This window comes from Armigeres subalbatus, chromosome 3, assembly GCF_024139115.2.
Source record: "Armigeres subalbatus isolate Guangzhou_Male chromosome 3, GZ_Asu_2, whole genome shotgun sequence".
In the NCBI taxonomy this organism is placed as follows: Eukaryota; Metazoa; Arthropoda; class Insecta; order Diptera; family Culicidae; genus Armigeres; species Armigeres subalbatus.
Genome location: NC_085141.1, coordinates 297688588 through 297976945, shown reverse-complemented (window position 1 = coordinate 297976945; position 288358 = coordinate 297688588). Strand labels below are relative to the sequence as shown.

At 41.7% G+C, this 288358-nt stretch overlaps 1 protein-coding gene across 1 annotated transcript; it reads right to left on the bottom strand.

Moving 5' to 3' along the window:
* Positions 1–82949: 82949 nt before the first annotated feature.
* Positions 82950–211545, bottom strand: LOC134220452 (muscarinic acetylcholine receptor DM1). The gene is made up of 5 exons (XM_062699511.1): positions 211526–211545; positions 150626–151590; positions 98367–98544; positions 84147–84283; positions 82950–83899 (listed from the first exon to the last, which is right to left on the bottom strand). The coding sequence occupies exons 2-5, from the start codon at positions 151519–151521 to the stop codon at positions 83095–83097; spliced, it is 2016 nt and encodes a 671-aa protein (XP_062555495.1). The 5' UTR covers positions 151522–151590; positions 211526–211545; the 3' UTR covers positions 82950–83094.
* Between the last annotated feature and the right edge of the window lie 76813 nt (positions 211546–288358).

Genomic DNA, 288358 nt, shown 5'->3' with positions numbered 1-288358 from the left:
CTCAAGCAATTGCGAACCTGCGCCGCGCCTGCCTACGGGCAAGGAGGCGGATGCAGCGAGCACGCACAGAAGAGGAGCGTGTTGAACGACGGGTGGCGTTCGTGGCTGCTAGAGCCGCTCTGAAGACTGAGATTAGATCAAGCAAAAAAGCCTGCTTCGAGGGCCTGTGTCAAAGTGCCAACGCGAATCCATGGGGTGACGCCTATAGGGTCGTAATAAGCCCAGAACACACGCGGGGCGATGGCCCCTACAGAGCGGTCTCCAGAGATGCTGGAGAGGATCATCGCGGGGCTCTTCCCACGTCACGACCCAAGCCCCTGGCCTCCCTTCGTGGAGCTGCCAGGAGCCAGGGTGGCCGACGAGGGAAGAGTAACTGTGGCGAAACTTGCGGGGATTGCACAGTCCCTTAGTGTAGGTAAGGCGCCAGGACCGGATGGTATTCCGAACCTGGCCATTAAAGCGGCCATTGCCGAGGCTCCCGAGATGTTCAGATCTGTCATTCAGAGATGCCTGGACGAGGGAGTCTTTTTTTTTTTTCCAAGTTCGTTTATTTGGTAGGCTCAGGCGTGTATAACACTTTACGGAGCCATATTTCTTTGTGATATATACAATCAATGTCATTTTTTTTAGTTAGTAAGAGAGGGATAGGAGCCAGCGTACTCGTGGTGACTCGAGGCGAGGGAGTCTTCCCTGAAGCATGGAAAAGGCAGAGCTTGGTCCTATTGCCAAAGGCGGGAAAACCACCGGGGGATCCGTCGGCATATAGACCAATATGCCTGCTTGATACGGCGGGGAAGGTGCTCGAGAAGATCATCCTCAACAGGTTGTTGATACGCACGGAGGGTGCGGATGGTCTATCGAGTAACCAGTTTGGCTTCCGAAAGGGTAAGTCGATCGTAGACGCTATCTTGTCGGTTACCAAATCCGCGGAGATAGCTATCCAGCGTAAGAGGAGGGGAGTTCGCTATTATGCAGTAGTGACTCTCGACGTGAGGAATGCTTTCAATAGTGCCAGTTGGGCAGCTATTGCAGATGCGCTCCTGCGTCTTGGAATTCCCGAGTACCTATACAAGATTCTCGGAAGCTACTTCCAGAATCGAGTACTGGTATACGACACGGAGGCGGGTCGGAAGTGCGTTGACATAACCTCAGGGGTTCCGCAAGGCTCCATACTGGGTCCGGTGTTATGGAACGTCATGTACGACGGTGTCTTGAGGTTGAAGTTCCCGGTGGGCGTGGTAATCGTCGGCTTCGCTGACGATATTACGCTGGAGGTCTACGGCGAATCGATCGAAGAGGTGGAGTTGACTGCAGCCCACTCGATCGCAATTGTGGAGGAGTGGATGTTAGAACTGGCTCACCACAAGACTGAGGTGGTTGTTGTTAACAACCGAAAGTCGGAGCAGCAAGCGGTGATAAGGGCAGGCAACTGCACGATCACCTCTGAACGCTCAATCAAACTCTTGGGGGTAATAATCGACGATAAGCTCACCTTTGGTAGCCACGTCAATTACGCCTGCAAGCGTGCCTCCACAGCTATAGTGGCATTGTCCCGGATGATGTCCAATAGCTCTGCGGTTTATGCCAGCAAGCGCAAGCTTCTGGCTAGCGTTGCTCTGTCCATACTGAGGTATGGGGGCCAGCTTGGGGCACGGCCCTGCGTATTAACTGCTACAGAACGAAGTTAGAAAGTACGTATAGGCTCATGTGCCTAAGAGTTGCGAGCGCGTACCGTACCGTGTCGCACGATGCACTCTGCGTCATCACCGGTATGATGCCTATTGACATCGTTATCGGTGAAGACATAGAGTGCTTTGAAATGCGCGGCACGAGAGGCATCCGCAGGACTGTCAGGTTGGCCTCAATGGTCAAATGGCAGCGTGCGTGGGACAGTTCCACTAAGGGTAGATGGACACATATGTTGATACCGGAGATAGGTACGTGGGTCAAGAGGCGCCATGGGGAAATCACTTTCCACCTGACCCAGGTCCTTACAGGCCATGGTTGCTTCAGACAGTACCTACACCGGTTCGGACACTCGGCCTCGCCCGAGTGTCCGGTGTGCGTTGGTTTAGAGGAAACGGCGGAACACGTGTTGCTCGTGTGCCCGCGTTTTCGCACAATGCGTGACCACATGCTTGCCACATGTGGTCTGGACACTACCGGACAACCTAGTTCGGAGGATGTGTAAAGACGAAGTTGGCTGGAACGCCGTTTTATCGGCTATCGTCCAAATCGTCTCGGAGCTACACAGAAGGTGGCGCGTGGACTCGAGGGATGGCTAGTTCAGGCGCAAATAAGAGGTGGTCCAAGAGTTCGGAGTCGGCTTCATGGGTCATACCGGTGCCCTGTGGTCGAACTCGACCCTTTTATCGAACAAGTGGCCGCGTGAAAAACAACATGGTATCGTCGCTTTCGCGGCGTCGGTCAACCGGGCGGGTTCCGAGCCCGAGGACGGAAAGTGGTCCTCGTCAAGGCTGGGGCAGGCGTAGGCACCGCGTCGGCAAGTCCCTCTGTGTGCTGGCGAATAGGCCCTATCGCAGAAAGGTCAATTTGGGGTGCACGCGGCATCATCATTCTTGATACCAGTCGTGCAGAGGGAAGCAGGCGCGAAGTCGACCCTGCCCAACTTCCGAGGACATAGGGCGTGGTAAGGCCACCTGGAAAGCCGGCAATGCGCTGGCACGATACCATGGTGTTCTTCTAAAAAACCGAGTCACGATGTTCGATGCTGCAAGGACAAGCAGCTAACCTCGAGGGTGCGTTATGCACTGGCCCCCCTTTGAAGCATTACTTTCTGGTTGTACCGAAGGGACGATGGGCTTGGCGGCAATGGAAACGGTTTAGCTGGTCGGGGATGCAGTCCTGCCTCCCTCATTGGAGGTGGCCCCCAACCCAGCACTTCCTGGTCAACCCAGGATGTCTGTTGAGCAGATTCCCCCTCCATTGTTTAGGAAGAAAAACAAAAACACACACACACACAGACATCACCTCAATTCGTCGAACTGAGTCGATTGGTATATAACACTATGGGTCTCCGGGCCTTCTATAAAAAGTTTGTTTTTGGAGCGATCATATAGCCTTTACCGTATACTTAGTATACGAGAAAGGCAAAAATTCTCTTGACTGCTACTGACGCCATCCATGAGCACAAAGTTTTGCAGCGTCTCTCTCTATCGCGCGCTTGTGATTCTGCCTCCGATTGCAACTGTCTGCCGTAGCCAAGCTATTGTTATGTTTGGGACTATGATGAAAACTTGTATGTGTGTGTGTGTGTGCTTCATCTTCTATCCCTCGCTCAACCTGACGCTTTGGTTAAGTAGTACTACGAATAATTTGATCAAATTTCATGCTCCGTACGTAATGGTGTCCTTTTTATTATGGATACTAGTACTGTAAAAAGGAATCACTTCTGGAGCAAATAGTGTCTTCAGGAAGTGTGGGGGAAAAGGATGTAGCTATACACGCAAAAAAAAGCGTTCCCGAATTCGTGAACCTGCAAAAATACACCGTGATTTAATTCATGAGATTGGGAAAACTAGTCACGTTTTCCAGAACGTTCCAGAAAACGTGACAGTATTCCCGAATCCGTGACTTTTGTTCATGAAAAAATACACCGTGAACTCGTTAGTTCACGAATTCATGAACGCTTTTTTTTGCGTGTAGCTATCCACAACAAGTACAGCAGAACATCACTAGGACGCCAATAGAAGGTCGGGAAGAGCCACCGTTGCTAACTAAAGCTTGAAGCGGATACCTGGGACTCCCACAATATCCGCGGCAATAGCAGCAAAATTGATTATTTTCTGAACCACAATTTCTGTTGAAGAAGGTTGAGCCGAGATAATTTTCTTCAAAATGTAAATCATAATTGCTCTGTATTTAGTTTTCAATTATAAAAAGCATTTAATAATAGAGAAGTAGGGAGCTGGAACATGCTCACCAAATTTAAGCCAATTTTTGTTCATCTCCAACACTAAACACGCCAGAGCAACTCGTGCATTATCTTCGCCATACTGATCTCCTCATTCCTCATCTGACTCGGAAAGATTACTACATTGTTTGACGGTAGCGTCGGTTTATCCGTTCCAGCCTTGTTATGATCTTTGCCACTAGCGTCAAGAACCGTAAAGCGGAAAAGGAAATAGAACAGCAACACAATAAGCTTCTGATTGTGGGGCGGTAGTAGTAGGGGAAGGTGGGTAGACTTGATCCCCGGGGAGACTTGATCACCCCCTGTTTTATCGAGAACTAAAATAGTTTTGTCCTAGCGTATTTTTTAGTATAGATCCTCTAGACAAATGACCTTTATGTGGTGAGTTATTTTTTGGATTGACAACCTTATTTATTCTGCAGGACGGTTTGTATGTTTTGTCGTATAAGATGCTACAGTGGAGGCGATATAACATGTACGTATATTTCCTCCACTGGGAGCTAAAATCTTAAATAAGAATCTTGCGAGAAAATTCCACTTGGTGCTAAGGACGCCAACATCAGCCTTTCGATGATTTGCCAAACGCTATCCATGCGAATCAATTTTTGCAGTGTTTCCGTCCTACGCGAGCTTGCGATTATGCTGCAGAAAGTAACTATCTGTTGTCGCCAAGCAATTATGATTTACATTTTGAAAAAAAAAATGTCTCGGCTCAACCTTCTTCAACAGAAATTGTGGTTCTGAAAATAATCAATTTTTCTCCAAAAATGCACATTTCGAATCATTAACAGAAACCACTCAATAGTTTGGATTCGCAAGATAATTGTGGCTTGAAAGTTGTTTTCACTGGTGATTGCCAAACGATGGTACTTCAGATGCCACCACTACAGAAGTGTATTCCAACCAGGTGGGTGGCAGGACGGCATGTTTTTGCAGCCAACATCTCAGTGTAAAATTCTTGATAGTATGTGTTTTGTTTACAAACATCACATTTGATTCTCATTAGGATACAAAACTGTCAGTGGGATACGGTCGCGCAATGTTGGCTCCAAAACAAACCTATTGTGTGAGATAGGGATGCCACCGGGCTGATTCCAACTCAGCTGCCACGACTGTAACATTTGGTTGGGGTTCAGCCAAAACGCATCAAGCGCCAACGAAACATTACCAATTTTTCTGCCCAAACTTTCGTTTAGCAGATTTAATTGATCACAAATCATATCGAATATCCCTCAATCCAATAAATAAATGAGGATATCCTATTGCAAATGTACCCTTGAATTGATATGAAACGATTTTCGTTGTCTTTGTACGAACAAAATATCACAAGTCAGTCAAAAAGCCGCTTGGTGCGTTTTGGCTGAACCCCGACCATTTATACATCGGTTATTTGAACACTGTTAGTGTTTCGATATTTATTGAAAATTATTCAGTTCTCTTCAGGACCACCATTCTATACAAGGGAGATTGAGTTCAAAGTGCAAATTAATCACTTGACGACGGCAGAAAGTTGCCGTCAGAAGCAGAATCACGAGCACATGTAGGAAGGAAACGTTGCAAAAATACAATCGCAAAATATATTTTTTTGCAATTCCAAATCATAATATCTGGTTTGCAGTTCGACTTTGAGTGATAAAACAAAATGGGTGCTTGAATGAACATTATGCAACTCAAATGGGTTTCATAATATTCGTTATAACACTCATTTGGGTCCTATAATGAAAAACCAACATCAGAACAGTAGTTACATGACTACATTTTGCTGAATTAGTTTGGGTGAGTGTTCACTGTTCAAGTATTCTCTGCGTCGCGTAATAAATGAAATAGTTTGATGGACATGTCGCGTCGTTTGAGTGATTCCAATTCAAAAAGTTGCTGGAACGATTAAAGCCGAAGAGTTTCGTCCCATCAACATATTGCACGCAGGAGAGAAAATTTTAGAACTTGTTGTGAAAGGCCAGCTACTTATGTATTTAAATAGTAATAACTTGTTAATACCGGAACAATCGAGATACCGGGAGGGTCACTCCTGCGAAACCGCTTTGAACCTTGTATTAGCTAAATGGAAAGAAAGCATAGAGCGTAAAGATACGATTGTTGCTGTGTTCTTGGATCAGAAACGCGCTTTTGAGACAATTTCTAGGCCCTTATTGTTGAAAACTATAGAGCGCTTTGGAATTTCGGGTTCTGCATACAATTGGTTTAAAAGCTATTTGTCTGACAGAACTCAATGGACTGCTTTTATTGATTCTGTACCTAATCCCGTGGAGAACACCCTCGGAGTGCCACAGGGAAGTGTATTGGGGCCCCTTTTCTTTATCATGTACATAAATGACATGCGACGGGTTTTACGTTTTTGTGATATAAACTTATTCGCAGATGATACTGTGTTATTCATTGCAGCTAGAGACTTAGAAGATGCGATTGAACGCTTGAATGAAGACTTGCATTCTTTAAGTAGATGGTTGAAGTACAAACAGTTGAAATTGAATATTAGTAAAACAAAGTATATGATTATTTCGCGAAATCGTTCAATTGATAATGTTTCGGTGAAAATTGATGACGAGACACTTGATCGCGTACGGGAAATTAAATATCTTGGCGTGATTATTGATGATAAATTGAAATTTGACCAACATATTGACAATGTCATCAAGAAAATAGCCAAGAAGTATGGAATCCTCTGTCGACTGAAAAACGAATTAAATATAGCCAGTAAAATACAGTTGTACAAATCAATCATCTCTACTGACTTGGACTTTTGCCCTTCCATTGTGTTTTTAGCAAATCAAACACAAATATCGAGATTGCAGCGCTTACAGAATAAGATTATGCGTTTGATATTAAGATGTAACAGATTCACTTCCTCAACTTTTTTGTTGGATGCATTGCAGTGGCTCTCGGTGAAGCAAAGAATTGTGTATTTAACAATGGTGTACATTTTTAAAGTAGTAAATGGTTTGCTGTTTCGATATTTGTTTGATCGAATTGAAAGAGGATGTGACATTCATAGATATAACACTAGAAACGCGGAAGATGTAAGAACACCCAACTTTTTACATGGAGTTTCACCAAATTTTTTGTTTTTTAAAGCTATAAATGATTTCAATTCGATGCCTACACATATCAAACGTGCAACGACATTATCTCAATTCAAGAGACTTAGTGTTTCACACGTAAAAACAGTATTTTAAGCAGCTACTTAGTTGACTTTTTAAAAATCATTAATTATTGTAACTTGACGAAGTTTGACCTACGGATATTTTGTTTGGATAATTGTGTTTTTCAATTATTGAGGCACTAATAAACTATTTTGTTCGCCTCGACGATGATGATGGATTTTATATTTATTGACGTAATTGTAATTTGACCTTTTCTTGTGTAGTCTACAAAAGTTTAGGTCTCGCGCGCGTAAAGCAGATATGAATGATTTTTAAATTTATGTACAGACTTGCGCTTTTTCAGCTGTTTCAATGATTCTGCGGATTAGTAATATGCTATATAGTAGAGTTTGGTTTCCGCGGTTGGTACCGAAACTTTTGATATCGACGGAGCGGTAACACAAGTTTTGATTTTGTTGACGACGACATAGTTTATTGGATTATCATTGATGTTTTCGAGTGGCCAACGTTACTTGTAACAACATGAAACGCGATTCTTGGTGGAACTTTTGAAATTTGTGCGAGAGGTATCACAAGTTTTTCATTTTTATGAACTCGAAGCATCACTACTGATACTTATGAGAATCTGTAGATGAAATAAACAGTTTTTTACATTTAATATTTTTGCTGGATAGTAATAGAAAGTTATGAAATTTATATCTGTGATGGTAATCAGATCGTTTTTGTTTTGTTTTGCAAATCTGATTAATTGTTGGAAAATTAAATTCAATTAATTATCATAAAGATAAATCGTTTAGCTCAAACCTTTGTAGGGGTATGTGGCGGGATCATCATCATCAATTGTTGATTCAGTGTTATCTGTTTAGATGTAGACTAAATAAATGAAATGAAATGAAATTAATTCAAGAAGTTTTGGATAAACAAATTGCTTATAATTCTACACAGCATGGAAGTTGTCGTTTCCAATATCAATACCTATAATCAAACTCCATAGATTCAAAATTTAGAAGCTAAATGTTAATACGTTACGTTCATACAAGTCCTAGTCCAAGTCCAAGTCCTACAAAGCAAGACCATGCTGAGGGTGGCTGGGTTCGATTCCCGGTGCCGGTCTAGGTAATTTTCGGATTGGAAATTGTCTCGACTTCCCTGGGCATAAAAGTATCATTGTTGTTAGCCTCATGATATACGAATGCAAAAATGGTAACCTGGCTTAGAAACCTCGCAGTTAATAACTGTGGAAGTGCTTAATGAACACTAAGCTGCGAGGCGGCTCTATCCCAGTGTGGGGATGTAATGCCAATAAGAAGAAGAAGAAGAAGAAGATACAAGTCCTACGTCTACTCGCGATTATGTTATAAATATTACCCATTGCTCTTTTTTTCGAAAATAAAATTAAATAATCAGCACGAGAATCGAACATAAGCCCGCTGAGTGGGAGCCTGTCAGCTGTCTTCGTTTCTTGAAAGTGGGATGATCGAAGTGTATCAGGTTAAGCGATTTTTACTATCACAGATAGAAATATGTTGTGATTTTAAATGTATTTTCATGCACATATTTGGAGCATGCAAATAAACGTAACATTCAATCGATCTCACTGTTATTTTAAATTGAAATAAATTTAAACTGTGCTTGCTTGTAAAAGTCAATCAAATTAAATTGAATATCGAATGTATATTCGTTTGATAGAGCTAGCTGCAATTACACGTCGTTGAATTTTCAAATTTATTTGCTGTGCACATAAGTGTTTAGAATCGACAGCTTGAGCGCTAGTTGCGGCACACCGGGTGCTAAGTTAATGTTCCAAGACATGTAATTTTAACATTCAGTTTATGTCATATGCTTTTGTATGTTTTTATTAGAATAAGTGACCGTAATTTTTTGGTATGTACATACACGTAATCTCACGATCAACTCACTTTGTAGCCCTTTTCACTCACATTTGCTTTTGCGTGGAAGAAGCCAAAAGTGAGTATAAAGCTAAAAATCTGTTGCGTAATTTGCCTTTGATCCCGTGTTGAATTTTAACCTTACACTAGGTTTTAACTTAAGTTTATGATATTTTTACTAACCTGGGACTAAGGTGAAAACAACTCAAATTTGGCTTCTTCCACTGTAGCATGTATAACATTATCCAAATAATTGTGAGAGACACTTGAAGACCAGATCATCCATTTACATTTTAATATTCCTACGAACAAACATGTGGTAACAATTCGTAGAAGACCACACTAGCAGTCAATTGCCCCGCAGAGACAATTCTCACGCAAAGAAAACGCATATGCATCGGATGCATAAATCAGTTCGATGTCACCAAACACTTTATGCAATAATGGCTATTTGCCTAGCTCAAATTACAATGCGACCCAAGCGCACCGTCGTACTGTTACCAAGGCGCACCAAATTTGCCTTCTCCTTTAATTCTTTTCTACCACATTAAAATTGATTTCAAGTGCCTCCCGTAGGTGAGCTGTAGCTTAAGATCCGATCAATAAAGACATTCTGAGTTCAACTTTCAAACTGAACGCGTCATTCTTACGGAAAGAACTCCAGTGCAATATAAACCACATGATGTAAAGTAAAACATCTCATACCACGGACCAGCCCCATTGGGTCGATGCAGCTCTCTTTGTTTTTAATATCATTCATAAGGGATCAACAGAACGCACTTCCGGTGGGGGAAAGGTCATTTGGCCGAATATACCATTTGGCCGAACAGGCCATTAGGCCGTAAGTCATTAGGCCGAAAGCGTCATTTGGCCGAAAGGGTCATTGGGCCGAAAGTGTCATTCGACTGAAAGGGTCATTTGGCCGAAAGAGTCGTTTGGCCGAAAGAGTCGTTTGGCCGAATAGAGCATTTGGCCGAAAGGGTCATTTGGCCGAATAGGAAATGTGACCGAATAGATCATTTGGCCGAATAGTCCATTTGAAAAGTGAGAAATTAGGAATGAGGAGAGAGGCGTCTCACTCCTCACTCTTCATTTTTCTCTTCTCATTGTAAAAAGTGAGAAGCGCGAAATGAGTAGTGAGACGTCTCACTACCCACTTCGCACTACTCACTTTTTACAGTGAGAAGTGAGAAATAAGGAGTAACAAGAGAGATGTCTCACTTCTCACTTCCCATTTCTGACTTCTCACTGTGAAAAGTGAGTGGTGCGAAGTGGTTAGTGAGACGTCTCACAACTCATTTTGCGCTTCTCACTTTTTACAGTGAGAAGAGAAAAATGAAGAGTGAGAAGTGAAACGTCTCTCTTTTCATTCCCAGTTTCTCACTTTTCAAATGAACTATTCGGCTGAATGACCTATTCGCCCAAATGTCCTATTCGGCCAAATGTCCTATTCGGCCAAAAGTCCTATTCAGCCAAATGACCCTACCAAAGGGAAGGGGTCATTCGGCCGAAAGCCATTTAGTAGGCCGAAAGTCATTTGGTCAAATGGGTCATTTGGCCGAACGGGTCGTTTGGCCGAAATTGTCAAGGTGTTTTCAAAAGTGTTGCAGATCCATGTTGATATATTAACGCATGATGCCCAGTTCTTCGACATTTTTATGAATTTAATATTTCCGAAAACCTCCTGGAGCTTGCACCTGGCATGTGTTCATAGTCACCCCGGAAATTACAAAATTGTTAGAAAATCTAACAGTCGTCTTTAAATATACGCAATACGTTATCAATTAGTATGTTGCGCTCGATTATGGCGGCGTGAATTCCTCTCAATTTGTCATTCAAGACGTTGAAGACATTGGAACTCACGTATGCCTTGATTCAACTAATATTTTTGATGTCTATAAACAAATGAATCATTTGTTTGAAAAACAGCGTATATTATATACATTTTGCATAATTCCGAGAAAACAACAAAGAATTGTTTTTGAAACAAATTGGCATCGAATCTTCCGATACCTTCGGTACAGATCAATAGTGTTATGCAAAACCCAACACCTTGGGGTACTTTCAGTTCGAAAACTGGAAACAGTACTCAGAGTCGTAGCGTGGATACCCGGCGCCCTTGGCTAAATATTTTTAGGGCGCCCCTCTTTTACTAAGAAAAAAAAATGCAATATTCTATATTCAATCAACATTTTGAATCTCATCGAAAAGAAAGATTAAAAAATTTGGTGGATTTGAGATGCTTCCGATAGCAAGCAGTGCTCGGTTGTATGCCTTAAACAAGTTTTGAAATTTTGGGTCATTGTTTTAGTATTTGCAAAACATGTAAGTACGGAATCTTAAAAATGTCCAGAACGGACTGGAAGATGCATTTAAATTGCTGAAAGTTTTTTGTCTATAATTCCTTTCAGCTCATACTGTCCACAACGACTATTTCTTATATTCAACCTTCCCCGTCAAAAATTGTATCTCATTTTATTGCCTCAGTCAATTCTTTCATTCGTTCAAGGTCAACTTTCCCAAATAAGACATATTTTTGAAGCCTCTAACTGTTTAGAAAATCGAAAACAAAATCTGCAAAAGTGCTACATGTGTGAAATGGCCAAAAAGATTGGCTTTGGTTCAAAATCGAAAGAATGTTGAGCTAAGCTTGAAAAACAGATTTTTTCCAATTCCTTTTCTAAATTTTCAAAATAGTTAAAATTCACTCATATGAATTAGCTGAGGAAGTTGTGCTTAAATAAATTAAATAATCTATTGAGCTCCCACTCTCTGAACTCTGAATGGACCGATGGAAGGTGCAAATCACTATTGGATCTATTCGGATCAAGAAAAATCCAACTTTTGAATGGGTTTGTCGGTAGTTTGGAGGTACGGTTGTACTTAGTTAGGTCAATAAAATCCAACTATAAAGTGGTCGGATTCACCATTGGAAACAAGAAAAGCTTCGTGGTAAAGTGAGGTGGCGAATGCTTTGATTGCACGTGCTGCTTATAGGTATTGCCAATCACAATCTATAAAACTTTGAGAAAAAATAACCGAACTAGTTATTTTGGCAAAGTACATTATCACTGCCTGTCGCATATTAGACAGTTTCGCATTTTCCCCACTGGTGACAGAAGAAGTATTCAAAAATGAAAATAATCCAATCCATAACTTTCAAATAACTTTTTGGATATGAAATTTTTATTTTTTTTCTTGGTCCCTTAATAACGGCTTTAGAAGTCTTCGTACCATAAATCTTCAGAAGTAAATGGAGTAGTACAAACTCGTTTAATGACAAGCCGTAATTGACCTTTCCCTTTCGAAAATTTTTATTCGCTCGATCGATTCTTTATTTTATTTAAGGTGAACTTCCTCGAAGACCCCATAGTTTTGACGCCTCTATGTATTTTTAAAATTCAAATCAAAAAATTGAAAAGATGCTGTTTTTTTAAGGTTGGCCTAACATTTGCCCGACTTTCAACGAATGATGAATTTTTCAGGCTGGTTCAGACGCGCAACCCTTTTTTTGGTTTTTGTCAGGGTTTGCAGAAATCGCTCTCAATAGATAACGAACAACGATAAAAGAGAGGCAAAAACTGTTCCGAATCATAACAAGCCATGATAACAAATTTATCAAACTTGGATACAAGTGCGAAAAAACAGAATCGGATGGGCAGCCCCCACAGAAAAATGGTGATTTTCGCTTTGTTTTCGCTCCTTTCGTGTTGGTTACTGCAAAGCTGTGTAAAGCAAGTTGAAATGCATCATCAGAGCCAGTGCTCCCCACATTTGGAGCTTTCTAAAAAAAATTATCATGGGGTATAACATCCCGAATCAATTCTCTATCATGACAGCTTGCGAAAAAAGTTTCTCGCGGAATGCTACATATCGTATATTGCTCTTTTCACAATTGTTTAGCTTTCTGTGATAATCCTTCTCACCCCATTTTCGAACTTCGCACTGTCAATCGCTTTGAGATGATGATGAAAACAAACTATTTTCATTGTTGACTATCGAATTTGCTGACTGTCAAATGCAAGGCCAATCAAAAAAAGGTATTTCAAAATAGATATTGTATGGAAGAAATCGAAAACAAAAACCGAAAAAGTGCTGCTCGTGTGAACCGGCCTAGAAAATTCTCCCAATATTCTTTCAAAGTCGCGGGCAAATGATAGGCCAATCTTGCTTTAATTTTTTAAAATACTTAGAGGCGTCAAAAACATAGGTTCTTTGGGAAAGTTCATCTGAAATAAAATAAAGAATCGATTGAGCGAATAAAAATTATTGACGAGAAAGGTCAATTCTTGATTTCGGCGCCCCCCTGAAAGCTGGCGCCCTTGGCGGGGGCCAACCTGGCCAACCACACGCTACGGCGCTGACAGTACTTTATAATTGCTTTTCAAAGTGCGTGTACATATGTAGTTTCTCAAACAAACGAAAAAAAAATCAAACATTCTTTTCGTTTTTTTTTGCGAGATTAGGTTTTTTTGGATGAGAATTCAGAATATATTCAGAATATATTACAGTTCCTCAAACAAACGGTTCAAATGTCAAGTTCTAATCATCTAGGGTAAGACACCCATAAATCACCCTCACCCCTGTTCTATTATATTTCATCTATTTTGAAATCTTCATTTCTTAAAAACTAGTTCTAGTATCAAATTAATTATGAAACTACTTGAACTTTTACTGTTATCAACAACTATAAAGATTTTAAAATAGGTGGGCAAAAACTGGAGGTGAGGGTGATTTCTGGGTGCCTTACCCTATATCTTTTCCGTATTAATAATCGTATTTACTTTACAATTTACTGAATGGATGGAAGGTCCCGAAAAACTGTATTATATTTGTGATGGCACACAATGGTACGTCTAAGTTTGGAAGATGATATTAGCATTTCCATATCATCATTTTAATATCTTGATCTTCTCATGATAATTTACTCCAAAATATTGATATTGTCATCTGATCTTTTATCTCTTATATCAATCATGTCCAAATCTCATTTTGCTGTCTTATCAACATTTGATATTAATGAGCTATTTTCGTCTACTCGGGTAGTGGTCCTGCGGAATCCTAAAATCCTTCATTGTAAGGCCTTAAGTAACGATAAAATTCCGAAAGTCAGCCAAATATCCACTAGCTAAAGCTATTGACGCAATATATATATTATCCAAAAGCATCGGCCACTTCTCGGCGATTGGACACGGGCAGTATTCCTTTGAAGATTGAGGTGGACTGGAGTAGATCTCCGCTTTCCTTTGAAGAAATTAAACAATTCTTCAAATGTCAGCAGCTCTTTTTATGCTCCTGATGTGGTGGCTCAGCGTTCGTAGTGTTTCTCCTTGTATACTTCTTATGAACTGCAAGCTCCAACCCGATTGGCTTGAAATACGATAAATAAATTTTCCAGTAAGAAAATATACTTTTTCATAAAAAATACTTGAAAATTTGCAAAATTTTAATTTAAATTTATTATCGTTTTTAACACAATAAATAAAAAAAATGCTTGAAAAATTTATAGAATGCAATTAAAATTCAAAGAACTTAGAAATGCGAAAAGTTTTGCTTTTTTCCCATCCCATCACAGGTTTTTATTTTCATAAACTTTATCATTCTTATTTATTTATGTTTACCATGTTCATTATGTTGTACTGAGATTTTAAGAAACTTTAATCAACATCCCATATCAGTATCAATTAATTTCGAAAAAAAAAAACATATTAGAGCAATGTCTCCGGTTGTGGAACGGCTCTGATTGTGGACCTCCCTGGATAACTTTTTACACTTTTGACACACACGCACAATATCTTTTTAAGTTTTGTAATTTTCCAAGTGCAAATAATCTAAACACAAATTGGAAAAAAAAGGTATGTGTTATGCTTTGTCATTTAGCACACTAACTTTATTCTGTGATGCGAAAACAAATTCCAATGAAATGTTTGTGTCGTGTAAATTTACCGAGCCAAAAAAATTGTCTATCAATCCGGTTAGTGGGCCACTCAATGTATTTAAATAAAGAACGCTGCAAACTCCATCCATTGCAATGGTTGCGATCACCCCGTGCATCGAAATGCACTGATATGAGAATCAGCTATTTTACATGCAAGCATGTAAACGTGAACGTTTGATCAATTGCAAGTGGGTGAAGAAAATTGTACTTTGTAATTTTTAAATGAAAATTGTTAACCATGTTTCAATAAATTTTAGATCTGATGATGGCTGAAAAGCAGTAGGCCGAAACGTTATGCAAAATTATGCAAAGTGTGTGTTTAGTTTTCACCGAAAAATATCAACAAATTAACGACATAAGACAAGTTCGTACAATTCCATTCAATTCCATCATTTCATAATACCTTTAACAGATACGTATTCTGACCTCAACAGTTAGGCCGTCTTTAGTGTCTCGTACTAAGTCAAGTGAGGTACGAGACACTGAAGAAGGCCTTACTGTTGAGGTCGAAATACTTATCTGTCAAAGGTACAATCAAGTGTTGGAAATAAATGGAATTGTACGAACAAATTTTATTCAGAAAACACCTACCTACCAGTTCATCGTTTCACTCTACTTAGGCTGTCGAACCCAAACACCACGCCATCGCACTCTGCTGATCCCACAAATTATTTAGCTACGGTTATCGAACAATCAAAATGTGTGCTAAGGGCGACCTCCGAACTTTGTGTCAAGCAATAAATTAGGTAAATAAAACCACCGTCGGAGAAAGGTGACCAACAAGCAATTAATAACCATTTCCATCGATGACGGCTCCACCGGTTACCGCGTGGTAGCAAAATAAATACATCTCCCGGTGCCGCCGGTTGTAACTTAATGGAAAGCAACAACCATCGCGCATGGTTATTACGGATTGTGGCGATGTATTGTACTATCGACCATTACCGGGGACAAATAAATCCTTTCGCTTGGCAGAAATTATCATGTAATTCAGTCAAGCGTGGGTGATCGAATCGAATGGACTTAACCTCGTTCGGCTGCAACGTGGTCAGTCAGTAAAACGTCGAATTTCTATATTCAGGACTAAAGTCAACCATGTCAGACAACGGTAACTCAATGGACTTGTAGTTGGTGTTGTGATCTTCGTTATCCCTTCACGTGTTGTGATGCTTTGACCATTGCTGGTTGTGATTCCCAAAGTGCAATTTGTGTGTTTGTTCGAAGCGTGATAATCTGGTTGAAGTTTATTCTAACTTACATATCTAAATCATACACTTCTCCGTCGCTGCCGACACGATGGGATGTGGTCCTTCCAACTCGGCGGTGGTGGCATCCGTAGAAAGTGATGGAGCAGCCAACGGTTCGAAACACGCATACCGTAAGTGGAATGGCATGTTGCGATTGAGGAAGATTTGTCGCAAATTAATCGATTCATCGTTGTGATAATCGATTATTTTGAATCGATTTCGTCCCAACAATTAATCGATTCAATAATTGAGAAGATTCGAGAGTAATCGATTAGTTACTAAGAAAACGCTTCATAATATGTTTCCTAATAACAAACATGAAATTATATGTTCAAATCAATGTACATTATATAACAAGTTAAAATTCGTTTGATTTGTTTTAAATTTACGATGAATGTAATGTACATATGCATCAGATATCATGCTCTACTAAGTGCATGAATTGCAATAGGAGTTCATACATATCGTTCGTACTATTGAGGATTATTTTTCATTAGCATACGGGTTTAGGCTGAAGGGTCGGAAAACTAATGTGAAAATTTTAATTTTTTCAGCAATTTTTTTCAGAAATTTGAATTAAAAAGTAAGCTCGAAAAATTTTTCATCAACATAAAAACCGGAAAAAACTATGCTCTTACTCGTGAAATCTTTTTCTGGAGATTCTGAAGTAATTGCTTGTAAAATTATTTGTAATAAGGTACCCCGGGGCAAGTGAAAATACGGGGTAAGTGGGTACTATGGCTGCCGATTAATCGGTGAACGTTTTTAATGGTAACAATGTTCTAGAAAGATGAAGCAGAATTATCAACGAATTCGCCTGACACAAAAAAATTTGGAATCAAAACCCTTTGCGGCACCATACTAATGGTATTGTTTAATCAGGACTTTAAACTACCGGCAAAATCTATTACTTTTATTTTAATTCAATGGATTTCCAACAAAATAGTCGTTTCTAAATTCATCATTGATGTGGGCAGTGAATATTTTGTGCAATTAAATAATTGTGTGACATCAAAAACGATTTAAAAGTTTTGATTAAAGCCAAAATCTGCCATTTTCACTTTCCCTTGATTTTTAACATACATGGGGCAAGTGGGACATATTTGAACTACATTTTAGATAGAGCCATTTTACCTGTTTTTAGATTGTTGTCTAGTGAAAAATAACTTCGACACTCATATATCATATGGATCTGAATCAAATGCAGTTGATATCGTTGGTTTAGTTGTTAAGAAGTAGTGTACAGTTGATTTACCAAATGTGTATCTTACTTTCTGAAAATTATATCCCTCATTGAAAAGAGCAATGGTTAATGGTTATAACTATGCAATATTTTCCGTTTACAGTACAAACAATCTATTTATTCTACAAAAGATCAATAGGTTTTGTCTTGTGTTTTGTTATTTTTAAACTTCGCATCAGATTAACAGATTTTTAGATAAATAAAGTGCTTAAGACATCAATTGGCCATTTCGTTCTATTACACATTTACAACACCGCCTTAATAAAAACGTTCCTGTTGAAGTTCTCATTTATGTAATAATTTGTGTTAAACAGAGAAACATTCATTCGAAAAGTGAACAAAGATTTGCTTATCTCTTCCATCTAACACATTTGGTACGAAAGTAAGCTAATGTAAAGCCAGACAAGACAATTAAACAGTAAACCAGATGTTGTCTCGTTTTTATATCTGCTAACATTGTTATCCCTTTCTTTTGCCAAAAACAAAAGTCTGACAAGCAATAAACCTCCATCCATGATTTGAAATACTACGATTCAGAAATTACATGAACATTACACACTAACTTTTTCTATTTCGAACTCGGCAAAATTGGGCACCGCTGTAGCTCAGTAAATTTCAAAACAGAACTTCGGCAGAAAATTTCGTTTATTACTGATTCTCAGCAAAATATTTGCTGTATCTCGGCAACTGAAACGTCACTTTTACTGAGATCTCGGCAAAAATTATGTTTACTGAAACTCGGCGGTGCCCACCTCGGGAAAATAAACAAAAAATGCTGAGATCTCGGCGAAAAAAATTAAGTGTGTATGTCTACATTCTTCAAATTAGTTTCGTTCGACAGTATAGAGCAGAATAGGTCCCACTTGCCCCGTTTGAAGGGGTAAGTGGGTCCCACAGGTAAATTTATTTATGTCACTACTAATATTTTTGTAACTGAATAAATGGCTTACAACACGTCTACACTTCAACAACGGAAGCATATAATGATGTATCCGTGGTTAATGTCCTGAAATACTCTGTTTTCTAAGTATGCGTTAATGATTTTGCTGAACTAGCGTTTTTTTAGGTCCCACTTGCCCCGGGGTACCTTACTTTCTGTTTGCAAATGCAACTATGTATGTAACAGTCACATCAACCTTTCATGTAGAAATGTTCTTTATAAAAAAAATATGGGCCCGCTTGGCTAATCTTTTGTATTTTTAAAACCCTTTTTTGTGCTTGACTCTGATGCGAGGCGTCTTAAGATGATTACTTTGAAAGGACGCCATTTTTTGAACCGATTCTTCTAATTTTTGGTAGTTTGGTTAAACTCGCCGAAATCTGTCTTTTAGGTACACACTCGCTTGAAAAATCTTTTGAATAATCGCTTCAGTCTAATTTGATAAAACAAAACTTACGTTGTTTATGCTTTGGGTTCATATTGACCCCAAATTCAAATAGTTATAACATTCTTAAAACTAGATCAAATTTGGTTGTTTTGGGATGTTTCGAAAGATAATTCAATCATTTTTCTGTTATCTAAGATTGAGCATACATGGGCTCGCAAGGCTACTGGATACCCAAAAAGGAATGTATAAAATCCGTAATTTTGTATGCTTATGTTACTAGCATCTAAAGAACCTTACCATTTTACGGACATTCATCATGGAATCCAAAACTAATTAATGTACTCGCGTTTTCAAGGGCACAACACTCCATACGGAAGCAACGCACGACTGTCATTTTTATTATTTCAGCTTTGCTGCGTCGCAGCATGCGTGGAATAATAAAAATGACAATTGTCCGTGGCTTCCGTTTTGAATGGGGTGCCTTTGAAAACGCGAGGCTCTCAGTTTTGGATTCCGTGAAGATTGTCCTTAAATTGTACTTTTTCAAGAATGTTGTGCAGGAAGGCGTATGCTTTGACATGAGGCGTGGATTAGTTTGGATTTTGGCCGCTAGGTGGTGGTTTGTATGAAATAATCATTTCAGATTATGTACACAGAAAAAATAAAGTACCTAAAAAAAAGTTTAAAGAATTCAATTTTGAGTTCGAAGTTCAATCTAGGAACTTTTTTCAAATGGGTGTAATTGATTCTGACCTTGATTTTTACAACGGCGATTGTACTCTTTACTCGAACTATTTTTATGAACTTATCTGCCCTTCAGGATGAATAGATTCTGATCTATCTGGTAGTAACATCATAGACATGAAATATCCTAAATTGAGATAGGACGCTAAACAGACCTGAAACGACGGCCGTCTGAAGAGACAGGTGGTTTGCGCAGGCCCAATAAGCCGCAGGCCCAATAAGTTGCCGATTATATAATACGAATCGATATAATCGACAACTACCTAGGTGACGAATAAAGGATCACGATTGGAAGCTTGGAACATGGAACTGCAAGTCGCTAGGCTTCGCAGGTTGCGACAGGATAATCTACGATGAATTACATCCCCGCAACTTCGACGTCGTAGCGCTGCAGGAAATCTGCTGGGCATGGCAGAAAGTGTGGAAAAACGGGCATCGAGCGGCTATCTACTACCAAAGCTGTGGCACCACCGACGAGCTGGGAACCGGCTTCATAGTGACGACGAGAATGAAGCATTCTATGCACAGCTGGAGCAGACATACGATGGATGTCCACTGCGGGATGTCAAAATCGTCATCGGTGACCTGAACGTTCAGGTAGGAAGGGAGGAAATGTATAGACCGGTCATCTGACCAGATAGTCTGCATACCGTATCGAACGACAACTGCCAACGATGCATAAACGGAATGGTAGTCCGAAGCGTGGCGTGGAACAGACAAAACTTGATTTTTCGGAGGAAAAAGCGCCAGCAGGAAGATCGAGACCGTGAAGAGACGGAGCAACTGTACCTCGCTAATAACGCACGAAAGTTCTATGAGAAATTAAACCGTTCACGTAAGGGCCACATACCACAGCCCGATATATGTAAGGACATAAACGGGAACCTTCTTACAAACGAGCGTGAGGTGATCCAAAGGTGGCGGCAGCACTACGAAGAGCACCTGAATGGCGATGTGGCAGACAACGGTAGCAGTGTGGTAATGAACCTAGAAGCACGCGCGCAGGACATGCGACTTCCGACTCCAAATCTCCCTCCGCTTATGTGAATAGGGGCAGTGCAGCGATCCAACGATAGAATCGCGGCGACTAGCTGTTGCCGTCGCGGCGACGAATTCGCTTAGGTCTGGGGGAATCTTTGCTCTGGATTCACCCTTATCAAATAACGCGTGCGAACGTCGGATATTCAGCATACTGGAATGAGCGGTGCGTGGAGGCGCGAGGTACATCGTAGGTTAGTGCCACACTGCCACTACGACATTTAGATTGCTCAAATGTAAGATCAGGGTTCGTACTTCGTTTCAATGAGATGAAATTTTGGATCGCAGGAGAATCCTTTTTCGTAGTTTGTGGTGAAAAACATCTTCCAACTCACCCCTCTTTTCTCTAGAGCGAACATGGAAGACAAACGAAAATCGTGCTTACTTGATTAGGGGAACTGACTCCGGCGGGTCATCCGAGGTGTTTCCCGAGCTGAACTCCAGAGACTGCGGTCAACGGATGACTGACATCGGAGAATGACAGCGAATAATAAAGCCGAGTCATCGAGCATTGCAGAGTGTACACCCGATGCTGTTTTAAACACGGATTTTTTTTACACGGCCGTGTAAAAAAAATCCCATACAAAATTTTTGCAAAGTTGCTCCATTTTGCATGATTCGTCGAGAAATCATAAAACTTTTTTTACACGGATTTTCGAATTTTGAACTGAAAACTTTTTTTACACGGGACGCATCCCCCGTGTAAAAAAGAATCGGGTGTATTCGGTACTTATTCTAGTGAATTCTACAATATTTCCTAGAAATAATACAAGTGCAACTTATACCTTGAGTGGAGGTATTCCTTCCCCGCTTGAACACCGGTAGTGTGAGTAACTTTGTTCTTAACCTAAACTTTTTGCTAATAAATAATCTTGCAGTTTAAAGCTGCACTATACCCAAAATTATCAGTGCTGCTAAGAATCCGGTGAAAGAAGTGCCCTCCCTCTCGTTCGTCGTCACACAACTTCACGCACAATGGATCCGGATAAGACGGGAGGCTGTGTAAACTGCTCACGCCCCGTCACATTCGATAATTTTATGCAGTGCGACCAATGCGATAGCTGGTTGCACATGCATTACGTAGGTGTAACGGAGTCGGTGTCAGAGAGACCCTGGACGTGTCGTAATTGTCTTCCAACGAGTATCAACACAAGATCCACCAATAAGTCTGCCAGGACTACTAAGACTACAAAATCTTGAGGAAGAACGCGCAATTCAACAACGCGCAGCTGAGGCTGAGAAAAGAGCCATCGAGCTGGAGAAGAAACTTTTACAAGAAAAGTACACCCTATTGGAGGAGCAGCTAGAAGACGACATGGACAGCATCAGCAACCGGAGTCGAGTAAGTCAAGGGGCAAAGAAACAACAAGTGACTCTATGGGTGGATCAACAATCGCCGGATAATGCGTTGGGAGAAAAAGCTGCCGGAAGACCCTTGGAGCAAGGAGAACTGTTCAATCGTTACAACTCTACAACGAGGTGTCAAGAAGCAGCCCATTCGTCGAAAGACAACGTCAAGCAGCCTACAATGCCTCTTAGTGCATCACACGGGATGCAGTTCAAGGGAACAGATCAACTACAAAATTAAGGGAATCAGCAGCAAAATACCGGCGCGATTCCCAAAATGTTTCCGAAACAACATGCCATTGAACGTGGCCGAGTTACAGCCAGTAATCGTATCCGCCCTGCATCTCCCCCACGAAGCCTGTGTGATCACTTGGAAGCTACTGATGGAGTTGGTAGACAAACTACCAGCACACACCAAGATGCAATGGGCGGATCACATGCAGCAGCATCCTGTCGTTAATCTGAAAACCTTCAGTGACTTTATGCATGGAGTGGTTACAGCGGTCAGCCGAGTAACGATGTACGTGTACGTGGGCCATATCAACAGCCACACTTTCAATGAGGTTGAAGGTCGAAATGAGCGTGTTTGTGGTTGCTGCAGAAAGTCTGGGCATCGTGTAGCAGAATGTGCAATTTTCAAGTCATACACGGTGGACGATCGGTGGAAGTTCGCGCAAACTAACGGTCTATGTCGGAGCTGTTTGCATGCGCACGGTAGACGGAACTGTAGAAGTGCAACACAATGCGTTTTCGAAGGATGTCAATTCCGCCACCACCCGTTACTGCATTCAAATCGTTCCAGCGGTCAGCCTACATCAGGGGTCGTACACTTATTACGTAAGCAATTTTTCTGGGTTTTTCGACCCCGCTCCCCCTATGTAAGATTTTTTCCATACAATTGATTTTTTATTTATATGGAGCATAAGATGTTGACCGACCCCCCCTCCCCCCATAAGCGCTTACGTAACATGTGTACGGCCCATCAGGGGTGTCAACGGTGCAGTATCATACTCATCGGGAATATACACAATGCCTACTTTTTCGTATTCTTCCCGTCATCGTCTCAGGCCGTCGAGGTGCAATCAAAACCTTGGCATTCTTAGACGATGGTTCAGATCTATCACTGCAGTGCACTGATAGAGAGTAGTCTGATGGAGCAGCTAGGAATTGATGGATGGACGAAACCATTGTGCATCAAATGGACGGGGAACGTGACAAGAGCTGAGTCGGAGTCAAAACAAATTCAAGTTTTGATCAGAGGGTCGAACAGTACGTTCAATTTTCTCTCAATGACGTTCGCCCCGTTAAAGAACTTACGCTGCCAGAGAGTCAAAGTCTTGACTACGAAGATCTAGCACAACGTTACCGTTATCTACGAGGTCTGCCGATCACCAGTTATGAGAAAGTCGCACCACGACTGTTGATCGGAATCAATAATGTAAACCTCACGGTGCCGCCACAAGTAAAAGAAGGGAAGAAAGGTGAGCCCATCGGCGGTAAAGGTAAGCAAACCGCCCACAACCTAAACTTCCATGCATGCGACTGCGACCAAGAACTATCCAACCTCGTGCGAGACTACTTCACCATGGAGGATGCAGGTGTGAAGCCAAGAGTATTATGGAACAGACGACTATACGCGTCGGAGAAAGGTTCGAGACAGGCCTGTTGTGGAAGCAAAGAAGACATAGAATTTCCGAATAGCTACAACATGGCAACCAAACGAGTGTCTGGAGCGCAAGATGAGTCGAGACCCTTTGTTAGCAGCAAACCTGAAGTATCAGATTACGGAGTACTTGCATAAAGGCTATGCGCATTGGGCAACGAAAGACGAGCTAGACCAGGTGGACCCCAAACGCGTCTGGTATTTGCCGCTGAGTGTAGTCGTAAATCCCGGTAAAGTTCGTCTAGTATGGGATGCAGCCGCCAAAGTTGATGGCATTCCACTAAATTCTATGCTGCTAAAAGGACCAGACCAGCTCACGTAGCTTCCAACAGTGTTATCTCGTTTTCGGCAGTATTGGGTGGGAGTCTCTGCAGACATAAAAGAGATGTTTCATTAGTTGCTGATACGAGATCGAGATCGCCATGCCTAGCGCTTCGTATTCCGTAATGATCCGGCGGAGCGGATGGAAATTTACGTCATGGATGTAGCAACCTTCGGAGCCACATGTTCGCCAGCCTCAGCGCAATATGTAAAGAACATCAACGCTGCTGATTTTGCCTATGAGTTTCTATGAGCGGTAGAAGGTATTCTCGAAAACCATTATGTAGATGACTTCCTCGACAATTTTGAAAGCGAAGAAGAGGCGGTACTTGTGTCTCAACAAGTGAGAATCATTCACCAACATGGAGGTTTCCATCTGAGAAACTGGCTTTTGAATAGTGGTAAAGTCACTTGTCATAAGACGAATTTGTACAATCCCATTGAATTCCACCACTTAATTGTATCTTGACAGATACGTATTTCGAACTTCAATGGGATTGTACAAACTCGTCTTATGACAAGTGAAGACATTCCACTAAAAAGCTCAAAATAATTTTCTTAACGAAGTGATAAAGTGTTGAGTGAACTGAATGAGGAAGAGACGGTGGAAAGCAAGAATCTCTACTTAAGTACGACGGAGGGAGCGATCGTGTGCTGGGATTTCTGGTTGAAGACGAACTTTGTTTTTCTATAAATATGAAAGCCGAAGTGCAGGAGGTTATTAACAGCGGTGATCGGCCAACTAAGCAGCAGATGCTGAAATGCTTGATGGGCATATTTGATCCGTTGGAACTCCTCAGTGTGTTTCTTGTGCACGGCAAAATACTTCTTCAGGATGCGTGGCGTGCAGGACTGTAATGGGACGAAAAGGTGCCGGAATGTATATTCAACCGATGGATCATATGGACTGGGCTATTCAACAAGATTAGTGACATATGAATCCCTCGTTGTTACTTACCACGAGCAATCAAGGACACATATTATCAACTACAACTTCACATCTTCGTAGACGCGAGTGAAGCTGCATTTTTCTGCTGTGGATTACTTTAGGATAGTCAACAATGAAGGTAGAGCTGAATGTACTATAGTCGCTGCCAAAACGAAGGTTGCGCCACTCAAGCCACTCTCAATCCCTCGCTTGGAGCTACAAGCGGCAGTTCTGAAAAGTCGCCTATTGTCCTTTGTACAGGAGGGTCACAATGTCGAAGTGAGAAGAAGATTCAGCAACCGGGATGGCCTGGTTGCGAGCCGATCATCGCCGGTACAAACAATATGTTGCGTGTCGCGTATAGGAGAACTACTGTCAACAACGGACGTAGCAGAATAGCTGCGGATGCAGCGACGAAATGGAGAAATAATCCCTGGCCCAAAGCAACCGACGAGTGGTTCAGAGGCCCGGATTTCCTTCGTCAACCAGAAGAAGAATGGCCGAAACAATCCGATGAACGTATTCAGCCCGAAGAGGAATTAAGAACTTGTTTCGTCATCCAAAGAATAACAGCTCCAGCTACACAAGTGGATTTCTCTCGTTTTTCGAAGTGGCGCCGGTTTTTGGGAGCAGTTGCCTATGCTCACCGATTCGTAGACAATTGCTGGCGTAAATGTCAAGGAGAGGAATTGAAGTTATCGTATTTGAGACAAGAGGAATTGAAGAAAGCTAAGAACACACTTTTGAAAATGGTGCAGTGGGAGCAATATCCTGATGAGATGAACTTGTTATCGAGGACGGGAACAGAAGGCCTGAATGAATTACACAACGGAGTGCCTTGTATCAGCTAACACCAATAGCATATGAGAATGGAGTTTTGCGAGTCGGTGGAAGAACAGAAGCGGCGCCTCATAGTACGTTTGACGCTAGGTTTCCAGTAATCCTCCCGAGAAAACATCCAATAACCTGTATGATCGTGAAAGATTTTCACCGCACCTTTCGCTATGGAAATTCGGAAACGGTTTCAAATTAAATTCGTCAATTCTACTACATCGCTCGGTTGAGGACGGTGGTGAAGCAAATACCAGCAGGGTGCCAATGGTGCAAGGTGGCGAAGGCAACACCAAAGGTGCCGAAGATGTCGGCGCTCCCTGTAGCTCGACTTTCGTCATTTACTCGGCCGTTTACGTACATTGGGATAGACCTGTTTGGACCATTGTTCGTGAAAGAAGGAAGAAGCAATGCAAAACTTTAGATACGCTTGTTCACATGCCTGACTACTCGCGCCGTCCATATAGAGGTTGCTTACAGTTTATCAACGACATCCTGTGTGAAGTGCATTCGTCGTTTCGTCAGCCGTCGTGGCTCTCCGGCGGAGATTTATACCGATAATGGCACCAATTTCCAGGGTGCAGAGAACGTGTTGAAGAAAGAATGGTGCGGTCGATCAAGACAGCCATGTAAGCTGCGTACAACAATGAGCGGAAACTGGACGACGAAGGTTTGGAGACTTTGGTCGTTGAAGCAGAAGGCATCGTGAACAGTCGACCGCTTACGTACCTGCCGCCGAGGAAGCAGAAGCTCTTACCCCGAACCACTTCCTGATAGGAAGCTCAAGAGGCGTACGACAACCTACAGTGGCCTTCAGTGATCCAGCTTCTGCGGTAAGAAATTCCTGGAACCACACCCAACACCAATTGGATGTGTTCTGGAAACGCTGGTTACGGGAATACCACCCATGCTGGAATGGCTGGATCCGAGGACGGGTGAAGCAGGTGATGACCGGGAAGGATTGGAGAGTTCGTCAAGCCGTGGTGCAAACTGCGAGGCTTTGAGAAGGTCAGTATCGAAATTTGCTGTATTAGAGGTTGAAACGGGGTGTAAAACATGGACCGATGCGATGGGCAGTGTTACGGGAGGGAGGATGTTGCCGCTGGGCGCACTGACTCCGGCGGGTCATCCGAGGTGTTTCCCGAGCTGAACTCCAGAGACAACGGTCAACGGGTGACGGACATCGGAGAATGACAGCGAATAATAAAGCCGAGTCATCGAGCATTGCAGAGTGTATACCGATTTCTAAACCTACCTAAACTAAATTCGTTCTTAAATCTATTGAAGTTTGTTGCTGAATTCTAGTGAATTCTACCATATTTCCTAGAAATAATACAAAACCTTGAAACCTTGAATAGAGGTATTACATGCACGCCGATAGTGTGAGTAACTTTGTTCTTAACCTAAACTTGTTGCTAATAAATAATCTTGCAGTTTAAAGCTGCACTATACCCAAAATTATCAGTGCTGCTAAGAACCCGGTGGAAGAAGTGCCCTCCCTCTCGTTCGTCGTCACACTAAGCATAGACTGATATTTATTAACTATAATGATTTGGATGGGTGTTCCTACCTCATGCAACAGTTAAACAATATAGCTAGCTGATGCCATATTAAAATTAGAAAAAATCTCAATCTCACATTTCAAAAAAAGGGGTGATATTTCGTTGCCGGAAAACTCATGAGGCAAAACGCCTTTTAGCCGGCAGGTCTTAGGGAAAAAAGCACCATGCGTTGGCGAATCAGTATTCTGGTATGGAAAGTGCGTGGAGACGCGTAATACATTGTAGGCCCGAGCAGCACGAGTCAGACAAAAATGGTTGAAGAAACTTTATTGTGACTGAATCTGGTCACATATGAGTTATAGTAACCTATGTGAAACATGTGTGCTGCTAGGGGGTTAGTTCCACTAGGGCGTTTTGGTTCGCCTAAATGATTGATGTTTCATCAAAATTGGAAAATTTCGGTTTTTCCTACATTCCTTTCTATTATTTTGACACTTTTTTCGTCTAACCTACATAATTTTACGTGTAGTTCTGTTTAGGCTATCTCAAACATGGTAGTGAATAGGGAAAGAGGCCCCAAAACGCCCCCTCCGGGGCAAAACGACTTTCGGGTATTCACTTATATTTACCATGTTTGAGATAGCCTTAATAAAACTAGACGTGAAATTATGTACGTTAGGCGAAAAAAGTGTCAAAATAATAGATAGGAATGTAGGAAAAACTGAAATTTTCCACATTTTGATGAAACATCTAACATTTCGGCGAGGCAAAACGCCCTAGTGGAACTATCCTACAATGTACTCGCGTCTCCACGCACTATCCATACCAGAATGCTGATGTGCCGACGCATGGTGCTTTGTTCCCTAGGAGCTGCCAGCTAAAAGGCGTTTTGCCTCATGAGTTTTCCGGCAACGAAATATCACCACTTTTTTGAAATGTGAATATTATCAATATGATTGAGATTTTTTCTAATTTTAATACGGCATCAGCTAGCTTTATTGTTTAACTGTTGTCTAAGGTAGAAACACCCATGAAAAGCGTTATAGCTAAGGCACAAAAGCAGTCTATGCTTAGCTAGGGCATATTTCCCCTCCTTCCCCTACCCAAAAGTCGTTTTGCCCCGGGGGCAACGGGATTCGAATCTCATCTCAAACATCATCAAAAATAGCCGTGAGATACGGTCGCTATATCAGCCCCTCCACCAAACCCTCGTCAGTCGCCAGATCCGCAGCCCATACGGTGGCGTTTGGGGTACGCGCCTTACCGTCACGGCTGCCTGATGACGACTGACAACTTGTTCTTCTCGGAGGCATTCCTCCAACGTTACCCGGATTAATGGCAACCGAACAATGCAACGATCATTGAATACACGACATGGACAAACGGACAGAATGGACTCACGATGAGATGGACTGGCAACGAAAACAATAATGGTAATGGAAATCTAAAAATAGATTCTGTGTGGATTCTGTAGAGCAGAATACCACAGTAGATCTCGGCACAATAGCGGTCAAGTAACACAGAGTGCCTAAATAAATAAAGGAATATAAAAAAATACGGTCACTATATTGGTCCGGAGTGTACAGGAGTTGTTTGTTACATTAAGGCTACTCTTTTTGCAATAAGTGACGGCATGAAAAGGATGGAAGAAGTGAGAAAACGCGAAATACAACTTTTCGCGGCACTGGGAGTAAGGGAAAATGGTTATCTCTCATCAGACCTTTTATCTTTCCCGCAAAACGATTTCTCGGCGAAAATCTGCGTGAGTAAGCATTCCCTGCTCGAGAATTACGATCCCTGCGTAAGACAAATGTGGGAAATTTCGGATTTTTCTATTTTCCTATCTATTATTATGTTATTATGATACTTTTTTCATTAATCGATAATGTAGGTCATTTTAAGCTACGAGGCAAAATATGTCCTCAATTTAATATCCTCACCAACGATAAATATGTTTAAAAGTTTTGCATTCGGCACCACTTGGCTTTTATCAGCAACCTAGCAAACAAAGTTCTTGAATTCAGGGTGGAAGGATTAAAATCATCAAAAAACAAAAATTCCCGTGTCTGAAACTCGCTTTATGCATATGCTATGCACAACATGTGACAGATTTAGTTCGAAAAATGTATTGGAGGGTGACAATGTTAGGATCTTTCAACTCACCCGTAAGATTTTCGTTCGAACAATGTTTACAAACAACCATGCGTTCACCGTTTATTGCTCCTCTGCAAGTGTGCCATGTTGCACTACTTCTAGTGCGTTATGCCCCAGGCCCATTTGTTGAACAAATTTTAAATGCTTCGGGAAGTGAAACAAACCTCGTTATTTTCAGTAGGAAATCATTTTGATAAACAGTGTTGTCCTACACTCAGTGCAAAAAATCTGCTCTTTGATTTTATTCCATCTAAACGATTTTATAGTCTTAACTAAGTAAGTGAAACTAAAAAAGGGATATGAGAATTTTCTAAATGTCATGTCAAACTGTCAAAAAATGCACGCCAGAGCCAAGAGCCACAGGAGCGCGCGCGCTGAAAATACACTCCAGTGAAAACACTCCAGTGTATTTTCAGTATGTGTGCTCCTGTAACTCTGGCGTGCATTTTTTTGTCAGTTTGACATGATATTTAGAAAATTTTATTACCCCTCTATTAGTTGAACTTACTTGATTGAGACTATGAAATCGTTTAGATGGAGTAAACTCAAAGAGCAGCATTTTTTAACCTGAGTGTAGGACAACACTGTTGATAAATATCGTGTTTTTTAATTTTGTGTCTCTACGTTACAAACATTCGGTTTTTGGTTGATAAAGAATAAATCATCGAAATAGTTTAAAACATCATACTCATTCGTGAACGCAAAAATGCTCAAGTGCATTCATTGTGTTTTGATGATTTTATGAAAATTCTATTCATCCGATTTTTCCATTGGAAATTATTAAATATTTGATTATAAGTTGCTAATTTTCTGCGTAAAATTTTTGACTTCCTAGCCGGTCATTTGTTTTGAACATTTTTAGAACGGTCTAACATTTCTACCATTCCCATCAATTTAGCTCCTTCCGAGGCATTTGAGATCCCCCTGGACGACGAGCATCCCGAAAGTCTCATCAAGAAACATCCACCACTGAGACTGAAACGATTGGAGGAACATCCGACCACTCCGCCAAGTATCGAAGATCTGGAGGAAAAGCTGGCCACTGCTGAAATTCGGCGACAACAGGTAAATTTTCGGATTTATGATTTCGACGATTTATTATCCTTTCAATGAACCGTAGTTCCTAGCTAGCCGGGTTCAGAAGACAACAACCCTTGACAAAACCGGTGACGATGAAAATGACGACCTGAATGCCATCAAAGAAGGGGAGGAACCAGGCGAAGGTGCAAAAACTGGAGACATTATTGAAAGTGATGTTACTGAAACAGATGTGAACAAGAATGAAGAAAATGCATAGTGTGATGTGTTGGAATAAATATAAAACAATAGATAAGCCACTGTGATTTATGGATTTTCTGAATAAATGAAACTTCTTTTTTATTAAACATACATTTATTAATCTTTTCACTTTCATTATATACTTTTAATTGTTTATATATAGATCATTTGAACCTAATTTTTCACTTTTCATAATAATCAATAATCAATAATAATTATAATACTTTTTTGGCATACCCGTATAATACTTTTATAAAATAAACGTTTTTTCCACATTGTATCATATTTCTATCCCCATCTTAACTTTGCGTACATGCGTACACTTCCGCCGCTTTTCTCTCGTCCCTCACAAAAAATGCTATGATGCTTTCCTTTGTTTCGTCCTCACGGGCTGCTGCCGACTACACGTATATATAATAACACCTTTCCTCCTAAGTACGTTCGATTTCTTTGCCATTTATTTATTTTATAGGAAAAATTCTCTCGTTCGAAAAGGAAAAAGATTCGTCCACAAATACTATATTGATAATCTCAATTCTCTTTTGTTTGTTTGTTCATTTAGGATAACCGGCTGAGCTGGCTTGTTAGGCTTGTTCCGCTCACTCACTTCGAACCCCATGGCAAAGTATGTTCCTGTGGGGTACCAGTCTCCTGGCGACCCTCGAATTCCAATCCGGTCTTATGCTTCGAGTAATGCGTAATGTGCGAGCGATCGACTGTTTACTGGAGTTTCTATCAAAATGACAGCGAGCGAAGGGTAACAACCATATAAATATTTTGCCGCTCAGTACTGGAGTGATTCTACTATGTACGGTTGGTGGCTTTTCATATTCTTAATGGGGATGTTTTTGGGAGGGGGTTAGGTATGCGATTTTTTCCTGACTGTAAAAAAGTCAGATTTGATTTGCCGGAAAGTTTTTTGATATCTATAAACATCCATCTAAATATATTCGCTGGTGAGTGAGTACCTATTTATGCATGCGTGAGTAGAGGAAATGTGTGGATCTTGCGAGAGTGAGACATTCGAGATATAGTGGATCTGCAATCTGCATGTGTCCTATATGTGCTTATGGAATTGGTTAATGGTTGATCCTATATTTTGTTTTTTGATACTATTCGAGTTGAAATGTTTGATTCTTTTTTATTATTATTATTTTTCTTTAACTTGGTGGAGATACAGAGAAGTTCTTTTACTGGAGTTTATTATTTTTGATTGCTTGATAACTGAAGATTTATTTTCATTTTAATCGTTGAGAATCATAGATTATGAATCGAGTGAGATGTCTTTATAAACCTTAGGTAAGTTCGTCTACGTGAGACAAGGTGACCTTTGATTAAAGTTATTTGTGTAAAAAGTTGCTAAATAATGTTTTAGTGGTACGTTTATCCAGCAAATTTTGCCGTGTTTAATTTATACAACCTGTGCTGAGAAATTCATCATTGGCATTACATCCTCTACTGGGACATTGCCGCCTCGCAGCTTAGTGTTCATTGAGCACTTCCATAATTATTAACTGCGAGGTTTCTAAGTCATTTCTGCATTTGTATATCATGAGGCTAACACGATGATACTTTTATGCCCAGAGAAGTCGAGACAATTTCCAAACCGAAAATTACCTAGACCGGCACCAGAAATAAGTCAGCCACCCTCAGCATGGTCTTGCTTTATAGCCGCGCGTCTTACCGAGTTTTGCTCCTGTACTTGCCATACAAGATACATACTCATGCAATGGCTGGCATAGAAAAGCTTTCAAATAATAACTGAGGAAGTGGTAATAGAATACTAAGTCAAAAAACTGGCTCCAAAAAACTGGTTCCAGTTCGAATATAGAGCCATCCAACAAGAAGAAGAAGAAGCAGTAAACGGAAGTTTAAATTACAATCTAATAAAAACCCAAGAAACATTTGCTGGATCTTACCATCTCACTAAGCCAAAAAGTCGCAATACGAGTTGCTCAATGGTACAAGCCTTTACGAGTAACACTTTTGAGCTGTAACGTTTCAATTTTAGTTTCCTCGTCTGGAGGACGAGGAACTAGAATAAGCCGGTCAAAGAATAAGTCAGAGCTCTTGAGAAGCAACCATAGGAAGTCGTCATAATTCCCACAAATGTAGCAACTCCAGTTCTGGATCTGGTATAAGTAGTATGTAATAGTACAGATTTTTTATTTGAAATGAATATTCAGCTCTTTGTGCTTTGATTCATTTAAAAAAACATCCAGAAGGTTAGTGTGCCAATCGGACAGTGTTGTAATGTTGATGTATGAAATTATTTATTTTAAAGCAAATCTACTACTTCGATCCTTAAAATTGTCTTCTGTTGGGTCGGGGATTATAGTTCTGAAACCATGGGATATCATATGAAATTTATGATCAGAGATCGTATATCAATGTCAAAATAAATCCTAGGGAATTAAAAAAAAAATCTTGTGGGTTTCAGTAGAATATTTCTTGAAAATTCAGAAAAAAAAACTTCTCCGGGAAATTCTAGAGTTTTTTTCTGGAAAACCCCTCGGATTTAAAAAAAAAAACTTCCTTGGCAAATGAAATTATTAAGCAAAGTTAAACGAATTCACGCCGCCACAGGCTGAAACAGCTTTCAGCATGGTGTCAAAAACGTCGCCGCCAAAGACACTTCAAACGAACGAATAACTTCTACACTTTGTTGAGTACACAATATCGAGTATTTATTTTCAATACGAGATGCCTCGAGAGGACGATATGTTTCTGCATTTTTTATTGATCCTACCATCACCAAATCGCCACAGTACAAGTCCCCGAGCAACACACATATTGCACATCGATCACAGTAACTTAAATTGGCGAGAACTAGTGAAGGAGAGCAGAGAATCAATAACTGAAGTGTGGGACTAGCTTTCTATTTTTAATTAGCATGTTTCGAGATTCACAAATCGCATAACAGCGCTAAAAAAAATATGGTAACAAAAAAAAGCAATTGTATAAATGCGACCCCATTAATGCTAGACACCGAAAAACATCTACATCCCGAAAAATTGCCATTCCTATTTGAAAAATTGGCATTTACTTAACCAGCACGCAAGTTTTTCTTTCAACTCTGTAACTATCTTCTTTGTTTCGAGTTTGTCGAAAAAACTAGACGACTTCTCAACGACTAAACATTTCAATGTGATTTACTTCAATTTTTTTTTTGGAATTTAGGAAAACAGTTGAGAACCTTTCGATAAAATTCTTGAAGCTCCTCAAATATAAATTGTGTAAAGATCTGATTTTTAGAGCTGTTGCAGCAGCATATCCAACTTGGTCGAACTTCTTACACTTGGAAGTACGCAGCTGCATCATTCGATCCACCACATTATTCAAAAATATATGGGAGGATGCTCGTTCTATAAGAAAGGGCACATACTAGCGTGTTCCAATTGCAGAGAGATCAACCTTCTGAACTCGCGTAATCTATTCAACAGACTAAGACCGCTTGAAGAGTCCATCGTCGGCGACACCTAGGCAGGTTTTCGTGAGGGCCGATCAACGACAGGTCAAATGTTTAACCTGTGGAAGACCCTTGATAAATTCCAGGCTTACTATTTGCAGACTCATCATCTGTTCATTTCAAAGCAGTGTACGATGCAGTGAAGAGACATTTTCAAGTATTGAAAAGGGAAACCTTTTGAATTTCGGCAGAATTTGCACGAAAAATTGTTCCAATTTTCTATAGGAAAAAGTTTATTGGAATATTCACGAAAAAAACAATTGATTTTCTGTTGAATATTGTTCAAAATTTACACAGAAATGCTTCGAAATATCCACGGGAAACTCTCTGTAATTATCACGAGAAATTCTCCGGAATTTTATTCAGAGTTTCTGCAGGAGATTGTTCAAAATGTGGATATCAAAAAAAAATTGGATTTCCACGGAAAATGGCGCGGAATTTCTATGCAAATTTTTAATTTTTATTCTCAAGTTCCTCTAAAATTCTTCAGAATTTTTTCATAAAATTTTTAAATTTTGGCGCGAAACTTTTCGGTATTTGAATGGTTTTTTTTTATATTTTGAAGGTATTTCTTCGGATTTTCACGGGAAGTCCTTTGTATTGTGCATATATGCATATATGATCATAAACTCTTCGGCAATTCCATGGGAAACTAATAAAAAGGAGGAAAGGTCGTTTGGCTAAAAATCATTCGACTTAAAGCCATTTGGCCAGATAACAGTCGAAAGTCATCTAGCCGAATTTCGTTTGGTCGGAATGTACGAAATTGTTATCAGCCATTCATTTGACCAAAGAAGTTTGTCCTAACAGATCGTTTGGCCGAATAAGTCATCTTGCCAAAAATGTCGTTCGGCTGAAATGGTCGTTTGACTGAAAATGTCATTTTCCCGAACGGGTCCTACGACCGAAAATGTAATTATCTGGTTGAAAATGTCAACCCGGCCAAATGACATTTTCGATAAAATAGCTTTTCTGTCAATCGACCATTTCGGCCTTATCGGCCAAAGTATCATTGGGATTCGGCCAAATGATAAATTTGGAACACCTTTTGTAGCCTCCGACTAAATGGTCCTTACCGTCGTTCGGCCGAAAGTCATTCGGCGTAAAGCCATTTGTTCGAATGTCACCTGGCGGTAAGCCGAAGGTAATCTAGCCGAATTTCATTTGGCTGAATTGAACGTTTGTCCGAAACGGTTATTATGTCGACAATGCTCAGGCCGAAAATGTACAGCAGAAAGGTACATTCAGCCAAGCAGGTAGTTTGATCGAATGAATTGTTTGTCCTAACAGGTCATTTGGCTGAAAATGCCGCTTAGCCGAATTGATCGTTTGACCGAAATGGTCGTTTGATCCTACAGATCATTTGGTTCAAAAGATCAATTGGTAGAAATAGTCTTTTGGCAAGGAGAGCCATTTGGCTCAAAAATCTCCATTCTGCCAAACATCCATTCGGGCAAACGGCATTTTCGGCTAAATGACCTATTCGGCTGAACGACTTCTTGGGAAAAATGACCAACCAGAGGACCTGTTCGGCGGAACGACATTTTTGGCTGTACGCCCCTTTTTATCAAATGAAATTTACAGCCAAAAAACTTCATGCTAGATGGGCTTCGGCCAAACGGTTTGTACAGTCGTGGTGGCCTTCGGACAAATGGCTTTCTTTCAACCGGAAATTCTTTGGATCTTAACAAGAAATTCTTCGGAAATTTCACTATAAGTTTGCCCCAGATTTTAAGAGTCCCTCCATTTTAGACCTCATTTGAATGACCGCTAACACTGTACTGTAAGGGGTCACGTACTGTTTTCCAATGCTGTCCACCTGGCAATAACCGTGTCGCTTAACCAAACCTAACCACGAATTTGTCCAATGGTCTGATTATTAAATTAATTAAATTAAAACTTTTACCATCCTGCGCTAATTACCAACCTTACCCATTTTTTACAGCTTTCCCCACAAATCGAGGACAATTTGATCAAATTATCCTTTAAATCACCGGTTCTCAACCTTTCTTTTATTTAAGGTACCCCTATTTTTAGCGGGCTTGGTAGTCATATGGCTACTGCTTCTGCCTCATAAGCAGGAGGTCGTGGGTTCAATCCCAGGTCCGTTCCATTCTCCTACTTTGTATCTTTCTCTATATTTCTCATGTTCTAGCAATCGCTGGAAATGGACTTCCATACCGTTTCCATCTCAATTCCTATGCCTTCAACTTGAATATTCTAAGAGTAATCTGCTAGAATTGGAAATGAACTATAAAACGCGTTTCCAAACGTCCAATTAGAAATTCCATCAGTTGCTTTCTCCTTCTATCACATTGGCAGCTCGTTAACCAAGACGGACCTTTGCCTCTCGAACCTAACCCAAAAATTTCAACAAATTCCGCATGAACTCGTGGCAAGTGCAGAGGAATATTCGGCTTGCATTGGTCGAGTGATTGCGTCATCATTTCCTCCCCCTTCCCTACATTGACTTGCATTCTGACGTGGCAGGCGTCAGTATGACCTAACAAACTAGATCACCAGTACTTGTACATTGAAGATGTGAGCTAATCCCAAGCAAACATCTGTTGGTTCCCTGTGCAAGAACAGCTGATCTGGTCATAATGGAGTAGCAACTACGAGCAGTCAATCAAGCTCAAAGCTCAAGCTATTTAAGGTACCCCCTATTTTAATAAGCGTAATTCATAAGATTATCTTGAAAGAGTGCTTTCGAACCTATTGAAAAGAGACTTTTGAGCATCTTGAAATGACGTTTCTGAACCTTTTGAAAGTAGGCTTCTAAGCTTCTTGAAAGAAGAATTCCGAGCCACTCGAAAGGAAGTTTCCAAGCCTCTTGAAAGTGGGCTTCCGAGACTCTAGAAAGGAAGCTTCCATTGGCTCCTTTTGAACAGAGGCTTCGGAGCCATTCGTGAGGTTTGGCTAAAAAAAATTCTGAGCCTCTTGAACGGAGGTTTCTGAGCCTCTTAAAGGGGGAATTCAAAGCCTTCCGAGCCTCTTGAAATGAGGCTTCAAGCTTGTTACTCTCTTGGAAAAGAGGAATCAGAGCTCTCGAATGAGTGCTTTGTATCTTTTTGAAAGGGGGCTTCCGAATCTCTTGAAAGTGGGCTTCTGAGCCTCTTGAAAGGAGGCTTTGACTATCTTAAAATACGTTGCTGAGCCGTTTGAAAGTAAGCTTCCAAGTTTCTTGAAAGAATTCCGAGCCACTCGGAAGAAAGTTTCCTAGCCATTTGAAAAGGGGCTTCCTACTCTCCTGAAAGGGACTTCCGACACTTTTGAAAAGACGCTTCCGAACCAATTGAAAAGGGGCTGGCTAAACGAAGAATTTCGAGCCCGTCCAAAAGGGGGGGGGGATAAAAGAGTACTTTCGAACCTATTGAAAAGAGACTTTCGAGCCTCTTGAAATTACGTTGCTGAGCCTTTGAAAAGTAGGCTTCCAAGCTTCTCAAAGGAAGAATTCCGAGCCCTCGAAAGAAAGTTTCCAAGCCAACTTTCCTGAAAGGGGCTTCCGACACTTTTCAAAAGAGGCTTCCGAACCACTTGAAAAGGGGCTGGCTAAAGGAAGAATTCCGAGCTCCTCCGAAGGAGGTGGTTTCCAAGCCTCTTAAAGTAATATAATTTTGTATATCTTTTTCGCCCATTGGGCATCACTGAGCTGATCATATCTTCCACTACTGTTCTAATTCGATTAGAACAGCGTAATTTTTTTATTTCCATTATTTACATTCGTAAATTTCATACGCTTACACATCAGATTGTATGTAATTAAGAGTGGCGACATGTGCCGCATTTGGCAGGTCTCCTGCTCGTTTGGAACAGGGTTTTATATGGGAATGACAGATGAATTTTGTTCCAATTCTGACAGTGTCGCCACTCTTAAATACATACACTCTGTTACACATGTTGGTGCTGTCATCGTGCTTTGATTGATTCACTTTTACTTTATCGGCATCGTAAAAGTGAACATAGCAGTTGCTCCGCTGTCGCAGCCTGGTTATCCATCTACTACATTTACGTCCGTTTGTATAAAGCCATGATTCAGTTGTTATTGTTCGATTATTTTTTAGATGAATTAACATCTGAGGAGGGTCATATGTCGCAGTTACTGGTTGACGGTTGAGCGTAGTGGACGGGCGTCCCCCATAGCCACCCCATCCGCTAAACACGTTTTTCAGTGACGGTTGATGAGGGAGCTGGGAATCGAACCCATGACCGTCCGCGAACATGTAGCCAAGTTTTTATTTCTTTTGGAAAAAAGCTTTTATGCCTCAAGGCTTCTGAACCTTCAAATTCAATGTTTTAGATAGGGACTATATTCTTAACATATTTCATTATTTTGATTCGATCAAGAAGATTGCTTTTGAAGTTTTTTTGATATTTTGTCCCACGGTCCTTCATACACTGCAGTGCACTGTGTTGGCTGCGGTGGACATGATTCGATATGTTTTGATCTACTGCTTTCTATGCATACTTTGTACAATACAAAGTCTTGCAATATAAATTTATACAATTATAAAAACTTTCGTAATACGTTTTTTTATGAATCTGAAAAAAAGGACGATCCATCAACAACTGAGCCATTTCCAAATTTCTATTTCATAAATAAGACTTCCATCTATGAAATGGTGTGATTTCACCATGTATCAAACATGTCATTTGATAGATATGAGCAGATATGGGTAAGCACTTCCTCTGGGGGTCCAAAATCTGACATTTGCCCTACCTCAGTCAGCGCGAAAAAAGTGTAAGAAGTTGAAAGGACTGAAGGTACATCGAAAGAACGCTTTTCGTCGGTAGATAAGTTCGAGGTCAGAGGCTGACCGGACAAAGAAGCCCAGGTGAATGATGGGCAGTGTGAATTTGAAGCAAGGATGTTAACGATCATTCAGTAATTTGCGTTCGATCATTTAGTAGTTTGTCAATAACACATTCCAGAAGCTGAATTTCAAAACATGTTGTATGGTGGACTTCTAGTGCGAGAAGTGGATAAATATTTAAAGAAACATATTGAGAATTACTCGTAGAGATGGGCCAAACGGATCACTTCGCTGAACGGATTAGATCTGGGTCATTCAGTCTAATGATCCGGATCTTACACACGGATCGGATCCCTGGTACAAAACGTTAGGAAAATGCAACATGTTTAAACGGTGTCATTCAGGACCACACTTTTGACCCGTACAGCCAATAATGTCACCTGTCTCTGGCTCACAAGCATAAATAACATGTCAAAAGATCCTACAATGAACTTGTTTTTCTACAAATAATTTGCTGAACCGGTGAACCGCACAAAGCATCGGCGAATCAGCATTCTGGTATGGACAGTGCGTGGAGGCGCGTGGTACATTGTAGGTTTGTCCCACTATAGAGCTAGAACGTTTTTCCTCGCTGAAATATTAGATGTTTCATCAAAATGAGGAAAATTTCGGTTTTTCCTACCTTCCAGTCTATTATTTTGACACTTTTTTCGCCTACCCTACAGCGTATTGGGGATCCCTCTTCCCCTAGAGAATATAATTTATTGAGTCTTTCACGCTTCTGAAAGCCTCCCCACAGCCAACTTCCTGAAATCTTCCGTAACCACCTCAGAGAGTAGACGTGGTTACCAACGAATCTAGGGATTTAGACCAGTTTACTTCTGGAACTAAGTACCTGTTCAATGAAGTTTCTGTCTAATTTAACACTGTTTGCCTTCAATTCACGATTCTTATTATCAGGCAGAAGCTATGAACTGGATAACAAAACATGTTATGAACATGATTGATATAAAAAATAGAAAAACGGGCAACAATACCAACAATTTTCACCGAAATGTCATTCAAACAATGATCACTTCTCACAAATTGCATTATCTGTTATCCAGATGATATTTCAGTGTAAAATATTAATATTGTTATCTGATATTTTATTTCTTATATAACGAACTTTCTTATATAAAGAACTGTTTTAGATGTATTTTGAACAACATTAAGTCAATATTGTCACAATATTTATTAAAAGTAAGCATTATCCGATTCTAAGGTCCATATTTTGCATAGTTTGTTCGATGATAGTTTGCTGAGAATATTTGTCGATGCCGCAAATGTCGTGACCGTACATCAAAGCTCGGTGTTGATAATAGCTGCGGGGAGTCTCATTAATTGAAATCCGCGAAAAGCACATAGCAGTTCCTGGCAACCAACGCCATGTAGCAACGATTCACGGCTGCCGCCGGAGTCCCACTGGTGCAAAGTTCACCTCCCTCAGGTTGGGAAAACATTGGAGGCAGAACTTCCTTTGTTCTACCCAATTATTCCCTCCACTGCTAAGAATGAATCACAGAGCTCACCTTGAGCTTGTTTCAGACGCTACACTTGTCGCACTTAGGCACCTGAAGATATAATAAAAATCATGAACTAGAATGCTTGATCTATAAAGGAAAGAAGAAACATTTATCAAGAGTGAAACCATTGCTAAAATCGTCGAGTCCAGAATAGTGCACCACTAAACGAAGATTTTCGCACAAAATCGTGCCCCCAGACTATACCAGGTCGTTCTGGAAAATGATGGATGTAATAAAACCAAGCCCCGATCTACTCTACCGATGTCCCCCTAGACAACAATAGTTTTGCAGATCGCTTGATAACCTCTGCTGAAATAGGGCTATTCATCATCAGTTCAAAAGAGGCTGTAGTCAATGAACATGCAATCCACCTTCATTAAGGTCTCAACGAATTCTCGATAAAGTGGGAAATTTCAGCTGTCGACAATTAATTGCATATTATTCGGCAACTCGGCCGTACGAAAACCATTTTTTTTTTGGTAAATATCTTGGCTGTGCATATGCACAGCATATGTTTCGAAATGGACAAATTGATATGAAATTTGCGAAAAAGAATCCACGTGTCTTGGAGGGACTCGAACCCTCAACCTCCTACTCTCTAGATAGGCGTGATAACCCCTACACAACAAGACCACTTAAAGGTCACGTTTGCGGAAAAGCCATCAGAATCCGAGTACCAACCTCCACCGCGGTTAGCTCTCTTTTTTGCAAATTGAATATCTTTCGGATGCTTGATTTGTCCAATCTCCACATGTGCTTTACTATTGTATATCCACAGCCAAGCGAGTACACATTGTTTATTAAACGAGAGGATCGCACTCCATGCCCCCCAGCTGTCGAACTTTCGGCTGATTATATTTTAACTTTTGAGATCATGAAGGCTCCAGGGTTTGACAACATCTTGAACTTAGAATCTAAACACGTTAGTGTCCAGTTCTTGAATCTTCTTGCGCTGGTTTTTAACCAATTGCTCCTATTTGGCTACTTTTCCCCGTCCTGGTTGCAAGATCAGCAGCAAAAAATCTACTCTATTGGTGTGGGAATTGAGGTTTTTGTTTGAGGTTTTACTACAGATGGGAGATAGTTGTTCCGTTCCACAGTTTCAATGTGATGCTATGCAAAAACACCGTTTGTACAATGAATGGAAGCTTTGGAAAGGAGCACTCGGCTGCTATTTTGAAGCTTACAATATTGTGGACCTACGAAAGAAGTTTGCAAAGCTGTTGCATTTGCTTGGTCCACAACTTCAGCGAACCTCTTATGCAACGTACACACCAGTCAAGCAGTTGGACGAACATTGACTCCGCCCCCAAGAAAACGCATCGGTTGCTGCTTTGTTTGAACGTGTGTGAAGTTGTTCGAACAACCATTTGACAGTTGGAGGCTCGGTTGGAAAAAATTAAAACGGTTTGATTTTGGTTTGAGTTGTCGGGGGTGGAGTCAAGGTTCGCCGAACATGTTTGAGCATTTGTAGTGAAGTTGAACAAACTCCCATATATTTTTTGATGGTTGGTGCTCGAGTTGGTGCTTCGGTCGTTCGTGTGTGATATTGTTGGTCGAATAAATTGATTGTTCGTGTCGCTGTTGGTGAAACTTGACGAATGTTTGAATAAACGAGAGGTGGAGTCAATGTTGGTCAAACTGCTTGACCGTGTGTACGTTCCATTAGACCGGGGAATTTTTCAATGGTATCTCTGGAACGACAATAGTATGATGTGGCCATTAATGCATTAGATGGTTTTTCAAACTATGTCGGCAAGATTGTCTTAAACGACATAAGCTCAAGCAGATAAATCAGAAATATGGAAAGAAGTTTGCCGATTTTATGCTTCGCTTACACCAGCAGGCATCAGATTGTGGGTTTGACAAATACTCGAACGAGATCAAGGATGTTCTGATGGTAATCTTTTTGACGGATGCAGTAATCGAAGGATGTGCATCGATGGAGTTATGACGCCGGATTTTGCAACAGGATCGTTCTCTTACTGAAATTGAGTCTCTATGGGGTAGCTTTGGAGAGTAACGAACGCAAGTGGAAGACTTAAACGTAAAGCCAAAGGAGTTTCAACAGGGGTCAAAAGGCTTTTAAAACCACCACATCAGATAAAAGTCACCATCATCGTATACAGCCGGCTGCATGACGCGATTCGAAGAGGCCCAAATATCAGCATTCGTTCAGGCCGAAAATCAATCTAGCACCTAATTGCGGCCGTCGTGATCATATCTCATCTAACGGAAGGTGCCCGGCACGGAACGTCGTGTGTCATTGATGCAAAGTTAACAGACATTACGAAGCGTGTTGCGGACTGCGGATCTTAAAGAAGAAGGCCTCGAATGACCAGTGTCGCATACGAGCAGTAGAAGAGGAGAAAACTGTTTAGCAGAATGCTGAAAGACGTATTATGCGTTTTATACTGGTAATGATTCCAATGTTCTTTTACGCGAGGTGGGTGGATTAGGTTTGGATCTTCTGGTTGATTCGGGATCCGATGGCAACCTGATTCCGGATACAGTTTTGTCGGTGCACAAAGGGTAGCTCACGAATTCCAAAATGCTGCGCAAGTGATTCGCCATTGCTCATCGTTGGTACAGACCTTAAGGTTGGGAATAGATAGGTTTCTTCAGAGTTTTATATCGTAGCAGGTGGTCAACGGTTTTTACTTGGAGATAGCACCTCTAAACAATTAGGCATTCTGAAAGTTGGGTGAGATGCCTACCAAGGCTCGAGTGAAGTTAAACCATTTTCCAAGATAAAAGAGGTATAGATTCACTTTGATCGCAATGTGATGCCTTTATTCCATCATATCCGACGAGTTCCAATCCCTTTTGAACACACAGTTCAGCTCGGCATTTTTGATTCTTTTGCTGAGTTCCGCACATCCGAGCTCTCGGTTTGTGACTTTCTGCTGATATCTCAGCTGAAAAAGCAATTTGTTTACTGCGGAACTCAAAGGAGCCGCCGTAATCATACGTCAATTCAGCCGTTATTTCAGCTAATGAACTTACTTTAACCGAGATTTGCACAGCCGAGATCGGTACAAAATTTTAAGTGTGAAGATGCTGTAAATTGTAAATTGGAGCAATTACTGCTATAGGATATCATCAAGATAAAGAAAAGACAAGCTTCTTGGGTTTCCCCACTGGTTGCCGTTGGGAAGAGGAACGGCGAGCCAAGAATTTGTATGGAACTCGTCATGTGGCGGTTCTACGCGAGAGACATCCGATGCCTATCGTTGATGAACATTTAGCCAGACTGGGCAAACGGCGATACTGGAGTAAACTGGACATGATGCTTTCCTGCAAGTTGAACTGGCGCCGGAGTCACGGGATGTCACCGTATTCATCAGGAACAAGGGGCTGTTTAGGTTCAAAAGACTTCCTTTTGGTCTCGTTACTGCACCCGAGATGTTCCAAAAGGTAATGGACCAAATATTGGCGGGATGTAAAGAAACGTCATGGTCCCTAGACGATGTTATGATCAAACGTGCCACACGAGAGGAACACGATGAGCGGCTGAAAGAGGTATGATGCTCATATTAACGATTAGAACGTTTAGAAGAGCGTAGAGTCAAACCGGACTGGGATAAATGCGCATCCGAGGCAACAAATGTTGAGTTTTGGGACAAAATATCACCAGATGGAATCGCTCCAACGGATGATAAGGTAGTTGTTATCCAATCGTTTCAACAATTGTAAAATGTAGCTGAAGTAAGAAGCTTTTTGGAGCTTGCAAACTACCTAAAACAAATTTATATATTTTCTCAGGAGCTGGGACAGGATTGGAGACATGTTTTGTGCCAATACATTCTGTCTTATCATGCTACACCTATTCCAGGTAAATCACAGTCGGAGTTGATGTTCAGTCTAAGAATATACTCTAAGCTTCCACAACTTCCTAGCAGCTCTCATGCTGACGAAGAACTACGATCGAATGCAGGAAGAAAAGCGTAGAATAGCAACCGATAGATCCATTTGGTTAGACGAAAAACATATTTAAGAGGCGTTGCGAAATTTCGGAGCACCACGCATTGGGGGTTTGGTTTTTAGGCTACACAATTTCTAAGTTATGTTGGATTGTATGTTTCCAATTAACTGTTGCTCCAACCTAAAAAATATTAGAACAAAATATAAATAAACTTGATATTTTTCGTCATTTGGCAACATTTTTTAAAATTCACATCTCACTTGATTCACAATCTGCTGACAGAAAAACCATTCGGGGAAACACGTTTAGTTTAATCAAATCTATATTGACCGCAGGGTTCCACAAATTGGTATGAACTAGTGACGTCTATCCGTGATTTCTTTATCCAACAATATAAATTCTACCTAAAGTTACAAAATGTGGTCTTGTGTTTCTCGTACCTCTCCATTTCAGCTCCATTGAACGGTTGCCCCTCTCCACTTCCCATCACACACACGAAATTCTTTTTGTCCCTGTAAATATCAAAACCTAATCATTACACAACGTAAATATGAACGTCATTTTTTGCTTTTTGTTACGTTGTTCAATTTTCTTTATGAATGGTCAAATCCGCTGTATGTTTTTTCACAGAAAGACTTATTCCACTTTCATTAGTTTCGTTTCATACTCGGTGTGTGTGTATTTCTAAAAATATTTGATTCCTTCCAACTTTTTGCCGTGATGAATATCAATTAGAGTTAGTTTTGTCACTGGTCGCTTTTTCACTATAGTACCACGATAAGTATACAAATTGTTGTGAAAAATATTGGTATATTCCATAAAACCGTCTCCGTTTATGCGACCTCAGCTTGATTCTGTTGTTTCAATTAGTGTTGCTTCGCCACACACAGTGTTGCATCTAGTTATCGATCCCTTTCAATATGATACATCAAAATGTGCGTTATTTTGGTTGTATGTTTTTTTTTATTGGTTACTTGCTATACGTTAACACTTATATATGATTCAATATACAATTCTATTCTTTTTTTAAGTCATGTCTTGGATTAGTGGGTTGTTAGTTTGCATTTGCTATTGGGTTTCAGTGTATTGGTTTCGGGTTCGTTTGTTTGTTTCCACTATGTTGCTGACATGATATCATGGAAATAATAGGATCGTGTAAGTACCAATGAAATTGAAAGCTACTTCGAGTTCCTTTTTTTATTTTGAAACATCAATATTTAGGAAAAAAAAATCCAAGATTATATTCCAATTTGTTTCAAACAAATACAACTGCGATCAGTGCCATTCACGAGTAATCAAGACAAAAAATTACACCAATTTTTTGCTCAAAACGTTTGTATTCACGAAAAAGAGGTTTAACTCCAAAATAATTTCAAAAACTGTTGTTTTTCCATGTCGTTCAATTAAATCACTAAGACAGCTAAACTAAAATATGCTTTGGTTTCGTACGATTTTCAATTTCTGCTAGTTAATCATTACTTACAGCTGTTGACTTACATTTAGTTAGATGCGATTTTCATTTTACATTTGCCCTCTATTTTTATGTTAGAAAACTACTTTGCTTTTAGAAGATATCTTTTTGTGTTTTTTGACTAGTAGCAGTCACACTTACATCGGTACATGTACGATAAAGAATATCTGTCTTCTTCGTGGATAAATTACAATGATTCCATTTAACGAAATACTTCTTAACATCAACTCATTTATTCTTCCTCACAATTTGTATATAAAACTCTTTTTAACAAATCTATGAGAACAATTAATCGGTACACGTTTTGCGAATTTTGTTTGTTTCTATTCGTACCTCTAGCGATTTCTTAGGTTTGTTCGTTAGGTTATCCTAATATAGTTTTCAATTACGATTACAGTTATAAGTAGTTTTATTTTAATTACTCATATTATTGTCTGCAGAATAATAAATAATCCACTTACATAATCTGCTCTTCTTACGATAGATATCTGCTTATTTCGACTATAAACATAATTATTCCAGTTCTGTGCCGGCTCATTGCCATTTTTTTCACAACGGACAGCTTAACAAGAAAATCTATTTCAAATCAACTTTCTGGTCATATATTTCAAACGAGTAATCTTTCCTGTTCTCTGAAAATGAACCTCAGCTGCAGATTCAATAAATTTCCAATTCACGAGCAAAAATGAGCGTTGCGTTTTGCGTTATGAATCGTTACCGGCACGCGTTACCGGGGTAACCACATATAAAGTACCGTTTAAGCGGTGTAACTTGTGCGTAGCTTTGTTATAGCGAATTTCACACAACTTTGCCGTTAGAGAGCGCTTGCATGCAAGTCCGTACACACTGAGTAAGTTTGCCACGTAAAACGGTAAAAAGGGAACGTCTGCACCGCAGCATCGGAAATCGCGTACCGTCAACTGGGACGAATTTAAACCTAATTCCCATTATACATTGCATAAAATGAAATCGAATCAATTTTGATCATTCCTTATCTTACTATTACACGTTCAAGCAATCGCCTTCTGGTTAGTTGTTGTGTTGGATTTGCTTGCTCTAAGTTCCTCTAATGCTGTAGATTACTATAATGTTTCAATTCCACATTCTCCCACATAACGTTTTCTTATCCGGACGCAAATAGCCCATCACTGTACATAAACTCCGAAATTTTGGGCCGATAGTTTCTCCATTCTCGACTTGGCTTAGGGTACATTTGACTACTCAGTTTGATTCAGTTATATTTTCAAAGTTTCGCTACTATCCTACAGAGAGAGAAAGATTAAATTTTGAGAGATTTCTTGAATCTGTTTTTGTTTCTCTACAAGTCTAACCTATTTCACCCAGTGATTGCGCATTTATGTTTCAGCAAAATCCTATTCGTTACAGGGTCGAACCACCTTTTCCTGGTTGCCGCTCTTGATTTTGTTTCGACTGGGGAAGCTAAATGCAGTGAGCAATGTTTCAAATGTGTATTTTTGTCCGTTCGATCCGTTTCGTTTCGTTTTTACAGCCGGCTTCTTCGGTTTGGCTCCTAAATTCTACAACAGAGCACAGACTAGAGGATTTAGGATCTATGTGATTGCATTTGGAGTTGGTACAGAGTTGTTTAGATTTGATTGAATTAGCAACGCATAAAAGACAACAAGCAAAGCAGTATTTAACAAATAACACGAATAAAAAATCGTTCTTTGAACAACATAAACTACTATAAATTCAATCGATGTCATGTTAGGTTAGGCTAACCAGGTGGTATCCATTGGGATGACATGTCCTCTTTTCATACAATGTTCCCCTGTCCTCCTTTCAGCCAAAAATGTCTTCCTTTTGATGGAAGGACCTTACTCATTTATTATATTACACAAACAGCTTCCGCAAAAAAAAATCTTCTTATCTTAAGAGTGACTGGGCCTTGTGGCTTCTTACCTTATCCTACCAGTATAAAGTAAGTAAAGTAAACAAAATGCCATAGAATTTAGTTTAGTTCTAGAGAAATCTGATTTTATTATTTCGTTTGGTATTGATGAGTTTCAAAACTGAAATAAAACGACAATCCGCAGAATTCCGAAATAAATTTCAACCATCTCCCCAATTGGACGGCTGGATAATAATGGCTCCGAATTGGCAATTTTAAATTAGTTAGACTATTTTTAAATTGGTTTCTGCAGCTTTGGGGAAGCAAAACCAATAAAGCACCACGCTTTGACCCTATGTTGCCATCCATAAAAGCCTTTAAGCACGGAACGGAAGTACATCTCAGTGCAAATCCATTGGTCAAAAAGTGGATAAAAATATGGTTCAGAATCCCACTTCATTTGTTTTAGTTTTTATTCTTTCCATTTTGTAGTGCATAATGGTATAATTTTCTTGGTATAATTCTCGCATGACACTTAAAAAGTGACGAACTCTTAATTGCTTTCTCTCGCAATGAATAACAAAAAGGATAACCGTGGCGTTGTCAACTGGAATGGGCGATAAGCAAAGCTGAATTATACTAACAAATACGTTCAACCTAACTTCACTATTATGCGTTTTACAGCAGTTTACCTAGAACCTGCGCTAGTAAATTCAATGTAATAATTATTTTTATGAAATATAAGATAACCCCCAAGTTACCATCAAGCATTGAATTATGACATAATCCATTACATATCACCATACAAAATGCTAATTGCTAATCAGTTTTAGCGATGCAAAGATGCATTTATTTATCAACTGTCAGGAAAAGATACACTGGATCAGCAACACTTCAACATGTCAACGCAATGAAACTTTATTTCGGTCGTAAATATTCCTCTTTTAATCAACTTTTAGGGATGTATTATTTACAAGCATTTAGGCTTTCTGCGAGCGTATACGTAAAGGGACATTTTACTCACACTTTTGCACAGTTTGTTTGCAACCACGGCAAAATCAAATGGTATTATTCGCAAGCACCAACCGTGCTTTCGCGTTAATTAGTAATGTCAGCGAGACCCTAATGATTACTTGGGAATGGCTTACCTAGTTACCTACCCCCTATGAACCCTTACATAATTAGTTTACGACCACGTAACTTTTCTAACAGAAATTTTAGTGTCTACCATCAACAATTTAAATAAGGAAAGAAACAACTTCCAAAACCAATGTGTACCCATTGAAAAAGTTTTTTTCCTTTATTTATGTGAAGTTTTAAATAAAAAATATTGAAAAAGTTCAATTTAAGCTACTACTTTCATTGGAGATTATAAAAAAAAACTCTTTCCCAAAAATTGCATTTCTTTTTGCATTGTCGCAACAAACAATAATACATCATCCTGCTACAATAAGATACTACGTTGTATTTCAGCAAAATCTTGTTTTATTACAGATAGATATTTAGTGTATATGTTATTATAGATAGAAAACGCAAAATACTCTTCTGAATTCAACCACTGATCAAATTGATCTCACATAAAAATTGGTTCTTCTGATAAGTTAGTCCAAAACTGTCATTTCAAATGAAATTATACCAGTAAAAACATGAGCGCAGCAAAGATATTAAACTCAAACAGGTACAACACTTTCTGTTATATAGATGACGTCACAATTATTCCAATAATTGTGTTGTTGATTTCTAACATTTGTTTCACTTGTTGACTGATTTTGTAATGGCCTTGAGACCCAATTTTTTAGTATGATTGCGAACAGTGTTACATAAGTTTGTTCGAATCATACCGCAAAGCTTACCTTTTTGAGTTTGTAAGGTTATATCACTAGCAAAATTGTTTAAAAATGTTTCTGACTAGTAAACGCAAGTAAATTGATAGTCACCTATCCTGATTACATTTCTCTTGTTGATTATATGTTCCTGACACTATCGTATATATCATATATGAAAGTATCAATAAATCCTATGGACAGCTTTCAGATTGCTTAACCGAGGAATTAGGGTCAGTTGTCGTAAATCTTTTTCACGCATAGATGTTTCCATGTATTTTCCAATGCGCAAGATTCAAAGATTCTCGGGACGAAAAATTAAAATCACACCGCTTTTCAAATGGGGACCACAATTTGATAAATGCGGTGTAAAAGAATTATAATACACATGTTGAAAAGGTAGAATACTTCTAACATAAAACATAAAGTTTTAATAGTCTGAGCTTTTAGTTTTTACAAAATACTTTTGAATCTTATTAAAAATAAACTGAATAAAAATCTTCTACCGTGGAGGACCGAAATCCATCCACTTGGTGAGATATCAATAAATTTGAGGGGGATTTAAAGGAATTAATTTATGAATCATTTATATTATCTTGATCTTATACTTGACAGTATTCAGTGAAGTTCGCTTATTGGGATTTTGACGTAGAATTACGTCCTTTGGTAAGATAGGGGGGTCATTCCAAAGTTTCAAATTTGGGACCGTCACGAAAAGTAGAAGCCAATAAGTAAAAGCCAATAATTCAGCCGTTTTCAACGGATTCTGGAGATTTTGGTATGAATCGATCAGTAATCAGAAACTCTCTAAGATTTCATACAATTATTTTAAACAATTGGTTATATGCATTTCACTATTGAAAAAATCAATTTCGTCAGGCAGTGTTGAAACTTCACTTTTTCACCAAATTGCCTACATTTTGGCTATTACCAATCCGGCATGAATATGCATAAAATGTTGATGACCGAAATTTGAATCATTTTGGAGGCCTTTCAATGTTTTTCCAAACAAAGCTTCTGAAGAGTCAAACCCTGTACTGGAATTTCTCATTTTCAATTCGAGATGCCACGCAAAGGATGAAAGGCATGCTACAAAAATCTCACCATTTTTTATTCCGTGACATCCCTAGTAACATTTTGGTTTTATGCTGGTTTTATCACACTCTTGTAGAGTAAATTATGAACCTCAAGAGCGTTATAAAATCCACACATTATAAACGACACTTTCATTTGGGTGCCTGAGATGGGAAAAAGTACTTTGCTTTTGGTCTTACGAGGTCCACGGCATTTTGCAGTACTAGGCAGAGCATCCACGGAGGCAAGTTTTTGATTTTAGGGGTAAAACTTCTAAGATGGTTTTTCTTTGAAACTTGGTGGTTCGATGTATCGGAAGTATTTTTATTTTTGGAAGTTACCAAAAAGAGGGTCCTTAGAGTAAAATCAGCAGTGTTTCAAATCGTTCGGAGCCGTCAGTTTGAATATGAATCTGGAATATAAATTTTCTCAGCAGCTGTTCAAGATTCATTTTTTATACCAGTCAACTGTCAAAAAAATAAACTGGTATTTTTCATTTGTTTTGGTGTATGGATGCGTTATTTTATCCACTTTCAATTACGGCCCCTTTGTTGGCAGCAACAAAATGATTTCATTTATTTAAAAAATTAAAAACATAAATGGAACACTGGTGGGGAAAACAGCGAGTTTGATCTATTTTGCTCCAGATAGAAACTAGAATAGCGGTCAAAAATTGAAAATGAAACTAAATTACTACTGATTTTACTCTTACGTTCAAAAATATATCGATATTTTGTTTCGTTTTGTTTCCATGCAGCATACGATATGAAACAAGTTTGATAATGTATACCATTGATGAAAAGTTATTAACTTTTTAGCTGCGAAGAAGCAAACTGTCAAAATTTGTATGGATAATGCAGAGATACTTTGTAGTAAAGTGTCAAAAATGTTTAAAATTAGTATTAGCACTACGTGTTTCGCTAAAAAAAAGCTTAGGTAGGACAATCCTAAGACATTGCATGAGAGTAGAATCACTTCCATCCGTTACCACAGATGTACCTAGGGGGACCAGTCACTATCTCTTAGATGGAAACAAAGCACTCTCCAACAGTTGAGATCCATCCTGGACACGTCCTTGCAAAGGCTAAGGAACGGTAAAGATGTTTTTCGTTAGTTAAATTTCATTTCGATATCGACTCAATTTCGATTCGTTTTCATTTCAATTTCAATACGATTTCGATTCGATTTTGATTCGATTCAAATTCGACAACTATTCGATAATGACTTCAACTCCATTTCTGTTCGGATGGATCTCCTTTCAATATCAATTCAATTAACTTAGTTAACTTAGTGGTAATCGGGTACGAGTCACCTAAGGCAATTGCGGATCAATCACACTCACCCATATTTCTAGATTGCTTTGAAAATAGGTCGTATGTGCAAAAAAGAGGCTCTCTTTGTTCACGCTCTCTTTCGCTTGTACATAAGCTAGTTTTGCATATTTTGCCACATTTTCACTTCAGAACGCTAGACAAAACTATAATCTTTAGATATCTGCCAAGAAATCTGAAGTAAACTTTATTATAGATCTGTAATAATCGAAAGAGAATGGAGGCAAAGAGAGACTCTCTTTTGCACATACGACCTATTCTCAAAGCACTCTAGATTTATTCTATTTATTCTTTTTTCTCAAGCACGTGCTTTCTGTTGTAGCCCACAGTATGATAGTGTGTTTGTTTACCAGCCGATGATTGCTACAACGACTCAAATTTATATCGTATGGCTATTGCGTCTAAGTGTAGTAGCACTCGGCTTTGTCCCGCACATTCAAAGGACAATATGTGACGGATCGTCGTCAGGTTCCCACCGGTAGTCAGTGGATATTTTAGCATATTTCATATCTATCTCAAATGAAAAAAAAGTGCAACATTCCTTCAAGGATTCCGATGAGAACCCTTTAGTGATTCCGACGGAAATGTTCCAGAGATTCCGACGAGAATATCCAGAGATTTCGACGGGAATCCTCGAAGCACACCGAAGAGAACCTCCAGGGATTCCGAAGGCAATCTACCAAGGATTCCGACAGGAATGTTCCAGGGAGTCCTCGGGACGTCAACGAAAGTCTTCAAGGGATTCCGACGGGAATATTTCAGGAACTCAAACGGGAACATTGCAGGGATTCCGACGGGAATGTTCCAGGGATTCCAATACGAATCTTCTAGGGATCCTCCATCCTCCAGGAATTCCCACGGGTATATACCAGGAGTTTGAACAGGAATGTTCCATGAATTCCGGCGGGAATGTTCCAGAAAATCAGACGAAAATGTTTCAGGGATTCCAATGAAAATCTTCGAGAGATTCCAAATGGAATTCTCCAGGAATTCCGACGGGAAAGTTCCAGGAGTTCCAACGGGAATGTTCCAGAGATTCCGTTGGAATTCCTCCATGAATTCTAACGTGAATGTTTCAGGGATGTCATAGCAAATTGTAGAAGGATTCCAAAGTAATCTGTCGAGGGAACCCGAAGCAAATCGTCGGGAGAGACTTCGAATTAATCCTCCAAGGATTCCGAAAAGAATCCTCCAACGATTCCGAAGGGAATCCTCCAATGATGTTTCGAAGCAAATCGTCAAGGGATTCCGAAGTAATTCGTCGAGGGAGCTCGAACAAAATCTTCGAGGAACCCCGAAGCAAACCGTCGATGTATTCTAAAGCAAATGCCCGAATGATTCCTAAGCAAATCGTCAACGAACTCCGAAGCAAATCAACGAGAGATTCTGAAGCAAATCCCCTCCATAGATTATGAAGGGTACCCTCCACAGATTCCCAAGGGTATCCCTCAACGAAACCAAAAGGAATCCAGTGTGAATTCTTTTGATTTCTAGTTGGAATGCTTCGATGATTCTGAAATGAATTCTTCAGAGATTCCAATGAGAGTTCTCCTCAGAATCTGTTGGTAATTCCTCTCGGGTTCTGACGAGAATCCTTCTCGGATGCTGATGGTAATTGTGGAGATTATCATGCTGCTAGGCAAGCGGAAGTCTGCTGGATAACTATCTCTGCTGCTGACAAAGTACCACGATTGCTTTGATTAATATTTTGGTGGCTTTCAGTGGTTGTTCATATCAAGCTAACTTTGATGCTTTTAAATTAATTAGATATCTCCTTTTTATAATTAACACCAAGTTTAATTTCACTGACACACAAGAATCTTTCTCAGAAAAGAGAAACAAGCTCATTTGTCTTCCACTCGTTTAATTATGATAGGGAGATAACACTTTTGACTTTATTTTTATTTTCAATAATTCATTATGCTTTATGTTAAAAATTGATATCACTGCGAACTAACTTTTCAAATCCTATGAGGGGCTAATTTTGTTTTATAGGGAGGGCTAAGCCACCCCTTATTTACGCCAATGATTAGATTTCTATTTAATATAAATCAGGGGTGACATTGCGCATCTCGAATCGAATCACTCGATTCGTAAGTTTTTCGATTCGTTTCGAAAAAATTGCGGCATTATGTATTTCGTTCGACTTCATTCAGTCGCAGTACAAGATTTCGAATGGTGTTGTACTAGTTCAATCGAGTATGTTCTGTCAAACGGAATGTAAACAGAGAGAATAAGAGATAGCTGTCTCCGTGTTTAGTATGCCGCCTGCAGGAGAGACAACCTTCAGCGCATGGCGAATGTGAGTAAACAGAGAGAATAAGAGTAATTTCATCTGCGTGTAGTATGTTGCCTGTTGGATAGGCATCCTTCATGGCATGAATTGACAGTTAATTTATAAACAAGCAAATTGTGCTCGATGACTTTAAAAAGCAATATTATTTATTGAGCAGTTGCAACCGATTAAAACAATATGCCGATACGACATGTTTTGTAAATTGAGATATTGTTACGACACAAATTATAAGTTTTATGTTTATTCGAATTTATGCCACAGATCCAATTTTGAGCTAAATAATTTAAAGCTAAAGGATTCGATAATAAATTACTTTGATGTTTCTATGTGTTTTAGTTAAATGCACTTGAGTCATCTCATGCGCGTTTTTTTTATTTAACTCATTTATTTTTACGTAGATTGTGGAATAAACACGTTTTTACGCAGATTTTCCTCATGGATTTTTCACGCGGTTTATCGAAATCGTCAAGAAATACGTGAAAACTTGGAAAAAACGATTTTAGTTGAAGTCGTTTTTACGCGGATTTCGGGATAATTAGAAATTGCATATTGTCAGGGAACTGTAAAAGTAGGTATATTTATGACATTGTTTTCCTCAAGAAACAATAATAAAACATTTATTCTCTTCTCGTAGAGAAATAATAACAAATTATAATTAAAAACTTTCAGCAAGAAATGCCTCTCGAACAACATTCGAAAGCTAAAAAGGTGACGAGTGTTTTTCATTCGACTTGAGTCGTTTTTCAGTGTGCTATCGAGCATCCATAATGCCAAAACATCTCGTTATTCTTGTACCTCCTCGAGCATACTCGAACGATGAGTCGTTTTCGAGATCGAATCGAAACCCGTAATGCCAAACATGTTTGACTCGATAGAATTACGTTCGAATCGAGATGCACAATGCCACCCCAGATTTCCATTCGATATCAATTCAATATTGATTCGACTTTGATTCGATTAGGAATCAATTTCATCTAGATTTCGATTTGATTTTCAACCGATTTTAAATTTATATCCATTCAATTTTTATTCAATTTTGTTTAAATTTCGTTTTGATTTCGGACCATTTTCAATTTCTATTAGATTTTATTTTATTTCAATTCCTTTTTATAAATGTTCAGCTCCTTTAGTAGACTGTCTTCACCTGTCATAAGACGAGCTCAGAGTAATATTCCATTTAATTCCATCACGTTTAGACAAGGATGTAATCCATGATACCGATACCGAGTCATAGAACATCGACTCATGAAGGTTTGACATGATCAGAACACATCGAGATAGAGAGATATCGAGATAAGGAGGTTATCGAGTTGTCGAAAGCAAAAAAAGTACGTGGATTGAAGGGAGCGAGTAAACCATCGACATTGGGAGAGATATGGTACACCGAGATGTGATTTCGTTTTTTATTCGATATCAATTTGATCTCGATTCGATTTCTTTGCTATTTCAATTCGGTTTCAATTTGTATTCGAACTAATTTTAACTTTATTTCGATTTCTTTCAATTTAATTAATTCATTTAATTTGTATTCAAATATATTCAATTTCAATTCAATTCGATATGATTTTATTTTAATTTAGATTGGGGTTCTATTGCGACTTCCGGCCCCGAATCTCCAGGAAATCCAGGAGGAGATCGGCCGGCTGAAAAACAACAAAGCCCCTGGAGTTGACCAACTACCAGGAGAGCTGTTTAAACACGGTGTTGAAGCACTGGCTAGAGCGCTGCATTGGGTGATTACCAAGGTTTGGGAGGATGAGATTCTGCCGCAGGAGTGGATGGAAGGTGTCGTGTGTCCCATCTACAAAAAGGGCGATAAGCTGGATTGTAGCAACTACCGCGCAATTACATTGCTGAACGCCGCCTACAAGGTACTCTCCCAAATTTTATGCCGTCGACTAACACCAATTGCAAGAGAGTTCGTGGGGCAGTACCAGGCGGGATTTATGGGTGAACGCTCTACCACAGACCAGGTGTTTGCCATACGTCAGGTATTGCAGAAATGCCGCGAATACAACGTGCCCACACATCATCTATTTATCGACTTCAAAGCCGCATATGATACAATCGATCGGGACCAGCTATGGCAGCTAATGCACGAAAACGGATTTCCGGATAAACTGATACGGTTGATCAAGGCGACGATGGATCGGGTGATGTGCGTAGTTCGAGTTTCAGGGCATTCTCGAGTCCCTTCGAAACCCGTAGAGGGTTACGGCAAGGTGATGGTCTTTCGTGTCTGCTATTCAACATCGCTTTGGAGGGAGTAATACGAAGGGCAGGGATTGACACGAGTGGTACGATTTTCACGAAGTCCGTCCAGTTATTTGGTTTCGCCGACGACATTGATATCATGGCACGTAACTTTGAGAGGATGGAGGAAGCCTACATCAGACTGAAAAGCGAAGCTAAACGGATTGGACTAGTCATCAACACGTCGAAGACGAAGTACATGATAGGAAGAGGCTCAAGAGAGGTAAATGTGAGCCACCCACCACGAGTTTCTATCGGTGGTGACGAAATCGAGGTGGTTGAAGAATTCGTGTACTTGGGCTCACTGGTGACCGCCGATAACGATACCAGCAGAGAAATTCGGAGACGCATAGTGTCTGGAAATCGTACGTACTTTGGACTCCGCAAGAAGCTTCGATCGAATAGAGTTCGCCGCCGTACCAAACTGACTATCTACAAAACGCTTATAAGACCGGTAGTTCTCTACGGACACGAGACCTGGACGATGCTCGTGGAGGACCAAAGCGCACTGGGAGTTTTCGAAAGGAAAGTGTTGCGTACCATCTATGGTGGGTTGCAGATGTCGGACGCTACGTGGAGGTGACGCGTGAACCGCGAGTTGCATCAGCTGTTGGGAGAACCATCCATCGTTCACACCGCGAAAATCGGAAGACTGCGGTGGGCAGGGCACGTAGCCAGAATGTCGGACAGAAATTCGATGAATATGGTTTTCGACAACGATCCGACAGGAACAAGAAGGCGAGGTGCACAGCGAGCAAAATGGATCGATCAAGTGGAGGATGATTTGCGAACCCTCCGCAGACTGCGTGGTTGGCGAAGTGCAGCCATGGACCGAGCTGAATGGAGAAGACTTTTATGTGCAGCACCACAGGCCACTCCGGCCTTAGTCTGGTAGTTAATAAAAACGTATCGAACGTTGTGTGTTGGATGTCAGAGCGATAGTAGTCGAGATACATGCGATGCTTCAACTTAGGCCTTTGACGCCTGCGTGTACAACAAGAGTAAAGACCATGAAAGAGTAGTGAAAGTCCAACTGATGTCTACTAAATCAAAGGTGGCACCGTTGAATACATGTTTCCTCCCAAAACTGGACCTTTGTGAAGTGCTGTTGATAGCAGAACTCTACAAGAAGGTTCGTGCGTTGTTCTGGTTCGATTCCACCTGATGTGAACTGTATTGCATTCATGCTTTACCGAAGGTGTGGAATACGGTCGTATAGCAAACCGTGTCACAAAAACCCAGTTCATAGCTTATCTATTACAGTGGCAACATTTCTGGAAAAGACACCCCGGTAGACACCCCGGTCCAAAGAATTAATCCAATATTCTGTTGATAGAGTTCAGAGTTATTGGAATGCTAGCCACTTTCAAGAACGACGTCCAGCAAGTTCCTTGGAACAGATTCGTAAACCCATGTTCTAGATGGGAGTCCGGCGACAGAGTTAACAATAGTTCGACGAGTTTCGAAGGAAGTTTTTGCTCTCCACCAAAAACGCTTGCCTCGGAAGCTCTTGCACGGCCAAGGCGATGTCCATGACATGAAATATTCGCTGGATCTACCAACATACCATCGGAGCGATGACACCCCGAATTTGGCCAGTTGGCGGTTGGAATCTGGCACGTCATATTGTGCATCAATGAATGCAGTGTTTTCGGTCTTCTCCCCTATTCAGCTGTTCATGGAAGAGCTTCCAGCACCATGAGTAACAACATCCAGACGGTTCCCAGAAAATCTTAAGGACTGTCTTAGCCCTTTGGCCAGCACCACTCAAACCATCTGTCAAGCTGTATGCTGCAATTATTGTTTGTCTCTGCACCAAGGTGGTGCATTCAGAGCTGATGATAGTTTTTACAGCTGAGTGCTTTCTTCAAGCCTCTCGCCAATTCGTTACCCGGGGAGAAAAATACCAAAACATATTTTCCGATAATGGCACCAACTTCGTTGTTGTTGAAGAGCGCAGATCATCGCGATGAAATGGCAATTAGGAAAGTATTATTTTGCTTTTCAGTCCACCCAATTCCCCACACTTTGGATAAATATGGGAAGTGACTGCAGTGATGCCAGATTTGAAGACATGTCTTCAATTTGAAGACTTTTGAATCTCTGTGAAGACATTTATTTCGTGAAGACATTTTGAAGACTTTTCAAAATATTTGAAGACTTATCTACTTATTTGAAGATTCTTGAAGACAATCAGCGAGACAAAACAAAGCGAATAGAAAATACAATTTTATTACTTACTTATAAGTTCTACTATGTATAGATTAGGCCGATACAAATATTCAAAAACTATTTTGTCTCCCCCCCCCTCGAATTTTTTGGTCAGAAAGTAATATTTTGAGGGGGCTTTCTTCTTCTTCTTATTGGCATTACATCCCCCACTGGGACATTGCCACCTCGCAGCTTAGTATTCATTAAGCACTTCCACAGTTATTAACTGCGAGGTTTCTAAGCCAAGTTACCATTTCTGCATTCGTATATCGTGAGGCTAACACGATGATACTTTTATGCCCAGGGAAGTCGAGACAATTTCCAATCTGAAAATTGCCTAGACCGGCACCGGGAGTCGAACCCAGCCACCCTCAGCATGGTCTTGCTTTGTAGCCGCCCGTCTTACCGCACGGCTAAGAAGGGCCCCTGATTTTGAGGGGGCAATAAAATAAAATTAGGATAATTTTGAGGGTTTTCAAAACATTCTTTAACAAATCCTAGGAGTTTTTTGATTTTTTTTTTTTCATTTTAATATTTATCTTTTATTATCCTCCCCCTTGACCCTTCGGAGACCAGTAGGACAAAATGTCAATTAAATACTTGTATCGGCCTTGTATAAATATAACAAAAGTTATGATAGGCTTTGTCTGGGGCTGAGAAGCTCAAACATAAAAATACATTCACACCGGCCGGTTGTTAACTGCAACGCATCTTAGTCCTTAACTTTAAGTTGTGCGCTGGTAAACAAAATTCCCAATGGCAGCGTTCGTTTGAATTTTACTTGGCGGTGGCGGCGTTTTTCACGTGTCTGTAAAAAGGTATTTCGATCATTATATCGGAATGGAATGACCGATTTAATTTATGGCAGACGGAATTCTCCTATGATTTGATTTAATCCATTCAACCGTTGGACTGGAAACAGTTTTTTCTAAATTCCTTCTGAATTCATCTGATCTTTTCGGCATTTCCATGTGACATTCCTCTGAATATCATTCGGGAAACTCTGAAAATTATTGTGGAATTTCCCATGGTTTTTTAAAATAATTTTTAGTGAAAATTTAAATGATTTTTTCGTGTAAAATAGGGAGAATTTCCGATGGAAATCAGAGAATTGAAATCGAGAAATCAGTACAAATAATCGTGGAAATTAATAATAATTCCCGTAAAGAAGAAATAAAGGAAATCTCCAAAACGGGAAATTTGGCACGAACATTTCAAAAGGACGTAACAGATTTTGTAAACAAGAGCTTCTTCGCTGGTGGGCTAATTGGACTGGTGAGCACGCGCACAGATTTTGTTTTCATCGGGCAATGCTTCCGCAGTGTGCCCTTGAAATAGAGGGATGAGTAAACGTCAGCAGGCTCTTCTTCCATGAACTCCTCCGAAAGTTCTGACAGAAATTCTTCCGAAAGTTCTCCCAGGAATTCCTGCGGAAGCTCCTCTAGGGATCCCTTCCGAAGCTTCTCCATGAATTCCTTCGGAAGTTTGTTTAGGAACTCCTCTGGAAAAATTTCCAGAAGATGCTCCAAGAATACCTCCGGAAGCATACTATGATTTTTTTTCTGGTAATTCCTGCAGCAATATCTTAAGATGCTCCTTCAAGATTCCTCCGGAAGTTTCTTCATATTTTTTTTCAGGAATTCCATCGGAAATTCCTTCAGAAATTCATCAGGAAAATCCTTCAGGAATTCCTCCAGAAAATCCATCCGGAATTAATCCTGAAGTTCCTACAGAAATTCCTTCTCAAGTTCCTCCAAGAATTTCTCCTGAAAATCCTCCAGCAATTCCTTCTGAAGTTCCTTCAGAAATTTCGCCGGAAGTTCCTCCAAAAAATCTTTTGGATGTTCCAACAGAAATTCTAATTTCTTCAGCAGTCTTCCAGAAGTAAATAGAAGTTCCATCCAGGAGAAATTCGAATTCGTAATAATAAGCTCCATCAGGAGTTTATCCGGAAGCTGCTCCAGAAATTTAACCAGAAGATCCATCTGAAAATTTTGTGGATGTTTCATCAAGTACTTAAGTACACGGTAAATTTTGAATCCCTCCAACGATTTTTTCTAAAAAGAAATTTGGTAAAATTCCACGTGGAAATTCAATTAAAAAATCCGATGGAATTCTGATCAAAAACTCAGTAGAAAATCCAGGGGAAACTCGTTAAACACTGTCTTGTGAAAATTTTACAGGATATTCTCTTGAATTCTAACAATTTGAATGTAAAAAAATAAACATTATTCCACATCAGTAAAGCAAGGAGAAGATTCAATTTACAAACCTATTGGATTTAGAAATTTCTCGCTGATAATCATAATTTTAATATTAAAGACATTTGAAGACATTTTTAAACGTCTGTGAAGACATCTGAAAATATCATCTGGCATCCCTGAGTGACTGTTCGCTCATTTAAAAACCATTTTCTCAAAGTCATGGGTGAATTATTTCCATCAGTAGAGGATTTCTGGTGCATGTGGGGGGATATCTAAACTAATGTCCCAATGACAGAAGACCATAATGATTTGGAGCCCTTGACATCAGCTGACTTTCTAATTAGAGCTTCGTTGTATGTGTTACCGAAACAGAATCCGATGAACCGGATCGTTATCAATCAATAAAAAAATGCTTAAATTCTGAAAGCTTCGGCATAGGAAGTATTTGAGTGAACTGCAAGGAAGGACACAACGTTGGAAGCATCCAATTAAAATCGAAGAAGGAATGTTGATCGTTATACGTGACGGAATCGTACCTCCGATAACGTGGAAAATGTTGGTTTGCTTACCCATTACCAAACTCCACAGAAAAGCAGTGAATCATTTCCTTTCCTAGTTTTTTTTCCGAAGATTATCTTTTTTTATTTCAGAAATATCACAAATTTCTGTGTGGATGACGATTTTGAAGTATAGTTCAACAAACCACCAGTCACTTTATCCCTGCAATCGAGACTGCAATTCTTCGTGCAATATGGAAGTTGTGTTAAGGTCACTCTTCACGGAATCCAGCTTTCAAAGTGCTCGCGTTGTCGGGGGCATACCACTCGATACGGAGGCGGCGCACAACTGTCATTTTGATTTAGCTTTGCTGCATCGCATCATGCGTGAAAAAATAAAAATGACAGTTGTGCGTTGCTTCCGTATCGAGTGGTGTGCCCCTGAAAACGCGAGCACTTTGAAACTTGGATTCTATGAGGAGTGACCTTAAGCTTAAGGAACGGCGCTGATACAGGGTTACGAATGGAAGTCGGAGAATATCACAATTGTTGGGCAGAGAGATAACAATGACCTCACCCATATGGTTCTACAGTGGTGATTAAAACCAGCTGAGATAAGGAGAAAAACTTTTCCTAATAAATGTGATATCAATGTTTTGAAATATTTGAAAATTAACAAATAAAAGCATGATTACGCGCTCCAACATCGATTGAATTTAAGTCAATTTAAAATCAATAAAAAAAAACAATATAACAAATCAATGAGCACACAAAGCATACACCAACATGAATACTAACAATTGAGAAACAGTTTGTATAGATGGAAGGCGATTGAATTTATGAGTACGATACGAAGTAATGTGTGTTAGGCCGTGAAACAACCAATCGCCTTTTTTATTAGATGAGTCCTACAAATAAAAATGAAACGCCATAAACTCAGCCATATAGAATCAGTTTTAGGTTTGGAAAGGAAACAATTAGGCGAAATTCCTAACACCTGTGAATCGGTTTCACGGTGAACCGATCTCCGCCTTAGCAGATATTCTATGATTAGTCCATTTTATGTATTCTCTCTACAACGTGGAAATATTTCTCTTGGGTTAGGTTCGATTTTGCTAGGATTTGCTCTAATAAGTACACTAATAAATGATATTCTTTTTGTCCGCACGGCACACTCACTTACCTTAAGGTCAACTAGTCTAGCACTATCTTATATTTGGTTTCTTGAATAAGACTAGAAATTATCGTTAATCTCACTTTTGAGTTTCACATTGTTTTTCCTTTAGTTTTGATCGTTTAGAGGTGGGTTGTGTTTGCTTGTTTATCTGGAACTGGAATTCGAACTGGAAATGTGCTAGAAATAAAGCTTTTACAATCACACACAGCATACTGATATGCAAATTACAGACAAATTATGGATACCAGATGATAGTGCATAATATGACTTATCACTAATCATCTCACGGAAACTAATCCAATTTCTCCGGAATTTCTGGCTGATTTCCAGTGAATTGGGCAATGACCGGGGACTCCCCTTAAGGTTGTAAAACGTGAGAGGCATTTTTTCCCTAGTGCAACGATGAGACGACGCTCCACACTGAGATATGAATATCCGAGAAGTAAATAACACATGGCATCATTGAGTAACGCCGAGCGAGGGTCGATAATTCCACTGAAAGGCATAATTTCGGCGAACATGTTTTCCCGCATCCGAAAAGTTGCCAACAACGGAACCGGGATTTCAATGTAATCAGCCCGAGCGATCCCTTCCTGTCGACGTCGTCGTGTCGGTTTATTCACACTTGGACTCTATGGTTGAAGCATTCGAAAAATGTCTGTCATGGATTGCGAACAATGAATGCCTTCTGGATTGGTTTAAAGTTCAGACACGTGTCGGAAATCAATAAAACGTGAAGATATTTTCTCGCCCTTAGCGGAGGACGGTAATAGTTTGCGAAGCAATTATAACTTCGGTGCGAATAACCTGCCGGAGAAGAATAAAAACTAATCTCACTCTATATTCTCATCGCATCGCTCTTGGCAAGTCCTGGTCCACGTATAAATGGCAGGCATTAATCTTAATTAACCACGTGATGGAACTAAACCGTGGTGGTCGCCATCAGGGATGCCAGCATCAGGAAAAAGTATGACTTGTTTTTGGTTTCTCAGATGTTGTTCCACAATAGTCTGACATACGTTAATTAATACATCTGGTGTGGATAGCGGGCAACACTGTCCACTATCAAGAAGAAAGTCTACCCAGGATGGGTAAAACCCCTTCTTCGCGTCTCTTGATGACGGAACGCTTCAGGTCAATTCCAAAGTTTCCTGCCGGCGCGGCGACACGGACTGAGACACTGGTAAAGGACTAAAGGCAACCACGCGAGAAGCAATTCTTCGGCATGCCACAGCCAGATTCGGTATGGAGCTCGATCGGAAGGAAACCCCTCCCTGGGAACAGGCAGTAATTCAATTAAGCTTTCCTACATGAGAACATGTCACGCAAAACACAATACGAAGTTTAATCAATATCGTACTAAGACAGTGCGTATTTTTATTATCCACAGGGTTACATGGCAAGTGGTCAATGTCCAGACATCGTTGCGTCGGTTGTTGTACCCTACTTTGTTGAAATGTTACACATTGATCGTGTTGTATTTTTTCTAAACTCACTGGAATGTGGTTTCTTAATTGGTTACCAACTTTTCACACAATATTTCTCCACTTTTTTCACATACACTGCGTTGCGCAAATCGAAATGAACAAAGAAACGATTCGAACGATCCGTTCGTGAGTTAAACCGTGACAAACGAATTCTGAATTCCGAAAGCCCATTTTCCTCAAGACTGCCTACGCCAGAAAGATTATTCCTATACATACATACTTGAAATTTCATTCAATTTCCCGTTGAAATTTCGAAAAGCTTTCCGTAAAACTAAGAAGAAATTCGAATTGAAATGTCTAAGGATTTCCCGTTTCTATCCGAAGAATTTCTCGATAAAATGGAATTTTTGAACGGAGAAGAGTCGTTTGGAAGAAAGCCATTTGGCCGTAGGCCACAATGCCGAAAGTTATTTGACCGAAAATGTCATTTGGCCGAATGCGACATACTGTCGGAAGGGACATTCGACCAAACTAGACCGAGAATACCTCTGCATCCCCACAACACCACGGAAAGGAAGTATTGTTAATTGAGAAGGGTAGTTAAACTGAATCATAGATCGAGGATTCATCAATGAAAGTGATGTAATGCATCCACATTTTTTTTTTCAAATACAAACAAGCTTCTTGTTGTAAGGCAGGAGTGATAGTTACTAGACTACCGAGCTCGTCATTCAGCAGAACCAATAATTTGGCCGCAAAAGATGTTTGTCATATCAGGTCATTTGGCTAAAAATAAAGTTTTGCCGAAATAGTCGTTTGGCTGAAAATGTCGTCTGTCCCAATAGGTCATTTGGCCGAAAATGCCAATAACTATCGGCTTAACGTGTTTTTAAGCCAAGTGGCATTCCAACAAATGACTTTTCGCCGAATGACTTTTGGCCAAATGACGGGAAGGATCATTTGGCCGAATTTGTCATTTGTCCGAACAAATTATGAGACCAAAACCCATATGGCTGAAAATGTCATTTAGGGAAAATCCATTTAATAACACAACGCAAAAAAACGAGAAATTTCAATCGTTTTCTATTAGCATCGATTTCCCAGATTCGAACAAAACAACAAAGCACGTAATATTTGTATGTCCCCGCTTTGATACATAATGGAGCGGACTTTCTGATGCTTGCATCGGAGACACCGTACTGGAGAACATCATCTAAATAATGTGAAAACGTATCGAAAACTGGAATGCAGTTTCAGCCTCGGCATCACATATCGCAGCTATACTACAGCGGAACATTGACCTCCCGGAAGGTGGCCGATGTGCTTCGAACATTTAGGGCTTCTAATCAAGCACAAATATAGGAGCCAATGGGCCAAATATGGCGTTGACCGCCGAAAAGAGGCAGCATCACAAATTCTTATAGGCAAATCAATAGAAGTTTTTTTTATAAAGGAAATCCCAAATCAATTACAAAAAAAAACAAGCCTCTATCTATACAAGTGTTAGTTTAACTCTAACTTAATCTATTTGTACAACAATGGATGAATTATTTCATTGGTTTAATCACCGTTACTCAGTATGGAGTCGTTTTGTTGATTTTTCTCGGTGAACAAAAACTAAACACAATTATTTTAGCGTGACGTTTCGGTCTACTGCTTTGCCTCGACCATCTTCAGACGCCTTTTTTATTTTAAAAATTCAAAAAATTAAACAAAGAAAAATAAACATAAATTAGATTAAAATAACTTGGAACAAAACTTCACATTTAAACCAGAGTCTATTATATAGAGTTGCGCAAAGAGGATATTCTTACTCTTATTCTGTATGATGCTCTTGTTATTATGTTGTAAACTTTCATTTTTGTTCAACCCTTTAAGTGACTTCACGGGAGTGATCACTTCTAAACCTTTTTAATTCGATAACCAAAGTCACCTACAGCGCGCAAACACGTGAGTTTTTTGTTGCAACTTTATTGGGGGGTGTATTGAAGTTTTTTGAAGCTGTTTCTAGAACAAATCTAATAAATTTCAATTCATGAGTTTTAATTCGCCATAATAATCATCAGGCGATAACAATATTTCCGCCTTACCAACAAGCATTTGTTAACTTTGCTCGATAGATAGACGGTTTGACAGTTCAATAGGTAGATTTGGCTTCACTCATTGCGCAACTCTATATATAATAGACTCTGATTTAAACAAAACACTTTTTTCCACCATAACTCACATATCGATCACCGCAGCGATTACCACCTCGTTTTCTGCTGGGCGATCACTTACCACTGGCAACGACTCTAAACAATGGATGAAGTTATAATTAAACTAACGCTTGAATAGAGACCACTTATGTTGAGGATCACTTTTGAATTCATTTACTCACATGGAATATTAAAGTTGATAATTTCATTTTTTCACTTGTTCATGATATACACCATGAAATAAATGAGTTCACGGTTTATTGCTGGCGCCAAATGTAAAGTCGTTAGCCAAACAACCATGTGCAAGACAGGGTATTGACTTGGCTCCAAAGGTTGGTATTCGAAATGATGACTTTTTACCTTTCGCTAAAATATTGCGAGAAGATAGAAAAATTCGAACGAAGGTCCGACGGTCAACCGTCGGAAAGCTGTTCCGCAAACGTCAAATCACTTGATGCACGGAAAATAATGTTGGTTGATTTTTTCGGTGTGAATGTTGATTATTGAAATCAAAGAAAATATGTAACTTTAAACGAGTGTTACTTGCCGCTATATGTTTTCAATAAGTTTTATGGTACTTTCAAGGCATTTCGGAACGTATTTATGCGTTTTTGAAACATTTTAGACTTCTCGAATATTCTTGATATCAAGGAATATCCACACTTTTCGCACAGCGCATGTCATTTGATGTTTCCGACACTCAGTCTCCTTCTTCTTCTTCTGTGCTCCGCAAAATTAGAAGTTTTCTCTGTTCTCGCAATAATCCAATATATGACAAAAGGTCGGAATGACAAAAGGTCGAAAAGACAAAACGTCGACAGGGACAGAAGGTCAAAAGGACAAAAGCTCAAAAGGGACAAAAGGTCAAAAGGGACGAAAGGTCGAAAAGGAAAACAGAATAAAAGGGACGAAAGGTCGATCAAGAATAAGTTTACAACAAGTTAGGTGTACTACAAAGAAATTTGTGAAATGTATTTAACAAGCAAAAGTAATACACTCATCTCATCAATCAAAGTTGAAGAATGAGCAATGTTCAAAGGAAGAGTAATTACTATGAAGCAATATCACCGACAAACTGACGTGAATCTAAAAAAAACAACAAACCGAAAATGTGAAACGGTCAATTCGAATATCGAGTGATCGCTTTTGTCAAATTGATTGTGGCTTTTTGCGAAAGGTGGTTAAGCCAAGAAGAAGAAGGTGCAATCTGCAAGAAAATTCAACAGCTGTTCGATGAAAACATTACACACTCTCAAAATATTTCACTTGATGGCTTTCGACCTTTTGTCCTGTTCGTCGTTTTGTCCTTCCGACCTTTGTCTTTCGACCTTTTGCTTTTCGATATTTCGTCCTTTCGACCTTTTGTATTTCGACCTTTTGTCTATCGACCTAACACGAAATAATCAATTTCGCGTAATTTCCAGCAACGAAGATCTGAAATCTTGTGCCATGATCTGAGTATCTTATGTCGAATTCGTTTTTAAACCTGGGTCAGTGCCAACCCGAACCCTGAATAAAAAACATTTTCAGTTCCATCTGTCATTGGATATGTTGGTGTGCGTAGCATCGTGTTTGTTTTGACTCGAAACATATGATCCAGCTGATCGCGGACATCCAGTGCACTGGCAGTGAGTTGGCCTTGACTAATCAGATCATGATAAATAAATAAATATGTTCAAGTGCGTGAACTGATTTTTGCGGATAGTGGAATTTACTTTTGGGCGGATATAAATAGGGGAACTGCTCCTGGAATTCATCTCATCAAAAGCAAAGCAATGGAAAGGAATTTGGATTGTTTATTATTTTTGTGATTTTTTTCAGCAGTGAGCACGCATGGTGACAAAAAGAGGCGACGAAATTGGTGCTTTATTTCTCTGTTTCCCGATGAGATGAATATATTTATGTACAGTGAGATGGAGATCGGAAAAGTTCCCCTATTTAATTATATTCAATAATCCTGTGCACATTTTTATACCAAAAATTCCGTATAGAATTCATGTAAAAGAGATTTTCTATTTTACAAAAAATCATCTATTTCTACAAAAGTTTTTTTTGGAGAACACTCAGAAGCATGAAATAAAAATTCTCCAGGGTTCGCCAATTTTTTTTGCTCGCTACCTCTCCTGATAAAGGTAGCCTCACACCTCGGGAAAATTTTCCGCCGGATTTCGGGCCCCGTGCATTTTAAATTTCCAGAATCTCCAGGAGGAATTGCTCAAGGTACTTCCGGGGGAATTTATGTACGAAACTTGCGGAGCAATTCCTGAAGGAAACTTCGAGTAAGTTCCTGTATTCCAGAAGGATTCCCTGAAGGAATTATTGTAGAAATTTCCAAATTAATTCTTGAAGCAATTTCCAGAGAAAATCCTGGAACAGTATAAAGATGTTCCTAGAAGAATTTCTAAAGGAATTCATCTCGAAAGGATCCCTTGGAAAACATATGGAGGAATGCTTCATAATTCAAGAAAGAATTACTGAAAGAATGTCTGAAGTAATTTCCGGCTGAATTCCCGAAGAAAATTCTGAATCGCACGAAAGAGTTTTTGGAAGAATTTCAAAAGAAATTCTGCATGAGAAATAATTCTATTCGGTATTCCTCAATTATATTTTTCTGACAATTCCTAGCGGATTTTGTGAACGGGTTTCAAGGGGAATTCCCAAACTACATAATTCCATCCACCGACCTACTTTAGGACACAAAATGTGAGGAAAACCTGAATGAACTTATGAATACATAACTTCCCTAACAATTATTTTTAAAACTGAATCTAGACAACAGTACTGGATTAATTTCATTTTAAACTACAATTACAAATATCACAAAATTCCCAAAAAAAGAGATTTCGCATTTCATTTTAATAAACAGACGGTTTCGTTTCTCCCTTCTGCTTGTTTATTCCGACCAGTCCCACCCACCCACGTGGTTTTGACAGTTGAAGTACATTTGTATTGGTGAACCTGGTGCGAAACCGTGAAACAACACAGTGCGAACCCGACAGCTTTGGGGTTGGAACTAGTGCGAACCTAGTTCCAACCTGAGCGAATAAAAAAACACTTTGACAGCACTTAGGTTGGAACTGGTTCCAACCTAGGTTGGAACTTTTTAAAAACGAATTCGACATTAAACCTCGACACGTTCACTTCGTTCTGGTCTGTAGAAGAGGCAAGAGCGTTTCAAGTTTGGTCCCGCGGCGTGATTGTTAAGTTCAGGTATAAACTAGTTAAAACGTAAAGAAACCTTTGAGTTAGATTTTATTATTGTCTTTATTAGCGACACAAGACGAGGTCCGTCACATTTTCCTTTTGGTCAGCGACCGTTTTCGAACCCGGCGGAACACGTGGCCTGCCGGGGAGGGCAGCATATGTTATTTTCCCCGCCCTAGGCGGGGCAAAAGCTAACGTCCGGAAAAGCGAAAGAAGTATATATGGAAGAAGAATATATGAAATGAAATGAAGAAAGCAGTTGTTTTTGAATGATTTCACTAATTTCTGAGCTGCTTTTTAATAAATGATTACATTGAAGCTAGAAAGTGTTTGAATCGAATGAAAGAAGTCTGATGAAGTAGAAGTAGAAGATTTTTCCACGTTTCGATCGTTTTTCAATTTAGATACATTTGGCGCCGAATCCCAACCTGCGACAGCTTTTCAATCGAACGTGGTCGTTCAAAGTGTTTTGGGGTTGAGTTCCGGTTATGTTAAAGACCATCATTCCTGTGGAGTTTATTCTAGCTGTAGGCAAGCGGGAGCCTCTGAAACACCTTATGCCACTGTTGGTTCACTACGTGTGACTGACGATACATTTCCCGATTGCTTTGATTGCTAATGATGTAGCTGTCAGTTCTGGTTCGCATTAAGCCTACTTCGATGGTTTAGGAGTTATTGGATATTTGCTATATAGTAAACAACAAGTGTTATTTCGCTGCCACACATTTCCCCCTTTCTCAGGTATTTTTAATAAAAAAAAACAGGTGTTTTGTTCATTGCATTTGTTCTTCTTTGTAGCACCACTTGCGCTTATAAAAAAATAAACCATACTAAGTCGTACTGAGCTTTTTTAATGCGAGCACCACTCGCGCTTGATCATCGCGAACATCAGCAACACTAAGTCGTACTGAGCTTTTTTATGCGAGCACCACTCGCGCTCTTTACGAACATCAGCAACACTAAGTCGCACTGAGCACATTATGCGAGCACCACTCGCGCTCATTCAAAAAATAAACCATAGTAAGTCGTACTGAGCTTTTTTATGCGAGCACCACTCGCGCTCTTTACGAACATCAGCAACACTAAGTCGCACTGAGCACTTTATGCGAGCACCACTCGCGCTCATTTAAAAATTTATCAATACTTAGTCGTACTGAGCTGTTTTATGCGAGCACCACTCGCGCTCTTTACGAACATCAGCAACACTAAGTCGCACTGAGCACTTTATGCGAGCACCACTCGCGCTCATTTAAAAATTTATCAATACTTAGTCGTACTGAGCTTTTTTATGCGAGCACCACTCGCGCTCTTTACGAACATCAGCAACACTAAGTCGCACTGAGCACTTTATGCGAGCACCACTCGCGCTCATTTAAAAATTTATCAATACTAAGTCGTACTGAGCTTTTTTATGCGAGCACCACTCGCGCTCTTTACGAACATCAGCAACACTAAGTCGCACTGAGCACTTTATGCGAGCACCACTCGCGCTCATTTAAAAATTTATCAATACTAAGTCGTACTGAGCTTTTTTATGCGAGCATCACTCGCGCTCTTTACGAACATCAGCAACACTAAGTCGCACTGAGCACTTTATGCGAGCACCACTCGCGCTCATTTAAAAACTATCATTACTAAGTCGGGCTGAGCTTTTTTATGCGAGCACCATTCGCGCTCTTTACGAACATCAGCAGCACTAAGTCGCACTGAGCACTTTAATTGAACCCACATATTGAAGATGATAATTAATCGACACACTTTGTTAATACTGGTATCAAAATTGATACCACTACAAGAAAGAGTTAATTTAGTTGGTCGGGGTTATGTTGATCCGCGACAAGTGCCAGAACCATTTACTTTATTCTATGCACAAAATAGTGTATGGCGATTCTAATTATAATGATTTCTTGATTCAGTAATCGAATATTCTCACATAAGAAGATATCCTTTTTTATTATATCTATGTTTGTGTTATGTTTTACAATGAAAACTGCTTGATACGGTTTAGCTGAACTTTGGCCAGCTCAGGCCTGCCTTTTTTTAAAGATAAATCTGGAAAAGCAATTTTGAGGGTTAGTCGAGGAATTAATTTCGTCTATTTCGTTGCATGAAGTGGATTCAAAACACCGTTCAAATCTAGGCCCATCTAATGGACAAATATAGAAACCGTAACAAACACCCCAATTATTATCAGTGGCGCCCTTCAATGCATCTTAACACCTAAAGCATAACCCCGTGATTAAGATGTAGAAATAAATCAAACCAAGGAGAGGGGTACATCGCAAGGATTTATTCGCACTTCAATACAAACAGGTTAAATTGAAAAAATTCTAAACTTTTCAGCCTTTCATCGACTCACAGTTTTAACGGCTATGAAATTTACCGGCGATTCCAGATATGCCGATACGGTCCGGTTTTAAATTCAATGTACAATCTTAAATATGTACTCACCCTTAATACCCTTTTTGTGCGAACACATCACTTCCGCATTAGATAAACAACACAATTGCTCCCGCTTGCTTAAAACCAGATTCTAAGAGTAGTTTTTTTTTTAATCCAGCAGAATCGCCAAATGTGAAGTTTATTCTAGCTGTAGGCAAGCGGGAGCCTCTGAAACACCTTATGCCACTGATGGTTCACTACGTGTGACTGACGATACATTTCCCGATTGCTTTGATTGCTAATGATGTAGCTGTCAGTTCTGGTTCGCATTAAGCCTACTTAGATGGTTTAGGAGTTATTGGATATTTGCTATATAGTAAACAACAAGTGCTATTTCGCTGCCACACAATTCCGAATACCGATTTTTTTTTATTTGAACGACTTTCAGTCGTGAAGCCCTCATGCTCCCCTGCCAGCGAACTCTTTTCTTTCCCATCCTTTTGGGAAAACTTGAACCCTGCTCTTAAGGGTCTGACAGGTCGGGCAACCTTTCTTCTTCTTCTTCTTCTTGGCATTACATCCCCACACTGGGACAGAGCCGCCTCGCAGCTTAGTGTTCATTAAGCATTTCCACAGTTATTAACTGCGAGGTTTCTAAGCCAGGTCACTATTTTTGCATTCGTATATCATGAGGCTAACATGATGATACTTTTATGCCCAGGGAAGTCGAGACAATTTCCAATCCGAAAATTGCCTAGACCGGCACCGGGAATCGAACCCAGTCACCCTCAGCATGGTCTTGCTTTGTAGCCACGCGTCTTACCGCACGGCTAAGGAGGGCAACCTTGAATCACGGTAAATAGTCTCCTGCGCGAGTGGTGCTTAAGCCATTTTTGCTCGTTACTGGGAAACACAAAAAGTTTCTATGGTGACAAAAACGAAGATGCCACTTTCGAACTCTAGAGAGAAAACGATAAGCCCTTTTTCGAAGTAAATGAGTGAAAGGTAAAAATAAAGTGTGAAACCATAATTCAAGACAAAATTTTCAAAACGACTTATCTGCTTTTGTAAACAAAGATTCAAACGAAGATTTAACGAATCTGATAGCTCTCGCACGCAAACCAACACCATCAACAGGTAGCGGAAACCTTCACCTACCTATCGTTTTGAAAATGTTGTCTTGAATTGGTAAAATCAAGTACCTGAATAAACAGAAGTTGTTTGACACCAAAGAATCTATAACAAAAGGTTGAAAAGACAAAAAGTCGAAACGACAAAAGGTCGAAAGAACAAAACGTCGAAAGGGGCTTACTTCAAGCAGAAGCAACTTACAAAGAAGAAATTATTACTATGAAACAATACAATGAATATTGAGACATTTATGTTAGAGATGAAAAATATCGTAGATTGAAGAAATGAATAAAACTTTTAGTAAGCGAGATTCAATCTCTCCGTTTCAGTTTCTTGTCTATTTCGACCTTTTGTCCCGTTCGACGGTTTGTCCTTTCGACTTTTTGTTCTGTTGGACGTTTTGTCCTTTGGATGTAATGTCCCTTTCGACCTTTTGTATTTCGAACTTTTGTCTTTCGACCTTTCGTATTTCGACCTTTTGTCCCGAAACCTTTCTTTTCAAGTCCGCTTAGGTGAACAGTACAGTACACACGGAAAAAATAAACTACCCAATAGTGAGTTCAATTCACCCAACCTCGAACATCCGTACGGGAAGCCAAATTGAGTAAATGGTACCCAACGGAAAATGTACTTACCCAGCTGAAGGTTCAATTCACTCATTTTCGACCTCAGGCAATAAACTCAAAGTTGGCTTCCCGTATTAAAGTGACATCGTTGGATTGTTTCGCTCTTTTGTTTTTGACAACAGAAGAAAGAGTAGATGAAGGAGAAGAGAAAAAATAACTCAAAAGTACGCTTAAGGTGAGTTACGGCGGCGTCCAAAAATGGCAGCCACAATGGCCGTGCTATCTCTCACCTCGCGTTTTTGCTCGCACAAATGTGAACATTTAGGCGGTTAGCACATCTGGAAACCATTTTTTCATGTATGCTGCAAGTGAGCAAAAGTGAAAAACTACTTTTTGCTTTTGTCTGTCGTTTACTTTTCAAGTTATGTGCCCTCAAAAGTGCTATGTAGATTTGAAATTGGGCTCCAACGCGATTCACCTTAAAAAACTCAACGCTCGGTACTTTTTTTCTTCCGTGCAGGATGGGATAATTACTCCAGTGTCCTAATTACTGCAGTGTATGCTAGTGAGTGGGCTTCACCGGTCGCGGTTGTTTTAAAGAAAGATCAAAACATAAGACTCGTTATGGATTGTATACGGAAGAAATAAAGTACCCAATAGTTAGTTTAATTCACCCAACCTCGAACATCCGTACGGGAAGCCAAAATTGAGTAAGTAGGGTCGAAGTAGTTTGCCTTTACTTCCATGTTAAAAAAGTACCCAACGGAAAATTTATTTACCCAAATGTAAGTTTAATTTACTTAATTTCGACCTCAGGTAATAATCCTTTGGGAATTCCTTTAAGGTCACTCCTGACGGAATCCAAGTTCCAAAGTGCTCGCGTTTTCGGGGGCACACCAGTCGATTCAGAGGCGGCGCACAACTGTCATTTTTGTTGATTTAGATTTGCTGCGTCGCAGCATGCGTGAAATAATAAAAATGACAGTTGTGAGTTGCTTCCGTATCAAGTGGTGTGCCTCCGAAAACGCGAGCACTTTTAAACTTGGATTCCGTCAGGAGTGACCTTAAGAATTTTTTAGAAAATACCCATAGGAAATCCTTCATGAATTTCCATCGGAATACCTACGGACACTGTTATAGGAATATATCCGGAAGTCTCTTTAGGAGAAATCCTTCGGAATTTGATTTTAATTCCATCGAGAATTTCTTTTAAGAATTTCTAATGGAAATTCTTCCAGTAATTCCTTAAAGAATTTCTTCGGAAACTCTAAGAAGCTCTTTTTGGTATCCTTTCGAAATTTCCCTCTGGAATTTATGAAGAACTTTCTCCAGGAATTCTTTCTGAATTTCCTATAGGAATTCCCTCGGACATTCCTCCGGAAATTCCTTTAGCAACTCTTCCAGAAATTCCGGTAGAACATCGAAAATTTCTTTAAAAATTCCTTTAAGAATTATTTCGGGAATATCTTCAGAAATTCTTTTGGGAAATTTAACACTCAAATACCCTAGGAAATTTATTCGGAAATTCCTCCAAATTAGAATTCTTCCCGGAATTATTCCTGTATCAATTTTGTATGGTTTATTGAAGGAATTTCCTAAGAACCTCCTGGAGGAATTTCAGAAAAAAAATACCTCTTGGAGGAATTTTCGACTCAATTCTTGAAGGAATAACCGAAAGAGAACCTGAAAAGATTTTCTAACGGAATTTTTAAATGAATTTCAAAGAGGTGAACCAGTCAAGGGTTGAAAATCTCTATAATAAATTTTGTTTGACTATTATCGGCTCTTTCTGTCTTATAAAGCAGCTAAAACGTTGTTGCGTCTATTTTCCGACATTTTGGTGTATATTTCACTTTCTTCAGCGATTTAGAGGTTTTGTTGGGTATGTTTGTGCCCTGTATGACAACAGAGCTAATAAACTATAGAGGAAGACTGTCGCTGTCGTCACTGGCGAAACATCTTTTTCTGGTGGTGAAAGGGTGCTAAATGTCAACAAAGAAAAACTCAGTACGTTTTGACAGATATGTACCCAACATGTTTGGGAACGAGCAGGGAATCAATATTCGAGCAACGCCCAACAATATACCCTTTGTCGTCGAAAAGGAAAGCTCAGAAAGGAAACCTCAGCGACAACCGTCCTCTATAGTTTAATACCTCTATTTGTATGACATGACGTTGTCAATTAACAATGACGTTCCACTAAGGTTCACACGCCTATTTTTTTTTTTTGCACTCCACTGTGGCTTCTGAAATGCTTATTGATGTTGGTCAAGCTATTTCCCACCTACACTTTCAATAAAAGCTTCTCTGAATTTTCGCCCGCGCACTAGTGATGTCGTATCTATCAGTTTAATTGACAACATTTAATGGATTTTCCGAACAAATGGCTGTTAGTATTTACACAGAAATTCCTATATTTCTACAGGAATTTATTTGAAAGTCCGGAAAGTAGTAAAACAAACTCAATTTTGGCTCTAAAACCAAAACTACATGCCAAGAAAAACTCGCGGGTATGGCGCGCCGCCGACACCTTCACCGGCGTCGGCGTACGTCAATTAGTATCGGTGGCGGCGGCGTGGTGCGGCGGCGCATAGGTCTAGTCTCCATAAACATAAACATAATACCGAACAGCTACCCTTTGTCATTCATTACCCGAAGATTTGTTTGCTGCGTTATCGGGTAGAAGATTTTTTGTCCTCCCGCTTTTTCGCAGCTTTTGCTATGTATCAACGAAATGGAGGAAGCTCATGTTAATCAACACCATTAAAGGATTGTATGTTTCCAACAGGTAAGTAAATGTAAATAACACGCAAGAGCTTTAATTTATTTATATACATTCTCTCATTAATTTGCACTATGAGCGAGCGATTGAAAATCTTTGGATTCAATTGCGCATCGAGATCTACGAAGCCTAGTTTTAAGTGACTTTTTGAATATCAAATCACAAATAGATCGTTACGGTCCTATTCCGTATTAAACTAAGAGAAAACTGTAGTTGGTTGTTGTGGCGATGAGCATTTCAATTTCAAATAATATATTTTCTTAGATAAATTTCCGTCATTTTACAACGCCTATTACAATAGGGGAGACTGGGTAGACTTGATCCCCTTTTCTGATTTCCTATGTATCACAGCCAAAAATAAATAAACATACGCAATTTCCACACAGACTCTCTAAGAAATAGAGTATTTAACTTTACTGATGTGTGACAGTCCTTAAATTATTGTTGTTATTGATACACAATCGATTTTTTGGAATGCTGTCAAAAATCGACTTTGAAAATATTCGGGGGAAATTGATCCTTCTCATAAAACTTGCTTTGATAAAATTAGAAAGGTGCCCTCAGATTTTTTAAATATTTTCCCTTCAAAATACGCGGAATTATCGAATTGCTGTGCGTATACATGAACGATTTTAGTTATTGAATTTGACAGCACATGCTATTTTAAAATTTGGGGAGACTTGATCCCCTTTCTATGAGATCTACGCAATAAATATTTTTTTCTGCCAACCCTTCATCAAATCCGTCAAATCTACAAAAAATTAGAAGCCTAAGAACAAATTTATATTTTTTGGAATTTTTTCGCCAAATTTTTGTATGGGTAACTAACAGGGGATCAAGTGTCCCCATATTGAGGCAATAACTTCAAATCCAAATATCCTAAAACTTTGATGGAATGTTGACATTTTCATCAGTACAGATCATTAAGCATATTTACGGCGTTGTGCTGTGAAAAAACGAAAGCATTTGGTCATTGTTATGAAAAATTGTTCAAATTTTGCGTGGCCAATAAAAAAATCTTTAGGCAGGTCAAAACATACAAACCGCCCTGCCGAATAAATAAGGTTGTCAATCCAAACAATAGCTCACCACATAAAGGTCATTTGTCTAGAGGATCTATACTAAAAAATACGCTAGAACAAAACTACTTTAGTTCTCGATAAAACAGGGGGTGATCAAGTCTCCCCGGGGATCAAGTCTACCCACCTTCCCCTACTCAAGTTAAATGACAATTCAACAAAGTCATTTAGTGTGTATTGAAGCCACTCTGGTTTAAATTATAAATAAATAAAGGGTGGCTACCCTAGTAACATTTTGGTTTTATACTGGTTTTATCACACTCTTGTAGAGCAAATTATGGTTTTCAAGAGCGTTATAAAACTTAAAATGTTACTTGGGTAGTTTACATATGGTTCAATGAAAATAAATTTAATGATTTCAACAAAAAATCTACATTTCTGACAACACTTGCCGACACGGTGATGCCAGGGGCTGAAAAACACACCAGGAACAAAGCGAGAATGAAGAAGAAAAATAAGAAGCCAGTTGGCACATCTCATCTCAGTTCATACCGTACACCGAATGCTGTGGGCGGAATGGAATGGCAAATACAGATCACGATCCATCCAAAACTGGTACCTACCTATGGTATATAAGCACCCCACAGTCAATTTTCGGGTCTCTTATTTTCTGGGAAACACAGTTGGAAACAAACAAAAGTTTTTAATCCAAAGTGATCGGTTAGAGTTTAGGTTGCAATTTAGTGATACCGTTTTGGTGAATATATCACCCTAAAATTCTAAATTGAAAGTAAATTCCACCACTTTACTCGCGAAGTGCTTTTAGCGGCCACTTTGTGGCAGCTGGTCCTCCTTATCGCCAACGTGAGGCCAGCAAGTGATGCGAGAGGTCATTATCCAGTTCGGACGTTATATTCGACACGTGGTTGAAGCTAGTGGGCTGGATAGGTAAGGTGTCAGAACCGCGAGTTTAAGAAAATCCCTCTCAGAAATCCATCTGCGTCAAAAATCCTTTCACGGCTGTTCGGCCACATTGAGAGTTGACGTAAAGTCAATGTCAACCTCTCTCCACGAACAGCCTAGATAGCCGTGTGGTATCGGCATCTGGTTATCTGGCTAAGAATAACATTACGGATTGCCTGTTCCAGTGGTAAAAGTCCACCATACAGGTGACCCCTAATTCTTGGTGTGATGCGGCTTTATGCTTACTGTGCCTACGAATGAATGGTTAGGGGGGTCTAATAAAAACCTAACCGCAAACGGAGCCTGTGAAGCACCAGGGCCCCCTTCACAGTATTTTAGCCCTCGCTGCGCTAACCGGAGCTATGGCGTAGTTGACTTTTTACTTCTCCGAGATAATCGGCTACTCTTATTCAACCTCATCGTGAGGTTAAATAAGAGTAGGGTTATGAATATGTGTTTTAATTAGTTTTCAACAAATTGTCACCTATATGGATTCGCATTATGCATTTTTTTTTTACAATGTACTTTGTGTTTGTCACCTATATGGATTCGTATTATGCGTTTTTCAAAGTGTAATCTGTGTTTCGTCTTTGATGTTTGGCTTCAGCTACTCTTGTTTAATCTCAACTTGAGGTTGAATAAGGATTATAGAGGGGCAGCAGGGACTATGTCCAAGGGCTTGACGACCCCTCCCCATGGCCACTGCGAGTTAAGGGGCCTGCCTAGGATGTGGTGGGGTTTGACAGTGGGCTCTGTTAAACCTCTACAAAAAGCTGCATGTGTCCATAAGCAGGCCCTATCAAACCCAGTCAACACATGAACGTATATGGTGTCGTGTAGGATGCTGAAGTGCAGGCGATAGAGGTACTTTTCCACACAACATCTATGTATATCGTCTCCAATTTAGCATCTTGTATTGCACCATGTGCGATTTTATGTAGACTGGGAAGCGACCGTGTGCCGCTCAAAGCGCACAAGCCCAACACGAGTGCCAACCGGCACATCAGGATTAATACCAGTGAGATCCTGATTACGGTATACTGGTCAAGGCAAGTGACACACACGCGCGCGCGAAAGTAATGCAAAATAAACGACATGTAAAATGAACGTAAATTTACATTCTTAAGAGCCCCGCACATAGCATACGTTTGCGTTGCGTTTGACACATTTCCCATGGGAAAACTGTCAGACGCAACGCAAACGTATCCTATGTGCGGGGCTCTTTACTTAACGTCAAATAGAGATAAAATAAGGGTTGCTGAATAACATTAGCTTTCCGATTACTATCAATTATTTTCAATCCCGTTTCTTTTTTGCTTTTCTTACGTTAATGAAATGATAACGCGGGCGCCTAATCCGAAATTCAAATGAACAATCGCTCACTTTGAGCGATTGATTGTTTATTCTCGCGAAGAATGAACAATTGAACAAATTAAGTTTCATAGGTCACATCACTTTCCATGGTGAATCCCGATCTATGTTACTGATTACCCCACTCAACTAACCCTACTTCCTTCCCGTGGTAAATGTGGAGATGCAGAGGTATTCTCGGTCTCTAGTATTTAGCAATAATTATCACACCCACCCTTCCTTTCCCAACTGACTGTAAGGACTTGGCCGGCGCCGTTATTGATCAATATTTGCGAGCTGCTGAAACGTGCACTTCGAGAATAGTTGGTAAATCCCAACCACTATTTACTTGGATCGTAGTGCAATTTGCACCAGTTCTGATCAATCATGGAGTAGCAACCATTGATATGTACAGTCAGTCTAAGCTAAGCTAAGCTAACTTGAGGTTGAATAAGGTTTATGAAAATGTTTTTTTTTACTTAGTTTTTTTCAACAAATTGTTACCTATATGGATTCGTTTATGCGTTTTTTTTACAATGTACTTTGTGTATGTTACCTTTATGGATTCGCATTATGCGTTTTTTCGCAGTGTACTCAGTGTCTCGTCCTTGACGTTCGGCTTCGGCTACTCTTGTTCAATCTCAACGTGAGGTTAAATAAGAGTGGGGTTATGAATATGTATTTTACTTAGTTTTCAACAAATTGTCACCTATATGGATTCGCATTATGCGATTTTTACAATGTACTTTGTGATTGTCACCTATATGGATTCGCATTATGCGTTTTTCTCAGTGCACTCTGTGTTTCGTTAGTTAGTTCATTGTTACGTCCTCTGTGTTTTTGTGACACCTCTCTTTAGTCCCTAGCTGAATGCGTGTGAGTCTACATAATTGGCTTTCCTATAAATGCTTCCATTCTCCTTTCCAACTTCACTTCCTTTTCCTTTCTCCTTTTCACTTCCTTTTCCGTCAGGTAAATGATGAGAAAGGCCAGTGAAGACGATGGCACAAATCTCCCAAATTGAGGGGAACGTGCCTCCTGAGCCGACGTTCTGATACCTGATACCCTAAAATTCTAAATTGAAAGTAAATTCCACCTCTTTACTCGCGAAGTGCTTTTAGCGGCCACTTTGTGTTCTCGGCCACGCGAGTTTAAGAAAATCCCTCTCAGAAATCCATCTGCGTCAAAAACCCTTCATTCAGTATGGTAGCCTATTTACGTTTTGGCTAGATTTAGCAAGCTGCCATTGTAGCAAGGAAGTGCTACAATGGTACTATAATAGTGGAGTTCCATCCAATAGAGAAATTATGGACGATAATTAAGCAGGTGACACTGGCCAAATGAAGAATTGGTGGAAACAGCTAGCCAAAATCATGACTAAAGAAGGTGTACGCCGGCTGACAAGCGGCATCAACAGAAAAGGGCGAGTCTCTCTTTGAAATAACGATGCATGATTTAATTCAGTTATTTATATGGAATAAAATAATATAAACTTTGTTCCATTTTTAGAAAGTTTTTCGATTGAACGGAAAGTTTGAAAAAAAAAACCAAACATTTAAAAGTGGCCCATTTCTAAATGATCTGATCTACTATTACTATTAAATTTGAATTTCAAAATTAGTTGTTATAGCTCCTATATTTAGTGGATCATCAAGTAAGAGCCTACAAATATATACCCGTGGAACTACATCCGTGTTTTGGTGTAGATATTCAATATTTTAGTTTTTCAATTTGGTAACTTAGATTTCTAACAATTAGTATTTTCTGCCATATAATCCACCGTTATGCAAGCCTGAAAAGCTGAATAACGTAATTTCAATCTAGAGCCAGAACACGCACCGTTGAACTCTTCAAAAAAAGATAAAAATAAATCCAAAAGGTAGCCGTTGGTTCTCGGCTCATTCATCCTTAGAAGCAAAAATGGGACGACTCTAATCCAACTTCAAAGCTATCTTGCTTTTGTTAAAAAATATGTATATACATTTGTTCAGTGGTTCTCGTCAATAATACAAATATTTTATTTCAGTTTTGATGGCTTATTCATCTAAAAATAGCATTTCCAAACTCATTGATATAAAGTCGATTCGCAGAAATACCCTCAATATCTCTTTCACACATCGTATTTCAATCAAAACAAAAATTGTCAACCGAATAGTCTGCACGTAAGCGTATTACATTTGTCCCATCTTTGCAGGGTTTCCTATTCATATGGGACGGATATGCGATTACAAGCCGTAGTAGTCCCCTTCGAAAAGCGACACGACAACGGCAGGAAATCGCCAAGATCCACTTCAATCGAAAAGCACACGAAAATATATCCGTTTCTTTACACCCGAAATTCAACAAAAGCTCCCGAGCCACAGAAAAAACAGAGACGGGAGATTCTGGTGTTTTCCGGAGAAAAAGAAAAACTACCACTTTAACCATTCTACTTTTTTTTATTGCTGCTCGTGTGTCTACCGGTCAGAAAAATAATTCCGTTTTACGCCCCCTCGTCCAGACGGCGATGGTCCGGCATTGTTATGAGCATAGTGAATAAAAATTTCCTTTCTGGTAAAGCAAAATCCGGCGCAATAGTCGATGGTTTCCATATTATATTTTTTGAATGGAAACATTCAAATCGAATTGGATATTCATCCAATCAAAGCCAAAAAAATGAAAATCATATGATTTCGGTTCTCATTTTTAAATGTTTCGACTCCAGCTTTGCACAAAATTGCATGAAACTGCGGCCGAATAGTAAATCCATTTTTATAAAATAATATAAACAAATTTCAAAACGTTTTGCGGAATTTTCACAGTGCTCGCACCATGTGATGTTACTAATCCGGAAATGAAGAAAAGTGTTTGAATATAATCCCCAACGGGATATGCGATGCACCACAATGGGTTCGTGCTGGAACAACTATCTTCTTTAGAAAATGGTTCCATTAATTAAGGAAATAAAGAACGAGTGTGCTCCATCCTAGTCGATTCCATTTCCCTTAATTAGGATTAATGGGTATCACTGACCATCTGTGCCATCGTCCTGCGGTGGCTCGTTCATGGGGCCGGAATTTCAAGCACGTTGCATCGTTAAGGCTAGCCGCACTTCAGCTACGCCATCATCATCGTCCGACCACGTGCATCGGATGGGTGTCATTTTCGTGAGACAATTAGCGTCTCACTGTCAACGTAATTGGTGCAGCGCTGCTGCACCGAAGAATCAAATTGGCTCACCACCCACCAGTGCCATTCATATTTTTCATTCAATATTCAATATTGATTGACAGTTGGCTGTCAACAACAGATTTCATTTTGGTAGGAACATGCACCCTGCACCATCAGCGCGAAGTGTAGAGCCGCTGCCGAAGCATTCGTATGTATCATTTTGCAATATTACCCTTGTCCAGACCCCTCTCAGGAAAACTGATTAGTTGTGTACACTGAAATATTCATTCATTAGAATAACCACGGGTAATTAATGAACCAAAACAATGAAAATTGCGTAATTGATGGAACACTGAATTGCATAATAAACCAGCAATGCTGAATTGCGATTGATCCGTAACAAACAAGCAAACAAACCCACCGCTGCGTTTTTCTCAATCTTCACAGGAAGAATCAAAATTCCTCATGACTAAACCTAGTTATACAAAATCCATCCCACCTTTAGTCAAAACCTTAATTATAAACCCCCCTCGTCATGGCCTCACGGTTCCGAGTGTGCCACTTGCACGTCAGTATCCGCACGTAGGTCCGCCGAAAGGAGGCGTTGCACAGGGCGTAGCACACCGGGTTGATGGTCGAGTTGATGTAGCACAGAGCATAGAAGAAATCCCACAACTCCTGCGGTATGCACCGAGTGCAGGCCGTCAGGGGTTTCAACAGCACCAAAATGTTGTACGGAGTCCACGTGATGATAAAACTCAGCAAAATGGCGGACAGAGTCTTGGCGGCTTTCGTCTCCTGACGCTTCTCCTGTGATTTCTTTTTCTTCTTCACCTGTCGGGCCGTTTGCAGCATGTTCGCCTGATGAATCTGCTGCTGTTTCGACAACGGCTTCGGAATTATTTTGGTCGTCAGCGGCAACCGAATGTCCGTCGTAGCCGTCGACTGTCTCCGTCCCACCGGGATAATGTAGTCCGAGTCTCGCGACGGAAGTGGCCTCCGCGGCGGAACTGTCATCGACATCGGTACATCGTCCTGGATCATTTTGATCGAAGGTGCCCGCTCGTCACCAGATCCACCCTCCGGTGGCAAGCGTATCAGTATCGTATATACAGAGTCCTGGCTTACCGAGCGAGAACCTAATCGATTGCTATTCGGTAGTGAGCGTGAATCTCTTGGTCCGTGCATGTCTTGTAGGTGGGACATGGGAGGCAACGTCGGTCGCATCGGTGTCGGCGAAATGTCCGGAATCATACTGACCACGTTGCCGCGGCCTGTGGTCCCGTATGGATCGCGGATCACGTTCAACGATGTACATCTACGGTTCGATGCAGAAAGGATCAGATTAGTACACTGTGCTTAATTGATGGTCATCATCGGGACATCAAAACAAAGATCAACAACCATAGAAACAGAAACAAAAAACTTAACAACAAACACTGAAAAAACATTGTCGAATTATCGAATAAAGAAACAGATTTTAGTCCCGCACGGGGTCGGGACGGGTGGTCTACCTGGTAACCGAGCTTGGTAAGGGAGTTTCTATGGATACAGGTGTTGCATACCCTAGATCCGAAGGCTCCTCGGCGTCGTACCCATAATCGTCGGAGTCCTCTCGGCCCGAGTGCCACCACGCGATGCACCACTCCTTGATGCCGCCGAAGAACGTCGTCGGCTTTTTCGGTAGGCCGTTGTTGGTTAACTGGGGAGAGAAACAATCGAACGATTAAATCAATGCTAATATTTGGCTTTACAGTAAAATGTTCAATATTGCACTTTTTTTACAGTTAATGTTCAACAATGCACGTTTCGTCTATTACTCCGTAGATCTTATGAGGGCGTCGCCAAGTCGGGAGCATCTTGCTAAGTAAGTTCTGCATCAACATTTCCTTCCCTATCCCTAGTTACGGTAAAGATAGGCGTGGCTGGGAGTAGTAATCCTCATGCTTTTATATTTTTTGCCTTAGATTGAAATCAAGGATAACTTCCCATCTAGATTTCTTATAGCAATCTGGTTGAGGATTTCCAAAGAAACAATAGTATCACTAGTATCCAATCTACGAAGTACACCGTAATAACGCTAACGCTAACAGTGCACGTTTCGTCTATTACATCTATTTCGTGTTGTTCTTGTTTCGTATTGAGCCCTCCTTAGCCGTGCGGTAAGACGCGCGGCTACAAAGCAAGACCATGCTGAGGGTGGCTGGGTTCAATTCCCGGTGCCGGTCTAGGCAATTTTCGGATTGGAAATTGTCTTTACTTCCTTGGGCATAAAAGTATCATCGTGCTAGCCTCATGATATACGAATGCAAGAATGGTAACCTGGCTTAGAAACCTCGCAGTTAATAACTGTGGAAGTGCTTAATGAACATTAAGCTGCGAGGTGGCTCTGTCCCAGTGAGGGGATGTAATGCCAATACGAAGAAGAAGAAAATGTTTCGTATTGGACGCGGATTCCAGATCCGGGATATTTTGTTCTGTGCGGTGTGTCGGTAAGCAAACTAAACATTTCGTGGTTGTCCATGTTTCGTATTGGACGAGATATCAAGAGACGGGGTATTTTGACCTTTGACCTTTTGACACAGATTCCCCCCGGAGGTTCCTCCAGGAATTTCTCCGGAAATTCCTCCAGAAATTCCTCCGGAAGTTCCTCCGAAAGTTCTAATAGGAGTTCCTCCGGAAGATCCTCCAGAAATTCCTCCGAAGGAATTCCTGGAGCAGTACCTCTGGAAACTCTATCATGATTTCCACCAAAAATTTGTCCAGTATTTCACTAATATAACTATGGATAACTGGCATTAGGTGAATTCCTATATACTCCGTTTGATTAAGGTTTTTACTATTTCCATGCCATGTCTTGAAAGCATCAGTAAAAAAAAATCTTAACGATCTTTCCCATAAGTGGCAATGTGCGGAAACCACAAACCAATACGGTGTACAAGCAGCTACACATACATGCTGAACCATCTGTAGTAGACCTCCACGAGTACTTCCGGCGCTTCTTCGACATCGAGAGCATGGGTGGTGCCAGCCGTGAGAGGTGTTGAAGAACAACGTGCGAGAAATATCTTGGAAACGACCACACGACGGTTGAACGACAAAAAGAACGAGACAGGTGCTCTGGAAGCACGATTACGTGGAGTTTCCAGATAGCTGGCCGATGGCAGAACGACGCTTCAAGTACATCGAAAATCGTTTAGCCTAGAACCCACAGCTTTACGAAAGTGTGCGTCAACAAATGGCGGAATTCAAAGGCAAAGGCTACATTCACGAAGCGATAGTGGTAGAAATGGAGGAGTTTGACCTGCGGCGTACATGGTTCCTGCCGATTGGAGTCGTCGTAAACGAGAAAAAAAAACCTGGAAAGGTTCGAGTTATCTGGGATGCAGCAGCGAAAGTAGAGGGCATCTCGCTGAATTCAATGCTGCTCAAAGGACCGGATCTTCTGACACCGTTACTTTCTGTGATGTTTCCTTATCGGGAGCGTCAAATCGCAGTGTCCGCAAATATTAAGGAGATGTTCCTACAAATCTCAATTAGGAAAGAGGACCGCAGTGCTCTACTGTTTCAGTACCGAGATTCCCCAGACCTACCGATGAGTACCATGGTATCGGATGTCGCAATTTTCGGAGCAGCCTGCTCCCCTGCGCACTCGCAGTTCATCAAGAACCTAAACGCTACAGAGCAGGAAGCAGAGTTCCCACGAGGTGCGGCCGCAGTGAAGAAGCGGCATTTGTTTGTTTGTTTGTTTATTGTCGTCAATCATGTTTGTAGACCGTTTGATACAGATTTAGTTTTATAATATAGTTCTCCGTTACTTAAAATTACTAAACACTTTTATCCGATATGAAAATTATACACACCAAGCATTTACTGAGTACGCAAGTATTGTTTCAAATTAGTCTTAGATGTATTGAAATCAATAGCATTCCAATGTTTATTATAAGCAGCCATCATTTGATTTATGGGTCCGAATTTCGCATAGTTTGTACGATGACTACTACAGGCAAAAAAAGTTCGATTTCGCAAAGGTCTTTGTGGGATATAAAAATTTAATTTAGATAATATTGCCTCTGAGTCGACCTTGTTCGAGATAACATCATTAATGAAAGATAGCATCGCATATTCCCGTCGTTCCTTCAATATTTGTATACTAATTAGCATGCATCGTGCTTTATAAGACGGGAGGACATGCGTAGTGCATATAATAAAAATTGCTTTCGTACCGACTCAATTCTTGTGTCATGCGTGACTGTGTAAGGTGACCAAACAATGCTGCAATATTCAAGTATCGATCTGACATTCAATATATAATGTTTTTATAGTGTATGGATCGTGGAAGTTGTAGCCAAACCTTTTTATGAATCCTAACATATTATTAGCTTTGTTTATAATAGTATTATAATGGTCAATGAACGTAAGCTTAGAGTCTATAATTATGCCAAGATCCCTAACTCTATCACATCTTGTTACCTTTTGGCTACCTAAAGTGATTGTCATATTTGGAATACTTCGTTTTCTGCTTATAGTAATTAAGTTGCATTTCTTTATATTGAGCTGTAACAAACTTTTTATACACCAGTTATGAAATATCTGGATCTCGTGTTTGAATGTGTTCATGTCTTCAGCGTCTTTGATCTCAATAAAAAGTTTCATATCGTCAGCGTAAATCAATACTTTTAGATGTTTTAGAATGAAGGACAAGTCGTTTACAAACAAAATAAACAATAGCGGACCAAAATGAGAGCCTTACGGGACTCCCGATGTGGTATGAATAGCTACAGATTGCTTTCCTTTGAACCTAACTATTTGATTGCGACTGGTCAGATATGCTTCAAGCCATTTAAGGTGTCCAGGCTGGATTCCCATTTTTTGCAGTTTAAAGAGAAGCATTGGTATATCAACTCTATCGAACGCTTTACTAAAATCCGTATATAAAACTTCAACGTGATTTCCTCTGTCCATGGCTTCAAGAGAATAATTCACAAATTCCAGTAAGTTCGTAGCTGTCGACCGACCTTTAAAGAATCCGTGCTGGCTTGTAGTGATCCTATTTTTCATTTGGTTGAATATTTTCTCATTGACAATTGCTTCGAGTAATTTTGGAATGGTGGAGAGAAGAGCGATTCCGCGGTAATTGCGGATGTCGGATTTTTTGCCAGACTTGAAAATCGGCACCAGAAAGGAAGTTTTCCACGGTTTAGGAAATTCTCCAGATTTTAATGACATATTGAAAAGCCAAAACAAAGGAGCAGTGAGCTCAGCTGCCATAGTTTTTAAAAATACCGGAGGAAACACCATCTGGACCGGTACTCTTTGTTACGTCCAATTGTTTTAACCTCAGGTTTTAACGCGTCCAAGATGTCAAGAACATTAATTTGGTCGACGCTTATATCGTTTGAGAACTCAGGATAGAAATAAAAAAACGCGCGATCACGGTCATCCTCTGAGTGTTCAGAGTAAATTTCACGGAAATACTCAGCAAACAAATTGCAAATCTCATCAGAATTAGTACCCACTTTGCTGTCTATGTACATTATTGAGGGAAAATTGTCAGTCTTTAGTTTGGTGTTTACATATTGGAAAAATATTTTGGGACAAGATTTAATTTCCGCTTCAGTTTTTTGCTTTATACTCATCAATGAATAGCCATATTAAGATGATCGCAAATGTTCAACTAATTATCCATACTACTTGAATTTTTTTTTGTGATTTCTATGCGCTTTTTGCTTTCGATTTTTTAAGTTCTTTATTTGCCTATTGAACCAAATTGGTTCCTTTGTAGAAAAAGAGCGTCTACGTCTTTTAACTGGAACTTCTTCTTTTATTATTTTGAACAATTTACTGTAGAATAAATTAGCAGCATTTTCGATATTATCTTGATTCCTCAAAGTTGTTTGCCAATCAATAATGTTTAATTTATTTCTAATGTTCTCGTAATTAGCTGCTTGATAATCCAGAACTTCCTCAATTTGATAGTCATTAGGTGGGGAAACATCGTGTAAAAACAAAGAGTATTCGCAAAATGTTTTCATTATCAATATCTGGTATGAAATCTACATTGCGTTGGTTGAAATCACCGAAAATGTGAATTTTTGTTTCAGGAGTTTGGCCTGCTAAAATTTGATCAGCTACAGAAAAAAACTTATCATACAGATCTTTATTGGCTCTGTTTGGAGGAAAGTATACCGAAGCGAAAATATGATTCTCATTTGCCATTTGAACTTTCCCCCACAAGTGCTCGAATTCTTTAAATTTCGTTACTGCAATGATTTCTGAATTATAACTTGTGGAAACTGCCACCAGAACACCACCACCTGATTTCTTTTCGGACCATTCGCAATCTCTGTCATCTCTAAAGACATTATAACTGTTACCAAAAACTTCCTCACTTCTTACACTCATATCCCAGCTTGTCTCGTTTGCTAGAATTATTGAATAAGAGCAGCTCAAAATATTATTTTGTATTTCCTTAATTTTAGAAGCACTTCGCATGCGATTAAAGTTTTGAAAATAGATTGATATTTCTTTTGATGCATGCAAACTTTGCGAAGAACTATTTTGGCTATGATTCAATTGAGCTTGTAACTGATTGTTATTAACACTATTATCCCCAAAAGTTAGTTTTTCATTTCCTTCATTACTATTAGGTACCTCTCCGTTGTGGAAACTTGATTTATTCAGATTATTGCTATTCTCCGAGTGCATCAGTTCCGTAGTTTCATCCACATCAGTATTTTTGCCATCGTCACTTATGCTAAGAATATTACAATTTAAACGTGTACATCCATTGCTTTCCTCTAAGGAGTTCGTCAATTCTGGCAAAAACACTGGCAGACACAGGGCCTCGGCGATGGAGATATTGCGTTGGTTGTTCTTGAATGGTTAGCAGCAAAGTATGGATTTAACACCTCTCCTCTCCGAAAAGCGATGGTTGGGCGGTACGGGTGTTGGCTTGATGGTGGTGGCGGTCGCGAAAAGTGTTCCTTAGCCGCCGCGAGCAGCTCTCTATCGCGCGGAAGTATAGGTGTATGGCTGTTTTTGTTTGTCACTGCGCCACGGTGGGTAGTATGGTGGTGTTGATCAGTCTTATTGTTACAATAATTCCGCTTATGTTTCTGCTTATCACGCGATCTGTCTGTTTTTTTCTGCTTTTGTCGACGAAAGCATGCATCAAACTCCGACCAGTCCCGTTTCCATATCCACCTCCCTTTCCAGCGCCATAGTGGGTCATAATGGACGATTACGTAAACAGTCACGATACAGTGGAAGAAACGATCGAGGTGGCGAAGGAAGTGATCGAGGTGCTCAAGCGAGCGGGATTCCATATCCATAATTGGATGTCAAGTGATCGGAGCGTAGTCGAGAAGTTGGGTGAAGCGAACCAGAAGCCGTTAAAAGACATGTTATCGGAGAAGGACATCGGACTGGAGCAAGTGTTGGGAATGGCGTGGATACAGAGAGAGGATGTCTTCGTGTTTTCACTGCAGTTTGGCGAGAAGGTGCGTATTCTGTTGGCAGACACCAAGATTCCCATGAAACGCCAAATGCTCCGACTTGTCATGAGCATCTACGACCCTCTAGGTTTGGTAGCTTCGTTCGTGGTCCACGGGAAAATTATTATCCAAGATGTGTGGCGGACAAAAACAGATTGGGACAGCTTTATGCCTAAGGAAATCGCTAAGCACTGGACTGAGTGGATAGTGTTGCTGAAGAAGATGGTCGAACTGCGCATTCCAAGGGTGTTATTTTCCTAGATACAACCCGGAAAGCTTCAAAACCCTAGAGCTACATGTTTTCGTAGACGCGAGCGAGCAGGCGATTGCAACATTGGCATATTTCCGAATAAAAGATCAGAGTAGCACTAGTCTCTTCGAAAACAAAGGTTGCACCGCTTCCTCGATACCTCGACCAGAATTGATGGCTGCGGTGTTGGGAGCACGCCTACGGAAAACCATCGCACACTGGGGATTTTCAAAAGCAAAAGGCTCGAAATTCAATTACTCCAGCTGACGCTGCAAAATTTCCAGAAATAAGTGCGATAAATCGATTGCTCGGGGTTTCGTGCTGGTCAGACCACTTTAAAGTGCCTATTTTGCCCAAATTCCCCTAAAAATTACAATATTTCTACTATGCCTTGGACTGACGCTGATATTTTTTCAATAATTATAAGTTTCCTGAAGCAAAAAAGTGTGATGAATCGATTGCGAAGGGTTTCGTGCTGGTCAGACCACTTTGAAGTGCCCATTTTGCCCAAATTCCCTTGATATCACAATATTTCTACTATGCCTCGAACTGACGCTGATATTTTTTCAATAATTATAAGTTTCCTGAAGCGAAAAAGTGCGATAAATCGATTGCGCGGGGTTTCGTGCTGGTCAGACCACTTTAAAGTGCCCATTTTGCCCAAATTCCCCTAAAAATCACAATATTTCTACTATGCCTTGAACTGACGCTGATATTTTTTCAATAATTATAAGTTTCCTGAAGCGAAAAAGTGTGATGAATCGATTGCGAGGGGTTTCGTGCTGGTCAGACCACTTTGAAGTGCCCATTTTGCCCAAATTCCCTTGATATCACAATATTTCTACTATGCCTCGAACTGACGCTGATATTTTTTTAATAATTATAAGTTTTATGAAGGGGAAAAGTGTGATAAATCGATTGCGAGGGGTTTCGTGCTGGTCAGACCACTTTGAAGTGCCCATTTTGCCCAAATTCCCCTAAAAATCACAACATTTCTACTATGCTTCGAACTGACGCTGATATTTTTTAATAATTATAAGTTTCCTGAAGCGAAAAAGTGTGATAAATCGATTGCGAGGGGTTTCGTGCTGGTCCGATCACTTTAAAGTGCCCATTTTGTCCAATTTCCTTGGAATCACAATATTTCTACTATGCCTCGAACTGACGCTGATAGTTTTTCAATAATTATAAGTTTCATGAAGGGAAAAAGTGTGATAAATCAATTGCGAGGGGTTTCGTGCTGATCAGACCACTTTGAAGTGCCCATTTTGCCCCAATTCTCTTGGAATCACAATATTTCTACTATGCCTCGAACTGAAGCTGATATTTCTTCAATAATTATAAGTTTCCTGAAGGGAAAACGTGTGATAAATCGATTATGAAAAAGTACTATAAATCGATTGCGCGGGATTTCGTGCTGGTCAGTCCACTTTAACATGCCCATTTTACCCCAATTCCTCTGAAATAACAATATTTCAATTGTGCATCGAACTGACGCTGATGTATGGAACTCTGAGTCTTCATTCGAGACATGTGTTCTCTTCTAAGACAAGACTGATAAATGCTTAAAAGTAAGGAATGACAGAGAGGGGAAATGCATGTTTCATATCCTACCTTACCGTCAGCCGTAAAAATGCATTCTTCGGAAAAAGAGATCATATCTCCTCTTGCCTTAAACCGAGAAAATGTGAATTTAAAATAAGAATCATATTCTTTCTTGCCTTCCGCCAGGTAAATGCATCCCTCAAAGAAGGGATCATATATCCCCTTGCCTTAAACCGAGCGAATGACTGAATTCAAAGAAAAAAAACCCAGATTGATCCACCCGAGTAGCACAACTCACACTGATTTAGTTGCAGCAACTCAAATGTGACCAAATTTGGTTACATATGAGTTGCTGTAACTTCTCTACAACATGTGTGCTACTTGGGCACCTAGCAGTGATTGCCTTTCTCGTGCATTATTAAACAACCCAATCAAACAATCAAATGCATTATCGAAAAATTCGTTGAAATGCTGAATTATTTGTGACATTAATTTTAAAATATTTAATATTTAGATTTTTTGGAATGCGTAATCGTTATGAAATTCAATAGTGATCAACTACGCTTTATTCTCTGTAACTTGATGTAAGAGAATCGGTTTAGAATTAGTATGTGAATTTACACGCACACACACACATACACACGGACAAACAGACACTTACTCAGTTCGTCGAGCTGAGTCGATTGGTATATAACATTATGGGTCTCTGTTCTCTGAGCTTTCTATAAAAAGTTCGATATTGGAGTGAAATGATAGCATTTCGGTACAACTTTGTTGCACGAGAATAGCAAAAATTATTTTCCCTCTTACCTTCTGTTGGGCAAATGCTTGACTTGCCTTAAGCCAAGCGACTACACGAATTAAAAGAAGGAATCAAATATATCTTATATCTTCTTTTTATTATCTTCCCTTGTCATAAATACATCAATTGAAAGAAGGAATCAAATTGATTAACATTGATTCTAGTTAAAAAAAATTACTTTAGAAGCATTTGAATAAAAGGGATTCATATCTTCCTTTTCCATATGCCGGGAAAATGCATCCTTTGAAGAAAGAATCGCACAAGACAAAGTGTGTTTGAACAATATGTTTCTACCTCCTGAAGAATGTTCTTCATTGAATTTTATTATCTTTTTCGAAACATTTCGTAACATTTTTGTTGAGAAAATATCAGCGTCACTTCAAGGTAAAGGGAAAATATTGTGATTTTCAAGAGAATTGTGCAAAATGGATACTTCAAAGTGGTCTGACCAGCACGAAATCCCACTCAATCGAATAATCGCACTTTTTTCCTTCAGGAAACATATATTTATTAGAGAAATATCAGCGTCAGTTCGAGGAATAGCGGAAATATCGATTTTAAAGGAAATATCAGCAAAATGGGCACTTTAAAGAGGTCTGATCAGCACGATACCACCCGCAATCGATTTAGCGCACTTTTTCTCTTCATGAAACATATATTTATTGAAGAAATATCAGCGTCAGTTTAAGGCATAGTAGAAATATTGTGATTTCAGGGGAATTAGGGCAAAATGGGCACTTGAAAGTGTTCTGACCAGCACGAAACCCCTCGCAATCGATTTATCACAGTTTTTCCCTACAGGAAACTTATAATTATTGAAAAAATATCAGCGTCAGTTCGAGGCACAGTACAAATACCATGATTTCAAGGGAATTAGGGCAAAATGGGCACTTTAAAGTGGTATGACCAGCACGAAACCCCTCGCATTCGATTTATCACACTTTTTCCCTTCATGAAACTTATAATTATTTAAAGAATATCAGCGTCAGTTTGAGGCGTAGCAGAAATATTGTGATTTCAGGGGAAATAGGGCAAAATGGGCACTTCAAAGTGTTCTGACCAGCACGAAACCCCTCGCATTCGATTTATCACACTTTTTCCCTACAGGAAACTTATAATTATTGAAAAAATATCAGCGTCAGTTCGAGGCATAGTAAAAATATTGTGATTTTTAGGGGAATCTGGGCAAAATGGGCACTTTAAAGTGATCTGACCAGCACGAAACGTTTTCCCTACAGGAAACTTATAATTATTGAAAAAATATCAGCGACGGTTCGAGGCACAGTACAAATATTATGATTTCAGGGGAATTAGGGCAAAATGGGCACTTTAAAGTGGTCTGACCAGCACGAAACCCCGCGCAATCGATTTATCGCACTTTTTTCCTTCAGGAAACATCTTCTTTCTGGAAATTTTGCAGCGTCAGCTGGAGTAATTGGATTTCGAGCCTTTTGCTTTTGAAAATCCCCAGTGTGCATCGAGGAAAACCACACGTTGAAAATCCAAAAAACGTTCTTCTGGAGCGATTCGACGAAAGTTTGCTCGTGGATCAAGTCGGAAACGCGTCGTTATCGGCAGTTCGTTGCCTTCAGAGTCGATGAAATATTGAGCAACTCGAGCATCGAGTAATGGCAGTGGATTTCGACGAAGATCAACTTTGCGGATGAAGCCACCAAATGGGGAAAAGGTCCGTCATGCAATGTGGATAGTCGCTGGTTTCAAGGTCCCGAATTTCTCTACGGCAGCAAAGCCGGTTGGTAAATGATTCCTGAAGAAGATACGGATGAAAGCGACAAGGAGCTGCGGGAGGCATACGCCTTCAACCATCATATAAGACAACCGGTGATAGACACTTCAAGGTTTTCGCGATTTGAGAGGATGCTACGCTCGGTGGCACACGTTCACCATTTTGTGAATACCTTGCTAGATCGGCAGACACAGTTGGAGTGACGAGCGTAGAAATACAGATGGCAGGAAGAACGTTATGGTTGGTTGCGCAGTCCGATGCCTTCCCGGAAGAGATTGCGATCCTCAAACAGAACTTGGTGCGGAGCAAGGATCATCAGAAGCAAATCGAAGCATCTAGCCAGCTGGTACAGCAGTCACCGTTTGCTGATGAATACGGAGTGTTGCGGGTAGGCAGTAGAGCAGCAGAAGCACCAATACCCTACGATGCAAAGTACCCTATAATCTTGCCATGAAACAATCGGATTACTGAGCTGTTGTTGGATTTCTACCATCGGAAATACGGCCATGTTAATGATGAAACCGTGGTCAACGAGGTGCGTCAGAAATTCCACTACGAGTGCAAGTTCGACTGGCAAGGAAACACTGTATGTGGTTCCGCGTGTACAAGTCAACACCGGCGTATCCGAAATTGGGACCGCTCCCGGCGGACTGCAACCAGCTGTACGCGCATTTACGTATGTGGGCGTAGACATTTTTGGACCGTATTTAGTGAAAGTCGGTGAGTGCGGTGAAGCGATGGATCTGCCTTTTCACCTGCCTTACGGTCAGAGCTATCCACCTTGAAGTTGTTGCCAGTTTATCAACCGATGCGTGCAAGAAGGCGATCAGAAGGTTCATCGCACGCCGAAGTTCTCCACGAGAAATTTTCTCTGACAACGGCACGAATTTTGTAGGAGCGAGTCGGGAGCTTCAGGAGGAGATCGGCAGGATTCACACCGAGCTGGGTAGCACCTTTACCAACGCCCAAACGCAATGGCGGTTCAACCCACCGGCCGCTCCCCACATGGGAGGCTGTTGGGAGAGGATGGTTCGTGCCGTGAAGTCTGCCCTAGGGAGCGTTCCTACTGTGCGGAAGTTGGACGATGAGTCGTTCGCTACGGTATTAGCGGAGGCGGAAAGTATGGTGAACTCCAGACCGCTTACGTTCATCCCGCTGGAAACGTCCGACCATGAGTCACTGACCCCGAATCACTTCTTACTGCTGAGTTCGAATGGCGTGCGGGAACCTGAGAAGAAGCGCCGCTGGGTGCTGGAATATCTACCAACTATAATACGTCGGACGAAGTGGTTTCGGGATGTGAAGCCGATCGAGGTAGGTGATCTTGTACTCGTAGTTGACGAAAATGTGAGGAACCGGTGGATAGGTAGACGTGTGATCCAGGCTAGTCCTGGGAAAGATGGCGTTACGACCTGTTACGAAGTTGGCTGTGCTGGACGTTGCAGGGTCTGGTGACGCTATGCCGGAAGTCAAGGCGACACGGGGGGGGGGGAGGATGTTCGCCGCAACAGCCCCTCGTATTTAACAGCTCTAATGGTGATCGACGTGAGCTACCATCCATGGGCATGAGATCGCTTGACGGCGATAATGTGTCACACTAGATGATTGGCAAAACGGAGGATCAACAACAAGACGGTGATAATTAAAAGTTAATCTGATTGAATTAGAAATCGTTGTAGTTGAAAATTTGTATTATTATTTCAAGTAAAGTGAATAGAATCCTATATTAAACCTAGATTAAAACTTAAGAACTACTTACAGATTAAAATTTGAGCTTAACAATCTACATTTGTTGTGACTAGTAAAAGTATAGTACGGAGACTTAAATGTAAGTAAAACAGAATTTGTAAACCAACCTATCCTAAAAATAAATGCTCTTTTTTAGCTTTAAGCTGATTACACCTAAATTTTTAGTCGTTGATCATAGCTGGAAGAACTCCAACCGATACTATCACAACAAACTGCCGAATTGGATTTTCTTGGACCAGACTAGGATGCCAGCCACGTAGTCTGTGAAGAGTCCGCAAATAGTCATCCACCTGATCAATCCACCTTGCTCGCTGCGTACCCTGCGCACCTCCGTGGATCGTTGTCGAGAACCATTTCCACCAGGTTATTGTCCGACAATCAGGCTTCGTGCCCAGCTCACAGCAATCTTCCGATTTTCCTCTACGAGCATTGTCCCTGAAACTCGAATTACGCACGTTAACCGATCCATCGTTGGCTTGATCAACCGTATCAGTTTATCCGGTAATCCGTGTTCAGCTTCTATAACTGGTCCCGATCTATTGTATCATATGCGGCTTTGAAGTCGTTTAATAGATGATGTGTGGGCACATTGTATTCGCGGCGTTTCTGCAATATCAAGCATGCGCCCAAGCAGCAAGCGCAACATCTTTCAAATAGCTGTTTGTTCCTAATAAATTGCATTGAAGACACTGGCAATTTTGTTCCTGTTCGGGTGTGCCACTACGACCTGTAATTAGATCTATTGTAGCGTTACCCTCATCCTTAGTGTTCAAGTGTCGATTTATTTCATTAGTATTGATAAGCAATGCAGTATCGGTTTCGATACAGTTGTTGTTTTGTTTTCTCAAGAGCAACATGACAAGGTCTCGCTATTTAGACCTTTCACAGAGAGCAATCCCATTGAAGGCGCGCCCCTTATCAATAGGAAATCAATCTATTCTTGAGAGAACAGAACAGTGATACTGTTTTTGGTCATGCATCGGAGCCCTAGCCACATCCTTGTCTTGCTTCTAGAATATCACCAGTAAAACAATGGAAACCCGGGATTTAGCTCTGTCTACAAGAACATTTCAAGCAAGAGAATTTGTACAGTAATAAGAACTTCCGTGTGTTCCTCTCACTACCATTGTTCACCAGTTCAAGAAGAGTTAGTACGTACAGTCGTCGGTGCTGAATTAATAACACTTCGGTTCATTGCTGTCCCCTGCATGTTCCATATAAGGTACAATGAAGTTACAAATGACTTTATTGTTCATGTAGTGCACTTGTAGCAGTTTCTCCAAATTGAATTGATGGTGTGATGGTTATAGTAGAAAGTTGCAAATCTCAACGTTCGATTCCCAATTGGTTTTTGCGTTTTTATTTTCATTGTAGCCGAAAGATGTTGCAAATAGGCTCCACCTCTTGTGCATATTGTGTCACAAAGGAGTTCCAAATACGACGCGTTGTGCATAACTCAAACCTTTTGTAGATCACACCACAGTTGTTGTTACTTGGGACTTGGGACATACGACACCTTTCATCCACTCCTGCAGCAGAACCTCCTCCTTTCAAAACATGATAATTGCCCAGTGCAGCGCTGTAGCCAGTGCATCACCACCATATTTAAATGGTAGTTGGTCAACCCCAGAGAATTTGTTGGCCGGCCGATCTCCTCCTGGATTTCCTGGAGATCCGGAGCTGGAAAATGCATGTCTTGCGTGCTCAGCAGGTTTCCTGCCACATCGTCATTCAAATGCTCTTCGTAGTGCTGTCGCCACCTTTGGATCACCTCACGCTCGTCCGTAAAAAGATTTCCGTTTATATATCCTTAGACATGTCAGGCAGCGACACGTGAACGGTTCAACTTCTCATAAAACTTCCGTGTGTTACTAGCGCGGTACAGTTGATCCGTCTCATCGCGGTCTCGAACGACGGTCGACAAATGCGTCAGATTGAATTTCGGTGAAATATTACTTCTATCATTGATGCTTTGCCTGTGTCGGGAATGGAACCCCTGTTCTTATCCTAGAAGATTTAAATTTTTTCTTCCATTTATTTATAAAAGCTCAACCACCAACTTTATTTTTATACACTCACACTATAGAATGTTAACGGTAATCATTCTTATTTATGAAGAAGATTTTCAACGGATTTTTCAAGAAATATATTTTAAGGCCCTGTTATTCAACATAAGAACAGAAAATAAATACTTACGCTAGATCGCCGCGAGAGCATCCCGTGGCCGTAGCCCGAGTCCGAGATGACCGCGTTGGTCATGTAAACACTTTCCGCATCCGCTGACGACTCGCTTCGAGGCCTCCGCCAGCCGTCCGGTTCGGCGTTGGTCAGTTGCGCTATCGCACCCGAGTGATTGACCGCCGTGTTTTCATCACTGCAAGCAAGAAAAAAGAGAGAAATTAGTAACGATTCAGTAGATTGTGTGCATGTGGCTTTCCCTAGCCGAAGCGACGATAACTTCCTACGACACGAACAATACGCAATCAAAATCTATTTGGTCAACGAAATTAAATACGGTCATTTTTCAAACTGTTGAATCATGGACAAACAAGCTTTATCACTCCCTGGAACCCAGTTTCATGTGCAACGGCATTCCTCGCCAAAGGGAGAGGACAAAGTATGCGAGTGTATCAGACCAGAGACGTTCCCATCGTTGGGCAGTAAACCGTCCAAATCCGTCACATAAAACAACAAACCAACGTCCCAAGCCCACACTTCTGACGGCGAACAGATAGAAATCTGAAACCAAGATTCATGCTTAAAACCATCCACTCGATGGGTGGGGTTGGAAAGCAAAACAGAACCATCGCTCATACGCCAAGTACAAACGGAAACCGTGACTGGAGATTGTCCACCCACATACAAATACGAATACCGCCGTATTATAGCTGCCAAGCAGCGTGCTGCGCACAGAGTTTCCTCTCACTGAAAACGAACGGAAGGTAAACCAAATGGAAAGAAAATTGGACTTCATATTTTCTCCGTGCACGGGAAAACTGAGAAAAAAGAACACGTTTATTAGATATCAACATCAACGTTCGCTTTCCGGCGATGAAAGCTTACTGGTACGGTTCAGCGAGTACCACGAGGCTGGCGGAAACGGCTGGCGGCGCAGTCATCGACAGAGACAAAGAATTTCAAATTACTTGGAAACCTTCGAGTTGTTTATTATTTTTGCTCATGCGTTCGCCAGCAGCCAGCTCAGCTCAGACTGATCCTCCCGGCGATGATGATGATGATGGAGTGGGGGGCGTACAAACAACATGAAAACACGTGCGACTATGCCACTTGGGATGTACGCGAAGGGTATAGCATTTCTCATCACCCCTTTCTCCGAACATATGGTGTGTACAACCGGCCGTGGTGCCCGGAATTGGAACCATACATACTCGGTCGAGTACAACCCTCTGGGAAAATGATGACGATTCTCATGTTGCTCAATTACGTGGGCTCTAAGAGCTTCTTGCTCGTCCCACTCATCATTGGCTGTTGCTCATTCGCTTGGTGAAGCGCTCGCTCGGTGGGATGCATAGCCATATAGTGTGACGTCACACAGTTATGCTTCAACAATGGAAACTGTGGGAAAAGTTGGATTCTGATCTGGTGTTCAATGTCTGGCGTAGTAACAAGATTACAGGGAGTAAATTCATAATTTAGACAAGTATATTTGCTATACTTTAAGACATTCCACCGAACCAGTTCGAAAAATAATTAAATTGAATCGACTGCTTTGAGCGTGCTTACAGCGGCACACTAGGAGTTAACATTCTGAAATCAGTATGGCGAAAGGCATCTAAGGTTCGATTTCTCAAAATTAAGCACCCTAATCGGAAAAATATTTGGTAGGCGTAGTAGCGGACACCATCCCTCATAACTAGTACCAAATAGTTTTTCATGAAAAGTTCCTAATTTTGAGAAAACCAGCGTTAGATGTCTTTCGCCATACATATACTATAGCGCCTGGATGTGGCTGCGGCGGGTAGAAAATTAGCCACTTCCAATAATTCATTACCAATTAGTTGACTTATGTTACTAGTTTATAATCTAGTGGTATGTCACCGTTACAATCTTTGTTAATATAAAGCGCACATAAAGTTGTGCTCTCCAACGGATTCAAATGATACCATACAGGGAATGGACAAAATAATTAGGATAGGCAAATTTTGGGTAAAATTAGATGTGTTGTAACTATCTTAGTTATCATCCGATTTTGACAATTCAGGTATGCCCGAACTAGAAAATTAATGCAGTTTGACGGTATGTCCATGGAACCGACTATGGCCACCGGATTCCGGAGATATTCCGGGTTTTTCGGAGGTAGGTTCAAAACCGTAAATTTGAGGTGGATATTAGGAGAAGTTGTGATTAAAAACTGAATAATATTAGTAACCACAAACGAAGTAGGCTCTTGCTGATTAGAACCATATACTGAGATTTGGAATCGGACCAGAATCAAGTGAGATATGGCCATTTCTTTATAATCGGTTCCGATCGATACTTATCAAAGGGGTCAGGCCACAACTTCATTCGAATCTCGCTTTTTGATAGATCGTCCACTATGATTTTATTCTAGAAGGCCTCTAATGTGTCTAGAATGAAAAACCAATTGAATAAACGGATCCTGGAGTCGCTGGGATGTCCCCGGGGAATCTGTGAATGGGGACATTTTAGTTTTAGCACCAAAATCAGTCATTCGACTGACCGCTTCCAGGATCTACGGATTGGCCCCAGGGAGCCTGTGGAAGATGTCCCCTTTAATTTTAGCACCAAAACCAGCCATTCGACAGCTCTTCATACATGGTTATCGATCAGAAAGCGAAGTACGAAAATAAAATGGATCATTGACGGCTCTGACCGCTTCCAGGACCTAAGGATTGCCCCCGAGGAACCTGCGGAAGCGGACATTTTAGTTTTTACAACAAAATCAATCATTCGACAGCTCTTCTTTAATATAAGCAAAGTATGAATATAAAATTGATCATTGATGACTCTGACCGCTCTCAGGACCTACAGATTCCCCCCGGAAAACCAGTGGGAAGCAACATTTAAGTTTCAGCACCAAAACCAATAACTCGACGGCTTTTTCTCGTGATTTTTTATTAGAAAGCGAAGTATGAGTATAAATTGGACCATTAATGAATCTGACCGCTTCCAGGACTTACGGATTGCCCCCGGGGAACTGTGGAAGGGAATATTTTAGTTTTAGCACAAAAACTAATCATTGGACGGCTCTTTTTTCATGGATTTCAATCAGAATGTGAAGTATGAACAAGAAATGGACCATTGACGGCTCTGACCGTTTTCTGGACCTACGGACAGCTCACGGGGAACCTGTCTACTTCATACTTCGCTTCCTGATCCAAAGCCATGAAAAAGAGCCGTTGTATGACTAGTTTTGGTGCTAAAACTAAAATGTCCCCTTACACAGGTTTCCTGGGCCAATCTGTAGGTCCAGAAAGCGGTCAGAGCCCCCAATGGTCCCTTTTATATTTATTTCTCGATTCCTAATCGAAACCACTAGAAAAGAGCCGTCGAATGACTGGTTACGATGCTTAAAATAAAATGTCCCCTTACACAGATTCTCCAGGAGCAATCCGTGGGTCTTGGAAGCGGTCAGAGCCGTCAATGGACCATTTTATATTCATACTTCGCTTCCTGATCGAAAATCGAATGACTGGTTTTAGTGCTAAAACTAAAATGTCCTCATTCACAGGTTCCTCGGGGGCAATCAGTAGGTCCTGGAAGCGGTCAGAGCCGTCAATGGTCATTTTTAATTCATATTTCGCTTCCTGGTCGAAATCCATGAAAAAAGAGCCTTCGAATGACTGGGTTTGATGCTAAAACTAAAATGTCCCCTTCCACAGGTTCCTCGGGGCCAATCCGTAGATCCTGGAAGCGGTCAGAGCCGTCAATGGACCATTTTATATTCATACTTCGCTTCCTGATGGAAAACCATGAAAAAAGAGCCGTCGAACGACTGGTTTTGGTGGTAAAACTAAAATGTCCCCTTTCACAGGTTCCCCGGGGCCAATCCGTAGGTCTTGAAAGCGGTCAGAGCCGTCAATGGATTATTTTATATTCATGCTTCGCTTCCTGATCGAAAACCATGAAAAAAGAGCCTTCGAATGACTGGTTTTGGTGCTAAAACTAAAATGTCCCCTTCCACAGGTTCCCCGGGGCCAATCCGTAGATCCTGGAAGCGGTCAGAACAGACAATGGACCATTTTATATTCATACTTCGCTTCCTGATCGAAAACCATGAAAAAAGAGCCGTCGAACGACTGGTTTTGGTGGTAAAACTAAAATGTCCCCTTCCACAGGTTCCCCGGGGCCAGTCCGTAGATCCTGGAAGCGGTCAGAGCCGTCAATGGACCATTTTATATTCATACTTCGCTTCCTGATCGGAAACCATGAAAAAGAGCCGTCGAATGACTGGTTTTGGTGCTAAAACTAAAATGTCCCCTTCCACAGGTTCCCCGGGGCCAATCCGTAGGTCTTGAAAGCGGTCAGAGCCGTCAATGGACCATTTTATATTCATACTTCGCTTCCTGATCGAAAACAATGAAAAAAGAGCCTTCGAACGACTGGTTTTGGTGGTAAAACTGTAATGTTCCCTTCCACAGGTTCCCCCGGGCCAATCCGTAGGTCCTGGAAGCGGTCAGAACCGTCAATTGACCATTTTATATTCATGCTTCGCTTCCTGATCGAAAACCATGAAAAAAGAGCCGTCAAACGACTGGTTTTGGTGGTAAAACTAAAATGTCCCCTTCCACAGGTTCCCCGGGGCCAATCCGTAGGTCTTGAAAGCGGTCAGAGCCGTCAAAGGACCATTTTATATTCACACTTCGCTTCCTAAACGAAAACTATGAAAAAAGAGCCTTCGAACGACAGGTTTTGGTGGTAAAACTAAAATGTTCCCTTCCACAGGTTCCCACGGGCCAATCCGTAGGTCCTGGAAGCGGTCAGAACCGTAAATTGACCATTTTAAATTCATATTTCGCTTCCTGATCGAAAACCATGAAAAAAGAGCTGTCGAACGACTGTTTTTTTGGTAAAACTAAAATACCCCTTCCACAGGATCCCCGGGGCCAATCCGTAGATTCTGGAAGCGGTCAGAGTCGTCAATGGACCATTTTATATTCATGCTTCGCTTCCTGATCGAAAACCATGAAAAAAGAGCCGTCGAATGACTGATTTTGGTGCTGAAACTTAAATGTCCCCATTCACAGGTTCCCCGGGGACATCCCAGCGACTCCAGGATCCGTTTATTCAATTGGTTTTTTATTCTTGACACATTAGAGGCCTTCTAGAATAAAATTATAGTGGACGATCTATCAAAAAGCGAGATTCAAATGAAGTAGTGACCTGACCCCTTTGATAAGTATCGATCGGAACCCATTTTAAATAAATGGCCATGTCTCACTTGATTCTGGTCCGATTCCAAATCTCAATATATGGTTCCAATCAGCAAGAGCCCTACTTTATTTGTGGTTACTAATATTATTCAATTTTTAACCACAATTTCTCCTAATATCCACCTCAAATTTACGGTTTTGAACCTACCTCCGAAAAACCCGGAACATCTCCGGAATCCGGTGGCCATAGTCGATTCCATGAACATACCGTCAAACTGCATTAATTTTCTAGTTCAGGCATGCCTGAATTGTCAAAATCGGATGATAACTAAGGTAGTTACAACACATCTAATTTTACCCAAAATTTGCCTATCCTAATTATTTTGTTCATCCCCTGTATATAAATGGATTTTGTCCATGGTTTCCAATTTTCCAAATTTATTTGATTTACCGAAATTGGTTAATATTCCAATTTGGCCCATTCAACTTATTCATGAAATTTACTTTGTTCTTAGTATATAGCATTTTCCAACATACCAACTTTGTCCCATTAGTCTGTTTAACCCATTGTTTTATTTTTTTTGCAATTCACTAAATTGACCTGTTTTGCTATTTTTCACATGTCTGAGTTTACCAAAATTGATCAACTTACCTAATTTGGCAATTGCACACAATTTTCCCCTTCTTTGGCCATGCGGTATGATACGCGACTATAAAGCAAGACCATTCGATTTCCGGTCCGGTTTACGAAATGTTTGGATTGGAAAATCTCTCGATTTCCCTGGGTATGAAAGTATCATCGTGTTAGCCTCATGATATACGAATGCAAAAATTGTAACTTGGCTTAGAAACACTTAGCACTTAATAACTGTGAAAATTCTGAATGAATACTAAATACAAATACAAATTTACATGAAGTACGAAAGTAAAAGAGATTCGTCCATTGGGAATTCCTTCAGGATACATTACTTCGGAAACTCCTCCAAAAATGTCTTTTTAATTGCTTTCAACAATTCCTTCGAAAACTTTTATATGAATCCATTCAGAAATTCCTTAGGAAACTCCTAATCGATTTCCTTGAGAAAGTGTCCTGTGCTTCATGGAGTCCTGTGATAATTTGTGATGCCTGGAAGAAATTCAAAAGAAGACGATTCCTGAAGAAAGTTCATAAACAATCTTCATAAGTCTGGAAGATTTTCTGATGGAACTCCTGGAGGAATTTCCGAAGGATCTCCTAAAGCAATTTTTAAAGTAATTACTAGAAGAGTGTCCGAAAGAAAACCTGGAAAATTTTTCAAAGGAATATTACATTCGAAATTCCTCCACATTTTTTCAGAAATTCCTGCTGGAAACGTTTTATTCCACCAGGAATACCTTCTAAAATTCATCAAGAGATACCTTCAAAAATCTCCAGTTGAAGGGTAGCATTCCTGAATTAATTCTTAGCAATCAGTTATGAATGTCCCAAATTTCTATATAGAATAATCATAATAATCCGTATCAACTAAAAGTACAAGATAAAAGTCGAAGTTGATAGGACTTGATGCTAGGTGAAAAAGAGGAAAAACTATATTCATGTATTATTTTTGTTGGTGATTGCCGTATTAAGAGTACGAGAGGCTCTTTTTGTTTAGTTTTCACAAATCCATCAAGAATTTGATAAAAAAAAAAATCGTGTAGGAATTTTGAAAAAAAAATGAAAACAATCCGGGAAGAATTTTCAAAGGACTTTTGTAGGAATTTTAGCAATTACGGAAAAAAAATCCTGGATTAATTTCCGTGGCAATTCATGAGAAAAGTAAATAAACACAATTTCTTATGAAATTATTTAAGACATTACCGCAGAAATGCTTGGGGTAATATCTAATAGAATTTCCTAAGAAATTCCTGGGAGAATTTAGAATGGACTGAGAGGAACTTATAAAAGAATTTGATTATGAATTTACCAAGGACCACCTTTAGCACCTTTAAAAAAATCGAAGGAATTTCTGAGAAAAATTCAAAGTGAATTTTCAGATTAATTTGTAACTCCTTAAGCAAATTTCGAAAAAAAATTCCTGGAATAATTCTCGATGGAGCTCTGGGAATAATTTCTGAAGCAATTTTGGGAGAAATTTCCAATGATTTTTCTGGAGGAAATTTAGAAAGAATTTCTGGATTGATTTCATATGGAATTTCTGGATGAATTTCCAAAAAATATTTGTAACAATTTTTCGAAGGGATTCCTGGAAGAATTTCAAAAGAAATTTTTGGATAATAACAAAGTAACTCCTTAAGAAATTTCCCGATGGAACTCCTGGAATGATCTCCGAAAAAAATTCGAGAGAAGTTTTCTATCTCATTCCTGGTAGAACTTGGTATAAATTGGAAGAATTTTTGAAGGAATTTTAAGGCGAATTTTTAAAAGCTGCTGGGGAATTTTCTGAAGGAGTTTCTGGAATGGTTTTTTTTTGCATTTTTTCGGGATATATTCATAAAAAATCTAATGAACTTCTCCCCTGAAAAATCTATTACTTTTTCCAAAATTTGGAAAATATTGTCGGATTTCCCACGGGAACTACTATGAAGTTTCGAGAAATCTTTGGAATTACCAAGAGAAGCTATCATGCCTCATCTTAATTTGGCAGGTTCGTGGCACGATTTTTATGATGTGCAATCCCTTGCACTTGACCCTAAAGAGAGTTTCTTTAAAAAAAGTGTCCTAACCCAGAGCTTCCCAAACTTTTGGGTATGCGACCCACCTAGCAAAATTCTATATGTCTCGCGACCCACCTATGAAAAAATGCATTTTACCAAGTAGTATTAAGCATTAATTGAATCTGAATGTCATCTGTTTCGGCTCCTTCCACATAAAAAATATTCACGTTACCTTACATGTAAAAATGCAAAAAATGAGGAACATGATATTGTTTGTCAAAATGTAAGCGTTTTTATTTTACTTCATTAAGGGGACAGCTTTTAGACATAAATGTTTTCTAAAATAGCATGTGATGAATATATAAAATGAAATGCGGTTTGAACTTGAAATTATGTTCCTGAAAAAAATGATCAAAAGGTTCGGCTTTCGAGCAGCAATTAATATTCTACGCGACCCACCAACAATCCGCTCGCGACCCCCCTGGGGGTCGGGACCCACAGTTTGGGAAACCATGTCCTAACCCATAATCCGGGCAGGAGAGGATCACTAATCAGAAAACGATGTGCTTCCGAAGAACGCTAACTTCGAACAGAGAGTTTATTTCAGAGTCCAAATGTGTTTTATATTACAAGTTATGTGTTGCTACATTTTCGCGTCATTGCGCATATACAAGGTGGTTTAATTTTGCTTACACTGGTTAAACGTGAGGGTATTGATCCGTGTGACAAATATAATTTATTGAGCATGGGAGAGTCGATGTGCTTGCTGTGCACAAGCATTGAAATAAGTAATTTGATCCGAACGCTTTGGGTGAAATTGCTGAGTTAATACAATGTATATGACAAAGCTCTTTAGAATTCCCAAAAAAAAATTTTTTTTATTTCAGCAGAAAATTAGTCACAATTTACACAAGAAACTTCAGAATTTTCACAAAAAAATGTTCGTAACTTCTACAGTAAAATCTCGGGAAGCTCACGAAAAGTTTCTGTTGAGTATTCTTCGAAATTTGCACAGAAAATGATTCATAATTGTAAGAGAGTGCGGCTGGTAGAATGGGTGGTTTACCGTTATTTTTTCTTACCGGCTTTCTCAGTCTATAATAATAAAGACGGCTAGCTTGGCTTGGCCAACGATAAAACAGTGAATTCTTTAGAATTCCCGCGGAAGACTCTAAGGAGTTTTCAAGAAAAATTCTCTGGAATGTTCTCGAGAAATTCTTCGTAAGTTTAACGGAAACTTCTTTAAAATTTCCGCGGAAGATTGTTCAAAATGTAGATTTCAATAAAAAAAAATCTTCGGATTTCAATGGAAAATTGTTCGAAATTATTGGATTTCTACGGGAAATTCTTTTTACAGTAGACGTTAACTTCGATAACTGAAAGTCATTTAACTGCAATGTTTTTAACTGCATTTGGCTTCGAAATTTTGTAACCTCCCTACTTTTTAAGCCGATACCGGCATTTAAGCCAAAACCCATCTAACCATACCCCATTAAACCGAACTGAACGTTTATTCGAAACTGTTATCAGGTCGAAAATGGCTTAACCAAAAAAGTAGTTTGACCGAAAACGACATACAACCGTGATGGTCATTCTTTCGAACTGGTAATTTGGCCGAAAAAAAAAACGTTCAACCGAAAAGAACATTTAACCGAAAATGCCGTTTGGTAGGAAAGGCCTGAAAATATCCTTTCTACAAAACAACCCTTTTGGTCAAACGGCATTTTCTGTAAAATGACCTATTCAGCTAAACGTCATTTTGGCAAAATGTTCAATTCAGCCGAACGACACTTTTCAAAGAAGGTTGCTGAAAGGACATTTTTGGGCCAATGATCTATATCGGAACAGACGACTTTTACATCCGAACGGCATTTTCAGCCAAATTACCTGTTACAAGTTTTTACAAGTCCGGCCAAATTTTCCTTTTGACTGTACATCGCTTTCGACCAAACTACACTTTCGGTCAAACCAGTTTAAACCTGATAACAGTTTCCATGAAACTTTTAGTTTTGCTACATGGTACCTGTCTACGTGTCTTTTGGCCTAAAGTATCGACTTAAAAATTGAGAGGTTACGGAATTTTGTTCAATGGTCAATTGACAAAAAGGTCATTTCGCCAAACAAGTGGCCATTTCTTACCACATTACCCGTTCGGTACGAGGTTCAATCATTGACATTTGGTTGTTTGACCCATTGGACCAAATGACATTTTCGGCCAAATGGCCCATTCTGTCAAAAAACCATTTCGGCTTAATGGCATTTTTGGACAACGATCGTTTCGGCCAGACGACCTGTTAGGGAAAAAGGCTTTTTGGGCCAAATTAGCAGTTCGGCCGTCGGTCGCTTTCGGACAATGGAATTTCCATAGAATTTCTAATCAAAAATAGAAAGAATTTTCCAAAACAAAACAATAAATCCTGAAAATTCCGAGCATTTTTCTGTTGTTTTAAAGTTGGCTATGCCAAACTAGCCGTCTAGTGATGAACTTCTTCCTGCGAAAAAAATCACTCTAATAAAGGATACAAAACTAGAGGTGCCCTCAGACGTTGCAAGCAAATCACTCACAACGAGCATTTTGCTCACAGAAAGTGACATCTGTCAAAACTTTGCATGTCTGACTATACTGAAAGTGATTGTATGCAAATAAATGACAACTCGCAACCAACGCTTGCATTGTGTGACTGCTAAGCGTTAGAAGTTTGCAACTCGCAGAAACGGAATTGTGCAGTGTTGCACTACGAAAATAGGAATGGCCAGAAAACATGTTTTTCGATTTTGTTTATATTTGCATGGGAGTAAATCTGACATTTGCTAAAACTGAAAAGCTGCTACGTGTGACTGAAATTGCGCGTGCTCTCAGAAATAATTCGCTCGCACGAGTGATTTGCTTGCAACGTCTGACGGAGCCTTATCCGTTCTTATTAATCTAGATTGAGAAAGTCAACGTTAAAGAATATTTTTAACCAGACACAATTTTTTGTTTGAATTTCAAAGAATACTCAACAGAAACTCAATAGGAACTTTCCGTCGATTTTCATGTACAAATTTGGAACAACTTCCCGTGAAAACTCCCATGTAAATCCCTAACAATTTTCCTTTGTAAATCCAAAGAGCTCCTCTTAAGAATTCCAAATAATTCTCGAAACTTGAAAGTAGTGAAAAATCTGAAAATAATTTTCAAATTAATATTCAGGAAAAACTTCACGAATTTTCTGGGGAAGTTTATCAAATTTTGGAGGCGAAATTCAAGAGATTCTCCCGTTATTGTCTTGAAAATATCCAAAATGACCAATTCAGCCAAACGACATTTTCAACCGAATGTCCATTTCGGTCAAATGGCTCTTTCGACCAAACGAGTATTTCGGCCAAATGACATATTCACGATTTTTTCGGCCAAATGACATTCTCGGCCAAATAACTGTAGGCTAGATACCCTAGCGAAGTCTGCAAACATAATGAGAGCATATAGAAAACATATCATATAGACATCAAATTGATTCATAATTTGTTATCAGACATGAATCTTCATGATTGATTACAGATTTTGATCTCATTTTGCTATAGATTACTAAACTGAATGATATGACATCAAACTGTGTATTTATTATGTTACCGGAAACCAATATATAAATTAGTTTTCGATTTACTCTCATCGACCGCAGCAATAGCTTTTGATTTGATATCACAGTAAGATTTTTCTGCTATACTTTTTGTTATTTTAACCGTTAAACGACCAAAAAGATATCAAATTGAGTGATGATTTCACAACATTAAAACAAGTTATCGATTTGCTCACCAGCTTTGCTCGGGTAGGCTTCTACCAAATAGTATTTTCGGTTAAACGACATATTCGGCCTAATAACTTTCAACCTTAAGGCTTTCTGCCGAACGTTTCCGTTCAAAAATTCAATTTCAATGAGATTTTTATTTTGGATTTCAACAGGAATTCCTTCGCAATTTTCACGCTTAGTTTTTACGTAGAGCTTTTCGAAATTTTAACAAGATATTGTATGGAATTTTCAAGAATAATTGGTAGCTTCACGAAAAATTCTCTGAGTTTCAACGTGATGTTGTAGAGATCTTTCGTTATGTGTTATGTGCTAAAAATGCGCGTAACATGTTGCTGTTTTAGGGGGTCCCGTAACGTAGTTGGCTACACGTTCGTCTTACAAGCGAATGGTTATGGGTTCGATTCCCAGCTCCACCACCAAACCCTCGTCAGACGCCGGAAGCTTGTTTTGTGAAACGCGCCTCACCGTCACGGTTGCCTGTTGACGAATGACAAAACTGTTCTTCTCGGAGGCATTCTTCCAATTTCATGAATTATGGATATCTAAAAATAGATTATGTATTGTGTGGATTCTGTACAGCATAATACACCACGATAGATCACGGCACAGTAGCGGCCAAGAACACAGAGTGCCTACCAAATAAATATACCCACGAATAAAAAAAAAGTTGCTTTTTTGACGTAGAACTACGTCTGTCTTTTCTATATATTGGGGTACACTTTACAATTGCAAAACACCGAAAAACGTCACGAAAATATGATAGACTTTGATCGTTAATATCTTTTCAATTTTCTTGGACAATTCGATAAAGGGAGAGTCAACGCTTCATACCTTATGTACACTGAAGTTGTTTTTACGCGTTTTTTTACACGAATCGCTTTTTATGCTATTTTTTTCACTCGAATTTTGGGATTTTCGCGGTTTATTCAGACCTATTCTGGGATTTACGCAGTTTTTTACGATGTTTTAATTTACGCGGCCCATATCCTCCGCGTGAAAACCGACTCCAGTGTGCTACAATATTTATGTATGATTCTTTACTTTTGACAACTAAATTTAGCAATCGGTTTCGGTGAATCAGTCGATCTCGTAAGTGCATCGCAAGCTTCTTCTTCCATAACACTACATTCAAACTGGAACTTGGCCTTCTTTTCAACTTAGTAATTAGTATTTCTTTAGTTCATAATTGAAAGCTTTCTTTGCCCGCCATTTCGTTAGTATGTATCCAATACTATGGATACACTATGTCCAGGGTGTCGAGAATGTTTCCCACTTCAAAACATTCCTGATCGGATCGAGAATCGATCTTGCCAGCTCCGGACTCTGTGCCTTTGTTCGCAAAGCCAATCAAAGACCACGCCAAATTAACGCAACTTACAGGCTTTTAGGCGGTGCAGTTCGTTTTTGCTAACATGCACGTGCGTTTTCTCTCGAAATTTTGAATTCCTTCGGTTCGTTTTGGCTGATTCCTTCCAACTCATGTGAAGGAATAATTATTATTATCAAAAAATGTCTTTGTCGGCTCTATTCTGACTCTGACTTCCTCCATAGAATGACCACCAAACGCCGTTGACAGTCCAACTTCACGATGAGCTTTTCTGTAATGAGCCACCGTGGTTTTAGACTGACTTAGTGGCGGATGCTTAGTCTCTGTTCTAGTTTGCGTCGGTGATGGTTGCAGCGGTACGCTATCAGCTAAGGTTGTGCTGAATAATTCTCAAAAAATAGCTATTGGAATCGATAACTTTTCAGGTGAGAAAAGTAGGCGAGTTGTCATCGGCGATATCTTTTCAAATTTGGAATCGATTGATAATAAACACAAACTTATCATTTAAATGTAAACCTAACTAATACCAATTTAATGTCAACAATGAAAACGTATGTTTGGCATTGTATTTTGATGTTATATAGAAAAACAAGTTCAAAAATAAGCATTTACCAATGCTTCGAATCGAGATACAATTATCAAACGATTCTTACTCTCTAGCGAGTTTTCATCAATTGATAATTTGGATATATGATCGCTTGAGAGTGTTGTTCATCCTTGACTATTTGAAAATTTTAATTTTATCATCTTTTCAAATGTTGGTCAAAAAATTAAATACATCACCAGGATTTGTAATGCTCACTCAATCTCAAGATCACAGGATAAACAACAAAATCAGATTCACGCTGAGCTTCAAAAACGATTGCTTTGGTTTCATCGAAAATAAAATTCGAAAACCTGTACACTACATAGGGGAACTGTACCAGTTTTGGCCATGTTCCTAATTTGGCCAGTTTCTCAAAGAACTCAAAAAATAAAGCAAATTTTGAGGGTTGTATTAGGAGATATACTCTCATGCTTCTTCACTGTTGAAACTGTTCGATTTTTTTTGGAAAATATGAATTTTCCAGGGCTGGCCAAATTAGGCACTAAGGTGACCAAAACCGGTACACTTCCTCTACAGCTACATAGTTCTACGTCACTTTTGCGTACAACCCGATTGGGCTGCACCTTTGAGTTTTTCGATGACACCATCCTTGAAATTTGATTGAATTTCTCCAAGTCCCGATTGAAAACAACAAGATCAGTAAACGCTAAGACTAAGAATTTTCCCTAGCAACTCAGAAAAATCTTTTTCTCTTTCGTTCTTCATAAATTTTGACGTTTACTGGCCTGGTTCTTTTCTAATTTCTTTGCAGCGAGAGACAAAGTAGTCCGTGTCTGACAATTTCCACATCTTTTGGTGTAGAATTACGTCGTTGAGAAATTATTTTTTACGGTTTCTAGACTCTCCAGGTTTTCCCGGAGATCAAGTTTCTCGAATTGTTTGAATTATCTAATTCCAAAACCAATTGAAGTAAGGTAACAGAATAAATGTTGGCGTTGGACTCACTCTCTACTCTTTTTACTAAAACGGGTGTAATTTTTTTGATTTAAATAGACCGCGTTACGCTATGATGAAAGATTTAAACGTTAGTAATTATGATCTCAGTGAACGGATTTCCTAATCGACAGATTTTAAGTACGCCTTTCATATTCATGCTGGATATGACCCGAAAAAACTTGTTTCAATAGGGCCAAAAACTGTTTTCGAAGTAAAAAAATGATTGGACGGGAACCTATAAATAAGGGTAATGCATCATTCCATTCCCACGTTCTGATGGATGCAGATGTCAGCGAATGAGCTTCCACTGCCACAACATCGGACCACTTCCAAGGGCTGTCCAAAACGGGCATAGTTTTTTCGAGAATTCGGAAGAAGACTTCCAACAAAATCCTGCCGAAAAGGATTGAGTATCTGCGCTCAACGAACTTTCCAGCCTCCGCGATTCACCGTCGAGCGATTCCAATCCTCCCACACCGTTACACCCGCTCCAGCACCAACAGCTCCATTCTCCAGCGAATGGCCTCCACTCTCTTCTCCCAGATTCCATCGACAGCTGGAGAACGAAACTATCCACCGGAAGAATCAGCTCCGCTTTACTCTCCGAAGCTACTGATGCCGATATTCCCGCAGCTCGCCACTTGGCTGCGTGGTTGCAAAACCCGAATAGATCAGGTCTTCACTCTTGACAAATCATCGAAAAGGGCTGCTAGAGTGGGTTTGCACAACTGGAACGCTTACTCGCTCAAGAACAAAACAATCGAGCTGAAGCATTTCCTTGAGGAGAAGGAAATGGACATGGCGTCCATCAATGAAATACACCTGGAACCGTACTGCCCTTCTACGCATAGTTGTCCCATGTAAGTTTTTGTGGATTTTGACTTTTCACCATAGAGCCTTTTGTCTATTTTGATGTATACTTTTAGAGAACAGATTTCGAACTTTGTTCGGAAAATCATTGAAAACAACATCAAGTCTATTTGTCCCATTGCTTAATTTTCTACGCATAATAGTCTCGCGGTGATTAAATTCGTCATTATGGCGGATTTTGTTATCATATGAAGCAACACATATTGAATAGCATTTTCTGTTTAGATCTTGCAATCTTAGCCTGTTGCACTGGTTTAATGGGGGCAATTTGTAAAATACTCATTTTAAACGACATAATCACTTCAACCACGTGGCAGGTTCACTTCCATAGATAAAGCATGTGGAGACATATGTCAATCGCAGTAATCATTCACGAAATCATGGTTGAGCGTTGCTGATATGCGTAGAAACCATAAAACAAGTGCTCTATTTCTCGGCATAAATGTCCCGCCAAACTATTTTCATGATCGTTGTCGCAAATTCTATTTGTGAGTGAAAAATAATTTCAATGAAATTAAGTCTTCTGAATGGTTCTGTGATGTAATAATCTAATATTGTATTATGGTTATACGCCAGCAATGAAAATAAGTATTCAATTTCAAATGCCATTTTCTCATTTGTCGTTTTTTGAATTTGGTACAAGCATGCGTAGAACGGCAGCGTAGGCGAACGTCAACATTCAGGACTTTCGCATCGTACTTCACTCGACCGGCCGACTAGGGAAGGCGGTGTTGCTTTCGCTTTTCGCTAGTTATAACATAATCTGTCGCCTGATGCCAAGCTTCCAAGAGTCGCAGTTACCACTTCTGTCGGCACAATCGCGCTCATCCCAGCGTACCGCCCATCTATCCCCAAAACTGGCGATGGTTCATCACCCGCCATTTGAAGGGAAATCGCCAAGGTAAAGCGGAGGTATAGTCAGTACATCATCCCCGGCGACCGGAATGCCAAGCATTAAGCCTGAAAAAACATTCGCGTCATTCGAAACATCACCCTCTGGAGCCACGATATGGAGGAAGACACGATCCTGTGCCCGGATTTCCCCGTTCGGCTGAGTCAATCCGAAGTCCATATCGTTTTGGTCGTTTTAATGGTTAAAATAACAAAACGTATAGCAGAAAATCCGACTGTGACATCAAATCGAAAACTATTCCTGCTATCAATGAAAGCAAATTGAAAACTAATTTTGGTATTGGTTCCGATAACAATATAAGTACTAAGTTTGATGTCAGATCATACAATTCAGAAATCTACATCAAAATCTATCAAAATATGTAATAAATCATGATTAATTATGATTTCAATTTGATGTCACAATCAAAATATGTTTTCTATATGCTCTTATTATGTTTTCAAACTTTGCTCGGGTGCCCAGTGGTGAGGACGTGAGCTCCTCGGTAAATTGGCATCAGCAGACACGGCGAAACTATCATCGAGTCGACTAGGGTCGGTTCCAAAAGTGCATCGACGTCAACATGAACTACCGGCGTCATCCGACAACACCGGAAGAAATCGACGAGCAGCTGCACGACATCACAGAAGCGCTGTCCCAGGCCCATGAACTGCACGTTCTAACGGCTCAGCATGTAAACAACAGCCTAACCATTGATGCTTACTAAAGATTTGATCCGTTTACAAGATGTCACTCGCAAGCAGTACCAACATACTGGGCTGCCTGCACTTAAGACACGTTGCAATCGCTTGACAGAGCCATCCACAAAAACCAAAATTAAGGACCAGCTTCGGAGTTGACAATGGGTCTGGGGGCTGAAAATGGGTCATCGCTCTCACCGACAGCCTGGAAGTCGGATAACAAAATCGTTCAAAAAGGTCTCTTATATTTTAGTTTTCTTGCCCTCAGATACATTCAATATATTATATAAGCATTCTAAGTAATTGAAACAGTGACCCATTGTCACCCCCAACGACGGGACCTCAGAAATAGTGATTTCCCAAATAAGATCCGCGTTCTCCCAGACTGCGCTAAGACGTTCTGGAAATTCCAAAAATCAAGCCTCGGCCCATTCCACCTTTGATTTGATAAGACAACTATAGCTCTAAGGATTGGTTGAAGACTCCTGCAGAGAGGGTCGCCGAAATAGGTCGTCACTTTGTTAGCCCACACAATTCTGGACAAAACATCGTCAGTCAACACGATGCAGCCGTTAACGAGCATGAAAAAAAAATCCATCTAGCTCCCAACGATTTATCGAAGGAGTTGAAGATCTCAGCTGTCTAATTGACGGCCTCTATCAAATCACCAAAAAACATGAAGGCCCCAAGCTTTGACAGTATCCTGAATCTCGAACTCAAACACATGATTGCTCCGGATCCTTCCTCTCCAAAGGTTATCGTCCCATCAGCCTTCTCTCAGGGTTATCCAAGCTGTTTGAAAAGGCGATTCACCGTCGGCTACTCGAGTCTGCCGAAAATCATAATATCTTGCACGCGGAACAGTTTGGTTTCCAACGCGGTCGATCTGTTGTACGCCAACTGACCCGAGTTATCAACGCCCTCAGACGGAGCAAGTTCGTCTCTAAAAACTTCGCCTTGACCCTACTCGATGTCGAGAATCTATTCGACAATGTTTGGCAGGATGGCCAGGTGTAGAAATTTAAACGCTGCAATCTGCCCAGCTACCTGGTGAAAATCATCAACAAATATCTGTCGGTGAGTACATTCCGGGTCTCAATCACCTACCACATGCCAGAGCCTCCAGGCAGCATTCTTTCTCTGTTCGCAGATGACACCTCTCTCGTCGTCTACAAAGATAGAACGATCAGAGCGCTAGTGGCAAACTCCAACGAGGCCTGAATCCCCTGACAAAGTACTTCACCAGCTGGAAGATTTGTATTACCGCGGTGAAGAGCCACTTGAAATCCGCTAACCATGTTCCTCCTGAGAATTATAAAATCAACCATAATGCGAAAGTTGAAAACATTTTCTCGAGCGACGGCAGCAGTGGTCAAGCATTTGTTTTGCCGACATCGATTCATCATGAAATCTCTGCACAATCTCAAACTGTTATTTGAACAGTGCTCAAATGGGCTTTCCCTGCTCCAAAAAAGAAAAAGAAAACAGCTCAAAAAGAAAATCGACACCTAAAATTTGCAGGAACACTGAGTAATATAATACTTACTGATGAGTTTTTCGCTGGAGAATAATTTTCAAATTCAGATACAGGGAAACAATTTTAGGAAATGAATGCGTGATATTTTTGGTTTTAATCATTTGCGTTCATGGTGAGGAATTGTGGCATAATTAATTTTTTCCTCATTTACTCAAACGAAAATTTATACAAAAATGAAGGTTATAAACATTGTATTGAGTTTAACTTTAACCAATACAACGCTAACATTAATAGAAAGGCGAAGTTTGAAATTTAAAACATAGGTTATGTGGGGTTTGAGTAAGTTACCATCAGCGTGTGATTATATATTAACACCTCAGCGTCTCAATCGATGAGCAGCAAGCCATGACTCGTCTTCTTCTTGCAGATCTCGGTGGCGTGCACACGGCACACGCATCGACGTAGAACTACTGTAATCGCATTTCGCTCCAGCCATTTGGAGTAACACATTTTGCCGATCCTGCCAGGTTATTTCTTGGACCCTGACGCTTATTTCAAAAGGTGATTTGAATTCAAGTGGCTAATGTGCTAATGTGTTGAAATATTGGATGGATTAAAAAAAATCACAACGTAAGGTGGTTTGTATTGCAACAAAGCGCGTCTGGAAAATGGATTGTGATTTGGCAAATCACAAAGCGCGTCCCGAATACCGCTGGAAAATGGATGTGGTTTGGAAAATCACAAAGCGCGTCTCGAAGATCGCTGGAAAATTAATTGTGGTTTGGAAAATAATAAAGCACATAAGTCTAAAATTTAAGTATGATATCTCATTTAACTATGATACCTCAGCTAAATTCTAGATAAATATCATTTTCTAGGCGGTTGTTCGGAAGTTCAACATCGATATGACGAAGGCCAACTTGATGGTGTTACTATACACGAGGCTGACAGTTTGATCAAATGGAATAAAATGTTAATATTATTGCTGCAATCCAGTGGCGTAGCCACGGGGGGGGTTTTGGGCATAAAACCCCCCCCAAGAGACAAAATTTTTAGAAGAAAATTTTTTTTGGAAGAAAAAAAATGTTCAGAAAACCCCCCCCAGACCAAATTTCTGGCTACGCCACTGCTGCAATCTATTATGTTTCCTGAGAGATCAATATCAAAATACACCATAACAGATCAATATCATGTTTAAGTGCGTGAACTGATTTTTGCGGATAGTGGAATTTACTTTTAGGTGGATATAAACAGGGAAACTGCTCCTGGATTTCATCTCATGACTCCGATATTCATCCCATCAAAAACAAAGCAATGGAAAGGAATTTGGATTGTTTATTATTTTTGGGATTTTTCTCAGCAGTGAGCACAAATGTTGACAAAAAGAGGCGACGAAATTGGTGCTGCATTTCTTTGTTTCCCGTTGAGATGAATATATGTTCAGTGAGATGGAGATCGGAACAGTTCCCCTATTTAATTATATTCAATAATCCTGTGCACATTTTTATACCAAGAATTCCGTATTTTCCGTATTTCCGTAAATTCATCTATTTCTTCTTCGTAAATTCATTCTAGTTCATTCTATTCTAGTGTTCGGAGAACACTCAGAAGCATGTAATAAAAATTCTCCAGGATTCGATTTTTTTTTCCTCGCTACCTCTCTTGATAAAGGTAGCCTCACACCTCGGGAAAATTTTCCGCCGGATTTTGGGCCCCGTGCATTTTCAATTTTCAAGAATCTCCCGGAGGAATGGCTCAAGGTACTTCCGGGGGAATTTATGTACGAAACTTGTGGAGCAATTCCTGAAGGATACTTCGAGTAAGTTCCTGTATTCTATAGAAGGATTTCCTGAAGGAATAATATTGTAGGAATTTCCAAATTAGTTCCTGGAGCAACTTCCAGAGAAAATCCTGGAACAGTATTCAAAGATATTCCTAGAGGAATTTTCAAAGGAATTCATCTCGAAAGGATCCCTTGGAAAAAAATATGGAGGAATTCTTGAAAGATATCGCCAAAAATTCAAGAAAGAATTATTGAAAGAATTTCTGAAGTAATTTCTGGCAGAATTCCCGAAGAAAATTTTGAAACGCACGAAAGAGAAATTCTGCATAAGAAATAATTCTATTTGGTATTCCTCAAATATATTTTTCTGACAATTTTTAGCGGATTTTGTGAACGGGTTTCAAGGAGAATTCCCAAACTACATAATTCCATCCACCGATCTAATTTAGGACATGAGGAAAACTGAATGAACTTATGAATACATAACTTCCCTAACAATTATTTTTGAAACTGAATCTAGTCAACATTACCGGATTAATTTCATTTTAAACTACAATAACAAATATCACAAAATACCTCGAAAAAAGATTTTCAACGCGCATTTTATTTTAATAAACAGATAGTTTCGTTTCTCCCTTCTGCTTGTTTATTCCGCCCAGTCCCACCCATCCACGTGGTTTTGACAGTTGTAGTACAGTTGTATTGGTGAACCCGGTGCGAAACCGTGAAACAACACAGTGCGAACCCGACAGCTTTGGGGTTGGAACTAGTGCGAACCTAGTTCCAACCTGAGCGAATAAAAAAACACTTTGACAGCACTTAGGTTGGAACTGGTTCCAACCTTGGTTGGAACTTTTTAAAAACGAATTCGACATTAGTCTCGCGTCCTATGCAAGGTGATTTTTTTGCCTTTTTTATGAGAGGAGAAGGAGAATGTGGGGTTTGAGTAAGTTACCATCAGCGTGTGATTATACATTAACACCTTAGCGTGTCAATCTGTGAACAGCAAGCCATGCCTCGTCCTCTTCTCGTCAGATCTCGGTGGCGTGCACACGCACCGACGTAGAGCTGCTGTCATCGCATTTCGCTCCAGCCATTTGGAGCCACACAGGTCATATGTGACAAATTATTTTTGCTTCATTGTTTAACACGTACGTCCCCAACCCCCATTTTACGACAAAACTCAAAATTCAAAACCACGCTGCTCAGCCAATTTCTAACGGATTTTCAAGCAATCTTCTGGAATCGATCACAAAATTCCTATAGTTTTAGGATACGAGGTCAATTTTTGTGCAATGGCCATGGTTCCGGAGATATTCCAGGGAGTACTGGGGTTACCTCCCTCCCGGAAAAAATGGTCACTGGCAGATCGACTTCGAAATCCATCGAGCGACATGTCAAACTTCATGATTTTGCAAAACAAGTACACTGGAGTACATTTCAACGACTTTCGATCGAATTGTCCACCCACCGGGTGCTTCCAGGGCCTGGTTCCCTTGGGGAAGTGGCCAATATCCGTCCAATCTTGGAACCCATCTTGCGACATATCAAACTTCATGATTTTGCAAAACAAGTACACTGGAGTACATTTCGGCGACTTTCGATCGAATTGGCCACCCTCCGGGTGCTTCCAGGGCCTGGTTCCCTTGGGGAAATGGCCAATATCCGTCCAATCTTGGAACCCATCTTGCGATATATCAAACTTTATGATTTTGCAAAACAAGTACACTGGAGTACATTTCGGCGACTTTCGATCGAATTGGCCACCCTCCGGGTGCTTCCAGGGCCTGGTTCCCTTGGGGAAGTGGCCAATATCCTTTCAATCTTGGAACCCATCTTGCGACATGTCAATCTTCATGATTTTGCAAAACAAGTACACTGGAGTACATTTCGGCGACTTTCGATCGAATTGGCCACCCTCCGGATGCTTCCAGGGCCTGGTTCCCTTGCGGAAGTGGCCAATATCCGTTCAATCTTGGAACCCATCTTGCGACATGTCAAACTTCATGATTTTGCAAAACAAGCACACTGGAGTACATTTCGGCGACTTTCGATCGATTTGGCCACCCTCCGGGTGCTTCCAGGGCCTGGTTCCCTTGGGGAAATGGCCAATATCCGTCCAATCTTGGAACCCATCTTGCGATATATCAAACTTTATGATTTTGCAAAACAAGTACACTGGAGTACATTTCGGCGACATTCGATCGAATTGGCCACCCTCCGGGTGCTTCCAGGGCCTGGTTCCCTTGGGGAAGTGGCCAATATCCGTTCAATCTTGGAACCCATCCTGCGACATGTCAAGCTTCATGATTTTGCAAAACAAGTACACTGGAGTATATTTCGGCGACTTTCGATCGAATTGGCCACCCTCCGGATGCTTCCAGGGCCTGGTTCCCTTGCGGAAGTGGCCAATATCCGTTTAATCTTGGAACCCATTTTGCGACATATCAAACTTCATGATTTTGCAGAACAAGTACACTGGAGTACATTTCGGCGACATTCGATCGAATTGGCCACCCTCCGGGTGCTTCCAGGGCCTGGTTCCCTTGGGGAAGTGGCCAATATCCGTTCAATCTTGGAACCCATCCTGCGACATGTCAAACTTCATGATTTTGCAAAACAAGTACACTGGAGTACATTTCGGCGACATTCGATCGAATTGGCCACCTTCCGGGTACTTCCAGGTAGACCTGTGCGCTGATTGATATTTTACCGGCGGTGGCGTGATAGATCATTTTCAGGCAGCAGCGGCGGCGTCACGCCGTTAGTGATCAGCGGTGGAGTGGATCGGCGTAAACCAGTTCAAGCGCCAAAATTTCTTCAGAAATTCATCAAGGAATTCTTCCAGAAGTTCCTCCACTAGTTTTTTTTTAAAAAGATCGTCAAGAAATTCCTTTGGACATTCCTCCGTAAGTGCCTCTGGGAAGATACTCCAGAAACTCCTCTTTGATTTCGTCTGGAAGTTCCTTCAGGAATTCCTCCGGAAGCTATTTTAGGAATTCATCTGGAAGTTCCTCCAGGAGTTCCTCCGGAGGTTCCTCCGAGAATTCCTCCGGTAGTTTCTCCATGAATTCTTCCAGAAGTTCCTCCAGGAATTGCTCCGGAAGTTCCTCCAGGAATTCCTCTGGAAACTGGAATTGACCACCAAATTTCTGGAGGATTTTCCGGATTCCTGGAGGAAATTCCTGGTGGAGCATATTGGATAAATCCTGAAGGAACGTCCGGACGAATTCCCGGAGGAACTTCGGCAGGAATTCCTGAAGAAACTTCCGGAAGAATTCCGGTAATAATTTCCGGAGGAATTACTGAAGGAACTTCCAGAGCAATTACTAGAAAAACTTCCGGAGAAAGTACTGGGGAAACTTCCGGAAGAATGAATGTAGGAACTTCTAGAGGAATTACTGGAAGAACTTCCGGAGGAATTCCTGGAGAAACTCCCGGAGGAATAACTGGAACTTCTTGGAGGAACTTCCGGAGGAACTCCTGGAGGAACTTCGGGAGGAATTTCTGAAGGAACTTCGGGAGGAATTCCTGGAGGAAATTCCGGAGGAATTCCTGGAGGAAATTCCGGAGGAATTCCTGGAGGAAATTCTGGAGGAAATTCAGGAGGAATTCCAGGAGGAAATTCCGAAGGAATTCCAGGAGGAAATTCCGGAGGAATTCCAGGAGGAAATTCCGGAGGAATTCTTGGAGGAAATTCCGGAGGAATTCCTGGAGGAAATTCCGGAGGAATTCCTGGAGGAAATTCCGGAGGAATTCCTGGAGGAAATTCCGGAGGAATTCCTGGAGGAAATTCCGGAGGAATTCCTGGAAGAAATTCCGGAGTAATTCCTGAAGGAACTTCCGGAGGAACTCATGGACGAACTTCCGGATGAATTCCTGGAGGAACTTCCGAAAGAATTCCTGGAGGAATTCCTGGAGGAACTTCCGGAGGACCTTAGGAAAGAATTCCTGGAGGAATTTCCGGAGGAATTCCTGGAAAAACTTCCGGAGGAATTCCTGGAGGAACTTCCGGGGGAACTCCTGAAGAAACTTTCGGAGGAAGTCCTGAAGGAACTTCCGGAGGAAGTCCTGGAGGAACTTCCGGAGGAAGTCCTGGAGGAACTTCCGGAGGAAGTCCTGGAGGAACTTCCGGAGGAATTCCTGGAGGAACTTCCGGAGGAATTCCTGGAGGAACTTCCGTAGAAATTCCTGGAGGAACTTCCGTAGGTATTCCTGGAGGAACTTCCGTAGGAATTCCTGGAGGAACTTCCGTAGGAATTCCTGGAGGAACTTCCGTAGGAATTCCTGGAGGAACTTCCGTAGGAATTCCTGGAGGAACTTCCGTAGGAATTCCTGGAGGAACTTCCGTAGGAATTCCTGGAGGAACTTCCGTAGGAATTCCTGGAGGAACTTCCGTAGGAATTCCTGGAGGAACTTCCGTAGGAATTCCTGGAGGAACTTCCGTAGGAATTCCTGGAGGAACTTCCGTAGGAATTCCTGGAGGAATTCTTGGAAAAGCTTCCTAAATGAACTTCCAGACGAAATCCGGGAGGAGTATCTGGAAGAATTTCCCAGAGGCACTTATGGAGAAATATCTGGAGAAATGTCCAAAGGATTTCTTGACTTTTGAAAAAACTCGTAGAGGAACTTCTGGAAGAATTCCTGGAGATACTTCTGAAGAAATTTTGGCGCTTGAAACTGGTTCACGCCGAACCACGCCGCCGCCAATCACCAAAGGCGTGATGGCGCCACACCGCCGCCACTGGCTGCAAATGATCTATCAGGCCACCGCCGGTAAAATCCGATCGAAAACTACCGAAATGGATTCCAGTGTACTTGTTTTGCAAAATCATGAAGTTTGACATGTCGCAAGATGGGTTCCAAGTTTGGACAAATATTGGCCACTTCCCCAAGAGAACCAGGCCCTGGAAGTACCCAAAGAGCGGCCAATTCAATCGTAAATCGCCGAAATGTACTCCAGTGTACTTGATTTTCAAAATCACGAAGTTTGACATGTCGCAAGATGGGTTCCAAGATTGGACGAGGGTGGCCAATTCGATCGAAAATCGCCGAAATTTACTCCATTGTACTTGTTTTGCAAAATCATGAAGTTTGACATGTCGCAGAATGGATTCCAAGATTCAACGAAAATTGGCCACTTCCCCAAGGGAACCAGGCCCTGGAAGCACCCGGAGGGTGGCCAATTCGATTGAAAATTGCCGAAATGTTTTCCAGTGTACTTGTTTTACAAAATCATGAAGTTTGACATGTTGCAAGATCCGTTCCAAGATTGAACGGATATTGGCCACTTCCGCAAGGGAACCAGGCCCTGGAAGTACCCGGAGGGTGGCCAATTCGATCGAAAATCGCCGAAATGCACTCCAGTGTGCTTGTTTTGCAAAATCATGAAGTTTGATATGCCGCAAGATGGGTTCCAAGATTGAACGGATATTGGCCACTTCCTCAAGGGAACCAGGCCCTGGAAGTACCCGGAGGGTAGCCAATTCGATCGAAAATCGCCGAAATTTACTCCATTGTACTTGTTTTGCAAAATCATGAAGTTTGACATGTCGCAAGATGGATTCCAAGATTCAACGAAAATTGGCCACTTCCGTAAGGGAACCAGGCCCTGGAAGTACCCGGAGGGTGGCCAATTCGATCGAAAATCGCCGAAATTTACTCCATTGTACTTGTTTTGCAAAATCATGAAGTTTGACATGTCGCAAGATGGATTCCAAGATTCAACGAAAATTGGCCACTTCCCCACGGTAACCAGGCCCTGGAAGCACCCGGAGGGTGGCCAATTCGATCGAAAATCGCCGAAATGTACTCCAGTGTACTTGTTTTGCAAAATCATGAAGTTTGACATGCCGCACGATGGATTTCGAAGCCGATCTGCAAGTGACCATTTTTTTCGGGAGGGAGGTAACCCCAGTACTCCCCGGAATATCTCCGGAACCATGGCCATTGCACAAAAATTGACCTCGGTTCCTAAAACTATAGGAATTTTGTGATCGATTCCAGAAGATTGCTTGAAAATCCGTTAGAAATTGGCTGAGCTGCATGGTTTTGAATTTTGAGTTTTGTCGTAAAATGGGGGTTGGGGACGTACGTGTTAATGTACAGGTGGAACCACCAAATAGTTTACAATGGTGTTATTCATCAAAAATGTGGAGCTTCAGTTCCGATTTCTAAGTTCCTATACTACAGGGTCCGGCAATTGAACTGCTGCATAATTAAATATTAATAACATAATACAAAATATGTATTGCAAGCTACACACTTAAAATTTTTCGCCGAGGCCGGTAACATATTTTGCTTCTTCACTTGTTTTTAACAGCAATGGAGCACGTTAGAGGTTATTCGTCTGACATAAGGGGTTTGCCGAGACTCGGTTAAACTCCGAATTACCGATCGCTTTGGCAAACTTGATTGCCGAGTTTCAGTAACTTGTGTAAACGTCAAATTTATTCACGAGATATCAGTAAAAATAAACTTTGACGAACGTGTTCGTCAATTTATATTACCGAGAAATAAAATGTCGATTAAGTGTGTAGTTCTACAATACGTCGAACCGTGGGCACGTCGTTATTTTGATACCAGGCGTGTAAAATAATCGAAATTTTTTGGTGAAGTCTACCTTTCTTCATTTGTCATTTCACTTCCAGACACATTCATAGTCGGCTCTGGACTGTCAATATTCGGTTGAATATTAGTTATTGAATATTTATGCACATTTTACAAATTGATAAATTATCTGAAATCTGAACACGTTTCAAATGAGGAAAATAATTTATCACATAGAACTGAATCTGATTTTCGTCCGTGAGGCACTTTCAACGGTAAACATCAACATAAACAATGCTAATTATATTTTTTTCTACACATGGTAAGCACACTCAATGACAGTCGAATGAATGAATTGGTGGAGTAGTCGTCTGACTAAGTCATTCTATGTTTTGAATATTCATGCGATGTTTGTCAAAATTCGGACCGAAGTTGCTTCATGAAGATTAATATTTTAGGCTCTGATTGGAGGTAACCACTTTCCCTTCGATGGGACTCGAACCCACGACCCTCAGTACGCTAGACTGCTTTTAACCAACTAAGCTACGAAGGAACTCTGTTGGCCTACGCAATTTAGCGGCTACTGAATGAGTCCGAGATTTCCAAATCGGAACCATCCAGGACAGTGGCGTAGCCAGAAAATTGACCTGGGGGGGTGGGGGTTCTGAACATTTCTTTTAATTCAATAAAGTTCGAAAAAAAAAAAATTCGAAAAATTTCGTTCCTGGGGGGGGTATGTCCAAAACCACCCCCGTGGCTACGCCACTGATCCAGGGTTCTGATTGATGTCCTTCAATCAGAAAAGGGGTAGCCGCTTTCCACGATGGGAAATCTTAATCGAAGAAAGTTGGCTAGATTGGCCAACTGAGGGTCGTGGGTTCGAGTCCCATCGAAGGGGGAGTGGCTACCTCCAATACATTTTTCAAATCAATATCTTCCCCATAATGTACATATTCACATATGAGTTTACACAACATTATAAAGTAAATTTCATGTTTGTTTTTAAAGTGTTTTGCTCGAAGTGTTCCTTGTTATCTTAATCTGTATTGTTTTACAATTCTGTTTGCGAAAAGTCCCCAGGTTGGACCTGAAGGTCGCTGCTTCAGCCCTCTTCCTTTGCCACGTGCTCTCTAAACACTGGCGTATTTATGACAAGTACAAAGCTTAAGCAATATAAAATTTTGCACAAAAAAAGATGAAAAAAAAATCTTGCCGAATACGAAAGAATGTAATCTCATTTATTCCAATTCATGCGATAATGTTGGCTTAGAAATCCATCTAATCCACTAATTATTAATGTAGTGCATCACTGTTACTATAAGTAATAAGCTTGCAAGTACATACCTATAAGAAGCACGATTGTAGCATCTGTAACACAATCCCTGTTTGTTCAGAAATAGTGTCACCTTCAAGCTATCTGATTTAATCAACGATTTTTTTTTCCGGTGATCGGAGCAATAACTTCTTGACTTACTGTCGAACCGATTGAATACCAAGCACCCTCAGATACCGAATATCAATTTCCAAAATTCATTTCGATGAATTCCAGCAAATGCCAAAAGCCATCTCCACCTCAATCGAGAAAACATTCCCTGCAAGTGGAATCCTTCATGCCAGCCATGTCAGTTGGTACTCGGTAGCAGAAGATACTAGATATGGAATAGAGGTCTCACATTTACAATTATGATCACGTAAATCTTTTTCTGCTTCGTTTCGTTGTTTTCCTTGCCTGGAAGTACATGTAGGGGTAAGGACCGTATCGACAGTATGTTGACTGTTGCGATTCGATACACAGTTCCAAAATAATTAGTTTACCGAGAATTGTAGTTTTAACAAAGTGGCATCGTAAGCTCTTGGTCTTGAGTATTCACAACAAGACAATATGACTTATGGTTAGGTGGATTTTCGTGTCAGGAATTGAACTACAGCCGGGAATTCGTGACACTACTCTACTTTCTGTACGCGTTTAGAGTCCTGGTTGTCGATGACACGACTACGGTGACGACGACGACGACGACGACAGTGGGTAGCTGGGTCACAACTTGAGATTGTCAGGTTACTATTGGCACGAAACTTGAGACGACCGGTTTTCTCTTTTCTGTTATTCCCCCTGGAGGATGGGAGACGCTGTTGATTCTGCTTTTTCGAGCTTCTCAATTTACCCACTGAAGTTCGATTCGGATCGAAGCGTTAGCTAGTAGGAGATTGATTTCAGCGTTGGCTGACTTGGAAATCGCGAGAAAGTGGGACTCACAGGTGGTAGGAACGACGACAGAGAATAAAATGGCAGGTGCAGACAATTCCAATCAGTTTCTCGTGGCAAGTGCCAACTGATGTGTTGAGTGGAGCTGTGCAGCATGCATGTGTAAAAGGCTATATGCTATGTACTGGTTGAGGAGGGTCATGATCAAGGATGTAGTCGGATTTCAAAATAGCCCACGTTCATTGAGGAACAAGAACAAGTAAAGACTAAACTGTTTAACTAAATGCAAATTGTTCATTATATTTATCTATCCACCCTCTTGTGGCTACATTTTCGTATGATTCATGACTCCTAAGGTTACTAGTCAAGTTAATTGAAATTCAGCCGAGGCGTTTGAAATTTAGCTCAAGTGATTTATTAAACAATCCTCTCACTCTTAGGTTGAATATCTTTATTCATCGTTTTCATTAAAGTTCAGAAAACATTACATTGAAACTCTCGATGTTCACGTAGAATGTAAAACCTAAGTCACACCATAAATATCTTAGGAAGGAACTACAACCATTACTCCCCCTTAACCGCATAGTAAATCAACTTCAAGTGTCCCCCAACAGTGCCACGTTCTCTCAAATGGGTATTCACGAGTGCATAATTAGGACAAGCAAATGTTTATACCCCCGTGTCATTGGGTCGTAGGTTTCCGGCCCAATGTCGATTTTGTCGGCTCATAAAAGTGAACGACAACATCGTCGACGATGGAAACGAAATTGGCGATGAATAGACGCTAGCACCAGCCAGCCAGGCAGTAAACACATTTCGAGGGGAGCATCAGCCATTTGAGTACGTCGTCATCGTTGGGAGGCAATTGACAAAAATGATAATGGCTGTAATCCTGAAAGTGAATTTCTAAACTAGATCAGGGCTATCAATCACTCTCGGGTTTCACCCCGTCACGCCCGCCGGTAGCTTGCGATGGAAGCCGATTTCGTTTTGGGATTCATCTCAATGAAATTGTTAGAATGATATTTTGGCACAATACAGTTTTGTGCTGACTGGATCCGGATATTAAAACTTATCCAATATTATTATGAATGATTATGAAAAGAATTTCAAAAGGATCTTTAAAGTACGATTCGTACCAAACTTTGTATTCGTATTGTTAAAAAAAAACTTGTAAAAAGGGAATCGATTTTCATGAAAAAAAAAGTTCATATTGAATCATCAGTAGGCAAACGTTTTCCACAGAAGTTAGAATAAAAATTCTCTTATCGCCATTCGTAGGCCCTGTCACAATATCCCAATTTCCATCGAAACACCAGCCTTTACACATCCCGTCAAATTTTCCCATTTCACTCATAAATGTCATACCACGAGATCTCCCCATCACTGTCACTGGTTACCGTTTCCTATGCTGCTTAGTTGGCTCTGTACCGAGCTCAATTCCACCCGGTATCATAACAATCCCACCAATGGCAACCATTTTTGCAAGTCCACCATCTTCATTCATCATTATTTACGTGACATCTGTGCGGCACTATCATATCATGGTCCCCGAACTCAGAGGGGCAGCATCTTCGGAGGGTCCCGCTCGTTTGGGCTTGGTGAGTTGATTCCGTTTTGCAACCAGTACCTATCTATCCATGACATCGGTGAGGTTGTGCTTATGGCCGGCTTTCATCTTCAGCCAACAACTGTCACTTTTGGATGAGAACGAACCGAACCTTTCCCGATTCTGAGCGCCTTGTTCGTTTGTGCGGGGCTCTGGAGGAATGCGAGAGGTTATTTTGCGTGTTTGTGATTCTACGGAAACACCATGAACCGGAATCAAGGTTTATGATTTGTAGTTTTGCAGCCAATTTCGTCGAAGTTACGGGTCACTGATGCCGTTGTCCAAAACCATTTCAGAAGGAAATGAAATGATCCAAAAACAACTAGATACCTCCTCTGTTTCTGCAAATCAACCATCTTTGCCATAATCGAAGAAGGGTGCAACTTATACACTCCGACGATATTGCATAAAAGACCCAGGATTATACAAATTTGGTGAGATTAAACACATTGAATAATAGGTATAGGCTAGATGTACCAGTTGTGGCTATAGCACCAGTGCACATTGGTCCAGGGAGGAGACAAAGTGGTAATAAGTTTTTCAAGCCGAACATAGCAGAGATAGAAAAAAACTTTGTTCTACAAAGTTGCTCCTAACGATTAGGGGCTTATTGAGGTTTTCATAAAAATTAAGATTGGGCCACATTTGAAAAAAATGAAAAATAAAATTTCATTTGCAGAGATACGGCTATACAATGTTCCGCGAAGTTATAGTTCAGCCAGATTCCAAGAATTTTTCTAAAAAATTATTTCTCTAGCTCTTAGATTGACTGATTTAGAGCAATTTTCCCAAGTTTACTTAGGGTGACCCTTAACAAAAACAGTTTTTTTGCTCTAACTTTTTTGTTTCAAATTTTTCAGCAATGTGATGTTCAGCCCATTTTTTTTTTTTTTTTTTGAGTGTGTGGTCTCTCTTGTTTCGGACAGCAGAACGAACGCGCGATCGGCTGAAGTATTGTGTTCTGCATTGCGCGGCCGGTAATGAAAATTAATCAGTTCAGTGCGTGATCTCTCTTGTTTCGGAGAGCAGAACAGGCGCGGTGGGCCGGAAGTATTGTGTTCTGCATTGCGCGGCCGGTAATGAAAATTAAACAGTTCAGTGCGTGATTTCTCTTGTTTCGGACAGCAGAACGATCGCGCGGTCGGCCGAAATTGTGTTCTGCATTGCGCGACCGGTAATGAAAATTAAACAGTTCAGTGCGTGATTTCTCTTGTTTCGGACAGCAGAACGATCGCGCGGTCGGCCGAAGTATTGTGTTCTGCATTGCGCGGCCGGTAATGAAAATTAAACAGTTCAGTGCGTGCTTTCTCTTGTTTCGGACAGCAGAACGATCGCGCGGTCGGCCGAAGTATTGTGTTCTGCATTGCGCGGCCGGTAATGAAAATTAAACAGTTCAGTGCGTGATTTCTCTTGTTTCGGACAGCAGAACGATCGTGCGGTCGGCCGAAGTATTGTGTTCTGCATTGCGCGGCCGGTAATGAAAATTAAACAGTTCAGTGCGTGATCTCTCTTGTTTCGGACAGCTGAACGATCGCGCGGTCGGCCAAAATATTAGTGTTATTTCCCATCCCATAGATCGCATCACTTACCAAAGTGAATCCAGATAAATTATCCTTAGTAACTAAAACTAAATCCTATCCCAAGACAATCGTGGAGATGCAGAGGTATACTCGGTCTCTAGTAGCAACGAGAGTCGGACTAACAATCCTTCCATTCCAATATGACCGTAAGGACGTGGCCGGCGCCGTTATTGACTTTAAATATTTGAGCTCCCGAAACGTGTACATTGAGAATGGGTAGCTAACCCCAAGCCCCATTCATTGTGTTCTCTGTACAATTTCGCAAGTTCAGTCAATCACGGAGTAGCAACTACGAATTGTGCGGTCATAATGCTCATGCTCATGCTCAATGTGATGTTCAGACCACTTTTTGTGCTTTGCAGGGTGCACCTTTTCATGGGTTTAGCGTTGCCATATCTTATGCCGAAAAGTTATTGAGGTTTTTCTTCGAAAAAAAACGTTTTCTTGTAACGGCTGTATCTATGAATGGCGCAAACATTTTTTCAATCTGTTTTCTTGACCTTATTCTACTACCTTTAGGATTCATTTCAGGGTATTTAAATCGAGGGAATAATTGAAAATAACCCCATTTTATCGCAATGAAAAATTACCGTTTTTTTCCATTTTCAAGCACTAATTTCCTATTTTTAAGTGTTTTGCTTCCATGGCTTACTTCGTGATATGGCAAACGCCACACCATTTGGTTATAGAGCCTGAGCAGAAGCTAATATCTTGAAAACAGCTGTTCTTATGAACTTGATATGAATAAGAGATAACATGACAAAAAATAATAACAAAAATTAATATCCAAAATAAATACTTTAGGCATAACATTATCAGATATTTAAATACAAAACGAAAAATAATTATGTTTTGCCTTTGATATTGTAATAACAACATATGTTATGCCTTGAATATTTTGTATATTACTTTTTGTTATTTCGTATCTTATACATGTGAGTAATTCTCGCTGAGACCGGGCCACTATTTGCACGAGGTCTTTGAAAATGCCCAAATTTATGTTCATTCGAATGCTTTCGGCGAGTTTATTAGGGATCCGAGCTTAATTTTTCAGAAAGATGAACCCCTCGTTAGTTATGGACGAAATCACTTTTATGGACCCCTCGATTTTTGTCAATTCTTGATTCACCAAAACTGTCATAACTCCAACATTTCTCAACCGATTTTAGGGATCAGTATATCGTTGGAAAGAGGAAGAGTGTATCCACAATTTTCAATAATAACAATGGGGCAGCCATATTGAATTTGGTATTGGATTAAAGTTTTGAGCTTTCCAAATAAATTACTGCTGTAGATATGCTCTTCATTTTCAAAATATATTTGGCGTAGAATAGTGTATGAAATCAATAAACTGATGTCGTAGTCTCAGATTGACCATAAAAATAATGTTCTTTCGTCAGATGGGACTTAAAAATAGCAAATTAGTGCTTGAAAATGGAAAAAACGGTAATTTTTCATTGCAATAATATGGGGTTATTTTCAATTATCCCCTCGATTTAAACACCCTGAAATGAAGCCTGAAAGTAGTAGAATAAGGTCGAGAAAACAGATTGAAAAAATGTTTGCGCCATTCATAGATACAGCCGTTAGGAGAAAACGTTTTTTTCGAAGAAAAACCTCAATAACTTTTGATCCGCATGAGATATGGCAACGCTAAGTCCATGAAAAGTTGCGCCCTGCAAAGCACAAAAAGTTGTCTGAACATCACATTGCTGAGAAATTTGAAACAAAAAAGTTAGAGCAAAAAAACAGTTTTTTTAAGGGTCACCCTAATTGCTCTAAATCAGTCAATTTAAGAGCTAGAGAAATATTTTTTTTAGCTAAATTCTTGGAATCTGGCTGAACTATAACTTCGCGGAACACTGTATAGCCGTATCTCTGCAAATGAAAAAGTTTTATTTTAATTTTTTTTCAAATGTGGCCCACCCTAATTTTTATAAAAAACCTCAATAAGCCCCTCACTGTTAAGAGCAACTTTGTAGAACAAAGTATTTTTCTATCTCTGCTATTTTTGGCTTGAAAAACTTATTACCGCTTTGTATGCTACCTGGACCACTGTGCAGTGGTCGCACTAGTGCTTTATATGCCAAATGGCCAATCAAATCACCGCAAACCAAGTTCATATCGCTAAAGCATATTCATATGATACGATAACACCTTTGATTTGAAGCAAAGCATAATTGTAAAAATTGATTTTGCTTAATTTTTGACGTTCTTTCAACCAGTTGTCGCACTAGTGGTCCCAATTTGGCCAATCCCATAAGAAAACAATGGGATTTGCCAAATAAGGAACCAAAATTAAGAATAGTGCCACAACTAGTGCATGCGTTCCTATTATGGATTAATCAATTTTGAGGATAATAACAAATTTAATTGTGGTTTTCACAGCTGTTCTAAGGAGCAGGAAGTGAAACATTTAGCTTGATATATAAAGTCCATCCACATGCTTTTTACTTATTTTTGAAAACATAGTTGTTCTTATGTATGGCGACAATTGGTACACCCTCCCTATCTCAAAATGTTATGTAAAACGCACCAAGCGTGTGTCTTTCGTTTATTTGGAAGGCTCATTTGTCGTGAAGCGTTACGTAGCCGGAATTAGGTTTAACAATACATTTCTTAATTCTTATACATAGTGTTAGTTTTGGGGAACCGAAAGACTCGCGGTTTAGTCGAGATTAGGGAATACAATGATTCAGTAGGAAAGGAAAGGATTTTAGGGTACTTAAGTTATTACAATGCTGATGCTCACAAAGTTGACATTCCTCGCGATGTTTCACATCTGTAACGGGACAAACAAACTTTTTTTGGGAGACAACGACGAGAGGACATACGGAAGGGATTAACGACAGACATTGAAATGTACAATAAGAGGAAGACATTCGTAATGGGGTTCGACAGACAAGGGAATGGGCAGACAATGATTACAGTCTTACATCAGCAACTTTCAAAAATTGGTGGACCAGGGACATGTATTCAAGATCAAGGTCCGACAACACTTCTTTAATAGGCTTTGGTTGTTTTCCTCGGACCTGGAGATGTTCAGTTAGCGCAGATCTGGGGCCACGATGCTCCTCGCACGCCCACACGCCATGATCGATGTCCTGATAATCCTCGCCCCAAACACAGAGATTATATTCCGAGAGCCCCACTCTGAAAAGATGTGTAATTAAAGTGTAGTGATTGGACATTAGACGACACATGGCTCGAATGAAGTCTCGTCCCATACTCAATTTTTTGAACCATGGACGCTTCGCTACCTGCGGGCGAATTGAATACAGCCATCTACCCAACTCCCCATTTGTCCATTTATGTGGAGCGGAATTGTTACATGAAAGGAGAGCAAGTGAGAATTCAATCATCGAAAAGGGACGATCCATATCATCCCTGTCAGCAAAAGCATCACGTAGCTCTTGCCTCACCGGTATCGAATCCGGACAAACTTTCTTTGCGAAGTCGAGTATCCACCGCGACGAGCTTTCGCGATCTTTGTTTACGGACGACGCGTTGCGTATTCTTCTCCCGACGGTCCACAGAGTTTTCATTGAAGTCACGCCCGATAAACCTTCAACAAAAGTCCGCCAATATCCGCGCTTCTTAACTTTGACCAGTTTCTTGAACTGGATCTCGAGCGCAATGTACCGTTTGTGAAGTAAGATCGAACGGTGTTTCCGAAATTCTTTGAGCGTGGCGGATTTCTTGCGATAAAGTTGTGTACACTCGACATCCCACCACGGACTGTGTGATTTCCTACGAACCGAAGCTCCTAGCACTAGCCGACGTTGTGCCTGAAGAGCGCTGTCAAGAATCAACTGGGATAGAAACTCGTACTCTTCTCGCGGGGGAAGTGCTTCTATCGACATTACGCCATCAATGATGGTCTCCGCATATGATCCCCAATCGATGTGCGTTGTGAGGTCATATGAGAGGTCGACAGAAACAGATTGGTTACGTCCATTGGAAATCGAGACTTCGATCGGCAAATGATCACTACCATGGGGATCTTGGACCACCTTCCAAGTACAGTCCAACGATAATGAGCTCGAACAAATAGAAAGATCTAGACGGCTATTTCTTGCTGGAGGAGCCACTCGTGTAACTTCTCCTGTATTCAAAATTGACATATTGAAGTCGTCGCAGAGGTCGTATATCATTGATGAACGGTTGTCGTCGTACAGTTCCCCCCAGCCTGCTCCGTGGGAATTAAAATCTCATAGGAGCAACCGTGGCTCGGGCATAACCGAGCAGATGTGTGAGAGATCTCTACGAGATATCGCGGTGTTTGGAGGAAGATATATCGAGGCGATACTAAGGTCTTTTCCTCGAATAGTCACCTGACATGCGACAGCTTCGGTGCCTGACATCGGACTAAGATCGACTCTACGGAAGGAGTGCTAATTTTTGATCCCTAAAAGTACCCCTCCGTATGGATTTGCCCGATCGCGGCGGATTATGTTGAAATCAGGAAAATGAAGGTTCACATCTGGTGTTGGCCATGTTTCACATAAAGCAAAAGCATCGCATTGTAGTTTGTTAACTAAATATTTCAAAATATCTAATTTTGGAAGAATACTTCGAGAGTTCCACTGTAGAATCGAAATCATATTACCCTTATTGACTAAGTTAGCCATCGAAGGATACAGATGACTCGAGGAGGGGCATTTTTGAAGCCAGCTGCTTCAGAAGAGGAGTCAGAATAGGAAGAACAGTTTTGACCATGTTCTTCACGGGGTCGGAAGAATCAAAGAAGTTGAGGATGAGCTCCACGATGCCAGAAAGTGTGAACATTGGAGCGCTCGGGAGTTCTTCTGCTCGCTCTCTATGCTCTCTGGGATTTTAGATGTTCAAGGAAGCGGTGGAGACTCTCGATCATCCCGATGTGAAACCACAAAAGTTTAACGTTTTTGAGTATTTCCACCCGCTTTGAATTTGTCCATGTTGGGTTGGGGCTCACTTTGCGGCTGTTTTCTTGGCTTTTTCGGGGGTCGCTGGCAAAACTACCTTGATCGTCCAAAGGAAGAGACGAGTAGATGGTGTCAGAAACGAGTGGAGAAGCGGCCTTCCTCAACATTTCTGCGTAACTTTGCCGAGAACGCTGTTGAAGAGACCGCTTCTGGTGGATTCGCTGCTGAATGTACGTTGGGCAAGCTTCAAGAGCATGTGGAGGGCTTTCGTTACAATAGACACATTTCGGTGCCGTCTTACATGCGCCCTCCACATGCTTCTCTCCGCATGATGCACAGCGAGGTTTATTGAAGCAGTACTGAGCGGTGTGGCTCAGCTGCTGGCAATTAACACAATTCATCACCTTAGGTACATACAGCCGAACAGGTAGACGAAGTTTGCCAATCACTACGTAATCAGGCAGTGCAGACCCGGAAAAGGTGACGCAGAAAGAGTCGGACGAGGAATAAATCCGCTTCTCTCCCTCCTGCGACACCGAATACATTTGTTTGAAATCCAGTATCGCAACAGGAGGCAAAGAAACGTTCTTGAAACGACCAAAACCATGTTTCAAATCGTCGCATGTCATACTTCCCTCCGTTACCACCCTCGCGATCTCACACACTGCTGACGGTAAATACACCTTATATTCGAGAGTGAAAAGCTCGCAGGAGGCAATCTCGTTGGCCTGTTTGCGATCACTGATCGTAACGCGAAGCTTACTGGACCCAACCTTGTCAATGGTTGTGATAGATGAAAATCGCTTTTCCAGATCTTTGCTGATCTGGCTGATATTCAAACGTTTGCCTTTGGGTCGAAAGAAAACAACATACGGCCCACTAGAGTCGTAAGGGTAGACCTTGGGATGGGGGCTCGTAGAGGAAATTTTAGCGTTGCTGGTGTCCATTTCGTTTTGGTTTGGAACAACCGAATGCAACGAAACATCTGACATGGAATACGAAGTACCCCCACCAACTTCGCCTTCGCGCATTGCGGATACGAAATGCGCCGCTGCAGCGAGGCACAATCTATTTTAAAACTAAACAATTATCACAAGGACAGAAAAAAAACACACACACACACACACACACACACACACACACACACACACACACACACACACACACACACAAATTAATGAGAGGGGAAGACGAGTTAAAAAAAACTATTCCAATAAGATGGAGAAAAGAGGGGAACAACTAGAGGCAGCTCAAGTAAATACTTGCGTTCACACTGCTGTGTCGCCGGCTAATGGTTCTGGCAGCACACACTGGCTGGATGGACAATCGCCGGGGCGGTGGTGCGGTCGAAGCGAACCACGCTGTTGTTGGTGTTTTTGCCGCAGAAAACACTGCAACTGGGTGGATGGATGGTGGCAGGACGGCAGCGTCTGTGTTGGTGGAGACGCACGATGGATGATGACTGTCGGCGTGGGGCGATGATGCCTGCGCCTGCGATGGACGCCAAAGAAACTGCAAAACTTTGCGTTGTCTTGCAAAAGCAACGAAATGGCTACTTAACTGCTTCAGCTAAGCACCACTTCCAATCAAGCACTATGCTTCAAAACACTTTCGGAAAAAAAACCTCTACCTGTACTTCAGGAAAAAACCAAAAGAGAAGCAGACCGTACGCGGACTTACAACCGTCTCGCTCGGATGCTCGACGTGGAATGATCCTTTGAACTCGGCGTACAAAATCCTGTCGCGTATCCTGTTTAACAGACTGAGACCGCTTGAGAAGTCCTTCGTCGGCGAATACCAGGCAGGTTTTCGTGAGGTCCGATCAACGACGGATCAGATGTTTAGCCTGCGGATGATCCTTGATAAATTCCGAGAGTACAACTTGCAGACTCACCATCTGTTCATTGATTTCAAAGCAGAGTACGATTCAGTGAAGAGAAATGAGCTGTGGCAGATAATGCCCGAACATGGTTTTCCGGCGAAACTGATCAGACTGATACGTGCAACGCTGGATGGCTATATTCGAATTGCAGACGAAGTGTCAACCTCGTTTGTAACCTTAGACGGATTGAAGCAGGGTGATGCACTTTCAAATTTATTGTTCAACATTGCACTCGAAGACGCTATTAGGAGATCTGGCGTGCAGAGGAACGGCACTATCATCACAAGGTCGCATATGTTTCTGGGCTTTGCGGACGACATCGACCTTTTAGGGATCGATCGCAGAGCAGTAGTGGAGGCTTTTGTCCCACTGAAGAGGGAGACGGCGAGGATAGGCTTAATCATTAACTCTACCAAGATAAAGTACATGGTGGCAGGTAGAGATAGAGGAAGACCTAGTGCTTGATGATGATGTGTTCGAAGTTGTTTAAAGAATTTGTTTACCTTGGAATGCTTGTGACATGTGACAATTACGTTTCCCGTGAAGTGAAAAGACGTATTGCTGCTGCGAATAGAGCCTTTTACGGATTACGTAACCAGCTTAGGTCCCGCAACATGCAGACGGAAACGAAATTTGCTCTATACAAAACTCTGATTCTACCAGTAGCCCCGATCTTAGATTCAAAAAAATCTAAATGACACCCAGTATACTAAAGAAAAACGTAAAACCTACTTCAAAAAGCTTCTAATCCGGATGAAATTCCAAATATGGTATTGAGGACTTCTCCCATAACGACCCCGGACATGTTTAAGACGGTAATGCAGAAATGCCTGGAAGAAGGTTACTTTCCAGACAGATGAAAATTACAGAAGCGGGTGCTGTTGCCAAAATCAGGAAAACTGCCCGGGGATCCAACATCGTACAGGCTCATTTGTCCGTTGAACACTCTCGGTAGAACACCCCAGCCCGTAGCATCCAGTATCCTCAGATATACTGAATTTTCAACGCTAGATACACTTGCTCCTCACCTGCTGTATCGTCAGACGCATTTTAGAGATCTGAAACCTCAGCCACATCTCGTTGTTTCAAAGTTGGCGCTTCCGAATTCCTCATAGTAATGCTATATTAATTTCTGAGTTATCGCATTAGGCCGGGACAGAGTTATCGGGAGCCGATTGTCTACGATAATCTGCGTACAGCCTGCCAGACCATCCACACGCAATACACATTCTAATGCCGAAGAAATTTTGAAAAAAAATTGATTTGATGATTTGATTAGCAGCGGATTCACAAGGTGCTCCAGAGATCGGCTGCCTCAAGATGGTTGCAGTTGGTACACCGTATTTACAAAAGGGACAAAGCTCGAGGAGCTTTACGTAAAAGTTAAGAATGTCCAGTGGAAACTCCGAAGAAATCCCGAGTAAATTTCCATGACACATTCCGGAAAATTTCCTGAGGCAATTTCAAAGAATATCGAACAATTTCTTGTGGAAACTTTCAAAATTTTCCTATAAACTTAAATTGGTTTGTCGTGTATGGGTCACACATGTGTGAGGTGAGGGCTGTAACTATATTCAATGGTGGAAAATGAAAAATTAAAATCTTCAAATGACGCGATCTGTAACGCCTTCTCTAATAATCAATTTCCCCACCATTGATCAATCAATCTTTCTTCCTTTTACCGACCAGTTGCATCTCATTGGAGAACAAAACATGTGCAATATGTGCATCCTTCGTTTTCCTCTGGCTTGAACGAATGGTCAAGAAAAAACAATCATTTGGTTTGTCCTGGAAGGTGCTATTTCTCATATGTAAGTTTCTTCTTGTTATATACTTTTGCAAACGCTGACTGTGCTCAGATGGGAAAATAAAATGCAAGAAAAATGAATTTTCTGCAGAATCAGACCATTTGTGTGTGCCGCGAAAACACGTGTAGCTTGCAACACCAGCGCAATGTTCTCTTCCTAGGGCCATTTACGCCATGATATGCGTTTAATAGAAAAATGATGTGCTCATTGTGAAATATACATTTTATGAAGAGCATTATATGTATTACAAAAAAAATCAAAAGTGCGGCACAATTTCATAAGTTTTTCGTAACATCATTCGTGATCAATCCTCTATCGAACACGTGGAATAAAGCCAAGAAAGTTGCATTGTGCCTTTGTAGATGTTCCCTCGTTTATCAGTGACTAGAAGTTCACGTCGGGTGTTGGCAACGCTGAACCTTGCGAAAGGATTATTATTTATTGATGTTCGAATTGCATATGCAGCTGATGGATAGTGAACAAGGGAAATGCTATTCTCAGCAACATAGAATTATTGCAATACAAATGCGATGAAATGTGTGTAACAAATGCATCAAATTACGACATCATTGACATACTGCGAACTTCACATCAATCATTTAAAAGTTGTTAAAAGCTTATTGCAATCAAGCAAATAGAAGTGACACTCGATCAGCGTTGTTAAAATTTATTCTTTTGTCTGTTGTCCTTGTCCTAGTCTGTTTTGAACCTCGAACGAATCTGAAAACCACGTTTTTCTAATAAACAGGCCAGAAAACCTTCTCCATCCGCAATTAAACCAAATCCTGCTAACGCATATACAACTTCCTTATAAAGGGAATAGTTTTTTCCCTCTAACCACAATATAATGAGATTTATAAAGGTCTTTGCGAAGTAAGGATACTTTTACTACTGCGCCATGGCAATTTGTCGAAGAATAATGATCAAAAAAACAAGAGTAACTTTTTGCTTCGGTGAGTAGTCATCATTCCATGTGGAATCGTATACCCTGTTTGTGCCATCTTCTTTATGGGTCGTAACGACGGAAAGAAACATTGTCGGTATATATGAGTGCAATGCAATAGTTCTCCGAGCGGGATTAGTTGGTGGTTAAGGCGTCGGTACTTATTTTCATATTGCGAAAGGAAAAACAAAATGCGGACAAAATAAGTCCGCATTATTTTATCTATTCTCTTTAAGTCGATGTATCAATGAAGTTTGCCATGGCTTCTGAGATGGAGTCTTTATAAGCATTCATCCACTAAATGATTGTAAGTAAAGCATTCCATAAATAAATATGTCTTTATCGTATGTTAGTATCTCATAGTGGGATGTTAGTTACCTCATAGTATAACCTCATGTATAGGTAATAATAACTCTAGGGGCCCTCCTTAGTCATGCGGTAAAATGTGCGGCTACATATCAAGACTATGCTAAGGATGGCTAGGTTCGATTCCCGGCCGGGCAAGAAATTTGTTTGGGTTGGAATTTGTCACGAGAATTTAATAGAGATCATCGTGTGATAAAAGAATGCGAAAATGATATCTTGATTTAGAAACCTTGCAGTTAATAACTGTGGAAGTGCTAAATGAGTACTTAGCTGTGGTACGGCAATTTCCCAGTGGGGGATGTAATGTCAATGAATAAAAAGAACCTTTTCATGTGTACAGAAGCTTGGTGTACCAAGGAGATTGGTAATTGGTGTTACACCCAAAATAAAGTGATAGTAGAGGTCAATTGCAATCCATCAACGAATTATTAGCAAGCACATTACTCTTGTTACTAATCAATCACCACTTGCTTACACGAACATGTCCAGCATCTGTAGCACTTTTTCATAAACACTACTCTTTTGCTTCGACCGCGGTCATTGCTCTGGTTCTATTGTTCTACTTTTTGTGCGAATCACCGCACAAAAGTAGAGCGCAAGAACCAACCGCACCAGACAACGGTCGTAAAGAAACTCTGAAAATTTTCTAGGTTTGTAAAAAATTTGGAATTTTCAATATTTTTACGTTGATTATTAATGGGTTTGAACATTTTTTAGAGAGTTTCCGATTCGATTGATAATAAAATCTCGAAAATCCATAGATAGATAAAGAATCTATTAGCGTTTGAAATCTCGCCTAATTTCGTGGCCATCTCAAATTAGGAAATTTACATTTTACACCCTGTATCCGAGTCTTCCCCTTCCCATCTAACGTCCAAAACGTACTTAATATTAATATTAGGTACTTTTCACTCAAATCGGAAGTTTAGTGTGGGATCCCAAAATTAGGTAAATTTTTCCTGAAGTTAGGTAAAATATAATTAGTTTTGAATGGAAACTAACTAAAAGTTAGATAAATTTTACCTAACATTTGTTAACAAAAGATAACTGAACGTTGGGTTTCCACACTTTACTGCCCTTGTTGAGTAATTTTGCTCTTCATTTTATGACAACAAAGGGATGAGACAGGGAGATGCAAGAGAAAGAAAGTACCTTAAATTAGGTACTTCTTTCTAACCGTGTATGTTTGATATGTCAAACTGAGTAGTACACGGTTAGAAAAAAGTACCTAATTTAAGGTACTTTTTTTCTCTTGCATCTCCCTCACTCTTCCCTTTGTTGTCATAAAAAGAAGAGCGAAACCACTCAACAATGGCATTAAAGTGTGGGAACCCAACGTTGAGTAATCTCATGTTTACAAAAGTTGAGTGAAATTTACCTAACTTTTGATTAGTTTCTATTTAAAATTAAGTAAATTTTACTTAATATTAAATGAATTTTACTTAATTTCAAGAGAAAAGTACTTAATTTTGGGTTCCCGCACTGAACCCCCGATTTGAGTGAAAAGTACCTAATATTAGGTACTTTTTTCTAACCGTGTAGAACGATCTCACCAAAAAAATCTTTGAGAATCCCTCCGAAATGCCTTTTGGGTAACCCTTCAGAATATCCTCAGGAAATGCTTCCTAACTTCCAACTTATTTTTTTATTTTCTTTAGAAAACTCTTCGGAAATTCATTGGGAAAGTCTTCAGAATTTCCTCGTGAAGGTCTTAGAATTTTTTCGGGAAATTTTCTGGAAATTTCTCGGGAAACTCTTTGGAATTTTTTTGGGAAGTTCATCCCAACTCCCTGGAGAAATTCTTCGGGATTTCTTTGGAAAATTTTCCGGAAAACTCTTGAAAATCTTGAAAAAAAAACTCTTGAACACATTCCGAAATGTTTCCCCAGTCATTTCGGAATGTGTTTTTAAATCTGGTCAGAATTTCCTGAAAAACGCTACTGAATTGCCAGGAAATTTTTTTGGAATTCATTTGTAACATTTTCCGATAATTCTTCGGGAAGTTCTTCGAAATTTCTTCAGAATAATCTATGGAACATTGTTGGGAAACTCTTTGAAATTTCGAAAAATTATTGTAAATTTTTTAGGGATACCTACCACCACACATATCACCTCCCTTCAAGAGACTCGGAAGCCTCCATTCAAGAGGCTTGAAAGCCTCCTTTCAAAAGGCTCGGAAGCCTCTTTTCAAGAGGTTCGGAAGCCTTCATTCAAGAGGTTCAGAAGCTTTCTTTCAAGAGGATCGGAAACCTCTTTTCAGGAGGCTCGGAAGCCCCCTTCCAAGAGGCTTGTAAGCCTACTTTCAAGAGGATCGGAAGCCTTCTTTCAAGAGACTCGTAAGCCTCCTTTCAAGAAGCTCGAAATCCTCCTTTCAAGAGGCTCGGAAGCTTCCTTTCAAGAGGCTCGGAAGCTTCCTTTCAAGAGGCTCGGAAGCCTCCTTTCAAGAGGCTCGGAAGCCTCCTTCTAAAAGGTTCGGAAGCCTCCTTTCAAGAGGCTCGGAAATCTACTTCAAAAGGCTCGGAAGCCTCCTCTCAAGAGGCTCGGAAGCTTCCTTCTAAGAGGCTCGGAAGCCTTCTTTCAAGAGGCTCGGAAGCCTCCATTCAAGAGGCTCGGAAACCTCCTTTCAAGAGGCTCGTAAACCTCTTTTCAGGAGGCTCGGAAGCTTCCTTCCAAGAGGCTCGTAAGCCTTATTTCAAGAGGCTTGGAAGCCTTCTTTCAAGAGGCTCGGTAGCCTCCTTTCAAGAGGCTCGGTAGCCTCCTTTCAAGAGGCTCGGAAGCCTCCTTTCAAGAGGCTCGGAAGCCTCCTTTCAAGAGGCTCGGAAGCCTCCTTTCAAGAGGATTGGAAGCCTCCTTTCAAGAGGATTGGAAGCCTCCTTTCAAGAGGCTCGGAAGCCTCCTTTCAAAAGGCCCGGAAGCCTTCTTTCAAGAGGCTCGGAGGCCTCCTTTCGAGAGGCTCGGAGGCCTCCTTTCAAGAGGCTAGGAGGCCGCCTCCTTTCAAGAGGCTAGGAGGCCGCCTCCTTTCAAGAGGCTAGGAGGCCGCCTCCTTTCAAGAGGCTTGGAGGTCTTTTTTCAAGAAGCTCGGAAGCCTCCTTTCAAGAGGCTCGGAAGCCTCCTTTCAAGAGGCTCGGAAGCCTCCTTTCAAGAGGCTCGGAAGCCTCCTTTCAAGAGGCTCAGCCTCCTTTCAAGAGGCACAGGAAGCCTCTTTCAAGAGGCCTGGAAGCCTCCTTTCAAGAGGCTCAGAGCCTCCTTTCAAGATGCTCGAAGCCTCCTTTCAAGAGGCTCAGGAAGCCTCCTTTCAAGAGGCTCAAGCCTCCTTTCAAGAGGCTCGGAAGCCTCCTTTCAAGATGCTCAGAGCCTCCTTTCAAGAGGCTCGGAAGCCTCCTTTCAAGAGGCCTGGAAGCCTGCTTACAAGAGGCTCGAAGCCTCCTTTCAAGAGGCTCAGAGCCTCCTTCAAGAGGCTCAGAGCCTCCTTCAAGAGGCTCAGGCCTTCTTTCAAGAGGCTTGGAAGCCTCCTTTCAAGAGGCCTTGGAAGCCTCCTTTCAAGAGGCCTTGGAAGCCTCCTTTCAAGAGGCCTCGGAAGCCTCCTTTCAAGAGGCTCAGAAGCCTCCTTTCAAGAGGCCTCAGAAGCCTCCTTTCAAGAGGCCTCAGAAGCCTCCTTTCTAGAGGCTCGGAAGCCTCCTTTCAAGAGGCCTCAAGCCTCCTTTCAAGAGGCCTGGAAGCCTCCTTTCAATAGGCTCGGAAGCCTCCTTTCAAGAGGCTCGGAAGCCTTCTTTCAAGAGGCTCGGAAGCCTCCTTTCAAGAGGCTTGGAAACCTCCTTTCAAGAGGCTCGGAAGCCTCCTTTCAAGAGGCTCGGAAGCCTCCTTTCAAGAGACTCGGAAGCCTTCTTTCAAGAAGCTCGGAAGCCTCCTTTCAAGAGGCTCGAAAGCATTTTGGTCGATCTGATGGGTGGTGATGCACAGGTTGATTGAATGAAGTGGGGATGTGTCGCTTTTATTGAATCGCGAGCAGATTTGGTTTTATGTAAGTCTTTGTTTTGATTCGTTATACGAAGTAATAGTTTGTTGATGGATTGAAGAGTGTGATTGATGACAGGTGATTGAGTTCGGAACTTGTTGCCTTATTTTACTTTGTTGTCGAACAAAGCGATGTCTAAATGTAATGAAATGTCAAATCTAAATGTAATGAAATGGAATAATACTGTGATAGAAAATTTCTACTCCCTCGGGAATTAGAAAATCGCAATTGAGAAGCAATATTTCAATTAGATGAGTTTTGTTGATAGCTAGTGTTGCAAAGCTTCGAAAGATTGGAGTATTGTTCGAAAGTTTTTAATCACACACTTTTAGCGCTGTGAAGAATCTTCGCAATATTTAAAAGAGGATTATTAGAAGAATGAGAGACAAAACTACAAAAAAGAATAATCGTCTCTGCATGTCTCGTCTCTGGAGGATTTCAATAAAGAAAGTTTGATTGGTGTAGCTGCATATGGATCAGAGCTCTGAGTCGTGGGATGCCCGCATTCAAGTGTTTCTTCCTCTGCATTGATGGGATGCCCGCAAGAATAAAAATGGTATTATGGATCGGAATGGTCACAATTTTGCGCGGTAAGACGCCCGCACTCGAGAGTTTCTTACTCTGCGTTGGTAGGACGTCCATTAGAAAAATAGTGTTATTGTCACGGCACCTAATCCCAATTTTTTCACTATGGATTTTGACAGGTTTGCCTGTTCGTTATTTTTTTAGAGATAAATTTATCCACCACCCCCCCCCCCCCCCCCGCCCTCCTTAAAGTACCCCAGTACTTATTTATATTGCAATAGTATGCATGCGAATTTGAAAGTTTACGTTTTTACAGAAGAATATGATGCAAAATTTCCATACCACTAAATAGTGCAACATGATACAATCATGAGAAAATAGGTAAAAAAAGTGAACGAACTATAAATTAAAACCATTTTACACTCGATTCCTTGTTTTAAACTTAAGAATGTTCAACTTATTTGCTCAATTCGGCAGAATGCTACCAGCACAATTTACTGTCTGTGCCATTGTTCGTTTTATATCCTTTTCACTCTCGGAATTGTTTATGTTGCACTCGCAATGGTGTCTCAGAAAAGATGTGATAAAAATGAAGTTGCTTGTCATCCCCGTGGTTATTGTGGATAACTTTTGAATGCGTGCGTCTCACCACACAGAATTGTGATCAATCCGATCCACAATAAAACTATTCTTCTTAGGGGGGTTCCACAAACGCAGAAGAAGAAATGTGGACATTCCACGAAGCAGAATTGTGATCAATCCTTCACAATTCTGCTTCGTGGAATGTCCACATTTCTTCTTCTGCGTTTGTGGAACCCCCCTAAGAAGAATAGTTTTATTGTGGATCGGATTGATCACAATTCTGTGTGGTGAGACGCCCGCGTTCAAAAGCTACTTCCTATGCGTTGGTGGGACGCCCGCAAGAAAAATAGTGTTATTATGGATCAGATTGATCACAATTCTGTGTAGTGAGACGCCCGCATTCAAATGTTGCTTCCTCTGCGTTGGTGGGACTTCCGCAAAAAGAATAGTGTTATTATGGATCAAAATGACCATGCTGTGTAGCGGGACGCCCGCATTCAAGTGTTTATTGCTCTGCGTAGGTGAGATTCCCACAAGAATTTTTTTTTATTGTGGATCGGAATGGTCACAATTCTGCGCGGCGAGACGCCCGCACTCGAGAGTATCTTCCTCTGCGTTGGTGGGACGCCTGCAAGAAAAATAGTGTTATTGTAGATCAGATTGATCACAATTATGCGTGGTGGGACGCCCGCATTCGAGTGTTTCTTCTTCTTCTGCGTTGATTGGACGCCCGCGAGAAGAAAACTGTTATTGTGGATCGGAATGATCACAATGCTGTCACAAATATTTCTCTGCGTTGGTGGAATGCCCGCCAGAAGAATAGTGTTATTGTGGAATGGATTGATCATAATTCTGCATGGTGGGACGCCCGCATTTAAGAGTTTCTTTTTCTGCGTTTTTGGGACGCCCCTAAGAAGAATAGTTTAATTGTGGGTAGGAATGATCATAATTCTGTGTGGTGGGACGCCAGCACTAGAGAGTTTCTTCTGCTGCGTTGGTGGGACGCCCGCAAGAACAATAGTGTTATTGTAGATCAGATTGATCACAATTCTTTGTGGTGAGATGCCCACATTCAAAAGTTTCTTCCTATACGTTGGTGAGACGCTCGCAAGAAGAATAGTGGTAATGTGAATCGAAATGATCACAATTATGTGTGGTGGAACATCCGCACTTAAGAGTTTCTTCCTCTATGTTGGTGGGACGCCGTGAGAAAAATGGAGAGAAAAACGCCGTGAGAAAAATGGACACTATTACTCAGTAACATGACAGATCATAGCAGCCATCGTACAAGATACGCATTTGCAGTCAGTCAATCCAAGCTTCCTCACGAGTGCCAGCAGTGCAAACATGATGGGTAATTGATATGAGCGATGCTAAATTGCACCCTAAACTGAAAAGCAGGACAAGTTCCAGTTGGAGTGTAGAGCCATAGAAGAAGAAGGAAATCTGTTGACTAACCGAGCAGGAGTGGTTGTTAGGTGGAAGGAGTACTTTGCCTTATTATTGGATGGACAATAAGACAGAGAGGGCACAACCAGAATATGGATTGAGGATGATGGACAAGCAGTGGAGCCACCAACGCGATAAACAACCAGGGAGTGCAAGATTTTAATTCATTCATTCAAGCTAAACGGAATCGTGAAGATTGTGTGAGTCAAAGTTATATTGCTGTATATGATTCATATAGTTGTTCCTGGAGGAATCAACGAGAGTACTTTAGATGTATTGAGCAAAACCAAATAAACCGACTTGATGCAATGAGCGGACTTAATAAATGTAACATTCTCTGATTGGTTTGCATGCGAGGTTTTATACCTCATGCTTAATGCAATGAATGTTATAAATTTTTGTTTAGGGTGCAGGAACTATACCTATGCGGATACAAACAGTACACTGCTAGTAATTATTTTAAAACTTATCTCACTGGCATCGATACCCGTACATTATGCATATGACTAGATCTGCATCCACACATCCAGATCACATGATTAGCATCACAGTATAACCATAGACAACATGCGCACGTATTCCATTTACATGCATCAGTCCTTTCCACCCGCCGCCGCGCCCTTCCATTAGTATGCCATTGGGTCCCATAATTTTCGTAGAATTTGACCACCCGCAATTCACACACGCAGAGAGCAGTCAGTGCCATCACCGAAGTGCAATCGCAATTCGAACCCACCTACATCAAAAGCTTCCATTGATTCCACTTGAACGTGAAGAATGTGGGCTTGGGTGGGTCGTTCGGTGGAATCTAAATAAGCAGCCAATACACCCACGTGCACCCACATTTGTTTGTAACGAGATGCAATTGCACATGTGCCCTCCCGTGGGTCACGTAGATAATTAAACAAAATTCAATTAAATTTGTACACTCTGTCCGATGATAATAAATTTGCTAGATTGGTTACGTTGCGTTGTTCGCATGGTGGTCGTTTTCGTCGAAAGTTTAATCAATGGCCACTAATATCCTGTCCAAATTTTCATTCTTTTCTGCATAAAAACTGTTTGAAAATGTCCGCCTAATGCGAGTGATGAATTATTTGCATCCGGAACATCTAAATAAGGGAAAATCTGTTGATTGTTTATGCTCAACATTTTGTCAATCTTCGTCAACTGTCTTTCTGTGAACTAGAACTGGCCCCATCTACCAGCAGGAAGTCACACTGCTAATCTTCAGTGAACTTTCACCACAGTATCCCCAAATCGCCCAAAGCACATTTGTATACGGCTGTGTTTGCTCGCCAGATTGTTTATTATTCATGGGAAATTTGTGTGTCCAAGGGATTCCACATGTTGACAATCTTCGGATGGATCCAGCTTCCCTTCGCAACTGTGCTCCAAACAATTGCGGTCGGTCCCTTAGTCGATATCTCAACGTTCGTGTTCCAATTTCAATGACTTAACAAGCAAATTTAAATAAGGTACACCAGAGAGAAGGAATGCACGAGTTTATTTTGGGTGGTTTTGCGTTTTCTTAATGTTGGCCACATTCAATAATTTCTTATTGACATACATAGGATTTTCAAATAAATGTGAAACAAAATCTACAAATAATAAATACAATGAATATAAAAAAAGACTTATTCATTATGGATGGCAATCATGTAGCAAAAGTAGTGAAAATATGATATGATGAGAATTATTTCAATTTGAAGCGTGTTGCCAAAGTCCAAGGCACGATTTTGTAGAATTAGATTCAAAAACACTGCTTAATGTGAATATAAACACTATGCAGGTCAGCTAATTCATATTAACTTTTATGAAATGCTGAAAATTTCCCTGGTATACCCTATCAAAACGCTTCTCGTTCTAGTTTTACCAGCATCGTTCGAATGTCACCATCGACCGCATAATAAAATCGTTGACAAACAGACGTCGTTTCTCTCGTGATGCCTCTAACAATCGCACTGCAAACAACATTTTACTCCACCATGCATTGGGAAGAAACATCGGAAAGAAGGCAAATGTTGTAGCAAACGTACTCGGGTACCCTACCCGGGCCGGGCTAACAACCAACCCACACCGACCGCCATTGAACATGGAAAACCGACGGCGATTGTTTCTCAAAGTTTCACCCATCCATCCATCCATCCGTCCGTTGAGCTGACATGTCGAAGATAAGGACATTCGGGTTGGGCTGACATATCCGCTCTCTCCGGTTTTGGTAGATATATGGAATAAAAAGTTTTCAATGTTGGCAACCCGCGACAATTCAGATATCGAGGAGAAAATGTAAAACGAAGGCCAAGACCGGAACTCTGTGCGGATGTGGCAACGATGACGAGGACTGCACGAGAGGCAATGACAACGGATGCAGTGCGGTTGGGCTTTCCAAGAGAGCATCATATAACTTTTACTCTGCCGCTTGGAAAAAAGGATTAGGAGCTGTGGAGAATTTTCCGCGTATAAGATATGTCAAATCAACCGCTAAGACCTACAGCTGTTTTATTGCACAATGCTCCACAAAATTGTTTAAGGAATTTCAAACACCAAAAGATATGAGCTGGGGCCTTCCTTAAACGTGCGGAAAGATGCGCGGCTACGAAGTAAGACCATGCTGAAGGTAGATGGGTTCGAATCCCGGCCCAGTCTAGGAAATTTTGTAATTTTTGTCGACTTCCATGTTCATAAAAGTATCATCTTGTTAGCCTCGTGATATACGATTGCAAAAATGGTTACTTGGCTTAGTAATCTCGCAGCTAATAACTGTGGAAGTGCTTAATGAACACTATGCTACGAGGCGGCAATGTCCCAGCGGGAGATGAAATGTCAATAAGAACAAGAAGAAGATGAAGTGAAGGTATCGACTGTGATACTTTTGCAAATTTTCAAAAAATTAAACTCTTCTTTCGATAACTCCTTGACCTCAAATTTTAAAACTAAATTAACAAAAACAATTTTATTCGAGAAAAAAACAAGCTAGATTTTTTGCACTTGTAGTATTAATTCAACGAGTCCTACCGCGCAACATTAAAATACAATTCTGCAATTCGTCACATAAATTACTGTTAAAGAAAAACTCAGCGGATAATTTTCTCCTGGCCTCAATTTCCAGCCCACTTGAAACTGAACAATTCAATTTGTTAACGTTTGCTTACCCACGTCGGCATGATCGCTTTTTTACAGCCAAATTAAACCAACATCAGCACTTATTTTTGGAATATGTATTTATTTCGAACAAATTGCCCCCAACATCGCCGTCCAACAAGTAACACAAAACTAAACTTCATAGTTGTTGTAGATGTACAACAAAAGCGCAGCTTCGGGATATAAACGCGATTTTTATCGCATTTTTAACACCGCATCCGCACCCGATCTGGTGTTTTACAGTCGGCAAACAAAAGGGTACAATAAAATGTAACAAGTAGCAAGTGGGAAGCTTGCCCACTATGTAGTAGCCCGCACGTAGTGTAGAATAAATGAAAACAATCGCCCTACCCTTGCCCTAAAGCAATCTCTCACTATCTGACTAAAATAAGCAGCGGAAAAGGCACCCTTTTCAACGTTTGTTTCGAATCGCTTCCGCTCGATTGGACTCCGATAGCAAACGAACTGAATTATTCAAACCACGCGCCCCCTTTCGCCCTCTCATAAACTTAGCACTTACCTCGAATTGGACCGCTTTGAGGAATCCTTCTTCCGATCCCCCGTCAGGTTCTTCAGGTCCTTTTGTCTCTTTTTCGTTTCCCGCCATATCCGGTAGTAGAGGAAGCACATAACCGTCACTGGCACGTAGAAGGCGGCAATAGCCGTCCCGAAGGTGATGTAGTGATTGGTCTCGATGAATTGGATGTAGCACTCCTTCTCCGGCACAGTTCGCTTACCCTCGATGTAGGGCCAACTGTAAATCCACGGAGGCCACAGCAGTAAACTGATGCCCCACGCGGCCCCGATCATGATCGCCGCTCGGGTCGTTGTACGCTTCGCTCGATATGTTAGAGGCCTAGTTACACTAAAGTACCTATCAAAGCTAATGATGAGCAGATTCAGCACGGACGCATTCGACGCCAGATAGTCCAACGCTAACCACGTGTCACATATGTGGGGACCCAGGGGCCAGTAGCCCAGCAGGGTCGTCACCGAGAACAGTGGCATCGATATCAGTCCGATCGCGAAATCCGCAATGGCAAGCGAGAATAAAAAATAGTTGCTGATTGTTTGTAGCTGTTTGTCGATCTTGAACGAGATCATCACCATCACGTTGCCGGCCACCGTCAGGATACTCAGCACCGTGGCGATGATGCCGAGGATGATGATCTGCACCAGCGAGTAGGTGGGTTCGATTTCCGCCATGGATTCCGTCCCGTTGGCACCGCTGCTGCCGGTCGTACTGCCGGCGAATGCCGTCGCCAACGACGTCGACGCCGTCGCTGTCGGCGTAATGTTGAAGAACAGTTCTTCAACGGAGGCCATCGTTCCGGTGCTTCCCGGTATGCTGGGGGCGGCACTGTACCGGGACAGAATGAAACTGTCCACCGTCGTCCTCGTGTCGTAGTAAGCCATCGCTGGTTGGTGGGACACACGCTACCGGTACCGGTGGTGTCGTCGGTGAACGCTGAACGAAACGGTGTTCTGTAAAAAATGTAGATAAGGATTTTTTCAGTTTATTTGGCATTACATACATATTTTTATAAACCAAAATTTGAATATATAATACAACAATTTATGAAACAAAATTATAAATAAAACAAAAAAAAACAAATTTCTGGAAGAAGGAGATTGCTGAAAAATAATCACGGTTCATTACATCGAGCGACCTGCGGTTCATAACATCGAGGAATGTGACCAAATCACATGGTTTTCTGTTTCTTTACTTTTGTTTGTTTACAAATGAAGACTGAAATCAATGGTTATTGCTGGGTATTGACTGCTGGACATGGGAATTAATTACAAGGTTTGGAAAACTCGACAAGCAGATGCACAACATGTGAATGAATATAATTCGAAGATTGTATATAATTTTTTTTGCCTTTATCGTATACTAAGTATACGTAAAGGCTATACGATCACTCCAAAACCAAACTTTTGATAGAAGGCACGGAGACCCATAGTGTTATATACCAATCGACTCAGCTCAACGAATTGAGGTGATGTCTGTTTGTGTGCATGTATGTATGTGTGTGTGTGTGTGTGTGTGTATGTGTGTATGTGTACAAAATTTTGTAGACACACTTTTTGGAACTTAGCATTGGCCAAATCACTCGCAACAAGTTCCATTCGACTGAGAATCCTGTCCCATTGTTTGCTATTGAAAATTGGCCAAATTGGACTATGGGATCAAAAGTTATGGTCAAAATACTAGTTTGTATGCGCAAAACACGCTAAAAAGCACTCACTCATATTTTTTAGTTTTTTTTTACACGAGAAAGGCACCAACACCGCTAGGTGGATTAATCAGGGTTCTATCATTATCCTTCGGAGTGGTTTAAGCCCACGACCCAGAGTTGGGTTTTCGAATGAAATTTTTCACATACTGTACATATGATGTTCAATTTTTCAAAAAATCTATATACATAAAAATGAATTTCTGTCTGTCTGAACCTTATAGACACGGAAACTACTAAACCGATCGGCGTGAAAATTTGTATACAAAGGTTTTTGGAACCGTGGAAGGTTCTTAAGATGGTTCGAGACCCCTCCCCGCTTTGGAAAGGGGGGCTCCCATACGAATGAAACAACGATTTCTTCATAACACGAGATCTAATCAGAGAATAAACCAATTTTAGGCGAAACGAAGTTTGTCGGGTCTGCTAGTTGTAAATAAAAATGAAAGCTTGAAATATTTGAATAATATTTAACATTGAGATTTGAATAGAACACCTTAATATAGAAGAGAACTCGGTTACTACTACAATGTGAGTTAAATTTGAAATGATATCCTGCAGCAGGATAATTAAATAAGGACAAAAATGGCCTTGGCAAAACATTTAATTTCGGTTGAATCTTAAGACCATTTTCATATCCTGGAGCTTTTCTTATGATGCCAAAGCATATTGAATGACCCAGAAATGTATCTCTTCTACGAGGGTCCTGAAAACCGGAATCAGCCCAATAGGGGAAGGAGGGGCAATAATCCCTAGCAAGCAAAGACTGCTTCTATGTCTTAGCTGTAACGATTTTCATGGGTATGTTTACCTCATGCAACAGTTAATTAATATAGCTAGCTGATTGCATTTTTAAATTGTAAAAAATCTCAATCATGTTGGTAATATTAACATTTTAAAAAACAGGTGATATTTCGTTGCCGGAAAACTCATGAGGCAATACGCCTGGCAACTCTTTGGGAACAAAGCACGGCGAATCAGCATTCTGGTATGAACAGTGCGTGGAGACGCGTAATACATTGTAGGTTAGTCCCCTTGAGGCGTTTTGCCTCGCAGAAATGTTAGATGCAGGCTTGTAAATATTCGGCAGCACTTGATGAAGGTGATGTTTAATTATTTCATTTTTTTTATTTTCTTCCTTGAAATCGATCTCACCTTCCCGAAGAGGGAGAAGAGCAAACAATTGAATTCACATCCCCAGTGCGCCACGAATATGAAATTCACCACAGTAAAATGTCACCCAGCAAATGACAAAAAATCACCACCCGTTTAAATGGGCCATTCATATTCATGCAGTAACGCACGAACTAAACAGCTTGTCAGAGCGACTTGTGTTGGGTTGAATGCTAGGTACTGGAATGATTTTTTGGCTGCCCTACAGTCGCACTCACGACGGCGGCGATGATATTGACCAGAGAATATGCTGAGATCCATGATTTTCACTGCATTGACTTTGATTTGACATATTTAAACCCTGGTTAGATGTTTCATCAAAATGTGGAAAATTTTGATTTTTTCAACCTACTTCTTTTCTGTTTAATCTACATAATTTTTTGTCTAGTTTTAATACGACCATGACAAATAAGGTGAATATGAGGGAATACCCAAAAGGCGTTTTGCCCCGGGGGGGGGGGGGGGGTTCATTTTTAGGCCTCTTCCCCTTATGCTATCTTCTGTAGTTCAGCGGTATGACATTTGGCTGCAAAATAGGTAATGGTGAGAACCAATAACAGTTCCACCAGGCTGAGTGTATGTCAAGCCAGAATTGATAGCCTTCTGCTCTACATCCATGAGCTAACCTGCCCTGCTTATCGAAGTCTCACCAACGACATTTGGTGGAATAGGTCATTTGACCGAACATGTAATTTGGCCGAACAGGTTGTTTGGTCGAATAAGTCATTTGACCGAATTGGTAATTGGTGAAAAGTGAGTAGTTCAAAGTGAAAAGTGAGAAGAGTCTCACTTTTCACTGCGTATAGTGAGAAGAGCCAAGTGAGAAGGGAGACGCCTTTCTGCTCACTCATCAATTCAATCTTCTTACACGCTAATCTGAAACAACCCAGTGCCCGGGTCGATTCTACCCGGATTTTTTCGATATTAGCGGTTGTCAAAATCTGGGTATGTCAACAAAATGGATCTGAGTCAGACGAACCCGAAATCTGGGTAAATGGGGACTTAAACATTTTCGGATACAGCAATATGGCGCCGGCGTTGCATTCCGGAGAATATGTTGCAATTTTTCGTTGTATGCAGCAAAAATAAGGTAAGAATGGTTAAATTTATCAAGGCGGAGCATTGTCGGCACAGCCGGCAAATGATATACGTTGGGGGAAACTGTATTTTTTAACATTTTTTATACAATAACAATATTCTGGAGCGAAAAGAGCTGGGTATCGGATACCCAGATTTTTTCACTTGTACTGTTACCCAGATTTGAGTTTAGGTACCCGAACCCAAATTAGAGTAACCACGGTTTTGCTGAATTTGGGTCACTTTGACATAATTCTGGATAGCTCCTGGTTAGCGTGTATTTCTCACTTTCCACAGTGAGAAGTGAGATGTGAGACGTCAAATGACACATTCGGTCGAACGGTGTATTGTTACGGTTTATTTTATCTTACTGTGAATTTGTGAATGTTCTGTGTTTGGGCTTGAAGATAGGCAATTAAATTATAAATACCCTATAGAAAAATATAAAAAATTAAAATAGAAATTCCCTGACACAGACTTTATATTGCTGGAGCCAAATGGCACAAAATAATACAGGGGTCCCAAAAAGGACCGAAATCCTAGACAAAAATCCAGCTATGAATATAACTGCCGTAGACAAAATGCAATGCGTTAACCAAATACACTTGCGGGATTTGACTGATGGACAAAAACCTTCAATGAAATCTCGTCATATCTCGCAATTAGCAACACATTGGACGTTTCTCTCGGGGCACAGAGAGATCGTCAGTTATGTTAATTTATTGATTGTTGTGTTTATTGTTCACTTTTTATGTAATATGGCTCGCCGACGAAAATTTGTAATTCAGGTTTTGAGGACAAGATTTTTCACTTACCTTGTTGTAAGTTAAGTAATTTTAAGTTCTGTCACCAAGTGTGGTGTTTCTTTCCTGTTTTCTGGCATCTGTATGTGATGCTTCAGGATAAAATTTACCGTTACCGTTAGCAATGTTGGAAGTTCCATCATTGTATGGATTGATTTGTTTGAGATTGCATAATTTACGTTAGGTTAGGAAGCAATCGTCCTCCTCAACACCTTTCTTCCAATCAAATTGACGAATATTTTGTGGATGCTTCTAGACCATCCACACAAATTTCCATCCCGTTGGTTGAAGGTTGCGTTACGGTTTATTTTATCTTACTTGTGAATGACACATGTTTCAGTGGATTTGTGAATAATCGAAGACACTTTATCACTTGATAATGTGGTCTTCGGCATAATCCATTCCTGAATGTTCTGTGTTTGGGCCTGAAGATAGGCAATCAAAATTATAAATAGAGAAATTCCCTGATACAGACTTTATGTTGCTGGTACCAAATGGCACAAATTAATTCAGGGTGCCCAAATAGGATCGGAATCCTAAACGAAATCAAGCTCAACTATGAAAACAGCAACCAAATTACTGTGGACAAAAAGCAATACGCTAAATCAAAACATTCGCGGGGTTTGACGGATGGACCAAAATCTAATAAGGAAACCTCATCATATCTCGCAATGGCCAGCACATTGGACTTTTCTCTCGGGGAACAGAGAGATCGTCAGTTATTTGAATTAGTTGATTGTGGTGTTAATTGTTTTTGCCTTTCTCGTATACTAAGTATACGGTAAAGGCTATATGATCGCTCCAAAAACAAACTTTTTATAGAAGGCCCGGAGACCCATAGTGTTATATACCAATCGACTCAGTTCAACGAATTGAGGTGATGTCTGTGTGTGTGTGTGTGTGTGTGTGTGTGTGTGTGTGTGTGTGTGTGTGTGTGTGTGTGTGTGTGTGTGTGTGTGTGTGTGTGTGTGTGTGTGTGTGTGTGTGTGTGTGTGTGTGTGTGTGTGTGTATGTGTGCGCAAAACTACTCAAAAAATGTCACTCATTTTTCGGGCACTTACCCTCAACCGACTTGCTCGCAACAAGTTGCATTCGACGAAAAATCCTGTCCCATTGTTTTCTATTTGAAATTGGCCAGATCGGACTATGGGATCAAAAGTTATGGCCAAAATACAAATTCATACGAAAAAATCGCGTAAAAAATGTCACTCATTTTTCGGGCACTTATCCTCAACCGATTTGCTCGCAACAAATTGCATTCGACGCAGAATCCTGTCCCATTGTTTCTTATTTGAAATTGGCCAGATCGAACTATGGGATCGAAAGTTCTGGCCAAAATACAAATTCATACGTAAAAATCGCGTAAAAAATGTCACTCATTTTTCGGGCACATATCCTTAACCGATTTACTCACAACAAGTTGCATTCGACGTAGAATCCTGTCCTGTTGTTTCCTATTGAAAATTGGCCATATCGGACTATGGGATCGAAAATTATACCATTTTTTTATGGAAAAATCGTTAAAAAAAACTCATTCATTTTTCAGGCACTTTTCCTCAACCGATTTGCTCGCATTAAATTGCATTCGACGCAGAATGTCTCATATTTTCTTATTGAAAATAGGCCAGATCGGACTATGGGCTTAGATGTTATGGTCAAATTACTATTTATTGTGAAAAAGAGTTCGAAAAAGTCTAGCTCACTTTTTTAGCACTTAGACTTCATCTATTCCCCAAGCAACACAAGTTCAACAAATCTGGTTGCAGTAACCATATTGTGACTGAATCCGGTCATATATAAGTTACTGTGATTGATGTGCAATATGTGTGCTTCTCAGGTCGCTCGCAAAAGTTTCATTCGACGCAGAATCTTGTCCCATTGTTTTCTATTGAAAATTGGCTAGATCGGACTATGGGATCGGAAGTTATGACCGAAACACCATTTTTGCCTTTTCATACGAAAAGGCTGTATGTTCGCTCCAAAACCAAACTTTTACAGAAAGCCTGGAGACTCATAGTGTTATATACGTATAAGCTCGACGAACTGCGATGATGTCCCTGTGTGTGTGTGTGCGCACCAAAAGAGCGAAAAGTTTAGCTCACTTTTTTGGAACATATCCTCAACCGATTTAATTCCAACTATAGATAGTAGACTATATAGATGAGCGAAAGCATGGCTGAGTCGATTTTTCTGCCCGTGCACTCGCGCATATGACGTCACAGCCCTTAACGTTTCCATTGAAATCGTGACGTCATGCTCGTTTGGAGACACGTTTGACAGTTCGTTTGGAGACAGAGGATTTATCTTCACTCATCTATATATTCCACTATCTATAATTCCAACAAGTTTCATTCGACGCGGAATCCTGTCGTATTGTTTTCTATTAAAAATTTGGACCATGGGCACAGAAATTATGGCCAAAATATACTATGTGCTATAAACAAAGCGAGTAAAAAAGTCTAGCTGACTTTTGATGGACTTACCCTCAACCGATTTACTCACAAGAAATTGCATTAGACGCGGAATCCTGTTCTATTATTTTCTATTGAAAGTTGGCCAGATTGGACTATTACCTTAGAAATTATGGCCAAAATACTTTTTGCCTTTCTTGTGCAACAAAGTTGTACCGAAAGGCTATAATTTCTTTCCGAAAACGAACTATCGGAAGCTTCCACACTAATACACTTCCCTCCCTCTTCATACGGGAGTTTGGCAGAAAGACGGTCATGAGATTTATATCATAACAAATATTGCCCTCCGCTCGCTTGATGGGAATGACATTCTCGTGTTCTTTTTGTGTAGTTGAAGCTTCGGTTCAATTTACATCCAAAAGTGATATCCTTAAAATATATGACTTGGTAAAATAAAACAGGGGTATGTACGTCAACAAGTTTGGAAAGGAAACAAAAATGTTGAAATTCTTATTGGCATATTGTAGATCAAGCTGAAAACCGCACCGAGGTTTCGCGACAATCGCATTTTCTCGCATTTCCAGATGTTGCAACTGCATCGCGAGTAGTGCGCAACTGTGCCATAGTCGGGTACCACTCGCGATGCAGTGGCAACATCCGGGAATGGGACAAAATATGATTTTCGGGTTTCAACTGGATCTACAATATCTTTGCCATAAATAATCTGATTTTCATAGAACGGACAAAGAAATTTGTCTTTTTTACTCCTAGCTACTAGCTCATCTATTTTCAAGCACACACATTTTACGAAGGTCGAGAAAGGCACCATCACCGCTAGGTGGATTAATCTGGATTTTTTTTTAATAATTTTATGTAATAGTATTCGGCTGAATGACCTGTTTGGCCAATTGATCTTTTCGACCAAATGATCTTTTCGGAAAAATGACTTTTTCGGCCAAATGACTTATTCGGCCAAATAACCTTTCAGCCAAATGACTTTTTCGAACAAATCGTCTATTCGGCCAAATGACCTATTCAACTAAATGACCCTTTCGGCTAAATAGCATTCGGGCCAACGCAAAGCTGCCTCCTTGGCTGCTGCCACGGGTCCGGGTCCTGCGAAACGTGGTCGGCACGGATCACCTACCCCCTAGAACCCCCCTATTAGCAGGTTCAGTGGAATAGAGCGAGAGGCTGGCTGATGCCTCCCACCGGCATCGACAAAACTATTGCCACCTGTTTCAGAAGAGGTGACAACACGGATGAAGTGAGAAGGTTGGTTCTGGAACTTACCGCCACGCAGTTTAGGAGTAATCATATGATATATATAATATATATAATTTTTTATAGAAATTGAGTTAATTTTTAATTTTTGTTTTACACAGTATTTTTACATCTCAAGTGTTTAGCCTCCTGGCCCTTCATCTCTGTATCCGTATTTGGCATCAAGGGAAGTGTTTCATGATATTTGAGAACTATGAAGTAAGAAATGAGAAGTGAGAACCTAGAAGTGGGGAGTGAGACGTATCACTCAATGAGTGAAGTGAGATGTAAGAAGTGAGAAGTTAGACGTCTCACTGTTCAATTTTCAATACTCACTTCTCATGTCTGTCTCCTTACTTCGAAATTCTCACCCTTTATAGGGAGGAAAAAGAAGGGAGAAATGAGGAACGAGAAGGGCGAGGAGAAACGCCTCATGAGAAATCTTTCACATTTTTGCCTTTCTCGTATACAAAGTATACGTAAAGGCTATAGGATCACTTCAAAACCGAACTTTTGATAGAAGGCTCGGAGACCCATTTTTTTTTCTTCCTAAGCAATGGAGGGGGAATCTGCTCAACAGACATCCTGGGTCGTCCAGGAAGTGCGGGGTTAGGAACCACCTCCAACAGCAAACGAGGCAGGCACCACTACATCCCCGACCCGCTAAACCGTTTCCATTGCTGCCAAGCCCATAGTCCCTTCGGTACAACCAGAAAGTAATGCTTCAAAGGGGGGCCAGTGCACAACGCACCCTCGAGGTTAGCTGCATGTCCTTGCAGCACCGAACATCGTGACTCGCTTTTTTAGAAAAAAAAAAAACCATGGTATCGTGCCAGCGCATTGCCGGCTTTCCAGGTGACATTGCCACGCCCTATGTCCTCGGAAGGTGGGAAGGGTCGACTTCGCGCCTGCTTCCCTCTGCACGACTGGTATCAAAAATGATGATGCCGCGTGCACCCCAAATTGACCTCTCTGCGATAGGGCCAATTTGCCAGCACACAGAGGGACTTGCCGACGCGGTGCCTACGCCTGCCCCAGCCTTGACGAGGACTCCTTCCCGTCCACGGGCTCGGAACCCGCCCGGTTGACCGACGCCGCGGAAGCGACGATACCATGTTGTTCTTAACGCGGCCACTTGTTCGATAAAAGGATCGAGTTCGACCACAGAGCATGACCACCAGTATGACCCATGAAGCCGACTCCGATCCCTTGGACCACCTCTTATTTGCGCCTGAACTAGCCATCCTTGAGTCCACGCGCCACCTTCTATGTAGCTCCGAGACGATTTGGGCGATAGCCGATAAAACGGCGTTCCAGCCAACTTCATCTTTACACATCCTCCGAACTAGGTTGTCCGGGGTAGTGTCCAGACCACATGTGGCAAGCATGTGGTCACGCATTGCGCGAAAACGTGGGCACACGAACAACATTTGTTCCGCGGTTTCCTCTAAACCTGCGCAGAACAAACACTTGGGCGAGGCCGGGCAAGCCAGCTGCGTTACCTGCACTGTGATTTTGCAGCACGCTTAAACGCCGGGCATATCGAACGCCCCATGGGGTGCTTGCTGTTCACAGCTTTGCTGGAACAAATCAAACAATTGGGAGGGTTCGTGCAGCATTGTGCCTTATGTCCCTCCAATCCGCAGCGTCGACAGAGATTGCTTCTGTCAGGGCCTTTGCAGTCCCATTGCTTGTGCCCCGGTTCCAGGCACTTGAAGCAAACTTCGGGTTGCTCGTATATGCCCACAGGGCATACCGACCATCCCACCTTGACGCTCCCTAACTTGACTACCTTGGAGGCGTCCGCTGCAGATAGCCGAACCAATGCTACCTGCTTCCCTACCGGACCTTTCCGTAGCCGAACGGCTGCGGTGGGCGTCTCCACTTCGCACTGTCGCCGTAGTGCCGTGACGAGCTCTTCGACTTCGGTGATCTCCAGGTCCAGGTCCAGGTCTTTAACCCTTAGATTCACCTCCGTCGTGAGTGCCCTCACCTTGACCGTCTCGCCTAGGACTTCCTCCGCCAACTTCTTGTAGGCGGCGCCCTTTTGCGAGACGCCCCGCTTCAGCTCCAGGAACATCTCGCCCATCCGGGTACGTCTTAGTTCACCGAGCTTGACGTCACTCCTCATCGCCTTCAAGACGTCCGAGTACTTAGCCTCGTCCGTTTTGATGACTAGGGCATCGCCCCTGGAGCGATTGGCGCCTACCCTAGACTTCTTGCTACCCTCATTCGCCTGAGCCTTCTTTTCGGCCCTTGACGTCTTCGGTTTCCTCTTGTTCTTGACCAGGGTCCAGGAGGCGTCATCCCCCTCTATTTCCCTGGTCTGGTGCGGCTGAGAGCTCTCAGCCTGCCGTAACACCTTACCACCGTCTTTCCTGGGTGGACGGACCTTTCCAGGTCCTTCCTCCCCCGGTTTTGGAGGTACCTGGCCGGGGTTCAGCTTCCCAGCCCCACTACCCTTGTTCGGGGTAGTAACCCTCCGCGTTTTGGAGCGGCCCCCAAGGAGCTCATCCCCTGGAGACTGTCTCCCCCGTTTTTGTGTCTGCTCCGTTGGAGCAGTCACCCCCGACGTGCCCGCAAATACTTCAGCCTCAGTCTAGGTAGACTTTGGCACCACCGTCTTCGCTGGCACGCCCTCGGTCGATTCGACCTTGCCCGAGTCCGCGAATCCTTGGGCCTCAGTCTGGGTAGACCTCGACTCCACGGATTTCACGGGTTTACACTAGGCCGTTCCGACCGCCCTCTCCAGCTTGGCGTCCAGCATCGACTTTCGAAGTTTCAGCAAGCTCCTCTTGAGGTCCTTACTGATATTATGCTTCAATGACGCAAAGTCGATGATTGCGTCCAGCTGTTCCGTCGCCACCTCGAAGGCCGAAAGCCCATCGTGTTTGCGGTTCATCGCCTCTACAAGCCATGGGCCGTCTATAACCTCTACCGGCGTAGCCTGGGAGATGATTAAGTGACCCACGCAGGCGCTGCGCACTGAGCTGCCGACTATTGCCTCTGGCCTCCTAGGCGGAGACCTGAACAACCCACCTCTTGCGAAGGGGTTGTCGCCTACACTACTACCACTAATTGAAGAATTGACTTGGTTTCCCATTTTGGTCCCACGAGTTGCTCGGGAAAAGAGGTCCATCACGCCAGAGCCCAGCATGACGCGGTACGGGACAATTACTGCCCAGATAACCCACAGGCTCAGTTAAAGGCCTAGCTCATTATTTCACCCCCCCCCCCCTGGCCATGCATCCCCTCGGCACGGGCCGCTTAACGCCTTGGGGTTAGGGGTTAGGGACGATGGTCCCCTTGGTCGCACCCACTCACTGTAGCTGATGTCAGAAGGACAACAGTGCCCAGGCAGCACTACCAGCTAAGTACAAAAACCTTGGCTGGCGACCTAAATTGAAGAAAAAAGTAAATCTATGCCCCTAAAGTGGAAATTTAACCTCTCTTATATGTTTTTATCATTTTCATAATGCGCGAGAAAGGCACAACCAACGCTAGGTGGATTAATTTGGGTATTTCTTACTTCACACTTCTCAATTACCATTAATCGCATCACACCTTTCACATTCACCGTTGATTTGTCCAACGGTATTTTCGGCGAAATAACTCGTACGGCTAAATAGTATAGGGTAACGGTAACAATAGTGGAGGTATTAGTAGATCCACAAAAGAAAATATTTTTTAAAAATTGAAAATTATGGGAAATTTACAGCTTTAATATCCTATTCAATAGATAAACTAATAAATTTGCTAACAAAAATGAGATAGACGTCATTTAACATCAACAATTACCAAATATTACTTGCACCACTATGGGTACACTGTTCCTTTAGTGGCGGTAAAAATTAATTTTGGTTCCCATAGTGGTGCTATCCATTGGTTTCTTATGAGACTCGCCACTATTGGTACAGTTGCACCACTATAGGTGCAAGGGAGTCAATTTTGTTAAGGAAAATCATTGTTTTCAATAGTTTTTCAAGCAAAATCTTAAGATAAGTTGCATTTAACAGGATATTTAAAGCACGACGCATCAACTGAAACCATCGTAAAATGTATAAATATGATAAATCTCATTAAAACCCCACTACCTCCACTATTGGTGCTACCTCCACTAAGGGTACGGTTACCCTATTTGGTAAAAAATGTCTTTTTATGCCAAACGGCCATATTGGCCTAACGGCGTTTTCGGCCTAATGATCCATTCAGTCAAACAACTTTTTCGGACAAACGTCATTTACGGTCATTTACTTGATTCTTTGTGCAGTTGGGAACACCATCTATCGTTCACACCGTTAACATCAGACGACTGCGATAGGCCGGGTACATAATCAGAGTGACGGTCAGTAAATACCTAGAAAATGGCTCTCGATAACGATCCCCGACAGGCACTTAAAGCGAGATGCGCATCGAATAAGGTGAATCGGTCAGGTGAAAGACGACTTGTAGATCCTCCGTAGACAGCATGGTTGGCGACGTGCACGAGCATGGACCGAGCTAAATGGAGATGACTTGTATGTACTGCTAAAGCCACTCCGGCCTTATTCTGAGTAAATAATAATAGTGAATAATACACAGTACAAATGTTTACATATTAAAATGGACCATTAACACGATCGTAACAGTCATTTATTTGTCTGTGTAACTTTAACTCTATTTCTGTATTGTTAAAAGAAAAGCCCGTTTTGTATGAAGCATACGCGTCTTAGCGTGCTTTTCGAGCGAAGCAGTGGGGTAGCCACGGGGGTGGTTTTGGGCATAGCCCCCCCCCCCCAGAGCCAAAATTTTTAGAAGAAACTTTTTTTTTCGGGCAAAAAATGTTCAGAAACCCCCCCCCCCCACCAAAAATTTTCTGGCTACGCCACTGGTGCGAAGTGAACAGAAGCAAGCCACTTCTCTGTCAGAGCAATGTTAGACCCTTCTGATACGACAATATTGACTTAGCGAGTTCCTTTGAATCCCTGGTTCACGGCATTGTTTAGAGACATTCGTTATTTTTGTAATGGAGATTAAAATTTACAAAATTAAACAGTCCACATATGTTCCTACATTGATTCCAACATAGTTCTAACCATGCTTTTTCCACTTCATCTATTACAGAGTTTATCACGAAGAAGAAATCGTCTTTCACTACACTTCCAGGAAAAGGGATAATGAATTCAAACGTGACCGTCAACTCTTTTCGTGGCCCACCTTTGGGTCGTAAAGCGTTTTTGTACGCCCACCGTAGAGCGAAGTTGCAAAAAAAACGCCTCTATCCCACTCAACATCTGGAACAGTTTGTTTCAGCAGGATCGATGCTTCGAAGGAAACATGTTGAAGTGTAGCGAAAAATAAATTAAGAAACTTTTCCCATCAACACTTTGACTTTTTTCCGCATCTTCGCTTCACATCGGCGGTGGCGGCCAAGAGTCACCATTACGGGTAAAATGGTTCAAGGTCCGATTCTTTTCCACGGTTGACTTGGGCAGCAGATAAAATGATGTGTGACGATTGACGGTGGGCAACAGTTGCGTGTTGCGTCATCTGGCACGTGGTCAAAGTAAATATGAGATCGGTTCCGTTTGTCACCGAATTGGCGTGCAAATTGAATCTTTTATTGCTTATTCTACGAGATGGAACAACCTCTTGAAGAAGTTATGTAGCAATTCATGGGAAGAAGAATAAACGGTTAATATTGAATGACATATTTTTTGATCGTCCATAAAAAAAAACAATTCATATATACCAGCATTTTTCATATGAATATTTATTTCTCTTGAAAATTAGTTTCAATTAACTCGATACTCGTGAAAACAAGCTCTTTTCAGTATAATGATTGACCCTCGGTACCAACGGCAAAAACATGAATGGTGCCCATGCCTTAAACAAACCCTGATCATTGTGGAAGCCATTGATTTTACCCACTTTGGCTTCCTCCGGAAAACCGCCATCAGCTTAACGAGCAGAAAAAAAAATCAATGAAGTTGCTTGCGGAAAGAAAAACCGGATTGCACCGTGTGGTCAACGGGGTGCGGTTTTCCCATTTCACTCACCGAACGAAAATCTTTCTCAATCTTTCCAACATTGCTCAGAATGATAGGAAAAAGGGTTCTTGTAGCGAAACCACCGGCTAATTAATAATGTTCCAGCTGGATCCGGACTTCTTTTTTGTCCTTCTCCTCGAGACCACATCATCGTCATCATGCTTAACAACGATACTGGCGAGGAAGGCATGCTCAACAAGACTCTTTTTGCGGTGAAATAGGAAAAGAAAGTTGTCTTTTAACTTGTTGGACGCACGTAATTAAGTATCGCTTGGGTGTGTTTCGTTTACCGTTTTAGAACTTGTTATCAGATTGAGCCCTTTAGGAATTTTGATAGGTCCAGAAATGTACTAAAAATGGCTGTCGGGAAAACCGAGTTTCCCTGTAAGTGTGGCGATTGAAAATAAGTCAACTTTTATATTTTTATTACGGGCCTATCTATCGGATTTTTTTTAAATAAAAATCGAAATCAGTCCTCTAAACATATGTAAAAAAATGTTTGTATCAGGAGCAAACTATGGAGTAAACCTGGTATGGGTCAACTTAAGCGGTGTTCAAAGTAAAACGTCGATAATACGTTTAAAACAATCAGAAATATTGAAACCGCGAGAAATGGTCCTATTTGGAAGATACAATCGTGATAAAGTGGCCGAAGTATAATTGTCAACTCAAAATTGCTTTCCAATTGCCCGCACCCCTTTTTCATCTTCAAACTTCAATTTTTTATAGCTTTGCTATACAAAAAATACTATTTCGAAACTGTCTCGCTAAACCTTTCGAAGCGGCAAAATTCGAGACATGACAAACGAACACGCGAACACGAAATGGGATTCGAGAAGCCGAGAACGGAAATGAAATTTACCGATTCCCTTTTTCAATTTTCCAACCAACCTCGGTGGATGCATTGCACATCCTTTCCAAGTGGACGATACCGAGTAGAATGTACACATCGACTCACCGAACTAAGTTGTTTTGTATCGATAGCAAATCGAATATTTCCTTTCCTGAGTCCTGCCTGCCACTGCTGCAAAGCGTACCCCATGCCAAGACGCCCAGAAGGGAAGAGAGAGGGAGTTTTGGATACGATTCGAAAAGTTATCCACGCTATACGAACTGAACTCCAGCAAATGGGGATCGCAAGTACATATAATGTGTACATCGCCGAAGAAGGAAATCAACGCCGGATGTTCGCAACGTTGCTTGGGTACCACTCTGGAAGTGAAGGTGGCCAAAACTGAAACATAACTTGTTCGCAGCCAAATTGTTACTAAAAACCAAAAAGTCTCAATTAGATCGATTTCCATAATTAACATTTAATTGCGCAAATAATAATCAGATACGAATCACATTTATGGACAAACTTTTGATAATGAGAGGAAGGGCCAAACCATTCGGCCGAATGGCACTTGCCCGAAGGCCACTAGACCAAAAGTGTTTTGGCCGAATAAGCCATTTGTCGGAACAGACCATTAGGCCGAACAGGTTATTTGGAAGAATTGGTCATTTTTCTGAATAGATCATTTGGTCGAATAGGTCATTTGACCGGAAAGGACAAGTCATTCGACCAAATGGGTTGTTCGGCCGAATATATCATTTGGCCCAATTGGTCATTTGACGTCTCACTTCTCACTTCTCAATCATCATTTATCACTTCTCACTGCGAAGAGACGACTCTCTTCTTACTTCACGCTTCCCACTTTTCAAAGTGAGAAGTTAGAAGTAAGAAATGAGGGATGAGAAGTGAGAAGTAAAACGTCTCACTTCTCACTTCTCATTTCTCACTTCTAATTTCTCACTGTGAAAAGCGAGTAGTGCAAAATGAGGAGTGAGATGTTTCACTATTCACTTCGCACTTCTCACTTTTCACAGAAGTGAAAAATGAGAAATGAGAAGTGAGACGTCTTTTTTCTCATTTCGCACTTATCACTGTGAAAAGTGAGAAGTGCGATGTGAGTAGTGAGGCACATCACTTATCACTTCACACTACTCCCTTTTCACACTGAGATGTGAGAGATTATTCGTAAGAAGTGAGAAGTGAGACTCTAGTTTTTCACCCAGCTTTTCAAAGGCCTGGTTTCCAAAGGATTCCGGTTTCCGTTTATTTTGGCCTTTTATACAGAACTAGTAAGGGTTGAAGATCTAAGCTTTTACAATTTTTTTATGTCTTTAATAGGCTGTTTTTTTAATTTTCAAATTAAGTTCAACTTTTTTTTACAAATTGTCACATCCCGACTAGAAGGTCATATCTAAATTATATCAACATATGTTATTATGTTCTACTAAATTTTTATAACAAAATTTGTTAGAAACATGGTGCAGGATGTTGTTAAAATATCTAAATTTCTATCAAAAATTACACTACTGGAAACAAAAAACTATCAAATTTTGTTACAATTTTATCAAAAAAATAACATATTTTGTTAGAAATTTATAACAGAATCAGATACAAAATATATTGTTTCTGTGCAGTTGGAATTTTTTTACAGGTCGTGATAAGTCTGCAGATTGTGGTCAACAATCAGATATTTTTGTTTTTGTCTGAACAAGAATATTTTTCAAGAACATGAAACTAACAACACTACAAATTAGGAAACCTTTTCAAATGAGATCACTAGCGTTGTGATATATATGGCTGATAGACTTTGCTACATCTATTTTAATTGCCTACTGTTGGGCAATTCGGTGTTGAGCATTTTTTAATCATATTATGATAAAATCCTGTTACAACATTTGAAACATAATGGCTACTAAGAACAAAATTGTATCAAAATAAGTTATAAATATCACAATATGTTAAAATTGTGTTCAGTTTCTGTTATGCTCTTCTAGTCGGGATGCCACGTGCACGCAGCTTTAAAACAGTTGTGACAGTTGTCACGCAGAAAAAGCGTTCCTAAATTTCCATGAACCAGCAAAAGTACACCGTGAACTTGTTAATTAACAAATAGATGATAGCTTTATTTTGCGTGCAGGTGTGCATCGGCCTTCTAGCATGAAAACAAATACAAAAATAACGAAGGAGCAAGTGAGGTGAATGTTTTAACAAGAAGTGAGAAGATGACACGATCACCAGTGATGTCGCAGGCAGCTGTATCGAGTACCAGTAGTATGTACAAGACTGATGAAAATCAGGGAAACCAACAGAAATGCGGGATCCGAAGACAGAGTGTTCACACCAACATTGGAAAGTAGTACTAACCAGGATGATAAACAGTATGGGAAGTCTAACCTGATGGAGAAGCGAGTCAACGAGCTTCATGAGTTCGTGAAGGACATGCACAATGTTTACACTAAGATCAAACTACTAGTGACGAGCATCAAATCCGCCGTTAAAGCAGCTGAACACGAGCATAATAATGATACAGACACCAAAGAAGCCACAATGTACTCTCAACGAGAAGTCAGTAGGAGAAGAGGAAGAAGCAGAAGAAGAATGTGGAAAAGAAGAAGTAACAAAACGGGATAAAACGTCAGTCTCCTCGGGAGAGGGTCAAGGGGTATGAAGTGAGCGATAAGACTTTGTATGTAGCGATCCTAAGAAAGGTGAAAGATAACCCGGAGGTCAAGAACTTTGGTGAGAAAGTGGTGAGGGCTAGGCATACCCAGAAGGAAAAGTTGCTGCTCGAACTAAAGAAGGATCCCACTATCGAAAGTTCGGCCTTCCGGGAACTCGTTGCCGATTCCTTAGGAAATAAAACAAAAGTAAGATCTCTAAAGGACCATCCACAAAGCAAGTCACTCTTTTATGGGAGATAGGGGGTTTCGAGAAGCGAGACGATCCATCCCAAGCAACCAGAAGTTCGGATAAGAAGGGCTATTTTGGCTTAATCAGCTCGTAAAAGTGAACTTTAAAGTTCCGTTAAGGATGCTTGGAACTTGATGTGAACCATAGTGAACCAATTAGTTCGGTTAAGAGTAAATTTAAGTAAAATCTGAACTTCTGGTTGCTTGGGATACCATTTTTAGAGAACTAAAACAAAGAACTAGCATTTTTTGCGTGACTTTCTTTACAGATCTTCCCTAACGCAGAAAACAGTGGTCGAGTGTAAAGACTACTGCTGCCAACTGGCAGTGAATTTCACCAAATTAAACAGTCGGTACCTCAGTGAATCATTTTACACCACCAGTGTTAGTGTCGCTATCCGGTGACTGTCGTGGTAGACAGCCCAAGCGAAGGATTCGTGATTGCCCAACTTAACGGGATCTTCGTGTGTTGCTGTTACGCACCCCCAAGATGGAGCAGTATGACCGGATGTTGAACGCACTCACGGAAAAGCTGATCTGTCGAAGGCTGGTTATCATTGGAAGTGACTTTATCGCTTGGGCAGTGGAATGGGGAAGCAGACTGACCAACGCTAGAGGTTACAGCTTGCAGGAAGCGATGGAAGTCAGAGACTGGGTAACGAAAATACCGTGAGTACATTTCGCAGATGGCAGGGAGTCCATCATCGAGGTAACGATCTGCAGTTCTTCGCTGGTGAGAAACATGACCTGGAGAGTTTCTGAGAACTATACCCGTAGCGATCACCAAGCGATCCTGTATAGTGTTGAAAATCGAATGCCGACGATACGACGATAGATAAGGACTAGCGAACGAAAATGGAAGACGAAAGATGATAGACTTCGATAAGGATCTTTTAATCGAAACACTTCGAGTATACAGCTTCAAATCTTGAAGCAGATGAGCTGACGGCGACGTTAGCGAGGGCTTGTGATGCGACGATGCCAAGGAAACTGGAGCCAAGGAACAGTAGGCGGCCAAATTACTGGTGAAACTAAACTCTTGCCAACCTCCGTGCTGTCTGTCCCAGAGTCCGAAGACGCCTTCGAAAGGTAAGGTCTAAAAAGCTCAGAGAGAAGGGTAAGACAATCTTCCGTGAGGCTTGGATAGCTCTTAAAACTAGAATTTATTCGCTAAAAAAACTAAAAAAAATCATTTTAACTAAATTTTCAAATGGCTATATCTAGGTGTTTTTTCAATCGATTTTTCTTCTAGTTTCTGGACAATACAAAATATTGTATTTAGGGGTCTTGAACTTTTTACTAGAGCTGTGGAATAAAGCGACTAATTGAAAAAAAAAATGCGATTTTGGAGATATTCTCATATTTAATTACCAAAAATGATATCTACTCATATAGTGATGATGATCACCTGGAACATAAGAACAAATTTTGAGCATCCCTACTATGCATACGATGATAATTCGGTGCCGGATGGAACCACTTTATACTACAGGATGTATGAAGCTTCAGAAAATGTTTTCAAGCATGTGAACTTGTTAAAATAAATGTAAACTATACACGAAACATGTGTGATAATAAATTATGATGTTCTAGGATCTCCGAACTGTCCTGGAATTTGAATCAAATGGTCTACCGAATCAACCAAGGCTTCCATGATGTCCCATGCCGCGGTATCTACCCAGTTATATCCTTCAAAAATTTATCTTTCTCTTGCGTGTCAAATCCAGGCATTTGAGATGTAGTACGATCTCCAAATTGTCCAGGAATTTGAGTAAAATGATCTATCGAATCAACCAAGCCCTCCATGTTGTCACCAGCCGCGGTATCAACCAAGTTATGTCCTCCGAGTATTTATCTTTCACTTGCGTATCAAATCCAAGAATACGAGATTATTATTATTATTTTTATTTGGGACACTTCACACCAGAATATGGTGCATTCGTGTCTTCTAGTTATTTGAGCTCAGTATCCATATTTTTTCACTTCTAGTTTGATATCTGAATTTCCTGTTTTTTCATGACTCATTTTGTCCTTTCTGCTCTCCTCCTCCTCTACTTAGTGACGATTCGTTGGTACTGCACCTTTACAGCCGTCAGAATAATTACCAGGGCAAATCATACGTTAGCAGCGGTATTTACGCTGTGAAAAAAAAAATGTGACGGAAGTATGTGTATGTTTCGAAAAAGGATATTATATGACCTATTGGACGTCTAGCCCCACAGCCCATTGCCGAAACTACTACACATTTGTTTCCAGGACGACCGGCCACAGCCGGTACTGGGGAAATACTTTGTGTAGTATCGTTGCACACTGGTTCAAAGGCCCCCAAAACGTGCGTTTTTTAGTTTTCGACCTGAAAACTTCATTTTAGAGTCATGATGTCTTCAGAAAAGTTGAAGGATGTCGTTTGGGCTTTCTTTTGATAAGAAAACATCAATGATCTATCCACCTTAAAGGGCGGTGTGAGATAAAAAAATACACAGATGTACAAAAGCAGTGGCTGTCCTCTGCAATGTCATAAAGAATGTGAATTGGAGCATCTTTTCTGAAGACACCATTTTGAAATAACGGTTTTGTAACGAGTTAGAGCACGTTTTGTATGAATGACCCCCAAAAATCATATTTTGAGCATAACTTTGTTTAAATGATTTTAGCAGTATGGTTTGTTCTAGAAAGTTGTGCATAATGACAAAAAACATGTTTGTCTAGTAGACTACTTTGATCTATCTTGAAACCTGTCAAAGTTATTGAGGAATCTTTAGAAAAAGTAGTCACACCAAAACACCATGAAAAGCGGCAAGAGGCTGCACGCCAAACAGCCACCATCTGAAAGATGTGGTTTTGAGCTACCGAATGCATATTGTTTTGTGTTGTTCCACCGTGTTCCACTATTATTTTGAATCAATCTAAAAAAGTTCCTAATGAACCTTTTCTAGTATAATAGGGTTGTTTACCACAGAACAATATGAGTTTAACATAAAAAGTATGCTTTTCTGATCTCCAACATATTTTTATTTTGTTTGTAAACCTTTTATTCACATTTTTGTATAGCAAACAATAAACCATTTCAATCGATAGAATGACTCTAACATTCATAGAATGACAGTTGGGCCCATTCAGCATAAGAACAAATTTTTAGTCCCATATAAATTTGAAACACAAATTAAAAATAGTTTCGCGGCTCCAAAAATTCTGAAAAATTGGGGTTAGGCTCAATTTTTTAAGCAGATTCAGAATATTTATAAACATATATATCCCTAAACAACCCAATTGTTACGTTATTTATTGTTATTTATTGCAAGGTTACAATATCGACAAATGACAGTCAGTAGTCTTAAATGTGGCTGTTTCGTCTTCATGGAGATTGTTACTTTGCTACGATGGAGATTGTTACTATACGTAACAGTTGTACTGAAAAACGTACATGAGGGACTTTTTTGAGTTGATTCAAAATAATAGTGGAACACGGCGGAACAACACAAAACATTGTGCATTCGGTAGCTTAAATCCGAATCTTTCAGATGGTGGCTGTTTGGCTTGCCGCCTCTTGCCGCTTTTCATGGTGTTTTGATGTGAAAATTGACTATTTTTTCTAAAGATTCCTCAATAACTTTGACAGGTTTCAAGATAGATCAAAGTAGTCTTCTAGACAAACATGTTTTTGTCATTATGCACAACTTTCTAGAACAAACCATACTGCTAAAATCATTTTCAAAAAAGTTATGCTCAAAATATGATTTTTGGGGGTCATTCATACAAAACGTGCTCTAACTCGTTACAAAACCGTTATTTCAAAATGGTGTCTTCAGAAAAGATGCTCCAATTCACATTCTTTATAACATTGCAGAGGACAACCACTGCTTTTGGACATCTGCGTACATTTTTTATTTCACACCACCCTTCAAGGTGGATAGATCATTGATGTTTTCTTATCAAAAGAAAGCCCAAGAAATATCCTTCAACTCTTCTGAAGAAATCATGACTCTAAAATGTAGTTTTCAGGTCCAAAACTAAAAAACGCACGTTTTGGGGGCTTTTGAACCAGTGTGCGTTGGCTTCTGCGCTGCCGCTCCTCTGTTCTTGCCCTCTTGCTTTAAAGCTGGTGACATAGCTCTGTATCGCGTAAAAGTTCCGCATTTTCGTTGTTTTTTTCTCAGTATTTCCTAGAGCCCTCCTTGGGCCCTTGGGCCCTGAAAATGTGATTGGCCTGTTTTGAGCTAGTCGTTCCACTTCCTGTAACCACGGGTGTCGAGAGTTTCCTGCCTCCAAAGCCATTATGCAGCTGGCCGAATCAGTGAAAATTACCAATTCATTGTGAAATTTCGGGACTGCAGCAGTTATCTTTAGGGCGTAGGACTCCGCCGAAAACACACTGCATTCTTTTGGGAGACTGTAGGCTCCCGTAATCGCGTTGTTGAAGTCTTCGGCCCCTACCGTTTCATCGTGTTTAGAACCGTCGGTGTAGACGACGGTTGATCGTTGAAACCGTGTCTTCAGTAGTTGTCTGACAATTGGCTGGACTTTCCAAGGTGGATCTCCGTCGCGCACGTTCTTCTCTACATCCCAGACAACAGACGGTATCCTAGCATTCCATACACGATCGCTTAGTCGAACAAGCTAGTCAACAGTGGGAAGCGTTGAATCCGTCAATTCATGGAGGTGGTTTGATGCTCGTTGAGTTATCGGTAAGATGTGATTGTTTCGATTTTTTGCCTGTAGTCGGATGGCTGTCCGCGCTGCGGCTTGAGCAACAAGTAGGTCAAAAGGTAATGTACCCGCCTCGGCCATAACCGAATCAATAGGGCTAGTAACGAAGGCTCCGGAAGCTAAACGGACCATTTTATTGTAAGCGGGGGCGAGGTTTTGCAAAGTAGTTGGTCCTCCTCTACTCACTAGTCCAATCCCATGGGTAAGTTTAGCAGTAACTAGGGCAGATCCAACCTGCAGCAGGGATGTTCGATTTCCACGAGGAAGTTTGGACCCAATCATCTGCAGAATTCGCAGCCGAGATTGGCTGGCTTCCTTCACCGTTCGACAATGGGGCTTGAACGTCAAGGTTCGATCCATGATAACACCCAAGATCCTCAGCCGGTTGGTTTTTGGGATGGGGACTCGGTCAATGGCGATTTGTAACGATGAAGATGTGCGACTTCGACGTGGATATTATGAACCCCACGCTTTTTGCCCATTTGTCGACAGCTTTGACTGCGCTTTACAGTTTCCGGTGTTGACTCTCACTTTTCAGACCGTGTACTACAAGATATATATCGTCAGCATACAGGAGTATGTTGACTACACTTTTAGTTTCCGGAAAATGGGCTGCATTGCGACAAGAAACAGCGTCACGGATAGAACGGACCCCTGTGGTACTCCATTTTCCAGAGGATATTCACGTGACATATATTTTCCTACAGATACTTGGAAAGTTCTCTCCGTGATGAAGCTTTGCAGCAAGTTCATCATACGACCACGTATGCGCCATGACTTAAGAGTGCGCAAAATACCATATCTCCAGGCAGTGTCATATGCTTTCGAAACATCCAAGGAAGCTATTAATGCATGCTCGTCCACGGTTGGCAGCGATTGTTCCAGCTCAGCGAAGTAAGAATCGACACCTTGTCCCGCACGAAAAGCATGTTGACGGTCATCAAGTCTTCCTTTAGACTCCAGCTCGGTGATTAATCGGCGGTTAATTATTCGTTCAAGTAGTTTCGCAATGCAGCTAGTAAGCGATATTGGGCGAAAAGCGGCAGGTCCGGTATCGTGGCAGTTCGGTTTTGGAATGGGTACGATTATTGCATTCCGCCAGCTGGCAGGAAATTCGCCATTACACCAAATTTTGCTGAGAAGCCTCCATGTTGTCACCAGCCGCGGTATCAACCAAGTTATGTCCTCCGAGTATTTATCTTTCACTTGCTACTCAATTCCAGGCACATGAGATGTTGTAAAATCTCCAAATTGTCATGGAGTTTGAATCAAATGGTCTATCGAATCATCCAAGGCTTCCATGATATCCCCAGCCTCGGTACCAACCCAATTATGTCCTCTAAGTATTTGTCTTTCACTTGCGTATCAAATCCAAGAATACGAGATGTTGTAAAATCTCCAAATTTTCTTGGAGTTTGAATCAAATGGTCTATCGAATCATCCAAGGCTTCCATGACGTTCCCAGCCTCGGTACCAACCCAATTATGTCCTCCAAGTATTTGTCTTTCGTTTGCGTATCAAATCCAAGAATATGAGATGTTGTAAGATCTCCAAATTGTCCTGGAGTTTGAGTAAAATGGTCTATCGAATCAACCAAGGCTTCCATGATGTCCCCTGCCGCGGTATCAACCAAGTTATGTCTTCCGAGTATTTATCTTTCACTTGCGTCTCAATTCCAGGCATATGAGATGTTGTAAGATCTCCAAATTATCCTGGAGTTTGAATCAAACGGTCTATCGAATCATCCAAGGTTTCCATGATATCCCCAGCCCCGGTGTCAACCCAATTATATCCTCCGATGTGCTCAAGGACCGAAGATTCGGCATCGTAGCGCTGCAGAAGGTTTGTTGGAAGGGATCAATGGTGCGAACGTTTAGAGGTAATTATACCATCTACCAGAGCTGCGGAAACACACACGTGCTGGGAACAGCTTTCATGGTGATGGCGATATGCAAAAGCGCGAGATCGGGTGGTGGCCGGTCAATGAAAGAATGTGCAGGTTAAGGATCAAAGGCCGGTTCTTCAACTTCAGCATAATCACTCCGGAAGCACTGATGGTGATAAGGACGCATTCTACGCGCAGCTGGAACGTGAGTACGACAGCTGCTCAAGCCACGACATCAAAATCATCATAGGAGATTTGAACGCTCAGGTTGGCCAAGAGGAGGAGTTTAGACCGACTATTGGGAAGTCCTGCGTCTCACTGGCTGACGAACGAAAACGGCCTACTTATTGATTTCGCCGCCTCCAAGAAAATGGCCATTCGCACACCTACTTCCAACACAGCCTTCCGTATCGGTACACCTGGTGATCACCAGTGCAGACAGCATCACAAATCGACCACGTTCTGATTGATGGACGGCATTTATCCGACATTATTGACATCAGGACATTTCGTGGCGCTAACATCGACTCTGACCACTATCTGGTGATGGTTAAACTGCGCCCAAAATTATCCGTCATCAACAATGTTCGGTACCGACGACCGTTGCGGTACGACCTGGAGCGACTGAAGTAACCTGATGTCGCCACAGCATACGCGCAGCATCTCGAGGCAGCGTTACCGGAAAGATGGGGCCCCTCTTGAAGACTGCTGAAATATAGTTAAAGTAGCCATTAAAGACGTAGCGGAGTATGTGGGTCGAGGGTCTCTGGGTCGAAGTCGACGGAACGATTGGTTCGACGAAGAGTGCAGACAGATTCTGGAGGAGAAGGATGCAGTGCGGACGGAATGTTATAGACGGAAGCGGAGACAACAGACCCGCTTTTTCCAGGAGAAGAAACGCCACCTGGAAGAAGCGGAGTGCGAGGAGATGGAACAGCTGTGCCGTTCTTAAGAAACATGCAAGTTCTATCAGAAGCTCAACGCATCCCGCAAAGGTTTCGTGCCGCGAGCCGAAATGTGCAGGTATAAGCATGGGAGCATCTTGACAGATGAACGTGCGGTGATCGAAAGGTGGAAACAGCACTACGAGGAACATTTAAATGGCACTGAGAGTACAGGCAGTGAAAGTCAAGGCAGCAGAGGAGATGACTACGTAAGTACAGCGGACGATGGAAGCCAATCAGCCTCTATCTTGAGGGAAGTTAAGAGTGCCCCATCTACAAGAAAGGTGACAAGCTGAAGTGTGAGAACTATCGAGCACTCGGAGTATTCGAGAGACGGGTGCTTAGGACCATCTTTGGCGGTGTGCAAGACGACGGTGTGTGGTGGCAAAGTATGAGCCACGAGCTCGCCCGGCTCTACGGCGAATCCAGACGGCTTGGAGCACAGCGAGCGAGATGAGGCGGACCAGGTGCAAAACGATTCGGCGAGCTTAGGGCGCATTCGAGGATGGAGAGATGCGGCCTCGAACCGTGTATTGTGACGTCAAATTGTTGATTCAGTGTTATCTGTTTAGATGTAAACCAAAATAAATGAAAAAAAAAATGGAAATTACTGTGAAAATCGACACTTATGTGAAAAACCGTTCCGTGAGATATTGATGTTATTCTTTTACGTGTTGAATTTTAAAATTTCTCACGATTCAGTATTTGCTTAATAACTTTTCATGCAAGCATCAAATCGTTTCGCACCGGTTTCCTTGTAAAATTTTCCATATTGTCAATGTACTCATACGTTTTAGAGTTTGATGGGAAGCGTTGAGGAACGGTTGTGCATAAAAGTTAGTGTTTTCATAATAATTCTCATACTTCAATCTGCGCGTGCTCGCCTAAATTACATCCAAATATCCAAACATTTAGGAGGATTACGTAAATGCCAAATGCAATCCTTTGAGCATCGGGAAGCAAAACAGTTAAAATTTGAAACACTCTTATGCACAGCCAAGATATTTAACGATATTATTTGTATGGTCGAGTTGCCGAATAATATGCAATTTATTGTATTTCACATAGTTTTATCCACTTGCTTGTATGTAAGTGCACCATTGTGCAAAATAGCGTTTGAAACGTAAATACGAATGTTTTTTTTTTCATTCGGTGCCTCGAACATAGTCGAGTTAACAATTTTATCGGAGAACTCGTTGATTGTGAACGATCCGTAGAAACTTTCTCTGATAAAAGTTTCGCATTAGAAGTTCTAATGAAGACGGTGCCGAGTGTAGAGCAATTCTGTTAGCTTTCTGGAGGATTTTCTTTCCGTTCGAAAATTTGATTGCAAATTGATTGCCTGTTAAGCTCTTCTTTGTGTCTAATAATAGAGTAATTGAACATCCATAATTGAAAGTAGCTGATGTAAATCGCAATTTTAATTTGTCCCAATTGTATGCATGCACTCGACTAAGATGGGCTTTGTTCTTTCCATGCTCAGGGCTGAGCCGCAGCACCTTTGACCGAATTCAAAATTGCACCCATTTCCGCTCCCAAGACGATCATCCGTTTCAAAAGACGAAAGTCAAGCACGGAATCAGAGCGCAAACATTTCGCAAGACTTTGTCCAATATTTCACAAGCCACCGCAGAATCCAATGTAGGACACCAACAGCCAGATGACATTTCCCGTTACAGATCCGCACGTTCCCAGATTCCCAGCTCTTCTTCAGTGCGCCCACGCCCATTCGGGTGAGATGCAAAACTTTTTCGTCGTGGATTTATGGGGAAAATTTAGTTGATAAATCTTCTTGCCAGGGATTCGATGTGGAAGTTTTCGGTGATAATTGAAATGCTCTTGTTTTAGCTCGTCGGGTGTGAAGTTCGTGTAGCAGAACTGTTGAAATCTTATTTTTTGGGAAATTATGCTTGTTTTCAAAACGCGCACATTTATCAAGCTTTCATGCATTCCTCTTGAATACTAAAGCCCAATCCGAATGACACAGTTTATTTGAGCATTTGTGTCGTTTGAATCCTTCCTATATCAGCGTGTGAACACATTTCATGCTTATGTAACTGTTCAAAAAGTTGGATTAGTTTCAAAAAGTAAGATGAAGCAGTATGAGAATACATTATTATTTGTTATTCGTTCCTCTCCCAAGCATTCCTAAAAATAATTTGGTTTGGTATTTACGCAGATTTTCCATCGGAGGTGTTTCAAGCACGTATCACACATGTACTTTGTCGTTGTAGAACTAATAGCATGGTACTAGACCACCAAAACGTAAATAAAAGGTGGGATTACTTTAATAGTAGTTTGTTGACCTAGTTGCAAAAAGAAGATTTTTTCAGCCGTAGTTGTAGGTTTATCCAACGAGGTCGGTTTAACACTCAAACATGAACTGTAAAACTACGTATTATGATCAGGAGTTGCAAAAAACTATATTCAAATCTTTGAGAATAATTAGCAATCGAAACAATTAATAGAAGGCAACCACAAATATTTTGGTATTCACTTCAACCATCAGAAAATTGATCTTCTATTTTTAAATCGTTTTCTTGAAAAATTTGCTGTTGCGAAATTAAAATAAACAACATCTTCTACAAAGCATCCGAAGATGCCTCACCCATTATCGAGTTAATTCCGCAACTAGTTCTTCCCGATCAACGGAACATCGAGCAAATGTAATTACTTTTAAATTTCCGACTCGATTGTAAATAACGAAATCAATTTGTATTACGTTCCGCGCATCGATCCCGGAAACACCCATTCTGGTTGGAACGTTTGCAACCGAGTCTGATAAAATAACTGCGTCCAAATGTTCGTTCATGTTCATTCAGTCTGATAATAATTTACCATGACTCTATACTTTCTCGACAGGCTTCGCGGACGAACTGATCGGAAAGAGTAGAAAGAGAGGAAAAATAACTTCGGAAATGAAAAAAAGGAAGATGCGTCTCAATAAAGTTTAATTGGAAATTATAACTCATTGGCGTTTGCCGTTGCTGAGGAGGTGACTATGACTGAAAGCACTTGCAGTAGTTCTTTTTCTACTGAGCTTAAAATCATTTATTTTTGTTGAGAGGATCTAGACAATAATGTAGCTAAATCCTAGGGTAGAATCGAGCATTATGGAAATTATTATGATTTTTTTTTAATATGAAAAAAAAAAACTTGTCAAAGTGTTGAAACTGAAGAAAAATATCAGAGTAAAGGCAGCAATCAATCCAGTAGGTGCGTTAATCATAGCGGCATGATGTAAGTGCTCCTGATCAGAACGTTGGTTATCGATCCGATTCCTCTCCAACGGTTCTATGGAAGTGTGGTAGTGTGGTATGATTGAAATTGATAAATCAAATTTCCGTTTCTCATGCCTCTCTCCTGATTTCTTCCATGGAACTCTATATATTGGAAGACATGGCCATAATAAGAGAGTGTTCTTGGAATTTATGGAAATAGCGTTCTTTACACTGGCGTTGTAGACTGTCTCCGAATAACATTGTCAGAATCTTATTGCGCTGTGTTTGATAAGATTTTTTCCCCCGTGAGCTGCGATTTTCACAAGCCAAATATTTGCCATGAAAAATGCGATGTCTCACTAGCTAAGGACTCCTAAGATAAATGCTTGTCATCTAAAAAGCGTATCTCAGAAGTCGAGAAAATATGCAAAATTCTGCTATACCGAATTCGCGAATCGATGGACGATATGGACGCCCATATACAGATGTGCTCGACTTGCGGTTAGCGGCAGTATAGCTGAACTAGAGTAAGTCTCGATCTGATAAATTGCTCCGCTAAATAGAAGCTTTGTGCTAGTTTTTCTAAGCTTTAGTTTTGTAGTACTAAGTTTTATTTTCAGTTCTTATAAAGCGAATACAACCATTTTGAAAACTATATCTCCTTCGCCGCTCGATTTTTTGCTTTCAAATAGGCTAGATGTACCAGTTATAGCTATAGCACCAGTTGTCGCACTAGTGCTTTATGTGCCAAACGGCCAATAAAATCATCGCAAACCAAGTTCATATCGATAAAGCATATTCATATGATACTATAGCACCTCTGATCTCCTCCAAAACAAGCAAAACATAATTGTAAAAATTGATTTAGCTTAATTTTTGACGTCCTTTGCACCAGTTGTCGCACTAGTGGTCCCTATTTGGCCAGTCCCATAAGAAAACAATGGAATTTGCCAAATAAGGAACCAAAATTAAGAATAGTGCCATAACTGGTGCATGCGTTCCTATTATGGATTAATTAATTTTGAGGATAATAACAAATTTTATTGTGGTTTTAACAGTTGCTCTAAGGAGCAGGAAGTAAAACCTTTCCCTTGATATATAAAGTTCACACACATGTCTTTTACATATTTAAAAAAAAATAGTTGTTCTTATGTATGGCGACAATTGGTACACCCACCCTACTGTTGCATGCAACAGTCCACATCCAAATCTAGCGCCGGGTTTGTCTCTGAATATTTGATCCTTATTCTAAAATGACGTGAAACACCAACGAACGTCCCGCAATTATTCCATTGAAAAAGCGCAACATCACGGGTATTCCTATACAAATGCCATGCATGGTATGCAGCCTCGAGGGCTCCAAAGAAAGAAAAAACTGTCAATATTAGTCACGGAACACTCCTCTTAAACGCTTTCCTCATGAACTCATGAATGCAAACTTTTGGGATTGCTGAGGTTGCTGCTGAAAAAAGTAACAAAAGCCATAGTTCGGCGCTCCTTGTTCGCCTATGGCTTTATAACGCTGCATTACCACTAAACGCTGCACAAAAGCCGCTAAATTGTCCTTCTGACACTTTTCGGTCTCCCCTTGAGAGCTGCCGTGAATTTGCGTGATGAGTTTGAGGCCTGATTTAAGGTCTTTACTAAAATAAATACCTCACTATTAGAGAAGATCACAACTAGAGACAGTTATTCTGAACTATTGGATTGCCAATAACACCTCAATTGTCGTCACTTGTATGTGACACATTCTTCTGACAGTGTCCAATTTTTTACACATTATCTATGTGTTTTACATATTTTCCAATACCTAAAACATCAAATGAAATATTTGGTATGATAATAGTTTGACGAAAAATAAGTTTTTGACTAACAATAAGTATAATTGATAATAATGAACAGTGACGGCTGTTAAGGTGTTTAGACATATTTTCCCAAATTGACTATAATTTGGGCACTTGTAAGAATTTTGAATTTTGACAGGGTCAAATCTGTCACAAAAAAAAAAGCGTAAAGAAAAATTTACTGTTTTAAATGCTCTAAGAAGTACATAGGGGAACTGCTCCGTTTTCCATCTCACTGAACATATATTCATCTCATCGCGAAACAAAGAAATACGGCACCAATTTTCACGCTTCTTTTTGCTAACATGCGTGCTCACTGCTGAAAAAATACAAAAGTAAGAAACAAATCAAATACCTTTTCTTTGCTTTGTTTTTCGTGAGATGAATATCGGAGCTATGAGATCAAGTCCAGGAACAGTAACCCTATAAACCTTGAATTTATAATTTCGTATGCTCTTTGTACTCAAAAAAAGCTTTGTTTTTGTGGTAGTAGAAATAAAATCGGTGGTAAATAGCCTGAATTTCGTCAAGGTGAAGTTTGCGTTGTAACGTTACGGAAAAAGTTTCCTCATAAAGCCTACGGAACTTATAAGGTTTCCGGACAAATTGGCTGAATTTGTGTTCAGCTATAGGTTGAACATATCAATATACATAAATAAAGAAAGCGAATTTTCAATTGATGTGATACAGGGTGAAGTGGTACTTCAGCGATATAACCCATTTCCTTCAGTATATGTAGGACAAGTGAAAAATCTGTTGAAATATAGTCTGAAAAGTAAAATAAAGCGGGTACTAGCAGGGAACAGGAATATTAGGACAACACAATACTCATTTTTTACACATTAGATAATTGAAAAGGGATTTTGTGCGATATTTGCCCACAGTACAACCAGCAATATTGACTTTAAATTATATTTTACTTCAGGAAATTCAGAAAATAATTAACCTCATTTAGTGGAATATGATAAGACGACTTTGTATTAAACATTTTATTCCACTACGGCCATCTTCAGTGACTCGTACTTGACTCCACTTATTTTATGTTGAAAAGTTAATCGAGAATTGTTTCAAAGCTCGATGAAATGCGTTTTCTCCTGTCAGACCCCGATGGCAGTAAAATTTGATATCGAATGCCTTTGCATTACATGGAGAAGCAATAAAATCGTTAACGGCTACTAATTAATAAATAAACTGTCATAATCCATCTGATTTAGGTCTATTTAATGATGAACTTATGTTTTGGAAAAATCACTTAAAAAGTTCAACTCGATGCGGGTGCCTGCGTGCCTTGGTGAGATATTTAGCCTTTTATAACTAACATTGAACTAAAAAATCACGATAGCTCTTCACAATTCTCCACTGAACGTAATATGTATGTTGTTTGTTTGGTTTTACGAATTCTTCCTACTCTGATATTCGCTTATTAAAAATTTATTCACTTTTACACCTAATCAATCTACCTACCAAAAAGGTTTTCTGGGTTTTTCTGCATTTGAATTAGGGTGGTGCTAACAAACATTTTCGTCCCATATGAATAGGAAACCCAGAAAAGTTGGGACTGATATGCGATCATAGGCTGTCGTATTCGGCTAAATGTACTATTCGGCCATGTGTCCTATTCAGCCGAATCTCCTGTTGGGCCAAATGTCCTTTTTGGCCAAATGCCCTATTCGACCAAATGACCTATTAGGCCAAATGACCTATTCAGCTTAATGTCCTATTCGGTCATATGTCATATTTGGCAAAATGTCCTATTCGTCCAAATGACCTTTTTGGCAAAATGTCGTTTTAGGCAAAATGTCCTTTTTGGTAAAATGTCCTTTTTGGCAAAATGTCCTATTCAGCCAAACGACATATAGGGCCAAATGTCCTATTCGGCCAAATGTCCTATTCTGCCAAATGTCCTTTTCGGCCAAATGCCCTATTCGGCCAAATGTCCTTTTCGGCCAAATGCCCTATTCGGCCAAATGACCTATTCGGCTAAATGACCTATTCGACTAAATGTTCTATTCGGTCAATTGTCCTATTCGACCAAATGACCTATTTGGCAAAATGTCCTATTTGTAAATTGTCCTATTTGACAAAATGCCCTATTCGTCCAAATTTCCTTTTCGGCCAAATGTCCTATTCGACCAAATGTCCTATTAGGCTAAATGTTCTATTGGGCCAAATGTCTTTTCCGGCCAAATGACCTTTTTGGAAAAATGTTCTATTCGGCCAAACGACGTATTTGGCAAAATGTCCTATTCGGCCAAATGACTTTCGGCTAGATGGATTTCCGCCGGCCTTGTGGCTTTCGTTTGAATGGATTTCGGACAGACGACCCTACCTCCTTTGAGAATAAGGAGTCGCATAATAAGAGGTTGCATCGTGCCATCGAGAAAAAAAAAGTTGGGAATCGCGATTCCACTGTGTCTGGTACAGTCAAACATCCTTCAGTCGATGACTCATAGAAGCAAATTATGTCATATAAAAAAATATTTTCTGGGGTACTGTGATGGTCCCTTCTAACAACTAACAAGGATATTGTATTCCACACGGAGATTTGAAAAAAAAACACATTTTATGTATAAAAATCACCCACCTTGAGATGCAGTATGGAGCTGTCAAAAAGGTGGGTAGTATGAATTTATGCAAAATGCTTCAAAATCACCCAGCTTGAAACTGATAACAGTAGTAATAAATGTGGGTATTTTTCATTCCATTATGGATGAAAATTAAGTTAGAAGTTTTTTTTAAATTCGATTCAGACCGTCAGAAGGAAATTTTATTTTAAAATTTTTTCGTTGAATTTAAGTCAAGAAAATAACAAATAATCAACAGCTAGGTTCCGGAGTGCATCGGGAAGTAGCATTATAAATACTTTCAAGGTAAGTGAAATTTACTTTTTTTTCAGTTTATTCCGAATATTGTTTTTTTCTTTTTCGCAGATTGAACTTTTACGAGAATATCAAACTGAATGCTGAAAGGACATACGACTAGTATCGAGCATAAACTGGCCGAGCCCCGGATCTGGATTCACCAAGTAAGCGGCACGGATTGCTCCGACATGTTTGAAAACGATGGCTTGCAATTTTTTTATAATCATCATTGTATTATATCATTGTATTGTATTATATCGTTTATATTGTTATTCATATACTAATATAGAGCAATAAACTAATGATGTGTTCCTTCGATTTTGCTTTAAAATCTTTTTTAATTAGGGTGGGTGTACCAATTTTCGCCATACATAAGAACAACTATTTTAAAAAAATAAGTAAAAGGCATATTGGCGGACTTTATATATCAAACGAAAGGTTTTACTTTCTGCTCCTTAAAACAGCTGTGAAAACCACAATAAAATTTGTTACTATCCTCAAAATTGAATAATCCATAATAGGAACGCATGCACCAGTTGTGGCACTATTCCTAATTTTGGTTCCTTATTTGGCAAATCCCATTGTTTTCTTATGGGACTGGCCAAATAGGGACCACTAGTGCAACAACTGGTGCAAAGGACGTCAAAAATTAAGCAAAATCAATTTTTACAATTATGCTTTGCTTGTTTTGGAGGAAATCAAAGGTGTTATCGTATCATATGAATATGCTTTATCGATGTGAACTTGGTTTACGGTGATTTGATTGGCCATTTGGCCTATAAAGCACTAGTGCGACAATTGGTGCTATAGCCACAACTGGTACATCTAGCCTATCTGATTTTTCTATAGTTTAACCAAATTATTTCAAAATTAGATGGGTATTTTTCACCCACCTACACAGGCCCAGAATTAAAAGATGGGTGAAAAATACATATCCATTCTGACGTACAGCCCTTTTACCCATTTGTGAGTATCGCAGACTTACCCACCTTATGGGTTAGTCCACTTATCTCAAAGGTGAGTAAAAAAAAACACCCATTTCTGAGTATTCCTTTTTCTCCGTGCACATCTCGATATGCCCATGAGTCGATGGTCCCTTCAATATCGACTATTGACTATAACTATATTATAAAACGGTTTGAAGAACGTCTTTCTGTTGTTCGGAAGCGAAGATTCAACGATGATGATCACAAACGTGTGGTTAGGGCCTTTAAGGGGATACGGGAAGCACGAACAATCATCAAATCGTCATCATTTTCATCATTGAATGCTTTTTTTCTACAACAAATATAATTTTGAAAAAGCATCAGCGGCGGGTGCCTACCCGCAATCGACATGCTGATACAATTACAGTTACATCAAACAACTGAAAACCGAAATACGCCGCTCCAAAGTTACGAGGTGATAATGCTAGAGGGATACAAAAGATAGGAAAAGTAACACGTTACGTAGGGCTTTTCCGAGTCACCTTAAACAGAAAACCGCACGCCTCCGTTCTAAATGTGACTAACAAGTTGCATGTGAGCAAGACTTTCATCATGCTTTCATGCAGAATACCAACACTCGAGTTAGGGGTCTTTCAAAAATGATGTCACAGGTTTAAGGGGTGAGGGGGTCTAAGATTTTGTGACAGCACATGTACTAGGTATACAAGGGGGAGGGGAGTCTAAAAATCCCAAAAAGTAGTGAACGTCATATTTTAATCACCCCTTAGACGTTCAACCCTTATGTGAGTGACGAGTTTTCCCACCGTAAATGAGTGACGGGGTACCCGGGTACCCAACCGCCTTACAATGGGCATTTATGTGTCTGTGGGTGTTTGTATGTTTTTTTTTTCTTCCTAAACAATGGAGGGGAAATCTGCTCAACAGACATCCTGGGTTGACCAGGAAGTGCGGGGTTAGGGATCACCGAGGGAGGCAGGACTACATCCTCGACCCGCTAAACCGTTTCCATTGCCGCCAAGCCCATAGTCCCTTCGGTACAACCAGAAAGTAATGCTTCAAAGGGGGGCCAGTGCACAACGCACCCTCGAGGTTAGCTGCGTGTCCTTGCAGCACCGAACATCGTAACTCGCTTTTTTAGAAGAACACCATGGTATTGTGCCAGCGCGTTGCCGGCTTTCCAGGTGGCCTTACCATGCCCTATGTCCTCGAAAGGTGGGTAGGGTCGACTTCGCGCCTGCTTCCCTCTGCACGACTAGTATCAAGAATGATGATGCCGCGTGCACCCCAAATTGACCTTTCTGCGATAGGGCCTATTCGCCAGCACACAGGGGGACTTGCCGATGCGGTGCCTACGCCTGTCCCAGCCTTGACAAGGACCCCTTTCCGTCCTCGGGCTCGGAACCCGCCCGGCTGACCGACGCCGCGAAAGCGATGATACCATGTTGTTCTTCGCGTGGCCACTTGTTCGATAAAAGGATCGAGTTCGACCACAGAGAATGACCACCGGTATGACCCATGAAGCCGACTCCGATCCCTTGGACCACCTCTTATTTGCGCCTGAACTAGTCATCCTTGAGTCCGCACGCCACCTTCTGTGTAGCTCCGAGACGATTTGGGTGATAGCCGATAAAACGGCGTTCCAGCCAACTTTATCTTTACACATCCTCTGAACTACACAGATAGAAAAAGTTATTGAAATTTACACGAAAGTAATGCACATAAAGGGAATGCCAAAAAGAGTGTAAATTTAAACGATATTATCACCTGAATGTATGCAATTTGTATTGCATTATGTCACTTTTTATACGAATAAGTGTCATAATGCTATGAAAATTGCATATATTTAGGGCGAACTTGTTGGAAAAGATCCATGTACGCCCAGAATAGTGTAAGTTTCCACGTCTTTATTATTTACGCGTCGATTACTTTTCAATATTTTTTTCTGTGTAGGTTGTCCGGGGTAGTGTCCAGACCACATGTGGCAAGCATGTGGTCACGCATTTCGCGAAAACGTGAGCACACGGACAACACGTGTTCCGCCGTTTCCTCTAAACCTGCGCACACCAAACACTCGGGCGAGGCCGAGCAAGCCAGCTGCGTTACCTGCACTGTGATTTTGCAGCACGCTTAAACGCCGGGCACATCGAACCCCCCATGGGGTGCTTGCTGTTCATAGCTTTGCTGGAACAAATCAAACAGCTGGGAGGGTTCGTGCAGCATTGTGCCTTATGTCCCTCCAATTCGCAGCGCCGGCAGAGATTGCTTCTGTCAGGGCCTTTGCAGTCCCATTGCTTGTACCCCGGTTCCAGGCACTTGAAGCAAACTTCGGGTTGCTCGTATATGCCCACAGGGCATACCGACCATCCCACCTTGACGCTCCCTAACTTGACTACCTTGGAGGCGTCCGCTGCAGATAGCCGAACCTATGCTACCTGCGTCCCTGCCGGACCTTTCCGTAGCCGAACGGCTGCGGTGGGCGTCTCCACTTCACACTGTCGCCGCAGTGCCGTGACGAGCTCTTCGACTTCGGTGATCTCGTCCAGGTCTTTAACCCTTAGATTCACCTCCGTCGTGAGTGCCCTCACCTTGACCGTCTCGCCTAGGACCTCCTCCGCCAACTTCTTGTAGGCGGCACCCTTTTGCGAGACGCCCCGCTTCAACTCGATGATCATCTCGCCCATCCGGGTACGTCTTATTCGACGTACGTCGGCGCCGAGTTCACCGAGCTTGACGGCACTCCTCTCCGCCTTCAAGACGTCCGAGTACTTAGCCTCGTCCGCCGTAATGACTAGGGCATCGCCCCTGGAGCGATTGGCGCCTACCCTAGACTTCTTGCTACCCTCATTCGCCTGGGCCTTCTTTTCGGCCCTTGACGTCTTCGGTTTCCTCTTGTTCTTGACCAGGGTCCAGGAGGCGTCACCCCCCTCTATTTCCCTGGTCTGGTGCAGCTGAGAGCTCTCAGCCTGTCGTAACCCCTTACCACCGTTTTTCCTGGGTGGACGGACCTTTCCAGGTCCTTCCTCCCCCGGTTTTGGAGGTACCTGGCCGGGATTCAGCTTCCCAGCCCCACTACCCTTGTTCGGGGTAGTAATCCTCCGCGTTTTGGAGCGGCCCCCAGGGAGCTCATCCCCTGGAGACTGTCTCCCTCGTTTTTTTGTCTGCTCCGTTGGAGCAGTCACCCCCGCCGTACCCGCAAATACTTCAGCCTCAGTCTGGGTAGACTTTGGTACCACCGTCTACGCTGACACGCCTTCGATCGATTCGACCTTGCCCGAGTCCGCAAATCCTTGGGCCTCAGTCTAGGTAGACCTCGACTCTACGGATTTCACGGGTTTACACTTGGCCGTCCCGACCGCCCTCTACAGCTTGGCGTCCAACATCGACTTTCGAAGTTTCTGCAAGCTCCTCTTGAGGTCCTTACTAATATTTTGCTTCGATGACGCAAAGTCGATGATGGCGTCCAGCTGTTCCGTCGTCAGCTCGAAGGCCGAAAGCCCATCGCGTTTGCGGTTCATCGCCTCCACAAGCCATGGGCCGTCATTAATCTCTACCGGCGTTTTTTTAGCCGAGAGGAAAGTTAAGTGACCCACGCTGGCGCTGCGCACTGAGCTGCCGACTATTGCCTCTGGCCTCCTAGGCGGAGACCTGAACAATCCGCCTCTTGCGAAGGGGTTGTCGCCTACACTACTACCACTAATTGAAGAATTGACTTGGTTTTCCATGTTGGTCCCACGAGTTGCTCGGGAAAAGAGGTCCACCACGCCAGAGCCCAGCATGACGCGGTAAGGGACAATTACTGTGGAGGGTGCCCAGGTACCCCACAGGCTCCGTTAAAGGCAAAGCTTATTATTTCACCCCCCTGGCCATGCATCCCCTCGGCACGGGTCGCTTGACGCCTTGGGATTAGGGGTTAGGGACGATGGTCCCGGTCTAACTCGCAGTGGCCATGGGGAGGGGTCGTCAAGTCCTTGGACAAAGTCCCTGCTGCCCCGACCCTATTGCAGTGTATGTGTGAATATGTGTATGGATGTATGTGTGTATGTGCATACCGTAGACTGCGTGGTTGGCGACGTGTAGCCATGGACCGAGCCGAATGGAGAAGACTCTTATATACCGCACAGGCCACTTCAGCCTTAGTCTGAATAAATAAATAATGTGCATACAACAATGAAAGACGCCCTTTTTTGTTCTTAGAATTTTTCGATTTGATCGCAACAGGTTGCAGGAAATGCAGTCTAGTTTTCCGCTATAGAAAATTGCCTCAATCGGCCTTTGCGTTCCAATATTATAATTTGTTTTTTTTTTCGGAACATCCCTCGGTCCCTGGAAAGTCATGAAAAAATATACTTAAAATTTTGTTTTAAAATGTGTGCAATAAATTAAAATCGCGATTTAATTTATTTATTTTCCAACCGCTAGAAGCGAACAAAACTGATTCTCATAAATTACCTAAATGCTGAGCAGGCGTTTGGCCTTTTCACATACTAAGTAAAAAACGATTAAACGCGCACTAATTGTTATACTTTCTGACCGCATAAAACAGAACAAAACCGCAACGTACGAACTATCTGCGTGCTGAACAAAAATGCGATCAAACGTCATTCAGCCGATTAGCGGAAATGGAATGCTTGCACTTGTCATAAGCCGAATTAGAACTATTCGATTTTATTCCACCACGCGCTGTATACTATTTTGATTCTTCCGGTGGCTTTATACGGCCATGACACATGTACGTTAAAAGAGGCTTATCAGAGAGCTTTCGCAGTATTTGAGCGTAATGTGCAGCGGACAATACTCGGCGGTAAACAGGCGAACGGCATCTGGCGGCGTCGCATGATTAACGAGTTATACCAGGTGTATAAAGGGCTGGCAGATTGCGGTGGGCTGGGCATGTTGTTCGTATGCAGAAGAGCGTCAAACGAAACTAATATTCAGAATAAAACCCGGAAGCTGCTGTAGGCTTTGTGGAAGGTCACGTACACGATGGCTTCTTGTAGTTGAAAAGGACCTAAACGGCCAGGGCGACTGTAAGCGGTTGGCATGGGATCGAGTCCAGTGGAGGAGGATATTCTTTTCGGCGTAGGCTCATCGATGAGGAGCTGTAGCCTGTCAAGCATCAAGTAGGTAAAGTTACAATCAAATAGTGGAATTGAATGAGATAGTACTAACTCGTTTTATGACAAGTGACATTTTCGACCAAATGACAAGTTTGACCCAAACAAAAGGTTTCTGCTTTCGACAAAAAGTTCGGTCCTATTGCCGTTTCAAAAATTAGCAAGAACAGACAATGGGTTTAACAGCTATGACCAAAATAATTTTTTTAAAACGTGCGTTGTAAAAATTACATTTTTGGCATTTTTACTCATTCGATTTTTTTCGCACAAATTGTGTTCAGCAGGAATTCTTAAAATGATGCCAACATGCCAATCAAAGAGCGCAGCTGTCCGATAAATTTCACGCGATTCTGTTTCCGTTGTTACACTGTGCTTCAATAAACTTAATAATTTGTATACGTGAAATTCATGATATTTCTGATTCTCAGACACAATTCGAGCATACATGTAGTTTACCACAATTGACTATGTTGCATGAAAAATTCTAATTAATCCACCTAGCGGTGTTGGTGCCTTTCCCATGCATATAAAAAAATAGTATTTTGGGCATAACTTTCGAGCTCATAGTGCGATCTGGTCAATTTTCAACATGATACAATTGGACAAATCGGTTAAGTATAAGTGCCTTAAAAATGAGTGACATTTTTTGCGCACATGCATACATCAGAGTCTCTTAATTCTCGTGTATATATGGATGAGACAGTGTGCCATGAGCTACAAAAGCTCACGTAGCACCGATTCAGTGCGACGAGAGAAGCTAGCACGCGCATAAAATAACTAAGTGAGCGTGTCTCAATGTACGTCTCATGAGACTCATCTCATGCGCTTGGAATGCATAGCTGGCGTTACTTAAGCGACGATATTATTGAATGAAAATTTCTCAAGCTGTTTTACGCATCTCCGCTGTTGTTTGAAAAGGTTTGCCATGGCAAACAGCGCATGATGATTGAGATGTCTCAATGCGACTCACCAATGTTAATGTGAGGTACACAAGCTTCGTGAGACTCGCGCGCGCTAAATTTTGTGTGCGCGTAGCAGTCGTTGCTCAATCTCATCATTTTTTGTACGCGTGCATGATGTCTGGCATACACACGCACAAATCTCGGGAACTTTTTCAAATCGGCGTATGTAACATTTTGATCAAGCTGAGAAAATGAGCTTGGAAGTTTTCAGATTTCATTTTTATTCCTATTTAGAAACTAATCATTTTTATTGCAATTGAATACATCTCAACGATACATTATGAAAAGGTTCATCGTCACTGACTCTGAAATCAGCACTGCGTGTGAACATTCCAGTTATTTTGATAAAAATATATGTTACAACGTTCTGCAGCAGATAAATCACATACGTCGTTTTGATACGTCAGCATGACCGAGGTCATGCTACTTTCGTCGAAATGTTACGCTGCTCCGTACGCAGCATTGTTGATACGTCGAAATGTTGCGTCAAGTTGAAACGTTTCACGCACATGCGACAAAAAAATTGCAACACTTACAACACGACGTAACAACATTTGCTGCAGAAAAACAACGTAAAATGTTTTTCTTAACGAAAATCAGAATATTCAAGCAACATGCTTAATTTTGAAATCAGTGATGAAAAAGTACAAACAGACGCACGTTTTAAACTATTTAGTTGTTCGAAAAAAAATTCATAGCACGTTTTCTGCTAAGCGGTGTATGTGCAATATTTTCAACAATGATGTTACACCGTTTTGCAAAAAATTGATTTACATTTTTAATAACACATTTTCATGTAGCTTTGAAGATATACACATTTTTAGATGAATTTTATACCATATGCTGTTGAAAACGGGTTTGTTTACAATTTGCGACATACGCCGTTTTGAAAAAGTACCCGAGAAATAGACATCATCTCAGTTCGTCGAGCTGAGTCGATTGGTGTATAACACTATCGGTCGCCGGGCCTGCTATGAGAAGTTTGTTTTTGGAGTGAACGTAGAGCCCAAGATAAATACACGACTAGGTGTTCCAATCTGCCAGATTCATGTGCAAAACGTAAACAAACTGGCTGACTCTCCCATACTAAAATCCAAGATGGCTGAATCGCGAATTTGGCAGATTGAAACACCTAGTCGTGTATTTATTCTGGTACACGGTATACAGACAACAAGGTAGGCTCATAAGGAAAATGACACTTCAAGAGTGATGCATATATTTTATCGTCACATCTTGGAGTACAAAAGAGAGCATGCTGAAACCGTAGAACATCATCTCTGTTCAGCTTGTGTGAAGATAGTACTTATGTCACATGTTTACATTCAAACTGACATTTACATACGTGCTGAACCTGCTTTATTTTGTTGTATGGCGTGTCTTGGTATAGCCTTTGCGCATACTTAGTATACGAGAAATTCAAAAAGGCTCTTGTCCGATCAATTCAGCACCACAGTGTAATTCGGTGATTTATACTTCCACGGAATTCAATTAAACGTTTATGAATTATTGCCGAGGAAAATGATGCATTCTAGGAAAATGGTAGTATTTTCTACTTTTCCACCTAATTTTAACTTTCTTCGTAATACAACAACCCACACCGCACTGCTGCGTTGGAGCCGTGTCCGATGGCATGGATGAATATCGGAAAATCAATCCAATGAGCCTGGACCGTTACTGCTTCCAGCAGTGTAATCAAATCAATGATTGCGATACAACTTCATTAGTGTGTGCGAACTTGGAAATCGAGCTTTGATTGCCTGTACCCCATCACCGGAACCAAGAAGGCTTTCACTACTGGCACCGAGTCGACTGAACGCACCCATCGACGGGGCTTAATGGGTGGCGGCCACAAAATCCTGCTCAGCGCGCCGATGGTATCGGAATCGGAAAGGGTGCTCTGCTCATTACGTATCGGGAGCCAGCAGGACGGTGATCATGGGTTTGGTGGTGTGGAGAAATTGTGGTGTCGTATTGTGAGTGGTTCATTGGTTGTTACACGCCTCGACTGAGAAAACGTTCAACGATGTAGAGTTCAGCGACCACAGTACCCAGTGCCAGTAATTGGTTTCGGGTTTCCATCGAAGCTAACAGCATCATAGCGAGCAAGAATATAATAGATTGTGTGAACCTACATTTCTGAACCGGAACAGGATTAAATGCGACTGGACTTCATCGGAGCTAATGAGTTCTCGTTGCTATGAATGGAAAACTGAACATCAGTTACCAACAAATATTCGTCCAAAACGTTGAAAAGGTTTAAGCTTACATGCCTGACTTTGACTTCTAATGTCGCATAACATATTTCAATGCATTTCATTTTGTTTGATTTTACACTAACAAAAACCGTTATCTGTAATTTGCATTATTTTGTATTATTTTAACCATAAACCAAAAATCTAGGAGAGAATATACTTTCTTTGAAGACTCTACAGTTTCACTTTTATGTTAGGTTTACAGAACTTTTGAGTTAAAACCTAATGCATATACACAAATCAAAATCCAATCTTAACACTAATAGAAAGGATGACGTTAGTGCATTATCTACTACTTATGATAATTATTCTTAAACCTTCTTCACGTTTCTTCATTATGCATTGATTACACTTCACCTATAACAAGATGAACGTTTCATAGAGGCAGTAATCCCCATTCACCGCATCGACTAATGAGATAACAAAGGAAATTTCTATTAGCGTATACTCGAGCAGACATACATACGCACACACCGAACCCACTTGCATTCAACTGAAGGTACGGCACCGACTTGTGCATAGTCATGGCGATGTCATTGCATTTCGTGGCACGTCACTGCATCAGTCGCGTGGAAGGATTTTCCCTATGTTTGTTCACTAACTATAATAATAACCAATGCGATGAATGGCGTGCCTTACTGGAGAATCTCCCTGTCGCACTGGATGGCAGCGCGTATCTACCACTTCCGTCTCGCGTGGCGAACCGAAGGCAACCTTCTCGACATCATGTCTCCTGTTTGTTATCGCAAAAGTGCAGCATAGACAATGAGAGCTGTTGAGTTTAACTCAAGGATTTATTTTAATGGAACCTTGGTGCAGAACCCACCGCCGACCGCTCGTGGTTTGGGCCTCAGACGAAGGCAGAAGGGTGATATTTCAATCAAAAATTTTCGTGCACTCCTAGACAGAATCCACCGGAGGAAGCATAATCGGGAAGATAATGTTGAGCACGTTTGATGATGTTTTCAATATACGAAGTGTGCTCTTGACTTAGTTTCTTAAGTACTTATATCGGGTTATCTTCGTCTGTTTTAAGACACCGCTTCTAACTGTAATCTAGAGTGATGGAACATGAACTGTGATCAATTAAATTAATCCGTCATTTTAATTTACTTTTAACTTGCTCGTGGAAGAGGAAGAATTGCAAAAATGACTCTTTGACTGTCAGTGCAAAGACTTTCCGGTTACCAAAGATATGTTACAGGAAAGTGTTCCTTGATACAAATCCTAGAAAAAAAATCCTTCATTGATAATCGTCCAGGTATGAATTATGAATTAATTTACCTATCATGTAAATAATAACTGATATGATTTCCAGTCAAAAAGTGGCTTTGACTCTTAATGCAACGTCGGCAGACGATAACGTAGACAATCCCAAAATGTATCACCAACGCCAGCGCAAAAGTTTCACACGTCGACATCAATTCATGATTTCGAAAAGTGTAAACATACCTCACAGAAGAGGAGATAATACATATCCTGGAAGATCTACGATAGATTTTGAAAGTCTGTGAAATTAACTTTCAGCTTAATCTAAAATCTAGAGCCGTGCTAGCATCCTGAGAAGACCAGAATGTGTAATCGAGAAAAACAGCAGCGAACTGAATGTAACCGTTATGTTTACGTGCCACGCTTCAGGAGAGACAGTTCCGTAAACCATCATATGGTCGGGGTTCAGCCAAATCACACCAAGCGGCTTTTCGACTGACTTGCGATATTTTATTCGTTCAAGGACAACGGAATCCCGAATAGATGAAAATAGCTCAATAATATCAAATGTTGATAAAATAGCAAAATGAGATATGGACATGATTGATATAATAGATAAAGATCAGACGACAATATCATTATTTTGCACTAAAATATCATAGGAGATCAAGTTATGCTATTTGTAAGAAGTGAACAATATCATGTGCCATTAGAAAGTTTCTACTTTCATGAAAATATTCGAGAATCTAACGCTGATTACAAAAATAGCCTCGTATTCTCGGAAATATCAGTTTGTTCTTATCCATAGCATTTCTTGATATTTAAGTGATATTTCAGTGCAAATTATTGATATTGTTGCCTGTTCTTTTATCTCTTATAACAATCAAGTTTATATCATGTTTTGTTATTCTGTTTATGGTTTCTGCCCGTGATATGTTTCATATCTAATTAGTAATTATTCTGAGGAAATCAATCAAATTGAACGTAAGAGGTATAACTATCCTGCGTTGTAACTGAAGCTGCTGTCGCTTTATTGAAGGTTGATCGCCCGCATCCTCCTCTAGAAATTGCACTCATCGTTACCGATAGTGAGCCCTTATTCGATCACGAAGACACTCTTCCATTGGACTTCAAACGCATCGATTTTGCCTCGCTACATAACTTCTTAGAGCATGTCGATTGGACCGGAATTCTCGCTAATGTTGATGTTGACAATGCTGTGCAAATATTTTCCGAAGTTGTCTTGAACTGGCTTTCATCGAACGTTCCAAAAAGGCGTTTACCGTTCTCCGTTCACTAAAACGTGTTAAAATGCATGCCAGCGTCACTACCGCAGACTACGAACGCCACTTCAAAGGCTTAGTTTTAAACCTGCTAGTGATGGCTACAGATCACTCAACAATCACCTTTACATGCAGTATGTCGACAAAATGCAAACAATTGCATTTACCCTACATTCTATAACTTTTTCATTTTTTGATAAAATCACTCGCGGTTTTTGGGAGTCTCTTCGCAATAATGTAAAGACGGTAAATGTAACTATTGAGCGGGATTGAATGACAACAGCGCCACAGAGAGATAAAAAAGTGAAAAGTATGCATTTTCCATATATTTAGTCGATTTTTCCCATATAAATTTCATGCTCGTTGAGCATCCACTTAGTCTGGTCTGGCTCAAATTTTTAAAGTAGCTTCTGGGAGCAAAAAACTTTATTTTCAGGGGTATACGTCTCGAAAAATATTTTGATTTTGATTGCATTAAGGCGGCCCTTGTATTAGGTCTCCGGTCTTGAAAAATAAGAACTGGTTATGTGTTTGTGTCTACATGCTGTATACTTCGACAACCTCAGCAACCTTACAAAAAAAAATCGGTCAAAGACGGGCGTTGAACCCGGACCCTTCACCCTTAGCAAAAGTGCAGCATAGACAATGAGAGCTGTTGAGTTTAACTCAAGGATTTATTTTAATGGAACCTTGGTGCAGAACCCACCGCCGACCGCTCGTGGTTTGGGCCTCAGACGAAGGCAGAAGGGTGATATTTCAATCAAAAATTTTCGTGCACTCCTAGACAGAATCAACCGGAGGAAGCATAATCGGGAAGATAATGTTGAGCACGTTTGATGATGTTTTCAATATACGAAGTGTGCTCTTGACTTAGTTTAGTAAGTACTTATATCGGGTTGTCTTCGTCTGTTTTAAGACACCGCTTCTAACTCTAATCTAGAGTGATGGAACATGCACTGTGATCCATTAAATTCATTCGTTATTCAAATTTACTTTTGACTTTCTCGTGGAAGAGGAAGAGGAAGAATTGCAGAAATGGCTCTTTGACTGCCAGTGCAAAGGCTTTCCGATTACCAAAGATATGTTACAGGAAAGTGTTCCTTGATACAAAGCCTAGAAAAAAAATGCTTTATTGATAATCGTCCAGGTATGAATTATGAATTAGTTTACCTTTTATGTAAATATTAACTGAAGTGATTTCCAGTCAAAAAGTGGCTTTGACTCTTTCTGCAACGTCGGCAGACGATAACGTAGAGAACCCTAAAATGTATCACCAACGCCGGCGCAAAAGTTTCACAGATCGACATCAATTCATGATTTCGAAAAGTGAAAACATACCTCACAGAAGAGGAGATAATACATATCCTGGAAGATCTACGATAGATTTTGAAAGTCTGTGAAATTAACTTTCAGCTTAATCTAAAATCTAGAGCCGTGCTAGCATCCTGAGAAGACCAGAATGTGTAATCGAGAAAAACAGCAGCGAACTGAATGTAACCGTTATGTTTACGTGCCACGCTTCAGGAGAGACAGTTCCGTAAACCATCATATGGTCGGGGTTCAGCCAAATCACACCAAGCGGCTTTTCGACTGACTTGCGATATTTTATTCGTTCAAGGACAACGGAATCCCGAATAGATGAAAATAGCTCAATAATATCAAATGTTGATAAAATAGCAAAATGAGATATGGACATGATTGATATAATAGATAAAAGATCAGACGACAATATCATTATTTTGCACTAAAATATCATAGGGAGATCAAGTTATGCTATTTGTAAGAAGTGAACAATATCATGTGCCATTAGAAAGTTTCTACTTTCATGAAAATATTCGAGAATCTAACGCTGATTACAAAAATAGCCTCGTATTCTCGGAAATATCAGTTTGTTCTTATCCATAGCATTTCTTGATATTTAAATGATATTTCAGTGCAAATTATTGATATTGTTGCCTGTTCTTTTATCTCTTATAACAATCAAGTTTATATCATATTTTGTTATTCTGTTTATGGTTTCTGCCCGTGATATGTTTCATATCTAATTAGTAATTATTCTTAGGAAATCCATCAAATTGAACGTAAGAGGTATAACTATCCTGCGTTGTAACTGAAGTTGCTGTCGCTTTATTGAAGGTTGATCGCCCGCATCCTCCTCTAGAAATTGCACTCATCGTTACCGACAGTGAGCCGTTATTCGATCACGAAGACACTCTTCCATTGGACTTCAAACACAAACGCATCGATTTTGCCTCGCTACATAACTTCTTAGAGCATGTCGATTAGACCGGAATTCTCGCTAGTGTTGATGTTGACAATGCTGTGCAAATATTTTCCGAAGTTGTCTTGAACTGGCTTTTATCGAACGTTTCAAAAAGGCGTTTACCGTTCTCCGTTCACTAAAACGCGTTAAAATGCATGCCAGCGTCACTACCGCAGACTACGAACGCCACTTCAAAGGGGTCGTTTTCAAACTGCTAGTGATGCATACAGATCGCTCAACAATCATCTTTACATGCATATGTCGACAAAATGCAAACAATTGCATTTACCCTACATACTATAACTTTTTCGTTTTTTGATAAAATCACTCGCGGTTTTTGGGAGTCTCTTCGCAATAATGTAAAGACTGTAAATGTCACTATTGAGCGGGATTGAATGACAACAGCGCCACAGAGAGATAAAAAGTGGAAAGTATGCATTTTCCCAAATATTTAGTCGATTTTTCCCATATAAACTTCATGCTCGTTGAGCATCCACTTAGTCTGGTCTGGCTCAAATTTTTACAGTAGCTTCTGGGAGCAAAAAACTTTATTTTCAGGGGTATACGTCTCGAAAAAAATATTTTGATTTTGATTGCATTAAGGCGGCCCTTGTATTAGGTCTCCGGTCTTGAAAAAATAAGAACTGGTTATGTGTTTGTGTCTACATGCTGTATACTTCGACAACCTCAGCAACCTTACAAAAAAAAATCGGTCAAAGACGGGCGTTGAACCCGGACCCTTCACCCTTAGCAAAAGTGCAGCATAGACAATGAGAGCTGTTGAGTTTAACTCAAGGATTTATTTTAATGGAACCTTGGTGCAGAACCCACCGCCGACCGCGCGTGGTTTGGGCCTCGGAGGAAGGCAGAAGGGTGATAATTCAATCAAAAATTTTCGTGCACGCCTAGACAGAATCAACCGGAGGAAGCATAATCGGGAAGATAATGTTGAGCACGTTTGATGATGTTTTCAATATACGAAGTGTGCTCTTGACTTAGTTTAGTAAGTACTTATATCGGGTTGTCTTCGTCTGTTTTAAGACACCGCTTCTAACTCTAATCTAGAGTGATGGAACATGCACTGTGATCCATTAAATTCATTCGTTATTCAAATTTACTTTTGACTTTCTCGTGGAAGAGGAAGAGGAGAATTGCAGAAATGGCTCTTTGACTGCCAGTGCAAAGGCTTTCCGATTACCAAAGATATGTTACAGGAAAGTGTTCCTTGATACAAATCCTAGAAAAAAAAATGCTTTATTGATAATCGTCCAGGTATGAATTATGAATTAGTTTACCTTTTATGTAAATATTAACTGAAGTGATTTCAAGTCAAAAAGTGGCTTTGACTATTTCTGCAATGTCGGCAGACGATAACGTAGCGAACCCTAAAATGTATCACCTACGCCGGCGCAAAAGTTTCACAGGTAGACATCAATTCATGATTTCGAAAAGTGTAAACATACCTCACAGAAGAGGAGATAATACATATCCTGGAAGATCTACGATAGATTTTGAAAGTCTGTGAAATTAACTTTCAGCTTAATCTAAAATCTAGAGCCGTGCTAGCATCCTGAGAAGACCAGAATGTGTAATCGAGAAAAACAGCAGCAAACTGAATGTAACCGTTATGTTTACGTGCCACGCTTCCAGGAGAGACAGTTCCGTAAACCATCATATGGTCGGGGTTCAGCCAAATCACACCAAGCGGCTTTTCGACTGACTTGCGATATTTTATTCGTTCAAGGACAACGGAATCCCGAATAGATGAAAATAGCTCAATAATATCAAATGTTGATAAAATAGCAAAATGAGATATGGACATGATTGATATAATAGATAAAAGATCAGACGACAATATCATTATTTTGCACTAAAATATCATAGGAGATCAAGTTATTCTATTTGTAAGAAGTGAACAATATCATGTGCCATTAGAAAGTTTCTACTTTCATGAAAATATTCGAGAATCTAACGCTGATTACAAAAATAGCCTCGTATTCTCGGAAATATCAGTTTGTTCTTATCCATAGCATTTCTTGATATTTAAATGATATTTCAGTGCAAATTATTGATATTGTTGCCTGTTCTTTTATCTCTTATAACAATCAAGTTTATATCATATTTTGTTATTCTGTTTATGGTTTCTGCCCGTGATATGTTTCATATCTAATTAGTAATTATTCTTAGGAAATCCATCAAATTGAACGTAAGAGGTATAACTATCCTGCGTTGTAACTGAAGTTGCTGTCGCTTTATTGAAGGTTGATCGCCCGCATCCTCCTCTAGAAATTGCACTCATCGTTACCGACAGTGAGCCGTTATTCGATCACGAAGACACTCTTCCATTGGACTTCAAACACAAACGCATCGATTTTGCCTCGCTACATAACTTCTTAAAGCATGTCGATTAGACCAGAATTCTCGTTAGTGTTGATGTTGACAATGCTGTGCAAATATTTTCCAAAGTTGTCTTGTACTGGCTTTCATCGAACGTTTCAAAAAGGCGTTTACCGTTCTCCGTTCACTAAAACGCGTTAAAATGCATGCCAGCGTCACTACCGCAGACTACGAATGCCACCTTAAAGGCTTCGTTTTCAACCTGCTAGTGATGCATCATCTTTACTTGCATATGTCGACAAAATGCAAACAATTGCATTTACCCTACATTCTATAACTTTTTCGTTTTTTGATAAAATCACTCGCGGTTTTTGGGAGTCTCTTCGCAATAATGTAAAGACTGTAAATGTCACTATTGAGCGGGATTGAATGACTACAGCGCCACAGAGAGATAAAAAAGTAGAAAGTATGCATTTTGCTATATATTTAGTCGATTTTTTCCATATATAAACTTCATGCTCGTTGAGCATCCACTTAGTCTGGTCTGGCTCAAATTTTTAAAGTAGCTTCTGGGAGCAAAAAACTTTATTTTCAGAGGTATACGTCTCGAAAAAATTATTTTGATTTTGATTGAATTAAGGCAGGCCCTTGTATTAGGTCTCCGGTCTTGAAAAAATAAGAACTGGTTATGTGTTTGTGTCTACATGCTGTATACTTCGACAACCTCAGCAACCTTACAAAAAAAAATCGGTCAAAGACGGGCGTTGAACCCGGACCCTTTACCCTTAGCGGATCTGGACTGGCGCGCTAACCATCTGGACTATATACCTGATGAGGAAATGCATAGTGGAATAAGCACCATGCAAATTTGTGTCCTTCTCCGTCATCAAGTTATATTGCTGTGCACCAGCGGTTTTCAACATGGGGTACTTGTACCCCTCGGGGTACCATCGCTGACCCCAGGGGGTACCTCAGACAAAAATGGATAATGGCGGACGCATTACAATTCGAATCAAAAGTTATTTATAAAGTTTTGATAATTGTGCATTTTTTAATTTCAAAACTTTGTCTAGCTTATTGAATCCTGCCCTCAACAACTCAATAATTAGCACAGGGTATGAAGGGCTGCAAACAAAAGATCAAAAGGACAAAACGTCGAATTATCATGTTTTCAAAAATTTCAATGCAATCTACCTGATCGAAACAAAATGTTGAACAATATGTTAGGAAGAATTCTTTAAAAAGGCTCGGAAGCCTCCTTTCAAGAGGCTCGGAAGTCTCCGTTTTAGAGGCATGATTTTTATTTCCGAAAAGCTCGGCAAGAGGAAGCATCCTTCTACGCCTTTCTTAAACCTTCTTCCAAGCAGCTCGAAAGCCTTTTTCCAAGCAGCTCGGAAGCCTTTTTCCAAGCAGCTCGGAAGCCTCCTTTCAAGAGGCTCGGAAGCCTCCTTTCAAGAGGCTCGGAAGCGTCCTTTCAAGAGGCTCGGAAGCGTCCTTTCAAGAGGCTCGGAAGCGTCCTTTCAAGAGGCTAGGAAGCCTCCTTTTGAGAGGCTCGGAAGCCTCCTTTCAAGAGGTTCGGAAGCCTCCTTTCAAGAGGCTCAGAAGCCTCCGTTTTAGAGGCATGATTTTTTCCAAAAAACTCGGCAATAGGAAGCATCCTTCTACGCTTTTCTTAAGCCTCCTTTCAAGAGGCTCAGAAGCCCCCTTCAAGATCCTCGGAAACCTCCTTTCAAGTGGCTCGGAAGCCTCCTTTCAAGAGGCTCGGAAGTCTCCATTCAAGAGGCTCGGAAGACTCCTTTCAAGAGGCTCGGAAGCCTCCTTTCAAGAGGCTCGGAAGCCTCCTTCCAAGAGGCTCGGAAGCCTCCTTTCAAGAGGCTCGGAAGCCTCCTTTCAAGAGGCTCGGAAGCCTCCTTTCAAGAGGCTCGGAAGCCTCCTATAAAGGGCCTCGGAAGCCTCCTTTCAAGAGGCTCGGAAGCCTCCTTTCAAGAGGCCTCGGAAGCCTCCTTTCAAGGGGCTCGGAAGCCTCCTTTCAAGGGGCTCGGAAGCCTCCTTTCAAGGGGCTCGAAAGCCTCCTTTAAAGAGGTTCGGAAGCCTCCTTTCAAGAGACTCGGAAGCCTCCTTTCAAGAGGCTCGGAAGCCTCCTTTCAAGAGACTCGGAAGCCTCCTTTCAAGAGGCTCGGAAGCCTCCTTTCAAGAGGCTCGGAAGCCTCCTTTCAAGAGGCTCGGAAGCCTCCTTTCAAGAGGCTCGGAAGCCTCCTTTCAAGAGGCTCGGAAGCCTCCTTTCAAGGGCCTCGGAAGCCTCCTTTCAAGGGGCTCGGAAGCCTCCTTTCAAGGGGCTCGGAAGCCTCCTTTAAAGAGGTTCCGAAGGCTTCTTTAAAGAGGCTCAGAAGCCTCCGTTTGAGAGGCATGATTTTTTTTCCGAAAAACTCGGCAAGAGGAAGCATCCTTCTACGCTTTTTTTAAGCCTTTTTCTAGGCGGTAGAGATGGTCGGGTTTCAAATTTTGTAAAACCGAACCCGACCGGAACTCGGTTTAGAAACCCGGACCCGACCCGAACCCGGAATGAAAAATCTTATCAAACCCGAACCCGACCCGTACCCGACAATTTTTGCAGTCTCAGACCCGAGCTAGACCCTAACTAATCATTTGGCGGGAAACTCAAACTAGATATTTTATATTTCTCTTAACATTTGAAAGTGTATAGACCCAAACAAAGACCAAGCCTGAAAATTACCAGAAGCGAATTAAAAAATATTCAATACTTTATTTCTTAAACTCGTACCCGACCCAGACCCGAGAGTTTATCATCTCACAAACCCGCACCCGACCCGAACCCGACATTGTTCTGATTTTCCAAACCCGAACCCGTCGGGTTCGGGTTCGGGTCGGATTTCGGGTTTGAAAACCCGAAACCCTACCATCTCTACTAGTCGGCTCGGAAGCCTCCTTTCAAGATCCTCGGAAGACTCCTTTCAATAGGCTCGGAAGCCTCCTTTCACGCAGTTCGGAAGCCTCCTTTCAAGAGGCTTGGAAGACTCCTTTCAAGAGGCTTGGAAGACTCCTTTCAAGAGGCTTGGAAGACTCCTTTCAAGAGGCTTGGAAGACTCCTTTCAAGAGACTCGGAAGCCTCCTTTAAAGAGGCTCAGAAGCCTCCTTTCAAGAGGCTCGGAAGCCTCCTTTCAAGAGGCTCGGAAGCCTCCTTTCAAGAGGCTCGGAAGCCTCCTTTCAAGGGGCTCGGAAGCCTCCTTTCAAGCGGATCGGAAGCCTCCTTTTAAGGGGCTCGAAGCCTCCTTTCAAGGGGCTCGGAAGCCTCTTTCAAGGGGCTCGGAAGCCTCCTTTCAAGGGGCTCGGAAGCCTCCTTTCAAGGGGCTCGGAAGCCTCCTTTCAAAAGTCTCGGAAGCCTCCTTTCAAGAGGCTCAGAAGCCTCCGTTTGAGAGGCATGATTTTTTTACGAAAAACTCGGCAAGAGGAAGCATTCCTCTACCCTTTTCTTAAGCCTTTTTCTAAGCGGCTCGGAAGCCTCATTACAAGATCTTCGGAAGACTCCTTTCAAGAGGCTCAGAAGCCTCCGTTTGAGAGGAATGATTTGTTTCTGAAAAACTCGCAAGAGGAAACATCCTTGTACGCTTTTCTTAAGCCTTTTTCTAAGCGGCTCGAAAGCCTTCTTTCAAGATCCTCGGAAGACTCCTTTCAAGAGGCTCGGAAGCCTCCTTTCAAGAGGTTCGTAAGCCTTCTTTCAAGAGGTTCGGAAGCCTTCTTTCAAGAGGTTCGGAAGCCTCCTTTCAAGAGGCTCGGAAGCCTCCTTTCAAAAGACTCGGAAGCCTCCTTTCAAGAGGCTTGGAAGCCTCCTTTCAAAAGGCCCGGAAGCCTCCTTTAAAGAGGCTCAGAAGCCTCCGTTTGAGAGGCATGATTTTTTTACGAAAAATTCGGCAAGAGGAAGCATCCTTCTACCCTTTTCTTAAGCCTTTTTCTAAGCTGCTCGGAAGCCTCCTTTCAAGAGGCTCGGAAGCCTCCTTTCAAGCAGTTCGGAAGCCTCCTTTCAAGAGGCTTGGAAGATCCTTTCAAGAGACACGGAGGCCTCCTTTCAAGAGGCTCGGAAGCCTCTTTTCAAGAGGCTGGGAAGCCTCCTTTCAAGAGGCTTGGAAGCCTCCTTTCAAGAGGCTCGGAAGCCTCCTTTCAAGAGGCTCGGAAGCCTCCTTTCAAGAGGCTCGGAAGCCTCCTTTCAAGAGGTTCGGAAGCCTCCTTTCAAGAGCGGCTCGAAAGCCTTCTTTCAAGATCCTCGGAAGACCCCTTTCAAGAGGCTCGGAAGCCTCCTTTCAAGAGGTTCGTAAGACTTCTTTCAAGAGGTTCGGAAGCCTCCTTTCAAGGGGCTCGGAAGCTTCCGTTCAAGGGGCTCGGAAGCCTCCTTTCAAGGGGCTCAGAAGCCTCCTTTCAAGGGGCTCGGAAGCCTCCTTTCAAGGGGCTCGGAAGCCTCCTTTCAAGGGGCTCGGAAGCCTCCTTTCAAGGGGCTCGGAAGCCTTTTTTCAAGGGGCTCGGAAGCCTCCTTTCAAGAGGTTCGGAAGCAGTGTTGGGAAATGTACATTAAAACAATTTGATTATGCGAATATTTACGTTTTTTCAGTCAAATTTCATGCACCAAACAAGCCGAAACAGTTTGCCAAAAAATATGTACGCGACATCGTGACATTTATTTTGCCGATGAAGCAAACTGTTTGTTTGCTGCTACGTTAGAGTCGTGGCGGCGCTCGATCAGCATTTGCATAAGATTTTTTGTTTCTGCTCGTGCGCAGTGCAAACAGCACAGAATCGAGTTTTATACCTGTGGCGCAAAGCCTAGAAGGAGTGCTATCCGTAGGTACTGATTTATTCGTTCTTGTCTCTAAATCAAGCAAGTAGTAATGAAATGAATATTTCCCACAAAAAACGATTATACGTTGTGAAATTATTATACGAAAACGTTAATTGTGGGAAGAGAAAATGGTAAAAGCATGTGCTGACTGTCGTCTGCTTGGCGTGGCAGCTGCTGTGGCTGCCGTGGTTTTGTTTTTATTTTTTTGCATGGAAGAATGAATGGTAAAAAGAAATGTCAACCATTCCCGTCCCTGCTCGGAAGCCTCCTTTCAAGAGGCTCGGAAGCCTCCTTTCAAGAGGCTCAGAAGCCTCCGTTTGAGAGGCATGATTTTTTTACGAAAAACTCGGCAAGAGGAAGCATCCTTCTACCCTTTTCTTAAGCCTTTTTCTAAGCGGCTCGGAAGCCTGCTTTCAAGATCCTCGGAAGCCTTTTTTCAAGAGGCTCAGAAGACTCCGTTTGAGAGACATGATTTTTTTCTGAAAAACTCGCAAGAGGAAACATCCTTCTACATTTTTGTTAAGCCTTTTTCTAAGCGGCTCGAAAGCCTCCTTCCAAGATCCACGGAAGCCTCCTTTCAAGAGGCTCGGAAGCCTTCTTTCAAGAGGTTCGGAAGCCTCCTTTCAAGAGGCTCGGAAGACTCCTTTCAAGAGGCTCGGAAGCCTCCTTGCAAGAGGCTCGGAAGCCTCCTTACAAAAGGCTCGGAAACCTACTTTCAAGAGGCTCAGAAGCCTCCGTTTGAGAGGCATGATTTTTTTTTCGAAAAACTCCGCAAGAGGAAGCATCCTTCTACGCTTTTCTTAAGCCTTTTTCTAAGCGGCTCGGAAGCCTCCTTTCAAGATCCTCGGAAGCCTCCTTTCAAGAGGTTCGGAAGCCTTCTTTCAAGAGGTTCGGAAGCCTCCTTTCAACAGGCTCGGAAGCCTACTTTCAAAAGGCTCGGAAGCCTCCTTTCAAGAGGCTCAGAAGCCTCCGTTTGAGAGGCATGATTTTTTTTTCGAAAAACTCGCAAAAGGAAGCATCCTTCTACGCTTTTCTTAAGCCTTTTTCTAGGCGGCTCGGAAGCCTCCTTTCAAGATCCTCGGAAGCCTCCTTTCAGGAGGTTCGGAAGCCTTCTTTCAAGAGGTTCGGAAGACTCCTTTCAAAATGCTTGAAAGACTCCTTTCAAGAGACTCGGAAGCCTCCTTGCAAGAGGCTCGGAAGCCTCTTTGCAAGAAGATTCGGAAGCCTCCTTGCAAGAGGCTCGGAAGCCTCCTTTCAACAGGCTCGGAAGCCTCCTTTCAAAAGGCTCGGAAGCCTCCTTTCAAGAGGCTCAGAAGCCTCCGTTTGAGAGGCATGATTTTTTTTCCGAAAAACTCGGCAAGAGGAAGCATCCTTCTACCCTTTTCTTAAGCCTTTTTCTAAGCGGCTCGGATGGCTGCTTTCAAGATCCTCGGAAGCCTCCTTTCAAAAGGCTCAGAAGCCTCCGTTTGAGAGACATGATTTTTTTCTGAAAAACTCGCAAGAGGAAACATCATTCTACACTTTTCTTAAGCCTTTTCTAAGCGGCTCGAAAGCCTCCTTTCAAGAGGCTCGAAAGCCTCCTTTCAAGAGGTTTGGAAGCCTCCTTTCAAGAGGCTCGGCAGCCTTCTTTAAAGAGACTCGGAGGCCTCCTTTAAAGAGACTCGGAGGCCTCCTTTAAAGAGACTCGGAGGCCTCCTTTAAAGAGGCTCGGAAGCCTCCTTTCAAAAGGCTCGGAAGCATCATTTCAAGAGGCTCGGAAGCCTCCTTTCAAGAGGCTCGGAAGCCTCCTTTCAAGAGGCTCGGAAGCCTCCTTTCAAGAGGCTTGGATGCCATCCTTCATGAGGCTTGGAAGCCATCTTTCATAAGGCTTGGAAGCCATCTTACAGGGGGCTCGGAAACCTCTTCAAGAGGCTCGGAAGCCTCCTTTCAGCCTTTCAGGTGGTTTGGATGGTTCCTTTCAAGAAGCTCGGAATTCTTCTTTCAAGAGACTCGGAAGCATACTTTCAAGAAGCTCAGAAGAATTCTGTCAAGATTCTAATAACCCTCTTTTATGTGGCTCGAAAGCCCCCTTTCAAGAGGTTCGAAAGCCTCTTATCAAGAGGCGTGGAAGCCTTAGCATTCATTAAGACTTCTGTCAGATGGATTGAAACAAATAAAAAAAATAAACTATTAGGTGGCACTCGCATCCCACAGAAGGATCTAATGCAAGATATCAGTCAGGTCCACACGTAAAAGCTCACGAATAAAAGACAAATACTCCCTTGCGTCACAAAATCTGTGATCTTATCATAATTCACTACACTTGTAACTTCACCATGTAATAGTTATTCGGGCCACTCGAAATGTAAAGAACACACAAATTAGGAGAAAAAAAACGTGACAGAAAACTTTTCAGCAAACCGTTTGCGGCCAAGCCTACTGTTCTCCTCTGTTTGGCAATCAAAAATTTGTTCTTAAGACAAAGTTTTGATTTTCTGATTATAAGAGGATATAGATAGCAACCCTATAACCAGAGTCCGGTGGAGTGAAAAACTGTCGAAATGGCAACGTATGAAAATGCATGAAATCGTAAAAACTGGAAGCACTTGAACTTTTTGCTTGCTTCTTATGGATGCAAAAAGTAAACAAGTCGAAATTGAACCGCTTTTGACGGTTCAATTGGAAACAAGATGACGTCTTCGCCGATCTCCTATTTTAGTATTTCTAGATATAGACACATAATTAACATTTACATTTGGTTTGGTTGGTCAATTTGGTTTTCAAAGGTTAATTTTTGATCTATATGTCACCTAGAAGGTTTCAATAAAGGGAAAATTATAAGCCAAGTTTTGGAAGCATTCGGGATTTTTTTTTCAATCTTGCAAGTAAGTTGAGAAAATATCCAAACTTTTTTGCAATCTACTACAAACGAAACGAAGGATCTGCCCTTTGGCGGAAAGGCCCGTGTCATTTGCAAACAAATATTTTTGAGAGCATTGTTAATATCACTCTTGGTATCGAGAAGAATATCAACATCAAAATTCCTGTCGATATACGTTTTATATGAATCCCAATAGGCGCTATGATAATTAAAAGTAGAGTTATCGAAAGTCACCCAGGTACCCGAATTCTTCAACCACCTCTATTTCATGTCCATCGTCTTCAACGTGTTGATGACTGTCTTCCTCTTCAATCTGATGTAGGCTTATGTGCCATAATATCAATATCGTCGGCGTCGGCAATCCAAGCAGCTGAACGGACTTCGTGAAAATCGTTCCACTTGTGTTCATCCCTGCCCTTTCGCATTGCGCCCCTCCAAAGCAATGACCATCACCTTGCCGTAACCCTCTGCGCGTTTCAAAGTAACTAGAGAGCGCCCCTGAAACTCGAACTAGGCACATTACCCGATCCATCTTCGCCTAGACCAACCGTGGCAGTTTATTCGGAAATCCATGTTCGTGCATTAGCTGCCATAGCTGGTCTCGATCGATTATGTCATATGCGACTTTGGGAGAGCGTTCACCCATGAATCTCCACCTGATTGCGCGGAAGTTGCTACAATCCAGTTTATCGCTCCTTTTATGGATGGGGCACACAACGCACTATGGACTAAACGAAGGTTTTCTAAAATATGACTGCATTTATCAAACATTCATACAATCATGGTGTGTTGTTGAGGGGTAACATATATTCATTTGGTATTATTGTTGATATGCGTATCGTTTGTCAAAATAATGGTAGTGCTCAAAGCAGAAATAAATTCTTACCTCCTGCAATATGTGCTGGCACAGAGGAGTCATCCCAAAAAGGCTAAAAAAGCTACGTCCCGAAGCAGCTTACGTCAACCGGGAGGAATAACGTGTTCATCATTTATCTTGCCGTTTTCTCTGCTGGATGGAGCGAATCCTATCAGCTAAGAAAGCAACGAGACAACAAAATCCTATTGCACCGAGACAGTAGCAGATGGGTGTTGAAAGTGCAATCATTGTCACCTTGTCATCCGTCAGGCAGGCGGTAGAGCAAGTGCATCAAATTTTCTCAGCTGCTTCAAGTCTACGGGTATGAAGTTGAAGACTGCGCGACGGTTGGGAGACGGAAGCGCCTTGAGAGCACTATTCATTTTCTTCCACTTTTGGAGACAAACGGAAGATGCGGAATGCGGCAGATATATGTGCAACTAGGAAGCGGGATGAATAGTTAGAAACATGTCATGTCGCACTTCGGCCCTGATGAAAAATATAGGTTTTGGAAGACAAACTAATTTTTGATTGAAGCAATGAATCACATGACATATGGTACTCAGAAATATTTTCAAAGTTTTCAATTGAAATCAACTTTTCGCTGATATACAAGATTTCCATGGGTCCAAGGTTCTCCAGCTTGCTATTCGAGTAGAGACCAATTTGGAAACGATAAGTTAAGTTCTTTATCCTATCTATAATTGGAAAGAGAAAAAATCTCTACCATTTAAGTTTACCACGAAGCAAATTCATGATAATAATAACTGTATAGAAAAGCCATTACAGAAACAGATACAGCAGCGTAGAATCAATAAAGAAGAAAACGCCAAGGAGTATGAAGGTCTCACATTTAAAATTCATTTATTTTATTATGGCAATTCATTTATTCTGTTTTTGGACAAAATCACTAAAATATTCGTTTTCGAGAAAGTAAAAGTTCGTTTCCTGTCCGGTCGTGTTTCTCCAGTCAGCGGATCGGCCGGTCGTCGAAGTTTAGTTTTGCTTTGTGCGGAAGGCAAAACGATCGGCCGGTCGTCGTAATTTTGTTCTGCTTTGCGCGGGTGAGTGAATAAATCAGAAAGTGAAAGTTTCAGACAGCGAGAGTGTTATTTCCCATCCCATAGATCGCATCACTTACCGAAGTGAATCCAGATAAATTATCCTTTGTAACTAAACCGATATCCTTTCCCAAGACAATCGTGGAGATGCAGAGGTGTTCTCGGTCTCTAGTAGCAACGAGAGTCGGACTAACATTCCTTCCCTTCCTATATGACCGTAAGGACGTGGCCGGCGCCGTTATTGACTTTAGATATTTGAGCTCCCGAAACGTGTACATTGAGAATGGGTAGCTAGTCCCAAGCCCCATTTATTGTGTTCTCTGTACAATTTCGCAAGTTCTAGTCAATCACGGAGTAGCAACTACGAATTGTGCGGTCATAATTCTCATGCTCATGCTCATGCTAATGCTCAAAATCACTAAAATATTCGTTTTTCGCAGTTATTAACCCTCGAGGACTCGCACCTTTGTAAAAAGTACAACACTAGCGAAAAAAGCACGCTTGTCGTACACAACGGAGGCTAGACTGCATAAGTGCTCCAGGACTGAGCGAGTCCCCGAAGGTTAAAATGCCCGCTCATTTTAAAAGCATTGTTCTTGCCTTACTAACTCAGACTCACTTTTAACCGACAACTAGCTAAGATTTTCAGTAACACGTGTCAGAGAATCATGTCCTTCGCGGACCATCAACGGTGCCTTCATTTCGTCAAAAGATAATTGTATGCAGTTATGAGCAAAGGGTAGTAAGGAGAACTATTACATATTGTAGAGGCCACTTCGACCGTAATTTGCAGAAAAGCAAAACACATGCTAGCAGAAGTTCATCTTCTGTTCTCAATCTCGGCAGCATTACAGCCATTGATGTGATTCGTAATTTTGTTCGCTTCAGGTCAAAGCTCATTTGCATTTACTGGTTGCACATCATAAACGTCATCCAACCGTTGACGTTCCAATAGACTGCTCCTCATTGCAAGAGTGAACATAATCCCGGCAAATAGGATTACCTGGAAACTGGTGGGCTCCGGACAAAGTTGTTATGACTAGCGGTGTACCGTCCATTGTGTCGGATGATGACACACAAACTGTGCTCTTTTCAGTTATCATGTGAGCTGCAAAGCGTGGAACATCATTGGTTTAACCTGAGCGACAGCACCCAATTAACGTGGCAGCGATTAAAGGCGTTCTAATCCTCGTGAAATTGACGAAAATTTTAATTAGTTATTACTTACCACCGACTGTGGAAATTGCCAACTCCCATGGACGTTACCTGTAACGGAACCGAATAGAAAATGCATTATTATTTCTCTGTCCTTTGCGCCATAATTGAAAAATTGCCATGATCCCTTCTCACCCATGATAAGTAAACCTGGTGGAAAACTACTTAACGTGTAAGACCGCGGATATCCGACTACATGTCTCTATAACCCTTACAATTGTGCTAAAACAAACCGATCAATTTCCCGGAGGCAAAACAACAGCGCATCCGGGAGTCGGTATTACTCATAGACAGCATGACGCCACGGAAACAATTATCAGGACAAACCAGGAAGAGGATACACTGCAATAACTGTTTGTGCCAAATTGTTTTTCCCTTTCCTGGTAGGACTATGATGTTACTTGTAACGCCCACACGCCATCGCGACAATCACAGAGGATGCACAGTGAAGCCTAAATATAGATAAAAGAATATGCGTGGGAACTCCTTGTGCCTTCCTCGTTTCACGAACGGCGAGATATTCGCGCGACTCATAAAAGGAAATGAATATTTAGCGACGCGTGGGAACATGCAAAATGCATGCGCCAGCACTTTCATGGCGTTTGGCCGTTTTCTGGCCTTCCCAGAGGCTACACCGGCTCCTAACATTTAACGACTGCTGGTAAACACGGATAGTGAGTTTCGTTGTGCCACAGTCAAGCGAAATCGAATTAGGTGTAATGAAATAGAAAAAGTGGCAGAAGTGAGAGATCACAGGGTTGGAGAACGTGTTGCTTCTGCTGCTGGCTGGTTGCAGTCATCCGAGGAATCGCGAGGCGAAAAAAAAACGGCGGTCGTAAGTTCACTCATAACCAGAGAAGTGCCCAGCAGCGCACTTTCTGTGAGCGTGGGTGGGCCTTCTAATGTCTCCGTTCCCATGATGGCCGGCCACCAGCGCCAGCGGGCGCTAGGTGGGCTCTGGCATCTGCTGGCACTGACTGGACGGTGCTGCAAATTACGAATAATAAACGAGATGCATTAGAGAAGTGCTGGCGAATATGGTGGGCCACCATCACCTGACCACCGCGCCGGCCGGAGTTGTGTACATAGCGAGTTAAATGGACTAGCATCCATTATGCTAATAAATTAAATTTGAGGATAAAAGCGGAAAAGTAAGTGAAAGCCGTAGACATTTCTGGAGGTCACACCAAGAAGGTTACACTGCTGAGTACCGATGCTGTGTCATCGTTGTCCGTGGGTCGGACAGATGAGGCTCTATCGAGGAAGCAGCAGCGTAAAATATATTGCCAACATTTGCATGATTGCATTTTTTACGATAAAATGTATCACAGTCTTGATCACAGTTACATTTGCATGAGCTACTATAATATCATTTTGTACCTTTCTTTGTTGCATATTTCATTTAAATTGAATTAATTTAGTTTTGGTACGTTGATATTAGTCTGTAGAACAACATACATAGAGATTGCTTAGGAGTACTGAGCATGTACATCCATAAATCTACTCTTTTAGGGTGGAACTTTCACTATGTTTAAAATTTGTCTATTGCTACTAATACTTACTTTCCTCATCAATTGTGAATATTATTATTATATATTTTTTCCATTGAACATATCTTTTGTAATATTTTTGTTGAAACTAGAAGAACTTTTGTTACAATTTTCGATATTTTAACTGCTAATGGTAGGGGAAGGTGGTCGGTTGCCGGCACTGGTCGGTTGTCAGCACCCCGTCGTAACTTTTGACAGAAAACATATGTGGTCATTCTGACATTTGCCATATCTCGCGCTTAGTTTCATAGGGGCGTAACTGTATTGATCGATTTCTTTTCGTCGATGTTTTCGTTTTATTATTGTAGTGAACTGCGCTAGTGTGTCGATGATTTAATGGTTTGGTGCGATAAAGGATGAATGTATCTTGCACCAGAATCGATAATCACGGTTGTAGGTTTTAAAACAATTGAGCTAATAACAAAATATAAAATCGATTAAGAGAAATCGATCAATACAGTTACGCCCCTATGAAACTAAGCGCGAGATATGTGTTCTATGTAAGCCCGATCTTGTTGTGTCCATTTCCGAAGCCTTTGCTTCGTTTACGGAGAAAACACTATTTTGTCAAGTGAAAAACCACTCCAAATTTTTTTTTTGTTGGTCATTTTCTTAGTGTTATAACCCGAAGTAAAACGAAGTAAAACCACCACAAAGCAAATTTACTCTGTTTTGTGATTCATAACTGAATGTCTCCGTACCGGTCGTAATTTAACTATTATTTTCACATTTCAAAAGGGTCACTTATTTCGGATGTCGGCACCCCTGTGATTATCAAGGGAAATCACCAGTTTATTACTTAATTTCAGGCTATAAGCCAAGTTGTTAATAAGACTAACAAATTTTAAAATCTTAATAAAATGTTTATAATGTAATTAAATATAATAAATTTCATTTGGGAGCGGGTCATTTGGCATAACGGACATTTGGCATAATTGTGAACAGCGTCAAAAGTTAGGGTCATTTGGCATAACGGATATTTGGCATAATTTTTTTGAATTCCTCAAATTACAGTGGGTCCAAAAAGTATTCGTCTAGCTGCATATTCTTTAGTAAAATGTAAAACTTAGGCGTGATAGAAGTGAAATCAAAAAACTTTCTTCTAAATTTGATAGAAAACTTATCAACACATGATTATTATTCAAAAACAAATAGAAATTTCAATTACTTTTTCTGGTATGTAGAGAATATCTAAATTTCGTCAATTTCGCTCGCTCAAAAAGTATTCGTCTATTCAGAAAATAATCGAGTGAAACACGAATATAATAGTTTTATTCGCATGTAGTTACACTAGCACACTCTAGTGAATAGAAATAGAAGCACCATGGGTGGGAAAAGTAAAAAGATGAGTCCAAATGAAAAAAAACTTATTCTACGCCTGCATAATTAGTGCAAGTTGACTTATGACTTTGCAAGAAATGTGGGTAGACCAAGGGTAGCAAGAATTCAACCATTTAATTGGTGATTGATCGCATCAGCGCCACAAAAATCTATCAAAACAAATAACAGAGTGGTCGTCAGCGATGGTAAACTGATAACGATGAGCGATTTATTGTGCGGAAAAAAAAATCCTTAAAAACGAGTTCACCCATATAGGCAAGTGAGTTGGAGAGAAGAAGTGCTCAGATATGAACCAATACGAACAGAAATACCTGTGAAAAGTATGGGTATAATGGGCGAGTATCACGGAAGAAAATTCAAGTGAGCCATCAAATTATCAAAAACAGCTCGATTTCCACTAAAAATATCGCTGGAAGAAGGATGACTTTCGGAATCAAGTCATGCTATCTGTCGAAAGCAAGTACAGCATGTTTGGACCAAATGGCCGATGTATGGTATGGCTGAAAAGGAATATTGAGATACAGCCACAGAATCTCTTTTGAGCAGTAAAGCATGGTGGGGGCTCCGTCATGGTCTCTGAGGTACTTGAGCGCAACCGGTGTGGGAAAATTTCACATTATTGAAGGAATTATGTGTCACAAAATGTTCATCCGCATTTTGAAAGAAAATTTGAACGCCAGGGCTGAGAAATTAGGCTTACAGGGAACATACATCTTACATCATCTTATAATTACATCGAGCACACAGCCCAAAGTACTAAGCCGTAGCTACTCTATAAAACCCCAATCAACTCAAAACGCCTTCTCAGAGCCCAGATATGAATCCAATTTAACTCCATTGGAAGGTTCTGGACGACAAACTTTTCGTGAAATTCGTGAAAGTCATATTTCCAACAACAACGAATTGAAATTAGTGTTGAAAGAAGAATGGAAGAATATTCCGTCCCCCGTTACGGTTAATTTGGTCAGTTCCATGCCACAAGAACTACAGCTCGTCATAGATACACAGGGGAATCCAACAGAATATTGAATTCCATTCTACAGCTCCTGTTTTCGTTTTAAGAGCGCGCCAAACCTGACTAGACGAATACTTTTTGAGCCCGTATTTAATGAATTGTTAGGTTTTGTTACCTTTGTTTTTGTTATTGTTTTATTTTTCTGTTTGATTTTTAACAATAAAGATGAATTGATTAATTTATTACCCAATGTAATCGATAGTTTTATTTTTTTGAGCTTCCTAGTTTCTATCTTTGACATTTTCTAAAAAACATACAGCTAGACGAATACTTTTTGGACTCACTGTAGATGCTTGACTAAGGGTCTGTCTCATTTGGAGAATTAAACTTAAAAGTGACAGTTCGAAAATTAAAAAATCACCCCGTTATAATAATGGCTGGTGCTACCCAGCAATTCCAATAGGACATCGATGGAAAATGATTCGATATCTGTCAAAAGTAATCTTGCTCTGCGAGCAGGGTTATTTGATAATTATTGAAATGTCACTTTTAAGTTTAATTTCAGTTTAATTATCCAATTGAGATAGACCCTAAGTGTTGCTGGGAAAAAACTGAAATGATGAATATAACACCGGTCGATAATAATATTAAAGAGACATAATCATTTCGTAGATAGCTTGCATTAGCCAAGTATAAAGCTTGGCGGAGACGAGCCAGCCTCGGGCTGAAAGTCTCTTTAATAAAGACACACAAAAAAAAGTATAAAGCAATGATAATTGTTATCCCTCCATTAGATTCATGGTTTGCCCAGTAAAAAGCAATGTTTATTAACCAAGGCAGTGGTGGATGTGATTCTTTAAAGGTAGGCGTTTGGTGGGAATATGACAATAGTGGGAGTGATCTCTTCTTCAAAAGTAGGCACTTTCCCGGATGAAGGCGATGGTTGATGTGATTCGTTCTTTGAATTTAGGCTTTTGCTCGGAATAAGGGGATGGTGGATGTGATTCCTTCTTTAAACGTAGGCGTTCGCTCGGAAGAAAGCAATAATGAATGTAGGCACTTGCCCGGATTAAGGCAATGGTGGATGTGATCCCTTCTTGAAAAGTGGGCGCTTGCCCGGATTAAGACAATGGCGAATGTGATCCCTTCTTTCAAAGTAGACGCTTGCCCGGATTGTAGCAATGGAGCATGTGATCCCTTTTTTAAGTAGGCGCTCGCCCGGGTTAGGCAATGATAAATGTGATCTTTTTTTTAGTAGGCGCCGGCCCTGGTTAAGGCAATGGTGGATGCGACCCATTCTTTCAAAGTAGGCGCTCACCAGGAATAAGGCAATGGTGGATGTGATCCTTCCTTTGAAAGTTGGCTCGGGTTAATGAAATGGTGGATGTGATTTCTTCTTTGAAAGAAGACGCTAGCCTGGATTTTGGCAGTTAAGGCAATGATGATGTCCCTGCTTTTAAAGAAAGAGTTTGTCCAGAATAAGGCAATGGTGGGTGTGGCTCCTTCTTTGAAAGAAAGTTGGCGTCTGCCCGGATTGATGCAATGGTGGAATTGATTATTATTTATTCAGACTAAGGCCGAAGTGGCCTGTGCGGTATATAAGAGTCTTCTCCATTCGGCTCGGTCCATGCCTACACGTCGCCAGCCACGCAGTCTACGGAGGGTCCGCAAGTCATCTTCCACCTGATCGATCCACCTTGCCCGCTGCGCACCTCGCCTTCTTGTGCCCGTCGGATCGTTGTCGAGAACCATTTTCACCGGGTTATTGTCCGACATTCTGGCTACGTGCCCGGCCCACCGCAGTCGTCCGATTTTCGCGGTGTGAATGATGGATGGTTCTCCCAACAGCTGATGCAACTCGTGGTTCATTCGCCTCCTCCACGTACCGTCCATCATCTGCACCCCACCATAGATGGTACGCAGTGCTTTCCTTTCAAAAACTCCAAGTGCACGTTGGTCTTCCACGAGCATCGTCCAGGTCTCGTGTCCGTAGAGGACTACCGGTCTAATGAGCGTTTTGTAGATTGTCAGTTTGGTACGGCGGCGAACGCTATTCGATCGGAGCGTCTTGCGGAGTCCAAAGTATGTACGATTTCCAGCCACTATACGTCTCCGAATTTCTCTGCTGGTATCATTTTCGGCAGTCACCAGTAAGCCCAAGTACACAAATTCTTCTACCACCTCGATTTCGTCACCACCGATGCCAACTCGCGGTGGGTGGCTCACATTGTATTCCCTTGAACCTCTTCCTATCATGTACTTCGTCTTCGACGTGTTGATGACTAGTCCAATCCGCTTGGCTTCCCTCTTCAGTCTGATGTAGGCTTCCTCCATCTTCTCAAAGTTACATGCCATAATATCTATGTCGTCGGCTAAGCCAAATAGCTGGACGGACTTATTGAAAATTGTACCACTCGTGTTAATCCCTGCTCTTCGTATTACCCCTTCCAAAGCGATGTTGAATAGCAGACACGAAAGACCATCACCTTGCCATCACCAGACCTCAAAAGAAGGTGTTTGTCCAGGCATCAAGCAACAAGAATTGAGATTTATTTTTGGAAGTGACCGTTTGACTGGAATAATTCGAAGATGAATGTGATCTCTTCCTCGGAAGTAGTTCTGCCTATTTGTCCGTCCTTTCGTAAAATGTCGTCCATCAGTTAACTTTATCAGAAGGTATCCTCGATCTATTTTGTCTATGTGAAAAAATAAATCGAATAACCCTTACTCTCCTCCTTAACCGTGCGGTAAGACGCGCGGCTACAAAGCAAGACCATGCTGAGGGTGGCTGGATTCGATTCCCGGTGCCGGTCTAGGCAATTTTCAGATTGGAAATTGTCTCGACTTCCTTGGGCATAAAAGTATCATCGTGTTAGCCTCATGATATACGAATGCAAAAATGGTAACTTGGCTTAGAAACCTCACAGTTAATAACTGTGGAAGTGCTTAATGAACACTAAGCTGCGAGGCGGCTCTGTCCCAGTGTGGGGATGTAATGCCAATAAGAAGAAGAAGAAACCCTTACTCTTCCACTGCTCAAAATTATGCCAAATGTCCGTCATGCCAAATGACCGTTATGCCAAATGGTCTTTATGACAAATGACCTTATGCCAAATAGCGTTATGCCGAATGACTTTATGCCAAATGACCCAGACCCATTTCATTGCTATTGACACAATAAATCTTGATCTTTCCAGCCATAACGCTCCCACTTCATAGTTTTTCATTTTGAGTGTTTTTAAGGCGCCGACAACCGACCACCTTTTCTGAAATGGCATAAAATCAACGATTAACAAAATTGTTGATAAATTTTTCCAATAGATGAAATTAAATAAATCTCTCCACCACTTATTAGCTGATGCCTATTGGCTTCCATTGGTATGCAAATATCATCACATTGTGCAATTGGACGAAAGTTATGGACCAAAAAACAAAAGGGTGCCGACAACTGACCACCTTTCCCTTGACCTTTCCCTACATATTTTATGACAACTTCTGTTATAAAAAAAAATGCTGTAACAGAATTAGAGGTGTGCGCCGCCACGCCACGCCGCCGCTGCCGACAGTTTTTTGGCACGCCGCCGCCTGTCGACATTTTTGCATCGGCGCGCCGCCGTGTGAAATTTTTCACGCCGCTGATCCATATTTTACCACGCCGATTCACATTTGAAGAAGTCCGCAGAATTTTCCGTCGAAATTTCGAAGATTCAATCGAATTTCCGTAGAATTTCCCGAATGATCCTCACATCACATAAAATTATTGATGATCTAGAACATTGTCGCCTCACAGTGTTCATTAACCCTTAAAGGCGCAAGACGATTTTTTTTATAAATCGTCGAAAATATTTTTAACGTAAACATTAACATTAAACGTATTTTTGGTCTGTTGTTTTAAAACAACATTACACAAACCGTCTAAGACGAATTAAGTACTGTCCATTTAATTCCACCAGTTAATTTTCGTTATCTTTGCAGATACGTATTTCGACCACAACTGTGTGGTCGTCTTCAGTGTCTTGTACTTGACTCGACTTAGTACAAGACACTGAAGACGACCACACAGTTGTGGTCGAAATACGTATCTGCAAAGATAACGAAAATTAACTGGTGGAATTAAATGGACAGTACTTAATTCGTCTTAGACGGTTTAATACATTCCACTAAACGAGCTTAATATATTTTTCTGAACATTACACACTTAGTTTTTATTTCTGCAGCTCGGCGAAATCCGCACAGCCCTTTGCTCAGCAAAATAAAAACTGATATCCCGGCAAAAATAAGCAGGTTTTCGGTAATTTATTTGCTGATTTTCAGCAATTTTGACAGAAATCTCGGTGAAAAAAACACGTTTGCTAGGACTCGGCTGTGCGAATCTCGGTAAAAGTTCAAAAAATTGCTGAGATCCCGGTAAAAAAATTAAGTTTGTACGCATTTAATGGTTAAGCACTTCCACAGTTGTTAACGAGGTTTCTAAGCCGAGTTACCATTTTTGTATTCGTATATCATGAGGCAAACACATTTATATGCCCAGGGAATTCAAAAAAATTTCCTAGACCTGATCGGGAATCGAACACAGCCACCTTCTGCATGGTTATAGCCCTAACTCGTAAATTACTTTGGAAATTCTTTAGGAAATGCCTCCAAGAATTCTTTCACAAGTTCATCCAGAAATCATTTCAATCATTCAATCAAAAATTCCTTCAGGTATTCCTTCAAAAATTCCTCCAGGAAATAAAATAGGAAATTTCTGCAAAGGCTATTCTACTTCAGAAATTCCTTCGGGACTTCGGGACAGAAATTCGTTTAGGATGGTACTTTCCGGAAATTTTCTTTGGGACTTTCTTCGGGAATTTCTTTAGAACATCGTACAAATATTCCTTCAGAAAAGCATTTGACGATACCTTTGTAAATTCTTTCCTCGAAAATGCTTTAAGGAATTCCTTTAGAAAATCGTTGGGAAAGTTAATGCAAAAGTATTAAACTGCTAATGTCGCTCCAGTTCGCAGCCAAAAAACCGGTACTATAAGTGTTGTTGATGTTGTTGATGCAACCAATCATACACTACAACATGACAGACAACATAGGCCAAGTTAATGCTTGACTATTTGAAGCAAAATAATTTCAATGGCAAAATAGTTTTAATGGTTGCAGCGCCACTAGCATTTTAGTACTTTTGCTTCTACTGGAGATACATTCGGAAAATGCTTCAGATTATTTTTTATTCCTCGGGGATTTTTTTAGGAATTCATTCAAACATTTACTTACGAAAACTTTAGAAAACACCTTAAGGAATTGTTATGGTTTGAATGAATTCCTAAAAAAAATCCCCAATATCCGTCCTTCGAAAATTCCTTTGGATATTCCTTCGGAAATTCCTTTACGAATTTCTTTGGAAATTATTCCGGGAATTGCTAGAGGAGATTATTTTTCGTATTTGTTTTGGAAATTCCTCTAGCTACTTCTCCGGACATTCATTTGGACATTTCTAGAGAGTTTTTTTCAGCATCTCTTCTACATCTTCTTTGAACCTTCGAAAATTCTTTTAAAATTTCCATAATTATTTATTCAGTAATTCATCTTGGAATCCTTCTAAGAAATTCTTTGAAAATTCTTTTACGAATTCGTTCGAGAATATCTTTAGAAATTTCTTTGAAAATTTCTTTAGAAATTCCTTTGGAAAATCCATTCGAAGTTCCATCGAAAATTCCTTTAGCAAAAATCCTTTACAATTTCCTTAATTTTTTTTTTCGAAAATCCCTTCATGTTCTCCGGCGGGAATTCGTAAAGAATCTTTTCGTAAATTCCTCCTGAATCACCATAACAAATTCCTCCAGGAATTCTTACGGGGACTCATCTTGGACATTCCCCCATGAATTATTTAGAAAATTACGCTAATAATTCTTATAGATACGCTTTGAGTGATTCTTTTGGAAAACCATCCGAAAATTCCTTTGAAAATTGATCCAGAAATTTCTCCGAAGGTTCTTCCAGGAACTGCCTTGAAATCCTTAATTATTTTGTATTTTTTTTAATACATTCCTGGAGAATGTCCGAAGGAACTATCAAAAGAGTTTACAAAGCAATTCCTAATTGATTTCCCGAATAAATTCATAGCTTTCTTTAGGAATTGCTTTAAGAATTATCCATGAATTCCACTGAAGCTGGTAAAACGTTTTTCTGTCCATAGATCGGAACTACGATCCATACGTGTTCAACTTTAAAATTGTTTGATTTTTTTCTAAGGATCAAAAGGGAATGAACCATTTTAAAAACGTTATAACCTTAAGCTATGTAAACCTTAAGCGTGTAAACCTTAAGCTTTATGATCCACTGAACCCTTGGATCACATGGGATGCAACCATTTTTGGGGATGTATCCAATTTGATTCTGATGTTTACAATTTGGTTCCATGGATCAAAAAGAGCATGAACCATTTTTGAAAAAAGATAACAACCCTTTGGTTATGCGTGTAGATATTGAAACCTACACTCCAAAGAATTCTTTGATGGCCTAGAATGGAATAATTGCTAAATTACGTATTTTATATGGATCTATAGATAAAAAGGGGATGAACCATTTAAAAATAATAATCCTGTAGACCTTAAGACCTGTACTCCAGAACTTTCTTAAATTACCTGGAATGAAACAATAGTTCAAGAAGTATCCAATTTAGTCCTATGGTTTATTTTGAAGAGTTAACAGCCTTTTGGTTACGGGTGTTGACCGTAAGGCTTTTATTTCAGGGATGGATGATATTCATGAATGATCTGCAATGGAACAATAGTTGAAGCCGTATTCACTTTGGTTCTATGGATCACAAAGGGCATGGCCCAATTCATATGTGATCGGATTTAGTCACAATCAAATTGCTACAATCATTTTTGTCTGACTTGTGCTGCTTGGGTTGTTACCGCGGCTGGGGACATCATGAAGGGGTTAGTTGATTCGGCAGATTTGATTCAAACTCCAGGACAGTTTGAAGATCTTACAACATATCATATGCCCAGATTAGAAACACGAGCGAACGACAAATACTCAGAGAACATAAGTGGGTTGTAACCACGGCTGGGGACATCATGGAATCCATTGTTGATTCGGTAGACCATTTGATTCAAACTCCAGAACAATTTGGAGCTCTTAAAACATCTCATATGCCTGGATTTGACAAACAAGTGAAAGACATATGGTCGGGGTTACCCATTTTTCGGCCCAAATTTTCGTTTAGCAGATTTAATTGATCGCAAATCGTATAGGATATCAATCTAATAAATGAGTGCAAATGTACGCTTGAATTGAAATAAACCGCTTGGTGCGTTTTGGCTGAACCCCGACCATATACTCAGAGAACATAATTGGGTTGTTACCGCGGCTGGGGACATCATGGAAGCCTTGGTTGATTCGGCAGACTATTTGATTCAAACTCCAGGACGATTTGGAGATTTTACTACATCTCATATGTCTGGATTTGAGACGCAAGTGAAAGAAAAATACTCGGAGGACATAATTGGGTTGATACCACGGCTAGGGACATCATGGTAGCCTTGGTTGATTCGGCAAAACATTTGATTCAAACTCCAGGACAATTTGGAGATCTTGCAACATCTCATATGTCTGGATTTGAGACGCAAATAAGAGACAAATATTTGGAGGACATAATCGGGTTGATGCTATGGCTGGGGACATCATGAAATCCTTGGTCGATTCAGCAGACCATTTGATTCAAACTCAAGGGTCATTTGGCGATCTTAGAACAACTCATATGCCTGGATTTGAGTCGCGAGCAAAAGACAAATACTCGGAGGGCATAATTGGGTAGATACCGTGGCTAAGGAAATCGCGCAAGCCTCAGTTTATTGAAACTCCAGAACAATTTGGAGACCTTACAACATCTCATATGGATTTGAGACACAAATGAGAGACAAATATTCGGAGGACATAATTGGGTTGATACCATGGCTTGCGACATCATGGAAGCCTTGGTAGATTCGGCAGACCATTTGATTCAAACTCCAGGACAATTTGGAGATCTTAGAACAACTCTTATGTCTACATTTGAGACGTAAGTGAAAGGCAAATACTCGGAGGACATATTTGGAATGAAACCGCCGACTGAAGAGTCTAGGGAATTTTTAGATGACCTAGAATGGAACGGCTGTTTGAGGCATATTGAGTTTTGTTTAATAGATCATATAGGGCATGAACCATTTTTAATGAGAGCCCTTCGGTTACGCGTCTAGACCTCAAGACATATACTTCAGGTAATTCTTGGATGACCTGGAACGGAATTTGGTTTAATATATCAAATAGGGCATGAACAATTTTTAAAAAGAGATAACACCTCTTTCGTTACGCTTGTAGACCTTAGGTCCTTGGTTACGCGTGTAGACTCCAGGAAATTCTTGAATGACCTGGAATCGAACAATTGTTGAAGGCAAATGATGAATATACAAAGCATCTACTTTGTTCTTTGGGTTTCTAAGAGTGCCTTCTTATAGGGTTACTTTTGGATGTTAATAATGTATTTAAATTCTTTTTACGTCACGTGCCGTAAAAAAGAGGCCGTAAAACGAAGCGACGTATAAAAAACTACCGTAAAAAGTGGGTTGAGTGTGCTGATATCATCTTCCAAACCATGTTTATGATAGAATTAGAGGGTAAGAGCTTTTCAATAACCCTCCGACCCCTCCTTTTCCAAACAATACCCACCGCATGCTCCGCCTTTTTGCAACGAACATAACGCGCCATCTAAAATCGTCTCCTTATGATAAAGAACATATGTTCCTATTTTGGATGAAATCGGTCAACGCATTCAGGAGTTGTCTCATTTCATTTTCATTTATTTTGCCTACATCTATTTATAAAACTGAATCAACAATTTGACGCCACAATGCACGGTTCGAGGCCACATCCTATCCATCCTCGGTTGCTCCCCACGTTTCCCTAGTCATTCTGCACCTGGTCAGCCCAACTTGTACTTGCCAGGTCGAAATTGAACACCAGGGTTGTTGTCCGGCATTCTTGCAATATGCCCTGCCCATCGTACTTCCAGCTACAGCAACCCTTTAGGCTCGCCGTAGAAGTGAGCGAACTCTTGCTTCATTCTTCGCCCGCCACACACCGTTTTATTGCACAAAGGAGTGATTTTAATCTTGATTAGTGCTTCTGAAAAATATTTCATATTGTTAGATGTTTTAACTTATGCAATCTGTCGAGAAATTTGGTTCAAGTTCATATATAAGTAATGCCAATGTTGTTCAAACCGAAGACGTATCGAGATAAAAGATTAAAGCAAAATATGAAAAGCACGCTTCGATCTCAAATCATGAAAATGCTGGCGGCTCTATTTGAAACATCAGAGGAAAACCGAATGGAAAATAATCATTCTTTATCGTCATTGTCGTCGACGGCGATTTCTCTTTTTTACTGCTATTCCGTTTTTCTGTCCACTATATACTGGCTGGGGCGAGTCGTACGACACATGCCATTCGAATAAAATTCCTCTAATAAAAAATAACAACTAATGATTTGCCACTCCATTAACAAACTAGCTCTATAAGTTGGGGAAGAGACATCATTCAAACATTGTATACGGTATAAGGAAAATGGTATGGAGACGCATGGTTGATTATTCTTACAGCAGCAGCAGCACGCATTTATTAAACAAACGTCCGTCGCCGAAATTTATAAAAAAACCCAGATTAATCCACCTAGCGGTGATGATGCCTTTCTCGTGCGGTAAAAAATAGTATTTTGGCCATAACTACCAAGCCTATTGTCCGATCCGTCCAATTTTCAATAGGAAACAATGGGGCAGTATACTGCGTCGAATGCAGCCTGTTGTGAGGGAATCCGTTCAGGGTAAGTGCATTAAAAATGAGCTAGACTTTTTTACGCGCTTTTTTATGGGAAAAAGTATTTTGGCCATAACTACCAAACCCATTGTCCGATCCGTCCAATTTTCAATAGGAAACAATGGAGTATGATACTGCATCGAATGCAGCCTGTTGTGAGGGAATCCGTTTAGGGTAAGTGCATTAAAAGTGAGCTAGACTTTTTTACGCGCTTTTTATGAGGAAAAGTATTTTGGCCATAACTTCCAAGCCCATAGTCCGATCCGGCCAATTTTCAATAGGAAACAATGGGGCAGTATAATGCGTCGAATGCAACCTGTTGCGAGTAAATTGGTTGAGGGTAAGTGCAAAAAGTGAGCTAAACTTTTGCTCTTTTGGTGCGCACACACACACACACATACACACACACACACGCACACACACACACAGACATCACCTCAATTCGTCGAGCTGAGTCGATTGGTATATAACACTATGGGTCTCCGAGCCTTCTATAAAAAGTTTGTTTTTGGAGTGAACATATAGCCTTTACGTATACTTAGTATACGAGAAAGGCAAAAAGGTAGTTTGGCCATAACTTCCGATCCCATAGTCCGACCTGGCCAATTTTCAATAGGAAACAATGGGAAAGGATTCTGCGTTGAATGCAGTTTGTTGCGAGCAAATCGGTTGAGGATAAGTGCCCGAAAAATGAGTGACATTTTTTACGCGATTTTTACGTATAAATTTGTATTTTGGCCATAACTTCCGATCCCATAGTCCGACCTGGCCAATTTTCAATAGGAAACAATGTGAAAAGATTCTGCGTCGAATGTAATTTGTTGCGAGCAAATCGGTTGAGGATAAGTGCCCGAAAAATGAGTGACATTTTTTACGCGATTTTTACGTATAAATTTGTATTTTGGCCATAACTTCCGATCCCATAGTCCGACCTGGCCAATTTTCAATAGGAAACAATGGGAAAGGATTCTGCGTTGAATGCAGTTTGTTGCGAGCAAATCGGTTGAGGATAAGTGCCCGAAAAATGAGTGACATTTTTTACGCAATTTTTACGTATAAATTTGTATTTTGGCCATAATTTCCGATCCCATAGTCCGACCTGGCCAATTTTCAATAGGAAACAATAGGAAAGGATTCTGCGTCGAATGCAATTTGTTGCGAGCAAATCGGTTGAGGATAAGTGCCCGAAAAATGAGTGACATTTTTTACGCGATTTTTACGTATAAATTTGTATTTTGGCCATAACTTCCGATCCCATAGTCCAACCTGGCCAATTTTCAATAGGAAACAATGGGAAAGGATTCTGCGTCGAATGCAATTTGTTGCGAGCAAATCGGTTGAGGATAAGTGCCCGAAAAATGAGTGACATTTTTTACGCGATATTTACGTATAAATTTGTATTTTGGCCATAACTTCCAATCCCATAGTCCGACGTGGCCAATTCTCAATAGGAAACAATGGGAAAGGATTCTGCGTCGAATGTAATTTGTTGCGAGCAAATCGGTTGAGGATAAGTGCCCGAAAAATGAGTGACATTTTTACGCGATTTTACGTATAAATTTGTATTTTGGCCATAACTTCCGATCCCATAGTCCGACCGGGCCAATTCTCAATAGGAAATAATGGGAAAGGATTCTGCGTCGAATGTAATTTGTTGCGAGCAAATCGGTTGAGGATAAGTGCCCGAAAAATTAGTGACATTTTTTACGCGGTTTTTACGTATAAATTTGTATTTTGGCCATAACTTCCGATCCCATAGTCCGACCTGGCCAATTTTCAATAGGAAACAATGGGAAAGGATTCTGCGTCGAATGCAACTTGTTGCGAGCAAATCGGTTGAGGATAAGTGCCCGAAAAATGAGTGACATTTTTTACGCGATTTTTACGTATAAATTTGTATTTTGGCCATAACTTCCGATCCCATAGTCCGACCTGGCCAATTCTCAATAGAAAACAATGGGAAAGGATTCTGCGTCGAATGCAATTTGTTGCGAGCAAATCGGTTGAGGATAAGTGCCCGAAAAATGAGTGACATTTTTTACGCGATATTTACGTATAAATTTGTATTTTGGCCATAACTTCCGATCCCATAGTCCGACGTGGCCAATTTTCAATAGGAAACAATGGGAAAGGATTCTGCGTCAAATGCAATTTGTTGCGAGCAAATCGGTTGAGGATAAGTGCCCGAAAAATGAGTGACATTTTTTGCGTCGTTTTGTGCGCACACACACACACACATACACACACACACACACACACACAGACATCACCTCAATTCGTCGAACTGAGTCGATTGGTATATAACACTATGGGTCTCCGGGCCTTCTATAAAAAGTTTGTTTTTGGAGCGATCATATAGCCTTTACCGTATACTTAGTATACGAGAAAGGCAAAACATCCAACTCTCATTCAAGATAATATCATCTAGACATCATCTATTCTAGAAGAACAAATGCTTGTCTTGTTATGAGAAGTTTTAATTCCGTAAAATAAATTTCCTGACTGTACTGGACTTGACAACTTCATACCTACTTAGGAATTGAGACAGAAATAACTTTTTTTTTTATCTATTGTGTTTATTTGACAGGCTCAGGCGTGTATAACACTTAACGGAGCCGAGCCTCTTTATGATATTTACAATCTATATCATTATTATTAACAGTTAGTAAGGGGAAGGGACATAGACCAAGATACTCGTGGTGACTCAAGGTTAGATTGCGTAATTTCGGGACGGATCAAGTTTGGATTTAGGTTTGAGGTATTACAGCTGCTCATCCGGGTATTTGACGTCATTAACGTATGGCGTAGCGTCGTGCTCGAGTTGTGGTTCGTCAGGGAGCATCTTCCGGATGGCCATAGCTTCGTGTTACATGGAACAATAAGACAAAGACAAGAAAACTGAGAAAAAAAATAGGGGTATTAGACTTTTATGTCAGACGAGCAAAGAAAGGCATAGATAGCCTGCATATAAATCACATCGCGATCTCCCAAAACTCCTCGCACTTCCCTGAAGGGTTGTTTACCTCGGGCCACAAGGGTATCCAATAAGGACTGTATCGAAAATAAGTTATCCACATTATTTTATTCGAATAAAATCGGATGAATTTTAAAAATTTATTAAAAAATTTCTAGCAATATATGGTTATTCTGTTTGTTAAGTTTTATGGAAAAATATAATACTGAATAAATATTACACTATTCCAACATTTATTCAAGGATTTTTCTTCCTGGTCACAAATTGGCATAAAATTGCCTCGTTTTATAACATGATAAATTTCTGGTCCAAATTCAAGACACTTGATTTTGATTTTCTACCTTTTCCGACAGGTTGGTGAACGTGTAGTATTCCCCAAGCTTGTTGACCATGAATTTTCATCTTTGGGGGTTAATAGCGAAACGCTTGGTCAAATTATTCATCTCGATGCCCTCCTCACGGAGCCAGGTGTCCAAAACTCAAATTTCAGTATCACTTTCAATTTGCGATACATCGGAAACAACATATTTTCAACAAACAAACAAATTCTGATTGGAAACTTAACATATGAATTCATCGAATGCAGGGTAAAACAAACCAATACCTTCATGAGCTTCTGAGTAGTCACACTTTGAAAGTGGATAACTTATTTTCAATAACTTATTTTCAACTCTGGAGGCGTCATTTTCCGTACAATACCAAACTACGTGATCGATGTCATCGTAACCGGCTCCACACCTACATAGATTGCTATGCAGAAATAACTTACAAATAATTGAAATAACGCTAATAATACGTCAATTTACACTGTGCTCAGAACTCAATGCACTATAAGCACTAACTGAAGCATTTTCCAACACATTCCCCCAGCATCTCCAATACCCGAGGGCACAACAGACGGAGTCGACATCGGTCCAATGGCACGCGGAAGGATGCGAATGATTTTTAATAAACCCCAAGTCATCGGCAGCTGCCACTGGGTCGTGGCCAATCGAATTGAGCCTTCTCATTGCTCTGATTGGTTGTCTCGTTTGGGCCCCCTAATTCGCACCATACTCTTTAGTCTTTGGTGGACTGTATGAGTCTGGCGTTTTTTTTCTTCTGTTTTCCACTCGGTCATTTAATGATTTTTCTGCTACGACTGTACACGATGCTGATGACGGTGATGATGATGATGATAATGATGAGGTTGGGGACCGGAAGATAAGCTGATAATTGAATGATAAATTTTATCGCAATTATCTGCGTTGGAATTTGATGGTTGGCTAAAAGCTCATGATGGATTTTTACCCTTGGCGATAATGGCTGACTGCGTTCATCGTTGGGTTTCGCTAATCCAAAAATTCAAGCAAGGGGCTTTTTCTCGTCCGGTTGTTCTGAGGGTAGGTATGTGAACGCAATCGAAAGTTGGTAGGCTGTAAGAAGGCATCAATCGTACATAAATCGGACGCGAGATACGGTTGGTTCTATTTAATAATTTTGTGGGTTTACATAAATGGTGTCCACGACAAAATGGGAACATACAAATTATTCTTTAATAATTATTATAATCAGAATTTTTCTCTGCTAGTTAACTTGTTAACTTCAATTCATCCCACAGCTAAGGTCTAGTTTTCTTCTAAGATTCATCATGATGATTTATACAATATCAGAAGCAATATGAATTGCGAATTAGCCCTTGTTTCCTTGAACCAAATTTAACTCGGAACTTATCGATTGAGTCTCTGGAGTATTTTTGAGATAGATCTCTCCATCCATCACTTTTGTAAACAGTTAGCAAGCACGTATTTTTGCAACAGTATATTATAATCCATTGCAGCCTGGTACCTTGTGTACTTTAAACATGTGTGATCCAGGACGATCCTTGTTTTTACTAAACTTTTAACTTGATTCTTTTTTGCTTTTAAAAAAAATATTCTACCGCATTCAAATAAATTAACATCCATGGTTGATTGTGTGCAAAAAATTCAACCTATTTAACCCTATGCGAGACCAGTAACGGTCACTTAAGTGTGATGCAATTTTATCGTAGACATCCTTAGAACATTTAAACATTAATCATTCTGGTTGAAAGAGGGAGTTTGAATCCCTCGGAAAATTAGGTCGTCAGAAATCAGGCCGTGCGATAAATCATTCTATTCAGAATGGTAGCTTTCATCTGAAATATATTTGACATAATTACATTAGTAAACGATAGCGAAAACCCAAACATTCCTTTCGTCCCGCACAAAGTACCCCGGCATTTTTCCGCTGATGTCGCTGTCAGTGGACACTAGCGTACCCAATTAGCTACATGAGCTGATCAAGCAACGGTAGAAACTTATTTTCCATAACTATTTCCAACCACACGTAAATTGTTTTCGACTTTTTGACGACCAAATTCATCTAACTTCACTGTTTTGGGTAATATACGTTTCCTTTCAATCCCAATGAATCGCCGGCTTTGAGCGTGCTTACAGCGGCACACTAGGAGTTAACTTTCTGAAATCAGTATGGCGAAAGGCATCTAAGGTTCGATTTCTCAAAATTAAGCACCCTAATCGAAAAAATATTTGGTAGGCGTAGTAGCGGACACCATCCTTCATAACCGGTACCAAATAGTTTTTCATTAAAAGTTCCTTATTTTGAGAAAACCCGCGTTAGATGTCTTTCGCCATACAAATTTCTGGCAGTTAACTCATGCTGGCTATTTTGCGCATATACTGTAGCGCCTGGATGTGGCAGCGGCGAGTAGAAAATCAGCCACTGCCAATAATTCATTACCGAAAATTAAGCAATTTAAACTTCATAACAATACCCAAACACGTTGCTTTAAAATTCAGCCATCCCTGCCTTGCACGCCACAACAAAACCAGCAAAACCGACACGTGTCATTTGCTTTCATTGCCTGGCAAAATTAAACTTTACCATTACTGGGTTGATGGCCGACCGCAGCCCTCGGAGCGGTGGCAGAAAAAGTAGGATCGCCAAAGCAAATCCCTCCCAGCTGGTACCCGAAAATAGGTCTGCAGATAAAGCATAGCAGATCGCGTTATCGTAGGAGTTTGCACAAGCAGGAAGCAACTTGAATTATAATTTTATGAATAATTACGTTTTTGTCCTGTTGAAATTCAAGGGCTGTTTATTACACTTACACACTCAACTTTGATTGTTGAACCTGACGAGCTTGCAAAGCAGAATGCTTCAATCCAGGTGTTAAGGGCCATGTGGTTATTTTTTTGCGGATTTTTAGGGGGTTTATCACGGTTTGCTGTCGGGCCACCTCCCCTTTCTTCATTATGACCACGTGGTTTTTTACCAACAAACATAATTTTAAAAACCACCAAACAATCGGAGCGATATTTCCATCTTTACATATTTTGGTAGTTCTCCAACCAAATTAAATTGTTCTCATGTCAACAAATGTTGAGTCTTTTGATATGTAGAAAGAATACATACTGCCGAAACTTCGGACAATGAATCGCCTGCTTTGAGCATGCTTACAGCGGCACACTAGGAGTTAACTTTCTGAAATCAGTATGGCGAAAGGCATCTAAGGTTCGATTTCTTAAAATTAAGCAGCTTGATCGAAAAAATATTTGGTAGGCGTAGTAGCGGACACCTTCCTACACTACTGGCACCAAATATTTTTTCGTGAAAAGTTCCTACTTTTGAGAAATCCCGCTTTAGATGCCTTTCGCCATACAAATTTCTGGCGGTTAACTCATGCTGGCTATTTTGCGCATATACTATAGCGCCTGGATGTGGCAGCGGCGAGTAGAAAATCAGCCACTGCCAATAATTCATTCAAAATAAAGATGCTTCGATCAATGCTGAATTAAGAAAACCTAACTATTCATATCCGAATCCCCTAATTATTATCTTTATCCTTGAATTATCCGCCATTGGTAGCACCGCAACCGCTGCACTAGGCACGGTGGCTCCGGATCAGAGAAACGACTGGTATGACGGCGAATGTGAGCAGTTAGTTGAGGAGAAGAATGCAGCATGGGCGAGATTGCTGCAACACCGCACGAGGGCGAACGAGGCACGATACAAACGGGCGCGGAACAGACAAAACTCGATTTTCCGGAGGAAAAAGCGCCAGCAGGAAGATCGAGACCGTGAAGAGACGGAGGAACTGTACCGCGCTAATAACGCACGAAAGTTCTATGAGAAGTTGAACCGTTCACGTAAGGGCCACGTGCCACAGCCCGATATGTGTAAAGACATAAACGAGAACCTTCTTACGAACGAGCGTGAGGTGATCCAAAGGTGGCGGCAGCACTACGAAGAGCACCTGAATGGCGATATGGCAGACAACGGTGGCGGTATGGTAATTAACCTAGGAGCACGCGTGCAGGACATGCGACTTCCAGCTCCGAATCTCCAAGAAATCCAGGAGGATCTCCGGCCGGCTGAAAAACAACAAAGCCCCTGGAGTTGACCAACTACCAGGAGAGCTGTTTAAACACGGTGGTGAAGCACTGGCTAGAGCGCTGCACTGGGTGATTGCCAAGGTTTCGGAGGATGAGGTTCTGCCGCAGGAGTGGATGGAAGGTGTCGTGTGTCCCATCTACAAAAAGGGCGATAAGCTGGATTGTAGTAACTACCGCGCAATCACATTGCTGAACGCCGTCTACAAGGTACTCTCCCAAATTTTATGCCGTCGACTAACACCAATTGCAAGAGAGTTCGTGGGGCAGTACCAGGCGGGATTTATGGGTGAACGCTCTTCCACAGACCAGGTGTTCGCCATACGTCAGGTATTGCAGAAATGCCGCGAATACAACGTGCTCACACATCATCTATTTATCGACTTCAAAGCCGCATATGATACAATCGATCGGGACCAGCTGTGGCAGCTAATGCACGAAAACGGATTTCCGGATAAACTGATACGGTTGATCAAGGCGACGATGGATCGGGTGATGAGCGTAGTTCGAGTTTCAGGGGCATTCTCGAGTCCCTTCGAAACCCGTAGAGGGTTACGGCAAGGTGATGGTCTTTCGTGTTCAACATCGCTTTGGAGGGAACAATACGAAGGGCAGGGATTGACATGAGTGGTACGATTTTCACGAAGTCCGTCCAGTTATTTGGTTTCGCCGACGACATTGATATCATGGTATGTAACTTTGAGAGGGTGGAGGAAGCCTACATCAGACTGAAAAGCGAAGCTAAACGGATTGGACTAGTCATCAACACGTCGAAGACGAAGTACATGATAGGAAGAGGCTCAAGAGAGGTCAATGTGAGCCACCCACCACGAGTTTCTATCGGTGGTGACGATATCGATATTTTATTTCCATATTTCTAACAGTTTATGCCAATTTAATGTAAGTTTGAAGCAATAAGAAGGTTCATATATGTCAGCAGATCTCAACGCTTCTCTTGAGAGGTACCCCTTTAGACAGGAGGCTTCCAAACCTGTTTAAAGAAGGCTTTCGAGCCTCTTGAAAGGAGGCTTCCGAGCCTCTTGAAAGGAGGCTTCCGAGCCTCTTGAAAGGAGGCTTCCGAGCCTCTTGAAAGGAGGCTTCCGAGCCTCTTGAAAGGAGGCTTCCGAGCCTCTTGAAAGGAGGCTTCCGAGCCTCTTGAAAGGAGGCTTCCAGGCCTCTTGAAGGAGGCTTCCAGGCCTCTTGAAGGAGGCTTCCGAGGCCTCTTGGAAGGAGGCTTCCAGGCCTCTTGAAAGGAGGCTTCCGAGAGGCCTCTTGAAAGGAGGCTTCCGAGAGGCCTTTTGAAAGGAGGCTTCCGAGAGGCCTTTTGAAAGGAGGTTTCCGAGAGGCCTCTTGAAAGGAGGCTTTCGAGAGGCCTCTTGAAAGGTGGCTTCCAGCCTGTTGAAGGAGGCTTCCAGGCCTGTTGAAAGGAGGCTTCCAGGCCTGTTGAAAGGAGGCTTCCGAGCCTCTTGAAAGGAGGCTTCAGGCCTCTTGAAAGGAGGCTTCCGGGCCTCTTGAAGGAGGCTTCAGGCCTCTTGAAGGAGGCTTCCAGGCCTCTTGAAAGGAGGCTTCCGAGCCTCTTGAAAGGGAGGCTTCCAGGCCTCTTGAAAGGAGGCTTCCAGGCCTCTTGAAAGGAGGCTTCGAGCCTCTTGAAGGAGGCTTCCAGGCCTCTTGAAGGAGGCTTCCGGGCCTCTTGAAGGAGGCTTCCTGAGCCTCTTGAAAGGAGGCTTCCAGGCCTCTTGAAAGGAGGCTTCCAGGCCTCTTGAAAGGAGGCTTCCAGGCCTCTTGAAGGAGGCTTCCAGAGCCTCTTGAAAGGAGGCTTCCTGAGCCTCTTGAAAGGAGGCTTCCGGGCCTCTTGAAAGGAGGCCTGGAGCCTCTTGAAGGAGGCTTCTGAGCCTCTTGAAAGGAGGCTTCCAGGCCTCTTGAAAGGAGGCTTCCTGAGCCTCTTGAAAGGAGGCTTCCGGGCCTCTTGAAGGAGGCTTCCAGCCTCTTGAAAGGAGGCTTCCAGGCCTCTTGAAAGGAGGCTTCCTGAGCCTCTTGAAAGGAGGCTTCCAGCCTCTTGAAGGAGGCTTCCGGGCCTCTTGAAAGGAGGCTCTGAGGCCTCTTGAAGGAGGCTTCCAGGGCCTCTTGAAGGAGGCTTCCGGGCCTCTTGAAGGAGGGCTTCTGAGCCTCTTGAAAGGAGGCTTCCAGCCTCTTGAAGGAGGCTGAGCCCTCTTGAAGGAGGCTTCCGGGCCTCTTGAAGGAGGCTTCCAGCCTCTTGAAGGAGGCTTCTGAGCCTCTTGAAAGGAGGCTGAGCCTCTTGAAAGGAGGCTTCTGGGCCTCTTGAAGGAGGCTTCCGAGCCTCTTGAAAGGAGGCTTCCAGGCCTCTTGAAGGAGGCTTCCGAGCCTCTTGAAGGAGGCTTCTGAGGCCTCTTGAAAGGAGGCTTGAGCCTCTTGAAAGGAGGCTTCCGGGCCTCTTGAAGGAGGCTTCCAGGCCTCTTGAAGGAGGCTTCCAGGCCTCTTGAGGAGGCTTCCTGAGCCTCTTGAAGGAGGCTTCTGAGCCTCTTGAAAGGAGGCTTCCTGAGCCTCTTGAAGGAGGCTTCCAGGCCTCTTGAAAGGAGGCTTCCGAGCCTCTTGAAAGGGAGGCTTCCAGGCCTCTTGAAGGAGGCTTCCGAGCCTCTTGAAGGAGGCTGAGCCTCTTGAAGGAGGCTGAGGCCTCTTGAAGGAGGCTTCCGAGCCTCTTGAAAGGAGGCTTCCTGAGCCTCTTGAAGGAGGCTTCTGAGCCTCTTGAAAGGGAGGCTCTGAGCCTCTTGAAAGGAGGCTTCCTGAGCCTCTTGAAAGGAGGCCTGAGCCTCTTGAAAGGAGGCTTCGAGCCTCTTGAAAGGAGGCTTCCGAGGCCTCTTGAAGGAGGCTTCCGGAGCTCTTGAAAGGAGGCTCTGAGCCTCTTGAAAGGAGGCTTCCGAGCCTCTTGAAGGAGGCTTGAGCCTCTTGAAAGGAGGCTGGAGCCTCTTGAAGGAGGCTTCTGAGCCTCTTGAAGGAGGCTTCCAGGCCTCTTGAAAGGAGGCTTCCAGGCCTCTTGAAAGGAGGCTTGAGCCTCTTGAAAGGAGGCTTCCAGGCCTCTTGAAAGGAGGCTTGAGCCTCTTGAAAGTTGGCTTCCGAGCCTCTTGAAGGAGGCTTCCGAGCCTCTTGAAGGAGGCTTCCAAGCCTCTTGAAGGAGGCTTCCAGGCCTCTTGAAAGGAGGCTTCCAGGCCTCTTGAAAGGAGGCTTGAGCCTCTTGAAAGGAGGCTCTGAGCCTCTTGAAAGGGAGGCTTCCTGAGCTCTTGAAAGGAGGCCTGAGCCCTCTTGAAGGAGGCTTCCAGGCCTCTTGAAAGAAGGCTTCCAAGCTTTTTGAAAGGAGGCTTCCGATTCTCTTGAAAGGAGGCTTCCGATTCTCTTGAAAGGAGGCTTCCGATTCTCTTGAAAGAAGGCTTCCGAGCCTTTTGAAAGAAGGATTCCGAGCCTCTTGAAAGGAGGCTCCCAAGGCCTCTTGAAAGGAGGCTTCCAAGGCCTCTTGAAAGGAGGCTTCCAAGGCCTCTTGAAAGGAGGCTTCCGAGCCTATTGAAAGGAGGCTTCCGAGTCTCTTGAATGTAGGCCTCCAAGCCTCTTGAAAGGGAGGCTTCCAGGCCTCTTGAAAGGAGGCTTCCGAGCCTCTTGAAGGAGGCTCCCGGGCCTCTTGAAAGGAGGCTTCCGAGCCTCTTGAAGGAGGCTTCCAGGCCTCTTGTAAGGAGGCTTCCAGGCCTCTTGTAAGGAGGCTTGAGCCTCTTGTAAGGAGGCTTCCGAGCCTCTTGTAAGGAGGCTTCCGAGCCTCTTGTAAGGAGGCTTCCAAGCCTCTTGAAAGGAGGCTTCCGAGCCTCTTGAAAGGAGGCTTCCGAGCCTCTTGAAAGGAGGCTTCCGAGCCTCTTGAAAGGAGGCTTCCGAGCCTCTTGAAAGGAGGCTTCCGAGCCTCTTGAAAGGAGGCTTCCGAGCCTCTTGAAAGGAGGCTTCCGAGCCTCTTGAAAGGAGCAAGAGCTTCCCGAAGAATTTTGAAAAAATGTTACAAACAAATTTAAAAAAAAGTTTTCTGGCAATTCAGAATCGTTTTCCCAGGAAATTCCGACTAGATTTCCAAAAAAATAATTCGAAGTGTTTCCCCAGTAATTTTACAAAAGTTTACAACGAATTTTTGGAAAAATTTTCAAAGAAATCCCGAAGAATTTCTCCAGGTAGTTCCCAAATGAAAAAAAAAGAAAAAAAATTCCAAGACCTTCACGAGGAAATTCTGAAGACTTTCTCAATTAATTTCCCGAAGAGTTTTCCAACGAAACTCCAAAAAAATTACCTTGAAAGTTAGGAAGCATTTGGCGAGAAAATTCTGTAGGGTTACCCAAAGGCATTTCGGAGGAGTTCTCAAAGATTTTTACACAGAAATTTCGAAGAGTAAATAAATAAAAACCGAGGAGTTTTCAAAATAAATTCCAACGATTATCCTCAATAAATTTCCAACAGTTTTCAAAAAAATTCAAGAAGAAATTCCGAAACATTTCTTCAAAGAATACGGAAACGTTTCTTCAGGAAATTCCGCACAGTTTTCCAAAGAAATTCCGAAGAGTTTCTCGAGAAACTTTCGAAAAACTTCCCAAAGAAATTCCAAAAAGTTTCTGTAGGAATTTTCAGAAAAATTTCACGGACAAATTACTAAGAATTAGCATAAGTAATTTCGAAGAACTTACCCAAAAAATGTCCAAGGTTTTTCATAGAAAATTTGGCAGCTTATCTTTTCCAGAGATATTTCGAAGAGCTTCCCAAATAAATTCTGATGATCTTCCTGAAAAAAAAAAATTACCAAAGAAATTTCGAAGATTTTCCTAAAAAATTCTGAAGATTTTTCTGAAGAAAATCCTTTGAATATCCCAAAAATATTTTTCGAGAAAATTCCGAAGAGAAGAGCTCCTCAATAAAATTCCAAAAAAAATACCTAGATAATTTGAAGGCGTTTTCCAATGAATTTCCGAAGGGATTTCCAAAGAAATTCCAAAAAATATCAAGGAACTTTGAATTCCTCGAGGAGGAGAGTTTTCCAAAGGCATTTGAAATGGATTCCCAATGTTTCCTAATAGAAATTTCGAAGAGTTTCACAAATAAAATCCGAAGAATTTCTCAAATAAACTCCAAATTTTATCCTCATTAAATTCCAAAGAGTTTTTGGAAAATTTTAAGAAAAAAATCCAAAAAATTTCTTCAAAGAATTCGAAAGCATTTTCCCAGAAAATTCCACATAGCTTTCCAAAGACATTCCAAAAAGTTTTCAGAGGAATTTTAAATTTGGCATAACTATGAACAGCGTCAAAAGGGAGGGTTGCTTAGCATAAGGGACATTTTTCATAATTTTGCTGTGTTGTTTTTTTAGTTATTTGACTTATTGGAGCTGTAAAAACCAGGGGGGGAGTAAGCCTGTCATCCACGAACAAATCAAGCCTACCTAAGATGTATTATCCGGGCCTCGCCGCTTGGGAAAGTCGGGCCACCCTGGGCCACCCCGCTTGGCAAGTGTAACATTTTTCGAACTGGAATCTTGTAGGATATTGGTTAACCTACACTATTGCTGACTAACGAAAAAATTGTGGGATTGTTTATTTACATTTGCTTCATACTACATGCAGAGGAGGCGCGATGCACCGCATATTACCCCCCTGGTAAAAACCGAAGTGAGGAATATCCAGCTTTCCACGCTAGCCATAATGGCGGTTGCTATAAAAACTTTGACAATAACTGCTTCCCGACACTGAACTGGAATTTTCATCTAAGCAAGCAACGATGTTCTTGGTTACCAATGACAGTTATTATTTTTTGACAACAGGGAAAAATTCCTGAAGAAAATTTGTTCATTGTTACGATTTAATACGAATTAATTAATTATTTAAAATTTTTACTAATATGTTATTTTATTTCAGGCAAAATACGGTCATTCAAATAAATGTTATAAGCTTCAATATGTTTTTTAATTGTTATGTACGGTTGGTGATACGTGCGAGCTTTTCTATCCGGTGAAGAGGAGAAAGAAATGGTTCAAGCTAGTTCATGCTCGGAAGGCATCGTAGTGCATTCTCCTTTTCTACTACCAATTCCATCGATATACTGTCGGTCTTTTGGCTATTCAATTTTTAATGGATTGCAAATTATATTTAATAATTATTCGGCGAAACATTTACAACTGAAAGTAATCGTATTCCTCGAAACTATTTATTTTATTGTTTCCGTAAATGACACGCAAGACCTTCGAAACCTGATCCAAAAATAATTAATTAATATGTAGCTTAACATACTCCTGTTCCGAAACTAGCAAAATGTATCCACAGATATTAGATATTTGGGCTAGACCTACTATACTGCCTTCTACCACAGACAAACAGACATAACACATTGAACATTCACTCATGAAATTCATCGTCGTACAAACACTAACGACATCTGTTGTTTTCACTTAGTTGGGCAAATCACGAACCAGATGGCGTTAGTAAGCAAACGTCAAACTCGAGTAAATCCGATGCGCGCGCCACTTGTGGCCGATTGGCCAACTAATGATTATTTAAATTAACCAGTAAATCAGTGAACGATGAGAATTTCATGAGTGTTATGTCTGTTTGTCTGTGCTTCTACTGAACTGATTGCAGAAGTATACTTCTGACTGCTTAGCAAACGACAAACACAGCCAGATTGATGATAATATTTGAGGTGCATTTTACACAACGATCGTTACATCTCTCCGAATGATTGCCAATTGCATTCCTAATGTTCTAAACATTTGAATCGACGATTCTGAATGTTTGAAATGATCGGATTCCAGCACATATATCGGTCATCTGTGATATAATGAACCCATTACCATAATTTTGAAGAAGTTCTGCTGAATTTTTGAGCACATAAAATCTCTCGAACATTTTTCTAACTGTTAAGCAAAAATATGTTTGAATATACTATCATCCGTATCATGATTGGACGAACACAGCATTCCAGTCATTCGAATTCATTCGAATTGTCTATTTTAACGTTAACGACAAGGCAAATTTATATCCGTACCAACGAGCATTTAAACGTAAAAAATAATACGCCCAATAGAAAAAGTTCGTACGCGTTACCAGTGGATCCCTAATAGCCTATTCAGATTACGCCATTAATGACATAATAATTGGCGTTGCAGGGTAAATACGCTTTATGATGTCATTATTTACGTAATATTCCATACATTTTGCGCTGTCAAAAGATACCCGCTAAAAAGAGTCATAAAGAATTTATTACGAACAATTATTACGAGACAGCTTTCGTTCCAACTGGAATGCAGGGAGAAATTCAACAAAACAAAACTGACAAGCGTCACGCTCTCTTTGCCAGAGAGAAAATTCTCTCTGTTTTCATTTCGTTTCGTAGTTGACAGTCATGCTCTTTCTGTCGCAGCAGGGTCGAATGCATGTTAGATGGAAATCTTTTGAGCGCTGAAGAATAACTCGGATTGTGATGGTTTTGTGGAAAGCATTTTATATGATGAAAAATAATGATGATAATTATTTATTCTCCACTTATTCAACATGAATTGTTTAAAAAACAGATGCTCTCTAGAATTAACATGAAGTATTTAACTTAAACCCAGATTTGATAGAACGAATCGAATAAATTTTCAAAGTTCAAGGGCCAATGCGGAAGACAATTTAAAACGTAGGAAAGGTTGTAAAACGAATATATTTGATGAATAAACATGATTTCATAAATTGTTTCAATTCTGCTCCTTGAATGGCTTAATATACTTTGGATTTCAACATTTTTCACGTGGGACAACTGTACGATTTGAATGGGATGTATATATAAAGTAGAATAACCTTAAATAAAACATAGATTGGTAATGCATAAATTCATCCAAAATCCAGTTTAAATTATATCACATTCACACGATTCGATTTTGTTAGAAGCTGTATCATTGATTGTCGAGTAGAACGCAATGGTTCAGTTTCCATTTTTGAAAAAAATTAAATTGCTGAGTTGCCATTCATACATGGAGATACTGGTGGAAATACATTTTAGTTCGATAATATTTCTTAAAAATTGGTCCAATCGTCCTTTTTTTTATTTATTTGTGAGAATTCCCAAAAGTATCTAAATTTTTCTATCAAATCTCCGTTCGATCATAGTACAGAATCAAAATACTTTTTAAACTTAAAAATAAATTGAGGAATAGTCTGATTCTCCAAAGAACGGCGCACCCAACAAATGAATGTAGCTTCGCTCATTATCCTTAATGAGAGCTTCAAATATTCTTCAAAAATCCCTTTTCATATATTTTTTTTTTATTTTTTTTTTCGTAGAAACTTTGTTCAGAAAAAAATGTTCGATTGTCGCCACACAAATGCTTGATTTCGCAAATAAATTTTAAAACTCTCCTTGAATTCAACCCTGTATTAGCGTGCAAATGAGGAAACATGGAAACGTCAAGATATATTATCTTGCTGCAGTCTGAACACCTCGTAATAATTGGATACCCTCTCACTTAACAAAGTCATAAATAGCCCAATCTGAATAGGCTATAACGCTTTATTGACAACCATGCGCCGATGTTAAGGATGAATATATGAATGGAATTGAGAATGCACCTCAGCCACGTAGGAGCAGAATGCGCATCATTTCAGTTTCCGTTGAATAGGTGTTGCTCCAGAGTGAGATCCAGAGTACAAATTTGGGCCACATCGAAGTTCAGTAAAGTCCGGCTTACCACATCCCTTGCTATCTGAGCATCACTTCCATTACATTCATTGAAAGTGTCAAACCAAATTTACAATGTGGACAATCAGATCCTCGTTCCAGAGAATTCATCTGAAATAAAATTAATATTAGAAAATATACAGGGAGCAGAAGTATTTTAACAAAAAAAAACCAAACGATTTCCTCTGCAAGTTGTTGACAGAAAATAACAGACTTTGAGCTGCCATTGGTAACGAAAGATGTCATCACTTGCTTGGATGAAAATTTCAGTTCAGTGTTTGGAAGCAGTTAATGTCAAAAAATTTATAGCATCCGCTATTATGGCAAGAGTGGAAAGCTGAATAATACTGTACCAGTCGATGGTAAAATTGAAAAGACGTAATTCTTTCAAAGAAAGCTTACATAAACCGGGTATAGGTAGGCGCTTGTCGGATTAAGGCAATGGTGGATGTGATCCTTTCTTTTAAAATAGATATATGCCCAGTTTAAGGCAATGGGCGATGTAATTCCTTCTTTGAAAGCAGGCGCTTGCCCAGATTAAGGCAAAGGTAGATATGATCCCTTCTTCACTTGCCCCGATTAAGGGGTATAAATGACATATTTGTCAAAATTGAGTTGACTACAGCAAAAAAATGCTTTGGATCCAGAGTTTTGCGGCAATATTCTAAAATAGTTTGTACGATGTTTATAATAAATGTGAAAATTCGCGGAAAATTGGTAATTTTTTAACTTCCAAACAATTTGTATGAAACGAAAAAATATTTAAAACTTTGCACCCATTTATCTCGAAACTACGTGTTTGTCCCTTACGCCCCTTTGCACTTTACCCCCTCAATTACAAAATTTCCCGCAAAACAAATATTTTCTTCCCACAAAAATTAAAAACTTTCCACGGAAAAATGTTTATAGATAAAATAAAAAAATATGAAAATTTCCATAAAGAAATATAAAAAAGCAATAAAACTAAGCATTTTTCCATAGATAGCGTTTAAAAGCGTTTTTAAAAAGTTCATGAAAAATTCAATATTATTGCTTTTCTTAATTTTCGTTGCATCTTGGTGTACGAGAAAGGCAAAAAAATCATCTGCCCATTTCCAACAGCCACTGGATGGAAGATGGATGAGTAGGTAAATGGACAAAAGTTTTAGAATCCCCGCCCAAACGTTGCTGGCCTATTTCGCCATTCCCAATAAGCAAATTAGATTACCCAGTCTCAGTTTTCCGGGTTGCTGCGTCGTCTGTCGTACACCGCCGATGGTGCTCATTTGGCAACGAGCTATAAGCCACACAGTCATCAGTTACCAATTTTTGCAGAAAATTCTCTTTGTTGTGCAGTGAATTGAATTAAGTACGTACATTCGTAGGGTGGAGCATGTGGTCACACCACAAAGTTGGACTGCTATCATAATTGCCACCCCGGGGTTTGACCGGTTGCTAACAGCAGGGATCTTGATGCTGGTGGATAACAAACTGTGCATTTCGTAGATGCTAGAAAACTGGAAGGTTCAATGGAACATTAGTTCTGGATACAGACCAGGAAGAGTAATTTGTCCAGTTCGCATGACGATACGCATAATAAGCTTATTCGATGTTTTAACCAGTATAAATTCTTACAATTAGGTAATAGGTTCTTCTTCTCGCAGCTTAGTGTGCATTCAGCACTTCCACAGTTATTACGAGCGTGGTTTCTAAGCCAAGTTACCTTTGCATTCGTACATCACGAGTCTAACTCGATGAAGCTTTTATGTCCAGGGAAGTCGAGAAAATTTCCAACCCGGACCGGGAATCGAACCCAGCCACCTTCAGCATGGTATTGCTTTGTAGCCGCGCACGGCTAATAAAGGCCCCATTAATAGGTGCAAATACGAAATATGTATACAAGACTGTAGAATTGAGAATTGTGTGCCTTACATAGATTAAAATTGCTATGCAATATAGAGCAAACGGTATTCTATAAATATTTATCTCACTGCTATTTAATCACTTCCTAATGGGGCTCTCGCATACCCATTTCGTTATCTACCGTCCATCATGGTTGACCTTTTGCGATCATGCTCTTTTTTTTCTAATTTATTCATCGACCTTGCGTAGGTAAGTGATAGTATATTTAACGTTCCGCTACAGAATGAACGGCTTGACTGTTATTTTTCAATTTAACAAATGGTCACTCAAAAGGGACGGATAGGAGTCCCCATGTCGACATTGTTGAAAAACGGAACAAAGCAAAAGAGGGGGACCGGTACCGGTCGGATGAATTGCATTGACCGCTCGGAGTGAGCTTTGATGTTGATTAAAATTGTGTGCTACAAAAAAAAACAATATGCTACCGTTTTTGGTTGAATTACGATGAGAAAGATTGATAGTCATTTGTGGAAGCAGTTGATCCATGGGAAATTAAAGCGAATGTATCGTTCAACCAATAATGGGTTTGTAATCATAACGCGGAAGATTGATAGTTTTTCCTTTCTCGTATACAAAGTACAGAGTCGACCCGATTTTGTTACTCCCCGATTTTATCTACCCCCGATTTTATCACGTTTTTGACCCGACTTTGTCACCGCAAATTTTTTTAAAAATTTTAGTCGATCTTTTTATTTTTATAATTATACCGCAAACAACAATGATTTTCATGAAATAACTTTCACCGCCTGTGGTTTATTATAAATTATTTCTGAGTACCTGTCAAGGACTTTTAAAGCCCTTTCGACAAGAAATGATGGGTACCCGGGTAGACGATAATAGCTTATTAGCAGTAAAACATGATATTGATAACAAAACATGATATGAATTTGTTTGAAATAAGAGTAAAAATAACAAGCGAAAATAACAAAAATTTGCACCGAAATATCATAAAAATATCAGGTTTTGCTATTAACAAAAACAAACTAATAGCTCAAGATATTGATAAGTTCTTGTTAATGCAAAACCTGATATTTTTATGATATTTCGGTGCAAAATTTTGTTATTTTCGTTTGTTATTTTTACTCTTATTTCCAACAAGTTAATATCATGTTTTGTTATCAATATCACGGCTTCTACCCGGGTACCGCTCACGCATTTTACCTTTCCCAGACATAAACTAATTTATATTAGCGAAATTAATTTAAAAAATAAAAACAGAAAAAATCCGAAATTCATCAAGGGGGTGATTAAATCGGGATATGACTGTAATAACAAAATAGGATACGCAATTTACATTATTATAAAGTCCTGCTTAACATGAGGATAAAATATTTATAAAAAAAAACAATAACAAAAACAACAATAACAATTTCTTGCAATGTTTCTATTTCTGCAATGGAAAGGAGGGTTGTATCAGCGAGCGTTACGTAATTAAAGGAAGTAGTCTAATCACTCGTTACTTGTTGCTACGTGAGGAGGGGAGGAGGTTCAAAATCCCGAATTTTTGCGTTACGTTATTTGTACACAAAGCCTAAATGTGGAATCACATTTTTTGAACAATCATCACATTTCAATTATGCTGCAATCTTTAAAGAAATTAATATGGATTTCAGCACATACACACTTGGTCGGATTATTCATTAAAGCTCAACCCGATTCCCGAGACTTGTAAATCCGACTGCTCAGTAATTTGATTTTGAGAGCAAATGAAAAAAAATTGTTTTAAGAATCTCGATTAAAATAAAGAAAACAAGTTTGGCATAACTAAGGTTGCAGACTGAATTATGCAGCAATGTAATCCATAGTGTTTTTACGGTATGGAAATAGGGGAAGAGGCCCCAAAACGCCCATTCTAAAATTATGATCTAAAATTATGTAGGACAGGCGAAAAAAGTTTCAAATTAGTGTATGGGAAGGTCGGAAAAACCGAAAATTTCCACATTTTGAAGAAACATCTAACATTTCGGCGAGGCAAAACGCCCTAGTGGCACTAACCTACAATGTACTTGCGTCTCCACGCACTATCCATACCAGAATGCTGATTTGCTAACGCGTGGTGCTTTGTTCCCTAGGAGCTGCCAGCTAAAAGGCGTTTTGCCTCATGAGTTTTCCGGCAACAGAATATCACCATTTTTTTTTGAAATGTGAATATTATCAATATTATTGAGATTTTTTACAATTTTTGAACGCCCTCCCCCCTTCGTCTCACTTTTTGTATTGCACCTTTAAAATTTTTGTATGAGTCGTCACGCTGCTCGGAACCCCCCTCCCCCCTAGGAGCGTGGCGTACTTTGTGGATGGCCCCTATGAAGCATAATTTGTTTTTCTCTATATTACCGTAAAACTTTATTAAAACGAGGAAAATCGATCATTTGATGATCGATTTATTCAAAAAAGTATGGGCATCCCTATACCTTCGAATGTCATCTTTTCAGCTGCATGACTGTCGCCATCGTCGCCATGGGATTTGCTAGAATAAACAAGAAGAAAACATGTTTAGATTCTTCTTTGCTCGCTAGATGATGTTGTTATCACCGGCAAATGGTTCACCATTTTGTTGTATGGAAAAGCTCGAAGTGAACCATATCGTTAATATGATATATTTGCCGTAACCCTCTACGCGTTTCGAAGGGACTCGAGAATGCCCCTGAAACTCGAACTACGCACATCACCCGATCCATCGTTGCCTTGATCAACCGTATCAGTTTATCCGGAAATCCGTTTTCGTGCATTAGCTGCCATAGCTGGTCCCGATCGATTGTATCATATGCGGCTTTGAAGTCGATAAATATATGATGTGTGGGCACGTTGTATTCGCGGCATTTCTGTTGTTGAAAAACTCCCCGCTTAAAAAAATATTTTTTTTCATAAAAAATTAGGAAATGGCCAATAAAGAAATCAGAGTATAAGCAATAAATTAACATAAAATTTCCACAAAAAAATGCATAATTTCCATAAACAATTAGGAATTTTCATGAGGCGAGAAAATACTTTTCGTATTGACTATTCGAGTTTCCCGGTGAAGCCGTCATTCTAAAAGGTTCACGGCTTTTGCCGCACGGTACTCGGCCTGAAGAAAGAAGAAGTGTTGAGACTACAGTGTCACAGAGGAGAACAATGTGCGTTCGTCAAGGTTGACAACCTGGCGCTCGCACAACGAATAGTGCAAGAACATGACGAGAAGCATGAAGTGGAGCACGCGGGGAAAAAGTACAAGCTTCGCATCACCATGGAAGATGGATGTGTAGAGGTTAAAGTGCACGACCTGCCAGAAAATGTCCCCGAAGAAAAAATCGTGGAATTTTTGAGTGCGTTCGGTGAAGTGTTTTCGCTGCGAGAGCTAACATGGGGAGAATGGTTCGAGTTCGGTGGGATACCGCTCGGCATTTGGTCGGCCCGAATGCTAGTCCATCGAATCACGATCGATGGACAACAGGCCTACATTGTGTACAAGGGACAGATCGTCTCTTGTAATTTATTTATTATTTATTCAGACTAAGGCCGAAGTGGCCTGTGCGGTATATAAGAGTCTTCTCCATTCGGCTCGGTCCATGGCTACACGTCGCCAACCACGCAGTCTACGGAGGGTCCGCAAGTCATCTTCCACCTGATCGATCCACCTTGCCCGCTGCGCACCTCGCCTTCTTGTGCCCGTCGGATCGTTGTCGAGAACCATTTTCACCGGGTTACTGTCCGACATTCTGGCTACGTGCCCGGCCCATCGCAGTCGTCCGATTTTCGCGATGTGAACGATGGATGGTTCTCCCAACAGCTGATGCAATTCGTGGTTCATTCGCCTCCTCCACGTACCGTCCGCCATCTGCACCCCACCATAGATGGTACGCAGCACTTTCCTTTCGAAAACTCCAAGTGCGCGTTGGTCCTCCACGAGCATCGTCCAGGTCTCGTGTCCGTAGAGGACTACCGGTCTAATTAGCGTTTTGTAGATTGTCAGTTTGGTACGGCGGCGAACTCTATTCGATCGGAGCGTCTTGCGGAGTCAAAGTACGTACGATTTCCAGCCACTATGCGTCTCCGAATTTCTCTGCTGGTGTCATTTTCGGCAGTCACCAGTGAGCCCAAGTACACAAATTCTTCTACCACCTCGATTTCGTCACCACCGATGCAAACTCGCGGTGGGTGGCTCCACATTGTCTTCTCTTGAACCTCTTCCTATCATGTACTTCGTCTTCGACGTGTTGATGACTAGTCCGATCCGCTTAGCTTCCTCTTCAGTCTGATGTAGGCTTCCTCCATCTTCTCAAAGTTACGTGCCATAATATCTATGTCGTCGGCGAAACCAAATAGCTGGACGGACTTATTGAAAATTGTACCACTCGTGTTAATCCCTGCTCTTCGTATTACACCTTCCAAAGCGATGTTGAATAGCAAACACGAAAGACCATCACCTTGCCGTAACCCTCTGCGGGTTTCGAATGGACTCGAGAATGCCCCTGAAACTCGAACTACGCACATCACCCGATCCATCGTCGCTTTGATCAACCGTGTCAGTTTATCCGGAAAACCGTGTTCGTGCATTAGCTGCCATAGCTGGTCCCGATCGATTGTATCATATGCGGCTTTGAAGTCGATGAATAGATGATGTGTGGGCACGTTGTATTCGCGGCATTTCTGCAGTACTTGGCGAATGGCAAACACCTGGTCCGTGGTGGAGCGTTCGCCCATAAAACCCGCCTGGTACTGCCCCACGAACTCCCTTGCAGTTGGTGCTAGTCGACGGCATAAAATTTGGGAGAGTACCTTGTAGGCGGCGTTCAGCAATGTGATTGCGCGGTAGTTGCTACAATCCAGCTTATCGCCCTTTTTGTAGATGGGACACACGACACCTTCCATCCACTCCTGCGGCAAAACTTCCTCTTCCCAAATCTTAGTAATGACCCAGTGCAGCGCTCTAGCCAGTGCCTCACCACCGTGTTTAAATAGCTCTCCTGGTAGTTGGTCAACCCCAGGGGCTTTGTTGTTCTTCAGCCGGCCAATCTCCTCCTGGATTTCCTGGAGATCCGGAGCCGGTAGAATTATGTCCTGCGCGCGTTCTCCCAGGTCCATCACCATACCGCCATCTTCGTCTGCCACATCGCCATTCAGGTGTTCTTCGTAGTGCTGCCGCCACCTTTGGATCACCTCACGCTCGTTCGTAAGAAGGTTCCCGTTTATGTCCTTACACATATCAGGCTGTGGCACGTGGCCCTTACGTGAACGGTTTAACTTCTCATAGAACTTTCGTGTGTTATTAGCGCGGTACAGTTGCTCCGTTTCTTCACGGTCTCGATCTTCCTGCTGGCGCTTTTTCCTCCGGAAAATCGAGTTTTGTCTGTTCCGCGCCTGTTTATATCGTGCCTCGTTCGCCCTCGTGCGGTGTTGCAGCAATCTCGCCCATGCTGCATTCTTCTCTTCCACTAACTGCTCACATTCGCCGTCATACCAGTCGTTTCTCTGATCCGGGGCACCGTGCCAAGTGCAGCGGTTGCGGTGCTACCAATGGCGGATCGAATATCTCTCCAGCCATCTTCAAGAGATGCTGCGCCTAGCTGCTCTTCCGTTGGAAGTGCCACTTCCAGCTGCTGCGCGTAGTCTTGGGCTAGTCTACCGTCTTGTAGCCGCCCAATGTTAAGCCGCGGCGTCCGACTTCGACGCGTGTTGTACACCGTCGAGAGTTTTGAGCGCAGGCATACTGCAACGAGGTAGTGGTCGGATTCAATATTCGCACTGCAGTAAGTGCGGACGTTCGTGATGTCGGAGAAGAATTTACCGTCGATTAGAACGTGGTCGATTTGGTTTTCCGTTTCTTGGTTAGGTGATCTCCATGTGGCCTTGTGGATATTTTTGCGGGGAAAGAAGGTGCTTCGGACTACCATTCCGCGGGAGGCTGCGAAGTTTATGCATCGTTGGCCGTTGTCACTCGATACGGTGTGCAGACTATCCGGTCCGATGACCGGTCTATACATTTCCTCCCTTCCTACCTGTGCGTTCATGTCACCGATGACGATTTTAACGTCCCGCAGTGGGCATCCATCGTCTCTTGTAAATACTTCAAATAACTAGCGCATACTGGCATATCGTATGCCCAGAACAAAAAGTTGCTAGTCCAGAAGAGCTATGCGAACGTGGCGAAGCTAACTGGGCCACGACAACCACCGAAGAAGGCGAACGTTTCAAAACCCCCGAGCGCCAAGCCGGTAGGTCAGCGCTCTGTCGCTCCACTACCAACATCGCTGGAGGCTTTCCCCGAGCTGCCACAGCCGTCGAGTCAGACCGAACTGTCCGGCTCAAAAAACCCAACTGCTAGCCAGTCTGCTGATCCAATTGCACGAACAATGTCTCCCAGTTCGTTGCAAACACAAACCCCGCGCATCTCGTCGTCGTCGTTGCGCACACAACCACAGACCGCTGAAGTGGTCTTGGTTGACATATTTAAAAAGCCAGCAAACGCGATGCGATCGAAAGATCGAACCGCCGGCAACGATACGGACAAATCGTTCACATCGACGAGAAGTAGCCGAAGCCGAGGGCACCCGCCCGGCAAGAAACAGCGATGCCACGACGGTGACGACGAGCAGGATGTGGACTTCCTTCCATAAATGGCTCTCATGTCATACAATCTCGCATCCATCAACATCGGCACGATCACGAACCCCACAAAACTGCACGCACTCCGAACCTTCATAAGCAGCCAAAACCTCGATATCGTACGTCCGCAGGAAGTCGAGAACGAACAGCTTTCCTTGCCTGGCTTTGTCGTTTTCGCGAATGTGGACCACACGAGGAGGGGCACAGCTGTAGCGGTAAAGGAGCACATCCATGTCACTCACGTGGAGAAGAGTCTTTACAGCCGACTAATCGCGCTGCGAGTGCACGACACGACGATCTGCAACGTCTACGCTCCCTCCGGCACTGCACAGCGCGCTGCTAGAGAGGAGTTCTTCAATGGCACGCTTGCCTATTATCTCCGCCACCACACCGAGAACGTCATCGTAGCTGGCGATTTCAATTGCGTGCTGCGTGCGTGCGATTCGTCCAGCCCGAACACCAGTCCGTCCCTCAAAACAGCTGTACAGTAGCTGCAGCTACTTTATGCGGCTTCTGGGCCCTTCGTCCGCATCTTCTAACCGAAGAAAACGTTGCCGAGTTCCAGTATAAGTGGCAATATTGGACTCGTCAGCGCAGAAACTACGCGTCGTGTATGCAATGGTGGCTGTCGTACGCTAAGCCAAAAATCAAATCTTTTTTCAAGTAGAAATCTCGTGCCGTCTACGAGGAATTCCACGATACGCATCAGCACCTCTATGCGCAACTACGGCTAGCGTACGACGGCTATTATCAGCAGCCACAAATGATCACCACCATCAACCAGCTGAAAGGGGAAATCTTGGCACTGCAGCGTAATTTCTCCCACATGTTTATGCGCATCAACGAGACGCACGTGGCCGGGGAGCCAATGTCGATCTTCCAGCTGAGGGAAAGACGACACAAGAAAACATCGATAACGCAGTTGCAGACGGGAGAAGACGAAATCATCGTCGAGCCTCAAGAAATCGAGGCAAATCTGTTTGATTTTTTCTCGAGTCTCTACTCAGAAGAAACAGCAGAAAACGACGGCAATGCCAACAACGGGGACGATTTTGCTTGCGAACGGGCTACACGCTAACTTTCACCTACTCAGTGACTGAGTAAAATTGTATTGCTCTCTCTTTCTATCCCACGGATATTTTACTCAATTTCCGTCAAAAGCAGGACAACTCAAAACTATGAGTAATCCTGCTTTTGACGGAAATTGAGTAAAATTTCCGTGGGAAGGAAAGAGATGGCAATACAATTTTTCTCAGTCACTGAGTAGGTGAAAGTTAGAGTGTATTCCACCGAATGACCCACTGAACGAAGCGTGCATGGAGGAGATACAAACAGCAGAAATTCTGTCTGCTATCAGGGCGAGCGCACCCAAACGATCCCCCGGTGCCGACGGGATCCCACGAGAATTTTATCTCCGGATGTTCGATGTCATCCACCGTGAGTTGAACATGCTAATGAATGAAGTACTCAACGGCAACCTCCCCCATGCCTTCGTGGAGGGCGTCATCGTGTTAGTTAAGGCTCAAGACTCCATCACAATATTTTGAAAATTAATGACTGTATCGCTTGTTTGTAATAGTGAGGCAATTGGTACGGAAAAGTGCAGCAGCAATAGATAAATTTTCTTTACAACTGGGGTGGGTGGAAATGGGGTGTTAAAATATGCCAGCTGATGCATAATGTTGCCAGACTTGACGAAATGTTTATTCTATATCATAACACATGTTCGCGATGTATCAATTATATGGGTATTTATCGGTTTAAAAACATTTATTCACCACTTGGAATGCAACAGAAGCTTACATAACATGTTTAAATATTTATTTCTGGTATATTATTTCAGTCCGACAAACAACAATGACTTTTTTCAATAAATAAATCTGGCAACGGAGAGGAGATGATTATTTTCTTTTGTATGCACACCTTTGTTTGCGTGCTGGCTGGCGTATACGTTGTATTGTTCGGATTGAATGAAGTTGCATCGCGTAGATTTTGTTCTCACCATTTCACTTATTGCGCTAGTGAATTTGAGTCTTCCGCATTTTATTACATTTACAATACGGTCGTCAAATTTGTCTCTCACTTCGATTTTCGGAAAGCAGTTTTTGACAGTTTTTGGACGTGAAGTGAATTAAACGGTAGTCAAGATTGAATAAAAAGGTGAAACTCAGTTAGTGAATATGTTTTAGGAGTGATTAAATAAAGGAAACAGTGGAAAAAGATCAAGTGAAAAATCAAGTGCGTGTGTATGTGTTTGCTCCGAACGTTCGGAGTTAGTATACGTTCGAAAAAATACGAATGCCGGCCCAGGAAAAAAGGCAGTTTTCAGCGTTTTTTCAGCAATTCCTCAGTAATTGATAATTTAGATAAGTGAAAAATTAATATGAAAATGCAATGAATATGCTATGATGGAGGTAAGTCGGCAAATAGCCCCAAAATATTGAATTTAGTTCAAAACTTTATTAGTATTAGTGCGGATTCGAATAAAATCATCGTCATTATCGAATTGATTACGGTTTATAGAGCCTTAAGAAGAAGGGAAGTGACAAGACAACACAGCCCGAGCGTACCGGCCCATACCGGAACGCGTTATGGAGGCCCACCGCGTCCTAAGCAACGGACAGAAATGTTCAAACGCAGAGCGAAACAGCTTCCAGGCCACTCTCGCTCTGAAAGATCGGATCGCCAATCTCCGTCACCACTGTCGCGCCGGTCACTCTAACTTTCACCTACTCAGTGACTGAGTAAAATTGTATTGCCATCTCTTCTCTTCCCACGGAAATTGAGTTAAATATCCGTGGGATAGAAAGAGAGAGCAATACAATTTTACTCAGTCACTGAGTAGGTGAAAGTTAGCGTGTAGTGGTGTGTAGGCTTGAGCAAGTATGTGGGGATGAACTGCTCCTTGCCTACGCCTACGACATCAGCGTGGTTGTGACGTCATCGTGGGAAATAGAAGCGATGAATGAAATATTTCGTCGCTTTGGGCTTGCCGCCGGCGCAAAATTGAATTTGCGAAGAACGGTTGCAGTGAATGTTGGCTTTTTAGAAGGTAATGAAATTGGTACCCAGTGGCTACAAACAGCCAACGTAGTCAAGATTCTGGGTGTTACCTTCGCCAACTCGATAAGGCTGATGACCACACTCAACTGGGATGCGCTGGCGGGCAAGATCTCACAGCAAATGTGGCTGCGGTCCTTGCGCAGGCTGAATCTGCACCAGCGGGTGATAATGCTAAATACATTCGGTACGTCGAAGCTGTGGTACCTTTCAGTTGTACTGTCTCCGCTTGGTGTTCACACGGCGAAAATCACAGCTACGATGGGGACGTTTCTGTGGAGAGGAATGCTCGCGTGCGTTGCAATCATGCAGCTAGTTCGGAAGAAAGAAAACGGTGGTTTGAATCTGCACGTGATGGCGCTGAAAAATCGCATCCTGGCTACCAATCGACATCTGCAAGAGATCGAATCCATTCCCTACTATAAATCCCTTCTTTTCCACGCAATTCCTCGCCCTGCAATTTCAATAGACAATCCTGACCTAAAATCAATCCTATCAAATTTATCCCAAATTCCCCACCATATCCAGCAAAACCCCTCCGCCGATCTGATCCACCGGCACTTCGTACAGCAAACCGAACTGCCAAAGGTGGAACGAAACAATCCATCGCTTGACTGGCCACGCGCGTGGCGAAATATTGGGAGCTTTCCTCATCACAGCGATCCCAACTTTACCTGCTGGTGAATGGGAAAATAGAGCATCGGAAGCTTCTGCACGTGATGCAACGGGTGGCGGACGAGAACTGTCAACACTGTGACATACAGGCAACCGAAACGCTCCAGCACAAGTTCTGTAGCTGCTCTCGTGTCGGCCCGGCCTGGACGGTCCTACAGCAGAGGCTAGCCGGCTACACGAAAACGCTGAACTACAATTGTAAAAAACTGTACATATAATGACAAAATAAAACTGAATTTTAACCACAAAAAAAAAATATTCTGAAGAAGTTTCAGAAGTATTCCTGTGTGAGCTCTTCTTTTTTCGTGGGGATCGGTCTATCGATCCTACTGAAACTAAATAGTCCTGCCGCTGACTCGTCGACTGCGGTTGTTGCCTTCTTTCCTCTTCCTCTTTCATTTTTCGGTAGTTATCGGTGTAGTCCATTATCCCCTTCTTAAAAAACCAGATCCTATCTGTCTTATTTTTAAATTACATCGTCTCCGCTAGTTTTTCCCGTTCTACCATAGAGTTGGGAATTTTGAATGTTTTCATTCGCTGAGTTGTGTCGGTATCCAATTCGACTACTTCTTCCTCGGGCACTTCAAGTGCGCTCTTCTTTGCTTCTGCTGATGCCCTGCCGGTAGCTGCTTCAAATCCGATAACAACACCGGAGTATGATTTCCGTTGCTCGTCTTGCCTAATCGTCACTTCCTTTCCGACCGTTTGTTTCTTCTGCTGGTTTATTGTTCTCCATTGTGGACACGCGTCCTTCTTATGGCCTTCCGCTCGACACACAAAACCTTTGTTCCGCAAACTCTGGTAAAACACCTTCCGGAAAGTTGAAATTCGAAGGTACAATTCGAAGATCTAGTGTGCAATGAAACCATCATCAACAAGTCCAACAGTCCAACACCACTAGGTGTTCCAATTTGCCAAATTCACGATTCAGCCATCTTAGATTTTAGTATTGCCAGATTGAAAAAACCTAGCTGTGTATTCATCTTGAACAAGTCTTATAATGCTCCTTGGTTTTGCGGATGTCATCGACATCACTGATTGCAGAGCAGTGAAAGAGGCATATTAAACTGATTCAATTCTCTCCGATATGGATATCAATTCTTCCACAATTTTCATAAATGCCAAAAAATTGATGTTTTGATAGCTTTTGCAAAAAATTAATCACTTCTAATGATGTTTTTGATTAACTATTATAATTCTCCAAGTTCAGATTCTCCTATACTGCTGCAGCCTTCCACGAACAATTATTATCAATCGAAGAAAGTTTTACAGTTCCTGTGCTGTGAATATCCGCCAACGTCTGTTTCCGACCTGCATTTCTCGCTCGATAAAACTCTTCATTAGCAGAGGCATTGTTAGGCCTGCATTTTCACATGAAACCTCATCGCAATGGTTCGAGATGCAACAAGTAAAGCGTATTGGGAAGATGGGTACAATATGCCCCGATATGGCGCTGTTTCATAAATTTAACATTGATATAACAGTTGTATTGATAAATTATATTATTTTAAACTGAAAATCTCACAAAAGAAGGTATACAAAATTAGCCGTTGATTATTTACGAATAATTTCCTCGCTGGACGATCTACGGACTGTTGTCAACAATCTCAAAATAGTGCTTAAATATAATATCTTAACTGTCTTATGATGTCTTAAGGCCTATGAAGTTAATCGATCATGATCCAGAGGAAGAAGCATTTTATGACTCCTGCCCCGTCAGTATATTTATAGCTGCTCTCTACAGGCCGACAACATGCATGTCGCAAGTGGAGAAAGCAATGCAGTGGTGATGACGGAGAATAGGTTTCCCGTTTCGACAGAATCGTATAACAAAACGGCAACAACTTCTTTCCATTTGCAATAACTAGGCTCCACCAGGTGTACGATTTTCCTAGGGAGCTGCTCTCGGCGCAACACAATAGCCAGCCAAGCCTGCCATCGTTTCGGATGGATTCAATACCCTGCGACGAAGCGAAGGATGTCACACACGAGGGACAGATTCCGGACCAATGAAAGTAGCACGAAATGAAAAAGGGATAAAAAATATGTCGTTCACTAACCGAATCGAGGTAACACAGCTGCATTGGAGCCACATACTCCATTGGGGAGACATTTCGAAATAATGCTGTTGTACCGAATGCTGGAAGTGTTTTATCAGTCGGATATAGCATGACATTTGCTTACATCATGTGGATACACTGTCCTCCGGTGGATGTTTGTGGAAATGGCATTCAATAGGCTGTATTTAAACGTGGCAGCAGATGTACAGTAATTCTATAACGAGAAACGAAGGTTTTGATCGCCTTTGGACAGATGTGTGTAAGAGTGGAATATGTAGGTTCATTCAGGACAATCAGGAGTTCAACTCATTGAAATCAAGACAGCCTTCCATATCGCCATCGGGAGTCTTACCCAATGATTTACTTCCCATGTGTTCTCTAAAGAAGGAAGGTTGATGATACCGACTCCTTTTTTTTTCGAGAAGCGATACTTCGGTACGGGAAGTATTAGTATCGCGTAGTTTTGGAAAATATTTCAAAATTTTTACTGATTGCGGCTGGATTGGACAAAAATGTATAAAGGGGCAAAGACGTATTCAAACCGCCTTTCTTTATTCCAAGCAGATTGAACGGTGTGGGTATCAGACAGCCAAAAAGCGGCACGTTATAGTTCATCCTGGCAGAGCATTCGTAAAACATACGAGAATTGTTCAACATATGTGTGGAGTTTATTCTAGCTGTCGGCAAGCGGGAAGCCGCTGAAACACCTTATGCAACTGTTGATTGACTTCGTGTGACCCCTCATGCATTTCCCGATTGCTATGATTGCTAATGATGTGGCTGTCAGTTCTGGTTCGTATTAAGCCTACTTAAATGGTTTAGGAGTTATTGTATATTTGCTTCATATAGTAAACAGCAAGTGCTATTTCGCTGCCACACTTTCCCCTATTTCCCCATAGTCGTACTGAGCTTTTTTCATGCGAGCACCACTCGCGTTCTTTACCAACATCAGCAATATTAAGTCGCACTGAGCACTTTATGCGAGCACCACTCGCGCTCATTCAAAAACTGTCCACACTTAGTCGTACTGAGCTTTTTTCATGCGAGCACCACTCGCGCTCTTTACGAACATCAGCAACATTAAGTTGCACTGAGCACTTTATGCGAGCACCACTCGCGCTCATTAAAAAAAAATATCCACACTTAGTCGTACTGAGCTTTTTTCATGCGAGCACCACTCGCGCTCTTTACGAACATCAGCAACAACAACGCGCTCATTAAAAAAATTATCCACATTTAGTCGTACTGAGCTTTTTTCATGCGAGCACCACTCGCGCTCTTTACGAGCATCAGCAACATGAAGTTGCACTGAGCACTTTATGCGAGCACCACTCGCGCTCATTCAAAAATTGTCCACACTTTAGACATCAGAAACACCAATTCGCACTGAGCACTTCAATTGAACCTACATATTGAAGATGTTAATTAATCGACGCATTTTATTAATGCTGGTATCAAAATTGATACCACTACCAGAAAGAGTTAAGTTAGTTGGTCGGGGTTGTGCTGATCCACGACAAGTGTTAATACCAATTACTCTATTTTACGCACAAATAGTGTATGGCGATTCTAATTATTATGATTTCTAGATTCAGTAATCGAGAACATTCACATAAAAAGATATTTTTTTTGTATCATATCTATGTTTGTGTACACTGGAGTGTATTTTCAGCGCGCGCACTCCTGTGGCTCTGGTGTACATTTGTTTGACAGTTTGACATGACATTTAGAAAATTCAAATATCCTTCTATTAGTTGAACTTACTTAGTTAAGACTATAAAATCGTTTAGATGGAGTAAAATCAAAGAGCAGAATTTTTTGCCCTGAGTGTAGGACAACACTGGTTTAGCTGAACTTTGGCCAGCTCAAGCTTGCCTTTTAAAAAAATCTGGAAAAGCAATTTTGAGTGTGATTCGAGGAATTAATTCCGTCGATTTTGTTGCATGAAATGGATTCAACACATTGGTTAAATCCAAGTCCATGTAGTGCACAAATATATAAACTGTAACAAACATCCCAATTAGCATTAGTGGCGCCTTTCAACGCATCTTAACACTTGAAGCATAACCACGTGATTGAGATGTAGAAAAAAATCAAACCAAGAAGTAACACAAGTCAGGTACATCGCACTCCAATACGAACAGGTTGAATTGAAAATTGTAAACTTCTCACTCTTTCATCGACAGTTTTAACGGCTATAAAATTTACCGGCGATTCCAGAAATGCCAATGCGGTCCGGTTTTAAATACAACGCACAATCTTAAATATGTACTCACCTTGGTACTATTTTTTCAAGTTTTTTTTTCTTGTGCGATCACATCACTTCCACATGAGATAACAACACAAATTCTCAATTATTGCTCCCGCTTGCTTAAAACCAAATTCTAAGGGTAGTTTCTTTTTTTGAAAATTCAGCAGGATCGCAAAATGTGAAGTTTATTCTAGCTGTCGGCAAGCGGGAAGCCTCTGAAACACCTTATGCAACTATTGATTGACTTCGTGTGAACCCTCATGCATTTCCCGATTGCTTTGATTGCTAATCATGTGGCTGTCAGTTCTGGTTCGTATTAAGCCTACTTAGATGGTTTAGGAGTTATTGTATATTTGCTTCATATAGTAAACAGCAAGTGCTATTTCGCTGCCACACAATATGTATTATTAGAAGCATCTTACCGTATATTTCCGATTTTATCCTTTTACATCGACCCGTCCCCACTGATGCCAATGATGTCAAAATGCATTTCCCGCAGAACCCTAATTGCATCCGAGTGCCAGAAATTAGTTCCGACCTTACCCCCTTGAACTCATCATCGAGTGTCCAGCCCAATGAAACTAGGTTGACCATTTGAAGGCAGATTACCCACGTTTATGTTCCATTGGAAACAGGTAAATCTCCAGTAGAAGCATGATAGTTGGGAAGGAGTCGGTTTGTTTCACATTCAAAGTACTGGAAAGAGTGCTCGGACGAAATTCCCGTTGAGATCCTAAAAGAACGAAGAAGGTCTGAAGGCCACAAGACCGAAAGTTGATTGGCCAAACAAACCATGACGCCGAAAGCCATTTGGCCGAAATGAACATTTTGCCGAAACAGTTGTCTGACCGAAGAAGCCATTGGGCAAGTAAATACAGTGCGTGTTATAATCACCGCGAAAATTTCATAAAATATCTGTTTGGTGTGCAATTGCTCATGCGCTTGTATTGCGCTTTGCTCCGGTCGAGACAAGGGCGATCTTCCATTATTTGCAGTAGCCATAGTGCAAGTCAGTGAGTGGTTATGATACCGAATCAGTGAAATATGTTAGACACACATTTCTTACCCTATTCCTTCCCAGTGCGCTCATAGAGATTCACAGAGTGTCTTTGACTCTTGTAGTAATGAATGTCGAACTAATTTTTCTCCCCTTATCCTAATTTACTGTGAAGACGTGGCCGGTATTGTTTTCATTTCATTTATTTAGTTAACATCTAAACAGATAACACTGAATCAACAATTTGACGCCACAATGCACGGTTCGAGGCCGCATCTCTCCATCCTCGGATACGCCCCACGCTCGCCAAGTCGTTCTGCACCTGGTCTGCCCATCTCGCTCGCTGCGCTCCACGCCGTCTCGTACCTGCCGGATCGGAAGCGAACACCATCTTTGCAGGGTTGCTGTCCGGCATTCTTGCAACATGTCCTGCCATCGTACCCTTCCGGCTTTAGCTACCTTCTGGATACTGGGTTCGCCGTAGAGTTGGGCGAGCTCATGGTTCATTCTTCGCCGCCACACACCGTCTTCTTGCACACCGCCAAAGATGGTCCTAAGCACCCGTCTCTCGAATACTCCGAGTGCTTGCAAGTCCTCCTCGAGCATTGTCCATGTTTCATGTCCGTAGAGGACAACCGGTCTTATTAACGTCTTGTACATGACACATTTGGTGCGGTGGCGAATCTTTTTCGACCGCAGTTTCTTCCTCCAACTTCCACAGATGATGCGCCTTCGTATTTCACGACTAACGTTGTTGTCAGCCGTTAGCAAGGATCCGAGGTAGACGAATTCCTCGACCACCTCGAAGGTATCCCCGTCTATCGTAACACTGCTTCCCAGGCGGACCCTGTCGCGCTCGGTTCCACCCACAAGCATGTACTTTGTCTTTGACGCATTCACCACCAGTCCAACTTTTGTTGCTTCACGTTTCAGGCGGGTGTACAGTTCTGCCACCTTTGCAAATGTTCGGCCGACAATGTCCATGTCATCCGCGAAGCAAATAAATTGACTGGATCTGATTGAGAGATTTGCAGTTCCACGAACCGAGTTTCCAATCGCTAGTCCTTTTTCGTCGCAGTGGTCTTCGCCGATGGTTCCGGTCCGTACTCTCTTGTTGATTGTTCGTTGCTTATGATTTTTAAAGGCTGGCTTGCAGGGCCTGACACCAAACCCCCTAAATTTCCGGAGGACCATTCCTCCTTATTTCCGGTGGACCATGGTGCACAGTTTCACTTAGAGTCCCTCGCTGGCACTCGGACGATGATCAGCCGCCCCTAACATGGAGAACAGACGCTGTTGTGAGCCGATCCTGACATGGAGAACAGACGCTCAATAAGATTTGCACCTCCGGGAGGAGCAAACCCCCCCTTCCTGTCAGCATACGACCATAGTTCCCACCGGGGTTGGTTACCCGATCTTCCCTAAGGTTGCTCGTATCCCGGCCAGCACCGCGGGGAGGTAGGGATAGGAGTTGCTGGGTAAGAGGCTAAGGACCGCGAGATGGGGTCTATTTTATTCCTTCAGGTACGCGAAGTACCAATGGTACGCTTTACCCAGCATTCGCCGTGCACCGTGGCCGGTATTGTTATTGGTCTTGAATTTAAGAATCTCCGAAGCAAATACAGTGAGAATAGCCTTCTAGTCCCAAGAAGACTATTTAATTGGTGAGCTAGCAACTACAATGTGTACAGTAACTCAAGCTAAGCTAAGCAAAAGTCGTCTGGTCAGAAATGACATTTGACCGAAATGGCCATTTGGCATAAAAAATAATTTGGTCAAACGAGCCAGCAAATGACATTTCCGGCAGTATCACCCGTCCCTTCAAACGACAAAACGACCTGTATGAAGGAGTCCAGTAGCCTTGCAAACAAAGGCATAGGATTGTCAATCCGGAGATGGTGAGCTCGATTTTGTTTGGATGGGAAACATTCTGGGCTTAGTGTATCTATTGTTGCCATACAAGATAGGGGGAACAGTGCATAATGCACCCCCGGGGCAAAATGGCCTCACTCATAAAATCACTTATATAATATGTTGTAGAACATTTATGAACGAATATTACCGTTACAATTCATAATAAGTAATTCATTATTGAGCTCCATTGGAAAACATGAGAAAATTATTTTACATGCAATTAGGTTTTTTTACACCACCATGCAGGCGTTGAAAAATTAAACGGGGAAGGGTCGTTTGGCTGAAACCCATTTGGCCGCATGCCACTAGGCCGAACAAACCATTGGGCCGAAACTCATCAGGTCGAAAGTCAATTGGCCGAATAGGACATTTTTCCGAAAAGTGCATTTTGCAGAAAATAACATTTGGCCGAATAAGACATTTGGCCGAAAAGGATATTTGAACGAATTGGACATTTGACCGAATAGGACTTTTGGACGAATAGGACGTTTTGCCGAATAGAACATTTGGTTGAATAGGACATTTTGTTGCAAATAACATTTGGCCGAATAAGACATTTGGCCGAAAAGGACATTTGGCCGAATTGGATATTTGACCGAATAGGAGATTTGGTCGAATAGGACATTTGGACGAATAGGAAATTGGGCCGAATAGGACGTTTGACCGAATAGGACATTTGGGCGAAAAGAACGTTTGGCCGAATAGAACGTCTCACTTCTCACTTCGCACTTCTCACTTTTCACAGTGGAGTGACGTCTAACTTCTAACTCCTCATTTCTCACTTTTCAAATTACCTATTCGGCCAAATGTCCTTCCAGCTTAATTACATACAATCCGGGCTAAATTCTTTTGGATTGTGATTTAATGCAATGAAAGAAAGTTATGCCTTCTTTGAATGACCACCTCCGGTCATTATAACGCAAAGTGAGGGAACAATGCTTTCTTGGAATTGACACGTTTGCTCGGTATAAAGAAAAGAAAGGAGGTAGTCACTTCTATGAATCAACGCATCTGCCCGATAAAGGGAAAAGGTAATGCCTACTTTGAATGGATGCGTGATGCGCCTGCCCTAGAGATGGTCGGGTTTCACATTTTGCTAACTCGAACCCGACCCGAACCCGATTTGCAAATTTCCTTCAAACCCTGACCCGACCCGAACCCGTAATTTTTTTTTATACCAACCCGAACCCGACGCGTATCCGAGAATTTTTGCATTCGTAAGCCCGTACTCGACCCAAACCCGACACAATTCAATTATTTAAGCCCGCACTAAAGTTTTGCCCAAAAATTCAAACTAAATATTTTCACTTGCCATAAGACGAGTTTGAAAAATCCCATTCAACTCCACCACTTAATTGTATCTTGACAGATACGTATTTCGACCTCAACAGTAAGGTTGTCTTCAGTGTCTCGTACTTGACTCGACGATATATTAAAACGATATTTTCGTTTTATTTTCAAATCGAAAAAAAATATAAGCCCAAATAACGAACTGGTCTCACGATTAACAAAACTAAATTAGTGTTTTATTTCTTAAGCCGACCCGAACCCGAAATTGTACTAATTTTTCAAACCCGAACCCGACCCGAACCCGTCGGGTTTAGGGTTTAAAACCCGAAACTCAAACATCTCTAGTCTGCCCGGTATAAGACGAAAGAAGTTATTAACTCCTTCTTTAAGAGAACGCGTCTGCCAGATATAAGGCGAAGAAAGGAGTAACGCCTTCTTTGAATAAATGCATCTACCCGGTATAAGGAGAATGGAGTTTATAATGCCTTCTTTGAAATAACGCGTCTTCTCGGTATAAGGCGGAGCGAGGGGTAATGCCTCATTTAAATTAGTGCATTTGCCCGGTATAAGACGAAAGGAGTTGATAATTTCTTTTTTAAAAGAACACGTTTGCCAGGTATAATGCGAAGGTAGGAGTAACGCCTTCTTTAAGTAGACTCATCTGCGCAGTTTAAGGTGAAAAGAGTTTGTAATGCTTTTTTTTTGTATGGATGCGTCTGCCCGGTATAAGGCGAAAGGAGTTGATAAAACCTTAATTAAAATAACGAATTGACTCGGTATAAGGCGAATGAAATAGTAATGCCTTCTTGAAATAGTAGCGTCTGTCCGGTACAAGGCGAAGGGATGATGTAATGCCATATTTGAATAAATAGGTTTTTTTCGGTATAAAGTGAAAGGAAGAAATAAAATATTATGCATAAAAAACGTCTATCCGTAACATGGTGAAGAGGGGAGATAATCCCTTCATTATATCTGTCCCATCTGCCAGATATTATAAAGGATTTGTAAGAGGCAATTGAAATTTTGAAAACTACTTCTACATATTCTGGGAGGACTTCCTTAGCGGGAAGATGCGTGACTGCCAAGCAAGACTATGCTGGAGGAGGCTGGGTTTAACTTCTGGCCCGGCCTAGGAAATTTATCGATTTTTTTTTCGACTTATGAGGTATAAAAGTTTCAACGCATTAATCTCGCGTGAAACTTCGCAGGTAATCATTGTGGAAGTGCTGAAAGAACATTAAGTTATTATTATTAATATTCCGCGAAATGGTACATTCCGCCTAAAGTCATTCGGTGAAAAGTTACAAACCGCCAAATGTCGTACCGCGAAAAGCTACAAACCGCCAAATGTTGTTGCTTTCGGCGAAATGTTATACAATCGACCAATTCGGTCAAATGTCATATTTGGCAAAATGTCCTATTCCGCCAACGTCCTAGTCGTCTAAATGTCCTATTCAGCCAAACATCCTATGCAGCCTAATGTCGATTTCAGCCAAATGTTTCATTCGGCCAAACGTCCTTTTCGGCCAAACTTCCTATTCGGCCAAATGTCTTATTCTGCCAAATGTCGTATTCGACCAAATGTCATATTCTGCCAAATGTACTATTCGGCCAAACGTCCTATTCCGCCAACGTCCTATTTGGCCAAATGTCCTATTCAGCCAAACGTCATATTCGGCAAAACGTCCTATTCGCCCGAATATCCATTTCGGCCAAATATTCTATTAGGCTAAATGTACTATTCGGCCAAATGTCCTATTCGACCATATGTCCTGTTTGGCCAAATGTTCAATTCGGCCAAACGTCATATTCAGCCTAATGGTCTGTTCGGCCAAATGGTATATTCGTCCAAACAACTTTCGGCCAAATGGCATTCAGCCGAACGGTATTCGGCCAAACGGCCCTTCCCCGCTGAAAATGAAACGTTTGGCCGTTCCGCTAAACTGGTCCTTTGGCCGAAAAAGTCGTTTGGTCGAAATGATTGTTTGGCAGAAAGGACCATTTGGACGAACGAGTCGACACTTTAGGTCATATTACCGTAATTGAAACAGATTTTACGACCGTGATTGTAATGAATGGTTTGTTTATCGGCTTTATCGGTCATTTCTACTTAAAGTATGAGAGAGTAGATAATCGAAAGACTAAAAAAACTGAAAATCAACAGATTGAAAGCCGTTCACTAGGACGCGAACAATAGAATGTAAAAAGGAGGCATGAAGACCATTTTTTGAACAGCACACAATCAAAGCGTAAATCTTCTGCCTAACGTCCTGGTTGTGAACGACTTGATTAGAGGTATGGAAATCACCGGTGCCAAGACAGGCAAAAAGACCCAGGCAACGATATAACCATGTGCTGTTCTGTTTAACATTCAGTTCTATCTGTAAAACAGAACAGCACATGATCCATTCTGCCAAATAACCATTTCGGATAAATCGGGATTTTTATCAACTCAAGTTAGTCGGCCAAACGACTTATTAGGGCAAACGGATTTTTTCTGCCAAATGGCCAGTTCGGCAATATGTCGCTCAGCCGAACCGATTTCGATCTTATAACCGTTTCCGCCAAACGTTCATTTCGACCACATGGAAATTCAGCTATATGACTTTCGGCTTAATGTGTTATTTGTTAACATTGAACCAAATTGTTTTCCATTGTATGACTTTCTTCCAAACGATTCTTCCCCTTTTTGATCAATGTCTGTGAAATTTCCAAAGATCCAACCCAAGAAATCCAAAGTTCCAAAAAATTTCCTGTTGAATTTTTAAACAGTTTTTCGTGAAATTTAAAAATTTGAAGTAGAAATTCTGAAGAACTTTAATGGAAATTCCGGAAAAAATTCCGAACAATTTTTCATAGAAACTTTTAAAAAATTGGAAAACATACAATAATTTCCTGGGGAAGCATATTGGATCTTTGCTTAGCTTGATTGACTGTACACTTCGTAGTTGCTAGTTGATTCATTAATTCAATACCAATAACTATGCCGTCCACTTCCTCGCAGTCAAGTAAGGTTTAGAAGAGGATAATTAATTCCACACTAACTGCAATAATAGATCGACGAATCCTCTGCATTTCCGTGAGCCCCACAGGAAAGGAATAGATAGATAGATGTGAAGGTAATCTATAGGAAGTGGCCTTGGTAAGCGGCTAAATAATTATGTTGTTAAAGTTATGTCAAATTGATTTACTAATCCGCATAAAGGAAACTAACTATTTCGATGATCGTTCTGCGTCCGATAGAATACACACGCAAGCGCGCAATCCCCCGAAATTGTTTACAATTTTCCAATGAATGTCACAACATTCTCTCGTTAGTGCCTTGAAAATTTCCCGAAAAAAAAAATCTGAAGCAAACGGCTACCGAGTGATCTGGACAGGCTCATCTCTTTATCTTTGTCCACTAGGGGGGTCCCGTAGCGTAGTTGGCTACACGTTCGCCTTACAAGAGAATGGTCATGGGTTTGATTCCCAGCCCCTCCACCAAAAACCTTCGTCAGTCGCCGGATGCGCAGCCTATGCGGTGGCGTATTGGGGTGCGCGCCTTACCGTCACGACTGCCTGATGACGACTGACAACTTGTTCTTCTCGGAGGCATTCCTCCAACGTTACCCGGATAAATGGCAACCGAACAAAGGCAACGATCATTGGATACACGAAATGGACAAAACGGACATAATAGACTCACGATGAGATGGACCAGCAACGACAACAACAATGAATAATGGAAAAATCTAAAAATAGATTCTGTGTGGATTCTGACTGCAGAATACCACAGTAGATCTCGGCACAGTAGCGGTTAAATAACACAGGGTGCCTACCAAATAAAGAAATGAATAAAAAAAATCTTTGTCCACTGGATGCCGGGGTCGACCCAGTTATTCCAGTAGGGTCTTAGCGTCCGGTCAACCTGCGCGGCGCGCCAACTATCCATGGTACCTACCATACTTGGTTTTTCGTCCGGGACCATATCAGAGGGCCAAGGTCGGCCCGAACGTCGCGGTTGGTATATACAGGGGTTAGACAAGAAGGTTGAAATAGGCTTTTGTCTAACCCTTACTGTAGCTTCGCCTCGACTACTCTACTTTTGGGCACATTGGAGACTGTGACGACGGGTTTGCTGATGATGGAATTGAAGATGGGAGTATTACTTGGCAAAAGGATTGCCAGCCTCCTTCTTGTTTACCCGCATTGTTTTTGGGGTACTTTTGGTATCTTTGTTATCAGGGGAGGTAATCGTTCGGCTACTCTTCGAAGAGCTTGAAACGCTCAAGTCACATATGACGTTAACTGAGGAGATCATGGTTATTGAGGCGATTTATTTTGCTCCTAATTTTCTATGAATGGAGAAAACCGGGGAGATGGATAACCTCTTAGTTGTTCAACTTGTGGAAGTCTGGGTGCGGAATCGATGGTTTTTCAAAGAGAAGGAGCGACAGTAACGGGTAAGAGGTCGGAGCTATGGATGAGATGTGGCATTCTCCGTAGCGTGGACCTCTAATACACAAGGGGAGTCTTCTTTAGCATTCCTGGTGCTTCTTTAGGCGAGCATTTACTTCAACTAGGTTAATGGATACCACGGCACAGTCATAACAGGGTTTGAAAAAATCAAAGAAAAATTAAATGACTATTAATATACTGTAGACATTGTAGTGAAAATGTGAGAAAATGTAAATCGTGTAAAAATAGAAATCTGGATATAGCAGTCCCCCTTGAATCGCGATATCGTGTTAAACTTCAGAATAGCAATAATAAAAGGCTCATGATTATTATAATCCTCCAGTTGCGTACTTGTTATACAGGCTTAAATTACCCAATAACAGTAACATGGCAATACGGTTTCGCTTTGTTTAAAACCCAATAAAATCGAACTCCAAATTTGTTTCTAACTAACTCTCTCACGATTTCACCCCACAGTTTGCTTTTCGTTAGCATGACCTCCGCACTCCGAACAACTGGGTCAGTCGGTTCCGACCACCAAAAGTCAAATCACACTACAAAACCAGAATTAATGACGTGGAAAGCAGAGACAGCAAACTTCCCGAGCTTGGCACTCGGTCGAGACATTTACGAGCTTATTTTTCTCGGCCATACTTCAGTTTGGTCATTTTTGTTTCACCCATCCGAGTAGCCAGGTCCTTTTTCATCGTTGCCCGTCTACCCTATCTACATAGACGTCGTCGTTTGATGGGTTCCGGCACTTGGTGTGATTCACCCCTCCCACAGATGGCTGCTGGGACACATAAGCGTACTGCGGAATTGATATGCAGTGAAGCCGGCAACCAGGATAAGAGAGCAAGGCTCTGGCTCTGCCGAGACCGGCGACGGCAAAATGGATGACATAATAATAATGTCCTCCGTATGGTTATTGGCTGTTACGTTGACCCAGTCCCACGAAGCGACGAACGATAACTTTTTAAGGAGGATATACACCAATGTGTATTAGATTGCTCTACCCGAAGGTGCTCGTGCCTTCTCGTACCAGACCTATCACAATCCTAAAGCCAAATATTGAATTCACATTAGATTATGATTAAATTTTCATCGCATTTAGATTAGATTCAGATTTAATTAGATTTGAATATTTTCTTCGTACTATAATTTTTGATAAAGTTGTGTTCTGAAATTAGGCTAGACTAGTCAAAAGCTGATTAATTTTGATAATGATTTACTATTGCGTAAAATCTCATCAGTATTACATCTGTTCATCTGTAATAAAAATCTGTGATCTAATCTCGACTAGATTTAAAATCTTATCAATTTGAGCCCCATTTTTATTGGGTATGAATTGAACCTCAACTACTTTCAATCGTTTTCATATGTCAGCATCTAGGGCAGCAGGGACTATGTCCAAGGGCTTTACGACCCCTCCCCACTGCGAGTTAGGGGACCTGCCTAGGATGTGGTGGGGTTTGACAGTGGGCTCTGTTAAACTTCTACAAAAAGCTGCATGTATCCGTAAGCAGGTCCTATCAAAGCGACCGTGCGCCGCTCAAAGCACACTAGCCCAACCCAGTGGCATCGACAACGGCAACGTCAACGGACACGAGCGGAAATCGAGATATACAACGAACCTAGGGCTGACAGTTGTGTCATTCCACTCCTTGAGTAAAGCCGGGTGACACCGTCTTGAAATGGCGGGTGGGCTAATGCCACAGCTGCCTTCCGTCCCGTAAAACCGTGGCAGGCCTTTGGGGCACGCCGTCCCAATCCAGCCGTCTGGCTTAATCAACCAGATGGGAGTAGGACCAGTTGATTCCTTCCTGGCTTACGCCGATCCCGCTCTGAACACCACGGTGTCAACCCCGCATGGCCTCACTGCATCTGCAAAGATAACCATGGGATCAAGAAGGCGACTATTCCAGTTGGGTTCGAGGGCAGCCCTAAGGGGACCCAACAAACATGAATAAAGCTAAAGTAAACAAACAAGCATCGGAAGTGAACCCCTTCGCAAGGAGAGGTTTGGAGAGATCTCCACCCAACGCATCGGGTGCGAGAGAAATGGAGACGAAGGACACGAGTAGCGAAGTAGTCGTCGTGGAAAGCGATAACGATACGCCAATAGTCGATAAGCAGCAGCACAATGCAGTGGAGATAGGGTCGAGTGGCATCCTGCCGAGCTTGACCGTCGTCATGGTGCAACTCGATGACATTATCGACTTCACCAATGAACGGGGCAATATGTCGAGGGAGCTGAAGCTGAAATTGCTTAAGCTTCGCAATTTGGTTCTTGCTGCCAAGCAAGAACAGGAAGTGCTTGCGGCCAGGCTGGAAGGCTGTGGTAAAAGCGGAGAAGAGTGCACAGACTGCTCCCTTCTCCTTCCATAGTACCACAACCATGGCACAGGAGGCGTTAGATTTTGCCCTCAGAGACAGAGCGGTAGAGAGGAGAACAGATAAGCGAGCCAGGGACTCGCCTGGCATTAAGCGCTTTAAACAGAACGCAAAAAGGCGTCGGGAGAGCGCAAATCAGAAGAGCGGGCCCACGGAAGTTGCAAACATGGGAGAACGGCGTAAGAAGAAAGCGAGGACGAAACGAGCCAGTCGGCCACCGGAGGAGGGAAGCCAACCTGACCAAGACAACCTGCGGTCGGACGGTCCCTGGCAAACGGTAGTAAATAAACCGAAGGTGAAAGCGGCAATCACGCGCCCGGCGAGAGCCAGACAGAAGGGTGAAGCACTTCTCATTAAAACAGAGAAAGAGCGCTACGCCGACGTGCTCAAGGCGATGCGCAGCGCCGAGAAACTGGCGGACCTTGGTAAAGAGGTTTGTAGCATAAGGCGGACGAGACCGGGCGAGATGATCCTTGTCTTAAGGAAGGGCTCACAGGCGAATGGTACCTCATATGGAGCGCTAGCCCAGGAAGTCCCTAGGCGAGAGCGTAGAAGTGAGGGTTTCTACGACGAAGTGACTCTCCAATGTAAGCAGCTGGACGAGGTAACGACATCGGAAGAGATCGCCTTGGCCATCAAGGACCAAGGTGGAGTGGTGGTAGCAAATGCGTCCATCCGTCTGCGAAGAGGACCGCAGGGGACGCAGATTGCCACGGTGAAGTTACCGGCCATCGACGCTAACAAGGTGATCAAAGTTGGTAAGCTGAAAGTTGGCTGGTCAGTATGTCCAGTCAGCCTCTACCAACCACCGGTAGTCGACAAGTGCTTCCGCTGCCTCGAACCGGGACACAAATCGTGGGCGTGCAAAGGGCCGGATAGGAGTAACCTATGTAGGCGATGCGGCGAAGAAGGCCATAAGGCGCACACGTGCGAGAAAGCACCATCGTGTACGCTATGCGCGAGCAGGAAGCAGGAACATAACCACGCTATGGGTGGACCTGCGTGCCCGTTGAGTGGTTATACGAGGAAGCCGTGCAAGTAACGCAGCTCAACCTCAACCATTGTGCGGCCGCCCAGCAGTTGCTGTGGCAGTCGGTAGTAGAAGCGAGAACGGACGTCGCTATCTTGTCGGACCCGTACCGCATCCCCGCGGATAATGGGAACTGGGTAGCGGATAGATCCAAATCAGCGGCGATTTGTACGACGGGAAGATACCCGATCCAGGAAGTGCTGAACACAAGAGCGGAGGGTACTGTTATAGCGAAAATAAATGGAGTGTACTACTGCAGCTGCTACGCCCCACCAAGGTGGCCGATAGAACAATTCACCGAGATGGTCGATCGGCTAACATCAGACCTAGTGGGTAGCAAGCCAGTAGTAATTGCAGGAGACTTCAATGCGTGGGCGATAGAGTGGGGAAGTCGCTTTACTAACCGGAGAGGGCAAACGCTGCTAGAGGCTTTCGCCAAGCTGGATGTCGTGCTGTGCAACGAAGGCTCCAAAAGTACCTTCCAGCGAAACGGAGTGGAATCGATAATAGACGTAACGTTCTGCAGTCCAAGTTTGGTCGGTGATATGCAGTGGATGGTCGACGACGGTTACACCCACAGTGACCATCTAGCTATCCGGTACAGGATAGGCAGCGAGGCAAGAAGAGAAAGCCGGAGAGCTACTCCCACAACCCGGTCGTGGAAGGTCGCCCACTTCGACGGTGGGACCTTCAGTGAAGCTATGGGTCTGGAAGAAAACACGGGAAGTTTAAGCGGCGACGAACTGGTTGCGGTCCTGTCTCGAGCTTGTGACGCGACCATGCCGAGGAAGGTGCGACCACGGAACTGCAGGCCACAGGTATACTGGTGGAGCGATGAAATTGCAGCCCTTCGAGCAGCCTGTCTCCGGGCTAGAAGAAAAACGCAAAGGACACGCTTGGCGGAAGTGAGGGAGGAACGCATCGAGCAATTCAAAGCAGCGAGACTGGCTCTAAACAAGGCCATCAAAGAAAGCAAGAAAGCCTGCTTCGACAGACTGTGCCAGAGCGCCAACTCGAACCCATGGGGAGACGCCTATCAGGTGGTCATGGCCAAAACAAGAGGAGCACTGGCTCCTCCCGAGCGATGTCCAACGAGGCTGAAGACTATAATCGAGGCACTATTCCCGCACCACGGCCCAACCCACTGGCCGCCAGCAGCGAGGGTAGCAAATGATGAAGCGGTGGAGAGGGTGACGGTAGAAGAGATATTGACGGTGGCAAAGTCCCTCGACCCGAGTAAAGCACCTGGTCCGGACGGGATCCCGAATATGGCATTGAAGGCAGCCATAACGACTAACCCGAACATGTTTAGGTTGGCCATGCAGAAGTGTCTGGACGAGAGGACATTCCCGGATATATGGAAGAGACAGCGTTTGGTCCTGTTACCGAAACCTGGCAAGCCACCAGGAGACCCCTCAGCGTACAGACCAATCTGTCTTATAGACACGGTAGGGAAGCTACTGGAGAAGTTGATCCTGAACAGACTGTCGCCGTACGTCGAGGAGGTAGGAGGATTATCGAGCGAGCAATTCGGCTTTCGGAGAGGAAGGTCTACTCTGGGTGTCATTAAATCGGTGGTTGACACTGCAAAGGTCGCCATCGAATGCAAGCGGCGCGGTATACGTTACTGCGCAGTAATAACACTCGACGTGCGGAATGCATTCAACAGTGCGTGCTGGATGGAGATCGCGAACTCGTTGCTTCGGCTGGGAGTACCGGTAGGGCTGTATAAGATTCTGGGAAGCTACTTTCAGAATCGATTATTGATCTACGAGACAGACGAAGGCTTGGCTACCGCCCCATCACGGCAGGTGTCCCACAGGGATCAATTTTGGGTCCATTGCTGTGGAACGTGATGTACGATGGCGTGCTGCGGTTGAAGCTCCCGCCAGGAGTCAAGTTAGTGGGATTCGCCGATGACGTAACCATGACCGTGTACGGAGAATCCGTCGAAGAGGTCGAATTGACTGCAGCCTATTCGATCAGCCTAGTGGAGGAATGGTTGCGCAGCAAGAAGCTACAGTTGGCGCATCATAAAACGGAGATGATAGTCGTTAACAATCGGAAATCGGTTCAGGAGGCGACAATTAGAGTCGGCGGCTGCGACATCACCTCCAAGAGATCTCTGAAACAATTGGGGTGATGCTCGACGATAAGTTGAGCTTTAAAAGTCATGTCGACTACGCCTGCCAGCGCGCGTCGACGGCGATAGCGGCACTATCGAGGATGATGGCGAACAACTCTAGGGTGTGCTCCAGCAAGCGCAAGCTGCTGGCAAGCGTGGCGGTTTCAATACTACGATACGGAGGACCAGCTTGGGTGTCAGCGTTGAGCGTAAACTGCAACGCGCGAAAGCTGGAGAGTACTCATAGGCTAATGTGCCTGAGAGTTATCAGCGCATATCGCACCGTATCTCGCGAAGCGGCATGTGTACTCGCGGGCATGATGCCTATCAAACTGGTGGTAGAGGAAGACGAGGAGTGCTACGCCCTCAGGGGCACCGATAACGCTCGAAGGAATATAAAGGCAGCAACGGTAGCCAAATGGCAGAGAGAGTGGGACAACTCGCCTAAGGGAAGGTGGACCCATCGCTTAGTCCCAAGTGTGTCGGCATGGATTAGCAGACCTCATGGGGAGCTAAACTTTGGCTTGACCCAGTTCTTAACAGGCCATGGATGCTTCAAGTGGTACCTACACAGGTTTGGTCACGCGGCTTCTCCCACCTGTCCGCAATGCCCAGACGTGACAGAAACGGCTGAACACATCCTGTTCACATGTCCTCGGTTCGAAACGGAGAGGAGTGCGATGTTGGGGGCATGCGGAACGGACACCAACACCGATAACATCGTCATAAAAATGTGCCAGAACCCAGAACAGTGGAAAGCGGTTGCAAGAGCGACGTCCAGGATAGCCGACATCCTGCAACGAAGTTGGCGCATAGAGCAGCAGCAGGCAGCCGTTACGGATAGCGGACCATGAGTCGTGGAAGTCGTGAATATATATGTCGATAATGGATGGGAACGACAGCGTCGCAACTGTATTCAGCTTGCGGCGAGCGCGTAGCCGCAGAACGTGGCGAAACGGCCGGGTTCGGAGGAGCTCCCGCTTTCGGGGAACTTCTCGTCGGAGTAGGTTAGATCCGCCGTCGGGGACTATCCGAGTCGTTCGCGATCGCGACCGAGGCGGGAGCTAAATGGCTCAATGAATAAGGTGAGAGCTGAATGGCTCAAGGCAAATGAAACTCGGTTATCGGAGTAGGCTAGGTCCACCGCCGGGGATCAGCTGAGTAGACCGTGGCGTGCGAATGTACCGGCTGTCGTTCGGACACCATTGAATTAGAAGTTATCTCCACCCGGAATCTTTGGATCGACCTCGGCACTCGTCCGGTCACTCGTTGAGACAGGTCGTCGGTTACGGTGGAGCTTCCAATGTCAGGGAGCTCCCTGTCGGAGTAGGATTGATCCACCGCCGGGGACTATCCGAGTAGTCCGCGACCAAGATGAGAGCTGAATGGCTCATCGGTTAAGCAAGAAGCTGAAAGGCGCAGTTCATGGGAAATCGGTTAATCGGAGTAGGCTAGGTCCACCGCCGGGGACCAGTTGAGTAGATCGTGCCGCGTGAATGCACCTGCTTCGGGTCGTCGGGGCACCACTGAACCGGAAGCTATCTCCACCCGGAATCTTTGGCCTGACCTCGGCACTCGTCCGGTCACCCGTTGAAGTGAGAATGTGCGTAGGACTTGAGCGGATCTATGAACATGCATACCAGGTGAATGTGTAGTGTTGGTAATGTAACAGCCATCCACGAATGCGGGTCGTCGGTATCGGGGAGCTTCCGCCGCCGGGGACTCCCCGTCGGAGTAGGGTAGATCCGCCGCCGGGGACTATCTGAGTAGCTTGCGAGCACGTTGAGAGCTAAATGGCTCTAAAAATAAAAGGAAAGTAGATGCGTTGCTGAATGGCACAAGGAAAAAAAAAGTAAAGGGCTTAAGGGCCCACGCTTTTGTGTGCTTGCACCAATAAAGGGAGCCAAAGGGCTCAGACGTATGACAAAACATCGAAGAGAGGCACTGTGAAAGGTGTTGTTTTGGGAGGAGTACTTTTAGTACTGCTTTTCCCCACAGAAGTAATACTGAAAGGTAGTCCCGGGGGGAATTGTGCATTAGAAGAGAGGGTAACTCAAGTAACCTTCTGTTGCTTGGGTGGGTTTAGTGGGTCCGGCGGTCTGGCCTTCTGCCAACCGCGCCAACCCCACTCCCTGAGTGATAATTTCAGGTGTCTGTATGCAGATTTGCCTTCATCCCTCTATAAAAAAAAAAAAAAAAAAAAAAAAATATGTCAGCATCTCTACTCACTTATGTCTCTTACAACAGAAAGGTTCGCCAATTTACGACATGAGTCAATAAAACCAAACAATGACCACAAATACTGATGACCATGTGATGCAATAGCCTACAGCTGCAACAAATATAAGAGCGCTACTGATTGCCTAACCGCGCATCAAGGACCCAACTTACATCTGGGTGGTAACTCTGCTTCACCAATTAATTCAATATTGTTGAGTTCGCACAGACACTTATCATTCGTTTCCAGATGACGAAACGCGTCATAAATCATGGTCTCTATTCCCTAGCACTCACGTTGGACGGCATGTACATGTATGTGGCGATGAAACTGAACGACGAAGGAGTGATGCTACGGTAGGCAGGCACATCTATAGAGCACCATGCTTCTGGGCCGTTATATAAGCGTAAGGTTCAGGGTGTCATGTCATCGGTAGAACCACAACGAACCGACTGCGACGAGGAGGCCGATGACAACAGTTCGCCAAGATTTGACAAAGCACGTTCAACAGTAATCCGAACGGGTATCCACATGTGTATGGCGCTTCCAATGTGGTAGGCGGGATTTGGCACTCTAATTTGCTTTCCTAGCCTGTTGTGCTCAGACCAACTACGCCGGGAGTTGCACCCATCCCTGTGGTTGATATTCCAAACCACTAACCTCAACATTTTCGTTACAAGTTTGCTGCCCGTTCATGCGGGATGGCTTTTCAACTCACCTGAACTGGGGAAAACTGGGGTGCCAAATTGCCATGCTCTGAGAAAAATAAAGACTGGTGGAGTAGTCGCATACCTGGAAAGAGAAAAAAAAACACATGTTTGAGAAACAATTTTAAATCGTTTGAGGAAAACGTTTGTATAGAAAATATCGTTACATAATCAACTTCAAATTTAATACAACTACCAAGTAAGAAGTTTACATGTAAATAGCTGTGTTTTAAATTATGTTGTGTTATTGACTAAGTATAGTAGCATGATCGTTAGAACTCAACTGACGCAAGTATATGAAATGCTTAATAGGTGGTTCTCAATCTAATTGATTAGTGGTACTTCTTCAGACTTAGAAATGTGTGCTAAACGTCACAGAATTTACACATATTCTCTTTCTCGAAGGAAATATTATAAAGGATGTGGAAGCATCATGCCGTGCCATGCCATTAATATAGGGGAGGAGGTTCGGTTGTGGGCACCCTTTTGTGTTTGGTCCATAACTGTGGCCCTGGTTGATCTTATGTCGACATTTGCATAGCAATCGAAAGCTAAACTTATAACCTTTAGCAAAGAAATTAATATGATTTCATCGATTTAGAAAAAAATATTGACAATTTAGAAAATTTGACATTTTTGGACATTTTCATTTCGTGGTTCGGTTGTGGGCACCCTTGAAAACTTAGCTAAAAATAAAGAAGCATGAATAAAAACCACCCAGATTTAAAGACAAGGAATAGTTTATTCATTCTAAAAGCCAGGAGACGCTAAGGAAAACTCAAATCAATTCACCTAGCAGTGATGATGCCTCCCTCGGTGAAAGGTCTAAAATAGCACTTTAGGTAAATGGGTTTTAATTATTCATTGATTTACGTTTTATTGGTATGCATCACAGTCAAAAAAATCCTGATTAATCACCCTAGCGGCAATAGTACCTTTCTCGTTCATTTCAAAAAATAATATTTTGGCCATAAATTTTGAACCCATAGTCCGATCTGAACAATTTTCAATAGGAAACAATGGGAAAGCATTCCCCGTCGAATGCAACTTGTTGCAAGCAAATCGGTCAACGCTTAGTTCCAAAAAGTGTGTGTATAATGACTAGACATGCCCAAAGAACAAAAATATTAAATAAACTCATTATTTCGAACAATTATGTCAAACTAATTATAAAAACTGCCTCAAAACGTTATTAAAAATAAGTTAAGGGACAATATATTGAATGATTTATCAATAAAATGAGGGTGCCCATAACCGAACCAATAAAGGAGCCCACAACCGAATTTCGGAGCCTTTTTGAAACGAGAAAAAAAAATCGCGCTAAAATTTTGATGGCAATCGACATTGGGCCTCAAAATAGATTAAATTTACTGTGTAAATACGCATTAGAACTCACTTTTTGAATTAAATCCTTTAATTTATGACATTTTGAAAAAGGCCAAGAAAAACTTTCGTGTTGTTTTTCTTGTACGAAAAATTTATTTGTTTCTAGTTCAAAGTAGAGATGCCCATCTGGTTTGATATTGAGCACAAAACATCATGCTATTATAGCAAACAAATGACGGTTGTCAGAATGACAGCATCTCTTATTTAGGGCTTGGATGAATGAAGCAATGAAGATGAGGACCGATGCTTCAGCACCAGATATACTCCCAAGGAAGGTAGCTTCATGAGAGAACAGTTTCAAAGTGCTTAGTGAAGAATGCTTCCTCGCTCCATATGGCACTGCTGTACAAAACAGTTGGAGAGTGAAATCAAGCACCCGCTTGTGCAGAGAATATTTAACTCTCTTGCCTCACTTCTACTGAGTTGCGTATTTCTGTTGGAATGAATGTGTAAAAGAGAGGGGTATGATGCAAGCCCTCTCTTTCCCGCTAATGAGGTTTTGTATTTACACAACACTCACTCGCATATGAAACACTGCCGATGAACGAAGGAAGCATCCTCATTTCACGCTTCCCTTCTGAACGATGCCTCTTCGGCAGCACCCGGCTTGTGGAGATGCCACGTTCAAAACTCCCCTCTTTCAATGTATAAAACGAATGTTTTGTATTTACCTCTTCCATTGTTCGTGCAGTAAGCAGCAAGGCATCGAGGCAACATCAATCGGTGCACCGAAATCAAAACCTCACTGTGGGCTAAAAACGAAGCATTCGTTCGTTTTTGAACGAATTTTCCAAGCCCTGCTTATTTGTCAAAAGATACATAGGGGTGCCCATAACCGAACGGTGCCCACAACCGAACCTCCTCCGCTACTTATCCATACATTGACTGGTTCGTTCGTCCGATGGCAAATGACCGCCAGCTAAGGGTTATGTACTTAGCTGGTAGTGCAGCTTGGGCACTGTTGTCCTTCTGACATCAGCTAGAGTGAGAAGGTACGCCTCGGGCGTCTGTTCACCAGGAGGTGCGGCTCAAACAGCGCCTGTCTGGTACCCAGCGGCTGATCAACGAAATGCTGTATCGCGTCAGCTATATCTAAGGTGGCAGCCCCACCAGCGCGATGTAGGTAATCCGACCCCGGTAAGGTACCTCACTGAAGCCTCTCAAATACCACGAAAAAAGGAGATAGAAAAAAAGAGAACCTTATTTTTGACAATCGACCCGGCAACGAAATAAGGACTATGATTGGAAACTCGGTACCTGGAATGTCAGGACCCTAAATGAACCTGGACGAGTGAGCCTTCTGGCTCGTGAACTGCAGAACGTTGAAGTGAACGTGGTCGCTATTCAAGAAGCCCGATGGCCTAGATCCGGAGATACGGTGAAGGACCAGCGCGGGCTGAACTTCTCAAACATGGCAATGAGCAGTTTCTGAAGTTCTGCTCCATATTATGTCGAATATATGGGGAAGGCGAAGAATTGCCTGCTAGCTGGTTTGACGGTCTCATCTACCCTCTCTTCAAAAGAGGGCAAACACTGGAGTGCGTTAATTATCGAGGAATGTTATGTTATTACCAGACTAAGACCGGAGTGGCCTGTGCAACACATAAAAGTCTTCTCCATTCGGCTCGGTCCATGGCTGCACTTCTCCAACCACGCAGTCTGCCGAGGGTCCGCTAATCGTCCTCCACCTGATCGATCCACCACGCCCGCTGTGCACCTCGCCTTCTTGTTCCCGTCGGACCGTTGTCGAGAACCATTTTCACCGGATAACTGTCCGACATTCTAGCTACGTGCCCGGCCCACCGCAGTCGTCCGATTTTCGCGGTGTGAACGACGGATGGTTCTCCCTACAACTGATGCAACTCGTGGTTCATTCGCCTCCTCCACGTACCGTCCGCCATCTGCACCCCACCATAGATGGTACGCAGCACTTTCCTTTCAAAAATTCCCAGTGCACGTTGGTCCTCCACGAGCATCGTCCAGGTCTCGTGTTCATAGAGAACTACCGGTCTAATAAGCGTTTACTAGATAGTTAGTTTGGTACGGCGGCGAACTCTATTCGATCGGAGCGTCTCCGAATTTCTCTTTTCTTTTACTTATGGATCCTGTACACCTCCGGTGGTGCAAAGGGCCGACTTGAAAGATCTCCATCCTGAGCGTTGCCCGGCTATCGCTTTAACCTGTTGCCAGGCTAGATTTCGGTCGACTTCTTTTATTTATTTATTGAGGCTTCGCCGCCATGAGCCTCTGGGTCTGCCTCTGCTGCGATGTCCCGCTGGGTTCCAGTCTAATGCTTGTTTACAGATTTCGTTTCCGCCCCTAAGTTGAGTGTGGCCGACCCAGCCCCACTTCCGATCCCAAATTTCTGTTGCTATCGGTCTCTGGTGACAACGACGATGGAGCTCTTTGTTTGAGATCCAGTTGTGAGGCCACCAGGCCCGAATTATATACCGCAGGCATCTGTTAATGAACACCTGCAGCCGTTGAGTGTTTTCCACTGATACACACCATGTTTCGCTAGCGTATAACAGCACAGATTTCACGTTAGAGTAGAAAATTCGTATTTTGGTGCGTTCACTTATCTGCCTGTTTTTCCAGATATTTCTTAAACTCGCAAAGGCAGCCCTTGCTTTCTTGATCCGTGCGCCTATGTCGATCTTGGTACCGCCGACTGACGCCATTTGGCTACCAAGATATTGGAAGCTTTCAACATTCTCCACTGGTTGCCCGGCTACTGTGAAACTGGAAGGAGTCACCGTGTTTACATCCAACGATTTGGTTTTGTTGACGTTGATGACTAAACCTGCCGAAGAGGAGCGCTCGGCAAGGTCGTTGAGCTTACTCTGCATATCAGAGCACCGTTGCGCGAGGAGTGCAACATCATCCGCCAATTCGAAGCCATTTAGGTGCTCCATGGTTGCATCCAGTCGACCGGGAAAGTTGCGGTGTCCCAGATATTACGAAATAAACGATGCAGTAGTTGAGCGGATGTCATGGGGTCAGCTTTGAGCATCTCGGCTGATACGCGATCGACCCCTGGGGCTTTATTCGATTTCATGCTTTGGATGGCTGTTTGAATCTCTAGCAGTGATGGAGCTTCGGTATTGACGCGTGTTATACGTCGGATCCTAGGCAGATCATGCCGAGGTGGTGATGGCCTGGCTGGCACTTGAAAAAGTTGTTCGAAGTGCTCGAACCAGCGTTTCAGCTGGTCAATAACTGATCATTCGCGTCTTTCACAGGCATCGTTGCATTCATCTTCGCCCCGCTTAAGCGTCGTGAGATATCGTAGAGGAGGCGAATGTCCCCGGTTGCGGCGGCTCTCTCTCCTTCGTCGGCCAGAGAGTCTGCCCACGCTCGCTTGTCCCGTCAACATGAGCGTTTTACTTCCTTCTCATGAGCCGCGTATCGTTGACGGGCTAAGATTTTGGCTCCTCTGGTTTTCGATCACTCTATCGCGGCTTTGGCTTCTCTTCGCTCCTCTATCTTCCTCCAGGTCTCATCGGTGATCCATTGTTTTCTCTGGGTGTGCAGTTTGCCCAGATTGTTCTCGCTGGTGACGATGAAGGCATTCTTGATGGCGGTCCATTGGTCTTCCACGCTGCCACCTTCCGGAATATCTGCAGCACGCGTCTCCAGTTCTTCAGCGAAGGACCGTTTCACCGTGGCATCTTCCAGTCGACGTGTGTTGAATCGTCGTCCAACTCTTTCCTCCTGCCGACGAATCCGCGCAATGCGCAGGCGTATTTCGCCGATGAGGAGGTGATGATCAGACGCGATATCGGCACTACGTTTATTCCGTACATCAAGGCTCCGTTTCCATTTTCGGCTGATGCAGATGTGGTCGATTTGATTTTCTGTAAAGCCGTCACGGGAGACCCACGTGACCTTGTGAACCGGTCGATGAGGAAAGAGCGATCCTCCGATCACCATGTCGTTATTTACACAAAATTCTACGAACAGCTCTCCGTTTTCGCTCATTTCTCCGAGACCATGGCGTCTCATAATGCGCTCATGGTTCGAGTTGTCGGATCCAATCTTCGCATTGAAGTCGCCCAAACAGATCATGATATTACCCTTCGGAATTCTATCTACGACGGCATTGAGTTGACTGTAGAAGTTCTCTTTGTCTTTCAGATCGGCAGCATCGGTTGGCGCATAACATTGGATTATAGTAAGGTTTCGGACCCGTGTTCTAAATCTGGCAACGATTATCCTTTCACTTCATAAGCGGTTCCCACTTCATAAGCGCAGAGTGTGCCTGAGCGCTTAGTAGGAAGCCAACTCCGCGATGCCGGGGAGCGTATTCACCTCATAAACCAGAGTATAGCAGAACTTGTCCCGACGGCGTTCTGTGTTCTCCAAATTTTGGCCAACGGACTTCACTCAGTCCCAGGATCTGAAGCTTCATGCGGCGTGCCTCATTGGCAAGTTGTGCCAATTTACCCTGCTGGGCTAGGGTTAAAACGTTCCATGTTCCTATTCGTGTCCGTTGTTTCGCGATTCTCGAACAAATTGATGTTTCGGGAACAGTAGGTTGTTGGCCCAAGGTTCCCTATCCACCGGGATGGGGCTGCCATCTTAGGTATAGCTTCCGGGGAATAGCATTTCATACTCAGCCGCTGGATGCCAGAACAGACGCTGTTGGAGCCGCACCTCCTTGGTGGACAGACGCTCGATCAGTCGGGTCAAATTTGTTTAAAGTCCCACCCAACACCAGGACTAGGCTAGTGCGCTTTGAGCGGCACACGGTCGCTTTGATAGGGCCTGCTTGGGGACACATGCAGCTTTTTATAGAAGTTCAACAGAGCCCACAGTCGGACCCCACCACATCCTAGGCAGACCCCACAGGATGCACCCTCTCACTCTAGCTGATGTCAGAAGGACAACAGTGCCCAGGCTGCACTACCAGCTAAGTACGCAACCCTTAGCTGGCGGTCAATTGTCATCGGAAGACCCGTGGAAGCGTGAGTATTGGAACTTGTGAGGACCAGAGCTATGTTAGGCGCCCCTTCCCAGATGTCAACTCACCATTTCGCATCCCGAATTTCTCTGCTGGTATCGTTATCAGCGATCACCAGTGAGCCCAAGTACACGAATTCTTCAACACCCTCTATTTCGTCACCACCGATAGAAACTCGTGGTGGGTGGCTTGCATTGACCTTTCTTGAACCTCTTCCTATCATGTACGACGTATTGATGACTGACTAGTCCAATCCGTTTAGCTTCACCTTTCAGTCTGAAGTAGGCTTCCTCCATCCTCTCAAAGTTACGTGCCATGATATCGATGTCGTCGGAGAAACCAAATAACTGAACGGACTTCGTGAAAATCGTACCACTCGTGTCAATCCGTGCCCTTCGTATTACTTCCTCCGAAGCGATGTTGAATAGCAGACACGAAAGACCATCACCTTGCCGTAACCCTCTGCGCGTTTCGAAGGGATTCGTGATTGCCACTGAAACTCGAACTACGCACATTATCCGATCCATCATCGCTTTGATCAACCGTATCAGTATATCCGGAAATTTGTTTTCGTGTATTAGCTGCCATAGCTGGTCCCGATCGATTGTATCATATGCGGCTTTGAAGTCGATAAATAGATGATGTGTGGGCACGTTGTATTCGCGTCATTTCTGCAATACCTGGTGTACGGCGAACACCTGGTCTGTGGTAGAGCGTTCACCCATAAATCCCGCCTGGTACTGCCCCACGAACTGTCTTGCAGTTGGTGTTAGTCGGCGTCATAAAATTTGGGAGAGTACCTTCCCGAGCAGCACAAGTCAGACGAAAATGGTTACAGCAACTTGTTTGGGACTAAATCTGGTCACATATGAGTTGCAGTAGCCTGTATGGCACATGTGTGCTGCTAGGGTTGTAGCAATGTTGTAGCAAATGTTTAGAAATGTGATTGCGCGGTTGTTGCTACAATCCAGCTTATCGCCCTTTTTGTAGATGGGACACACGATACCATCCATCCACTCCTGCGGCAGAACCTCATCCTCCCAAACCTTGGTAATCACCCAGTGCAGCGCTCTAGCCAGTGCCTCACCACCGTGTTTGAACAGCTTTCCTGGTAGTTGGTCAACTCCAGGGGCTTTGTTGTTTTTCAGCCGGCCGATCTCCTCCTGGATTTCCTGGAGATTCGTAGCCGGTAAAATTATGTCCTGCGCGCGTGTTCCTAGGTCCATCACCATACCGCCATCTTCGTCTGCCACATCGCCATTCAGGTGCTCTTCGTAGTGCTGCCGCCACCTTTGGATCACCTCACGCTCGTTCGTAAGAAGGTTCCCGTTTATGTCCTTACACATATCGGGCTGTGGCACGTGGCCCTTACGTGAACGGTTTAACTTCTCATATAACTTTCGTGCGTTATTAGCGCGGTACAGTTCCTCTGTCTCTCACGATCTAGATCTTCCTGCTGGCGCTTTTTCCTCCGAAAAATCGAGTTTTGTCTGTTCCGCGCCCGTTTGTATCGTGTCTCGTTCGCCCTCGTGCGGTGTTGCAGCAATCTCGCCCATGCTGCATTCTTCTCCTCAACTAACTGCTCACATTCGCCGTCATACCAGTCGTTTCTCTGATCCGGAGCCACCGTACCTAGTGCAGCGGTTGCGATGCTACCAATGGCGGATCGAATATCTATATCCAGCCATCTTCAAGAGATGCTGCGCCTAGCTGCTCTTCCGTTGGGAGAGCCACTTCCAGATGCTAGCGTGTAGTCTTGGGCTAGTCTACCGTCTTGTTGCCGCCCAATGTTTAGCCGCGGCGGACGACTCCGACGCGTGTTGTACACCGTCGAAAGTTTTGAGCGCAGACATACTGCAACGAGGTAGTGGTCGGATTCAATATTCGCACTGCGGTAAGTGCGTACGTTCGTGATGTCGGAGAAGAATTTACCGTCGATTAGAACGTGGTCGATTTAGTTTTCCGTTACTTGATTTGGTGATTTCCAAGTGGCCTTGTGGATATTCTTGCGGGGGAAGAAAGTGCTTCGGACTACCATTCCGCGGGAGGCTGCAAAGTGTATGCATCGTTGGCCGAGGTCGTTCGATACGGTATGCAGACTATCCGGTCCGATGATCGGTCTATACATTTCCTCCCTTCCTACCTGAGCGTTCATGTCACCGATGACGATTTTGACGTACCGCAGTGGGGATCCATCGTATGTCTGCTCCAGCTGTGCATAGAACGCTTCTTTCTCGTCGTCGGGTCTCCGTGTGGGCTGTGCACGTTGATGATGCTATAGTTGAATAATCGGCCTTTTATCCTCAGTCTGCCACCCAATCACGCTTTGGCGCATCTTTCCCAGCACTATGAAGCCGGTTCCCAGCTCGTTGGTGGTGCCACAGCTTTGGTAGAAGGTAGCCACTCGATGCCCGCTTTTCCACACTTTCTGTCCTGTCCAGCAGATTTCCTGCAGCGCTACGACGTCGAAGTTTCGGGGATGTAATTCATCGTAGATTATCTTGTCGCAACCTGCGAAGCCTAGCGACTTGCAGTTCCATGTTCCAAGCTTCCAATCGTGATCCTTTATTCGCCGCCTAGGTCGTTGCCGATTGTATCGAGTCGTATTACCCACCACATCCTAGGCAGGCGCCACAACTCGCAGATGGCCTGGAGAGGGATCGTCAAGCCCTTGGGCATAGTCCCTGCTGCCCGAGGAATAGCCCCCATTTAATTCGGCATACAAAATTATGTCCTGTATTCTGTTCAACAGATTGAGACCGCTTGAAATGTCCTTCGTCGGCGAATACCAGGCAGGTTTTCGTGAGGGCAGATCAACGACGGATCGAATGTTTACCCTGAGACAAATTTTTGATAAATTCCGGGGAAAACTTGCAGACACATCATCTGTTTATTGATTTCAAGGCGACGTACGATTCAGGGAAACGGAATGAATTATGGCAAATCATGCTATAACATGGTTTTCCGGCGAAACTGTTACGGTTGATTCGTGTAACGTTGGACGGACTGAAACCAAGAATAAGAATTACTGATGAAATATCGACATCATTTATTACCTTTCATGGAAGGATATAGCGCTCGAGGGGCGATTTGTAGAGCTGGTGCTCAAAGAAGCGGTACCATTATCACAGGATCGCATGTGCTCCTGGGCTTTGCAGAAGATATCGATATTATCGGGATAAGTCGTTGTGCCGTGGAAGAGCTGTTTGTGCCTTTTAATAGGGAGATAGCGAGGATTGGAAAACGTAGTATACATGGTCGTTGGCAATCAACGTGGGTTCATTAGTGGTGGTGGTAGTGAACTGGTGCTGGATGGTGAAAAAATTAAGGTGGTAGAAGACACTTAAAAACATTTTACACGAACACTTTTACAATCACCTACCAGGGCCCTGTAGCATAATCAGACTAATAATATTAGCTACAAGTTACAAGTTACAAGTCAACAAATTACAAGTACTTGTAATTTGCGTCGCATAATAATGTTTTTCCAACTAATAATATTAGTACTTGTATTATTAGTAAGGTTGAAATAACAAGTCCGTCAGGTTCATTTACCTGTCAAAATTAATCCGACAGTTCACTGTTAATGCGGAGGTAAACGATTTGTTTACGTTTGTTTGCAAATTTGTGGATAGAATATATGTTATGACTGCGATAGGTATGCACGGAACACGAATTATTATCTCTGTAAATTTATTGATTCCGCGGTTCAAGCCGGCTTCGTGGTATTGGCAGTTTTAACCAAGCCAACGTAATGCACACTGGAGTCGTTTTTACGTGGTCTTTGGGATTGACTAAAGTTTTAATTAGGGCGATTTGTAAGTTACGCGTACGTATCCTCCATGATAAATCGAATCCCGATAGACTTTTTTGCTGTGTGTTTTTGAAACGGGTTTAATTTACGTGTATTGTGAGACTTATGCGAGTTTGGATTTTGCTTCTAATTCGATTATGAAATTTGGACGATTTCTTTTTTAGTTCAAAATACTAACTGATGAGAATATCGCAATAAATTCTACTCAGAATTTAAGTAGTTTTTACGTTTTTCTTTCTTTTCCATGATTGTTGTCAAATATAAAGAAATATGCATGGTCTTAAACGAAATTGTTTAGTACAATAATATAATAATACAAATTTCAGTATATTAATATATTCTCAATTTTGAGATGAATAAAGTCAACTTTGGGGAAACTAAACTCAGCTTTGGTTAATATGTTTTAAGTGGATTAAGTTAAACTACCAAGTGTTAGGAAACTCATTTTACTCAAAATGGGGTATTGGCCCAAAAGTACGGAGTTGACCTAAAACAACCCACTTTTGAGTATTTTTGGGTTTCTGTGAACTGCATAATTGCTAATGATCTTTAGCGCTCCACCATTTGAATACTTGATGTCAGCACTTAAAGTACTTCTACTATATCCAAAGACATTTGAAAATTTTCACAATTCTCAGTGTTATGCACTAAGCACAGTATTTCATTATATGGTAATTTGAATCAACTAGAATAATAGTTTCTTTCTCTGTTAAGTCGTTAAAAACAATTAAACGATGCATAATTACTTTGCACAGCTAAAATAATAAAATAAAAGCTACTTGTAAATTAAATTAGAGCCCCATTCATACTTGTAAAAGAAACTACAAGCCTTCGCTAATAATTTCTACTTGTATTTTCTTTAAGCAACAGCTACTTGTAAATTCCACTAATATTATTAGTGCGGTTTACTTGTAATATTAGTCTTGTAAATTCATACTTGTAGATTCATTATGCAACAGAAAAATACAGTTACAAGCTCCTCTACTAATATTATTGGTAAAATTTCGATTATGCTACAGGCCCCAGGCCACAACCAGCTCAACATGACCCGCATCCGCTTAAGCTGCATCATCGCAAAAGTTCCGAGTGGCTCTCCAATGTATGGAATCGAACAAAGTCCCAATTGCATATGGTCCAAGAGATACTTAAAGCGAACTTTTATGACATCCACTGTTGAACCATTTTTGCTTGCTTTGTTTTTGATAGAATTAACATAGGAGCAATTAGATGAAATCCAGGATCGGAGTCACTTATTACACTGTAATATTTAACTTATATATATTGTAATACTTCTTAGGAGTTCTCCGGTTTTGAGTCTTAATGGCGATTGACACGATATATTTTTTCTACTTTCAACGATAGTTCACAACTCTTTTGTGCGATAATAACAAACATAATTGAACGTAATCAGCTCTTTCTACCAAAATAAAAATACTAAAATCTGACACTATACTACAAGACTTAACGCCGTTACTTACATAACACCCTAAAGCACACGACATGCGAGTTTCACAGTATCCAGTCAAACACACGCCAAAAGATATGAAACAAAGTTTCCGCGAACTAAATGGTCCGAAGCAAAATTCGCAGAGCATTTCACTGCCATTATGCAAAAATTTCCAACTTTTACGAAGAACACACTCCAAAGACATTCTCCTGAGCAGAGCCGGTGATACTGATGTTGCTGCTGCAGTGCTACCCATCTCGTAAAAGATCCGATGCTTTCCGGGTGGGTGGTTTTTTAGAATGTTTTAAATTACTGTTTGGCGTGTGCACTTGCCGCTTATAGTCAGACGACGCTTTTGTGCAGCTTGCCGATGATGATGACGGCGACACGGAACTTGAGATCGTCCCTCATTAGGTAGCATCTAACAACGGAAGAAAAACGCATATCAGGCAGGTTAAATTATCAACGGTGTTTGAGTGACAGCAATTTCTGTATTTTACTTTATCGCACACTTTTTCTGTGGCACAATTTTTTAATGACTATTTTCCATTAAAATTTAACGATTCTTTTTCTATATTTTAATGAACACATCCTCCTGGTTAATGTTCAAGAACTTCCACAGTAATCAGTAATATTTTACATGTTTCGACCTGGTTCCACGTTCCAAAACTGTCAAATATGTAAATCCTCCCAACGCTTCTACGATTTCAGCATGTTAGATTTATAATAATCACATCACATCACATAATAATCACAACAGCTTTAAAAGTGGAATCAAATTTAAAATTATTGCAACAACGCCTCCACTAGTTCTCCCCTTGAACAAGTGGTAACATCAAATACAGAGTGGAGTTTGCGTACCGGAAAGCTGCTATAAATTAGAAGCTTGCCTAAACCACACCACTGGCATGCATTCAATCTCGCCACTCGTTCCATGCAACCCCTTGTACAAAGACCAACTACCAAGGACAACAATTAATGGCTCTTCTGTTGGGCGTGTCGTCCGTATATGGCCACCTACAAAGCGAGATAGCAGGCCAAGTGATCCTCGGCTCACTAATAACACAAAAAGCCCCCATCATTCGACCCCTGTGATGCTGTTAGTTAGTTGATTCGGTTCTGGTTGCTCTGAACGCAGGCTGGTGACTTGGTGTGGAATTCCAACACCTCCTCACCCCCATAATGCACTGCAACAGCTGCCCCAACGACAACATCATCAGCAGTAACATCGTGTTGAACGACGATGGCACTGGTGATGACGGTGCTGATGTTATTGTTGATAAATACCGTGTGTCTCGTGTGTCCTTGATCTAAGGGGAACGCCGGCGAGGACGATCCTGGACGGTCGTAAACCGCTGACCCGATGGCTGCTCTTGGTACATATCCCGGACGATATTGCGGGCTTCGAGCGCCACCCTCCAATGGGTTCGCCTTGCACTTGACTGATGGACGGGCTCATTATCATAGAAATTAAATAATGGAGCTAAGAAATTAATGGAAAATTATTACCCAAGCCATTGTGCGCGATGAAAGGTTGTGAGCCCGCAAGGCGGAGGCGTTTGGTTTCCACGGTACGCGATAAAGTGTGACAAAAAGTGTGGTATGAGATGGCAATCTTTTATAATTCATCACGATTAGGCGTATGTATAGCGTTGCAAAACATCTTTAGGGTGTTGTGTTCAAGTTTTTTTGGGATGGTCTTCTTCTTCACTGATTGTACATTCCGACTGAACTTGGCCTGCTTTCCAATTTAGTGT

What these genes read in the sequence shown, in the direction of transcription:
- LOC134220452 (XM_062699511.1), bottom strand. Translation starts at nt 151,521, where the DNA reads ATGGCTTACTACGACACGAGGACGACGGTGGACAGTTTCATTCTGTCC. An exon ending in TCAAAGCGGTCCAATTCGAG is followed by an intron (nt 98,545 to 150,625) that starts GTAAGTGCTAAG and finishes TCTTGCTTGCAG; the next exon opens with TGATGAAAACACGGCGGTCA. An exon ending in TGCTCTCGCGGCGATCTAGC is followed by an intron (nt 84,284 to 98,366) that starts GTAAGTATTTAT and finishes TTCTCTCCCCAG; the next exon opens with TTAACCAACAACGGCCTACC.